Raw genomic sequence first — 224,407 nt, 5'->3', positions numbered from 1 at the left:
ATTATTATTATGAGCTTTAAAATATTCAGTAGGGTTTTTTGGGGGGTTTTGTTTGGTTTGGTTTGTTTTGTTTTGTGTGGGTTTTTTTGTTTGGTTTGAGTTTTTTTAGCACTCCTTTTTTTAACATCACCTGAATCTGTCATATATGAAAATTTTGGCTTCATTTGTGTAAGGTGATTTTTCTGTGCCTGAAATTAATTCTGTCAATTAAAAAGAATCCAATGCTTCCTATGTTTACAAATAAATAAATAAGTAAATCAGCCAATCCCCATGATTTTCTGTTTGGAAGCTGGCTTAATTTTTAGTGTTTAGAATTATCAATACTGAAAATAACTAGGGCAGAGGATGAAAGCATGTTCTGTGGCTGCTCAAATAAACTCTCAAGATATTTAGGTTTTCTAAGTGGTCTTTTAATTTTAGACAATAAGCTATTTTTATGTAAAGATTACTTTCATTAAGTAGTTTAGATGTTTTTCTAATAGGAGTTTTTTGTAAACTTTCTTTGTCAGTAGAATAATAATTAAAATGTAAATAAATGAATACTCAATAACTGGAAAACCTTGCATACTTTCTCTGAAACAGAACAAAATGGTTTAAATAACAGACTGTAAAAAGTAGTCTTTAATATGTTATGGAACTGTTAAAGCTCTAAATTTTAAGATACAAGGGCATTATCAAATTATGACACAATCCTCCTTTCTAACATCTTTAAATGTACGTATTTTATAAGTAAGTTTACGTACATATATGGCATGTGTAAGCATTTGGACAAAATGCATTAATTTCATCTTTCATGAGCTTTTGTACATCTTGCCTTGCAGAGTACTTAAGGAGCATGGGTATTTTTGAAGATATGTGACATCTGTTCTTAATATTCTAACATCTTTCTTCCGTGTACATTTGATAGACAACATACTTTTGGCAGTCTTTGTTATTAGAATTGCCAAAATGTTGATATTAATTTGAGTGCCTTGGTTTTCAATGAATGCAAGCCAGAATGAGCCTTTTCAGAGACTCATCTTTGGAACCAAGTTATTTCTAGAAAGCCAAACGTTTCAACATTCTTTTTAGGTAATCAGAAATAGATTTATAATAGAATAAGGAAACTATTTCTGTTCAGGAACAGTTGTTCAAATATATCTGCTCCCTCATCTTTATTTCTGATCTGTGTATTTTTAAATATAACACTGTTAGAACTCCATCCAAGTACCAGGCCAGGCCGTGGGATTTTGCTTCGCTAGATACTTAACCCTCCTAAATGCCCATTTAAATTGTATTGATATGAGTGTATAAATGGCATTTCATGCAGAAATTTTCTGAGACTTAGATGTTACAGTGTTGAGCCCTGTGCTGTACAGTTTTTAGAAGTCTGAGCACAGAGTGAAAGGCACAGCCATGAGTTAAGTGCCAGGGCTTCTTATAGAACGTGTGAGAAGCTCCCTCTGGAAGATCTGTGCAAAGTCCAGATCCCACCAGAAAGCAAAAAGAGAGCCAGTAAGGAAGTACCTCCAGGTACTCTGGATTTGCAGTCTGACAGGAGAAAAGGTTCCGAGGTATTTCTTTTCAGAAGTTAGGTGACTGTCATTTCTCTGAAATCACACCATCCAATGATTAGATGACTGTAGAATTCAGCTGGAATTAAATCCCTTTATTGCAGAGAGCCTATTCCCTTCAAGTCTATTTCTTGTATGTCTCTGAAGAATTCATTAGCCACAGGCCTGCGAACTATTCTGTACTGGTGTAAGCTTATCTCCTCTGGGGAAGCTGTTATCCAGTTTAGCAAGCCTCGGGGAGAGGGAGAACGTGGCCTGGGTTTCTAACCTATCTGACACGTAGAAGGGAAAGATTAGGTTCCAGTTGCTCTTTGAAGGATTATTGTGGTGGACAAGCTATATAACCCACCTTTTCCTACTCCAGAAAGAAAGACGAGGCTGCAACTACTTTTTCTGAGGAGGCCAGTGTGAGCAATGAGAATGTATACTGGATCAGACACAAGTGATGACTGCATGAATCCTGATGGACCCCGATGTGAGAAGTAAGTGCTGAGTTGTATAGCCCTCCCAAGATCGTGGCATGTCAGAATGCATGTAGAAGCCAAGCTTTAGGTACCAAGAAAACTTCAAGGTGATAACTGGAGCATAGATGGAAATGAGGTACCTTCAGTTAGAGAACAATTGGGAGAGGATTTTCAACACAGTGCTGCAGTTTTTATCCGTGTGTGATACTCAAAGCAGAACTTAAGTGGGAGCTGAGTGTGTATCAGCTTTATCCATTGGACCTACTCACGTAAAAAAGCTGGCGTTTAGCCCTGTATGACCAAGAATGCCTACTGGGGATATTTTATACATCAGATACATGAGCCAAAGATCTCATCTTATGTTTATATCCATTTCAGAATCTGCAGAAACAAATGTGAAAAGCCCTTGCAGACACTGAAATCCTGTCCCTGTCAAGGTAAGAGGGGCATTTCATAATAACTTCATCACAGATCAAATCTTGTAATGTGATATTTAATTTTGACTGTGGATGTTTCTCTTATTACAAAAAGCAAATTAATTAAGCTGCTTTATTGATAGTGTTGCCCTACGTTACAAATATTTATTGGCCAAATTAGTTTTTATTTATAATCCTGTAAATTCAGTGTAACTTCAGTGATGAGAAATTCACCCAGAAGTGGAGAAACACAAATCCACTCACAATCATTATCACCCTGACTCATTCCAACTCTATTAGAATTTTATATGTTGTTTCTTTTTTTTTCCCCCTCCATAAATTAGTTTTGCTGTTACCCAAACTGAGATACGCAGACCTTTCCTATTAACTTTGTAGAATGAAATCCCTAGACATGAGATCTGTAGTAATGATTATTGTTCTGTGGCTGTAAGGATGGCTATGGATTCTTCTCTGTTCAGCATGGGGAAAGAATATGCTTTATAAGATACCAGCAAAGACTTTTCTTGAATTGCCTGAATACTGTAACTGCCATATGTCATCATGACAACAGACACGCAGATCAGAAAGTATCTCTGAATTGTCATTTTGAGTACCATTCTCTTGGTGGTGATATTTTTATTCCTGCCATAGTTCAGCTAAATTATCAATTTCCTATAGGAAACAAATGATACATAAATTTTCGATATCACTTGTGCAACATGACTTCCTAAATCCAGTATTTTGTACTACGTGGATTTTGGCTTCAGCTGCCACAATTTGAGGGCTTTATGTGCAGTCAGTATGAATTAGACATGCATCCTGATATACCTGATGCTGTGTGTCAGTCTGGGCATTCAGACTTTTGGAACTATAAGAACAAATCTGCAGCATTTATATAAGGGATACAGCTGTCTCCTGAACGTCCCTTGTATTTCCTCTTAAACGTTCCCTATAATGTTTCTGACTCACTGACCTTAAATGAAGCAAGTGAATATTGATACAAGATAAGTAATAAATAAATATGCAAGCATGCATAAAATGTGGCTGAAAACTAAAATGGCAAACAACAAATAAGGGCCAAGTCTCCCCTCATCCCTTTGGAAGATGTGCAATTTCGCTTTCTCTCAGTAGATGTCAGCAACACTACAAACTTGCCCAATTTACCACCGAGAGTCCTGTTTACCATTTTAATTAGTTTTCCAATTTCAGTTTTGCAAAGGAATAGCCCATCTAAACCGGTGGAATCTATTGCCCTCTGAAACAGGATTAGAGATTGCTATTCAGCATCTTAGAATAATATTGTGTTCTCAGTAATGCAGAACTCATACAGAACTTAGTAAAGGAGCTTATTGCTACATTTTTAGAATTTTCTGAACATTTACCTCACATTTGCCCTCCAGGCAAACGTGAAGTAATATAAGATGTCTAATATTTTGCTTCTTTCTGTGAAGTAAATCAAAACCGTGGGAATGTTTTCATATAATTTGATTTACTCCTGTCTCCTACAATACATCTTCAACTCTGTTCAATTAACTCTCTGCCTGCTACAAGAAAGGGGCACAATCATATTCTGACTGAAAGCAATGGCAAGTGTTCTGTTGGCTCTGCTGAGAGTTGTGTCAGCCCCAGAGGAGTTCACAACCACAAAGGAAGGATGTGGAAAGAAGTTTCATACTAGAATTTTCTGTATGTGCATGTATGGCAGGGAGAAAAAGGGTTGTTTATTTCTGTGTGTAAGGACCATTCAATTTGCTGCATATTATAAAATAAACAAATATTTCAAAATCATCATGTACATGAAATGAGGACCAGAGAATAAATGTTCCAGTGTTTATTTGGTTAGAAATGAAGAAATTTCATTATCTTCTGATTCTCACAGGAGGGTCTTTTCCTTCATCTGATCTCCAGCAGGAATCTTTGATTTTTTTTGTGATATATTGGGTACTTGTGAAGCATGGTGGGTTTCCACTTTTGGAAGTTAAGATCATACCCTCAGAAACAAGATCAGCCCAGAAAGCAGCAGTGAGCATCTCTCCATGTGCCTGTCACCATCTCATTGGCAAGAGCACCAAAATGAGCAGCGCTAAGAATTAGAGGCCAGTTCAGCCACAGGCAGTGCTGGGGACATTTTGTGTGGTATTCACTTGTTTGTAGGGAAATGGGCTGTGACCGTTTTATTTCAGCTGCAGAGTGTGCCTACACATGGTGTAGCCAGCTAGAGCTGGCCAGCTCCAGAGCCAAATTCTGCTAAACAGAGATGCAGCCACAAAAAAAAAAATTTGAAGGGGAATCGGGTAAAGTAATTGTAACTTCTAGCTAAGGGAGACAAAGAGCTGTGCTCCCCAACGTGTGTTGGCTTATCGACAACAACACTGAGCAAGTATCATGCTGCTGGCAACATTGTACTTTGTTTTCCATGTCCTCCTCAGAACATTTTCATTTCCTGTGTCGCAAGCAACATTACAATGTATTGCCTTCAAGCCATAGGTTGGGAGCCACCATGTCATAGTATTCCCTTTATGTTCTTGTTCCCCAAATTCTCTGTCCCTTCCTATGATCTGTCCCTTTTGGCATCCTCTCCTTCAGTGTGCTCTCCTGCCTTGCTATCCTCTGTTCCTATGCTTATCAAGTGGTCTTTGATCCTTTTCTGCTTGTCAGTTGACCCATTTGATATCAATCCTTTTCTCAGCTGCACTTTTCTCATAACCCCACAGGGGTGGGCTGGGAGATGCTCTCTGGCAGGCAAGCACTGCCAAAGGAATAATTACCAGTTCTAGGGATGGGTCCAAAACACAGGGGAGCCAGTGGAGTTTGGGCCCCCCACGTGGGCTCATTGATGTCTGCGTCTCAGCCTGGGTAGATGAAGCAGACAAGGAGAAGCAGTTTGCCAAACTGAGCATGGGGTATGTGGCTCCAGGGTGATGAGGCAGCAGCAACGCAGTGTAAATTTTCTTAGAGGCATCTGTTAGCAGCCATTTGGGAACTAAACCAAATGACCCCAGTGTAATCCTGTTCTGCTGCCTCCATTGTTCTGGGCTCCTTTCTTACTTGCATAGCCAGCAGGAGGAAGCTGGTGGCTTTGGCTCTCTCTCTGACTCCTTCTTTGGCTCTCCTTGCTGAATGGATCTGTTTCTGCCTCTGTTGTTCAGCTGTTGAGCAAGTCTGTTCTTAGCTTTTGGCTTGCTCTGCAGGATATGAAGTAGGGAATGCCGAATCTGCCACTGCTTTGCAGAACATTAGATTTGGAGGGGCAGTATTTGCCATTTCACCTCAGACTGAAACTGGAAGGAAATTGAAAGATTGTGTCTAGTGTCTGCCTGAACCTGTTGGGGAAAACGTCTTCCTAGCCCTTTCTGGGGTTATGTGTCTTGCTAATAACATTCTGAGTTTACAGCTGAGAATATCAGAGGGTCATGAGCTAAATGCATATCTGTGTGAAGTTAGGCAAGAGTTGCCTCTATGTTTCAGGAGTTGAAATCAAGGTGCAAAAATGAGTTAGCCCAGAGTTTACGAGAAGGCTCCAGCAATTTGGTGGCAGAGTGACAGGAAATCTCCCCATCTTCAGGATTGTCCATAATGGCAGAGCCAGAAGTACTAAAAAAGCTTAGTGCCAAACACCGTGTTAGGTTTCGTTGTCTTCGTGTAGGTCTCCTAGGAAGCTTCTGAAAGAAGAACTTTTGCAATGAGATTGAGCATACAGCTATACTGCTGGGTAATTTAGGATGGTAAGTAGTTGGTGCTTAAGTCACAGTAAGAGTAAAATTGAATGTTCCCAACTTCATACATACTACAGTATGAAAGAAGAGATGTCTGACAGTTTAATTTCATGCTTGTGACAACTTTTTCAAGTCATGATTACTGCACTGGTGGATTGGTTTAGTTGAAAAGGGAGGTGGTGGCAGGTCTGAGTTTTCATTTAAATATGACTTCACTGGAAGAGCTGGCATAAGTTTTTATTAATACTAACAATATTGAGCATAACATCAAAGCAAGGTTTAACTATTATGCAGTTGCATAGCTAAATATGAAAAGACCATGAGTCTTTCTGCATGTGCACTATTTCCTGACACTGATTTTCAGGCCTTATGTGCATCAACAATAGTGGACCAATCCAGCCAAAATTTGCTTCCACAGCTGCTGGCCTTAGGAAGTTCCCTGGGCCTCCTGTGTTCTGCAGCTGTGAAGGCTATTCCCTGCTCTGAACGAAAGAATCTCCCCTCTCCTGTGACTGCAAATGCTGAATGAGACATCCTGTAACACCCTGTTCAGAGGGGCAGACAGCTGAAGGCCATCCTTGGCATTTTAGTCTTTGTAGATAGTGACAGATGGTGTATAACCATAAGCAAGGAACCCCTTAGGTCCTAAAATATGAGAGGAGATTTCTGGGGAATTATTATAAAAGTTCATTACCCAAAGGTCTTGGTGCTGGTTCTGCTCCAGCGAGAGTAAGGAGGAGAGATATTAAGCAGAGGTTTAAAGAAAAAATAATCTGGCGTATTAGAGTGTTGCAACATCTTAGGTGAGTGCAGAGAGCACATTTCTCCACATACACCAAGAGTAAGCCCAGGAGAACTGCTGCATGAAATGTTTCTTACATAACCACACAAAACTTGCCTACTTTCAAGTTTTGCTCTGCGTTTAGGTATAAAACCGTCTGTTGTAAGTTCCACTTAAATTCCTTATTTTGCACCTTTCAAATGACTTGAAGCCCACTTACGGTTTTGCAAATGAAACCTGATGGTTTCAAGTGAGTTTCAATTTGAGCTTTTAACATTCTTGTTCAAACCTGAAACTCAAAGTGAAATTCAGGGGGTGCAAAAACATGTATATGGAAAAATCAAAGGAAAAATTCACAAGAACCTGTGCAAACCAAACTTGCAATATTTCCTACAGCTCAGGCTCTATCCATTTACACAGATTATCTTAGTCTCCTTCTCTTTGCTACGTGGCTGTGGAGGCCAGAGGGTCTGATGGTGGTAGCTGTCAGGAGCAGTACTGCCAAAGAACTGCAAAGTCTTTCCATGATCAACTACTGTCCTTACGGGGGCAGCAATTCATCCAAGTCTAAATTTGTCTTCAGATTCCATACATGCATCAGTAAGGCAAGAACAGTTTAAGCTCTGTTGATAATATGTAACTGAAGCTGAAGAAACAAGGTTTGAAGCTTATTTGCAGCAGGGAAAAGTTTTAGTAACTGAGCTGCAACAATGGGTAATTACAAAGAGAGGTAGGTGGTGGGGGTGGGAAACCAGATGAATTATGAGGTTTTATCTAATTTCCATCCCTGCAGCACTTTTGGTTGGAAAACAGAAACTAAGCGTGCCTCATTATTGCATGAAATAAATAAAACCAGAATGCTGTGGTGGCTTCTTGATCTGTAAAGCATGCAAAGCTAAAACTACCACATGCAAAAACGATCACAAGAGGAGTGAGTGCAAACTGAAGGGTTGGTGATACTCGATCTTTGCAATGCACACAGCTCACAGTTCTCAGCACAGCTGACCTCTTGGGAACTGATAGGAAGTCCTGGCTCTGCTTGAGTCAATGGGAATTTTGCTGTGGACTTCAGGGAAGCTGGAACTTCACAGTGTAACCCATGTTGTGCAATATATTGTTCCTGGCTCTTAAAACCTTGCAAAATCTCATAGGTGGGCAAATATGCATTTGTGGTGCTCTGGGTCTTCTGTTTAGCAAGAATGGGAAATTAAAGGCAACCCATTTTCACTACAGCTAGTTAGGCTCCTGGTAGAGACATATACTATCTTACCCATGAAAATTAAATACATAAATGTAGAACTAACATGACTGTAAGTGGTCTCATGTTGCTCATTCTGCTTGTTTGTATGTGCTGTCCTGTCCCTTTGTCTGTGCTGTCATCTTAAACAGCTTCAGTGCACACAGGCTTTGGCAATACTTAGAGGAAGGGGTCCTGGTCTTTTTTGGTCTTTAGGCACTAAGGTCCACATCCTCACTCCCATTCACGATGTGGGCCTCAAGTAGTAGTTGTGATGATAGTTAATATTCAGTCATGTTACTAAGACAGTTTAAAGTACTTTCTGTTAAGTAAACTGGCACCTCTGATTGTAACATCAGCAACAGAGAAATGCCATGTTCAGCAAGTGAATAGGGATTAATTTTTGGGCCTTGTTCATGGATATCCTTAGAGATGTGCCACCATCCCTAGGGAAGATATAGGAATGTTTTTTTCTTACGAATATCTTTTTGTCAGCTTTGAATATGGAGTCCTATAAGGCTGCCAATATTGTTACAAAAGTTTTTATCCTGTTCACTCCATTTGTTGAGTTCTTCCTGCTAAGTCAGCCAAAACTTTATTTTCACTGTATGTGAAAGATCTGGCTGTTTTCAGTAGTTTATGTTTGGGGCCAGGGCAAATTCAATTCATTGACTACTTAAAGCTGTGCATTCATAACTGAAATGGCTGGGGTTCCTTGTGTCTCATTCCCTTGTCTCTTATCTCTGCAAGGCTTACGTACAAGGACAAGGTCTAGAGTCCTTTGGAGAACTTAAAAATGGAAAAGCAACATACTGTATCTTTTTCATTTAAGTAAGTCTACCTAAATGAATGTACAGACGAAATGGCAAAAAGCTGGCAATAAAACAGTGTGAAGCCTGAGGTATGTATTTCTTGTATAGCACGTTGGTAGGGGTCCCAAAGCAGGTCACTATGTCCTTTTATATGCCAAAGCTGTAGATGGGTGGGAACTTAGGACTGAAATAGCACCATTAGTAGCTTCCAGTAATCAGTTCTTGTGGTGGGAAAGGCATTGCTAAGGAAAAAAAACAACATTTATTTTAATAAGAGTTTGAAAAGCACTTCAGCAAATCACAGTATTCATAAGGTGACATGCCAGGGTGAATTGACCTTATAAGGTCCACTTCAGAAAATATCATGGTATTATTTCCTAGTATTTTGAACCTTGACCTTTTCCTATAGAAGCTCCAAAAAGTTTAACATCTGAAGAGGAAGCAGCTGGGATCTTAGAGGTAGAGACAGCTTGCTACACCAGTCAATAGATACCCAAATTAAGATGCCGCATCAAGAACTTTGCCTTTCAGGAAAAACAAAGCAAAATAAAATGTGAGGTTTATTTCTGTGGTGGCTCATCTGGAGAAACCCTTTAATGACTGTATTGTGTTCATAAGTATGACACAAAATCAGCAGGGTGTAGCTAGTGGTGTAGGATTTGGAATATTAATTTAAGACAGAAAAATAAGCAGGAAGAGAACTGATTGCCAAGGGTGTGTGAGAATCAGTTGGGGTAGGATTTGCTTTGTCAGTGTTGTAACCAGCCTGTGAGTGCTCCTTCTGAAGTCTGCAAAGTGGGCACATAATATAGTTGCCCACACACTATGGGTTTAATGCCAGCTGTGGTTCGTTCTTTTTTTTTGTTTGTTTTAAAGTATAGATGAATAAGGGAAATTATATTTAAGCTTGTTTTAGTTGGGCATGTGACACATCAAAAAAATTGCCAGCTTATTTTCCCAGCCTTACTTTCTGCAAAAGCCCAAATAGCTTTAGTTGCCTCATAAATCCACAGTGATTAGAATGTATTTATTTATTATTATCTATGCAGACACAAAATGACCTCAGCAAAGAAGAAGCCAAAACAATTCCTTGATTTTGGGAGAAAAATGATTCAGCCCTCATCTCTCGTCCGCCCACAGCCTCATTCTGGGGGCTGTGACTTTGTCTTATGCTTCAGGAGGAAACATATTTTTGGCTGAGTTTGAACTCTCTAGAGTGTGTTGGATCTTACAGGTATACTGTCAAATAGAGTTTGTATTGGACACAAGGTGCTTCACTTGAGTACATCAAAGTGCTAAGGTTTCCTGTAAAATTGATCTTCATGGTTTTCAATACATGACTAGTTATTTATGTTTTGTTATTACACAATTTCAAATAATGTAAAAGTTAAAGGGAAGAAATACTTTCTGTGCTGTGTAAGAGGGATGTGGGACCAAGTTCACTTCAGTAGAGAGCTGAGTAAATTGTTGAGAAGCATGATAAAATAGGATTGTACAGTCTTCTGGAATTTTGTGTGGGTGGATGAATTGGAGTACGGAAATATGTTCCATTAATTTCTAAGCGATATTTCCTATGTATTGATGAAGGGGCCTGAGTTCAGTTCAACGCCATGGATGATATAATTGGAGATCATTAAATTAATTAGCTGTATTAGGTGTTCCACCCAGTCATGTTTTACAGCAAAAATCACAGTGTCAGACCAGATATTAATTTAATGAAGTACCAACAATGGCCATTTCTTATAAGGTCAGGTATAGATCCTCTCAAATTATGGAAATTGGCAGCTTAAGAATATCTTGTGCTAGGTTATTGTGTTTAATAGACATGGGCATATCTATCTTTCATGAACTGATCAAATCCCTTTCATAAGACATTCTTACTTTTGACTTCCACATATCCTGCGGCAACAAATTCTTTTGTTTGTTTTACATCATTTTACGTGGTACTCCTACTTTATTCTTTTATTGTGAAAAATAATGACTAGTCATTCCCTGTTCAACCATATTTCCTTCAAGTTATCTCTTTTCAACTAAAATGTTATTTTATTTTGTTTCCCACTGTGTAGAAGCTTTTTCATATCTGTCATCTCTTTCTAGTAAAGATATCAATCAAACAAATGATCTAGAACTAGAAAGTACCAAACAGTCTCTGTGTAATACACTCTGTCCTCCAATCCATTGGCAGAAAATCAATGAGGAAGAAAAAGTATTTAAAAATATTCTTCAAGACTAGATACAATTCAGGATCTGAATCTGTGTGCCACTCCATACTCCCTCCTGTAGTGGATATAATGTGCTTTCAAGGCTTGAGAACAAGTGTTAAAGACAAAATATAATTAAAGATGGAGATTTTTAAAAAAAAAAAAAAAAGATATGTGAGATGTGCTTGCCAAAGTTAGATCATAACCCATTAAACAGGTATTTAAAACAATAGCTTGTCTGGAAAAAGTATATCTGTTCTAGATGTTTTGCAGCAAAACATTTGCTAGAGAGCAACAGGGGACTACTAGTGTTAGACTGTAGGAGGTGGGGATTTGTACAGGCACTGCGAGTAAGGAACTGTCTGAAGGAGAGAGGAGTGGGTTCTGTTGAAAGGGGAAGTACTGGGCAGGAAGGAAGGTTACAAATGAAGTTCCTTGGTGATCAGTCAGGGGACTGGATGTTTTATACTTTTATTAATGACTTTGGCATAAAAAGACAGAGAATGTTGAGGAAATTTGATGATGATATACAGTTGGGACTCATTGCTAATGCAGAAAGGGCAGGAATATCTTACAGGAAGAAATGGATGACCTCTAGGTTTGGAGTAATAGGAACAGGCTGAAAGTTAATGGAATGAAGTGCAAGGTCATGCACTTCGGGATCACTGACAATTTCTGATATAAACTGGAAGCTCATTGTTTGGAAACAACAGAGGAAGGGACAGACCTGAGTATATTAGGTGATCACAGGATAGCTAGTAGCCAGCGATATGTTCCAGGCACAAAAGGGCAAACGGAATTTGAGATTGACCAAGTCTTCCCAGCTGAAATAAGGAAGTATTTGTGCCTGACAAGGCATGATAAAGTTCTGTCTGAATACCATGTACAACTCCAATTTTCCTTGTTGAAAAAAGAGGAACTCAAACCTCAACAAATCCACAGAAGGGTTATCGGGATCATGGGCATGATAAGCTTATCTGCAAGAAGAAACTAAATTGGCAACGGTTTATTTAGCCTAGCAAAATGAAATCTGAGAGGTGACTTAGAAATATATCCATGGGAGAAAATACCAGAAAAGTGGTGCTATTTAAAAGACAACAATTAAACACAAACAAATTGATATAAACTGGTCTTGAGGAAATTTGAGCTGCAGTTTAGATTTCTACTTAACAGAAGAGCCAGGTTCTGGAACAAGCATAGTGGGATGGAATAAGAAAAACTGACTAGTTTTATTACAGAGCTATATCAGTTTATTAGAGGAATAGTACAGTACGCTTTTCTGTGGATGAAGCTGATGGAATGACCCAAAAGTCTTACAAAGGAGCTTCATAATTTCTTGCTTAATCCTAAATTACTCCCCTTTGGTTAGCGCTTGGATGGCAGTGTTTCAAGGAGTGTGTAGAAATTGCGGGAGATTTTATTTTTGATTCAGTGGTTAAACTTGAGAATCGGTAATGCCTTAAGATATTTTCACTGTAGTAGATCAAACCTTGATGCTGTAGGGAAAACTATCCTTTCTAGAAGGCCACAAAATTTAACAAATCCTTATGGTTTTGGAAGTAAAGGCATTAAAGCTGCACTGAAGGTCATCTGTCGTTACCCCTCTGAAAGACTAGCAAATCAATGCACAGAGCTAGAAGCTGCTCCACAGTGCCAACATTTATTCCAAATTTCATGGATTTCCAGATTTTCACATGCTCTGTTATAATTTATTTTTTATAACATTCATTCTTCACCAATTAATAGTACAAATGGTGTACTTATTCCACTTAATGCATTTAGATGGACCAGGCATTTTTACTTCCCAATAAAGAAAATATTTCACATTCCCAGTTTAACTTGTGTTTATAACTTGCTCAAAAATACCTTTGCTAAAGTCCCTTCTTATCCACTTCCATCTCTGAGCACCCAAGGAAGAAAGGTATCATGATACCAGAATAATTTTCTTCTCATTAAAAGGACTCTCTTAACTTATACACAGCCAAAATCTTGTTGATAAAATTGTCAACATACTCATGGTCTAATCAGAATGACATGGTATTCAAAGAAGAATCTTTCATAAGTATTTCCAATTCATAACAATAGAATGCAGCAGTGTATGAAAATAAATACGCTGTGTGGAAATTTATATAGACGTCAGTCAGTGTTTTATGTTCTCTGGTCAAGATAAGTTGTACTTTTGAAATCCTCTAAAAGCTGCTGTAATGCTTCTATTTCAGAAGAAAAACAATTGTCCTTCTGGCAAGATTAAGCCCATGACATCTTTTCTCCTTAATTTTTTTCCTTTTGATATGCATGTCACCATAGGTTCATATATGTAAGATTTTTAAAGCCCAGTGATGCCAAAACTCGTCCCCTTCTTTTAGCCAGATGTTTCATTTTAGAAACATCTTTTTCAATGAAAGTAAAGTAGATTCAAACTTTTGAAAAGTGAATTACCATAAAATAAATATCCCAGAATAGTTGCAATTGAAATTTAAGTTCTTCTGACTGAAAAAAAAAAATTACACCAAAGGGGCTTTTAAATGATGATTCGCATACTAATTGGCTAAAATTCTTTTTTTCATATGCTAACGTTTGCACAGCTGTGTTTGTAATATATCCTGAAAAATTTAAGATGCATTACTTAAGATATATTTCTATGCTCCTTGTGGTTTTAGGAGAACTTCTCTTGAAAGAAGGGCTTTTGTTCAGGGAACTTGCTATGCTCATTACTCACAGGAAGGATGGTGATGTTTTTGTCAATGTTATGTCTCAAAAAAAAAAATTGTAGAACCCACAATCTCTAAGTTTGCATACTGGTTTGACACAGTAATGGTTTTCCATGTGAAGCTTTTATTTTCTATGACTTCTGCAGTTGAGACAATTACTGAATTGTGAAAAACTCTTTGTATATATACCAGTGCACTGTACTCCAGATAAACATGGGTAACACTGTTGATCAGATCTTCCAAATTAAATACATAAATACCATTCTCTTATTTATGCATTCCTAATCTATATACAATGCAGGTTAATGCATTCTGACATTTCCACACAGCTCTCCTCTAGCATCCTAATTTGGCTGCATGTTTCACAAATAATCTGACCTGTGTGCAGCTATCTTGAAGTTTTTGGTATATAGGTCAGGTAACATTTCCTTAGTGAATGGTTAAATAAAGTAACTGTTTTCTTAAGGTCATCTAAATAAGAAGATAAGAAATGCCTTACTGGATCAGAAGAGGTCTGTGGCTCCAACCGTTGCAACAGGAGACACTCTATAGGGAGTGCACATGAGCCTAGCCACTTGCTGTGGTCCATTCTCCTTAGACTCCCCAGCATCTGTAGTTGTTATATAGGGATATCAGTGTGTACAGCCCACCAATAATCATTGTGTATTATCCACGTATGGACATATTGTCCATGAATTTGTATAATCCCTTTCTGAACCTGCTGGTACACTCTGTCCTTGCCACCTTCTGTGGCAGCAAGGTCAGGAAGTATACTGCCCACTGTGTAAAGAAGTACTTTGTCTCTTTTGTATTATGTGTTCATTCAGTGCCTCCTAATAGCCTGGAAATTGCAGGATTTTTGTGAGTAAAATTTCTGCCTTCATTTTTCACACTTTCTTCATAATTTTGGGAATCCTGATTGTATTCCCCCTTGATCTTCTCTCCAGATTGATAAATCCTACACTTTTTGGTCTCTCCTTGTAAGTCAACTGCTGCAAACCATTGATCGCTTTACCTGCTCTCTCTCTATATTCTCTGATTCTACTATTTCTTTTTCAAAATGCTGTGCTGGTTTTGGCTGGGATAGAGTTAATTTTCTTCATACTAGCTAGTATGGGGCTAAGTTTTGGATTTGTGCTGGAAACAGTGTTGATAACACAGGGATGTTTTCCTTATTGCTGAGCAGTGCTTACAGAGTCAAGGCCTTTTCTGCTCCTCACCCCACCCCACCAGTGAGGAGGCTGGGGGTGCACAAGAAGTTGGGAGGGGACACAGCCGGGACAGCCGATCCCAACTGACCAAAGGGATGTTCCATACCACAGGATGTCACGCTCAGCATATAAAGCTGGGGGAAGAAGAAGGGGGGGATGTTTGGAGGGATGGCATTTGTCTTCCCAAGTAACCATTACATGTGATGGAGCCCCGCTTTCCTGGAGATGGCTGAACACCTGCCTGCCGATGGGAAGTGGTGAATGAATTCCTTGTTTTGCTTTGCTTGTGTGCATGGCTTTTGCTTTGCTTATTAAACTGTCTTTATCTCAACCCACGAGTTTTCTCATTTTTCCTCTTCTGATTCTCTCGCCCATCCCACCGGAGGGGGAGTGAGCGAGCGACTCTGTGGTGCTTAATTGCCAGCTGGGGTTAAACCACGACAGATGCAAAGACCAGAATCCATATAATTTCTGATGCTGAGTTAACATCTGACATTGCTGATTTCCCTAAGGCCATATTTCATCCTCTGTTGGGCTTAATAGTATCTTACCTTTGGTGCTTAAAGGTAATGGTAAATTCACTGAATTTCAATTCTCTAGAAAATGGACATTGCAGTAGAAGGATTAAAAGTAAGTAGCATAGCTGTTGACAAAATAAACCCAGAGAGCTAAATATACAGTTGTTTAGGCTTCCCAGAAGGAATCAAGTTTGACTGGATATGGAACTAAACTATCTGAACCTGAAAAAACAGGTGAGTGGAATCTATACATGTGAAAATAGAGTGAGAGTTTGATAAAGCTGGCTATAACTTTAAAACTTATTTTTAAATTAATGTAAGTTGATTGTATCTTAATGAGAAAGCTGTAGCCATCTGTACGAAACACGGAAAAATAGATTATTTTGGACGGCTTGATAAAGCAGTTGCAGACTAGCTCATAAAAATAATTTTCTAGTGCTGTAGTCCTATGACATGAAAAGGCCATAAAAAATTTAGCAATTTTGAATGTGACCTCATCATTAACTGTGACTTCTTTATTGATGGTTTAGAACAAAGCATGGCCACAGTGCTGTTAGGGCTGATGCACCCCACAGTTTATACCTATGTGGAGTAATCAGCCCTTCCTTCTATTGACTTCCTGTGCAATTTAAAAAAAATGAAAACTATCCCATCTTCTCCTCTTGATTGGTACCGAAGGCTGCGATTATGAATTTCCTGAATGGAAATTTCCTTCTGAGCTAAGAAGCTGACTTTGCTCTTAACTCCAATAAAACTATTTTAATCCAAAAGCTCTACATCTAACCCGTAGTGTTCTGGAAAAGTTACCTTACTAAGCCCAAAAGATATCCTTACTTGAGTCTTTTCCTTTTTTTTTCCCCTTCTATCTTATTTTTGGTCTTGTCAAATATTTGCTAAACTACTCTTCCTTTCCTAAGCTTCAGCTTCTCTTTCTCTCCCAGTCTTTCTCATCAGACCCAAACTCCTGATGTCTACAGATTATAACAGTTCATATTTTTCCACTTTCCCTCATTTTCTCATGTTTACTTGCTTCCTTCTTTCCCCAGCTTTTTCTCCTGACACAGGTGGTGTTCTCTCTTATTTTGGAATGGTCTTACAAAATAAGGAAACAGAGCTTTATCTTCAGTTTGGCAGCTGCTGGTGTACTTCACATGCTTAAGGACAGGTGGGCACAAAAATAAGTTACTATGAGGTACAAATGAAAGGGAAACCACAGTCCGTAAGGTATGCTGTGTTAACTGCCTTTGTCACTGCTCTGGTTCTGCCATAAGAGGAACTTCATGATGCAGTTACAGGTAGAAGAGAGAAGGCCAAGGTAGCTCGTTCTTATGACAGTTAGTGGTGTGCAAGAGCACACACAGAAGTAGTTACCATGGAATGACAGACATTTGAGGTATATATATCACTACAGATATAACCTAGCTTTCAGGTAACCTCCTAGCTTTCAGGTAACCTCCTGGCAGTCTGTGAGGAATGCAGATAACTCTGTTTGACTGACATTATAGTCCACCTCCAGTTACCAAACTGATTGCAGCCATGTAGAGAGTGCCCTCACCAGGCGAGTGCTGAAGCATCTGCCTGTGGCTAGCACGGGGTTGTCATTCTGGAAGGAACTTTGAGGCTGGAAGGAAGCAGGGGCTTCTTCTCTGTGGCTGTGTAGCAGGGGCCATGGACAAAGCAAGCTTACCGTTCCACTGGAACGGAGAAAGAAACCTAGCTGTGATTTTTAGTTTTGCTTAAAAAAAAGAAAAAGTAGTCTTGGGCATACATAGGAAGTAATAGAGGCAGAATGGAAAAGGCTACCTATAGTTTTGACTTGTTTCCTTTCATCATTTTAAAGACAGTGCAATGTTTGGTCTATAGCTGTGCCTTGCACTGATGAAGCCATGCGGAGAGCTTCACTGCCCTGTCTCCTTTAAGTTTCAGGTATCATCTCCTCTGCTGATGTACGCTTCATTCATTCCTTCTCCCATCACTTGTTTGTCTTCTAAGCCTCATGTAAACTGACTGTATTTCTTTAATCAAGCCTGGAAAGCGGAAAAGAAATGAGCATATTCTGCCTCTATAGAGAAAGAATGAAGGGAAATAAACAAGGAAAATAAATAACAAATCAGGAACAAATATGTAGTTTCTCTTTCTCCTTATTTTCCTATTCATTCCTTGGAGTGTAGGAATAACTCATTTCTCATTTCCACCACTAATAAATGCTGCTAGCACTTTAACGTCAAGACCACATATCCCATGGTTCCCCAGGGCGTTTCCCAGGAGTACAAAGAAAGAGCTCAGTGGTTTTGAGAAGGCCATGTCTTTAGGGAACTGTTTAGCAGAGGTAGGACTGTTTTCAGTCTTGCGTCTTTGTTCTGTGATAAGATAATGCCCTTCACTGAAGTTGATAAAATTGAGGTGAGCTGAGTTAATCCTTCAAAAATCTCTGCTGCCTTTCCGCCTCTCTTACTCCATAGCAATGTATGTGTTTCACTCCAAGTTATTGTTAGTCTTTAGTGCACTCCTGTCTTACAACGTGAGGCTGGAGGGGCAACTCCTGATAGTAAGAGACTAATTTCTGATTCTATGTTCTAGGTACTGAAATACAGGACTGCTCGTGTATCTACTGGTTGAAAACCTTGATCCTCTGGTAGTAGGTGAGTGCATAAAAACACATTTCTGCAATGCTTTGGCTGGGGTAAGAGTAGTGCTGTGCATCAGATGGAAGTAACTTCTCTCTGATTTACTCATGTGGGCTGTGTGATCTGATACAGTTATAATCTGCGTAAGTACGTAGATTATTAATGGTAATATACTTACCTAGTTCTGTTTCCGTTACTGCCAAAACATTATTTATTTCAGTAACTCTATGTGGCAGTGGGTTTCACAGGTTGTATGAAGAAATGTTTCCTTTTCTTAGTTGTAAACTTAACTAAATGAAACTGGGCTCTAAACGTGTGTATATAACTCTTGACCTTGCATTCTGAGAAGTGGAGCAGGTCCTCTTTTTTCTTCAAAAGATCTTCACTTGATTAAAAAGTTTTCATTGCCTAAGTTCTGCTAGTCACATCACATATAGCAAAAATAAACACACCAGCTGATGAATGGAGGACAAGTTACAAGGCTAGGAGAGGGGGGGTTGTCGCCTACATCTGCACAGGAACATTAAGATTTATTCTTGCTTTGTTTCTGTATGCAGTATGTTTCTTGCAGCCAAGTTGAACTTCTGCATTTAAACACATAAGTTGTGTATATGCCTAATTTTAAATACAAGGATAATCCCCTCACTTACGTTGAGTTCATTTGTAAGACTTTGCCGAGTCAAAGCTTTAATCGCACACATTTTTTTAAATCCTGCAACACTTCAAACAATGATCCAGGCATAGGATCTTTGCATTGACCTCCTAATGTAACTGGAGCAGCATTTGAGAATACTATTTTACTTAACAGATTTGAAAATTAATTAAATTAAAAATAACTGAAATGTTTTCATTGACAGATGTCTAAGTACATTTCAAATTAGGGTAAGCATCATTATTGTCCCTTAACACCTGAGGAAATGGAAACATGTAGAAGTTAAATGCTTGCAAGAGTATTAGAACCAGGGAAACTTATGAAAGTCTTGTTAGTTCCTCCTCTGAATCCAGGCCAGAGCCTTAGCCACAGGCCCAGACTGCTTCAAAATTCTGGCTAAATATACGTTCATATATTTTCATAATTCTCACTCCTCAATCAAATTAGATATACGAATTAGAGGTCCAGTTATACATGTCCTGGAGATTATGAAAGTCTTGTTCTCGAGTTCACTGGAGGTAAGAGTGAGCCTTCAATTCCCAGAAGTTACCTATCATTTATTGTGTTTTCCTTGTTTCAGGAGTGTTCTATTTCCCAAGCCTTTTTCTATGGACCTATAAAAGAGAAATAATTCTACTATTTAACAGTTTGATTAGAGGAAGGTTAACCTTGGGGGGTGTTAATTTATTCAGTACTGCCTCTTTTTAGTCAAAGTCGTTGATTCTTTGTGTGATTATCTGGAAGCATCGCTATTTCTTCATTTGTGGCTAATTTACATATTTTGGGGGAAAAAACAGACTAGCACTGGAAATGAAAATGTCATTTTTTTAACAACATGGCTAATTTAATAAAAACAGACTATTAATGGAAACAAAAATAGTCAAATGTTTGTTGGACCTACATGTATTTGAATCATTCAGTTGAAAGGATTTGAAGGCCAGGCTTGTATTCCACTTGAGACACCATAGTGACAGAAAATGATTGCACTTCATTTAGGTATTTCTTCAAGTTACCCAAAGGCATAATATTTGCAACCCCTACTTAAATACCCGATGAAATTAATTTAATTGTAAGGAAGCTATTTCATATTGTTACGGCACTGTATGTCTTCACATTTGACAAGTACCAGCATTTAACCTTTTAATTGAAAATTACTTTGGGGATCCTGCCAGAAACTGCAAACTGAAAACACTAACCCCCATTACTGAGTCATGTAATACAGTAGGTACAAAGTCAGATGTCCTTGACGGGCGCACTCTGGAGCTGCGTGGGTGGGAAGTTCTATGTCCTTCCAGAATGAACTTCCTTCTGCTACAAAGGCTGATTGTACAGTTTAAGAATCATTTCATTATTTCTATATACAGGTACTTGGAAGAAGATAAAATGATTATTCCCCCTTACAGAAGTGCTTTTACTTGATATTGTTTAAGGCAGGAGCAGTGCTTCAAGGGGAAGAAAAGTAGGGTTTTTTTTTTTATGTCTGGATTTTTGGAATATGTGGATTTTTATATGGGGGAGGGAGGGGAGGGAGACAGGGAGGGGAAGTATTCCTTTATATCTTCCAAAAGAATTGGAGTTGAAAGCTGCAACCAGGTATGGGATTAGTGAAGATCTCCAGGAGTAGTAGCTGTGCACGTCAGGTCATGCAGCCACAGCAGTTCCTAAGAGAGGATGAGTGCAGCTCCAGACCATGCCACAAGGACTGTGTAAGGGTTTCATTTAGCTCTGTGAAAGATTCTTAGTTAAAAGCTGCTGAGTGTTACTATTTTGTCTGTAACTGTGTTTGCAGAAGTACTTTCTAAACATGGACTTAAATTGATGATGATCCTTGACAGTTCCAATCTTGTTGTCCGGAGTTGGGTACCCAGAAGCTGAGACAAATGAGATGTGTTTTCAGACCCTCACAGTGTTTTGGCTGTTCCGCACACCGCAGCTGTAGGAAAGTGGAAGTCCACAAAGCAGGGATTTTTACTCTGCTAATGTAATTCGTGGAGAGGTACCAGGATTACCCACTGCCAGTTAAAGGCTTTTCAGTGTTGCAGGCAAAACTAGATTTCACTGCCTTGAGGAGTAGAAGGACAGGACCTGGACTGTATCTGGCCTAGGAATGAGAAGTTAAGGTTGATCTGGGGAACAGAGACCTGATGAAACAGATTTGCTGCTCTCTGTTGCTTTGAAGATGGTGACTGCTGTTGCCTCTTTGAAGCTTCTTCCTGCCTTTGGTGGAAGTGAAAGGAGAAGGAACAAGGCTGGCTTCTTAAGGGTTTGCCGTAACAAAACAGGTCTCAGAGTTACAGCTGTTTTGCCTTCATTGCATTTAGCTGAAATGAGTGAATGGGTTCAAAATTTAATGACAGATGGAAAGAAGGATAGAGCATGTGGTTGTGTAAGCTTTCTCCCCCTAGGAGACCAGCCTGAACTGAAGAAAGGTTAGTTTCAACTCAGTGTATTTAAAATCTAGATTGTGCAGCTTAAAAACCTGTGTTATTGTGAGCTCTTTTGAATAGAGGTCAATTTTATGAGACAGCATGCGTGAGTGCTGAAAAAGCTTTTGTGTAAAGATGTGAGCCGTGATTTGGTCAAAGTAGAATGCATATAAACTGATCTCATGCAAATTCTCTTGAAAAAGCGTGCAGTGGTACAAGCCCTTTCCAGAAGGGAGACTCAAGTGAAGTGATGAATTGTAGCTACATTGTTCTGCAGCCTGGTAGGGGAGCATGCTGCAGCTTTAAGTGACTTGCATTGGTAACTCTTCTTTCCATGGTTAAGTTTCATGGAGTCCCATAGCCACTGAGTGGTTATATATAAAGGCTGGAATTTTGGTTTCTAAATACATTCAAATCCAGTGTGGTATTTAACTGGAAATACAAAACATTAAAAAAAAAAAAAAAAAATCTTGTCAAGTAAGGAAGAACTCAGTTTGTCAATGAACTGAACATATGTAAATACCCTGTGAATGGGTAGTAATAGGGGATATTGTGTAAAAGTAGGGGTTAAGCTGTGATTATAGGAATAGGAAGGAATACACAAAACTTGGCTCTGTGAGCGTGTGCTGCAGAAATACCTGTGCCAAACTAAAGAAGCATAGAGCCTCTGGAATTAGATCTGGAAATAAGCTGTAGTTAGTTACTGTTACTTGCATAAGCCTGGTTTGTGCATGTCATATGCAGATAAATTTTCTGAAAGGATCTACTTATAGAAACATTTTGTCGTGCAAGTAACTTTCGTTAACGCTGCGTCCTCAGTCAGATCACTCATGTGAGGTAGCAAAATCAGGCCACAAGCTAGTGCTGGTCAGCTTCTCTTTTCAAATCTGGGTGTTTTAGTCTTGTGGCCAAAATGAAAACGGAGTGCTTCCCACCACCCTAGCTTTACTAACAATTTTGGTTTTGTGAAAGGTCAGCACATGAATGTGTCTTGTAACATTACACATTGCCTTTACTCAAAACTTCACATGCACAGGGAAACTGACAAAACAGTTTATTTTGGAAAATTAGTAAATCCAAATGATGGATACCATGTGTCAAAATAATCCTTGGTGCACGTGCTTGCATTTTGACATGGACATTTTTGAAAATTATACTGTGGAAACTAGATAGAGAATCAGTTGCCAGGGAGCAGGCTTAAGGCACTTTTCTGTACAGACTGCAAGATGTGGTCTCTCTTACTAGACATGGAAGCAAAAGCAGTTCCATCATTACTTTAGCCCTTTGCTATTGTTCTCCAGAGGTGTCAAACAAGATCTAAAGGAGCAGTTAGTGGAGTTAGGCAGGGGAGGATTAAGGCTGAAATTTCAGAACCAAAGATGTAAGAATAGCTAAATGGTCTTTAAGATTCATTTCATATCCCTTGAGCACTCTAAAAACTTGGTGCTTAGTTGAAGCTGGTTCAATTCTAGAGCCAGTGGAGAGAGACAGGCATCTCCGGGAGGAGTTTATTTGATGTTCATCCTGTATATTCTAAAAGGAAAGAGGTGATGGAGGATGTTATAGAAAAAGTTCTTGGCCTCTAAATGCTGACAAATGTAGCACTGTTTAAACAAGTGAATAGTCTTTCTCTTACCTGCTTGCTTTAAAACCTTAGGTAAATCTCATGTGAAGCAGTTAATAACTTTCACCTTGGTCAAATGTGAATGGAGAATGATTTTGGGGATGTTGAGACTGTGCTGCCGTGTTTGATTACTTTTCATTGATGCTTTAAGGACAGGCTTGCATGTTTGTTTATTTTTTTTTTAAGAGCCCAAATACAAAAGTGCATGTAAGCTCTTTGCTGAATCTGTTCAGGGTGATACATGGCAAATCTTGACCTGGAGGAATAATGCAGAGTTGCTGAGTTCCAGGACATTGAAGTAACCAACAAGGTTGTTACCTGGGAATAGAAGGACTTGTTTTGGTTACTTTCTTAGGTGTTTTGAATATAGTTAGCGGGACATTTCTGCACATACATTAACAAGTATTTTGAAGTAGTAGCAGTCTGCTTCACCTGCACAATGTTCTACATGTGGGAATATATATGGAAGAGAGATTGAGGTCTCTTTGGTAACAAGGCCCTAGCCTGCTTTTATTTTGATTCTGGTTAATGTTTGCTCAGTGAGCTGGGAATGGGAAATCCACCTTTGAAAGCATCATGTTAGTATCATGCTGACAACCAAAATCTCTTTTGTGGAGACTTAAATTTGCTCAAACATTTAAAAAGTTTGGTAGAGTTGGGTTTTCAGTCCTCTTCCTAAAGTAGAAACACGCTTACTACTGTCAGTCTACACTGTTGCCATGAGAACAGGGCATTGCCTGCCATTTTCCTTCTTATATATGCCTTAAAAAAGATGCTGGGACTGTAAAATAAATTACTGTTTTGTAATTTAGCTTTAAGCAAAAGGAATATTTCAACAGTGACAGTTCTGGAAATGCTTTAACTTTTAAATGCTGACACCAAATAATAAGTAAAACCTTGTGATTAATGTTTCCAGAAGGGACTATTAACATTATCCTACATCTGTTCGTGATATAATCTCCAAATGAAAAACACTCACTTAAAAAAAAAAAAGAAAAAAGAAAAAAGAAAAAGAAAAAAAAAGAAACCCTAAAGAAGTATATGTTTACGCAGCATTTCAGTGCAGACTTAACTCTAATGTGTGGAGATCCTTGGTAAGACTTAACCAAGTAATTTTTCATCTGATCATTATTTAGTCAAACCTCTATGGTACTCCTGAGGTTGCTTAAATTTCATTGACAACATGTCGTTTCATTTGCTGAAAAATGTGGTCATTTTAAATTACACTACATGAAAGAGCTTTTTATTACTTAGAGTAAAATTAGCCATCATATTTGATGAAATTACTTAATGGTAGATCAGGCATAAAGTTCTGTGAAACATCGTTTCATAATTAGTTCTTGCTGATTTAAATATTTGAGATTGTATAGGAGGGTTGTTTTTTATGACTAGGAAGAATTTGCAGGAGTCCTATCATCTTTTAGGAAATATTTAGGAGTACTGAAGAAGAATTTGTAGAACATATGGCAGCAACTCATTCAGAAAATAATTATTCTGAAAATAATTACCTGTATTGGTTGGGAATAATTTGCCCATTTAAGACAAAACCCTAAATTGACATATGTCATCAAGACAGCTGTATTAATTTCAGTCTGTATGTCTTGATCTCAAATTTATTTTACTTAATGAACAGAGGTTTATGGAATTCCTGTGCTCTATGAAAATGTATGCTGAAAAATCATCCTTTTTTATGCAAGGTGGTGTTTTTGTTAGTATTAAACTACAGTTTGTACCATGCCAAATACTTTCTAAAATGTATAAATCGGCATTTCTGTAGCTTTTTTAGATTCCTGTTGAATATTCATTTTGATCTCTGTTGAGTGCTATTTGCCATGAGCAACTGATTCCCAGTTTTCCAGTTTTCTTGCTTTAGCTGGCATAAGAAATCAACAATAACCTAACAGTTACAGGCAATATCACTTATAGGTCACCGTTAGGTTCCATCCCCCCGTGTATCTTTTAATGGATGCTGTTTCCTGCTAGCATACTTTAGTTTCAACAAACAACTCTGTTGTGGTTTGGGTACAAAAGTGAGGTGCAAATTGTGAGGCATGGAACACAGGGTGCATATTGCTAGGTGTCTTACGCAGATTTAACATCTGTATGTGGTAGAGCTAAAATACTGTCACAGGTGGTGTTGAGTGTCATCCATGAAAAAAATGAATGTATCTTCAAAATGAATGATACAACAGGAGCGACAGGTTGATTAGGAATCTCAAAAGCCCCATTCAAGTGTTTAAAGTTAAATTAATGCCTTTATGCTTTGCTTGTGGTGGCCATGCTTCAGGCTAATCTCTCTGTCTGCTAGAAACCAAGCAAGTCCCCTTTAAAATGAGTTGAGTTGAAGGTTGTTCAATTAATTTATCTTGGAACACCGTTGTTCTAGCCTCTATGGATAGATCAAGATTTATTCCAAGTAATTTTTGACGAATGAAATCCAGGCAACTCTGGACACAAGACTGTCCATCATACGTATCTGCCTGAAATGACTTTCATGGCATTGACAGTATTTTAATGATGAAATCTAAACTTCAAATTGGCAAATGATTTGTTTAACCAACTGCTTATATAAGACATGCAGGTTTTTTACATTTCTCTCTGTTTACACATATACACACACAACTTGCATATATTATATGCATGCAGTTCAGTAAGAACAGAACAGATTACTTGTCTTTCCAGGAAAGAGTATGTTTTACACTTAATTTATGTCAGTAAGAAAACAAAGTTAAAACACCAATTAAAATAAAATTTACTTATATTTTTCACATAGTTTCTATCCTCAGTTATTGAATTAGTACAGAATGAAGACATTGCCATTTCGGGAAATATATTTCTTCATATATAGGCATAGAACTGTATTGAAGAAAAGCTTCAGGTTAATTTATTCTGGTTACAAAGTAAGATCTCACATACATCATTTCAGCTTTGTGTGAATGAATGAACATATATTGTATCTGATCATAGGAGATGACATTCAAGTTATTTGGTTGTTCATACCTGCAGGAAACCTATAAAGAGAAAGCTTCTGTTTTCTGTACGTTCTCACCAGACTGTTTGCTATGCAGCGTGGCTCAGGTTGTCATCTTGTAAGCTGTAGTTTAAGAAGTTTGCACTGTTTTCCTCGCTTCTCTCACCTGTCCTGTTTAGAAAAAACTTGAAGATCTCAAATGAGCTAATATGGATTTTTTTTTTATTTTTTAAAACATTTTTCTAAAACAAAGAAAATGAGCCAGAGCAAGAAAGAATTTTAGCAAAATGTATCTTATGACTGCCTCTCCCAGTGGAAAGGTGTAGTTTGTCATTTTGTGTTCAGTCCTTCAGTCTAGTGTATTTGTTTCTACATGTTTCTGTGTATTAGAGGCTTGTCTGCTGTGTCAGATTGTAATATGTCATATTTTGCACAGTTAAATTTTTTTCTTTTGCGTGGGATTGTATAACGCATCTTTCCTATTAGCATAAGTGATTGGACATAACTGACTCCTTTCTCTTGTCTAATTATTCTGTTTTGACATATTTTTCTGTGTGTGGGAGCTCTGATAAAGTGTGTGTGACATTTACTTTACAGAAGTGGCCATTTTCATCGCTATTTATGTTGTCATGTTAAACCTGTTTCTGAAACCAGTTTGTCACTTGAAGTACAGACAAAACATTGTTCAACATGTGCAACACAAACAACTGCCAAACTTCAAACTTGTATGTTCATGTCAGACTTCTTAGCCAGCAATATTGAAACAGCTGTGTATGCTAGGCTTCTTTATACCTGTGATCACTGAATGAACTTGGAAAGAGCGAGTAGGGGGAAGGGAGACTCCAGTGAATATATATGGCAAGTTTTTTGGCTTGGTGGTTATAAAAATGATTTTAATAACAGTCTCTCAACCTGCTGAGGGCTTCATAAGTTCATTGTCAACAGAATTAACTCAAAGGTCCTTCATGGAAAAGAGGAACATTCCTGATGAGTAAACAGAAATGGTGATTATTGTGTTTCCCTACAAAATAATTCTGCAACCAAGGCGGAAAGAATATTGTTGTATTTTTAGGCTTAATGCTACATGCATTGTTTAAAGTTAAATTTCAGAGGGACTTAAAAAGTAATGGTTGCAGAGGAAATTCAGATTCCCCCCCAATCAGCTTAAGCAAAGCTATTTAGATTTTTTTTTTTTTAAATAATAATTCATAGCTATTTCTGCTATGCTGGAGACAATGAAGACTTTAAAGCTGTAAAGTGTGAAGAGGTATTTCTTTTTAATAGACAGAATTGGGTAGCTAAATTTGTTTTGGAGGGAAACTGCAACAAGATGCACTGAGAAGAAAGTGCATTTTCATATATAAATGCAACAGTGAATATGAGTTACTGTGGTGGTTATGCTTATCATAAAAATAAAGCAAATAAGACAAATGGAAGGATAAACTTCTGCCTAAGATGACCTTGTGTTTTAAAACAAACAAAAAAAAGCTATATGTCTTTTCAGGAATGTCATATCCTACAAGAAGTCATGTCTGTCCTTAGGAAGCTCACTAACAGAAAAATTATTAACCTGTAACAAATACTGTCTATACCAGCAGGAAATAATCGGCATACTGTTGCCAGAGAGGATGACGAAGATTCAAGATTACTTTGTTAAGGACTGAATTCATATACAGGACCAGTGGGTTTTGTACATAGCCTCACCTGCATCAGCATGGAACTAAACTCAGTACCGTACCTTTCTCTAGTAAGCACCTGAGTGCAATAAAGGTTCACGTGGCCTTGATGTAGCGTACAGACTGGTCAGCCTAAAGGTGAGGTGTGGTTGCTTCAGCTGACAGATCTGACAGCACAGAAGATGGGAGAGAGAAAACTCTGTATATGAGACCTATGATGAATGCAGACTAGCATTCTGTTGCACATAAGGCTAAAGATATCCTCATTATCCTCAGAGCATGCTGCAAGAGAAATGGCTCTTCTAGATAAAAAGTACTGTGTAATACACCCACTCATGTGATACACCCTATGCAGTGCAAATCTTTGAAACATAGATCTTACACATAATAAGAATTGGCATAAAAGTACAGAGTTAGATATAACCTTGGATTTGTAGTTGGTATGTCTAGAAAGGAAAGGTTTCATGTAAATTATTTGATTCACATGAGTAGAATGAAAATCAGGAGAGAGAATGAATGCATGGGGAAGAAAATTCTTAAAAGTGAGAGGAACTGGGCTGCAGAAGTGATGAGTACTTTGTTGCTTGGAAATTCTGAAATGAGATTAAGAAAAACACTTGGAAATATGACTATGTAGGAACAATCCTATAGAAGTCCTAAAAATTACAGATCTGGATAATCGAATAGGTCTTCTGAGCTCTCTTTCCCTGTTTTAAGAACTCCTTACCATTCTGTCAGGATAGTCTCCATGCAAATAGCTACTTTTTAGGGTTTTTTTTGAGAGTTGTTTGCTTTCTTTGTAATGCTCTGCACTTTCAGGAAAAAGGATTATCTTGGTGTGTTTGAAATTGCCTGGCACATCTTGAACTCTAATTCTATTTAGAACAGCATCTGTAAAAGCCAAATGTATGCACACGTTTTTAGAAGGTATACTTACACAGCATTTGTGCATGACAAGAAAAGTAGAGAACATGGCATCTTCCAAGCAGGCTCTGAGCAAATATTCTGGACCTGAAAAAAGTCTGCTTTCCAGTCTGGGTAGGTGTCTTGTTCTCTCATGTCTTATACTTAATTTCTCTATGTGGTTTCCCTGAATACTGGTACAGGTCTAGGTTTCCATTGATATAAAGAAGAACAGAATTTGGCTTTTCATTCAGCAAGTCCAGTTTGAATCAGTGGAAACCCAGAACTGTGTTATTAGTGTTTAGATTAATTACTTCAGGTTGACTTCAGAACAGTAAGACTAAGTAGAGTTTGATAATTGGTTTGTACTTCTGTGATGTGGACTAAAGGCCAATAAGGGTTAAGAAGATAGAAGTCCCAAATTCTCCTTCATTTTACCTTAGATAAATCTGAGCCCAGGCCTCCAGAGGTGAAAGGCTAGCACATTAACTAGGACCTTAAATGTGTGCTTCAGCACACAAACCTGCAGTATCTTTTGAAATCTATGCAGGTTTCTCCTGCCTGCTGTGCGTAATTTCAGAATATGCTGTCACCATTAAAGAAAAAAAACAAGTTTGCTCTTTCATCTGTGCACCCCACGGCACCGATTGGGGGAATCAGTCCCCAGGCTCCCCTAAAATTTGTGATCTTTGGCTCCTGCTGTAAATTGATTCCGTGCTGTGCCTCCTGACATGTGAACTGGGTAAAATCCATTTTGAAGTCTTTTAAAACCTGGCATTAACCCTGTGGCATCCTCTTAAGTGCCGATGTTTTCTCATTATATTATTTACTGGGAAGAACTTGCCTTTAAAACTCTAGCAGCATTGCAAGCTAACTTGTTAAAATCTCAGTATTAAAGATAGACGCTATAGTGTGCTTTGAATTTCTCCTGAGACGTGATGTTGGGAAAAGTGAGTTCAATTAGTCATGAGTGAGGTGAGTGCCTCACTACTGTGCAAATTGCTTTGGGACCATTTGGCCCATGTCTACTCATGATCCTCCCCCCTCAAATACAGATGTGTAAAGTAGTCAATATTTTGTTTAAGCTTATCTTGGACTGATTAACTGAAACCCTCAAAATTTTTTTTTGCTTCAGTGCCATGTAATAAAAAGACTATTAAATTTTTCAGATTTTTCCCTCTGCTCTTTTATAGAGAAAGTAGTAATGTCTTTTGTACACATGTCTCCCTCTTTACATCTATGCTGTATGACTTGGTTCACTGCCCACTGAAATGAAGTGCCCTTTGGGATTACAACACAGTAATGTTTTACTCAAGAGTTTGGGACAGGAAGTCAAAATGAAAAACTGTTTGAAAACTTTAGGGATTTTTTAAGTAGCCAGAACTTAATTCCAAAGAGAACATGGCTTTGAACAAAATAGCAAAAACAATAGAAATTCTTTAATGATAGAAATGAGTTGAAACCCTGGTGTTACGTCTTAAGGCAACAGTACTGGCAGTGGAGTACCCTTGCACTATAAAATCATAATAAAAGGGATTTGAATTTGAACTGATGGTCTTGCATGCTGGCAGATGCTGCTTGCTTTTGTGCAAAGTACTAATTGTGAAAACGGCCTCTCTGTTCTTTAAGCACTTACTCACTTTGGTTCTGTTTTTAAAAGAAAAGCTGAACTTCTCTTCCCTTCAAGGAAGCCATGCTCAAACCACTGGAAACTCACTAGAACAAGATTTTGAGAACTTGCCAAAGTTACATCTTTTCTTCTCCATCTCCACACTGCTGTTTATGTAGATGTCTGGCATACAGTTTAGTTGGTAGCAACTGATAAGGCATAATACTGCTTGTTGTTGTGTACTAAAAGTGAGGTGAAACTATATTTCACTTTTCCTTTGAGAAAAAGACTGGTAATACAGGACTTGTCAAGACCCTTTCCTGTGTTTGATAGCTTTATCACAGCCCCAGCTCAAAAGGTTAAATGTTTTGGATTACACAGAATGTACATTATATGGAGGGCTTACTATAAATCAACAAGGCAGGTATGTTAAACACAGAAAAATATCTACAGCTGTTCTCTTACTCATCCTGGTTGTTATTTAACTCTGTCTCTACCCAAAGGAATATTTTTAGTTGTACTGTCAACAGTTTCAAAACAAAGAAGCAACTACAACTGGCAAATGAGGAACCCAGCTGGTGCTATGTTTAGGCTCCCAATGAATATACGCTAATCCTGACACCTGCAAGCTATTTAATCAGGATTTACAATTGAACATGAAGGATGAGAGGTCCAGAGGGCTGTGTTCTTGGTGTTTTGATTGCAAATGATGGAGAAAAACTTTGTTATCGGATGTTGTAGTTATTTGAAGTTTGGTGCCCTCTAACCCATGAGGAACCAAGAATCATTTATCACTTCACAGCAAAAGCCAAAAAAAGCCACTATGGCTTACACACTAACATTCTCCTTTAGCTTTTCCTGTATTCCAGTGTAAACACGCCTTGGATTTATGAACAATGAAAAACAATTTCCAACAGGCACATGGAAAGGAGAGGTTATAAGGAAAGTGTGCATTATCAGTTCTGTGACAAACTGAAAAGATCACTTTAAATTCCTCAGCACCAGTAATGTACATAACGATGAAATGTACCTTAAAGATGAGCAGAAAGAATGTGAAGAAAATTGAATAATATAAGGGTTTTTTTAAGAGAATACCCTTTTCCATAGTGCAATTCCTGAATCTGAGTGGCATTGTCAAAGGTGAATGGCTCCCTTCATAAAGGTCTTCATTGCTCCTCCTAAAACCTTCTGTTTCCCCAAACAAGTGACATGAAGAAATTTAAAATTTCACTATACCATGTCATAACAAGCCCAGATGTGCCATTATGTTGCTGTGCTTGTTTATTTTATTTATTTACTGAAGGTTTCTAAGTACTTCTAGCTGAGTTCATGACAAATTAAACGCATCATTCTGGCAGTAGCATTAGTGTGTGTACCTGGGGTGTGTATGTGGGGGATAGTATGCTTTTCTCTTGCTGTGTTGTGCTGTCAACAACATAGTTATGAACAAGCAGGGTGTAATGTAATTGACACCCTACAAAAAGTGGTTAATCAGCTGTCTGAAGTTGTTAGGTAACAATGCTGTTGCCTCTGGGTCTGATCGGATGATGTAATGCTTGTAAGTAATTTTTTTTGGTTGAGGCTATTGTGTAACTCAATATCCTGCAGAGGGTTTTTATGGCTAGAGTCACAGAATAAGTCAGAATTTATTTCTGACTTGATTATGCTGTTTTATTTTGTTTGTAATTTAAAAGGGGGGAAAAAAAGTATTTGTTACTTTTCAAGGCAAATAACTAGTGGGGACAGCAAAAAAGGGCTCAAAGCAGTCACCTTCATGGATTCTGTAATCAGCTGGAGGCAGTCTGGGGGCCAAGAGCTTTCCTCCAGAGCATCTTGTATTCTGGGCTGCTACAGGTTGTGCTGGCCAGGATGATCCCACAAAGGCTTTTGTGCTATACGACCCCTCTCCTGCACTCCTCCAGCAGGCCTATCCTGCACTGCCCGGCAGGCCGTCTTTTGGGCTTTAAAGTTTACTTCACAGTGTTGACTACACAGAGGGACTTAACGTAGGGTCTTTTCAAACTTCTAGTTATAACTGCAGAAACAAATATTTTGGCAGAATGACAGCGCTGCCCCTTTCTAGATCAGATGCTGTCATCCCTTGGCATGTGGGTGGATGACATCACTTATGCAGTACCAAGATACAAGATCTTCAGTGCTTGTTGAACTGTTGCACTGAAAAGAAATTAAAACTGCTCCCTGAATTCTTCCTCAGCTTTATTTACCTGTTCAGGCTTTGCAGTTTCTTTATTCCTACATTTCTTTAAACAAGAGACTGTGCTTTCTACAAGTATTCTTCCTTCTCTCTCAACGTCTTCCCTCTAGTCCAGGCATTCAGATGTTGGTGGCATTGACCAAATATTTCTTGTGGTGAATGCTCTGATTACAAGAAGCCTATCTCTCCTGAGGACCTACCAGCTTTGCAGACTTGCACAAGGTTCTTCTCTTAGGGAATTATCAGCTGCTGTCAGTCTCATGCCAGCTCAATTCTCTCTGGAGAATCTCCATTACAATCCCTCTGGTGTCCTTTGATACCTATTAGAACTTGACCTTCCCTTAGCTTGTTTGTCATATCCACTTCCTTCATTATGTACATTGCATGCACTCATTGTGCTTTTCTGTTGATTCCACAATTTAATTGCTACCCCCAGCTCTGTCAGATTAATACAATACTGTCAAGTAACTTCTGCAAATAACTTTTTCATGTGGAGTTATACATGCCATTGTTTCTATGGACAAAGGAAACAATGCTCAGTACTGTCTAGGGAACCATAATGTGAAGATACAATAAAGTCACACATTCTGTTCTGATTGCAGCTTTGCAGGGTGAACAGGTTACTGCCCAGGGGCTCTCTTCTGTTTCTTTTCCCACTCCCTAGAGATCTGCCACAATAACTTTGTGTGTAAATGCTCTCTAGACTATCTGAGAAAAAAAAGTTATGCATATATTTTTAAAGTGTTTAAGCTCACCTAGTCATTTTAATTGAACTAGGTTAGGAAGCAAGTAGTGGGGCAGTGATCTTGGATATGCTGGGAAACAGCTAGAACCAGTAACCTCTTCACTTGAATCAGTTGCAGCCAGAACAAGACTGCTGACTTCTGTACCTCTTGGCACTGGAGTAAGCACTCAGGTTGACTTTTTGCACCCTTGAACTCTCATCCTGTTCATCACGTCTGTGAGATCAGATATAAAACGTCTTTCAAGGCCATTTGAGTAAAGAACTAGCATTCTCAATCCTAAAACTGCATTTCTACAGTTGTGTTGCCTCTCTGAAAGAAGCAAGCAATGTTATTGCCTAGAGTTCTGCTTCTTAAAGGGCTCCATGAGGAATGCCATTCATGCTAAGAAGATGCAAAAATAGCCTCTTTAGAACATAGAAGTCACTTAAGATATGTGGAAAAAAATGAATGGAGAAATGAGACAGAGAAGGGTTAATCAGATGGAAAGTGTGGTGAAATACCAGAACTGCAGCACATCTTACAGATAAGGAGCCTAAATGACACACACTCTGTTGAGAAGTGAAAACTTTCTTATTTCAAAGATTTGCCTTAGAGACACCTATTTGGTAACATAGCAAATTTCTTGAGTCATCTTTTTTGTAGCTAAAAGGGATGTTTTGTTCCGCTGGCACTCTGCTGAAAAATATCAGTGAGGCAGTCAGATATCACATCAACAGATTGACCTACATGCTTGAAATCTTGTCTGTCCTTCCCAGCTCTATCATTTCATCTGATAAAGGGTATCGCTTCATTCCAGGAGTGCTGCCTTGTTCACCACAGTTGACAGCAACATTACTGCCGCAGCTTGAAATATATCTACTTTGACAGGGTTGTAAGATCTTCTTCAATGTTAGCTGGAGTATTCCAATAGATACTACACCTCAAAAAAAAGTACTTTGGGAATAATTTGTGTTAATTCTTGGGCAAACACATCAGAGAAACGGTGATTGCTTACAAAGCAGAGCCTTCATAAATTATCCTAATTCCCAGTGGTCTGCCATTAGGATGATGGAAAGCTTGATACACGCATTGTTACCTTTGGGCTCAAATTTGAATATGCAAGAATGTTATGCTATTCCTTTTGCAACATCCGGTGAGGAGGGAAAATCTTTGCTGTTTGACTTAGCAAATGTGCTACAGTACTGCATAAAATGATAAAATTTATTAAAGGCTCAGCAGAACACTGAATTTATCACTTGTGTTCTCCACTGTAAAAACTTAGCTGCTTTGCTATGTAGATACACCTGTCCCTTTTTGAATAACATTTTGGAAAATACTAATAGGGATGGTGAAATGTGTTTCACACCACATCCCATTTAAAGGCATAACTTCTGTTTTAATGTGGAGTTTCAGATTTAGCATTATGGACAGACACATCAGTTCAATTATTTAGTTGCTCAAATATATTGACAAGTAAACTGACAAGTCAGGAATAAACCCCTTTCTGTTTAACTAAGGGTTGTTAATTACTGCCTGTTTCAGCATACGAAAATGAACTTGACTTTTTCTTTTGAACTCTGTCTTTAGAAGTTCAGGGTGGGGAAGTATAGTGTTTATTCAAGAAGGCTGTGAATCTATGTACCTCAGCTAGATTATCACTTTGCAACATTGACAGGTAGTTAACAAAACAAATGGCTTAGTAATGCATGAGCTGGGTTCTGCAGTTTCTTCTCAACAACCAGACCTGTCCAATGATAGAATCTGTTAGCATTGTGAAAGAGAAGCCTCTGTCCTCCAGATTTTTTTTTTAATATGAAATATGGAGGAAATTCAAGTACATGGTACTTGTGGTATCTAGTGTTGAACTGGATGACTTAATAAAGGATTTGAGATCCTTTACTCACAAGTATTCCCATTGACAAGTGTCTCTGGACAGAATCTATTCTGTTTTGTATATATCTGAGGAAGATTCTGGAAGATTAGGTCCAAATTATTGATGGGAAAAATAAGCTTAAGAAAATTATTTTCTTGTGGCACATGAGAAAATGTATTGCAGAGTTGCTCCTAAACAAAAAACTCATGACAGACAAAGCAGTGCTGCTGGGACAATTCAAATGCTTCAAGTCCTATGAGGAGCATTTCTATGAAGGGTTTGTAATGTCTAAGTATTACTCAACATATAATTTCTCTTGAAATGAGAGAAGTCATAGCAATGCTCATGACTCTGAGTTGTATAGAGCCACAATTGGCTTTATTTACTTTCTAATCCTAACAGGGAGTGAGATATCAGTATGAGTTACTTTGGGAATAAAAATTTCTCAAGCAATATTAAAGTTGCATGTGGGTACCATGTGGTTTCATGTTTTGGAAGGTAAATTGCATAAAGCAGCAGAAAGGATCGGGTTGTTTGGGTCTAGGATTAGTCTGTTCTGAATGCTGACCCTCCCAAACCAGATGAAAATGAGTATCTCCTCACAGAGACTGGGCAGGTCAAGGCAGCTGGATATGACGCTAGCCAAACTGTAAGCTGTTGCCTTCACAAAGTACCATACCCTAATTGCATTGCTAATGAAATCAAATAAACCCAGGCAGAACTTTGATTTTTAGCTAGTTAGGTTCAAGGTTATGGTTCAGTCTACAGAGAAATAGATAAATTCATCATGTGGGATAATTATCTGCATAGCCAAGGTAAATCTCAAAGGTTTAAAGAAGTACAAGTGTGTTGACTAGAGATTTTCCATCCTCAGACAACTGTACATATAAAGTGTAACTGTTGGGACAGATGTGTGCATATACATTTCTTTCTCTCTCTCTCTTTTGGTGAATTGCATGTATGTATTTTCTCTTCTGTAGAACAATACCAATAGACAAAAGCATTTTCTATGTTTTGTCCTCCCTGCTTTTCTCTTCCTTTATTTCAAAAGTGAAAAGAGAAAGGAAAGAGAGAAATAGGAGTAGAAAAACCAAATGTCAGAATAATTTTTTAATACAATTTTTAAATTAATTATTAAAAGTAAATGAAAAATTATTTGCTTTGACATCAAAATAGTTTTGAAAATTTCAAAATCCATTTGAAGTATTTTTTTATGTTTTTCAATCCATTCTAAACTGATCTTTATGTATGTCCTTTAAAACCTTTCCAAGCTCCAAGTGACTAGAATGAGTGTCAAGTTATTCTATGTTCTCTTACCATTTTACATCAGGTGGGATAACTCATGATCAGGCCTTCCAGAAATGATTATGGCTTTCTGTGCTTCAGTTCTTCAGTGAGTATTTCAAAATATCTTGCAGGGTCCTGACTTTTCAGAAAAGGTATAACGCACATTTCCTAAGAATCTGATTTGTTTCAGAGGTCATGGTTGAAAACTTGACCTGAAAATGTAAAAATTTTGATCAGAACATCAATTCCTCCTACTGGAGGAGTTTCACTGATGTTACTTCTCAGTATATTTGAAATGCCTGAAGATAATCCATACATTCCACTTACAAGCCATGTAAATTGCAAAGGAAAACGATAATTCGATTTGCAGGCCTTTTTCCTCTCGTGCTATTTTTGATTAAATGTTATTGTGGTTTAGCAGAACACTGGCAGATCCAAAGGCAACAAGCATTCCACAAGTACTGATGCCTATAAAACCTGCTCATAGTACAAAGATCCTGATACAGCCTCTGATTAATAGCATGAGATATTTTTGTGGACAGATAGATCTGAGTTGAATCATACAGAGAATTCAAAAGAAAAACAAAAGTTTCATAAAAAGCACGTAGTATATATATGGATAAAGTTCATGCAGGTGCAGATATACAAGCAAAATTCAAATACAGGATAGGTAAACACTGCTGTTTTGCCTGTAGCAGGTTGGATTGCATATGCCAGCTGCAGTTTACATGGGTTTCTTTTTTCTTTAAAAAGTGCAATAGTAATAGATAGCTCCTGCTATATCAGGGAGCTAGTATTTTGATGGGCAAATGAGGAAGAATCTCTGGTAGATTACATCTCTACACTCCAAAAATACTTAATTTTGTATGAATATGAAATAGTAAAGGGAAACAATTGTACATTAGTATGTTTCAGTGGTTAACTTGGATTAAATGAATATTAGGCTACCAGAAAAAGACCCAGTACATTTGGTATTAACTTTTTTTAATGTGTGATGTGATGATCTTGGATGACATTTTGTGTGTTTGTTCATATGTTGCTTGACCACATTCTGGACTGTTGGTATGGAGTCAATTTTTTGGAATTTTCATTATGACACCAGATGTAAAAAGCTGAAGAAAAATGTGGGCTAGTTTCCAAAATGGCTATTACTGGGCATATACCTTTTAAGCAACTGTACTCAATACAACATGTCCCATTTTGATATGATGCCTCTCAAATTAGTAGTCTCCGATTATTGGGATTCAACAGATTTCTGTAAGAGTTTGGGGAATTTTTTTTTAACCTTTGTAAAGGATTACTTATTACCTGAGCTATTAGGACATGGGAAAAAAACAGGGCAAATAAGCTATTTGTTAATCATCTCAATAGCATGGGAATTTAAACAAATGTTACATATGCTTGCAAGCAAATGGTCAGCTTCTGAACCATGTGTTTAGTTAGTGAACTTCTGGTTCTCTGGTGATATTCTTTCATGTGCTTGCTGAGGACATGACTATGCCTGCATTTCTTCTAAAGATGTTAACTTAAAAGCAGCATGACACTGAAGAGTAGTTGTCAATCCTAAGATCGCAGCTATTCTTTTTGCAACATTTTAATGTCCAATGACATTAAAAAAATCACTTCTTTCATGAGAAGAAATGAAAGTGTTAGACCATATGGATCTGCATCACATACTTCATGGCCTTGTTCCCATGGTACCTGAATTTGACAGAAAGTGCTGCTCAGCTGCATCCTAGCTTTTAAAAAGAACACTTTGTGCTTCTGGTTTTGCATCCTCTTATGAAACAAACACCAAGCTTTGAACTGAGAGAGGCAACCTGGGTTTGCTTTGTTGCTTTACTTCTCATAGTCCAATTAGAATGTGCACTGCCATATCTTAGTGTGTCAGGGAAGGACTGGAGAGTTGGGTTCTGAAACACTCTGCTTCATTACTAACTGTGAGGAATACTCCTGTCAGCAGGAGAGCTTTCACAATGTAGTGATCTGCAGCAGCTTCTGTAATTTCTTTTCTGGTATGTCCTCCCCGTCATTGCAGTGTTCCCCCAACAAGGTACAATCTTTTATAGCCAACAGCATGAACTGAAGCTCCACGAAAATTTTGGCTAAGCCTGGGAAAGCCTGCATAATGCTCTGGGCCCCCACATAGCATCAAGCTGATTGTCTGTCTTCTCATGGTTTCACTGCTGTTGTGCCAGACTAGTTTGATGAGAGGCGATCTTGGCAAATTACCATGGACTGCAGTCATGCATTGCTGTTGCAGGGCAGACACATCATGGTTGAGTCCATGAGTCCATGGAAAGTGCTCCAGAGTGATCTTGAAATCCAGCAGTGGCTGTATGAATACCTACATGCTCTTTGACCTCAAACAGTACATGGCTAATAAATGACACTACGAAAACTGTTTCAAAGATTCATGTGAGTAGCAGGGTAGAGACTTTTTCCACAGAGAAAAATAATTTTTCAGGTTTTATGTTAAAAATGCTTGAAAAATGCTGGAAGTGTTTGATGCTGAAGAACATGAAATGCTGCGAGTCCCTATTCATAAGGCTGTTAAGTTGCCTAATCTTTCAAAAACTCTTGGGGAGTGGGTTACCAGAACTGTAACTGTGGTAAAGACTAGAAAGCAGGGCTATGTCTATCACTCAAATGAGAAATGAAATTAGAAATTGTTATTCCTCAATGATATTTTGAATTATTCCAAATCCTGGATTTACCATTGCTTTCTGAAGAGCCTTTAGAATAGGGTAGGAGTAAAATTTATACATTTCTCTAAAAAGGACTCTTGAAAACCTACACATACTAGAGAATGACAAGCTGAACCTCATTTCTTCTTGTAGCTTTTGTATATTTTTTTGGTAAATAGTCTAGGTGGAATATTATTAGTATCAACTCTACAGGATAGCTGAAGAACAATGAACTAATAGGATAACATTCCTACTGTGTTGTATAGAACTTCTCCCATAAACTTTTTCTTTCTGATGTTTATCCCATTAAAATAACATACCTGGAGGGCAGTGCTGAGATGACATGTGCTTGATTGGGTTGCTGGCTACACCAAGCATAGCTGTTGGTGTTTGCAGACAACTTGGCCCCACACTCTATTCGACATGTAGTCTGAAGGTGATGAGAAACTGCTGAGATCCCTGCTGAGGAACAGAAGAAAGAAGCATCTTCTCCTTCACAGCTTTTATCTAAAAACAAGTTAATCAATATGCTAAACACTGATAGCAAAATACGCTCACTTAGACTGATGCTCTGAGAAGGTCTGGAAGGCACCATTTGTCCACAGCAAAGCTTTGTCAAGGGAGAAACTATCTGTGGAAGGCATGGAAGCAGTAAGAAGCTGAAAATACGTTTATATGTTTGCTTTAGGGGTAGGAGATACAAAATAGTCATGACTGCAGAAAAGCACATCCCCACTGACACTTTCAAATGTCTCTACCACAGTTCAGTAAAGCAAGCAGACAAGAATCGCTAGAGAAATTGTTCTTCATTTTCACACTGAAACAGTGATTGAAATTATCCTGTTTTGGAACACAATAAAATGAATCTACTACTCCTACCAAGTTATTTTTTTCATAATCACTTCTTGCTCTGAATGGCTTAATAAACCTACATGTTTATGCAGTAGCTCTCATTTGGGGTAAAAGTGATACAGAATACTTTGCCAGGACTCTGTTTCCCACAAGTTACAGTGTTGTGCCTAAAAGGACAAAGTGGTAGAACAGTCAAAGGTGTTATTTTGCCAGCATGGATAATTTCCATCATTACAGACTAATTATTTCTTTCTCCATCATAATCTGTTATCTTTGTAAGAATAAATTAATGCACATTTCTACCTTAATCTGTGTAACTAATTAACAGATAGCTGACCTGTTCCCAACATCGTCCATTTAGGTTGCACATGTAATACTTTCTGAGGTATGATGATCCTTTTTTTGTTCTCACTTTTGTTCCTGATGACTATTACCAATCCATTTTCTTTAATTCTTATTGAGCATTGAGTTCATATGAACCAGTTTTGAAAAACAGTGACTGAGAGATCTCTTTACTGAGAGGTAATAGCTGATATAGATCCTATTGATTAACTTGTATAATTAACGTTGGTTTTAACTTCTCTGCATTTCCTTGCACTCATCAGCACTGAATTTCTCCTGTTATTTTATTTGCTCATTCAGTGTCATGTCACAAATACTTTTTCAGCTCTTCATAGTTATTTTTAATGTTGTTTATCCTGAATTCTGTGCCGTCAGTAGTCGATGCCTTCTTACCATTCTCTCCATTTTCTGCATAATTTGGAATAGGTTGAACGGTACTGGTCCCAGCTGTTTGGGACCAACTTCTGCTGCAACTTGTCATGCAAAATGACCATTTAATCTCTACTTTTTGCTTTCTCTCTTTTAAAGGAAAGGATCTTTTCTCTTTTTATATGACAGCTGAGAGTCCTCAAGAGTCTTTTCTAAGTGTCTTGTGAAAAGTTCTTGGTTTGATTTCTATTTACAAGAGTCAGCTTGTTCTTCTTTCTATCATTTTTATCTGTGCATACCGTTCTGTTCTCTCTTACAGTGTCAAATCACTTGCTCAGTATGGAAGAAAGGCTTGCTAATCTGTAGCTATTCAGATTTATCTTCTACCTTTTTTAAAAGCAAACCAGGAATACCACTTTAGTCCTTGATTAGATGTCTCTCCATGCCTCCTCTCCTGAAGAGAATCTATGCAAGGGTGACTTTCAAGAGAGGTAAACAAGGACAGGATGGAGATAGTTAAATGTGAAGCAGTGTGTCTGATCTATGGAAAGCTGATCTTTGGGGATCCCTTTGAGTGTGGGATCCAGTGTGTGCAGTTGAGTTCCATATACTTAAAGCCAACCTAAATGCATTAGTGATGGTAGTACCTCGTGAGGAGACTGTAACCTACCGTGTTCGTTAATTTGAGCCCACTTATTCATACTTAGTTAGATCTGTGCCCATCTGTATTATATATATTTGTATAGAATCTGTGCACCATCTGTATTATATATATTTGTATGGTCAAATGAGTGTGTCTGAATGGGAGTAATTAGAGAAAGAGAAGTTAAGCAACTGTCAGAAGTTCATATTTCAGGTCCCCTTAAGGGGGGCCAGAAACTGCCATTGCTTTTCGCTTCTGCTTCTGAGATAAACTTTGAGATTATGAATTGGGTAGAAAATGACTTAATTTGCAGGACAAAGCTCTCCAACCATCCTTTTTCATGTGCCAGCATTACAGGGCTACTTTTCACATAGAAACTTAAATTGTGACCTGATGGGTTTTTTTAAGGTGGGAAGCTGATGTAAGTTACTCGTCTTGCTAGCTCTGCATTTCCCTCCCTGCCTCCCCCTGTAGCAAGCTGCATCCTCAGTTAGTCCTGCATGAATTTGTTATGGGCATGTTAAGCAAAAGCTGAAGTTATTGTCTCATGTGGGTGCCCATCATTTACTCATTCTTCCTCAGGAGAAAGAGGTTCCTTCTGCAAGTTCCTGAGACTCATTCCTTAGTAACAAATTCCAGTTTTCTACACAGCAGAGGCACTGAAGAGATGATGAGATCCAAGAAAAAACACTCTGCATGGATTCCTGTTCTGCAAATCAGTTTCAGGCTTAATCGGGAGATTTTTAGCATGGGCTCAGCGTGGCACTAACATGGCTTTGGGAAACATGGGTATAAACCCTAGAAGTTTCATTTATATAGAAAGTTATTTAAATATTAAAGCCTTTAGTGTGCTGCTGCTGCTTCTGTGCATTCATTTAAGATCCTCTAAGCAATTAAAAATTACAAAATCAAGTCTCTATAAACTTGAAAAATGTTCTAAAAAACCAAAACCAACACTGAAACAAGCAGCATCCTTATTAGAAATTTCAGCCATTAGGATATAAAATGGAAGTCAGTGGTCACTAACACTCCCTCTATCTAAAGATGCATCAGTGGTTTTGTGGGTTCATGCTCTACCTGTTGTCTGTTGCATTGCCTAAGAAATAACTTGCTTTGCGCTCTTGACTGCAGCAGTCTGCCAGCAGACTGTGTTTTCACCTGCATGTTCATGTTTCAAGTAAAGATGGAATATGGAAGCAGTCAGGTTTTGCAGTACGTTTGTGTCACAGTGTCAACAGAGGAGAGGAGTGTCCCTCCCCAGCTGTTGTATCACAAAAACTGTGCATCTGGCTAGCCTGCTATGTCTTTTAAAAACTCTTGAGTTCCCACCTATGGGGTGCACAGCTCACCCTTCCTTCACAGCTCCCTGGAACACCCACAGTGTTAATACATTTTCTTGACCAGGGCATTCACACACTCTCAGATCTGGACAGGCCCAGATGCTAACTGGGTGAGTCACCACATCAACTGATCCTGCTCTGGCACACACAGCTGCTAAGGAGTAAGGGATGGAATAAAAGAATGCACAGCATAAGAGCACACAATTGCTGACTGTTTCACAGAAAGGGAAGGCTTTAAGAAAGGGAAGACTTTAATGAGTAGTATCAGGAAAGTATCATGGTGATTTATTAAATGGTTGAGTAGTCTCCCTAGAGAGTTGGTGGAGGATCTATTTGATCTATGTCTTAGGTGGTTAAAGCTAGATTGCCTAAACAACTACAAAGTTTGCTACTGGAGGCAAATGTGCAATGGCAGGCAGATAGATGCTGTGACCAAATAGATCTTGTTTCTCTTTGTTCCTTGACCACCAGCTTTTAAAAGGAACAGTGTTTGTAAATGTTTGAATAGACGTTAGGCTTTTCCTCATCATCATAAACCTCCAGGTCTTTGTAATATCTCCCTCTACTGAATAAGATTCTTGCATGCAGACAGCTGAAAAATAGTTCAGAACTCACTGAAGACCTTGAAGTATATTATTTGGCTGCACACTTTAAAGAAGTTCTTCTGTGATAAAATTATTATAGAATGCTTATCAGAGAATAGAGGAATGCAGCCGAGGGGGTTTAGTTTGCCCTATTACCATGGATATGCCATCTGTATGACATAGAACCACTTTAGTGGTGAATACTTGCTCTTAGCAAGAAAAGAATACTGAGAAACCCTGATTATAAGACCACCACAATCTAATCTGTCTCCTTTCCCTAAGTTTGTGGTTAAAATCTGTTGGCATATGGCCCACAACATATTGCCTCCCTTACAGCAGAGCAAAAGTATGTAGAAGTATTTCCTCTAACAATCAAAGCTTCAGTGCAAAAGTAGTGACCCAAATTAACTGTTTGGAAGAAAAAGGTTAAAGGTGTTTTAAAAAAGCATTCCTGACCAAACTGAAATAAATCAGCAAACTTCACCCACACATCCTCCAAACCTGCAATCAGCAATAATTTCATAGAAATAAAACAAATGGATTGCCACATTCCTTCATGTCTATTACACTTCTGTCTTCATTGCAGAAATTACTCAGAAATGAAAAGCTGGAAGGAAACTTGGCTGTTGGTAATAGCTTTATCACTTGTGCTACAGCAAACGTACTCTCTACAGAAATTTCTAGGATGCACTGTTTCTGGTTCTAATAAGTATTCCCAAACTCTTCATATAAAAGCTCTAATGCTGTTTTTGTACATAATAGTAATGAATTAGGCCTTTGGATAACAAAAGTGTGTTAGAGCTGCGGTTCAGTTATGCCTAACAAATTTTAGCCCCCATCCAAGAAAGGAGCTTGTTGTTTAATAGAAGCACCTTAGCATGCTTGTAAACTGTATTTTATATAAGGTTAAGGTGCTCTCTGGAACTGGGGCTTACCTTTAAAATAGATTTTTAGATGCCCTATTTAGATGAAAAGATCATTAAAATGGATCTTTTATGAAATTCTGTGTTTAGCTACAAAACAAACAAGAAATGGAAAAAACCATCACCACATTTAGTGCTTAGTGTTGCAAGACATGAGATGGGTGGTAAGTGGAGGGTATTTTCAATTATAGCAACATTAGAAAAGTATGCCAACTCTTGCTTTTATTTGGTTCAAATTTACAGGAAAGGGATGAAGTCAGCAACTTCTAATTAAAGCTGCAAAGAAATCAGTACTGTCCTGGTTTCAGCTGGGATAGAGTTAATTTTCTTCCTAGTAGCTGGTACAGTGCAGTGTTTTGGATTTAGTAGGAAAATAATGTTGATAACACACTGATGTTTCTAGTTGTTGCTAAGTAGTGTTTATACTAAGTCAAGGATTTTTCAGCTTCTCATGCCCAGCCAGCAAGAAGGCTGGAGGGGCACAAGAAGCTGGGAGGGGACACAGCCAGGACAGCTGACCCAAACTGGCCAAAGGAATATTCCATACCATATGACGTCATGCCCAGTATATAAACTGCGGGGAGTTGGCCGGGAGGGGCAGATTGCTGATTGAGAACTAACTGGGCATCGGTTGGCAAGTGGTGAGCAATTGCATTGTGCATCACTTGTTTTGTATTTTCTAATTCTTTTAGTATTATTGTTTTCACATTATTATTATTATTATTATTCCTTTCTGTCCTATTAAACTGTCTTTATCTCAACCCACAAGTTTGGTGGGGGTTTTTTTTGATTCTCTCCCCCATCCCACTGGGTGGGGGAGTGAGTGAGCGGCTGCATGGTGCTTAGTTGCCAGCTGGGGTTAAACCACGACAGGTACTTTTCCTTCACAATTATTAGCTAGGAAGGGAAAAGAAGAACTTGAGGCTTGTCCAGAAGTAGGGCTGTGGAAGTCAGTTTAACTATGCTAGGTTTTGTGTTTTAAGAAAAGATGGATGTGAATGAGAGATTATTTGTGAAGTGTTTTGCAAGAGATTTTGTTGTACTTTTACCTTTTTGCTAGGGAGATATCTTTGGCTCTGAGAAAAGTGGATTTGAAGATCTCTAGCCTGAAGCAATGGCTTCTCAGTTTTGACAGTGGACAGTAGGAGAGGTAGTTGGTGTTGCATGTGGTAAAAAACAGGGAGAAATGAGAAGCTGAGACTGTCTAACAGGAGAGGTGGCATTTATTCGGAAGAAACCAAGTGGTGTACAATCAGTTCTGTCATAGTAAAAGGAGAGTTCCTGAAGAAGGTCCGCTTACAGGCAATATTGGTGTAGGAAATACTGAGAGCGAGAAATAGAAGGAGCTTTGAAGGCATTGCTGAAGAGTTTATTGTGCTCTGAGAACTGGAGAGCATAGGACAGAGCCCTCCCCCAAGTAAGACTCTTCAAGAAACCTCTTATTTTCCTTAACATTGTAATATAAAATACAAAATGCTTTAGAGAAAACTATTGAATGGAGTACACCAATGTTTTTATTTTCAAAGCAAATAAAAACATTTATTAATTTGGGAGAGACACTGTGATGAATTCTTGTCCCTCTCATAAAATGCACAAACTTCATTATACTGCTTGAAAACACAGACAATGGCAATGTAAATACACTAGAAATGCAACATTTCAGCTTGACATCTCTCCCACTTAAAGATCTTTGTGCTCCATGCCAGTACTACCTTACTGTAAATAGTTTCTCTGAGCAGCAAATTATTAGCATTGTCTTTTGGCTGTTAGCACAGAAATAATGGCTGAAACGGACCGATAGGATAATGTAGTGATTCCTAACAGAAGCAGAACCAAAGAAAAGTCAGTTACTAGATGCTGACTCTGTGATACTTGTTTTGTGCCCCGCCAGGTGCCACACTGTGTGTGGCACCCGGATTGATCCTGCTCAGCAAAGTGAAGCCCCATTGTGTCTCTGCTGTCTCTCTGCCCAACCTTTCATGGCTGCCATGCTCTGGTAATGGGAAGACGGTAGAAGTGGGAAGTGGACTCTGTCCCCTTTTCCCCTACTTCTGCTGATACTGTGCATCCCTCTTCCTACCAAAGGCTCAGGGTGGGATAAGGTGCAGCTCACAAGAGGGCAGCTGATGGCAGGAAAGGAGGGTGATAGTCTGTGGTTCATGCCCCACAAAAGAGCATGAGGGAAGGGAAGACGAGTAGGCCAACATCTTTGAGGGCACTACCAGGAAAAGGCCCCTGGGGAAGGTCCAGTCTTTTAGTAAGGTGAGATTGGCTGGGAGAAGAGGCATTTCTGACAGAACAGAAACCATGCTCTGTTTTTGACGCCCACTGACATTTCTCTGTACGGTTTAATAGCATTGAGATTCTTAGTAACATCATGATCCTTTCTTTTATGAAAATCATAGATGCATCAAATGGTACAAGCATCAAATGGCATAACAGGGTCCATACGAAAACATTCACTTGTTCCTTAAATTGAACCCCCATGTATGTTGCAGTAAGGAAAGAATTTGATTATTAATGACTTGACTACTTTAGTATCTGGGTTCCCCTGAGAGAAGCTTAAATCTCAGTTACATTTCAGTTTGATATAAAGTAATCATAGAATCAATCATAGAATCATAGAATGGTTTGGGTTGGAAGGGACCTTAAAGATCATCTAGTTCCAACCTCCCTGCCATGGGCAGGGACACCTTCCACTAGACCAGGTTGCTCAAAGCCCCATCCAGCCTGGCCTTAAACACTTCCAGGGAGGAGGCATCCACAACCTCTCTGGGCAACCTGTTCCAGCGCCTCACCACCCTCACAGTGAAGAACTTCTTCCTTATATCTAATCTAAATCTACCCTCTTTCAGTTTAGAGCCATTACCCCTTGTCCTATCACTACATGCCCTTGTAAAAAGTCCCTCTCCAGCTTTCTTGTAGGCCCCCTTTAAGTACTGGAAGGCTGCTATAAGGTCTCCCCAGAGCCTTCTCTTCTCCAGGCTGAACAACCCCAGCTCTCTCAGCCTGTCCTCATAGGAGAGGTGCTGCAGTCCTCTGATGATCTTCGTGGCCCTCCTCTGGACTCGCTCCAACAGGTCCATGTCCTTCTCATGTTGGGGGCCCCAGAGCTGAACGCAGTACTCCAGGTGGGGTCTTAGGAGAGCAGAGTAGAGGGGGAGAATCACCTCCCTTGACCTGCTGGGCACGCTTCTTTTGATGCAGCCCAGGATACAGTTGGCTTTCTGGGCTGCAGGCGCACATTGCTGGGTCATGTTGAGCTTCTCACCAACCAACACCCCCAAGTCCTTCTCCTCAGGGCTGCTCTCAATCCATTCTCTGGCCAGCCTGTATTTGTGCTTGGGATTGCCCCGGCCCATGTGCAGGACCTTGCACTTGCCCTTGTTGAACTTCATGAGGTTCACATGGGCCCACCTCTCAAGCCTGTCAAGGTCCCTCTGGATGGCATCCCTTCCCTCCAGCATGTCGACTACACCACACAGCTTGGTGTCGTTGGCAAACTTGCTGAGGGTGCACTCAATTCCACTGTCCATGTCGCTGACAAAGATGTTAAACAGCGCCGGTCCCAATACCGACCCCTGAGGAATGCCACTCGTCACTGGTCTCCACTCGAACATCGAGCCGTTGAACATAACTCTTTGAGTGCGACCATCCAGCCAATTCCTTATTCACCGAGTGGTCCATCCGTCAAATCCATGTCTCTCCAATTTAGAGACAAGGATGTCATGCGGGACAGTGTTAAATGCTTTGGACAAGTCCAGGTAGATGACATCAGTTGCTCTTCCCTTATCCACCAGTGCTGTAACCCCATCGTAGAAGGCCACCAAATTTGTCAGGCATGATTTGCCCTTAGTGAAGCCATGTTGGCTGTCACCAATCACCTCCTTATTTTCCATGTGCCTTAGCATAGTTTCCAGGAGGATCTGCTCCATGATCTTGCCGGGCACAGAGGTGAGACTGACTGGCCTGCATTTCCCCGTGTCTTCCTTTTTTCCTTTTTAAAATGGAGGTTGTGTTTCCCCTTTTCCAGTCAGTGGGAACTTCCCCGGACTGCCACGACTTCTCAAATATGATGGATAGTGGCTTAGCCACTTCATCCGCCAGTTCCCTCAGGAGCCGCAGATGCATCTCATCAGGTCCCATGGACTTGTGCACCTTCAGGTTCCTTAGATGGTCTTGAACCTGATCTTCTCCTACGGTGGGCAGTTCTTCATTCTCCCAGTCCCTGCCTTTGCCTTCTGCGACTTGGGCGGTGTGGCTGGAGCACTTGCCAGTGAAGACTGAGGCAAAAAAGTCGTTGACTACCTCAGCTTTCTCCATATCCTGGGTAACCAGGTCTCCTGTTTCCTTCCGGAGAAGGCTCACATTTTCCCTAGTCTTCCTTTTATCACCGATGTACCTATAGAAGCTTTTCTTGTTGCCCTTGATGTCCCTGGCCAGATTTAATTCTATCAGGGCTTTAGCTTTCCTAACCTGATCCCTGGCTGCTCGGACAATTTCTCTGTATTCCTCCCAGGCTACCTGTCCTTGCTTCCACCCTCTGTAGGCTTCCTTTGTGTTTGAGTTTGTCCAGGAGCTCCTTGTTCATCCATTACCTGTGAGAAAAGGTTATTATTTCAAAAGTTGCTCTAAGGAGTCCTCAGAACTGATGGTAATTCACTTTTGACCAAACATATCCTTGGTGTAAATTGCTTAAATAAAGATAAACTGATAGATATTGCCCCGTATGTCAGCCGTACTTACAGTATCAAGGAATGTGGTAATGTGGTGTTATTTGACACTGTGACTTTTACTCAGTAATAACTGCATATGGCACAATGAGTATCAGCTCTTGCACACCACGACTAAGACCATTTTAATTGTTTCCCTAGATTCTTCTATGTATAAAAACTAAACAGTAAGTTTGGGGTGTTTCCCCCTCACTCCCTCGTCTCCCAGCCACATATAATCCAGAACACAGAGCTTAAAACTCCATCTGTTTATGTTCTGCAAAATGCACATCAGTCAGAAGAGAGCAGGGATTTGGCATTTACATTTTATTAATGTACCTTTTATGGGGAGGAACAGCAGCTGTAACTGAAAAAAGCCCATGTGAAAGATAAATGATAAGGAGAGGGATAGGTGGCAACACTAAAGAGCCAGAGGTGGAACAACTGGAGGAAGCGCATACATCCGAACAGCATCCCTTTAGGTATTCTCCACTTTCACCATAGTCTTTTTCTTGGTCTTTTCCCTACATTTCCCCAAGATTTCATTGGGTATTGTTGACACGGAGCCAACTAAGTGTTAAAAACAATCCCTTAGCCCCAAACAATAAAAGCAAAATTCACAACAGGTGCAATGACACAAAGGCATCATCCTTGATAGAAGGCAGTAGACAGTACCTGAAGCTTTGGCTATAAACATAACCAAAATCATTCTGGAATACAGATGTGAAATGAGGCAATACTCAAGCTCATAAAATTCCTGCAAGATTCATATCCTTTAGATAATTTTTATCTGTCTGGATAGAAAGAACAGAGTCTGTGTGTATATGCTCTGCTTTTGGTGCTTATTTTAGGCAGGCAGTCAATGTCAATGCAGTAACAAGGGTAAGAAATGCCGTAATTTTCTTTTGGCATCAGCACACAGGTCAAGTTGCATTATCATTGTTCTGTAAGTTTCCCTTATACTGTATATGTTCACATTCACACTGAGCTGAAACAGCCTCAAAAAATTAGTGGAACAGGTGAATTTTCTTACTGCTGAGATCCTATTGAGAGTAGAAAAATAGATCTACACTGCTTGGTTGTTGCTTTAGTTTAGAAAAAAGGATTTGGAGGGTACTTGTGATAAAGTTTTTAAATAAATATCTTGCATTGCAACAGAGGTCATATCTAGCCATGATGGAAACAAAAATTCAGTAAATATGCTGTGTCATATGTATGATTATAACATGGAAAAAAAGTCTGTCTGTCTTACTTCACTAATGCCAACTCAGACTCCCAGCATTCTTTAACCAAACTGTCTCATGTTTTGCACTGTAACAATTAATTGTTCCAAGTTAAACCAAACCTGTATTGGAACTCTTTATATCTTTATTAAGCCACAGACAACTTTTATCCTAAGATTTTCATGTACTTCTGCCTTCTGTGGCTGCCTTATAGGTGAAAATACTAAAACATGACCAGAGTTATTAGCTGTAGTCTTTCACATGATTAGGACCTAGGTACTTATGCTGCTGGAAACTGATTTTCTGTGCTAGAATTTCAGTGACTTTTCAAGTGTTGTAGTCAGCTCTAGTTAACGGAATCGTTTGAGATTTGGCCATCCTTTATTTTTATGATGCAGCAGTGGTGCTTACATTCTTGCAACTCAGTGCATTGCTGTTGCTGGCTCACTCCTATCACAAATTTGCATGTTATTACACATGAGTAAATTGAATCTTGAGTATCCATTTTCTTCAGTGGTGTGTGACTTATCATATCCAGACTATATCAACTATACTACCTACAAAGATGCACGCAGAAAATGTTCTTGCCTTCCTCAGGGACTGATTCTTTTGGGAGAGTGAATTTGTTGATGCTTAGAACAGGTGGGAGTCTTTTACCAAACAGTCGTTTCTTATTCTCCCTTCCTTCATAATACTTATCTCCGCACAGTTCTGCCCATCCACAGATCTCAAAGCAGAGCAATTTTTGCCTTTTCCCAGTTGTTTGTTCCTTCTTGGATAGTCTCACTTTTCTGGGACTCCAAACTTTTCTTCTCTGTCCTTCCTCTTAACCCAAAAGTATGAAAGAGAAGAAACAGCTAAGTCACTACAGCTGTCAGTTTTGCCCCATAACAGGCTTTAAAAAAACCCTCAAACTGTTCACATTGGCATAGACCTTCCTCTCATGAGGCTGACTTCTGCTGGTGGCAGGAAAAGTTTGAAACTGTAGGAATATTTTATGACCAGTACCTTTAGACTATGACGTTTAGTCCTCTCAATAGGATAAGTTGACTTATCATGGAAATGCATAAGAACTTTGATTCCATGAAATGTGCTTTGTGCTCATGGTAAAGGTGAGTACGGTGGAAAATGTAAAAATGGTGGTCTTTCAGACTTCAAGATATAAAAAGATTTTTTCCATCTGTCCTTTGGATGAAATGTAATGTCAGGATTTTGCCCCCTTTGCAGAAGTACTTTGTCCAAACTGTTAGGGGAGTTATTTCAATTCAAGTTTATAATCGGCCTAGTTCATGCAACAGCTATTTCAAATACACGCGGTATTCATCATTATCTCTTCTGATCTTATTGTGCAATGTTGCTATGCAGCAGTCAATGACAACTGTGCTTCTGCCCCAGATGGTTTCCTTCATCTGTGAGCAGGATGAATCTTAATGTATGGCGCAAGTCCGGAAGTTTTAAAACAGCTAACTTTAGACCAGTAGTTGGTATTCCTGTTAGCTAATTTAAAGCTAACTCAGATATGGCCACAGTGCACTGCGGCCATTGTAGATATCTTGCAGCTGTCAAGCTATTAGGTCCTATCAATGTCAAAACAATTATGCAACTGGAGTCTGGAAGAACACTGCTGTCCTGTGATTGTCCCCCAAAGTACTTGTTTGGAGGTTGCTTAACGAGGTATCGTGTTGTCTCACTGTTAATTTTTTCAGCATACCATCATAAAGCTTGTCATTCATACAGGGAATTAATATCACAATTTAGGTATGTGGTATCTTTATCTCTGATCCAGATGTATCATAGCCATAACATTTTCCTTATATAGCAGTATTCTTAGACTACGTATATCTGCTGCTATCAGGATAACCACCTTGTATGGTTAAAGAGAAGATAAAGAATGACTGTTGCTAAATAAAGAAGAAGGGTAGAAGAAATGGGGCCAACAATAGAGCTGGTATAGAAATTGTTACCATAGCAATCTCTTCAGATGAGCTAGAGAATGTTTAATTGCCAAGCCCATCATGGTATGGTTTATAACTTGATTACTCAACTCACAGAGGGGAAGTAGTCATGGGGCATGCCTCAGAAATCTTATTCTCATCTGGGCTCCAAATGTGAACAGCCAGATTCAGCTTGATATGATTAGGAATAGCAGAGATGTTTTTGTCTAGACTGCAAGCTCTCTGGGATAGGAACGAGGCGCTCTATTATTTGTCTATAAAGCACCTATTTTGGGTGGTGTCCCTGAGCATCTAGTATAAATAATGACTTGGAGATAATGAAAACTAACCCAACATAAATCTGTGCATTGGTGACCAAACTATTGCAGTTTATTGAGAGGGTTTTGCAAGCCAAGGTCACCGTAGTGGCATGCCATGCTAATTTACTTTGTGATGTTTTCTTCCCCCTGTTTCTGACACCCATAGTCTTGCACCATTCAGATCCCCTCAGAGTGCGGCTGCGGGGCTCCTTTCTTATCCTCCAGGTAAGCCAGGACATCCCTCAAGTGGTTCCTACTTTCTAACTATCTCAGATTTCATTTTCATAGTCTCTTGCAGCCTAGCCTTTCTGTATTCAGAGGACAAATTCTGTTTCTAGTATCTAGATCCCTAATAACATCATCTGTTGAATATACTCTGATGCTGCCTCCTACACTTGGCAGGCACTCCACAAACATCCACAACACTGTCTCATTCCTTCCCTTCTACACCCTCTCTAATACTTTCCCTTGCTTATATGTCTACAGAAAACATGCCATTGAGTAGCCCAGAGGGGTGCTGTCGAGGTGGTGATTATATTCTCAGTTTCCAAGTGCATCTTGTCTCTCCATATCCAATTGACTGTCTTTCAGTGTACATACTTTTGGGGCATGGATTATGCTTGTTTAGACTGGTATAGATTGGTTCGACACCTAGCACATATAGGGCCTAATTGGTGCATGTATTCTGGAAGTATGTGTTACATAATGACAGAGAAGTACAAGTAGTGTTCAGCCTTTATGTAAAATTTCAGAAAGAGTCTATTCTACGTGATAGTGAAGACTTGTTAGATTTATTTAGATGCAATCTGAAAAGTTAATAGGAATCAGGCTGGTTGGCTCAGCTTGCTGACAAAGTCAAATCAGTCTTCCCTAATCTGCCACAACAGAACAGTAAAGAGCGTAATTCTCAAGTGTCAGTTAGGTAATTAATATACAGTCAAAACATGGTAGTAGTGATTATTTATGTGGTGGCATGAGGCAGAAACAGTCTCTGCAGGTGATGCACATTACACACATCCCACAAAGTGTGAAGTACTAGACCCTCCAGGATTTCTGTACCTGAGCATGCTCAATTGCTCATAGCTTTTCATCAGTTACCTGGCCTCTTTGGATTTTTGTAGTTTCAGTTTTAAAAAGCCCTGTTCGTTTTGCTTGCTAGATTTTCTAAAATCCCAACAATCAAGGTGTGCCACCAAAATTAAACCAGTTTTTTTTACATCACTTTTTTTACAACACTTTTGTATCTTCTGGACTCTTCCTTTCTTACGTCAGTGAGTGCAAAATTCACTGTAGCACTGGGAGCAAGTCCCACCTGTGCTAAGAGCACATCTGCTCCATACCAGTTTACTGCTTTCACCACCTGCATCCATGTTACAGAGGAACATCTGGATACTATTACAATTATAAAAGGTGCAGGTTTTATTCTCGGTGCAGGACTGGACTCTGATTTCACAACCTTCCTCAAAGAGTGAAGCTCAAGTAAATACATCCTGTCCCATTTATAATCAACATACACTTAACATCAATAAAACATAATGGATCTTTATGTTAATTATATCTTCATCATCATCAAGCATAATTGATGTAGTATTAATAATCACTGTTGCTAAAGAGTAAAGGCTATGAATTCAGCCCTCATCATGTGGGAAAGAATTGTGCTGTTTATGTCCTTTTCTTTTTTCAAGTAGCAAATTGGATGTGGATTTCTTTCTCTCATAGAGAGAGAAGAGATGGAAGGCATAACGTTAACTGGTTCTTGCTGACTTGAGTTCTGTCACAGAACAGAAGCAGACACTATTTATAATCCTTCAGAATTGTTTATAGAATCTATTCCTACTCTCCCCACCCAAGAAACAGTAGGAAAATGTCTACTGCCCTTGATTTGCATATGAGACTGAGTATTTGCATGTGCAGCAAGGTACAAATCCATTCCACAACCATGGCCAGATAAGGGACCGCAAGATGAATATGTGAAAGGGGACATGGAATGGAAAATGGAAAAGGCAAAAGTGATTTAACAAATTCCAACTGGGAAGGAGTATGAAGCTGTACCTGCTGCATGTGCTTCCTGCCTCTTTATGGCAGTATTTTAGAAATGTGAGAGACTGTTACTTTGCCAGAATGGACAAGGAAGCATAAATGTAACCACAATGTGAAATCCTTCAGGCATTTTAGCTCATTTACAAATGTGTTCACACCATTTTATCAGTCAGGCATTGCTAAACAGGTGTGACCGTTTCCTTCTGACATGCTTTCCCTGTTTCCTCCTTGTATGAGGAAACTCAGACTTTTTACTTCTGGCTATGGTTGTTTAAACACATAGAAGAGACGCAATCAGTTTGTGCAATGCAACTGTGCACTTGCTGAGTAATGGATTAGTAAAACCAGCATATTATATGTAGGCAGAAGCTAGGCTTTATATTGCTTCTTGAAAGACTGTATTTCCAAAATAGGTTATCACAGCACCAGATGATCAAATCAGCAATAACCTATCTGTGATATTGTGTCACTGCAGAGAGAGAACGTTCTTTGGAAATAACATTTTCTGGAAGTAAGGATCAAATCCTGAGCTTCCAGAGATGCCTGTACTCAGGCTGGAGAGATACATTGTAGTTTGGCACCGATCTTCTTTTTATCCTCCATAATTTTCAATTAAGGGTTTTGTTATATGGAAGACAATGATAGTGCATATATTCTGCTTTCAAATACATTCACTCTTCTGAACTGTTTCAGCTGTCCTCCTCCTTCCAAGGTTTTATGTACATCATCCAGACTGCTGTCTCTCCTTCCTCTTCTGTATGTAATGATAATGCTCTCTGCTAAGGTATGTACCTTTATACTGTCTAGGCTTCTGTCTTTTCCACTATTTTCTGTCTCTCGGACATCTTACCTTTACTCTTATTCCAAAACATGGACTGTGTTGTATTTGTATGAGATGTGAAGAGGGAATTCTCCATTTGAAAGACTTTATTTTTCAATTACATCAATGAGGTCTACATTAGTTATATATAATAAAAGATGCTATCCTTACCTATGAACTGTGCCTTAGATTGTCATGGCTTTAGTGACACTGTTTTCATCCTAATCAGGTTCAACTGTAAATCTGTTCAGAGCCTTAAGTAAGTATCTTTTCACTAAATACTTCAGCTAAATATCTCTCAAAAGCAGAGCAACTTCCTCAGCATGACTCCATACCATCTGCCTCCCTTCTCTGCTCAGATGTTCTGATTACTTCCACTACCTACAAATTTGGCCTTCTGTTTGAACTCTGAATGAATTCCTCCTCTCAGCATCTATCATACCTCTACCACACCATACATGTATGCCAGTGTTCAGATTTGCTTTAGCCATAATCCTGTCTGTGGTTGGTTTTGTCTTCCCACCTTTCCTAATGCAGTTTCTTTCTACGTGGCTTTCCATGCTTCCCCTCCTTCAAATTCTAGCTTGTGCAGAGCAGCACTGTCTAGATTCTCTCATATGCAAGAGAGCATAACCACATCGCCCACGTCCTCAAACAACTCAAATGGTTCCCCATTCAACTCACAAGCTGCTTCAAAAAAAAGCATTGCTTGATTTTAAAATTGTCTTGGGATCATTCCAGCCTTCTGCATGGACATCTTTTTCTCCCTTCTTTCCTCTGTTCCACTAATAGAGGCCTGTTATCTACTCTTACACTCTCCCATATTTGTCTTTTCTTCATTTTGTTTCTCTGGATCATGGATTTCCACCCATTTTCAAAAAGTCTTTCAGCACTGATGCAAATAAAGCAATATTAATTTACACCATTTTATTTCCATCTTTGTCTCAGATTTTCTCTTGTGGTTTTACATTTCTGAAGCCTCAGTATTTTCACAGTAACACCTATTGTTGTGAAGCACCATCTGGGATATGACTCTAATGAAAAAGGAGATACAAAATAACTTGGGTTTGGAGATATACTGGTGAGAAACATTTGCTTAACCATATGGAAATTGCATTTCTCTAGAGTGCAGACCTAAAGCTGAAACAGTAGGGATGTCAAGGCAACTCCCCAGAAAATTCTTAAGAACTCACACAATATCTTTTAAAAAGTCTGTCACTTTTCCTTTTTTAATGGAGAAGTTCATTAGCAAGTTAATGCGAAATGGCACTTTAAAGATGCTCCGCTGTAGCTTTGCTATGTTCCCATTTAAGTCCTTAGTAAACTATATAACTTTGAGAAGTGTTATGCCAGTATTGATGTTTTTGATAAGTCCACCCTAGAAATCCAAGGCAGTCATATTCTAAATTATTGCCATTCTTTGTGAATTAGATGGAGGATGTAAATGGTGTGCATAAATGTTGCTGTTTCAGGTCAAGAATTGTGAAATCCTAATCAGAGAAAGTTCGAATGAATAATTAAAAAAAAACCCAAAACCTCTTTATTGGGTAGGATGTAAGAACTGAGTCACAGTTTGCTTTGGTAGATTTTTGGGGTAGGAAGGGATGTGGGTTTTGTTTGTAAATAGAATTTAATTTCACCCACTGGAGGTAGAATTATGCAATTAAACTTTTAAAAAAGCTTCTGGCACAAGGATATTGCAGCACTGTAAAAAAGAGAAAGGACATTTCACACCCAGAAGTTATCCATATGGCCACTGACCACATGTTTGGTAGAGATGTGAACAATATGTCATTGGTATTTACAATTCCAGGTAGTTTTCTTGTATGCCATAAAAAGTAAATACTTAAGCAACAGTCTTTGCTGTGTAGATCTTTAATGGGTGTGGGAAATTCTCTTTATTTAGCCAGGAATGCCCATCATTTGCTGTCTTGGGAGATGTGTTGGCAACAGATGGGATCTCAAGAGCATTGTTTCACTGTTATTCTGATTGTTAAAATGCAGTTCATTTCATTCCTTTTTTTTTTCTTTCCTGCAGGGGTGAGAGGGACTGTGGAAAATAGGGGGAAAAGTAAAGAAAGCTAGAGAGAAAAAGAGAAAAGAAAATGAAATTTGAAAGAAACAATGGGATGAGAATCCCGAGAGAAATGTTGAAAAATATGGGAGAATTGAGAGCAATAAGTTTGGGTGGAGAATCCTGGCAAATATTCAGCACATAGAGGGTACTGTAATGGCAAACAGGGAAGAAATAAGAAAAACATACTGCTCTGAGTTCTGTGGTGTTTTTTCCCCCTTTTTCTTCTCCTTTACCTAATGTGCTAGGGATCAGTAGACATAGGGTAGTGGAAAACATACTGTGGGACCATGTTAATGGAACTAAATGCAATAGTGCAAGACATGGCACTGCCAGAAAGTGGCAGCTGACTTGGTCTTCCATCCAGCTGGACAGATATGGTACCATGTGCAGCTTAGCAAAACAAAATTTTGGTTAAAAACCTTTGATTTCATTCTTCTTTGGGAATTTTATTTAAGGATGTCCTGGGAGGATGTTTGGAGATTCTATTGTTGTTCAGAATATGGCATGCTGCCCACATCTGTGTGAGGTTTTTCAGCAGAACCTTAACACTTCCAAACAGATGTTTCAAAAAAATTACTTTTCTGAAATGCAATATGCACAGGTCTGACTATATTTTTGTTACAAAAGTCAAACAGATTGACACGTTGAACAAGGAAGGTAATGTTTTGAACCTAACATGAGACGTAATCAAGAGCATTAGTTTAAAAATCCTGTCAAACTCTTTTTCTTGTTTTTGCCCATAAGCCTTGTGGGGAGAGCCCTTTCCCTCTCTCCTCCACAGGAAAAGTCAAGAGTAGTTTTGCATCAGACAACATGAAAAGAGATAACACCTGAGCTAACGTGAAGGTGGCCTCACTATTTCAAAACTGTGTCAGTTCCACAGAAAATTGTGGCTGTGATTTCTCAATATGGGAATTGATTTGAGGACACCCCCAAATGCAATCTGTCCTTCACTGTTGAATTGATTTTCTGTTTTTTAGACTCCAAATTACCATTCAAGACATGTTGATAACTCCTCTTTTTTGCTCTTCCAAACCCATTCTCTAATTTGAACGTCTGGCAACTGGGGTATTTGAATATGAGCATTACCAGAAGTCTAGTGGTGTTTCCCTGTCCAGAGAAGGGAGGTCTATATAAGACATACCAGGTGACTGACCAATTACAATGAAAAATGAGAAAAATCATTATGCTGAACAAGCGTCCAGTCTGTCTCCTTGCCCAAAGGAGTGATGCAGTCTACCTGAGTCTTTCCCAACAGGTGTTTGTTTAACTATTCTTAAGGATGGCCAGTGATGAAGACACCACAGCTTTTCAGGTGATCTAGTCCAGTATAATGTTTTAACATTAGAATGATTTTTCCTAATGCCTAATCTGAATTTCTATTGCCACAGTTTAAATTTATGGAGGTCAGACTCTTCTAGTCCTTTTTGTATAGCCTTTTACATGTTCAGAGGTTGTTACCATTCCTAACCTTCTCACCCACCATCACTTTCTACAGTGTTTTCACTGGGCTGTGTACCTTAGTTCATTGAGTCTTTCTGTGATCATGCTTTCAGAATCACTGGTCAGCCTCATTATTTTCTCTTCACTGTCTCCAACCTGTAACTGTACTCTGTAAACACGGCTTCTTGCTTGTGCTTCTGTTTCTGCACTCTTGTGTTTACATTTTTTTGCAACAGCATGACATGGCTGACTGTATTCAGTTTGTGATCCACAATAAACCACAGATACTTTTCTGTAAGTTTCCGTTTGTCTGGTGTGTCCACATCTGCTTTAGCTATGCCATATTTTGAACGCCATCTAAAGTAGCAGTTCCATTCTGATATTTTCAACAGAGTTGGTTCATTTTTTCAAAAGCTTAGAAAGTAATGATGAAATATTTTTGTGGTCAGGCATATTTTGATTCATATCTGACTCCTTTCCTGACTTTCCCTCTGTATTCTTTGTGTCCTGAGGCCACCAGTGCTTAATGATTACAAATGAAGTTATGATTTTTGGAACAGAACCTGAGAACAGGCTTATTCAGTACCTTGAACTTGATCATTCTCCTTAAGGGATTTTATGGTGACATGCCTGAGGACTACTGAGACTAAAGGACCACCTCTGTTTTCTAAGTGCTTTAAATAGGCCACAATGATTAACCTACTCTGTCTTCTCCTAATTGTTTTCTCAGCTGATTGCTGCTGGGTGTATTGTTTTTTGATCTTTATAGGTTGGACCCAAACAGTTTTGAAATAGGTGCTCAGGAATGTGTCATTCTGAGAGAGGCACACTGGATGGAAGTACCTCCCCTTGCTTGTTTCTGTCACAGTTTCAGAAAACTCTCCTCATTCCTCGTGTCAGGGTTTTGTAACTCCTTGTTTCATTTCCAATTGGCCATCTTAAACCATTCAACAACTTTTGATAAACATTCTGCTTTGGTTTGTGCTTTGACGACAGGAGTCAATCAATGCTGCAGTAACTGTCAGTCATTGCTAACCAGTTAATAGGACATCAGGGGAAATCATGAGGACAAAGACTAATGGATTCTCTGCCATAGTCACAGGTCCTCTGCCTGGAGCTTGCATGGTGCTTGGAAGACTGTGACTGGCACTGGCAGCTGGGCAGCTCAGGAGTACTTCTCTATGATCTTGACAAGGAAAAGCCTTTTTAATAGGGAAAGATAATCACTACAGACATTCTCTTGCTTGCTCTTCTCTATTATTTAGGGAAAAAATGTTGTTTGATAGTAGTGAATCGTGCTGAAAGTATTTTCAATACTTGCCAGTTTAATGGATAGCCATCTCTCAAACATGGTACCACTGTGTCCTGTTGACCCAGTGTGAACAAACCTTATGGTTAATTATCTTATGAGTGTCTTGCAATATTACCAGCCACAGTGCATCCATCCTGAAGTCTTGGGAGTAGCTGCTGTTGCTGGACTAGCACTGGGGTGATTCTGCAATTTTTTTAAGGTCTGAAGTTCTTGAAGTTCTGAAAAAAGTAGATGGTGGTGATAAGCAGTACTTCTTCCATAAGCCCCATCCTGGTATGTCTGTAGTCTGCAATTGGCAGTTAGGGACATCTCTGCACTATCTTACATTAGCAGGTTGTAGCACTTCAATAAAATGTTTCTGAAGATTTTTAAAACACTGGTTTTGAGCATTATGCTGTGCTGCTGCTGTTTGGCACAATGACTGCTGTTGCATTGTGTAGACATGTGGCTTCCCTTTACTAGCTACTAGCTTACTTTACTGTTTGAATTTCAGCTGCAGCTGAAATGCAGAGGGTAGCATTTTAGCAAACTGTTTGCAGTAATATTTGGAGAATGTGAAACTGAAGCAGAGATGACCTCAGAGTCTAAGGAACTCTTGAGTCCTACCTAGTGATTGAGGTCACCTTTTCTGTAACAGCATGACAGTTCTGGCAGCTCTTGAGACTGTGAGAGCTTAATTAAATCCAGTGCAGAAATTGAATGGAAGAAGGAAGAGAACTAGACAAGACAAAGATATTCTGTATTAGCTGAACATATCCTGATCTCATCACCATCTACACATGATCTGTAAATGGTAATGAATATCATGTATGTTTATCATGGCGAGACAGTATGGTGGACATGCGAAGGACCAACCTAGCGAACGGCAAACAGGAACTAACTTTTATCTGCATATACTGAGGAGGCTTCCATCACTGTGGATGAAAGACCCTGTAGAATTCTTACATTTCTAAACAATAAACATAATAGTGTACACAATATTCCCAGTTTCTTCCTATTCAACTCCTTGCAACTATAGAACATAGGATAGGAGCTCTCTGACTGACCTGCTGTGAATCAGTTTGAGTCATTTCACTTCTCTTTATCTCTGTTTTTCCTCAACTTCTTGCTCATCCATTAAGCTTTAAGTTTTTAAAACAGGAACTTTCTCTTCCTGTGCATGTTTACCTTGTGCCTAACACAACGGCCTCGATCTTGGTTGAGGCCTCTTGGTGATACCAGAATACAAATAACAATAGCAGGAGCAGCAGAAGCAATAACAAAGTAGGTGGTTTAACCTTTGATGGTCTTTTCCTGAGACATCTCTAGGTACTGGAATACAGTCACTTATCCATTTATTTATTTTTCGCTCTGTGGTGACTTTGAGTTGGCATATTGTCATACTACAATGACAAGTCACTAGCAGTCCATGCATTGGCTGGCTCTTTTGGTCACTGATCATTTTTTATTCCATGTAATTGCCTTTCGTTTGCAGTTGTTATTTTAAAGGTGACCCCTAACCCTGCTCAGGGAAAGAAATAATGGATAGATTGAGGTCTGAGGCTTTCCTAGTATTACTACTCAGAGCAAGTGAATATTAGCAAGGGCTGGTACTGCTGCTCATCTGCACCTGCATGGAAGAAAAACTTGCAGGCTAGGGTGTGGTGGTGGTGGGTGTATTTTTTTTCCTGCTCTCCCTCCCACCCTTCTCCAGCTGGTCCCTCATCCTGCTTCTCTCTTGTATTTCAGTTTCTCCTGTACTCATTTCTGTTGTGTGGAATTTGAGGTTTCTCAATACACATTCCCTGCCCCCAGCCCGCACACTCCCCACGGACCCAGCTTCCTCTCGCACATTCCACACTGGAGCGTACCACTCCGGAGGCAAAATGGGCTCAGGGAAGAGTCCATCCAAAGCCTTTGTGTCCCAGGCTTGCTCTGTCATCATCCTCACCGTGCGAGAGCACTTTCACTAGTGAAAATGCAAAGATAACAGTTCTCATGGCACTGTGAATTAGAAATTCCTGAAATTTTTCCAACATCAGCCAGCAGAAAAGCAGGGTGATAGAAAACAAATGGTGACAGGAAGGCAAGAGGGAAATAGGGAAGGGAAATTTAGGGCTGTATAGGCTAAGGCAAAAAAAGAGACAGAAAGAGACAATAAAGCCAGGAGATGGGAAAAAAAAGCAGAAAGAGATGAAAAGCTGAGAAAATGTGAGGGCAAATCAAAGAATGAACAAATGAACCATGCAGGCTGTAAAATGAAAGAGAATGAAATTAAGTGCATGGAACAAATATTCGGATAGTGATCAAGGATAGAGAGCAGATGCTGAATATGAGTGAGAGCCAAAAACACAACAGGGATTAAAAAAATCTGTCAGAAGACTTGGGTAAATTCTCGTTCAGTTTGTATTTGGTTTGATTTGAGTAACCCATCCCTCATTTTCATTTCAGCTTGTCCTCTAGGAATCTGGTATATCCCACAGCAGATTATTTTATCAAGGGCTGTTGCTGGTGTTTTGCTTCTTATTGCTTTTTTAATCAGTACTAATTGGGCCTGTCATCCGGGTAGGTCCAGGATATAAGTGTTGTGACCTTTGTGGGAGAGGGTTTCTTCTATCGCTTAATGTGTTTATGTTTGAAATCTACGCTCAAACAAACAGTCATCCAAACCTGCCCGCATCTCAGAGTACACTCTGTTTCTGGGAAGTCTCGTGTTGCTGAGTTATCGTACTGTCACTCCCTATACCCACCCTGCAAGGGGGGAAACCCACAGGAAGAAAAATCAGTGTGCTGATGTGTAACTTCTGCACTAGGAAAGGTTTTTATATAGCAGTTCAGGGTGGCACAATGAGCAGCAAAAAGAAACAGGCAGAAAGGAACCGAGCCAAATACAAAGGTTTCTCCCTCATAAAGTATTCAAGACAGATACCATATAAAACTTCATTTATGAGCTGCTCCCAGTTACAAACCATCTCTAGATTGGCAGCAGCGCCTTTACCATACTGCTTTTAATAGAAGCTGTCTTCCTTTGGTACTGTACTTTTCCATACGAGCTTGAGGGGAAAGTAATTTAGTTTAATAGCAGCCACCCTCATTTTGAAGCAGGCCTTGATTTAAAGCCGGAAGTAATTAAATGTAATGAAGCCCTGAGCTTCTGCACTAGAATCAGAGCCATGTTATTCACAGCCATACTTACACGTCCTTGTTGCTAATGTGTCACTAGTCTGTTTTTTCCAATCACTGTGGCCTGTGTTCTTTGATTCCTGCTGGCTAGACTGTGGTACATTATCTGTGAAGGTTAACAGCTTTATAGTAATAGTCTGAAAACAGAGGGAAGGCTCATCTCAGGACTGGGGTGTTTATGAGATTTCTGCTTATGATCTAAACACGACTTCTTGTGCTCTATTTCTTTTATTGGTTTATGAAGCAGTGGACTGTCAGTTCCCAACTCTAAACAAAAGCCTTTAAGGCAATAATTCCCAAATTTCCCTTTCAACAGCAAAATTAAAAATAAAGGTGCCTTTTAAAGGAACTTGCATGCTGCTGACTATTCCTTCTCCTTCCCCCCCTCAATAATTTCATCAGATTTCTCTGGGTGTCCCTTGCTCAGCTTGGTATCTACATGGCTCCTTCTTCTGTTTGGCTTGTTAGCACTTCGGGGCAGGGAGTTTGGAAACTTCCTGAAGTCATTGGGAATTGTGCCATTGATTTGAACAGGGACAGGCTTTTTAACCTTGTGTTAACTCACTGGTAACAGTAACCAAACAAACCTCTCAGTGTCCCTTTCAACTTACCAAGATCCAAATATCAGATGTAATATGTGACAGAATCCCAAAAAGAGGGTCATCAAAACAATCAAATCATACAGGAATGCTGTGAGATCCACCCACCAGTGTAAATAACTCTGTGACCTCAGTTTCATTATTCTTTCTTTCTGATGTCAATATCTTCCCACCATAAAAGTGTACCATGAAATGGAAGACATTTGAGAAGTCTGTCTACCAGCATGGCTCTCATCTTCAGAGGTTAAATAAAAATATATCTTTCAGTAATATGCATGTATACATGTATGTGCATTTATATGCAGTGAGGCTACATACTGACTTTTATAAACTGTTATTTTTAATTTTTTACAATGTTGTATTAAAAGCAGGATCATACAAAGGGCTTTTACTGCAGAGACTCAGGAGAGCAACCTCAGCTATCTCCCCCTTCCTTCATCCAATGGATCTTGACTAGTCAGTCCTAGGAAGGGATTTTTTTCCATATTGTAATCATTAATAAGGCAGAAATATAACAGTGCCACAAACCCTAATCTCATTGCTCCTCTAAGTTGACTGTGTTGATTAGTTTCCCCTTACCAGGCTATCCTCTAAACAACACAAAGAGTTTCTTCATGCAATTACTAGAAAAGTATGGTCCCAATATTTTTAACAAGCAACTTTACCAAAATTACTCCATTAGGTTGAAGAACTGGCTTAACAATGTGTTATACTGCAGGGGTCAGTAACGTTTTATGAGTGACCAGTACCCTATTTTGGTGTCCAGTGCCAAACTGGGTATTTCCTTCCGAAGTTAGAGGTGAAGTATGCAAGTAGATCAGAGCTAATTGCAACACCTTTCTTCTGGCAAGGCAGCACTTCCAGCTTCTGTTGATTTCCAGATGGGCCAGCTGATGGGTGGTATGGTGACTCCATGCGGAGCTGAACTCAGTGGAAGCTGGAAGCTGCTACCTTCCGTGGATACCTCTCTTCAGCTTTTTTAACTGTCAGCTCTCAGCCACACACTAGCCTTCCTACATGGTATTCAGAATTGACCAATGTGCTGACTTTTTTTGGCCATGAGTGCCATGGGTTACTGATCCCTGTTTTTCTTCAAGTAATTATTTTTGCATGCTAATGGGTGGGACAGTGTGCATATTCTAGTGTCCTGTTTGAAAACAGTGAATTTTCAGAGCGGTGTTAGTGTGGGTTGACATTCACGTAGACTGCCTGTTATGCTGCAGGTTATTTTAGCAGTCTCCTTGCTATCATCCTGCATTCCTTTACCTTATTGCTTTACCAAAACAGGCCAGTCTCTTTACTTGCCATTCTAGAGCAAAGCTGATCAAATGGTACTTATTTGTATAGATGCTGATGGATAGCCAAGATCACGCCCTTTGCAGTAGCACGGTACTAGGGTCAGTTTCAGGCCAAAAAAGCTGTAATTATTGCACTGTGGGCCACATTTAAATGAGCTTGTCTCATTTACTTAGTGCCTGCTTGAGATTAAAGCTCTCTTAATGTAGAACTGAAAAGATGGCATAACTCTGCAAGGCATACATGTAGTTCCTAGATGCATATTCTATAGTATCGCTCATATTTAGATTTTTTGCCCCCCCCCCCTTTTTTTTTCTGGCACAGGCCATACATTTTAAATAGACTGTAAACTTTCTTTAGAAAATACATGAAAATATATAGAGTTAATAAGGCATCCATGAAGCAAGAGCATTCTTCCTTTCTAGGTTTGGAATGATCCTTGCGAAACCTCGTTTAGTTCCCAGCAGACTTGTGTATTTTTTGCATACATGCAGAACAATTACATTTCAAGGAAAGCACTCTATTATGGCCTTGTTACTTGACAGATCTTCTTATTGTTTCTTCCACCATATGTAGAGATGCCTTTCCAATTCAGTAGATCTTGAAAGATCATTCAGAGTAGTAACATCAAAGCATACCTTGCATAGCAGTGGAGACCCTTGTCTTTGAGACATACTTTGCATCTCTTAAGAAGTGACAGCTATGCTCTCCACAAGAACACACAATTGCTTATCTGGCCTCCTGTAAACAACATGCCCCCCCCCCCCCCAACAGGCTCACTTTCCTGTCTTCACTAAATACAGGAAGGCCCTGCCTGCCAGGCCATGGCGATGGCCCCAGCGCAGCACCTGACTGCCAGAGCCCCATTCTCAGCAAGGCACAGCAGACACCTACATGTTCACTAGGCACCTGACAGCGTATGCGGCCTGGAAGCACCCTCCATCTTTCTGATTTCACAGTAGACCAGTGCTGTGAGTTTGTGAACAGTGTGAATGGGAATTATACCGCAACAGGTAACAACCTCTTTCAGTCCTCTTCGTCCTCTCCACAAAGAGAGCTGGATGTGTTTTGTGTATTGTGGGGGCAGTGTGCTCCACGTGCTGCCCCGCAGCCTCCTCTGCCTACTCCGACACAGCAGAGGCTATTGGAAGCTGCGGGGTTTAGGAACCTGCCTGAGCTATCAGAGGAAACCTCTGGTCTCTGGCACAACGTGGCAGCCCTCAGACGGGCAGCAACCCAGCCCAAACCCGAAGTGAAGGTGGCACCACCAGAGGCGTATGCATTTGCAGTTTTTAAGTTTGTGGGTAGCGTTGAGCTTTCAACATAGTGTGCAAACTTTCACTGGTTTTATTAATTACTTGTTCTCAAGTTTGCACGTTTTATTATATTATGTTAAAATTTCTCTAAGAAGAAGGTATGTTTTTTAAACCCCTGTGGATTTTTAAATTTTTAAACTCCTATGGATTACATACAATGTAATGATACAGCATTTATCAAGATACAGTTCCTGTAACGTATTCCTAAAATCTGTCATGAAATCCATACGTTTTCATGAAGTATACATATAAAATGGGTAAACACATACAGGAACATAACAGCATATCCACTCGTATCTTGTCTCACCTGAATAATTTCAAGTGAAAAATGGTGTTTATTCAAAAGCGATGCAAATTTTCATGAAACTGCTTTATGCCTTTCATGAAATTTGTAAGTTGCAATATGCACTAAATTTCACAGCAATATTTGTGATATTAGATACTATTTGTAATAGTCATGACATTATTAGCTACAATCTATTAAACAAAGCATTACGCATTGCAATCACAAGTTAAATTTAATCTGATACAATTAAGCTTACTATATATAAAACCAGTTCTTAAAAATGAATGTATTGTCATATTTCACAGTTAACCATGAACATCTATCTTTACTCCTCCAAACTGGAAGGCAGAAATGCAATCCAAACCAAGTACGGGAAAATAAAACCCAACCAGCTCCTGTTCTCAAAGTAGCAACACAAAGCACCTAAAAATACTCCTCCGTATGAGCATATTTTCTCAGTTTGGAAAAAAAATAATCTCCCTCTCTCCTCGTAGAGCGTGTAGAGCTCTCTGCACTTCTTGCTTACTGCACAGCTTTCCACCGGCTGCTGTAAACTTAGGGAGGTAGTTTTGGCTGCTTTATCGCAAGAAAGCACTGTATTTTGTTGAAGTCTTTCCCACACGGGCACCGTTCCCTCCGCTGCTTGGGCAAGAGCTGCTGTGCAGCAGGTAACTCAGGCCAGGCCGCCGGGAGAAGCGACACGAGGAGGGCAGGGCTACGCCAGGGATTTCCGCAGCCACGACAGGGATGCAAGGATGGGTAACGATTCTCGGTGCGGCTGATGATGAGGCCGCGGCTGGCGAGCTTGCAGTGCCGGACCACGGCCGCAGCTTCCCGCTGTGGCCCTGGCAGCGAAGGGCAGCGTCCGGCAGCGCCCCAGCCTGCGCGGCCCCGAAGGTTCCAGAAGGTTCCCCCCTGCTCCGCAGCGGGGGGCGGGGCCCGGCAGCACCGCGAGGCTGGGGCCGCCCCGCCTCCCTCTCCTCCGCAGGCTGCTGCCTGTGCGCGGCTGTGGGGAAGAGGTCGGCCTGGCTCAGGCGGGCGCTGTGGCGCGCTGTGGCAGCGAGGGCCGTACCAGCCAGCCTGCGGGCAGCACTGCCCCGGCTCACCGGCGTCGTGGCTGAGGACAGCTCCCAGCCAGGGTGGCCTCGCAGCACTTCTCTTTGTCCGCTGGCTGCGTCCAGAACCGGCCCAGGTAAACCTGCCTTTCACCTGTCCTGTGGCCTTCCTGTGCTGGAAGCGTTATCCTTGCCCGGTGCCATTACCTTGGTGCGTGAGGCTGACACTTGGGGTGCTGTGGAAGCAGGAGGTGCGGGTGGGTGAGGAACACGGCAAGGGTTAAGCCCATCCTTTACAATATGGCTCAACTGAAACGCCACTTTGCTGCTCTCCGGAGGCGCATTAGTGGGCCTGGAGCTCATGTGGCCTCGGGGGGGTGGCTCTGCCATGGCAGAGGAGGGCCTCCGCAAGGCTAGGTACAGGTGACTGAGCTTCACCCTTGGCTCGCTGGCAGCACATGGGCATGGGCTCCCGAAACCTGGGAGGAGTGCGTGGGTTGGGCACAGGAGCAGTTACAGAGAGGGGGCTTAAAGTGGAATCTGCCTTCAGGTCAGTTTGTCTTTTCCCAAAATAAGTGTGTGGGCTACAACCAGAGTGGTTTTATAGCAGAGGAGAACAGCACGTGTTTGATACCACGTCAGCATTGGTAAGAGTACTAGAAAAGGGGTATGTATATAGAGTAACTGGGAAGCAGGGAACAGGAGGGTTGTGTTTTCTTCGACTAGGGAATTCTTTTTTTTTTAAGTGCAAACGCTGAAGAAGCTTTCTGCTGTAGGCCCCCAGGGGGCTCCTCGCGGCGGTTCCTGGAACAGTGTACCAGGGCGCCGGGGGGGGCTCGGAGTCAGCAGGGCAGGCAGGCTGAGCAGGTGCTTGACACCTGATCAGTCACACGGGCTGTATGAAGCAGACGGTGACAGAAGTGGTGATCCATTCCAGCATATTTAAAAAAAACCCTATAGATCATGTATTCTCTGACTGCATACTGTTTCTGAAGGCAAGATAAATCATCTTATACCTGGGTCTGCTTTAGCTTTTTAAAAGAATGTACTGAGTGGTTAAATATCTTAATAGCAACTACACGCAACCCAACAACTGATGTTTTCATGATGATACAAAGCTGTTAGACCTGTTAAAAAAAATCTGATAATGTAATCCCCTTAATAAGTTAAATTAAAATCATGTAGGTACATGATGCAAACATTGTAGTTGTTTTCCCTGTTTATAGCAATCTTACAGCTGTTGCTTTGCTGGGATTAATTTGTCTCCAAGGGGTTTCAACACTATCCTCCCCAGTGCATTATGAGAGCCTGTAATGTCATGTAATCGGGGCCATATTATTTTTGTCAAAATCTCTGAGAGTGATGTAAGAGGAAAAGGAAACTAGCTAACTCCCAACCATTTGACCAAAGGTTAAATTAGTCTTGGCCTTCTCCCAGCTGGACCTGAAGCTTTTCAGTCAAACATTTGTTCTATCCTGCTCAAAAAAATTTGATGTCTTTTCTTGTCTTTTCTCCCTTGTGTGTTTTTTTCTTGTTTGTTTTTCTTTATCAATGTCACACAATTTCTTTAGTGTTATCCCCTTATTTGTTGTGGAACACATCACTGGGACAACAGATGTCACCTACTGGAAGGTCTGACCTTTGGTCCGTAATTCCTATAGATGCTATGGAATGCCATGGGCATTAAGATTAAATTTTAAGTAGGTCATATTACACTGTGCAAGAAAACTTGTTGTTATTTTTATTGTGTATAGTAGCTGCACAATTTCAGTCCAATCCAGTCCAAGTTGCCCCAAGCATGGCCCTTTATAACACTGCAGAAGCTGTTTATCTGCTTGAAAGATGCTAGAAAATCTCACAGCAGCAATGTTTTGTAGGTGGTATAAAAGTCTCCCTGCAGACTATTCCAGACCATGTACAGTCTGAGAACCTTCCGGTAGTACAGAATAACTAGCATCTGTTGTGTGTGTATTCTCATGTCTATTTCTACGTGCAGTGATGTATTCTGGTTTGGAATTGGTTTTTTTTTTTACATTTGTCTGTACACATTTAAGGCAAAAGATGATAAGGTTTTTGAGGTTCTTTAGGCTGTTAGGTAAGAATCTTGATTTAATTGCAAAAGGCTGGTATTAAAGTGTTTTGTTCTATGTTAGGAGCAAGTAATGTCTGAAAAGATCAGAAAGAACATTGGTCTGGCCTTTAAGAAGTCTGGATGCTTATCACCATTCTTTGGTGTGGAGAATGGTTTGGGCTGCCACAACAAGAGATTTCTAACCAGTCAGCTGGACTAAGACAGTCATGACAAGAACAAATTATCTGCTGCACTGAACTATGAAACAGATTCAGAATGGGAATGAAGCAGGGGAATGAACAGGAAAAGAGGTGTACTTGAATATTAAGCCTTGATGAGAGTTCAGAGATGTTCAGCATTTTGCAAAAGTTCAAACTATTTCTTAATGCATGTGACTTGTATGCCTTCTTTTAAATGCTTTTCTGCTCGTGTCTAGTTATATTTGAAATACTGATTGACTTTTCTTTGTGTAATCTGTAATTAAAATCCTCACTATTTTGAAAAACTGCCAGAAGTCCAAATCCCATTAGGGGCCAACTCAGAGATAGGTATTTTGGCTGCTTAAAGAAGAGAATCATAATTTAAAAATGCTATTTATATACATCAGAGTAACACATGTAGATATTAGGTGGTCAAACAATGATGGTCATGTAAAGAATGATTAATAACTAAAGAACTGTTATAGTACTAATCCTGTTAAATCCTTTGTTACACTAATTAATATATTCTAGTGTTCTCTATTTCCACAATGCTTTAAAAAGCAAAAAGTATAGAAGTTATGATCTATTTAGATGGTGTTGCTTTTCTGCTAGTTAAACCAATTCCTGAATGATAGATTTGGATGGGAATCACCAGCAACTCTTAGAGAAACATTAAGAAAATAATTGAGGCTCATGCATTTGGAAATTATACACGACTTATATATTGATATGCTACTGCCTAATTTAAGCTTCCAAATAAAGTCACAAGAATTCAGTACTAGTCATGTACCTTTTCAGATTATTTAGGAGAATCTTTCAATCCTTGCAAGTGAAGCTGCAATTAATTAGTGTTATGTATTGCTGTTTGCTAGTTCATGTACTCTGTATATGAGCAAAGATAGTTCAGAGGTTAATTTTCTTTTCCCTTAGCTCTGCTGGGTGGACTGTGGCCACCCCATGGGAAGTAAGGATTCAAAAGTGACCTTGTAAGTTGTTCTCCTTGGGAAGAAACAAGTTGAGAGTCTGGCTGGGGGATGCTCTCCACCCTTGGGAAGAACACAGCTTGCATTGCATCACTTGTTTGCACTGGCTCGAGCATATTATTGTAGTTGTGAAGGCAGTTGAATTGTCTGTAATACCTGGTACCTTCTAGGAGGGTATTGCACTGTAATTGCACTGTAAAAAGAAAATACCAGGGGCTAAGAGCAAGCAGCTAGTGTGACTGTATGCAGTTTGTTCAGTATTAGATAGCAAAAAAACAGTACTGAGAGTTGTAACAAAAGAACAGAGAAAAATAACATACAGGCTGGCATAAATCACACTATGTAAGTGCTTAGGTGAATAAGGAACCAAAAGAATAAGTGGCAAGAGTTTAGGAAAAAATGTATCATCATTAATTCTCTGATCAGTTTACAAAATCAGTGGTATTTCGGATGGTGATTATCAAGAACACAAAATGAACTTCTACTGTTTCTGCTTAAGTGTTTTCTCTCTATATATGTTTTTCTAAAATTACAGCTTTTACTTAAAAACATGCATTTTTTAGTTTTTTTTTTTAGTTCTGACATTCTCAAGGCATTGTTGTGCCTGTGTTACAGTGCAGTTGTATATTGGCACCTTGATGTTTTGAGTCCTCAGGATTTAACAACAGAGTTAGTAAGAGGCTCTAATGAGCGTTCCCTGAGGGTAATCCAGCATGTTACATACATAGTTATGTAACTTTGCCATCAAATCATCAAAAGTTTTGAGTTTAAAAAATGAAGCACTGAATATAATTTGAATTAATCTAGGTAAGGATGTAATTTTCAAATAGGTTCCTAATTTAGGAATCTTGGGCAAGATGAATCTCACCCTAAGTTGATGTGTCTATGCTGCAGGTGCTGACACCTGCTCTGTGGGTCTAATCTCCCATTGCTGTCTTAAGAGATCTAGTCAACAGGGTCAACAGAGTCTAGAGAACAGTTCATCTCAACCTAGAGCTCTAACCTGTATGCCACTGCTTGTGCTGGCTGGACCTCTGTTGGAAAACTCACGTAGCGGTCCATCTCTAGACTCAACTTTTCAAAGGTTTTTAGTCAGGCAACTACAAATTGGTGTTAAGCACAGCCAGCCACAAACTGATGCCTCATTGCTTCCTTGAGTTAAAGCCTCGCAGATACCTAAATACCTATATATCCTAGGTTTTCAGAGGTGCTGAACACTGTCAGTTTCCAGTGAACTCAGCAGGGATGAACAGTGTTTAGGTCCTCTGCAAGCTCACCTCCTGTTGTGGGGAGCAAATGCAGGAATGGGGAGAGAAAGGGAATGCAAGGGATTGAACTGTATGCAGCCAAATAAAAAAACTGCAGCCTGAACATACATGTGTGTGTGTGTGTCTGTCTGTCTGTGTAAAAATAAATAAATCGGTAATTTGCAGGCATATTTAAGTATGGCGTTTGCCACTTGGCTGTGGAGAAACAGGAAACAACACAACAAAACCACAGTAAACTGATACAAGTACTGAAAAGCTAATTTGTCTGCAGTCAAACCCTGGTGAAAGTTGATGGTATTATTTATTAACTGAGAGATCCTGCGCTGAGTCTAAATATGTAGAAATGAATGGCTGGTGTGGCTATTTGTAACAAGAAAAATCACACCCCCCATACCTAAGGTCTTAAAAGATCTAAGTTCCAAAGAATTTCAAGGGCTTTCCCCAGCTCAGTTTGTCAGAAAAGTATTTAAATTCTACTCTTACACATCTTTAGACAAATAGAATTCCTTTGTAAGAGTCTCGTCAGTTCTCTGTGTATGTGTTTGCATGTGTTAATTTTTCCATTGCAATAGTATAATTACAGTGTTTATATGCAAGAAACACGGCTCAGGAAAAAGCCAGTACTAAGTAGAGCACTGTGCTGGGAGTGAGGAGATCTGTGCTTGGTCCTAACCTTTGCAGCAGATTTTCCTCTGTAATCTCGGGATGAGTTGCTGCATTTGTTTCTCTCAATTAGCTCCTTGTCTGTAAAATGGTAATAATAATTATTTTCTTTTTTCCTGGCTTTTCATTTTACTTTTAAAAGCTTTGAGGCCTAGACGAAGTCTATGATGTTTGTAGAGGACAGTGGGGCCCTGGTTTTGATCAACTGCATACAAATAATCAGGTGATCAATTAACACCTTTTTCTTTTTTTGTACCATGAAGGAGGATTGACAAAGATGATGCAAAAGAAAGCAAATATTGTTGTCCCTGCAGGACATTGCAGCTGAAATAACTTGATTTTATTAGAACAGTTTCAAAATGGATGCTTACCTTGTAACTGTAACTCCCTCAGTTCTTGTAACTTTGATTTGTAGACCATCCAAAGCCTGTTTGTGTTGTAAATATATTCCATAGGAAGTACCCATATCTGCAGTCTCATGAAGAGAGGACAAGTTTCTTTCCAGGTCTGAACTTCTTGCACATCCCTGACATAAATAAGCAGCTGAAGCAAATTCATGGTTTTGGATTCTGTATAGATTCTGGAAATTCTGAATATTGTGTGAGGTTTATGTAGCTTGATTTCTTATACACAGAGGAACCTTTCCATTTAGATTTCTAAAATAATGCCACTTAAAGGACAATTGCAGAAGGTTGTAGAAGAGGGGCTGTGCAGGAGATGTGATCAAGTGCATGACTGGGAGGGAGGCATGAAGCTGTATGAGCTGTGCTAAGGACTGTGGGGGAAAGAGGAAGTGAAAGCCCATTTAAGCCACCCACTACCCCTTCCCTTCCGTAAATTTCATCCTGGTTCATCAATTTTTCTCTCTGCTCAGCAGCATCTGCAGTTGCTCAGATACTAATTTGCCTGCGATTGCAACAGGAGATGGCTTGTGACTTGAGCTAAAGTAAGCAAGCATGTCTTCCAGAGCTTTAATAACGTTCAAAGCAGGGAAAGACTCGACTATGGATAGAAACCTAGCAAGTCTTTGTGATTGTTTATTTTTTATTTTAAAGGTTATAAAACATGTTTGAACAATGAGTTCTGAACATATAGTACCTTCGCTGCTGCTTAATTTCCCAATAAAAATAGATTACAAAATTATTTGCTGTAAAGGTTGATATCTGTAATTGGAAAAAAGGCATGTTGGACTGGTTAAGATAGGCGGGTGCAGATGAGACTAATAATGACTTACTGAACAATGGCTGCTGTGACTGAGTCCGGAAGGTCAGTTATGTTTGCTGCCTTGGTTCTGCGGTCTAAATCACCGAGGAACATAGTCTAATGAGGAGCTACTGCCCAGCCTGCCCAGTGTTTAATGGCAAAGCTGGAAAATACTAGCAGAGACTATATGCACAGTAAAGTTAAACATTCAGTGCTTTGCCTCAGCCAGAACCTTTGGAGAGGCACCATTTACTCCAAGAGGAGTAGGAATTAAGAAGGGAGAAAGAAGTCCATTAGGGAGAATAATGAGGAAAAAAAGTTGATTGTCCTGAAACTTTGTATAAAAAGAAGACAAATTGGAAGAAGCCCATCAGTTTGTTTTCCTTTGTCAGGCAGAATCTGCTGGTGGCTCAACACACTGCTCTGCTCTGTGCAATGTGGTTCTTGCTGCTGAACACAGCTTTTAGAACTAACGCATGAAATCTACCTTTGTTCTTCTGAGCTTTGTGTACACAACAGCTGAGAACAGCATTTGCAGTGACTTTGGTTTGGTGACTGTATTACTACCCCAAAGAGACAAATAGTAATACAGAGGAAAGCATGTTTTTTTCCTACTTAATTTTTCAAAATTCTAGAAGCATCATGAACTCTCTTGGCCGGCACATAATCCTAAAGCTTTTAGAAACTTTCTGCAAAATGCCCCCACCCAGACAGATTCTGCAGTCCGTAGTATGAATTTTGCCTGAAAAAGAATAGGGCCCCAAATGTTTGAAACTGCATGCTAGAAGGTAATTAGTCTTCCCAGAGAGGACATTGTAAAAACAAATCATTGAGCCATTTGTTGCTGTTCTACCTAAGAACACAGTTAGTTAAAAGATCGTCTTTGCCAAAACCCTGAGAAAGAGCTCAGGATATTTTATGTGTTTTTAAAATAGAAATCAACCAGCAACCCTGTCTTTTAGCAGAGCTTTGCACCAGCCCTTCTGTAATACATGCGCAGTTCACTACAGGGAAGAAAACAGGTTTGGCATTTTCATAGGAAAGAGCTGCAAGGTGCTTTGAAACACTGCGAAACAGTATCTGCGGTTATTTTGTCATCGTATGTTTTATGTCTGTTGTAATGGAATATGAAATTTAAAACATTTGTCCCAGAGCCTTGGCTATGAAGTCGCTACAGATGCAGGAGATGAGAGCATCTTTCTGGGTCTTTTTGAAAGGCATTGGGCAGCTGGAGTCTACTGTCATTTTCCCACTAGAGCAATCTGAAATGGTGGCATCAGAGAGGTTCACAAAGGGGAATCTAATGGGAATTGTGGAGAGGGTCAAATGTTCTGCATTCCCTAAGGAAACTCCTGTAAAAGTCTGTTGTACCAGTGGCATTTCCTGGGCATTTTTTCCCATAAATGTCTGGCAAATTGTGTTTGTCCTTGGGAGGCAAATGCTGCAAGGGGAAGACTGCTGGAGAGGCAGGGCTGCAGCAAAGACAGACCAGAAATTGCTCTGGGTTTTGCTGCAGTTTCAGTTATGGGAGTAGGTGGTTCTGTATATATTGATGTGATCAGAGGCCTGGCCAACTTAGCAGTCTCCAGGAGCTCTCTGGCAATGGCTTCCTGTGGCTTAAGGTATGCAGTATGCACTGTGGAGAAACATGGGACAGATCCTCAGAAAAGAGTCCATTGCACCAGTTTAGTTTCATGCCAGGACAGAACGGCCGCCTCACTAGACTTGCCTCCTCTACATCAGACGTGGCAGCCCCTGTGATAAGGCAATCACCGTGCAATGCAACATCTTGTGCCGCTCAGGAGCTCCAGGCTACTCAGGAACCACAGACTGGTAGCTCTACAAATGCCCTTTTGTTTGGAGACAATGTGTTTTTCTCCTTAATTTCACAGCCAGGTTGTATTTAAAAGAGAGTATGCACATGATGCTGGAAGAATAAGACTGAAGAGTATTTGGTGACTTTTCTGGATGTTTTGGAATACTTGACTTGAATAAAGGCTGTCTGCTTGGTCCCCATAGCTGTACAGCCTGGGGATAGGGCATCTCACTAGCCAGCTCTGAGTGAGAGCCACACTCTCATGGTGAATGAATGAGCTGGGAGTTCTGACTAGTGACAGGACCATCAGATGCAAGGGGAATGCTTTAGCCATCGTCCTTAATCTGCAGTTTCTTGGTGGGAGCAAGGAGTACCTTTCCATTCAGCATCCTTCCCAGAAACCTGAGTGTTTGTGAAGTTCAAAATTAAAAGCTAAAAGGAGGCCTCTCTTGCCACGCACTGACTGTGCTTTGAGATTGGATGTCAAGTGCCAAAGACTGTGGAAGAGGTTTTGGACCAATAGAAAGCAGAAACTTCACACGAGATCCGGCTCTATGTCCCATCTTGTGGTCCCAGGAGAGTCTGAGAAAACCAGTGGACCATGAGCTGGAGCCCTTTTGCCAGGGGAAGCAGTGCAAACACATTTTCTTTTTGTTCGGCAGCAGGAGTGAGCTGCACACAAATGTCTTGCTAATTAAGCTGCTCTAGGAAATAGGAACTCAGCCAGGCATACAAAGAGCAGGGAAAAACTCCAAAATTAAGCAAGTTAATATTAGCACAAGTTACACCAACCTCATCATGAGGAACCATAAGGGAGAAGGAGAGGGGCTAAGCAAGGTCATGAAAAATGATCAAATTGTGTGTGAGTGCATATACACAAATGCATGAATACTTCAACGAAAGCTAGTTGTGGATTGTTGAAAGGCCAATGCAGCTAAGTTCCTGCTTTGTTACATAGATAAATTGCCAAAGGAAACATTATCCAAACAGTTCTACTTCAAAGGCAAAACGACAAGCTTTGGGGAACTTGCGATACTTTCAATCTGGCCAATAACCAAGTGTAAAGTGTAAAATATACATGTTTAGGAAGTAGGACACATGCCGTTCAAGACAGGCCTTTCCCATGCTCTCAGACCAGTGCAGCTTCATTTGATGTGCAAATGCATGATGTGTGATCTGTCCTGGCAATGTGCTGCCTGCCAGCAGCACAAACATTTCACAAGCACCCTTTTGGGTTACTTCAGCCTGCTGTGTGCACAGCCTCCTTGGCAACCTCTGCAGCTGGAGCTTTTCTTACAGTGTATTGCTGTTGTGGTTGTACAATCCAGGTTTATTTAGCAGGTCTTGTCAAGAGACTCCAGGCAGATAAAAACACCTCAAAACCAGCCTGGAATTGCAGGATTTGATGTTGAATACTAGGATTAAATGACAATACAAGGAATGGTTACAGTAATGCACTGGGGAACATATCAGTAACGCAGACTTCATCAGTCCTTAAGGCAAATTGTCCTGGCAGATGTCGCAGCCTTCCTGGGCATTGGAAACTTCAGGGCATTACAGCTGACGGCAAGGGCCCTCCATAATGTGTTTATAAACGTCACCTGAAATCGGGTGAAATAACGTTGCCTGGAGTTCTTCCTGGCACTGCAGGTACAGCCAAAAATGTATGTGCTGTGCACAGTACAGGACAGCCTCTGCTGTTTGATGAAACTCATCCTATAAACCCATTAAAAGTAACAGTGCAAATGCTCACCATAGAGAAGGAGTGGATCGTGGGTGCAGTCCCTCTTTTCAGTAGTGGCTTGAGTGGATTTAAATTTGTTGATATCACAAAAAAATAGTTGTGGTCTTTACGGTGCAACTGGGCTCTAGAGTACCTGTGCTAGGGGGATGAGGTTGGCTTTTAGTGAGGGTTCAGGATTTAAACTCAGCTGGCTGAACTGTTTTAGAATTAACCATTCTTATAAACCAGGGGCATGTAGATGTGCTTTTTCTCCCCCTCTAACAGTAAGCTAAGGGGATTAGGAACGTTATGCAACAGCTCTGGTGACTTACCCCAGTTGTACCAAGAGGGAAGTCACCCTTGTGCCTCTACTCGCTGTCTTTGGGACAGATTCTCAAGCATATGTGTGTGCACAGCCTCTAGACCTCAATCTTAGATAACCAAGCACTTGGCGCTGAGCACTACCCCAGTGTAGCAGCTGTGGCTACACAGACAGCTTAACCTGCTCTTCACCACTAAAATGACTGAACTTGCACTGCAGCCAGCTGTAATAATCTGTTGCTTGTGTTAACCTTGAATTCCAGTGTGTCAGTTCCGGTCCTCTGAGAAAAATTAGGCAAGTGCTTATTGAAACCAGCATCCCAACACTCCACATTGTGCTGCGTGGAAGAGGAAAGTGGGACCCCAAGCCCTAGTAGTTGCATATTCTAGCCACACTTTAGTCACATGAAATTATACCACTACTCTCCCATCAGCCTAATCTAGCCTTATAAATGGCCCAACTTCATGCTAAAGTCCCCCACTTTGCTTCAGAAGTTCCTGAGCTTTCTGGCAGAGCCACATATAGTTCCCTGATACCTGTGTGCTGTCAGTGGACACAGAAAATACAGCGAAGAGTTAATCAACTATGTGTTTAACAAGGACAAGGAAGAATGATGCGTTTTATGCAGCTGTAGTCTAATGTGCTGAGAGAAGTCTGTTTGAACGGGTTGGGAATGCTGATGGCATCTAATAGCCACAGAGGCTTTTCCTGCTTCCTGATAGATTTAGCACTGTGAATATCAGTCATTGTGGTATGAAGTTGTTATTAGAAAAATAACTTCCTGTGTTGATGGACTTAGCATGCAGCAAACGGAGTTGTATGGATGCAAATGTAAGGTGGTTGTAAATGTAGCTCTCCAGAGCTCTAGGTGTGACCATGCAGAGAGCCATACGTATACAGTACAGTGTATTGCTTGTCTTTGACTTCCTCTCTAGCTAAATTGGTGCCCTGAATTCAGTGTTATTATGGGTTCTCTTTTTTCCAGGACGGAATTGAGAGAGGGCACTGTAACACAGTGCCTTTGCATATGCAAGGCAAGCTTTTTCATCCTGGCCTCTGTGGGGAGGAAGAGAAAGAGCGTTCTTTGTAACAGGGCACCAATAAATGCGTGAATGCTATTCAAGTAGTATCAATATCCATTGCTTTGTCTGAAGGCCACAGAACTGAAATTCTTTTTGCCTTTCTTCACATCCTTTTCCCAGAAGAAATGCACAATTATGTCCAAACTCTCCCTTTACTACACCTGTATACACATTTATTGATACATTTACTTTCACTGGCTGGGGCTCCACAGAGTGCTTATTTACTATGGACTGAACTTTGCTCATTTCATTAGATGACAACACTCCTTGTTTTCAGTGGGTTCCAGAACAACCTTCCTTCAATCATTTTGCTTTCAGAAGAGCACTCCATTGCTTGTGCCTATGTGACTGCTCGGAGTGGTGAGACAGGTTGCCAACAGGTCAGAGAGACAGGGAATGTGGAAAGGGCTAATTGTCCACTCACAGTGGACAGAGTGTTGTCCATGCCACTAGTTAAATAGAAATGAAACTCTGCTTAATATATTCCTGATATCCCAGACTCTCAGGAACAGTACTCCTTTTTGAGAATGCAATTTCACTCCTATTATTAAGTTTTATTCTCTTTTATCCCATCTGTTTTAGTCAAGTTACTTTATCTATTGTGATTGCCTGTAGAGCGTTGATTAAACCAACAGTATTATTCTGTGACACTGAGGTATAACCATTGCTTGCCATACAATGAAGTAGCTTGGCCTTATTAACTGAGTAGTTACTTTATCTAAATAGGCACCATTTCAAAAGAGGAATGCTGTTCCCGGCAATTAAAGTAACCCTGGAATAAAGGGATTGCTTGAGGGAGAGTTGTATAGTACCTGGCTATGTGAATTTTACTGGCTGTCAAATAAGATTCAGTCTGTACTTTTCCCCTATTTTAGCATTTTGAAATTAAAGACAAGTAGAGTATCACTCCATAAAAGATCTGAGTGTTAATCATCTCTGTGACTCATCTACTAGAGAAAGAAAGGGCATCATGATTTTTTTAAACAGTATCCAAAACTCAAGCTGTGATGCAGCAATTTGCAAGGGTGCCCCACTGGTTCTGATGATTTCAGACCTTCCCCAATAGCTAAACTTTATGACCATGAGGGTAAGGATGAACTTTGGCTATGACCTAGATCTGCAATTCACAAGTGTTTTTCATACAGCTGCAATAATATTCCAGAAAATGTAATTGGCCTTTTACTTCATTCACTTTTGCAAATGAAAATAAAGCTACTGTGAGAGCAGATCTTTTGCTAAGAAAATATTTTTTTTAATATTTTTATAGCTCTGTCAACAATAAAGGAGTCTCACAGTCTAAAGTCTTTCTCTAAACCTTTTTAATGGAAAAAACTTCATAGAAAATATCCTTTTACTTTTTTAATAACATATAACTATATACATGATTAAAAACTGTAACAAAAAGCTGCAGGGACTGGAAAAATGTTTTGTTGGATCCATGCAGATGGTACATTTAAAAAAGGATTTCACAAATCCATGTACATCAAATGGAGCTGCAGTGACAGGGTTGAAAAAAATGGCAACTCTATATGATTTACCTGAATGTACTGGGAATAAAGCACAGACATACAAAATACACAAAAAGAATACAAAAGAGTACATGGTGTAAATGCTGTTAGCACAGGAAGTTTCTTTTTTAAGTAAATAGGAGAAAAGAAGTAAAATCTCCTTCACATTTTATATTGCAGTTTAAAAGATAACTAATCTCTTATTTGCTGTATTTTGTTTTTCTTCACTCTGACATATGCTACAGTAGAAGTATATGGCATTTGCATTTAACAACTCAGGAATATTTTGATTCATCTCCATGTCTGTGAATGTACTGTCATTTCTGAATAACATCATGTATACATATTGCTTTAAAAACACATACACAGTTTGACATGAGTTAGAAATACAAAATATTGAGGGCCACCACACTACAAAGTGCTGGATACTCTTGTCCTGATCCAGCAGTATGTTTAAGGACACACACAACTTCAAATCTAAGAGGAATTCCTCAGAGAGTAAGGGAAGTTAAGAACGTGCAGAAATGATTTGCTGATCAGGTCTGGAGTTTTCAACAGTTCATAGTATAGACTCTGCAGCTAGGAAAACTGTTAAACCTGAGGCCATAATTCTGTCCTTACACCCCAGATAATGTAGCTACACAGTGTAGATGATTTACTGTACTTTTAAAATAAATGTTCTTAATTCTAAGTTAAAACATAAAATGAAACCTTTTAAAAAAAAGTCTGGGGAATTGATGAGCTCTGCAGCTGGAAAGAAGAAAGAGATGGTGTTTAGTTTGTTAAGTTACAAGTTGGAAGAGATTCTGTAGGCAGCAGGTAATAATGTGACAGGTTTTAAACACCTCACTTCTAAAAGAACTTGCTCATATTTTTGTCCTGGGCCAAAAAAAGAACAGACATAACTGAAAAGTAGTACCAGCCAGTAAGCTCACCTGAGGCTCACAAGCATGGTGAGGATGGCAAGCCATCATTTAATAAGCAAATAAAGTCAAGCTTACTTCTTGTCAGGTGGGCTTTTGCTGGGTTCTTCCTGCTGTAACGAATACTTAATAATTCCCAGTGTAATCACAGGCAGTTTAATAGTAGACAAATAAATGGAGTCTGTGTGTGCATATACTTGTTTAAAAAAAGAAAAAAAGTGAAAACAGCAACAGTAACAACAACAACAAAACTAGACAAGCAGTGAAAACTGAAATATTCTGTGAAGCCTTGGGATCTGTTCCTGTTCTCCTTAACACCCTCCCACCCTGTCTGGCCATGCTCTTTTGGCAGGCAGGTAAAACCTTTCAAGTTCCTGTAGTGAGGGAGGATTTTTGCTTATAGCAAGACATAAAGTAATTATGAAAATAAGCTTTGAAAACCAAATCGCTGTGGGTCATGAAAGCCAAATCTCACTGATAAGTATTCGGATTTCATTGTCCATAGAATGGTTTGATTCCCTCCCCAGTGTGACCTCTTTATGTGAGCATCCTAACTGGAAAGTTGCCAATATACCAGTTTTTGGCTCCTTACCATTCAGAGTCTTTTATTTTTTAAGAACATCGATGATGCTTGTTTATGTTGTTCATTGCTAGCATTTTGTGTAAAATCTGGCTTGTAAAGCCTTGATTAAAACTAGAATCTCAGTACAAGGCAGGTCTGTTTGAGAAGGCAACCTGAAAGCAGTAGCAGTAAGACTTACTTTGTTTATTTAAAGAAGAGATAAATGTGTGTGTGCATGCATTTGCATTTAACAGTTTTATAGCTAGAACCGTTATTAAATGATGCCCAATAGCAATTTTATCTCTTGTTATGATTTGTTTTATAAAGATGTAATGATTCTCAGGAGAGTTTTATGAGAACATGCAGAGTTGGTTTGCATTACGTACGCAATTATGTGCCCAGTATATATGTTGCAACTTAATTTCTTAAATATATATTGTGTAACACTTTTTATTCCTGAGTGCTGGTCTCCATAAGGAATAGAGAGGGTGGCACCATGTGCTCTTCTGCACAACGTGGTCTGTCATTTTAGGAGTTCTTCTGAGGGATCTTTATTGTCACAGTTTTAACTTCAGAGTATTCTCTCAATCCACATTCACCCCTAAAAACAAAATTGCATAATTAGCTTACACCAGATATTAATTCTTTATCGAGCAAAAATCTGCAAAGTGATTCCTTGATAAAGTTAAGATATAACCTAAAATTCTCGGCATAGGTTTCTGTTGTACTATGATTTTGTACAGGTTTTTCCCTTCATGCCATCTTTCAGAAAACCTGAAGATGAAGTTTCAGTTTAGGTCAAAAGAACAATGGATGGCTCCAGCATTTGATACAGAGATACAGAATGACATTAAACCCAGAAATACTCACTGTCCGTTGATGGAACTGTTGCGAGTCAATTGATGTACTCTGTCCTTTCCAGACCTTGAAAATGTCCAAACACCAAGACCTACACCACTGGCCAGTGAAATTACTGCTTATATTTGCACTCAAGAAAGAGAAGGCCCAAACTGAGTACTGTGGAAAATGAACTACTCACAACCCTGGATAAAGACGAACTTGACTCCTAACCCCCTGATCTTTTTTCCCTGACAAAATATCCAGCAGCAGAAATCAGCATTTGCACATACTGTGAAAGAGCGTTCGGCTTGCTCAGAGTTCCACTAGATTTACATAGAAGACCTCGTAGTTGTCCTGGCATAGCATCTTACATAAGATCATCTATACTGTAGAAGCTAGCCACTTACTAGGTCCCAGTCATCTGATACATGGCTCTGAGGGGTACATGTTCTGCTTTGGATAAATTATGCTTAAGAAATGGGTGTTTCTGAATGCTATGTAGATTTTGTTGTAGTCAGCTCCGGCCTGGCTCATCTTTTAGACAACTCTGCTGAGGTTTAGAGTGGATATTGCATGGATTTGCATTTTGCTGTGCATATTTTGAGTAATGGAGAAGTGTGTTCTAGTCAAGTCATTAGTTAAGTTCTAATATGTCTGCTGGATACTGTGTATGTAAAGCAAACAATGTCCCCACCTCAAAACAGGTACAGTCCAAGTCTGGAAGCAGAGTATCTCTTCTATATGAACTCATACGAGGATTCTTCTGCACAAGCTCTTACAGACATTTATTTCTTGGTTAAATTCTTATCCCCACCCCTAAACCACACACAATACTGCTCCCTTACTTATATTAAAATCTAAAAAGTGCTGACGTGTATCATGTTCGCATGTTTACTATTTGACACTGCCTTCCCTCTGCATTCCCCTGTGCAGAATTTAATGCCAACTGCACCATAAAGAATATTTCAGGGGAATTCCTCAGAACCTCCTTCTAATAAGTGTTGCTTTCAGAATGGAGTGAGGGGGCCACTGTTCAAAGCAATTAAACCCCTCTGTATGCCCCAGTGTTGCATAGTCTACTTCATATTTACCTCTACACTGTAAATTTTACACAAAATATAACATCGGGGAGGAACTCCTGTAACCCTCCTTGGAAGGTTAATTCATTTGGGCAGAAATACCAGTATTTACCAGCCCATTTCACTCCATCTGCAGTTTTGAAAACTTTCTGATGTGCCTGTTGGCTTGATAAGCCTTACATGTGATGTAGTGGTTGATATTTAATTCAGACTGATGATTAAGTAGGCATTTTAAGATTTACCAGAGTCTAAGTACATGCAAGGAAATACATTAGTAAAGATTTTTTTTTTGACGTGTGAAAGGTTCCCATTGATTTGGACCACCCCACCCCAGCTTTCAGTAGAAAGTGGTAGATTTGTCTCCAAAGAACAACCAAAAACTTCAGCTATTTATCAGACTCAGCTGAGCCACAGAATCATTGCCTTACAGCTCAGTGGAAGTTGTCACTGGGAGCTGCATGGAGCCCAATAACTAATGCTAGTAAGTCTCTCTGTGTGAAAGTTTCTGCTTGATTCAGCAGGGCTGTGGCTTGGCTCCAGACACCTGTTGGACACATTTTTGCAAGTCAATAGATAACCTAGCCAACAGAGTATCCAGTGCCTTTGTGTATGTTCCAACTGCCAGTTGGTTTCTTATCTTGGTCTGGCAAACAAAATTAGATATATTTATTGTCTGTTTCTTCAGCTCAAGGCTTCAGGGCCTTACGCATTTGTTTTCTGGCTGAAAGTTTGGAAGTGGACAACTGCGATGAATTCTAAGGCAAGTATTTTTCAAAAGTTAAGAAGTTGCTCTTGCTGAATAGGAAGATGGGTTATTCCAGACATTCAGAGCAGAAGAGTCAGTGTGTGTTCAATTAAAGGGCTCGCTCGTCTCCACAGCCTAATACAGGGAAGTAGGGAGCAATAACATCCTGTTCTATGGCCACTTTGGGTCTTCTTGGATTGCAGTTCGGTATCAGGGTGAGAACAAGGGTTGTGTCTGTGAAAAGGAAGGAGCCCACGGGTCAAGTTTGCATGATGCTATCCCTTGGTTGTGTAGGTGTGAGGGAAGGGGAACAAACTGCTCTTCAAAAAGAAATACTACATACTCTGTTCCCTCCCTCAGTCCAAGAGAAAAAAGATAAGGAAAAGAATTATAACTCCAAGCTGTTCTCCTGCTTGCACTTCTTTTTGGGAATGCAACTATGCACTGCTGTAACTCAGAGCTATCCAGACAACAGTAATTCCTATAACATTAAAGGATAGTTCTGAAGTAGAATGGCACCTCCTTCCCTTGAAGACATTTGGACAGAGACCAGAATTTTGGGGGACTCTATTGAATAGAAAATGGCCACATGTGGCTATCTGGGATGAGTCACCTGATTTTTAGTTACAGGAGCTGAATTTTACACCACTCAGGTAGTGATAAGAAGCTTTAAAGAAGTGTAAATGTAAAAAAAATCCCTCTTTTAGACTCCTTTAAGAATACAAGAATATTGTAAGTAGCCTTAATGTAAACAGAAATCAATTGTATTGTGTACATGAATTCTGGTTCTCTACTGGTATGCACATACCCTGCTACATTTTGTGGGAGTGTAAAATGAGTATAGCAGATCTCAACTATTGTGTTAATTTTTTTCCCCATGTGTGATAAAAATCTGTGAATTTAAATGCAGGAACAAAACAAGTCCCAGATAATACAGTGCTAGCACGGACAGCACGGTGGCACAATTATGATCTGGCTGTAACATAGTATTAGCTTAGCGATGACACACATATGTATGGACACTTTCTCTTTTTTTTTGTTCTTTAATTGCCTGACTCAACATTATTTATGCTGTAAAATGTATCCCTTAAAAACAGGGATCTAAGAAACCGCGGCATTTTAATAAAAAGTATGGAGATATTAATGCAGGGGGGGAGGAGGTGAATTAGAAGGTGGTACCTGATCAAAGAGGTTCTGAAAGGAGTAGAATTACTCATAAGTAGGTTTTCAGGCATCTTTGTCAGATAGAGATTATTTGCATTCCAAACATTTATCGTTTATGATGAATATTTTCAAAGCTGTAGATGGGAATCAAGTGTACAACTACTGTAGATTTTTCCATGGGAGCTGGGGTGCTGCCTGGTTTTCCCCCTTTCAAAAACTCTACGATATCAATATGTGAATATTTTGCTTGCACAGTTAACCTCTCTGAAGTCAATGGGGTCACTCTTGGGTGTCAAGTTACTCATGTGCTCTATCAAGCTTAGTAGTTTTAGAATATTTTCACAATGATAAGAGTTAGATGAGCTGACATATTTATGCCAGTGTGAGATCACCTCATAACTCATGAATGTGGAGAATAGTATGAATGTGTTATTCAAAGTACTCCCTAATGAGGGAAAATATTTCAGACTACATAGAGCTTATTTTATAGATCAAGTTGTATACTTCAACATATTTAAAGTTTTAAAGAGTTTGACCTTACTTTAGTTTTACTGCTGAGTTTGCCATTAGCCATAAGCTATTTTGAAAGCTTAGGTGAGACATATCTGGTATACATGCCTCCTGCACAGAAATTAATTGAATGCTTTGTATGTGTAACCAATCTGGGGCTGATGCAATTGCTAAACTTCCTTGTGATTGTAATGAGAATTAAAAACTGGTAAGACTTTAAATTAGGTACGTGGGACAGTATTTGAGCGTGGCACTCGATTTCAAAATATTTGGCACTTAGTTCTAAATGGAATAAGAAAAGACAGAAAGCTTTGTAATGGAAGGTAATTTTTTGAAAGGGATGTAAACACATTTGTTTATCCTTCGCTAGGCCTGATTTCATTTAACATTGTTTATAAATCTGGAAGAGATAGATAACATTTTAATAAAATTCAGATGCACCTACATTAATAAATGTAGAAAAAAGGAAAAAAGGAAAAAATAGCAAGACAGGCAAAATATATGGCAAAACAACTCTGAAACAAGTACACCAAACCAGCCAACAAGCACACAGCAGTACCAAAAAGATAATCTTTCTGCAAAAGTGCTGGTTAATATAGCAAGAAAAACTCTCAGAAAACACAGGTTACAAGTTCAGAAAAATATTCAGAAATTTTCAGTTCCTTTCAGAATAAGAAGGGAGTTCTAGTAATTTATTCTGCTATGTCAAAAAAAAAAAAAAAAGGGAAAAGAAAATGGTCTTACCGTGTAATCAATTGCATTTAGAACTGGCAGTGATTGTCAGTCATCTTATATTATGCCCTGATCCTCAGATGGGAATATTTCCTGATCTTAATTTGCATGGAAGGATTCACTAATGTTTATTAAGTCGTAGAGCTGAAAACAGTTTAGAAGACAGCAGTGTAATACTTACATCTCTCTCCCATTGCCAGACATTTTGAATCCTCCAAAAGGACTTTGGGCATTTAAGGCATTGTAGCAATTTATCCTGTAACAGGAAGAGGCATTAATCCAACTGCGCTGTCAGAGAGACCTTTGGACAACTCAGGGAGAGGCTGAAACTTGTAGAGCTAAGGACACTGTATACCTCTTGGTAATAACAAACCTGTCTCATGTTGAAAAGAAATGAGGGATTTATGTCACAAACCCAACATTCTGCTCCTTACTCATATGGAGAATGGCATTTGGCCTGTGAGGACTGGAGGACACTGAACACTTGGATGCAACTTCAGTAATGAACTGTTAATCTGCCGACAAACCTCAGTGCCAGTTTATAACACAGAGCTATTAGATTTGAATTTGTCCTTTTTCTCCCTGATTTCTCGTGGATTGTTAGTTTACCCAGGCTTGACATACCAAATTGCAAGCTATTAAACTCTAGAAGTGGCATTACCTATTCCTAAAGACTAGAGAGAAGAAGTGTCCCCTCAGTTCCTTAATGTTGTAGAAAGTACATGATTCTTTGTGCCTTTAGCAGAAACCTCACAGGATTCCTCTGCTCCACAGAAAGGATCGTTTATACTCTGCTTTGTTTGTTTTCAGTAATGCCATTCAGCAGTGTGGCTGCCACGCTAATGGGAAGCAAGGCGCTTTCCAGTTTTCAATAGCATTCACCCGCAGTGAGCAGAGTCACAACACCTCCCTACAGCTGTTCCATATCTTGGTTAGTGATTCACCACTAGGATGGTCTAGATAGATAAACATTTTTCAGACAAAGGGTGCAAAACTGAGGTCCCATAATGATAGTGAGTCAAACTCTTTATCTCCAAGAGCAGGAGTGTGATAACTTCTGCCTTACCAGACTGTCCCAGCCTGCATTGCTGAAGAGACTGTCAGGGCCTTGTTTATGTCATTTGTAAAGACAGCAGCTACCAGCCCAAAATCAGAATTGTTGGCTCTCTCTATAACTTCATCCATGGTTTTAAATCTCAGTATTTCTTGAACAGGCCCAAAAATCTGCAACGAAGATTAATCATTAATTAATTAAACACCCCACTCAGAGGCATTTTATTCCTGTTTTATTCTGCGTTTTAAAATTGTCTTCTCTATCCTGTTGTACTCTTTACAAATTCCCACAGCAACATTTAATAGTGATAATAGCTGTCTGTAAAACTGCATGAATTTCCAAAAGCAGTTGCCTCAGTGGAACTCATCCATTCTTCCTTTATCTCTTCTTTGAGGTCTGAGACTTTACAATCAATGACAAAAATTGACCCAACTGGTGTCGTCAGTTGCTGTGTGCATAAGGAGTTCTAAAAAGATTTTACTCTTTTTTTTTTTTTTTAATATACTGGTAATTTTCACTCTAAAGCTTTTGTCTCAGGAAGTAAACAAAAGAAAAAAAAATCATGTTTAGGACATTCTAAAATGATCTTGCCCGTGTGCGTGAATACCTCCTCCTTGGCAATCCGCATGTCATCTGTTACATTGGAAAACACCGTAGGTTCAATGAAGAAGCCCTTTCTTCCTAGCCCTTTACCCCCACATTCAAGTTTTGCTCCTTCAGTAATGCCACTTTGAATCAGTTCCAAGATCTTGTTGTATTGTTTTTTATCAATCTGAAAGAGAGAAGAAGCCATTTGACTTGCAGACCGTGCACTTGACAATCAAGTCAAAATTGGTTTTTTAGGCAAGTCACGTCCCAGTGAGTAGACTCATGCTTATATTCACTACTCTGAGCTGGAGATGCCAAAGATCTACAAATAGCTGCTGACTGGAACCTAGGGCTCAGTCTTCTTAAGGCTGTGTCCCCTTATGTATGTGGCTCAACCCACATTCTTGCTAAGCAATCTGGTTTATAAGCACAAACAAAGCAGATCATTGTTTATTGTCCCAGATTAACTTCCTGAAACTGGTGTAAGCCCAGCTGGTTATTAGCGGCAGGAACATTTTCTAAAGACCTATTTCTAATTCTGCCCATCTTTTGCTTAGGATTCCTGTCTCTCCAGTGGTCTACAAGCACAGTTATAGTTGTAGACAATTCTTGAAAGTAAGTGCCCATAGAGACTTTTGAGAGCTTCTCACAGTTTACAGGTGTATCTTGGAGGCTGAAGATCAGAATCTTGCTGTTAAAGCTGGGAGGCAAACTTATTTAACATGAGACTTTTTACTTAACAAGAAACACCTCTGAGCTGCACAGATTATCTACCTGTTTAGAATTTTAATCTTTAAAACGTTTATCGTGTCAGCTACCTTGGACTATGAGTGAGTATGCACTAACTGACCTCTGTCCTAGTAGAGTTTAAACACTTCCAGGCACCTTCTGGGCTGTAGAGGCAAAGCACTATTCCTTTACCTGTGGACCTTGTTCCGTAGTTGGGTCAAAAGGACTCCCCACAACTCTCCTCTTTGCACGTTCTACACTTCTTCTAACAAATTCTTCATAGATTGATTCTTCCACATAAATCCGTGAGCCTGCAGTGCAGCATTGACCTTGATTGAAGAAGACCCCTTGGTGAGCTTGTTCCACAGCATAGTCCACTAAAAAACCAAGACAGCATATGTTGCTCTGAAACATCATAGACACCTCTGCTATTGCACCAGTGTCATGTGTATTACATAGCACCACATTCCCAAAACTTCAAAGCAGAAGTAGGATTTGGTTAATAAAAACCCAAAACAGTGACCAAATCAAAACATACTATTGTTGTGTTGGGTCATAAATGAAGATGATTCATTTCATTTTGTGTCATAATCCCTGTGAAAATACAGAGTTTTTAAACATGTCTAAAGTTGATTTTTTTTTCCCCGTTTATTCCACCCTGGACACAGCTGTACTGGAGGGATATTAGGAGCATTACAACTGTTTCAGAAACACTAGATTGCAAGGGACCACTTGGGACTTCAGGCATTGTCTAGGTAAAGAAGGGTCCATAGGTAATACATTCCACGTGCCATCTCATGACACAAGCCACGAAATATTGCTTAATATCCCACTGCAAAAATTAAATCAAGACAGTGCTTTAGCAGTCTATAGGAGTAGGTTATGCAAGAACAACTTCACTAATGTCTTATATGCCAGCAACATATCAACTAAAACTCTTAAGAGACTCTAGGAAGCAGATTGTGCCCCACATTCTAGAAATCTGTCTGACTGGGGTCAGTAGAGGAGGGGAAAATTTGTCTGTGATCCCTAGTTTGCACTTGGTTTAATACTGCATATGTGAGAAGTACAGCCAACCAAGTACTTGAGAGAATTTGGCTTTGATAATGGCAAGACCTATCCTTCCCAAAAAGCCAGATTATTTTTCTGCAAGACAGAAACATCTTCTTGGCCTATACAGGTGACTGGGTAAGGCTTTAAAAATATCAGTCAATAATAGAACAATCAACCCTTGATTTCTACTCTAACTTCCTTGGAGGTACAGCTAACACATCCACCATCCAAGCACGAGAGAGGATCCAGTCATATTTAGACATTCAGAGCTAAATACTCCCATTGGGTGTAATCGCTGACTAGACAAGAATAATGAATTCATCCTTAAACAGTGATGCCCTACAGCACTGTAATACCTCTGTTATCAGCTGTAGCACTTTGGAACATTGCTTGAAGTATAATCTTTTATGGAATAAACAAAGCAACAGTGCTTTACTTTCAGCACATCCTAGACAACTCCATCTAACAGAAATGTCTTATTCTGCCCTCAGCGTGGTCTTGAAAAAAAATTATATAGGGTGTTCCCTGGACCACAGTCAAATTTTCCCAGGCAGCTCCATGGAGATTGAAAACACTAGCGGATAGAACTGATTAACTGATGTTTCTTCCTCTATTGTTAACACACTTTTTCACCATGAGGGGCTCTAACCGTTCTTCTCTGTTTCTTTGGTGCACTAAACTTTCAACAGCTTTGTCATGCTTTCTGCTAACTTTTGGCACACAGTGTTCCTCAAACAGAAAAAACAGCTCCTTTGGAATGGGGAGCAAATTGTCTGCTGTTCTTAAATAATCAGAGCTTTGAAGTCTGAATCTCAGGTCAAGTGCTGGTGGTTGTAATTATGGGAAGACCAGAGAGCTTTAGTATGATATACTGTGGAACAGACAGTCCTGAAGAAGACTGTGCTCTCCTCTGTGCCCTGTTATTCCCCTGTTGCCTGCAACTTCTCCCCAGGTCCTCAACCTTATTTCGCAGATACAGCAAGTCACAGATAAACTACAGCTCTGTGTGGCAGCTAGGAGCATTTGTCCTTCCCCTGTAGAAGGCCATAACACAGACCTGCCCTCAGCATACATTACTCAACTAGAAGGGTTCAGGTGATCCAGTCTGAGTTAGGAGGTTAGGGACATTTGAGATGTGGTGATTTCTGGTGGGAGACGGAGATGAGTAACTGGGGTAGAAGGCTGTAACATCAGCATCTGGCTCCAGTTGACAGGAGCCTTTTTAGCTTACCAGGATGACTGTGGCTGTAATTTAGACCCCCAACTTGGTAAAACATTTCTGTGTAGAAAAGCTGCTGAAGGTTCTCAAGCTTTCCCTAATCTTTCAGACATTGGTAAGTTTTGAAAACGAATATAGGATTGTAACCAACTGTTGTAATTCATGCTATTCAGAATCATTCTTCTATTCACTTTCTCCTTTTAAATTAAAAGACCAAATCCTTATATGTCTATTTATTTGGGTTACAAAGTTCTCAGAAAATGCATTGAGTGCAGTGTGCCTGCACACAGCCTGAAACAATAGCTCAAAGCAAGGTGTGAACTGTCCCATTCATCTTAATGGGGTGTTAACTTCAAAACCTCCAGCTGACAATTTAGATATCAACTTTTTTAACTATTTCATTGCTGATCATTTAAGCAGAAACTTCCAGTTTGTGTTTTTATCCTATCCTAAATGGCTGTCCTGTACCTTCTCAGGTGCCAAAAATCTCAGCTGCACAACATCATCCAGCTGCCAAAATCTTGAGCTCCCTGCTGACAGGGGCAATGAGGATATTTCAATACACGTCTTCAATTGTGAAAATTTAAAAAATGGAATAATCTACATTTATAGCTACTATCAAAACAGCTTAACAAAGGAATACTGCACTGACTAGCTTAGCAACTCAAGTGTAAATTAAAGCCCTCCCTTTTTATAATTGCTGTGAAGCAAAAAAAAAAATCACAGAATTTCCAGATTTAAAGCACTAAACCACCTTGCTGCAGAGTTTAGGATGACAAATGTGTATGGGACCATGACTGTGAATAACAGCGTTTCTATATGCTTGGTTGTAACTTTTTTCTGTTTTCTTGTTGTCTGTGGATCTGTGGGTTCAAATGTTGTCTTTTTATAAAAAAATACCACACCTTAGGCTGCTTCTGTAAGATTAAAAAGTGCAATTAGATACAGCTATATTGGTCCATTTCACTTTGTATGAAAGATATGCCCTAAAATGAAAAAAAAAAGACACCACACGAACATGTTTTTAAGAAAAGTATGGAAGTGCTGACTTACAATCAGCATCTGCAAAAATAATGTTTGGGCTTTTCCCACCCAGCTCCAGTGTAACTCTCTTCAAATTACTCCTTCCAGCTGCTTCTTGGATCAGCTTCCCAACCTGAAAGGAAATGGAGACACATTTTACAGGGAATGTAGTCATACAGTTCACTTTAACAGCCAATGTCGGCTATCACTGGAACAGAGCTTTAAATAATCCAGCAGGTTCTTCAATCCAAACAGATTCTCATCAGCAGTGGACAGCTTTCCAGGTTTTTTTCTAGAAATTGAGAGGGGATAAGGCACAGCACAAAGTGTTTGTACCCTTCACCCATTTGTATCTATGCTGAAACGGCTTGGGGCTTTCTTTTAGGGTGCTTTAGCAGGGCTGAATTAAAAATCTGAAATTGGTGTAACTAGAATTACTTCCATCCAAACTAGTGGCATGTTCACAAGGTTTTAGATACTATTATTAAGAAGAGGTTTAATGATATTATTTTTAGTGGGGAAAAAATAGATCTGAGTATGTATTAAGCATGTATTAAGCTTATTACTATTCATTAGTAATAACTGCTATCATACTTCTTTATATAGTCCAGGTGTTAGTTACCCCAGATGATGACTGCTTTTAGAATTTATTGCACTCTTACTACTTACAATGACTAAACCGCTAGCCACCCTGTTTGTAGGAGGGCATTTGTTCTCCTCAAAATACAGTTTTCGGTGCCCAAAGGTTTAAGTAATTTGACCATGAAATCATGATCCAGAACATGTCAAATTCTGATGAAATCATCAGCCTTTTCTGCAGGATTAACAGCACATAGCAGAATACCAAGTAAGGCAAGAAGTTACAAAAGTACCATCCCAGACCTGACCTTCAGCTGCAGCACAGATAATCTATATAAGATTGAGGAGGACAAAAGCACCTCCAAAATGTCTTTGTACGTTGTGGGGTCAGCTGGAGCAGAGTGCAGCCCTGTGGCTGGAGCAGCCGCAAATTGCAGATCTCACCGAGGAACGTGAAGGTAGATTAAATGGAGTAGCAATCTGACAGCTACATATTTGATGTGTTTCCACATCAGTACAGTTGGAGAGGCAGCTGTGCTCCCTGGAAATTCTCCCCTCCCTGGATCAATGAATCCAAAATAGATCAGATTTTATACTGTTGCAGTGTAACTATGCTCATTTTGCAGCTAAGGAAGTAATCACAGGTAGGTTTAGGCCCCTACATGGTAAAACACAGGATTAAAAGTATCTATTGAATATTGAGAAGCTTGAGAACCTTGATAAGTGCTTTCTTTTAACTGTGACATGTTTTAAGGTCACACAGAAAGTTAGATGTGAAGTGAGATAGGAGTGAGTCCAGAGCTGGACTTTTTTCTCCACGTAGTACTCTGGTCTCTCTAGCTGTTTTCTGTTTCTGTGGTCAGGTGAGTGAGATTCCCTGCAGTAAGGGGTTAATGGATGAGAACCTGAACCTCTTAGAGAACTGAAAGCAGTCTGTTGGAGAAAGTTAAGTCAGCACTGGAGTAATCAGAAAGCAAATGAAACAGAAACCAGGGCCCCCACAGAAAAAACAAAGCAAAAGCCCCACAGGATAATGAAGGAATTGTCAACCACTTCATGTACCTTTGTGATTAACTGTTTATCTGGTGATACCACAGTCGAGTGTGACTGAGTTATTTCTTTAAAAAAAAAAAAATTTTTTTTTTAAATTAGCTTCTTTTCTTTACCCCTGTATTAATGGAATGGAGTGTTGACATTATCATGAAATTCCTTGCATATCCCCTTAATTGGAGGTGATTTTATTGCTATGTTTGACTGACAGCCAGAAGTGAACATGAAAAAGAAGGACCCTTTCTGCCCTCCACCCCCACCACATACATCGAGCACGTCATCCGGAAATTCCAGTCTCTCAAACTGTGCTGAAAATGTACACTGGAAACCAGCGAGAGTGCTGTGTTTATAGCCAGTGCCAGGCAATGCCATTCACACCCTCACTGCCTTGAACCTCCCTCTCTCAAAGAACAACCACCACCTATTTCCACTCAAAAATTCACAAAGAGCAGAACAGACCAAGGAAGGCAGAGCAATGTGTCCAGCCCACCATCTCTCTGCCTTCCATTCTACCACTTTAATGTCAAAACTCTTTTGTCCATGTAAGTAAAGATTTTGCAAGGATTCTGTGCAAACAAGTGATTGGCAAATATGCAAGTCCAAATATTATGTATATGGCAAATATTAAAGTCCAAAGGGCTTGGAGACGATGGTGTTAATTTGGAAAAGTGTGGTCCAGAGTATTGCTAATACAAGGCGGTTGTTGTCAAGTTTCCAAGTATAACCTTAACAGACAGCTTCACTGTGTCCTTCCCATTAGAAATCAGTGTAGACATCAGGATGGTAGGGCTCATGCTGCTCAGCATTTTTGTTCACTGTGCTCCTGTTGTGCCCTATGCACTTACAGGTTGAGGAAAGTCTTAGGGAAGGCACTAGTGCTGTGATTATTCAGTGACAAAGGCAGCCTTTGTGACTGACCTTCTCTTTAGGGAGAAAGACAGCATGGAAGGGGTGATACTGTTGCAATCTATATGGTCTTTCAGCACATGCTTCCTGTGGTGTCTCTCAGCTGTATCTGTGAGCTCCCAATAGGCAGTACAGCCTTGCGAGGGAACACTGGAAGAGAGGACTCCCCCACAGATAATGGAGATGTGCGATTATTCAGCAGGAATGTTGGCAGAGAAAGCCGTGACTCCCCATCCTTGTTTTGAATAGGCTTCAAGATTGATATCAAGAGTATCCCTGGATAGCTTGTGAAGTACCATAACCTTGTCAGCTGCATGGAGGGTGAGGCAGATGTAATTTGGCCCATCTCAAAGAAAACAATTTGTTATTCAGAACAACAACAACAACAACAACAAAGATTAAAGAAGCATTTTGTGGCACCCCTGTGCAAAAAAGCTATTTGAAGAACAGTCCTGGAAGGGTCTGTTTCTGGACTGTGAACTGTATGACGTTAGGCATTGAGAGTGTATCATGATATAAAACATTTGATTGTTGTTTTTTTATGCCTTCTGTGTTTGGAAGTTTAAGGTCTCTTTCAAGAGGAGGCTTATGCAATCACATTTTAAATACTTTGTGTAGAAATTCAAAAAAGTCTGTTGCCTTTCATGTTCTCTTAATTTTCTGTTTTCAGACAGAAATTGATGTTTCTAAACGGTACAGGTGGGTTTGCCTGTTACTGTTAAAGCACCAGAAGTCTCACGAGTCAAAAGCAAACTTCCAAGGTTTGTGACACTTCCTCTACAGCTCCCTCAGAATGTCTGGCTTCTCCTCTGCTCTGCACCTTCCTTTGATCGCAGATACACATTAAGTCATTAGGGAACACCTGAATGTAGGGGAACAGCAGTCTAGCTGAACAGCAGGTAATTTTCTTGCACACTGCCACAGACAAGACTGTGAAGGTAAGACTGCACAGGAAGCTACGCAGATTAAAAGATTCCATGAACAGTGCAAAAATTGACAGAGGAGACATACATCTTCAGTTACTTAGGCATTTTAAGTAACTGGGCTGCCCATCTTCGCTGTTATACCTTTCTTGGGATATTGAGAGAATATCTGAAGAACAGTAAGTGTTTTAAGAGATTGATTAAGTTTTGGGGAGATGGTATGATCAGAGAGAAATTTTCTGTGTTGTCTGGAATTGCAGTTTTCTCTCTCCACCTATTGAGGATGTCAGTGTTTTGGCAAAACCTTCAAACTCATGCTGCTGCTTACTTAGTCTGTCTGATTTTTTTAAAATTCCAGATTGTACGCAAAATCTTTCTGAGAAACATTTTAGGACAGCATGGCATGTTCAGGGTGTGTCTCCAGCAGACAAGTGAATTCTGAAATACTGACATGAAGAAGAGCAGCCTTACTTGACTGTGCAATGCCCTGTGTGAGAAGCAGCCCTGAAAAGAGCATAGTGAATAGTGCAGCGCAAGTAAAAAGGCAATCCCAAACAGAAATTCCTGGAGAGAATCCTAAGCTATAAATGGCTCATTTGTTCCTTGGGTTAAATCCTGGCCCCATGGAAGTCCGTGGCTAAACTCCTGTTAACTTTGACGGGGCTGATACACCACCCTATTTGTTTCAGTTTTAAGGCGGCGAATCCTTTTGACATGTATCTTTTATAGGCAAAAAGGCACAATAGTTGTCCAAGGACAGCTCCCTAAATTCTACCAAAACCACGAAGGAAGGCAAAGGGAAGCAACTACTTTTCATTCAGGAGGCACAAGCTGTCCAAGATATGATCAAAAAGATTCAGCAGAAGCAGGAATGAATGATAATGTAGCCTCCCTAAATCCTCCTTACATTGCACAGGCCATGTGTGTAGCATGGTAAGCTAAGAGACTTCTCAGAACATGTCAAATCACCTTTAGCATTCTTGTTGCTAAAGTAGAAAATGCGAGGATGTGATTCCTCATGATCTCCAAAACCAGCAAGAGATTGTGTGATCCAGGAGAGGTGACACAACTCATTGCTCGTGCAGTAGGTAGACATTCTGTCTACATCATGCATTGTGACATTCATCTCACTTCGGAAATGAAAGGAGAATCCTGCTGAGTAAATTAGAATCAGTGGTAATACAGCTGTTAGCTACAAACATTTGTTTGGCATGAATCAATCTCAACTCTCCTGTAGTTTGCTTTGATGGTCTCTCTAGTATCTTGTTGACTAATGATGAGATCATGGTTTGTTAATCTAAGTGCATAAAGAAAACATTCTGCCAAGCAAAGTGCAGACTCTTTTGCTGGGGTTTATTGCAGTTGTTTATAGACCTTTTGTTTACACAGGCATCCAAACCAATTTGTTGGATATTTATTTGGGTTACTCTACAGAACTGCATGAACGCAGACCTGAATCCTATCTTGAATCTGTCTGCATTTTAATCGGTCATAGTTTGAACAAAGTGGAAACCAGCCACTGAGGATACATTTCTTGTTGGCCAGGGCTTCAAATGTTTTGTGTGCTATCTATAATGCTCATCTTGAGAGCATTTAACAACTGGAGAGAGTTGTAAGCTACTCTGATTTGGAGGTAACACATCTGTTTTTGAACAGAAGTTATTAGAACTCACTAAACTTTTGCAACAAGCAAGATACAATTTTTAATCCAGCCAGTGCTTTAAATACACATATTTTTAAATGTATAACTTCTTGCTCTCCGTAATCATCTGTAATCTTAAGCCTAGAACATACTGCACCCAGCTATTCCATGTGCACCAGGAACTTATGGGTACGCAGTTCCCGTTCAAATGGAGCAGACATATACAGACATGGCCAGACAGCCCACAGCAGTCAAAATGGCTGTATTTGCAAAGCCTGTAACTGAATTCACAAATTTGAGTGGAAATAAAGGCAAATGAAGAGTAAAGCAGCTTCTGATGGCTGCTTTTCTCTGCTATTTGAAGGCGCCTCACCTTTGCTACTTAGCAAAAGTTCTTTCAGAAAATAAGACGGTAATATGAGGAACCTCTCTGCATTTCTGATATGTGTAGAAATTGCCCCCTCATCAGCACTTGTCTTGGAAATAAATAAGGTCCACTGTTCATTTAACTGGGGAAGAGAAGAGACTTGTATAACCTCTCCTGTACTTCTGAGCTCTGCAGCCCAACAGCAGACACAGGGGTAAGCCAGACATCCTGAGTTTGGATCTGTTCTTAAGCTCAGAAAATATAAATGACTGAGTTTCATTTTAATTAAATTGTTGCTAGTAATTTTTTAAAAGGAACTCAGATAGACAAGAATACATGGAACAGTGAAGAAGCTGAGGCAGAGAAGGGCAGAGTAAAAGGGGAAGGCATGTATAGTGAACAACTGGGATAGTGTGGGAGATAGCTGAGCTTTACAGAACCACTCCCAAGGTCCTGGTGAGTGGCAGTTTCACCCTACAGCTAGGGACCAGAAAGATCAAGCAGAAATACAGTAAGATGGAATGAGATACTTAAATTGATTATGGGCTTTCAAGGGAAGGTAGGAAAGGGATAGGAGCAAGTGTTGACACGGTCAGATTGGCTGGAAGAAAGATTGGTTTTGGCAGTTTAAGTTTCATCTGATTGTGGAAGATGAGGAAAAAACGTCAGTGAAGCCTGAGAGGAGACTGCCGTAATTAAGGAGGATCATGGATTAGTCCTGGTGCACTAAAAACAACACAGTAAAAATAAACACTTTTGTTAAAATGCCCATACCAAACAAGCTGCTGAAGAGTATGAACCAAAGCAAGCAGAGAAGCCAAGAAAGCTGCTGGAATCAAAGAAGGCACAATATTTTTAGGCTTGCTTTCATACCCAGTGTGATTTTTTTTTTCTTTCAGTGTGACAGTTGTCAAAGTGAAATTCATAGCCTGCCAGGTGTCTGCAGAACCCTTCCTAGTGAGCTGCAGAGGGAAGAGTTTTGAGAGCCATGCATTAGGGGACTGGGAGAGGAGGTGATCCATGGGAGGGTGTTTCATAAGAAGCAGGCAGGCTAAGGGATGAAAGAGTTGGCAGACTGCTCTTTTAATGTGCGTGAGCTAACCCATAAAAGGAGGGGTCAGAAGGAAAGAGGGAGAGAAGTGGAATCAAACAGTGATGGTACCACAGAAAAAGAGCTCTTCATGATTTTTCACAAATTTTGGGGGGGGAAGTGTGTGAAAAGTAAATAGCAGTACTTAAAACAATTTTCAAAGCACTAGAGAATCTAAGAAACTGAAAATAGAGTGTGCAAACCGGACCAGCATCATAAATTAGAAATCAGTATCATAAATTAGAAGTCATTTATGTGTTGTCATTGCATAGGCACGGGCTTGAGGCCTCACAATAGTCCGGAGTTTCAAGAGGTACTGGGCTAACGCATGGATGACGAGGCCATTGGTTGCTATTAAATACAATTGTCCACATGTACCTTCAGGCTCAGGAAGTCTTTAAATTGTTGATTACCAGAAGCTGTGAGGCTACAGCAAGGAAAGGATCACTCTACACATGCTCTCTTCTATAAGCATCTGTTACTGGTCATGTTGCAAGATAAGGTGCTAGGCTGGATGGACCTTTGGTGTGGCTATGTCAGGCTTTATTGAGTTAAGGTCATGAACTTGGCCTTTTGGCTCATATTTCTATGGATTGGGTTCTACAAATTTTGGAAAACATTAGCATGAAATTTTTTGTAGGAAGAGCAGCCTGTTTTCTGCCTTTAAAAAAGCTTCGCAGGAAATAATAGATAATAATAGCCTGGTTTTTGTGATTTTTACAGGCAAATGGGGAGTTTTCATTAGCCATAAGTATGTACTTCAAAGGTAAAGAATTTATATTTTTTCCAAAAGAACCTCATGGTGAAAACTTGAGAAAAACCTGTGCTTCGGACATCTAAACTTGAAGATCTTTGCTTTTGTACTGATAGGTTTTATCATTAACTTGCTCAAGTTGAAAATATTAACTAACTGCCTTAACTAGCACCTGGATGAAATGGGGGAATGGAAGTTAATATTGTGGCGTTTATATATCTGATGGCTATCAGAAATCCACATGACTGGAGTGTACAGTTGTCATGCCTCAGACAAGACCAGAGAGACATTATTTCATTAGAAATTGAAATCTGTTTTGGAGAAGTCAAAGACTCTATAGTACAGCTCATATCACAGCATTGTGTTTAAAATGTTACAATGTTGACTTGCTGTTACAAAAATTCACTGTTACAGGAAATCAGAAACAATATGGAATAGTTTACACTAACTCTGCATTAAAACGTTCCATCTGTTCTTGCTTTAGGTTCTTAGAGAATTGCTTTTTCATCTCTGTAATGCTTTTCACTTCCTATTAATAAGGCTTTTAAAGGTAGGCACTGAGTTAGTATAAAACCCACAGCTTTTGAGTTTAAACGCCTATTAAAACTAAAGCTGTCTGGAACTACAATAAAAATTTATTTTGGCTACAAAAGACAACTTTGAAACCTAACCCATCTGTATTTTTCCTCCTCCAAACAGTGCAACATCCTGTATAATAGAATATTTATCTTAAACAGAGACCACATATCTTTATGAAAACAATTGTTTCAACTTAATTTATGGGGGGTAATCAGCTCACATTAAAGTTTTCAATATTCCAGGATGCTAATATAAATTGGTTACAGGACATGTAATGACTAGAGTAATTCCACAGAATAATCTGAAATCTGATGTTGCCATTGACTTAGAATGTAACTTGTGTGTATTATAATCTAAAATTGCCATAAAAATATTCATGTACAGGCATATAGTAATTGCAAAGTAACTGTGTGTGTGCAAATTAGGCATGTGACTGCAGCTACATTTTACTGGTAATTTAGGCTCGTGTATGGTGACTTCCAAACTCGATTACAGGATAATTCCACCAGAATAATTTATTTGAAGTAATTGAGCTGGTCTCTGCAATCCCTGGGCCCACTAGGGAGATACCCACACATATCTAGTAGGGCTGCTTGGTCAGTGAATTTATCAACTCAAATCAAAAACAAATTGACTCACTGTGAAGAGCAGTATCCCTGGGATGCATAAAGCCTCCCACTGCCACGAGTGGGAGTCAAACATATCAAAGACAGACTGGGTCCCTGGGGTTTAGCTCCCTCCATACAATAGTTTGTCAGATTTTGAATTGAAAAGGGCCGGGTTTAGCACTCTCTAAATATAACCAGCCCTGAAACTCCCACTGAGATTCCTTTCTGTCTGCCTTCAGACAATGAGATAAGGCCCCTTCTCCTGTGACTTCAGTCTGGAGTACCTCTATCATCCCCACCCCAACCCTGATAACAGACGGCTTTGCATATATTTGAGAGCAAGACACGATCTGAGTTTTGAGGGATTCGTTACTCTTTCTGTAGATTACAGCCTTCGTCTTCAGACCGAACCTCCTCTATAACATCTGCATCATAGACTCATAGCAAGACATTTTGGCATCCAGGAGATGACTGACTCCCTTCATCTTCCAGCCAGCTTGCTTTCCATCATTTTGGGAACAGACACCTTGGACAATTTCCTTTTTTCCCTGCACTCCTTCCTTTTTAGACCTCCTCCTCCTCCTCCTCCTCAATATACTTGAATACAGCATCAGAGTTGAAGTACCTTTGCCCCAATTTGCCCCCTTCCTCTCCCCTTTCCCCTGAGTACACCACGATACACAAATTATGGATGCTGAAGCAGCATTTATGTGTGCTGTGATATACACGGGAAGTTCTGCCTACTTGCATGTGATTCACATCCTCATAAGCCCACAGGAAATCCCAGCAGTATTTTTCCAGGCATATCTCCTGTGCTGAGGTGCCGAGCCCAGCAGGGGCTGGAGGAAAGGAGCCATTTCTGCAGCCATTTACTGCTTTGGAAGTACTGCGGTGCATAAGTTTAGCTGGGAAGGACAGACCACTGTTATTTAGACGTAGCTCTTTTACTCAGTGACAGTGAGAAATGTAGCACAAGGACTTAATACTGTCATCTCCCTAAGTATTTACTCACATTTTACAGTAACGTATCCGTGAATCCTCTTACCTCAGTGGATCCAGTAAAAGCAATTTTATCAATGCCAACATGAGATGCTATGGCTGCACCAACAATTGGACCAAAACCTGGCAAAATATTGACAACTCCTGGTGGAAAGCCAGCCTGTCAAAATAGGAATGAATGAAGGGAAGCATGATTTATGAAAACTGACAGAGCACATTAAACCAGGCATGTGCTGGTAGTTCCTTCCCCACAAGGAGAGACAGAGACATTATTCCTGTCAATTATTCTTACCTCCTTGATGAGGGCTCCCATATAGAGAGCGCTGAGTGGTGTTTGTTCTGCTGGTTTAATAACTACTGTATTGCCACAGCACAGAGCTGGAGCAATCTTCCATGCAAACATCAGCAGGGGGAAGTTCCACTGTAGGAAAAAATAAAAGTTGATAGATGGAAAAATATTGCAGTAGCGTTTTGTTTTCAAGATGTCAAGCTGCTACCTCACTTATTTCTCAGGCTGATCCTCAACATAAATCTTTCCCAGCACAAAGCAAGGATTTTTTTTTTTAATTACTGCCATTAAGAAAGAGACAATAGTGACCTTTTAGTTCTTTCTCTCCGATTCAAAGACATACAGCCCCCATCCGTAGTCTTCACAAAAGGATATTCTGTTATCTGTTAATTTTTTGATTTACTGTTTTGCAATTGGCACTTTTAATTCCCCCGTGACAAATAGGTCTTGCTTCTGATACATTTTGAAAGAACTGTTTGTTCATGCCGAAGCATTTTTGGATGTAAATTTCCTATCCCTGAATACATCTTCAGATACCAAATTTATACTCAAAATTATATAATCCTTAATTGATGGGATTACAATAAAAAACCCGTAAATGTCAATGCTCGGTCAAAGCATTTCATTTTCTTGAAAACTTCTTACTGAGTAATTTATATGGAAGATATTAAAAGAACAGTAAAAAACAAGTTGAGAAACACTCTTTGCTGATACAAAATTTTGTATCATCATTAATTTCAACTTCATTTAACTGCAGCAGAAAATGTAGTGAATTATATTAGTTTGATGCACAAACAAGTTGTGGATAAAGATAAGAGTAATAAGCCTTTCTTCAAGCCTAACAGGTTAAGTGGATAGTCCCGCTGATTTCCGTGGAAATGCCAGAGTAATAAAATAACTGTGTTTGCACAATCACTGTTGTAAATGCATATAGTAATCTCCTTTGGAAAGAAAATAGAAAACATCAGTCACAAAGAGTCAGCCACTGGCCAGAACATGTTATTGCCTGATGCGTATCAGCTGCCACTCTCACGGACATCTCTCTAGCCCCTGGCTAGCTTGAAAAAATACACAACTGTCTTTCCTTCACCGAACACCCAATTTTTTACTCCCTCAGTTGTTTATAAACTCCGGAGACAAAGTGATGTTTTAATTCCATCTCCAGTATATAAACCTGGGAGGGGAGCTACAGGGCCAACAGTGTGCTGACAGCCTGCACTTCTAATGGTATTGCAAGGAGAGCTCTGACGAGTTTTATAGGGTAGTATATAGCCCTGTTTATGCTACAAAGCTGCCGAAGAGCACATGTTTTGATGGAAGCTAGGATGTGAAAGAGGATGAGGAGTTTACTGTTAGGCTTGCTGTTTAATTTTATTTTTGTAATAACATATTTGCCAGTGTAATGGCTAAGTGCATGCAGTGGCCCAGGGGCTGTACGCTGTCACTGGTAGCTGTGGAGGAAATATGTAACAGATTAGCAGCAGTGTTAGAATAGATGCGGATGACAGCCATGTTGAAGTTTTGGAGGACAAACTTGGGGGAAGAATGAACAAGTATGGTAGATGGCTGGGTACCCTGAACAAAGAGTTTAACAAATCTAAACTAAATAAATCCTGCTTTTGGCATGATTTTCAGCCCGTGGCCAAGTTTCTTCAATGGATCTGTCAGTTAAGCTCAATGAGACAAGTCTAAGAGATGTCCAGCAACTTCGGGATTAGATGTTGGGGTTGTCATTTTGCAAATGCTTATTCATGTGCCTGGCTGAAGAATGGGGACAGAGCGGTGGAATCATTCATTCATAAGGACCACTCACGAGTCAAGTTAGGAGAGTGCATAGGTGTTTGCAGGAGGGATGTAGCCACAGACTCTCTGAGTCGTTTCCATGTTTCTCTGAGTTTCTACAGAGTGCCAAACACAATAGCCACCCCTTAACAAAGACACGAAATAACAACAAATACAAATAGGGAAAAAGGGCTTAACATTGTTAAAGTAATCTTTTCTGGCTGCTCCTCTTTAAATGCATGTTGCTGTTTAGTGGCTTTGTGGTTAACATGAACAAAATAAAAAAACAACATCAACAAAAATTGCAGAGAATGTCCTGATTAGTTCCCCAGTGCTTTGTCAAGGAAAAAAGCTTCCACACAATATTTTAATAGCTATACGTGAGCCTCCCATTGAAGTTTCTGCCAAAGCCGGTTAACTGGTTCTTCTGAAAAAGTTAGCTTCAAGACTATATTAAGGATGTATATTGGGGTGTAGGGAGAGTATTAGATTTGATGAAATGCTGTGTTTCTCTCTCATAACAAATAAAACAAACATTTCATGTCTTTTATTAGCTACACAATGTTAATTGTAATGATATGTCTCCTGGAGTTTCCTTTTCTCCTCCAGCCTTGTAAAAGCAATAGCAGGAAAGAATGGAATTAAAATGCATCACATTCTCCCAGGAACTGAGGAGCCTGTTAAATCACAGTAAAAACTAAATAAATAAAAAGACTACCACAGCAAAGCATCAATTTTCCATAAGTTGTGTGAACATCCATAACCACTGACAGCATATTAACACTGTGTTTTGCTTTGCTTGTTTTAATCATGAGAATTCTATGACTTGAGAACTTAACTCCTAATAACAGAGCCTAAACCCTATTAGCATGTTCAAATAAGCATTTGCAGGGAGGCTGTTAAAGATATGTCAACAATATGAGCTCAGCTTTTTTCGTAATGGAAAACACACATAGCTGAGGACCATGTTTTATGTGTCTTTAAAGAGAGCTGGTTCAAATGAAAATAAATAGAAAGCGCTAGTAGAGATACTCACAGGGATGATCTGTCCACACACTCCGATGGGTTCGTGTCTTGTAAACGTAAAATAATCTCCATCTGAAACAGATGAGCATGGTTACTCTCAAGTGCAGTTTGACTTGGCAGAACAAAAAAAAAAAATAGAGGCGGGAGAAAGCTCTAAGGATCAGCCTTTGATGGCAGTAAAAGAAATAAAGAAGTAATGGAAATGTTTTTTCATGAGCCAGCACGGGAAACCTAGGTTCAGGAGCAACCTAATTGTTCTTTCTGTAGAACAAAGGAAGCAAGCATCCCATCAGAAAGTAACCTGCTTTGTTCCTTGGGAGAAAGGACAAGCTGTACTGCACAAAAAAGAGCAGTTGCAAGGAAGCCACTTACTGGCCTCTGCTGATTTCAGGGTGAGAGAAGTGAAGGAATAGTCACAAAGGCAATTTCCTGAAAGGCATGACTGGAACACAGCAATATAAAGGTATATATACAAGCAGGTGGGAGATATAATAGAGTAACATACATTTCACTCATCTTCCATGGAAGACACAGGCAGTTTGAAGTAATGGAATGATACGCCACAACCTGGAGATGTGGAGTGAAGAGGGCAAGGCTGTGACTGATGTGTGATTTAGTGTAAGCTACTGCAGAAGACAACACTAAGGAGAATACAAGGGTCATCATACAGCCATGCTCTTATAGCTGACTTGTAGAACAAGGCCTGTATCAGAAATGGCCTCAAGCTAAATAGGCAGTCAATTTAAGTTGACAGGGAAAAGTTGGATGCAGCTAGAAAACAAGACAACAGAGAATAAGAAAGGTTTTCACAAACCTTTTGAGCAAGGTAAAGGTGAATAAATAAATGAAGGGACCAAGTCACTGGAACCTTGGAAATTATGGGCTTTTCTCACTGGACTTTTGCCAGAAGTAAGACTATAGACTAAGAAAGATCCTAACAACAAAGATACAGGAAAAGCAGACCGCATATTCACAAACAGCAGGTGTGGAATGTATGAGGCTAAAGGGAATTACTTAATTAACTCTCTGATCTGGTAATTATTTTTAAGGTCCTGATGAACAAAAATGGCAAAAAACTCCAGGGGTGAGAGGTATCATTAGTTAAAGTGAGTGCTACGCTGGATCTGCTGTCCTTAACTAAAGCACTGTTGAGCTCAGGGCAGCCTGAGTCAGGTCATGAAATAAACAGATCTGTGATTTGGGGTCAGGCCTGTGGTCTGTGGGAACCTTTCACATGGCCCGGCCTGCTCAGAGCAGCAGGTCTCTGTGCTGGCTCATTTTGCACAGCTGGTATAAGTGACTGTCATGGGGGCTGATGGAGTTCATGCTCTTTCACAAAGCTGCATGGCTGTTGCTGCTTCAGCACTTGCCTGTGGTCTGGGAGTACATGCTGAGGTTATACATGCTGTGATACGATGGAGCTTTCTTCCCAGTTGATAAAGAGCAGGAAAATGACCTGCTCTGTGTGGGGACCGGTTAAGGTATTGTCTACGTCAGCTTTGTTAGTGTGCTTGGCCTGCATCTGTGCAAAGTAGATTTACAGCACTTTTGTACCTAAATTGAGTCTTGTAGCTGTATAAACTAGCCCAGGCTCAAACCACCTCTGAATTTAGGTCAAATGTTTTTCAGTGAGGCTACAGCTGAGGGATGGGCTATGCTAAAGGCATGAGCTGAATGTGCCCCTTGGCCTGTAGTGCTTGGTCATGCAGAAGAACTTGAATCTCTTTACTTAGAAAAATCATTTCAACTAAGTATGTGAGAATGATGAGAAGATTATCTAGGCTCAATCACAGGAGATGATTTACCAGGATAGGAAATGGTCAGACAGAGGAAGGGAGATTACAGTGCTTTTGCTCCCATTGTCCCTGTCCAACGCAGGGGTATGTGCTTTCCTTCACGTGGTGTGAAAGCATATGGGCAGCTGTGGCCTCCACCCCATTCAGTCCGGAGCTGCAGCCAGCCTTATTCAGTATCGGGGAAAGACCTAACGTCACAATGGTGAGTACATTTTGGGAACCTGCTGCAATGTCCTGTGCTATACATCTGGTAACAATAAATGGGTTAATCCATAAAGCTTCTTGGGTTTAAGTAAAGACTTCAACTTGAATTTGATTAGAAATAACTTATTTTCAGGTCTGCTTATTTCAGTACATCTACTTTACAGGATTTGCTCAGTAGAAACCTGAGCTAGAGTAGCTAATACATCAGCTGGGGGCCAGACACAGAATAATTATGAGGAAGGTAACACTAGTCTGCAACCAAGACAAGGCACAGAACAGAGGAAATAAAGCAGGAAGGGAGAGAGAGAAAAGAGAGTCACATCAGGAAAAGGAGGAAGAAAATAGTTGATCAGTCGGTTTGCTCTGCATTGACAAAATGTCTATGCACCGTTTTGATCTCTGGATGCTTAACAACTTCCCAGTAGAGATGAGAATATTTGTTTCACAAATTGAGATGATCAGTTTGATTTTCTAGGTTATCTTTCACAGATGCTAGCAGTGGTTCACAGACCACAGGAAGAATTGTCAGACCAGACAGAAGTAAAGTAGAAGTCAAAATACAGAGAAGTATATACAGGCAAAACTGTCTGAGTGCTCAAGAGGCACACAGAGGAATCAGCTAAAAATACCAGCTTGTACTCGGTAGTACTGTGAGAGGTGGATTCTCAGCCAGAAGGATGGTGACAACATAACAGTAACACAGTTACGTTAGCACTGTCTGACTTTAGATTGTCACTGCATAATCATTGCCACATGTCTGCGTGCTTCATAACATAAAGTTATAGATAACCTGAACCTGCTTGCCAAGTCAGACAAATGGTGGTTAATTCTACAGAATGTAGGCAGAATGTTCTTTCTGCAGAGCAATACCTCCCATGCAGAGTTGCTTGCCCTGTTTTCTTCCACTAGACTCTAGACAACTGCCCTTTTTGACACCTACTTCCAAGTTCATCATCCACAGAGTTACTGTTAAGATGGGATTTTCGAGGTTGCTTTCTAACAATATCTTTGTGAACATATGTGACTTGAAGTTATTCTGAAGCTTCAGATGCCTCTGGACAGGCCAAAGATGTATCTAAGAGCCGCCTTGTCCATAATGTAAAATAAGCTGTTAGCATGGCAAAATAACTCAAGATTGATGAAGTGAATCACTTTTCCTAAACAGTGCGCACAGAAAGCTCCCTTGTGCTCAGAAATTAAATAGGAGACTTCTAAGACATTTTAGAGTTTTAAGATTAGTTCATTTAAGTCATGCTAATGACAGTCTAAGATGCTATTGCTGATGATTGTTACTCTTATCCTACTAGCTGGTAGACAGAAGAACATTGCCTGAGAGGGATCTGACAGTCTGATCCCACATCCAATCCAAAAATTTTTCTTAAAAGTTTTTTTTAATATTCTCAGCTGATGTAAACTGGCAGTCTTCAGTCCTCGCTGACATTAATAGAGCCAGATCAATTTGCAGCTGCTTAGTACCTGGCCCGAAGATTTTTATCTTTTTAATCAGAAAGCAAGCCCCATTTATCCAGGCATCTCACTTTGGGACAGCAGTACCTTCCACAGATGTGTCTGCTCAGATTTTCATCAGGAGTCTCCATCCCGGATATTTTATTTGTATAACAGTCATAATACAGTCACATGCCTCATATAGCAGGACACAGCAAACAAGTGGGTGAGGAGAGCCGAGTTGGTTCTTTAAGCTGTATCATATCATATATTGATTTAAAGATACATTTTTGCTTGCATTCAGTTTATTAGTTTAACAGTGCCTAGTCTAGCCTCATTCTGTTTTAATTTAAATCATGAAGGCTTTACGCATGGGAGCAAGCAAAGGGCAGTCTGAAGGTTTTAGCAGCTCTGGGACCAAAAGGAATGTGACTGTAAAACGCAGTTCTACTTGTCTATCACTTGCCTATTTTTATTTTAGAGGAAAAGAAAACCTCAACAGATGAAGGACTGGGAGGTTTCAGATTTATTAGCACACTGAACAGAAAGAGAAGGAGATTTAATAGGGTTTTTATTTTGGTTTTGTTGTCTTGTTTGGTTTCCTTTGATGAGCTGATGGTAAGTGAATGTAAAGAGCACCATTGTTTAACACTGGCCTTGCTCTAAAATAGCTTTATGAGAATGACAAATTTATGGTGTGAAACTAGAGGAATACAGAGGAGTGTTAAACCAAGAGGAAGAACTAATTGATACCCTGAAAATCTGTGAATGGACTTACGATTCTACACTACTGATAACTGTGTTTGTTAGCACTGAAGTTTGCATTTAGGAAGGCGTGCTGAAAATGTGCCTTCCTCTCCCTCAGTGCAGCCCACCTCACTGAAAAAAATCAGCGTTTCCATCTGATACACTACTTGAGGACAAGAACAAGCAGAGAATATTTATTCTCCTTGACCTGGCAATGCCTTTTGGTGACTGACCTAAATTCTGTGTACCTGTGGGGCTAACAAGTAAGAAGGAGGCATTTACCGACCAGGGAGAAGGAGATTAGGGAAGAGGAAATTTGCTGAATATATGAATTTATGGTGTGCTCTGCACTTTTGCATGTTTAAATGTGAAGAGCAAGCAGCAAAACCAGGATTTATGAATCTCAGCCTAAATGACTGTGGAAATCTTCAAGAGTCCTTACAGGAGAGTCTACACCTGAAATATTAATATTGTCATTTCTTTAGTGAAAATATACTAGTGATGATGAACATCAGTCAGTACACACTGCAATTTTAATAAGCTGAAACACCTTGAGGTGAGTAACGCTGCAGTAAGAGTTACAGGATCTGTTTTCCTCCTGAAAATTTTGGGGCCACATTTTCAGTTTATCTGCTTGCCTAACTTCGATAGTTTTGTGCTTTGCTGTACAGAGGCAAGCTAGTGTACTGCAGATATCGTGTTACATAATGTCATTTTATGGAAATAGATGGGCAATGGCAAAATTAATTTACTTGTGACTATGCCTTCCTGGTCTCCTTCAGTAAAGTGTAATAAACATGCATGTGTAATGAACAGTGTGTACCATGAAGCCAAACAGAATCCATAGAATAAATGTTGGTTTTCCTTACTGTTTTTCCAAAGATTTATTTTATGCAGGTAACAGATGAGTACATTTATCTTAATGACTGCACCTGCATAAAATCATTCTTTGCTATCATGTGCCATTTTGCATAACTATAGCAGTTGGTACATCTAGTCCAGACTGCAAATGAGTCTGTTCGCAACAGAAGATGCAGCCTGTATTTGTTAAACAGCTGGGAGGGAGGGGCAGGACGAAGAGACTTGTTAAATTAAAATAATGGTAAGGATTTTTTCTTTTCTTATCTCTTTAGCAAAAAATATGAGCGGAATAACTAATTTCCTAGCACTCATAAAGATTTAGCTCATACGTACAATAGAAAACTCATCCCACTGAATAATTTGAAGAAGCATATATAGCAAAATGTATCTGATACGTATGTACAGTTCTCTATAGTAACATTACAAAGTCTCTCAAAGTATAAATGAATTTGGATCCAGTGTTAGTCCCACGTAAAATGATTTGCATAGGCAGTAAGAAGACATATATGAACAAGATATATACATAAGCATACCGTTTCTTAAACAGGCTGCTAACACTATTGTCATGTGTTCCAAGGTATTTGTCAGGCTTATACCACATCCATTTTTATAAGTGTTAACAATATTTAAATGTAGGTATTGAGCTATCTCCGTCTTGGACGGACACATGCAAAAGAAAAAAAATGCTCTTTGGGATGTGCACGTAGGGCAGAACAATAGCAGGTCATCTAGTCCAGCCCTTGCTGACTTCTAAACATCTGCTTCAGCAACATACTATACACTATAAGACCAAACCAAGGTTCTCTTCTACCTTTCATGAAGCTGCAATCTGTTAAGCCATTTGGCCATGAGAAGGTTTAGGTGCATACCTGTGCTTTAATCCCCCTTACCTACAGGAATGGTCATTCCATGGATTTTGTCTGCCCAACCGGCATAATACCTCAGGGTTTTTATGACTCCCTGAAGATCTACATAGAAAGCTTGCAAGAAAGGTTTGCCACTGTTCAGTGATTCCATAGTCTAGAGGACAAGAAAAAGTTAAGAGATATAAGCACAGTAGCATTTTTAGACTATTGTACTTAAGCATTCACTGTCTTAACAGCTCTTCAATCATGACAAAGATTTTAATGAAGCCCAACCAGTTACGCCTTGGCATAGTCTTAACCCAGAAGGTTCAGAACAACTATCTGATCCCCTTTGTTACTTCTTTTTGCAAATGTGAACAAAAAGCATTTTCCTTAAAAAAAAATCTGGTTCCTTCTGGAGTATTCTGGAATGACTATGATTTTAAGAATGTGTGCATGCGTGTGTGTTTATGTGTGTCTGTCTGTCTGTCTTGTGGGTTTGTGTGTGTATCCACATGCATGTACATGTGCCTGTGTGTATTTTGGACCTTATAGCCACTGTATTTGGTCCAGATATATAAATGCTAAATTGCTTTAATCAGGAGCCAAGATAAAAAAGCCTGTCAAACTAGGTTCTGTTATGTTAATGATAACAGCTGAGAAGGGGCTCCTTGTAACCCCATATTAATGATCTGAATCCATAAAGAGAAGAATGGACATATCTCTCTCTATATAATTGATGTGAATATAAAAATTTCTCTATATGGCTGCCAAGACTCCTGCTGAGGTCTGAGATATCTATACTGTACAGCCAGTTTATTTATTGCCATCAAATAAACAAACTCTCCTCTAGGGAAGCTCATAAATTAACAAGCTAATGTCCTTATTTTTAAGTTAATATTCCTATTTTTAAAAGTATCTCATAAGCTATCCTCTTAGGGGTTCCTAAGATCATTTAGCAAAAAGAATCCAATAAAATATCCTAAGATGTTGAGTAGCTTAACTCATTCTCAATAGCTGTCTAATAGAAATCGTTAAGAATGGGCAAAGTACGCCCATGTGTAACACACCAACCATCAAATGAGTTTCTATAGAGAAGAATGGAGGCCTAATTCTGCACTGACTTATATCCCCAAGAGCAATTAATGGCATTGCCTACAGTGCAATTCAGTAAAGAACTTGGCTCTAGAAATAAAAATCAAATGACAGGCAGAGTAAACTTGATTTGCTGTGCACTTCCTTCTCCCTGTGGCGATTTTACAGTATACACTGGTGGTAAGATGATTTAAGCGTTGACAAAGCTGGAATTAAGATGTTCACCAGCTTAGTTCAAAGCACTTGACATGCGGAAAACAACATTAACAATGCCACCGTTTAGATGGCTTCATACATGAGCGAAATAGTGCAGTACCCAGAATTCATGTTACCAGTTGAGCGTCAGTAAGCATTTCACCTGCCATTTCATTAATACCTGCACAAATCACTTCACTCAGTCTTCCATTTTTTATTTTAGAAAAGTTACAAGCTTGCGTAACAGGCATACACGTGTGTGCACACCCATTCACTTGTCTGATGTCCAATTTAAAGCTCATTTGAGTCAATTGGAAGACTCTTGTTGACTTTTATGAGCTTTGGATCAGGTCTTAAGTAGACAGCCATCTTAGCCATCAAGCTGAGTGTAGCTTTCAAATATAATTCATATTAACACAGTTACAAACTAGTTTGCTCTCAGAATGTAAAACTGACAGGTGATTTGAGTGTTGATTTTCATGTGCTACTTACAGCAAGAATTGCCCTGTCTCTTTCGACCAAGTCTGCTAGCTTATCCAAAAGATGGCCTCTTTCCGATGCATCCATTCTCCTCCAAACAGAACCTAGAGAAAAAGCAAGGCGAGCTGCCCTCACTGCTTTGTCTGTATCAACCTGTCAAGAAGGAAGAAAAAAACCAAAGGCACTGAGGTAAATAACATTACCAGGCTTATGAAATTTGCTGTTGTACAACCTTAGTCACATGATGGGTTTTGGAACTGTGGTTAATAAAAGAACTGTCCAACAGTGCTATTCTGGACCTGTTGCTTTCATATATTTATATGTTTCTACCCATTTACGGGATGCATTACCTTGTCAGCTTCCTGGATCTCACAGATCTGCTCTCCTGTTGCTGGATTATATACTGGGAATATTCTCCCGCTTTCAGAATTTTGCCACTCATTATTGATGAAAATCTAGAAAAGGAAGAAAAGTCATCAGTCCTCCTGCATGAACAAACAGTAATGTATATAACAACAAACTCCTGGGAAAGGCTGCAGATTCTAATCCAAAAGAGTTGAAACTTATTTATGCCTGCGAAAATTACAGTTTTCAAAAGTTCAGGTAAAGGTCAGCCCCTGATGTCTTTCTATATTCTGTGGCAATGTCACTATAGAAGCAACATCAAACTCTAAATAACTTGGCTGACATTCAAATTTGGTTCAAAAAGTGTAACAAATAAACTAAAAAAAGAAATACCTGTATCAGAGAAAAAGCCTTGAAACTGCTGGGGACAAGACAAGGATTTGGAGTAATCGTTCAATTCAGTAAGTAAACATTTGGTCACTGATACAACCCAGTCAAGGCTGAATAATCTCAAACATCACAGTTCTTCAATACACAAGTCAGTTGATTATGGCTACAGTGATGGCTTGCAGCACAGAATTAACTTGCTTATCTGCTTGGAACAATGGAAATTGTTAAATTCTCTCAGTGTTGACATCATTTTAATTGTCATGGGCAAACCAAATTTGAATTTTAATGGTGCTGACAACAGCTGTCTTGAGAGAGGTAATGACACATGAGTTTATTTAAAGTAGATTTTTACCGGTAGCTGCATACATGCCAGTTATTTTCTACTGAATGACTTTCAAGAACAGGATGCAATTATTTAGTGGCAAATATGAAAGAAGTCACTCTAGGAAAACGACTAAGTGAAAGGTTTTCCAGGTATTCAGACTCTTCCTGTCCTTGAAATTTTTCTAAGAACGAAAGTGTTCAAAACGTCCAGGCACCACATGGGTTCCTTGGAGTTCAGGTCTCAATGTTCTTTCATTGTATTCCATGAAATACAACTTTAAATGTGTAAGGGGATGTTCTGGCCTCACTGAAATCAATGGGAATTTTACCACTGCCTTCACTGGAGGCAGGAGTTCACCCCTAGATAGAAGGAATGTTCACCCTTTTTTGCATGAGGGGTTAAGCTGTGTTTATAGAGACAGGGACCTTTCTCTGGTTAAAGCAAAGCAAAGCCTTACAGATCCTATGACTGTGGATGAGTAGAAAGCCGAGGGACCCTTTGAAAGATTCAGGAGTCTCAGTTCCAATCAGAGATACTCCAGTGGTAGAAACTGGCCTCTCTTTTTAGATAATGGCTATGGAACAAGAATGAATGATATATTAAGTATCGGTCCAGTTTCCTCACAGAACCACCATAGATGCTGCAACAAAAATCTGTCCCAGTGATTAGGCACACTAAACATCACAAACGACTTGTCCAGAGTAGTACTTTGCCACCTCTTTAATCTTGCACTTTCTGCTGTCTTAGTACCATACAATAAAGAAGCTGTTACCTTGTACTGGTACAGGGCTCAGGTCAGCCAGATGAGCTCAGGGAGACAATGGAAGACACTTCACATGTAAGGACTTTGCTTAAATGGTGTCAGGTTGTTGGTTCCTTTTTTGTTTGTTTTCTTTATAGCAAAGTTTGACGTGGCAAAACCAGGACAAAAAAATTACATGTTTTTCATGTGGAAATGAATGGAATGTAATACCTGTCTTTTCTAGTCAAAGATTAGTATGATATGACTATAGATCAGCTGCTGATTTTTTAGGCTTGGAATAGTACAATGAGGATAGCTGCACCAGCCTGCCAACTAAATAGTTTAAAACTTACTCTAACTTAAGCGTTTACAACTTGCCTGATAGCAAAAAAGGCATCAGCATCAAAATGCTGGGTGTTTAAGGAAAGAGGATCACCAAAGGTTTACCATATCTGTAAGGAAGGAAGGAAACAAGTAGAGAGCTAGTCATAAATTGATGAGAAGAAACTGAGCTGGGAAAAAACCCCAACACTATTCTAGCAAAAAAAGCAGCCAAGAGAAAATACAGTCAGAAAGCTCAAGATGAACAGTTGGAACACCAAAGGGTATAAAGTGTCCATAAAAGAAAAGAACATGGTGAGGACACCAATATGCCTGTCCATTTTAAAGAAAGTACAGGAATTGCACACTCATATTTGCACATGAAGGCAAAGATGCATCTGCACAGTTTTCTGTTACCAGACATGAGCTTGCTCAACTTATTCTCCAAGCCAAATGGAAGCCATGTAGCTGTGTTCTTCTCAGCAGGGCTTATTAGCTCAGGCTCAGTGCCACACTAACTGCGGTGACATAGCTTCTGGTTCAGAGCTGACTCATGTCCGGCTGATGGAGGACAAGGGCAGAAGGAACCTCTGCCTGCCTAGAAAAGACCCTGGCGATATAACAGCTGTGCACAGAAACCAACAATTACATGTACTTTTGCTTTTATGGATGTGTTTCTGTTGTGTTTCCTCATCTTCCCTGTGCCTCTAGCCTCAGCCACTTTGCTGTGTATGCTTCCATCCATTTCACAGTCCGTCCTTTCTTTACTTCCCCCCGCTTCTTGTTTTGGTTTTCAGAGGTAGCTGAACCCAGGACCTACTGCACCATTGCCCATCTATTGCTTTCTTTGCACACTGTATTTATCTTGAACCTGTTCATGTCCTTCGACTGTAAGCTCCTCAGACCATGAGTGGTGTCTTCCTGCTCAGTGATTACACTGCTTTGCAAACCAAAGTACTGGTCCCTGTTAGGACATTTTGGAGCTAACCCATCCAAAGTAAGATAATGAAAGAATCACCAGTATGATCTCCACCACAAGCTGAAATCCTCCAGTGTATCATTGTCACTTTTTAGACTGTAAGTGAAACAAAGAAACTCTGAGATCTGTGACCTGTGTGGAAGAAGGATTTTACTGTCATCCTTTCCATTAAGTTCGGTGGAGTTAACTCCACGCCCAGAGTGTGTGGGGGTGCGCTGAGGAGGGAGGGGAAAGGAGAAAAGCTTGCAGCTTCAGGAGCAGATGGCCAAAGGAGATGAAGGATGTTTGTTTAAGGTTACAGTATGTACATAAACACATAGGTTCTTCGTGTGATCTGTCTTGAAAGAATAAAACAGGCTGAGTACAAGAACGTGAGAAGTGGTCGCAACTGCAATTCAGTACTCTTCCCTTACAGAAGTGGTCTCTTCTTTTTTAAAAAGATTAAAAAATGTTAACTACATTCTGCTGGGATGAACACCTATTATCAGGTTTGCTAGTACACAGGACATGTATTTGTTCTTAAAATACATTTCACCATAGGAATAAGAAATAGTGCCTTGGAATTACAAAAGAGTGTTGCAATGCAAGTTGACTGGAACTATAAGGTTTATTATTTTATTGAATGCTCCATTTATCCCACAGATTTAGAAAAAGAACAGTAATAGCAAGTATTTCAGATAGGACATGGGAAGGATCTATTTGGCATAAAGTTAAGAGTTGAAGGCAAGAGAAATTGCTACTGTTAATGGTTAATGTTAGTTTCTTCCTGTTCCACTTTCTATAAACAAGGTATTGCCTATACAAGCTCATTACTGTAAACTGAGCACATTTAAATTGGCAGTAAAATCAGAGTATTTACTCTAGTGCACAAATAAAGTACCTAGTCCCATGTTTTGGAGCAGTTTCAAGTCTTGAAATCCAGCAGCTGGCGGCTTTACAAGCAAAACCTTACACTTAAATAATTCACTTTTGAAAGTTTTAGGTGTTCTGTGTCAGGTAGTACCATTCAGCAGATATTCCTACCACCAAGACGCAGATTCTTTTGCAATAAATTTGCATTCACAGGGCTTTTATAACTCTTCCAGCACTACCGACTCCAATGGCTGTTGATTAAATGTATATATCCTGTACATTTAATCTGACTTTCATTATGGCCACTTCGTAAAAATGCCATGAAATGGACAAGCGATGACACACTGCAAGAACAAGGAATCCCTGCAAAGCCTCAAATTGGGTTTTTTTCTGCCTTATTTATAGTGACCATGGTAAAGGCTAACTCTAAATCAGGGAGAATATTTGACAGCAAATGTGCCTATCTATGGATTATATATAACCCATCCTAAACACCAGATGAAAAAGGGGTAACCCTAGAAAAAAGAACGGCTTGCTTCCATGTAAATCATGCTACAAATTGGACAACACCCAGTGAGTTCATTGTTCACCCTCAATTGTGAAGGCTATTCACATTTACTATTCCCCTGGAATCACTGTTAATTAAGGCTGACTGGGGCTATAAATCAGCCTTTGGTTTTTACAACTTAATTCAGCATTAAGCATATATATGTAAATAAAAGGTAACTGATTAACCACTTGAGTTTTCCAGGAGTTACTGAGGTAATTTGTTTTTGTTTGAGTCCTAGTGTTAGCTTTTGTGATTTGCAGTAAGGAAAAGAAAAAGTATATAGTATGTCATGTATTTGCTATGTAGTATTGTGAGCAGTTAAATAATCTGGCCTTTTGGGTGCTATCAACAAAACTGTGCCAAAATGGAAAGGGAAGAAGGGAACACTTGAAAAATTTTGGAACACGTGAACATTTAGTTTGCCATCTACTCTCAGTAGAGCCAATAACTGCAGTAATGTCAGAGCAGGAAGAGAAAAGGCAAACCTTCCTGTTTTACTCAGGTGTCCCCGTCAGTACAGCGATTTGGCCAAGAACAAACCCAGCTGGCAAAACAGACAGTGCCTCTTGCGAGGAATCTGGCGGTAGTTGGTGTACAACGGTCTAAGGAGGAAACTAAATAGTTTGTTCGCCAGCAATGCCACCTAAGGCAACATGCAGAACAGGGCAGCAGCTGAGGTAGCGGGTGCGTGAGGCGTGTACGTGTGTGGGATGGGGAAGTTTCAAACAGGCCTTACAGTGTAATAGGCGTGGTTGGAAGCTCTCCCGGTTGCCCCCGTGAACGTGCCCTTGGAGTGTCATCATTCTCATGAGAGCTCATCGTAAAGGTCTCTTGATAATTTCTGTTCCTTTCCAAATGAAAGATGGAGAGGGCATGGCATTGTCCTAAAAGAACAGGCACATCCCTCCTGGTACTGACAATAACCTCTTCCTCACACACACATGGACCTTTTGACAGAACTTTGCAAGATAATGGTCCCACCACTTATTTGCTAGGTTCAAATTCTGCTTGTGGTTAATTACATACAGCCACTGTTGACAGAGTTCCATAGGACTAATCAAGGAAGCAATCTGACCCATCCTGCAGGACACATGACTGTTCAGAGCCTTTGAGACACCGTATCATACAAAAAAGTATACAAAGGAGAAGTAAAATTCAAAGTTATCATGAAAAAATTCAAGTTACTTTGAGACTCTGCTGACATGTAGTTGGAAGGAAATCATATATTGCATTTTGCATAAGACCTGCATTTCAAAAGCATTGTGCGCTGAGTTCAGTAGCATTTTTGGATGCTCATTAGTTTTGAAATCAAGCCAAGAGTAAATGTTTTTAGCATAAAGCAAAGCAAATTAAGCTTTGCAAATAAACAACTACAATATCTTGTTTAAGTAGCCATCTGTCCCAGTTGGATTACTAATAATTAGCAACTTAATGTTCATTTCAGACCATGCAGGTAATCGGAGCGATAAGTATTCAAAGAGAGAGGGATGTGTACAAAACCAGGCTGAACAACCTAATCTGCAATGCAGTAGTAGCAAAATTTAAAGCAGGGAGAAAATGGATAGGATTTTGTGTTTTCATCACTATTTACCACTGAGGAAGTACAAAACAACGGTCTTTGTGGGTGTGTGTATAAATATAATTAATTAAAAAGCAGCACAGAACTAATACCTCCTTTGCAGCTCTTAGTTGAATGAGATTTGGTTTCATAGCACTACAGATTCCCTCTGATGTTCACCCAGGGGCTAGCCCTGGATTTGGAAAATGGAACTGATTTTTAAATTTACTGGGGATTCCTGCATGCTCACTGCCTCTGTTTTTTGTATTGTCTTCCCTTAAAACATACAGAAAAAAAGTAATTTGGGCTCCTTTAATTCATAAGAGTAATCAACACAGGTGGCAACAATGTAACTTTTCATTTCCTTTCTTGAAAATGTTCTCAAATGATGTGTGAGTGAAATGATGATCTACATTCTTAATTCGATATTGCTTAGTGATGATGTCATCAGACATTTTCTTCAGGCTCCCCAGCTGTATAAGTAAGAACTTCAGCCAGTGGACAGACAGTGGCCTAGCATTCAGCTCTTTGGAGGTGGAATTATTTTCCCATGGATTTAATAAACAATGTTTTTGTGCTGTTGCAGCTCCAGAAATGTTTTTTGGTACAGGAAGAGGATTTTAACATCCAAATAATAATGGCTTCCCACAGGAGATATGGTTCTGGATGAATGGAGGAAGGAATGGGAATTTCCTAACTCAATTGATTTAGTAGCTGGTTATAGTTTCATTCCATCAAAGATCTTTTTTTCATATGTGACCTCCTTAGAGAGCCTTTGACGTTAAATTTGCAAGGATGGGGGAGGGGGCATCAGATGCCGAAGTACTTTATAAGAGAATCACAGCTGTTCGGCCCTCAGCATCTTCTCATCGCTGGAGGCATTAAGAAATACATAATGGCACTTTTTTGGGGGGGGGACAGGGGACGGGGGACATACAACAATTTTAGAGGCATGCAGAAAATCCAGCAGCAGCATTTCCCTTGGTAAATACTGCATAACATCACAGATACCAGGCACCTGTGCCTCAGTCTGGTCAGGAAATTTCATATCCTTTCCCATCTCGGCAACTTCATTTCCTCTCCTTTGGAAACATTTCAAGAGTCCTAACGATTAGTACAATTGTAAGTGAATGAAGTAGAAGGGATTGCCAATCAGAGGTGCAGCTTGTTTATTTTCTCAAGCTTTGTTTTCCTTCACTTTTATGGCTGTCTTGATACAACAAATCTCTCACGTTCTAGCCAGAGTGTGTTGCGGGGCACTGCTGGGAGTGACTGGAAATCAACAGCTGGCTACGGAATCACCAAAACCTGGTTTATAAGTAGGCACTAGGAAAGCAAAAGTCAGCCCCAGCAGACCGATTGGTGACTGGCCAGCGATTGATCAGCAGTGCCGTTTTATTTTTAAGGGGATTGTTCAGGTGAACAGAAACAGTCACTGCTCCTTGCTGGCAGTTCACAAATCATGAGTAATAGGCCACAGACTTTGAGGCCAGCCTCCCCAAACATTCTCAGTTGCAGAATCCTGCTTCTCAAGGCAATCCACGAATGAGCCTTTCATTGAGCAGTGCCAATGACTGCATCGCTTTCAAACGATACACCTACATAAATCAAGGCACGCTGGCTGGCTGGCTTGAGCATACAAACAGGAACGGTTATCATGTCATTCGTTATAGTTACCACAGAGCAATATTAGTCCTGCAGAAGTTACCCAGATTTTGGTTCTTGTAATGAGATGCCTTTCAACTGTGGAGTAATTGTAATTGTTTTAAGAAGAGTAACAGTGAACTGTACATGAGTAACACTGAACTTTGGACTAAATTTAATTCTGGCAAGCAAGCTCCTGTGGACATAGCTGGTTTTCAGCCACTGGAGGTCCAATCCCACCCACAGTAAAATAAAAGGAAAAATCCAACTGGTTTCAGTGGGAGCTGAATCAGGCCACAGTTGATGAAAAGGAAACAATGGCAACAGCTTCCAGAGGGAGGTTTGTCGTGGGAGACAAAGCTGTTTCACTGGACACTTGACACCTGCTCTAGAGCCTGTGAGGTCTGCGAGGGCCAAACAAAACCAGAACATGTTGATTTTTATTTTTCTTCTTTGGCTACTGGCTTGTCCTGGCTCCTTCCCTCTCCTTACCTCACACCCTCCCCCCTCCAGAAAAAAAAAAGATATGAAACGGAAGAAGAGCTCTTTTCTAAAGCTGTGTTTTGGGTTGTTCGGGTTTTTTTAAAACTCATTTGGACCTCAGAGCCAGAAGGATAATGTCATGGCTTTTAGACATGGTCTACCATAAATGGGGGTTTCCTTCATAAACCCAAGCTTGAAATTTCACTCAAGAAATCTAGAGTCCAAACTTCAGAGTGTACTGAGAGGGCTGGAGAATTTTAAACATTTACAAACACACTACAGCAGGAGGATCAAAAAAGTGGAATCGGAAATAAAATGCACAAGAAGTGAATGAGGCTGCTCTGGTTTCGCTGTCAGTGCAGCAGTACATTGAAATCTAGTAGCATTACGTTTACGCAACCCGAGTCCTGTGCCAAGGCTACATGTCTGGATGAGAAGACTAGAGTGTTCAGCTCCTCTGGATGTAACTTCCAAGTAGCAAGGCCTGAGCCAAGCCTACTGAAATCAAAAACAGTCCTTGACATCAGTGGACTTTGGATTAGAAGCCAAGTATTTAAAATAGGTGAATACATCAAGGTCTCAGTGACATTTCAGTGTGTGTAAATGAAGTCGGACTTCAGCGTGGTAGACATAAGCTGGAGGAAGATTCATATGATCTAGCACCTAATGGTGGCATCTAATGCAGAAGCTCAGTCTCTTTCTAGTCCCCATGCAGTGGGAGGAGAGGGAGAAGCACTCCCTCAGGGCAGTACCCGCCGCCTCAGGCGTCCTCTGTCACTCCCCGCCCCGGCCCCCCCCAGGGCCTGTCTCTCCAGTGGCTGTTGCACTGGCCCACTCATCTAGACATCTTGTTTAGGTGCTTAAAGGGAGATATGGCGAGTCCCCTGCTGAGCCACCTCACAGTTAGTATAGGTTTGGGGAATGGTACGCTAGGAAATGGGTGTGACTGGGAGGAGAAACTGGGGGAATCCAGGGTCTCCAAACAGCAGATGGAATCGGAGAAAGGGCCTGAAGCCTTCTGTCAGTCTGCTGTGAAAGTGGAATGTAACATGATTTTTTTCTCCCCTATGTCCCAAATCCCTCACACCAAATGTTTGACCTGCCTGTCTTCCTGTCTTAATTAGTCTTCTGTCTTTCTGGGAGTTGAGTCTGTTCTTTTGCAAATGGCAGCACATCAGACAGGGGAAACCTGTCATGTTTATTTTCTAAGCTGTAGGGGGCACCCATTTGAAAAAACTCCCAGCTTATCTAAACGTTTTTGTTTGTATGATTTTGAATTAGGAAGTGTGAGTAATTAGTTAAGAAGATTAAATAAGTCTTAACAACATGCAGTAGCATGCTTGCTTTCCTCCTCCCCCCCACATATTTCCTGCACAAAACCCAGGCTGCCAAACTGTGATGATACCCTTTTCTATTTTAGTTTCTCACTGTGCCACATGCTGATATAGCATCCGTTACTTCAATTCAGTCTCATTAAAGGGATTATTTTGTGCCTGGTTGTTAAAGAAAATTAATCTAAAGAGAAGAAACTTAAGATTGTATTGTCTGTTGAACTATGCCCACCACAAACATTTTACTCCTTTTGGCTGCCTTATTAAACGTGTGGGAAGAAATTTTACTTACAGCACATAAAGGCTTTCCTCAAAGTAATTTCTACTTTTTTTCAGTTAATGAAGAATTTATCTGCTGGTAGTAGCACAATACAGGAGCAATAACACTTTCCCATAGCTCAGGTAATATTTCATGTATTCCTAAGAAACTAAGCTCCTAATTTTTACTTATCCTTTCACTTGTGGGGCGCTCTCTAATTGCTGGAGAAGAACATTTACTGTCTTGCTTAACTGCATCAGAAAATATTGTTTCTGAAGCCAGGATGACTAAAAAATTAAGTATGCCCTACATTTCCACTAATAACAAAGAAAAGCCATCACTGAATGATTTGGGTAAGGATGGCAGTGTTTTTTATGGAGTATGATCCTTGATGTCACTTATTGCAACCTAAAAAATGAAATAATGAAGGATTTCTAAAAATCCATTAAATCAGGAGTGGAGAGGAGGGAGTATTTGTTTACAGAATCAATTATTGAGCTGTCACTGGGCTTTAATGAAGTTGTGGCTATTAAGAACTTGATGCTGGAAACCCTTTCACAAGCATTCATTTGAAATGGTGGGAATGATGAAGGGTTTGTACAAACAAGACTAGTATTAGTCTGTATATTTTTCCTGTGTTTTGCATAATTTGTGCATTGCAAGTCTTGTGTGCTCATTACGTGTGACATAAAACAGCGTGATCTGCTTATTTGTACATGGGAAACACATTCTGCCATTGAAAAGAATCTAGCAGATCATCACTTATAGGTAACTACCATTTTAAATGTTCATCACCAAAGAACAAGTTCTTCCTTAGAAATTAGCTATGCTGCATAAATAAATACTCCTACTAGGATTTCAGACACTACAGGCAACACAGAAAAATACAATGGGCAAATTTATTTTGACTTAAAAGCTCTGTCTGAGAAAATTACCTTATAACTACACATGAGAAATTGCTGGAATGTCAACTTCATTTGCAGTGGCCCCTTATGGCCTGATAACCCTCCCTGGCACGATAAATCACTGGCAAGATCCTTACCTTAACACGTTTGATCTCAGCTCAGCAAGACTTGGTTTTGATGTGAAGAACTCCAGATCTGTTAGGTCAGAGACAAATAGCAGAGCCACTGACCTGCAAAGTGCTAACTCTATATTAGACCCAAGTGAGCAGCCTTAAGCTCCTGGAAAGTTTGCCTTCACTTCTACCTTGTATCCTGAATATTTTCAAATATTACTGTTAGCATGTTTTGCTAAATGATGCCAGTGACATTTCCTTTCATGTCATTCTGCACGTACAGAATCCACAAAGTGTCAAACAAACAAATAAGCATGCAGTATGAGAAAGCATTATCTTGGATAAACTGTTAGAATTATCTGCACTTTAGGGCAACATGAAATAAAACTCTATTTATCAGTTTCATAAATGGCTTGCACTGGCCCTTTTCTACCTGCTAAGACCATGCTTACTAATATCATAAACAATATTCACCAGTATGCTCATTAAGGTGATTGAAAGTACCTGTATGTACATGTGTGTACATACAGAAATTCAAACTACTCCTAAAAAAAAAAAAAAATCCAGCTTGTGACATTCGCATTCAAAGTCTGAGCTTTCACAAAGACTAGTTTTGTGACCACTCAGTTTTGCTGCCTTGGTTTGAAACTATTCCTTATTGTCCTGGTTAAACAGTCACTTATCTCTACGATAGTAAGCAGGAGTGTTGGTCTACCAGAAAACTGGATGTTCTTAATGAGCTTTGGGGGAGAATAGCTTTGCACCATCAGCATTAAGTTAAATCACGTTAAGTACCCACTTACAACATAGGGATTACCACTTATGACATCTTTGGTGAAAGCCTTTAAAACAAATTGTTGTGTTTGTTAGAAGAAGCTGTGAGGTAACAATTCTCAGAAGTCTGATTCATAAACCCTTTTTGCTCTTCAAGAAGATGCAAAGGAACCCAACACCTCTCTTCTCATTCAATGCTGCAATGAAATCTCTCAGGCTAGAAATTCTTTTCAATAAAAAGTCTTGGGAAATACTGATTTATTTACTTTAGAATATTCTTCTGGAGAGAAGAAACCTTTAGCTACATTCCCTTTCCTCAGAGTTCAGTTCTGATTTCTCCTCCAGTTCCTTCTGTTGATAAGCCATTGACTTTACATACACAAAACCGGAACAGGTCATTCTTTTTATTATTCATAAGCCTGATTGGGGAGAACTGGGCTTAAGCTGTCAAAGTATCCTGCTGCGCTTGGATACCTGACAAATTTACACTCCAAAGTACACTGTGGTGCTAAGACTAAAATTGGATGTGAAGCATTCTTGCAAGAGCTGATTACAGTCCCAAGCAAATAAAACACTTCAGGGTATAGCAAAATAATGCCAATATTTAACAGAGTTCAACATTTTTATATATGACTGGCAAGCTATTCTGTATAGAGATGTAGGCCTGCATGAAAAATGAGCTCTTCTATTTACCTTTAAATAGAAGCAGACTAATAACTTTGAGTGTGTAAATTAAAAACATGACCCTCAACTTTTGCCAAACATGCAGCATTAAAAACATGGACTAAGGCAAAAACAAAACCTAACTATACAGAGATTTTCTTAAACGAGCAAAGTAGGTTATAAGTCTTGTCAATAAAAAGCCTTCCTTAAAAACAAATGTTCATATATGTAGTCCTGAGGTTTTTTTTTTTCCCATTTCCTTTAAAATTCATCTTTCTTTTCCCCTTTCTAACCAAATTCCCTTTTTCTCTGCTGGAACTCCTTGTAATGATACTAGAATGTGGGCAAACCTCATTAGTCTCCCTGCTGTTTACAAGACAGGATTTATGCTCAGTGTAGTGAACACAATGACACATGATCACTAAACAGCTAAAATCACCATCAAGACTTTAATCTGGGAAATTTTTCACCAGACATTGCGAATACTATTGGCATGTAAAGGTATGAAAAACAGTATTAATTACAGTGAACATATGTCACCCAGCGCCCAGCTTTCTGCAAGGAGTATACCAATAACTAGCCATTTGTGAAGGTTAATTTCATGCAACCTTTGGCAGTTATCTGGTATAAGGTATGTCACCAATTCAATCCATTAAGTAATAACTAAATTCTCATGGGACCTAGCTGAAGTCAAATGTTGTTATTCCAGGTTCACTGCTTTTAGTCTCCCTGAAGACCATTTAGGCAAACAGCTAGAAGAGCTGACTACAAAGGTTCCCAGTCACAGGGAACCACTCCAGGAAAGCAGGTAAAGGTTTCTAACCAGGAAATAAGTTATCAAGGATTTGTCCTGTTGCTTCCTCAAGAAGAGAAGTGAACTGAGACAGAGAGCAAGAGCATGAACACATTGTGTTTCAGCTAGAATCCAAACATTAAAAGCAATTGTCTTGGCTGATGGGAGGAAGAGCTGTGCTGCACCAGTTGCTGGGCATGTTCTGCACTGGGCTCCTGGTTGTAATCTCAATAGCAGGGCCTTCCTTCTCCCTCCACGTTGGAGTGCCTTACTAAAACCAAAACCTTTGAAAAGTGAATAGAAACAATACCAGAGACAACGACCTGGACTTCCAGTACTGTCGCTGCATTGCACCAATGGAAATACTACTCCTCCTAACGGAAAAGTACAGAGGGGAGCAACACTGCAAGCTCCAGCTTCATTTGAACTCATTATGCAGATCTTCCAGCAAGGAGGGCACTACCTCCCAGACAACGCTCAAGGGAATAACAAGAGACAACTCCTGATAAAGTGACAGAGAAAGAGAGCAAAGAGCACAAAGAAAGGGGTCTTTTCATCTATACTGTGTGCACGTGTATAGGTGAGTGCACAGAGAAGTGTGCAATTAATACCATATAGAACTGTAGACATGTATCCACATGTAAACACTGGCTGTGAAATTCATCTGCATTTCCATTTCCCAGAATAGTACCTACACAAGAAGACGTTTTATCTTCCAGTAGTCTGGCTGGTTTAGCAAGAGATCCTGCCTCTGACACTGACCTACTGTCTGAGTTAGTCATGGTTCCACTCCCACAAATTTAAACTCCCCCATCTGTGAAGGAGCCTTGTCACCAGTTTTACAGTGAGACTGAATCAATTAATGCTTTCTAAAAGCTTTGATGGAAGGAGCAGAATATTAACACTTGCAGTTGAGTGATGCTAGCTAAAAATGTCTTCAGTAACGTAACAAATGGATTTTAAAATCACTATCAAAGGGTTGGAACACCAAGACTACATCGTCAGCAGCACAGCTAACCCATCTAGTGTTAGTCTCATATCACAATTTCAGAAGGACAAGTGAAAAAGCAGAGCTCGATTCTCACCTCGCAGGAAAACAGCATCTCACAGACATCACAAAAGACAGAAGAGGCCGTTAAGTAGCTGTGGTAAAGAAAGTGTGATAAGGACAAAAAGAGGAAGACCAACAAAACATCAAGCACTGATGGAAAAGAGGGTGAAGGCTTAGCCAGATGTCCTGAAAAACACATGTGCATGTTTCTCAAGGTCTGTGCAGGCCATTCCGGTACAGGACTGCTGCAACCATACATCACAACTGAAGAAACTGGAGAGAATAAAATAAACCCCTTGATTTGGAAAGGCAGGTGGTAATTTCTTGGTAGTTTCTAACTACTCAAGAATAAACTTAAACTATTTCTGTTACAGCTGAAAAACCCACATAAGCAAATGTAAAATGCATATGTTATGGTATACTGGTAAGTTCTGAAAATACCCAGTGGAATCAGGACAGTGCTTTTATGCCTGGATGCAAAGAACATTTAAAATAAACTCCAAATATGTTTCAAACAACAAAATGAAGTGGTTCCTTAAAAAAACCCTATGTATCCAATTACATAAATGCCTTCTCAAATCAATTTGACAGTGTAAAGAAGTATTAAAGCCAGTTTAAAACTAATTTCTATTTTAAGGACTTTTTACACCAGCAGAATGATAAGAGTGAGGTGCAATGTCACGGGAAGTGCTTTAGTGGTTGAGCTGAAAAGACTTTACAGGGTTTTTCAACTAACTAGATCACAATTTTCATCTAGGTCATCTTATAGTTAGGAAATAAAAGCGCAAGTGCCTATAAACCAGCATAAGAAATCTAAGTGTGAAAATGGGTGATCTGGACTGTATCACGGAGGGGAAAAAAACTAGCATTTTTTGAGCATAAGGGGATGAGAATTATCAGAGGCATACCACGATTTCTAGGTATAAGCTATGTAGGGAGGACAAGTCACGCTGCAGAGAGGGGGGAGTAGCTCTGTGTGCAAGGAATTGCGTGGATATTTCTTGGAAGAGAAACATAACACATAAAAGTAGACCCACGGATATAGAGGCAGTGTAGATCATGAAGGATAATAGCAGGAGTGATGTAGTGACTTCTGGATAAGAGCAACTGAAGTGACATTGAAGTGGTGGTGAAGTGGCAAAAGAGTATGAAGGCAGTAAGACTGGTGCAAAAGTAACTACATAGTAGTTCAGTGAGAGCTGCACTGAGATAGTATCTAGAGAACATAGAGTTGTCTGTATCCTAATCTAAACAACATTTGACATAGTCCTGTCAAGGACTAAAAATTGCATCTGAACCCCTGAGACATGGTTACCACATAAATAATTTCAGCTTCGTTGCAGGAGAGAAACACATGAAGAAGCCCTACTCTCTGGGATACTAAACTTCAAGAAACGGATTTTTTTTTAAAGAGGAAGTAACTTAGAAACTCCCTGCTTGAAGTTAGGAAATTAAAATCCATAGAATCAGCATGGAGGCTTAAGAATGTGAAAGAGTCAAAGAAGATTTGCATTCCCAAGGCTAAAAATGGGAAGCACAAGCAAGAAAATAAATGGGGTGGCTAAGCAGGAAGATACAAGAGGAAATGTAGGCCAAAAAAAAGAAACAAAGTGCTAACTTTAAAAGGCTGCAAAACACAAAATAAAAATTAAAAATTGCTACTAAATATTCTGAAGAAAAATACCAAAAAGGTAACACAAATAAAACAGCCAAGAGAAGCCTAAGTTAAATAAATAAGCAAATATAGGCTGTGGGAGAGTCAGTGGATTCTGAAAACCTGGCTATGAAAGGTATAAAAGGAAGACTGAAGATATTTCCAGAAGTGGCTGCTCATTTGGGGGGATCTTAATTTGGCTATACCAAAGTAGATTATATTTCTGGCCAAAATTTAATATGTGTTGTAGGGCCAAGGGAAGAAAAGCAGAGCCACTAGTTTGAACACTAGAAGATGACAGGTAAAATACTTGTTCTGGGGAATCATCTTTACTAAAAATCTAACACCAGCAGTACATCGAAGATCATTTAAAGGCCATGTCCAAGACAAGAGTGCTTCAGTCCCAACTGTGCTGCAAAGACTTGAAATAAAGTTCCTGAAAGAAATCCCAAATGCTAATACATCTTAATTCTTCCAGTTTGCAAAAGCTGAGGCATCAGGAATTGCACAGAAGCCACTAAGGATATACCAGGGTGGTGGCGGGGGTGATGATGAATTAGTGGTGTTTTTCCCACTGAAGCATGAGAGAACAATGCCACAGCACAGACCTGGAAGGACCTTTCAATTGGAGAGCTCTATTTCAGATTAAATGTAGACCTGAGGTTCTGACCAGCTCTAGTCACTTGAGGCCAAATTTAAGGCATGCTGACCTATTCACAAGAGGATAAGATCAGCTTTTATATGACAGTCAAATAATACCTGTATTTACCTGAAATAGTAAATAGCTCTGCTTTGGAAATAAATCAGTTTCACTTTAGAGTGAAGCCTTTACCTGTGTAAATACGTGTGTTTGGAATTTCTGTAGGGAAGGGCACTTTCTGATAGTTTCTGAGTCAAAACTGAGGGATTTTGTGTGATCATTGCTAGAAGACCAGAGCATGGTAAGAGGACAGTGTCTCCCTGGCATCCTCTTCCCACCCGAGTTCAGCAAAGAGGCTGCAGCCTGTTCTGTGCAACACTTCCTACGTCTTTGTGACTTTCCAAATGGATTTTTGTAACTCACTTATTTTAAATTGGGGCATACCGGAAATCCACATGGAAATTAGCAAAGTATATCCTTTCTGTAACCACAACACCTGCTGTAGGCCTCTCCACAGCTGTCCCACCAGCATCCCTTTAGATTCTGAGTTCAATTCAAAGTCTTCATTACCTATGAATCCCTCACGGATTAAGGTCTATATATTCTAGTGGTCAGTGCAGTCCTTGTGTTTTAACCTCCAGTTGAGGTCAACTGAGATTGAGCTGACCTTAAACATTTTCATTTGGGTCACAGAATTTGATGTGGACAGTTCTCTGCTCTGAAGTATTTTCCCACTTCAGTCCAACCAAGCTGGAATGTATTATGTTTCAAGTCATAAGGTAAAAATCTAGTTCACTAGGCTCTCTGGGAAAGGAACTGACTTCAAGTGAACAAAAATGAAGTCCTTTTTTTCTTTTGTCAGTTGGAGAGTATTTCAGCAATGCTATCACAGCAACGCTTTGATGTGGCTTCACATATCATACTTTTAGTAATGAAGTGCTCCTAAAGCTTGGTTACACTGCATAACTTAAAATTGATGTGTTGCATTCATGTCACAAAGGTAGATTGCTGTTAAAAGTAACAGAAAATGCTGGTCAGTAGAAATATGTTTTTAAACAAATTCTGAAATATGGAACTTGTGTTTTGGAGAAAAACCAATTAGGTGTATGCAGTCTGAACAGGAATTCCTCTATTCATTTGAGTAAGCACAAAAGTAATGAATGATTGGGCCCTTAGATGGCAATCATTTTTTAGACTTCATCTTTCTCCATATAATACTTAGTAGTAAGTCTTCACATAGCTATTTATGCACTTAGTTGTGCTTAAGTAGGGATGCCAGTGCTTGTCTGAGGATTCCTCACTAGAGGACTACACAGAACTGCAACTTTCTGAAGATTTTTTTAAATCTTTACACATCTGTGCTTATATTATATTTACATAGCTGCCTTATAATGTTGTCTCTGTATAAATGCATTTTTTGTCTTTCATTTCTTTCAGCTGAACTAAAGTTGATGTTTTGGTTACTTGTTTCAGAGAGTGAGTTCTACTCTTTAAAAAAACAAACAGATAAAAAGTTCTGGTTTTTTAGAAGTGGAGAGAATTAACCAATTTCCAAAAAATAAATAGCAAAACGTTCAGTCTTAGGAAAGATAGCTGCAAAACAGTAAAAGAAGAAATGTGACTTTATGCAGGATCTGACTAAGAATTTATGATATGGACCACTGAACTCATCTTTTGTCATTTATCTCTGTAAACCTGTGAGATTTCTTGGAAGATAGATAGTCAAATGAGGAGCTGAGATGAATCAGTGGATATAATTTATTTAGACTTTAAAAAGGCTTTTGATGATAAAGTCCTTAGCAAGAGGCTATTAAGGAAAGTTAGTAACCATATGGTGAAAGATAAAGTCCTGCCATGGATTAAAAAGTGGTTAAGAGATAAGATAAAAAGACTGGAAATAAATGGATAATTCTCCCTGAAAAGAGGTTAATAGCAAGGCGCCCCTTCATTACTGTGACTAGCAATCGATATCTTGGTTCACCTGCTTTTGCAGATCATTAATAGTAAGGTACATAGTTTGCAGATAAAAATATTCAGACTAATCAGAGTACCACTAGGGCTGAAGTTAAAAGGCACTTGGGCAACTGAAGGGTAGATTAAATTTGCCAAAGGTAGTAAATGCAAAACAAAGCCTTTTGGAAGGAAGGGTTCAAGTTACTTTTAGATGCTGATATGTTCCCAATGACTTGCAGTGTCTATGGACAGCTTACTGAAGGCAACTGTTAATGTGCATTGTAAAGAAGGGAAGACCAGTGGATACAGCAGTTCCATTGTGTGGTGCTCCCAGGAACAAAGCATTTTATGGAAGCGAATAACTTCAAACTGGCAGAGCCCATTAAGGTCTGTGGGGAACAATTTTGTATGGACAGGGAGATGGACAAGCTGAGCAGAGATCATCAAGAATTTTTGGACTGTTGGGATTTATCAGAAAATGCGGATACATCAAGACAGAAATGTAATATGGAAATGTACCAGGACTGGTGAACTTCTGTGGGAAATGTTTCTGAAGGACAGAATGGAATGGAGAATTAAAGAGGGATTTTTTTTTTTGTCAGAATGAAAGTGTGTGTTCAAGACACATTATCCCAACTCAATAGTCCAATAGTTAGGGTCAATGCCTGGACAGCCATAGATCTTGGATCAAATCCTTGCTCTGTCCAACATCATGAGTATTCTTGGAGCAAAGACTGAATCCTACTTTTCCTCCATGAGTGTCCTGTCCACTGGGCTATCAAGTTGGTATCTCTCAGGCCTCACAAATACTTAAAAGTGAATTATCCAACAGGGGAGAATGTAAGACTCTTTCCAAGGATAGCCAAAGGTGGACAGCATCCAAAATTGGGACCTATCCACCATCAGAAGTAGGGATCCATATTCAAGCTTCTGCTATGTTTGCTTCAGAGCAGGGGTATGAATTTGGCTGCTCTTCAACTCAGGCAAGTGCTGTGATTATTACTGACCTTCTAGTTTTAGTGTGCAAATAAATATATGCATCTTTTGTATTGGAATACTTGAAATCATAAATATTTTTGCAAAGATGAGAAAAACACTAATTGCATAGCTCTTGTCTTTCAGTGTATCATCTGACCTTACAGACTGGACAAAGAGAAGAAAATTTTCCCCTAGCCAGCAATATAGTATTGTACAGCTTGATGCATTAAACCAGTTTGCATTTTCCCTAAAAATTCAGTCTTTCCGTAAAAATTCAACACAGTAAGAGGTCACTGCTATAATAGTTATCTACTCAGTAATACAGTAGTTATCTGCAGTAGTTACCTAGTTGTTGCCAGTTTCAGCCTGGTAGCTTCTGTATTTTTAATGCTCTTGAATTAACATGGTTATAGCAGCTGTATTGGAGTAAGCAAAGGCAGGGGACTGGATATGCATAAGACTACAATTGTTTCTTGATCCCTCATGCAAAACCTGGGTAAATTGGGTTTGTGCAGAAGACCTTAAAGGTTTGGGAGGAAAGAAAGAATCCTATATTCAGGCTGTTAATTGGAAAGAAGTGCATAAATAGTTTGCAATTGCTGTATGGGTTGATGGACTGTAATACTAACCACAAAGTATGAACACACTAGAAGAGAATTCAAACTGTAAATTTAAACAACAGTAAATCTAAATACAGTATATACCCTAAAACTTCATACATGATGATACAGAGAGACATACCTAGTGTCAGCATCAGATGCTGAAGTGCTCCACAAAGGGGAAAAGTAGCTGTTCTATTTGTCTACTCTTCATGCAAACATCTCTAATTTTCTGTGCCCCATCTTTTGTAACTGGACAGTGCTCACTGAGCTGACCCAAAAGGCTAGCTGATTTCTTCAAGTATCAGTCACTGAATCTGACTTCAAAAGGCATTAAAGTAGTGAGCTCATTCAGGGAAAGACAGGTGGGAAATAGCATGTATTCATCACTTACCTGAGTTTTGCCAAAGCTTGTCTTCAGTTCAAAAAATGACAAAGATTCTGCATGTTATTCTAAATAAAATAGATTTCCTGCCTCCTATCTTAATGTCAGTCTAGAATTTTATCTGGAAAACACATGCTGGAAATTGGGGTGAAAAAAAATTTATAATAGTGTTCTGCAGCATTCATCTCTGGGCAATGCCAAGAAAGCACAATGGGAATGAAAATACAGAAATTTAGTAATTAAATACTTCAAACCCAAATGCTTATCATATGAGCATTTGAAATGTATTTGTTAGTTCTTGTCTACCCAGAAGCAGTTTGCCTACACTTATACTTGCTGTATACAGTTTTCTGTTGCAGTGCTGGGTAGCTTACCTGGTCTGTGTTTAGAAACTGACCTGATTTTAGCCTATGGTGTAAGAGTAGAGGCAAACCCCTTTTACACAGGGGGGGGGGGGGAAAAATGGTTGTCAGCCAATTCACAGGCTATTAGTACAGAAATATTTCTGTACCTCTTCACTGCCACAGCACTGTAACTTCACCCCTTTAGAGCACCTCTTTACAAAAAACTCTCAAAACCACAATTCTTCAACTTTTCCTTAAGCTAAAGTTCTTCAACTCTTTCTCAGACTTAAATCAGTTGGCAAGCGAGAAACAAAACTTAAAACATCCAGCTGGATTAGTATCCCCAGCATGATGCAAACTGAGAATATTTGTTCACTCAGTTACATGATGTAGTGACAGACCTAGGACAGGACAGAATCCTAGGGTCCTCATTTTATACCAAGCGGTCTTTTAAAGTCAACGTGACTTACTAAAACCACTATGAAAATACTTTGTAAAGCAGATTTGATTATGCCATAACAAAGGAAGGATAGCCACATCCTGCAGAAACACCTTTAGCCCCTCAAACAGAGACAGCAGGAGGAAAACACGGCAAAGGGCTCAATCCATTGGGCTGATTTCATGTCTACTGTCAGATACTTGGGAGATGCTCAAGTCTCAGGAGGGAGAATGGGAGTTTCATAAGAGCATGAAAGAGGGAGGCATCAATATAATACTAAGCTGAGAACCCTCTGATCACCCTCAGAAGCTGTCAGGTTCTCAGAGCCATCAACTCAGGGGTACGCTTCCTGTACAAAATGTGCTAATAATGTGCCCTTACTGGACATCATGCTATGGCTTATCTCACACATCTGATATTTCTGGAGCAGCCCATTCTGGGAGAGTTTCTGGCATAAAGTTGACATTTGTAGAAGCATGACTTGTTGCCAGGGAGAGGGCTGGGTCCCCTTCCTACCTACATGCTTCCTTATGTATGGAGCATAGCGCTGCCAGCATGCTCCTGACAAGTCTGAGGAGGGCTTGCTGCGCCACAGGGCTATAGAATAACCTAATTCCACGCAATACTGGAAGATCCCCTGTTCTGCAGATGCAATTCCTCCCCAAATGTTAACATTAAGAAGTAGAGAACTAAAGAGTCATCACAGTGAAAAGAGAGATAATCTTGCATGTAGTAGTTTTAGTACCTGCCAGCCACACAGAAAAACTTAACCCTGTGCACTTGAACACTCATCTTCATGTCTGGTTCACATCCGGTTCATCAATTCTTATTACGCACATCTAAAACACTTTATTTTTCACAGAGACCCTGCCAAGGTATTAAAAAGCTGGGGAAAATATTTCTAATGGCTGCTTTTTAAAGAAGCATAGGCTGACTCCCAACATGGAAGTCACAATAGACACTGCTGCACATCTTACATAAAAACATGGCATCACGTAATTTTCATCACTAAATATATTTTTTCTGACCAATGAAAAACTACATTGCCTCTGTGTGCTACATCAGGTGTACAGATCGGAAGGACTTAACACACAGTTTTCTGCTCACTTCAGTAAACCTACCAGAGGAATATTTCACAAGTTTCAATAATTCTGCTAAATAATCGAATACATGAAAATTACATGGGTAATATTTGTTTTATCTATGTTCTTGGAAGGAGCTTTCATAGTAATTCCAAGGATAATGTAGTGTTTTAAAGATTAATGAATAATAAATTTACTTTTTTCCAGTACATATTACAAATCTTTAACAAATCTCATTTAGGGATTCCTGGAATTTTAACATGTTCTATCCTAACAAAACCGTCTATTTCCCAATTTTAGAATTCCAGAAATGGAATTTAATTGGCAAAACATATTTTAAAATTACTTAGTTTAAATGTTCACAGGTACCTCTATTTTTCATAATGAATTAACTCCGAAATAGTTAAGATTTTACATTCAGAGACAGCTGTAATAAAGAGTTCAAGAATTCTGTGTCCTGGTTGTGTATTTAAAATTCTCAGCTAACAAGCAGGAGAGAGGCTGCTAGGAATGCTTACAGATGTCTGATTTTACAAGGTTTGGGGTTGTTGGGGTTTTTTTTTGCCAAAGTGCTTTAGTCTAATGTTATTTATTGTTTATGGAAGTTGTTTGTCATTTAAGACATGTAGTGACCACTCCCCCAAAAGAAAGAATCAAGTTACAATCCATTATTTCATTTTTGATTGTTTTTCTTTGTAATAGGTGGGAAAGTGGATCCTGGATAAAAGTCCTGCCCAAGACAAGACTCCAGGCTGAAGACTCCAATTATCTATAAATCACTTGTGTTTCCTGCAGAGAAAGAGAAAAAGGAGGGAAGAGCGAGACAGAAAAACAGAGACAGAGGATATGCCAAGTGAAATATTCGATACCTGTCCTAAACCAAATTTCTCTCAAAAGCAACCAGGAGTTACCTGATACCTCAAAACCAAGCTTAGAAGAAATATGTTGCCGTTGTTTTTGGCTTAATATTGAAATAAAATAACTTTCTTTTACTTGTTCCTTTAGTATAAAATGTGTAACTTCTTACATATTTCTGAGATGAGGGCACTATGTATTCTGAATTATTAAAGGCTACTATCCAGCTTACGCTGTCACAGATAGAAAGATACGATTGCTGATGACTCTTATCTTTTTCAAAGATCTTTAGAACCAATTCTCTAGTTTTAGAACAGAGAAATGCAAGTACACTTATTATGCAAACTGACTGTGATACTACTCTCAAGTATTATCCACCGAACACTCCTGAAGCATATTTTACACTGAACCCAGCAATAAACAAAATTCATGCCAAATACTATTTGCACAGTATGATTGCTCCCAAAGTGTGACACCACACAACATCAAATAACTACGTTCCTTATTTATTTAAACTATTTTCAAAGAAATTATATGCAAGAAACCATATGCATCTTTTAATTTGCATATTGCAGTTTGCATGAAAATGTAATGAAATCTAAAATAGTTGACTTTCCTCTGAAATGTTCTTCTAGAACATGGAATTGCTGTAGCAAATTAGAGGACAAATTAGTATTGGCACCCGCTTAAAAAAAGAGAAAAGATGAAAAACTTTTAAAGTGATGATATGGAGGAAAAAATTACACTACATCGGCCAAAATAAGTTTCCTATCAGCTTTAAAGTTCCTGAAGTTGTATTTCCAGTAGATAAAAATGTTATCACCTTTTTCCAGTGCTGATGTGCTTATTTTCCTATTAAGTTACTCGGTAATTAGAAACAAAGTCTGACACATTGTGATCTGTTTATACAATACATTTGAAACTTCTCCAACAGAAATGAAAACATTCTTTAACTAAAGATACTAAAGATGCAAAGATTCAAAATATATAAATGAATTTAAAAATTCAAATTGCATTTACAAACAAATGACTGTTCTTAGAGTCCATTTTAATTGACAAAAACAATTTAGTCCCATAATACACCATAGAAAACCAGCAGATTTTTCTACATTGACCCAATGGGTTTGTTCTTAACCCTCTCTTTACGAAAATTAGTCTTAAACGTTAGTAGGAAAAAATATGCCCTCCTGCAATATTGTTCAGGGGTGTATTCAAGTATCACGGAAGTTAGTAGAGAGACCTGTTCCAGTGCTGCAAAAACCTGGTAGTATTAAGAGTCCTCCAGGAATTGCAAAAGAGTCCCTTGGGCACACAGGGTAATTCAAGAAAGAAAACATTTTTATTTTCTGATTGAGATATACAGGTATGTATAGTAACTTCCTCTGAAGTACATCAAAAGGAACTGAAACATATTCGAGAACTGATTTTGCACTGAAAATAAACCCCAACAGCTCTGTAGAAAATACTACATTTAAAGAGAAGTGGCAAAGCCAGTCCCAGCAGATTTAATTTGCTTTTCTGTTATCCTGTGGTTTTTCAGATGATTACAGGGCTAAAAATCTGTTTCCTTTATTACAGATTCAAGGCAGTCTTTTAGTAGTTTTTTCTCTCTACACTCAAGTTGGGTAGGGCAGAATGAAACTGATTTTAAGCAAAAGCCCTCCTTTGGAGGGAAAGCCATGAATTTCCCTGCCAGAACAAATGAACACAACTTACCTTGGTGTATTTGATTTCAAGGTTGAGAGCGGGAGAAGGCAGCAGATGCAGAGATGCCATCAGAGCTGCAGGATCTGCCTTCACCTCCCCTGGCATCTCAATTTTACTGGAAGTCATAGTCTTGGGGGGTTTTATAGTACCACCAAGCCCCCCGCTCTGACCTGATGTTGTATTGTGGTTTGGGCTGGTTCCCCCCCCCCCCCCCCCCCCCCCCCCCCCCCCCCCCCCCTCCAAAGAGCAGCGCTGAAGATGTTGCTCTCGTCCTCTGTATATAGGCAGGTGTCAAGCCGGGTCTCTTCTTATTGGACATGGGGGCAGAGGCAGGGGGGCAGGTCCATCCTACCTAGGGCGATAGCGGCACAGCCCCACTCACTCGCGCGGCGCAGCCGCGGCGCCCCACAGGCCTCCGCCGGCCCCCCCCCCCCCCCGCCCCCGGCCCCCGCGTCCCGTCCCGGGCGCCGGGGATTCCCCTGCCACGCCGTGAGAGGACGGAGCTCCCGGGCGCGGGTCGCTGCCTCTCGCCCGAGGAGCGGGACTGGGGAACCCGGTCAGCGCCGGCGGGGGAGCGGGGGTTACTAAAACTGTCGTGTTCCCCCTCGTCTCCCCCGTGCCGGGCGGGGGCCGACGGGGAGGCGCCGCGTCCGGGAGAGGCCAGCCCCGACCCCGCGCCGCCCGGGGCATCCCGTGGGGAGCCCTGGCAGTCCCGGCCCGCCACTGCCTGGGGAGCCCCGGCCGCGGGCAGCGCCGGGGGGAGGCTGGGCCGCACTCGGGAAGCACTGGCGGGACGGGGGGCGCGGGGGGGGCGACGGGGGCCGGCGACCCGCCAGCGGCATTGCCTCACAGCGCGGCCCCGGGCGGCCGGCTCCCCCTCGGGCGCGAAGCCGCCGCGCAGCCGGCGGGGCGGGGTGGCCAGGCATGGCAGGGCAGGCGGCCCCTCGCGGGCCCCAGGCCGAGGCGCAGTGAGGGCACGGGGCCGCCCCGCAGCGCTGCCGCTGGGCCGGCAGGGCAAAGCCTCCGCCTCCGGGGCAGCGTGTCTGTCCCCGCTCCCCGGCCATCTACCGCCGCCCGCTACTTTCCCCGCGGTGCTCGCTCTCCTGGCCAGGGGCTCCGCGCAGCACTTGGCGGCTGCGCTGCTGCCCTCCCTCGCTCCCGCCACCGGACGCACGTTCTCTCGCAGCCGCCGGGCGCTCTGCGGAGCGCACGTCCCCGCCAGCTTTGCTCGCAGCGTGCCCGCTGCTCCCCGGACCGCCTCGCTTTTATTTTTGCGGCAACTGACATCAAAGTCGCTGCGCGTCCCCGGTGACAGTGACGGATGCGCGGAAAACACCCCCCGCGCCGACCCTACCTGCCGCACCGGCGGCGCCATCCCCGTCCGCCTGCTGCCCCCTGCCGGCCGCGCGCCCGCCGCCGCCCGCCGCTACGGCAGGGGGCCCCCGCCGCCCGCGGCCGCCGCCCTCGCCTCGCGTCCCGCGCCATGCGGGGCCGCGGCGCTCCCCTCGCCGCGCGCCCGCCCCGCGCCATGCCGAGGGTGGCTGCCGCGCGCCCCTCACCTCATTCCGACGTCCCACGGCGTCTCCCCCACGACACGGCGGCTGCGTCCCCCGGCGTCACCGCGCAGGGCTCCGGGCTGGGCAGCGTGGCTCCTTCCTCCCGCGGCAGCGTTCCCGAGCTCAGCCCCCGTCTGGCGCCAAGGTCCCCGCTCTCAGGCCGGCAATGCTGGGTGCGCTCCTTGTCCTGCTTCCCTCAGGCCTGCGCTGCCGTAGGGCTGGGAGCGCCCTTCCCCTTGGTCTGTGGGGGCCATCTCCACAAAGCGGGGTTCTTGCTTGTCCAGGGCTTCTCCTTCTCCCTTCATGGAAAAGCGCCGTACACCGTTCCTCGCTTCGCCTTGCAAGGTCCCACACTTACTCCCTTCGGCTATGGGCTGTGCAGTCCTGCCTTTCCTCCTTCCTGTACAACAATCAGTCTCCCATCTTCCAGTGTTGGGGGCACTGCCCCTGCAGCCCCTCCCGCCGCTGACGATGCATGGCCACGGGCACTGCAGCTGCTGCAGGCAGGGACAGCCTGGGTGGAGGCTTGGGACTCGTGCAGGGAAGGCACCCAGGTGCACCTTTGTTTCCAAATTCCTCTCAGCAAAGCAAGCAACCAGGAGGAGCAGGTGCTCACCGCTAGGGCAAGTCCTGCAGCCCAGCTGTGGCTTTCTCTTTTCTTGAAAGTTCTTAGCAAAAGGAAGAGGCCTAAAGGGCAGAATAATTTGTTCAAGCAACAGCTACCTTTTCCCAGCTATTATTTTTTGGGGGGGGGCCCTGTTAGCGGGAGGCCACATCATGCAAGAGGTTGGGCATGCCAAACAGAGCCAGATCCACTACTCACTGTCTCAAACTCATCACGTGTGCAGCAAGAAGCGCATGTGCGGTGGACATCTGTCCTAGCTTGCTGGATGAAACAGCAGATGGCTTGAGCTTGCGCCCTAACTGGGCTGATGGACATCAGAAATTTATGGTCAAAGCCCTACACTCTCTTTGGTCAAAACTTCCAGGCAGAAAACATATGAAGCCCAGACCATTTTTGTTACTTTAGGCAAAATCAATAAAGTTCTGCTTACTGATGCAAATACTCCCAACATTTTGAAACTGATCAGATGTCATGTTTTGAAGTTATCACATTGCAAATAGATAAACAGAGAAAGGACACCAAAGCTACAGCTGTCTAAAGCTGGCAAAACAAAGCAGCAAGAAATATACCACGTGACCTTTTTATTGACCTAGCCAAGAATAAACAATGGGATCTGGCCATGTCTTGATTTTGTTACAATATCCGTTTGTTGATTCCATAGATATTCCTTGCTCCATGTTTTACAAGTTCATGGACAATTGAAAAGACTGTCCCAGCGTTCTCTTAGTGTTTGTACAGGAGCATGGGACAAAGGTTGCTTCTGCACAGACAGGCAGGACAAGATGCAGAGGGCCATTTAAGTAATTTCAGGGTTAACATGCATATTTCTGTAAATTTCCAGCTCAATAATGAAGAAGGAGACTGCAGATTTTGCTTTCTCTCATTTTTCACTCTGCTCCCCCCCCGCCCCCGACAGAGGAAATGGATCCATAATACTGTGCTGTAATGTGACATGCAGAGCTGTCAAACTGTGACACTTGGGATGAGTGAGACTTTTAAGTGTCAGAAATTCAATTTTTAATGGCACACTGGCAACACAGACCTAACACTTCATCACAAGGATGACACCTTCTAAAAGCTGTTTTAAAATAAATCAGAGTGGGGATATGCTCCTTTAAAAAGGGTCTGCATTTAAACAAGTTTCAGGAATAAGGAAACTGTATAACAGTTTCATTATTAAATCAAGTCAATAAAGTTCAGTAGATTTTGGTGAGAAGGGATTCCAGTGCATGCAGAGATGCAGTTCAAACTCACATAATCTGGAGCTGCTTAAGCGACCTCCATCAACTACTTGTCGTACAAACCACATTCCTCTTACATCTAAAAGCAATTCAGTTTGCGAAAGCACTCGGAGCTGACCACCTTTAGACTAACTGCTACCTACGCCTCATTGGCATTCCCCAAGTGGAGAATGGCACTGCACTTACCAGGCTGCAGGCTTCTGGTCTACAGCCAGCCTCAGAGGGCTCCCCAGAAGAACATGGCGGATGTGTGCTGTTGCTCTTCCTGACAGCAAGTGACCAGCTGCAGTTGCTCTTCCACCATCTGGGAAGACAATGATGTAGGCCTTAGCACCAAGACCCCAAGTGGGTTCTTTCTCATCGAGTACAACTGTAGCTTTGCCAAACAGAATTAGGAGCAAGGTCTGTAACACTATGTTGGACACACTGATGGATCCAGCTTGGTGAGCTGCTTCAATGGTTCAGCACTACACTGGCTGCTTTATGATAGCAAATCGAGTTATGGCTTCAAATCATGCAAGTGAATATTTAATATTTAACGCAATTTCTTTGTGGAAGGGATTACTACCCTTATTGCCTTGGACATTAGGACAATAAGTCAGTAATAACAATGAATACAGAAGTAAACTAATAGATTTGTGAAAGAAAAAAAGCGAGTCCAACAATTGCCAAGAAAAGAAAGAACAGAAACAATACCCTAGGTTCAGCCCAAGTTCTGCGGTCCCTAAACACCTACGTATGGCAGAGAAACCACTTATTCTTATTGCAGTCCTGTAGTTTCTGGGTTTTTTTTGTGAATTGGCAATACTAAATCAACTGGCAATTAAGTCAGACTGGCTTATTTTCTCTCACATGAATGGATTTTAATTAAACTCCTACTTAGACAGCAAATCAGGAAACAAATACGTTGTTTCAGATTGTAATGACAAAGATATTACTGTCTTCACACTTTGTGAAGAAATCGCTGTCAAAAAAATGAAGAACAACCAAGTGACTCTGTTTCTTACTTCAGTGTTAGAATTTAGGCTAGTATATAGCCAAGATCAAAATCATTCCCGAAGAGTTTTATTTTTATATTTAGATCAATCTGAATGTATAATTTGAAGAAATACCTTTGTTCAATTACAAGTCTCAATTTCTCCACCCACCCCCAGCAACTGGTATTATTTATAGACAAGGAAATAGACGTTGCTTATACAAACACCATCTGATGGAAACAGGACCTTTGGTAGCTAGAGAGGGTGCAAAAGACAGAGCTGTGATGTTGAAGACAATACAGATGTAATTAAGGCATTCTTGGGTTGCTCAGTCGGAGTACCGGTATTTTTCTGCTTTGTACTACTGGGTCCCCATTGCCTAAAGGAAGTCATAAAACTAGTGGATTGGGTGAAACTATTTGTATCTCAAATACCTCTCTTTTGGGCAGAGTAGCTGTACCAAAGCATATACTGATACACCACTGAAGTGGACAGTGGCTACAGCAACTCCAACAACACAGAGCTCTTCGTTCTTACTACTTCAAATCTGTGAATATTTCTTATGCTCCTTAGTGAGCTCCAGGCTCTAAGCACTTTGTCACACACATGAAGGAACTGAATCACATCATTCTGTCAGACACTTCCAGTGATTTGTTTTAAGATCAACTTCAAAACCTGCCCCAAAATTATTTCAATCTGACCCATAAGTTCTTTTTTATATCTATTTCTCTCAGCTGTCCCGCTACCATTTAGCAAGGATATCCCTGGTTCCTCACACAAATTCAGTATTGATTGAGAGAGCCTACTCCTCTGTACCCTTTGCCTCCTGCCTCAGTAAATGTCCCTTCCTATTTCTTATGTGCTTTAGAAATCACTTTTGGAAGAAAAATATGGACCAAAAAGAAACTTCCACTAAATTATTTTTCGGCTCAGTTTCCACTTACGAAATCTGAACTTCATTTTCTGATATACACAGTAAAAGCTTCGGCCTCAGGTGTCCTATTTTAATTGCCTGCTATTTTCATTACTGACCATGATGGCAGCAAATGCTCTTCAGGAGATACTTGTATTTTAATTTATCTGCAAACATAAATCACACATTATAGCACTTTTTTCCTCTAGGTTAATTGAATCAATACTCTAAATGTCTCTAAGCCTGATCATTTGGAAGAGGCTCACTGTTTGAAATCTCTTAAGAATTATGGCCCTTGAATTGTGTGCAGGATGGTATCAGTCCTTGCTCCAGACAAAGATATTTTATAAATATAAGGTAAAAATATTGTTATACACATAAGCAATATTATCTGTAAAGCAACACCCACAATACTGTGATGATCCTATAAAATGTTATTTCAGAAATTTTTCAAATATCCCAGTGACTTAATTGTCTTAATATTATAAATCTTATTAATAATTGTTTAAGAATGAGTCTGGATGTATTTTAAGTTCTAAAGAAACAAAAGAAAATCTACTGTTATTTTCCTTATTTCTACATTACCTTTAGCGTAAAAAATCAAATAAATGCTGATATCAAGAACAACCATTTTTATTACTGAAAATCCAGGAATGGGTAATGAAGAAAACGTGATTTAACATAATTTTTACTCAAAATGAATAAAAAGGATCAGTTTTCTTACCTGTGATATTGGCCATTTTATACCCAGTAGAACTGTTAATTGCTGCTATGGTAAATTCAGTCCTAAACTGAAACTTGAATTTAAGGATTTAAGCAAGCCACAAATAATTCAGTGACAGTGATAAAGCAGAATATGCTTGGAAAGACTGTCAGTGTTTGACTCGCTTTATAATTGGGTCAGTTTCAAAAATTAGTATTATAGTTTAAGTTGACAGTTGAAATGTAACGTGTCCCCCTCACTAGACTGTTGTGCAGAAGGCTGGTTTTGCCAGTCACGGGGTGAGCCTGAGGTGCCACTCCTTTAGTCTGAAGACTTCCTGAGACCATCCAGCTCACAGCTGCTCCTCGGCTGGTCACCACCCTGTGCACAGCGACGCACAGCAACACACAGCCACGGGATGGTTTAGCCCAGTCTCTGCAAAATAGCACCCGTCTTCTCCTGCAGACTGTACCTGGCAGTGAGTGGCACTGCCTTGGGACAATGCTGTAAAGAACGCATGCCGTTAACTGTGAAGTTATAGGCAATGTGCTCTTGGTTGCAGGGATTCTAGTCTGAATTTAAATATATAAAAAACCTTTCTATTTTTAATTTCTCTTCAATTTACCTGTTTGAATTTATTATTTGTAAAACACATCAAGCCTCAAATGGATTGACCTTCTGCTAATGTATATCACCTAATGAATGGATGCAATTAACTAATTCATATTGGAATATTGCACTTTCCAGATCACATTTATCATCACTAAATGTGTGATCTAGTTTTGCAAGTTTAAATTTTTTATTATTACCCTTTAAACTAAAGAAATAAGTCTTATATTTAATTACTTGAACTTACATATTCAATTAATAGTTTCATTACCTTAATGAATATAGATACGACACAGAAGTAACAAAAGATTGCTGCCTGGGTCTGCTCCCAAGTACACCCTACAAAGGGTCTGCTATGAACCTCAGAACAATTTTTTTTTATTAAAAAAAACCTTGATTGGGGAGTTCCAAAGAACTGGGCCTGGTAATCCAGTATTTTTATACAGGAGCCTGAGATAAATTTATCATCTATATTGTTAATATTTAATATGTAAAAAGAATCCCAGAAGCAAAGCTTATGTTTCTGGAAAGACAGAGGACTTAAACATTCAAATGTGAATCATTCTGAATGAAAGGGAATTCAAAGAACAAAAACCAGGCAGACTGGCACCTCACCTACTAAAGGACAAGGGATGAGTGTTTGGAGCATGGAGGCAATACAAACAAACACTCTTGTTGTGGGAGACTGGGGACAAAGCACCAGGAACAGCAGCTCTTACAGAAATATGTCTCCAACAGAGAGTCAAAACATGGCTGGATGGCATCCTTGGGGGGCCATGTCGAGTAAGAGACAGCTGAAGGTAGGTGGGTTGGCGAGTCAGATGCAGGAAACACTATCACTTTCCTGATGGTAATTAGGTTTCAGAACCATGAATCTGCTGTCCTATTTAGCTACATCTGTTTGTTTGCCAAACACACTACTTGGCCTTTGTGTGTCAGTGGAGTCAAATCTGTCATTATCTTTGGCTTTCATGTTAAATCTCTTTTATTAATTAGGTAGGCTCAGATCTCCTGCTCTTCACAATCCTGCAGGTAGCCATAAGTCTCAGGGTGTCTTGCTATAGGGAATCTGTGCCTTGTACAAAGATGAAAGGTTTTGACAATGTATCCCATGCGGGTTAAGAAAACATAGGGCTTAGATCACTGCAAAGCCCATTGGATATACTTTGAGGTTTTCTTCATGCTGCATAGATAAATTTACCAAGACATCTTTTGTTTTTAATAGCAAAGCTGAATTTAAAATTTTGATCTCCGTTTTTAGGGCTTTTTTTAAAGAATTCGGAAAGGAAGTAGTTATTTTAAAAAGAACATGCTGTCAATAATCTTCCCCTACATTTACTTCTCATGTACATTAACTGTTCGAGAAAACATGCAGAAAAAAAGACCAGGGAATTGGCTGCAACAAAGCATTTGTCTGCACTAAATTGATCTATTCCTTAAAAGCAAAATTCCTCTTGTACTGAAACAGTCTTTTTCCAGATGCATTCAGAAAGTCAGACCTGCCCATACTGTAACCTACCAGATAAGCTTATACTAGAACTGTATCCAACACATTCAGAAGGAAGCATAGCTTAGTGCAGCAGATAACACTGGTGCATGTAACCATCTGTACAGCATTTCCCTAACACTTTCACGTTTTGCCAGCACTGACAGTCGTTTCACGGAGACCTTCCGTGTGGAATGTTATCTGTGCCCCGCTATGCCAGTGCGGCTATCGCAGAGATTAAACCAGTGTGGAAACTCTCAGGGCCTATGTTATACAGAGACATGTCTGTACAACAAATTTTAAAATTTACTATCATCAATTATATAACTATATGTAATATACATACGTGTAGTAACATCAGTTATGCACTGAGGCCTAATGGTGTTCCCAGCCAATCAAGAACAAAGAAAAATGTTGGGTCATGCTTTAGAGAAAGTCCAATTTAAGTGTCCCTGAAATCAGTGTCAGCAACAGTGGACTTCAACAAGCTTTGAATCAGGCCTTAAAGATTACTGGCAAAAAGCTTGAAACACACATATGTGGCGTGTTTTTGATCTCATATGCACGATCTGGATTGAAATGTTTTATCTGGACATTGAGATCACAGAAACAGAGAAGAAAGAACAAAGAAATTCTCAAGGGGTCACCTTGTGTGCCCTGCCCCTCCTCCAAGGTGGGCTCAGCTAGACCTGAGCTGCACATTGCAGATGTTTGCCCCCGTGAGCTCTTTTTCACCACGGACTACAGCAGAGACAGAGGGATGATCAAAAAACACAAGAACTAAAAAAATAGGGTTTTCATGTACTCAAAAAGCTTAGAATGCTGAATTACAGTGTGTTCAGATCTTCCTCACCTGAATTTTTTTCTGTGAGCTCAAAAATAGGGTTTTCATGTACTCAAAAAGCTTAGAATGCTGAATTACAGTGTGTTCAGATCTTCCTCACCTGAATTTTTTTCTGTGAGCTCCCCAGCAGGATCAATCCATAAGACAGAGAATGTCCTTTAAGGACCATGCAGCAGTTTCTGTATGAAAAGGTAAATATAAGTTAGGCAAAGGCATTTGATCAGGGACATGAATTATAGTAGATGTACACATTCAGACTTTGTCTAATTCAACTAAAATCAGCAGATGTAGACTTAAAAATAATTTGGCCCATATTATTACAATACAGAAAAATATATGGTGTATTTATAGCCTTGGTCTCTCCAGCTGTGTTGGTTTAGGTTTTATTACATGAGTAATAACAATTTATGTGATACTCTGAATAATGTGCTATTAAAAATTCAGTACAGTATATACTGTTACCCACAGGATTTAAACTGTGGGAGCTATGTGTATTATTCTCTACTTTGCTATTTCTATAGCAGTGAAGATTACTATAAAAATGGTTAGGTTATATACACTGTGTGAATTCCTGCTCTGCTTGAATCCAGGTGAAGAGAAGAAATAGTTCAGTCCAGACTGCCTTGGGGTAAGGGTCCCAAGGATCTTAGTCTTGCAATCTAAGGTTACACTGATCACACATTCAAGCATGAACAATAATATCAATGTGCTTTTTGATGTCTTTAAAGAATGCCAATAGATTTGTGAGGCATAATCTCCCTTAACAGAATCCATTTGATGCTTCTACAGAGTATCAGCTTTATCTGTGTGTCTATTGATTTTATTCTTTACAACAGTTCATCTACTTTTCCTGGCACAGAAGTCACATTGACAGTTTTGTAGTTCCCATGATCACCCTTGGAGGACTCTTTTGAAAAACCAGTGATCAGTGGTACGTTTCTGTTGTGGTTTAACCCCAGCTGGCAACTAAGCACCACACAGCTGCTCACCCCCCCCACCGTGGGAAGGGGGAGAGAATAAAAAAAAAAAAGTAATACCTACAGATTGAGATCAAGACAGTTTAATAGGACAGAAAAGGAAGGGGAAATAGTAATAATAAAATAATATACAAAACAAGTGATGCACAATACAATTGCTTACCACCCACTAACCGGTGCCCAGCCAATCCCCGAGCCACAGTGTCACCCGGCCAGCTTCCCCAGTTTATATACTGGGCACGACGTCATATGGTATGGAATACCCCTTTGGCTCATTTGGGTCAGCTGTCCTGCCTGTGTCCCCTCCTAGCTTCTTGTGCACTCCCAGCCTCCGCTGGCAGGGCACCATGAGAAGCTGAAAAATCCTTGACTTAGTATAAACACTGCTTAGCAACAACTAAAATATCAGTGTGTTATCAGCATTATTCTCATCCTAAATCCAAAACACAGCACTATACCAGCTACTAGGAAGAAAATTAACTTTATTCCAGCTGAAACCAGGACAGTTTCCTATGTTCTGTTTTGCTGGTGTTAGGATTGGGTTCAGTAAAAAACAACCCACTGGCACTAGCACTTCAGTAGCTGAACATTTGAATCCCTTGGCAGAAACACTGCACAGCTCCAGCAATTAATTACTGTTTAACTTATCAATTTCTCTTGAAGCCTTTCCTACTGACAATTCATTTTTGGACAGTTCCTCACGCTCAGCCCACCTAACGTTTGGTTCTTTAGCAAGGCAAATAATTCTTTTAGCTTTTTAGCTGTGGAGTTAGCCACCTTGAATGTTGCTTCTACACTTTCATCCTCTATAGCTTTACTTGATCTCTTGCAGGACTCCTCTGGTGATGGAATTTGAAAAAGTTTATATTATTACTTCCACATTCTTGGCAAAATCTTAAAATCTTTTTCGTCAGCTCTGTTGTGGTTCTACATTTAGTATGACAGAGTTTATGCTTTTTCTATGCTCCTTGCGTATATACGGCTTCCATTTTGGAAGGATGTCTGCATTTTCTTCCCTCAGATGACACAGCTGTTGATATTTATGGGTGCCACTGCCAGTATCCTTACCATTATGACTCTGGGAGCTGCGCCCAGGTGAGGGAGATCAGTAGAAAACAGGGATCACAGTGTATCTTCTTTCCGTTGTTCAATCAAGTGGTCCATTGCATGTGACTAAAAGGCAGTAACACAGAGCATGGATCACATGGGTTAGTAATTAAGGTCAAAGCTTTCATGGTGTTTATCTTTACATTTTACTCGTCTTTCTTGTAATGCTATGTACATATTTGTTATATTTGGGAAATGTCTTTAGAACCTCTTTCTGAATACAATAAAAGGAGACACTTAATTCAAATTTTCTGTGCTGCCCCCTTTTTTATTTGAAAATTATTCCAAAGTGCAGCAGTGACTTTAAATTGCCAATTGTCAAAAGCTGGAAGGATTTACCAAGGGAGAAATCATCCCCTATGTACTCTCTTCTTCTATACTTTCTTACAGCATCTGCTTGAATCTGGTTATGGAGCTGAGGAGGACCTTTGGTCTAACTTAGCATCACAGTTCTTATTAATGGAGTTAAATCATATGATTTCTATAAAGTATTGAAGAAAATCTGAAGAAAGCAAATGTAAAATATACGTATTGGTGTCAGTTCTCCACCCTGTAAAGACAGAAAATTGTTATAAGGAAGGCAACATGATCTGGACAAATGAGTAGGGATTTCTGTCTCTGACATGTTATTGCCCTATTGTTAGTTGAAAAATAACGTTAATGCCTTCACGCCTGTTATGAGACTAAGCTAAGAGGTATCTGCATACTACTTTGTGAGGGAGACCTGCGTCTGCATAAGAGAAAAAACTGCTATGGACAAACAACTAAAAATTGCTTTCATAAACGTGTTTGTTTATTTCTCATTTTCCTGGAAGAGCGGAAGTGGTTTATCTCATTCCTGCTGTAATGAATGGCCTCCCTAGCATCCTTCCTCAGTTCTACTGTATACATAACTCTGAAAGACTTCTCTCACAGACATAATAAACATATACTTTAGCATGCTATGATAATTAAGGTCCTGAATAATACCTTGGTTTTGCAGTGGCGTAGGGTAAAGGTTTTCAAACTACCATACACAGGCTATTTTCAGGGGCTTCCCAGAGGCAGCTCCCAGCTGTCTGTGCAAATGTGGACCTGCACTACAGGCAGGTCCTGTAGTGCAGGACCTGTAGCACTCCTACAACAGAGCGTGCCTGCTGCTGCACAGGTGCTCACCCTGGCTCGTGCAGCACCAGTACAGATGCAGTCATCTCATAATTCATCAGCTATGTGGCTTTCCACAGGCCAGCATTTTCTGAATCAGCTAGAGGCAGAGTGGTATTTGAATGCAGAGGTAGAGAAAGGTGAGTAAAAGGACACGGAAAAGCGGTTAAGGATTAAAATTGGATGGTGGGGATGAACTGAGTGGTTAAGGGATGAAACTGGTGGTGGTAAGGCAACTACAGCTGCAGGAAACATGCATCAGGTCTTAGCTTGAGGCAAGAAAGAGCACTGATGGGATAACGGAAGTGGCCCATTTGCCCAATACTGTAAAGCTCTGTCCTATTCACAGCAGACAACAGTACTGACAGACATAAACATATTTACCACCAAGGTGAAAAAGGTTTAGGACAGATACAAACCAAGGTGCTGAGCATCTACAACACATGCCAAAATAATCTACTAGAACTGGGCTAAGGTTTTGATGTCGAGTCAAATGACAGAAAATACTTGTAAATCAACCAGACGGCATGTTAGTCAAGTCAGTATCACATCTGATAAAATCATTCAAGATGCTTAAGTGATTAAAAGTGTAATATTTTTCTCTAGGAGGCCCAATTCTTTGAGATATTTAGCAACTTCATGTCTTAAGACCATGGAAAATCATATTATAATGCTTCATATTGTAGCACCTATACACTTTTAAGCTAAACATATTGGAGACATATAGTCACTCAGTGCCTCACTTGCCTATACTGCATTATAGGGAGCCACTGGACCAAAGCAGATTTCATTAAATGTTCCTCATTTATTCTGCCTCATTGCTCTTTTGTAAACAGGGCAGGTCACTAGAGAGCAAGGCATTTAGTCCAAAAAGGGTATTGTGAGTGAATATACAAGTTTAACATACTACACCAAGGTAAGATTCCTCATTAGCCACTGAAATCCCTCAGAAGTGACAAGATGGGAGCTTTTGTTTACAGGGTAAAGCACAGCATTCTCACAAGTATTCACTCTCTTTTACAACCTCCCCTTGAAAAGTTTTTGGACAGCCAACAGTAGCATGGTTTAAATCCCAATCTAGGTCAGAGAGAAATTTTCAACCATATTTTGGTTCCTTACTTTGTGGTTTCTCTTTTTGCCTTTCTTTTTGATCAGGGTGACAGGAACAACGTTTTATTCATTTTTACCAGAAACAAACAAAAAAAAGGAACATAGCAGGAAAGGTAATGATTAATCCATTCTGCAAGAAAAAAGAAGAGTTCTGATTGTGAACTTACTGGTATTATCTAACCAGTATAAATAGAAGTGTACTCAGAGAAGGCACAGGATGGAAAACTCATGATGAATTGTTAGGGCATGTTGAGTTGGTTCTGTCAATGCCTGCGGTCAGATGATTTCACTGGCTGTACAAGATGAAATCTCATATTTCAATGTATAAGTAAAAGTGTCAAAGTTCAGCTGAAGCAGGGACGAATACAGAACAAATTTTGTGTGTATTCGTAACTAGGGCACCAGAGCAATAAAGGAAGCCAAAATGAGCCGGAAAAGCAAAAGGAATTTAAAGGAGAAATTTGCCTTGAAGAACAGCTTGGTTAAAGAAGCCCTCTCAGAATTCCTGGGAACTTTTATATTGATAGTAAGTGTCAGCTGCTTTCCTTTCTTCCTACTAATCTAATGTTGGACAGTGCTTGTAAGGGGACATGTATGCTTTTTCTTGTACTGTACCAGCAGCGTGGTTACTGCCTGACAAACATTGTACAGCCTTGAATGAATTGCTTCTATTTATGGTAAGTTCGTAATTCCTTTCTTCACTTGATGTAATTATCACTGGCTATTAAAAACAGATAGCTTTATGTATTACAATCATCTGATAAGCATTTGATTTCATATAGGGACAGAATTTCAGTGAACTACCACATTCTGAAAAGTCCAGATATGCACAATGAACATTAGTAATACTCTTGCTTTTGTTTTTAAAAACTCAGCAGTTTATTCTACTTTCACTTCTATGCACAACTTCCATTTGCTTTAACAAGCATACTGTATTGCACATTAAGAGAATTTTAGCTGAGTTATTTTCCTGTGCAATATAGAAATTTAGCTGTGTGTTTTGTAGTGAATTTATTGGGAGTTGCATTGCCGAACCTTCAGAGATTTTGTAAGTTAACTATTTTTTGTTTTGTTTTTAACTGTACTACATAAATTATACAGTTGCTTGGTCCTGTAGTACTGCTACAATTCAGGTAAATACCAAAACTCCCCATTTTCATATCCCCAGATTTTTTTTGCCTAATTTCTTGCTCAATTTTTTCTGTGCATTTTGCACTGGGACACAGAGCTCTACCCTGTAATTTACCAGAGTAGAGAGCAGGCTCAGTAGCAGAGCTGGAAGTCAAGCAGCTAGAGTATTTATGCCAAACTCTTTCTTCCTCCTTTTAGTCTGAACAAGACAGTCTTGCTTATTGCTAAATATTTCATCATAGTGAAAGGACAGAAAAAAAAAGAAGCAGGCATAGTACTGACATAGTATATTTTATAACTGTAACTATATGAGCTAAATTTCAAGTAAGTCATCTAAAAAATTCCAGTAGCTGATAAAATACATGAAAATAATGGTCTTTACTACACTTCAGCCAACTGAAGTGCACAGGCACTAAAGTAACATTATTCTCAAATTTAATACCATCCATAAGACATTATTACAGTAAGGAGCACATTTAGAAGCAAGGAGCACAAAGCACTTTACAAACATTAATGAATTAAGTGTCACAACACCCTGGTAAGGAAGGGAAATGTCGTTATCTTCATTTTATATATTTGCAAACCTGATTACAGCAGACTGCACAGGAAGCCTGTGGCAGAACTCTGAATATAACCCAGATCACCTGACTTCCAGTACTCAGTCCTTGCCACAAGATCATCCTTCTCTTTCCATTAACACAATTAAGCAAGCAAAGAAAATGTATTAAAGTGCAAATTAGGCTGCAAATGCTATTATTTAATGTCCTGCTGCACAAGACTAGAAGGAAATGCAAACCCAGAGCCCATTTTCTAGTATATTCACCATACAAATATAGTAGAAAATGAAGCTACAAAATTGTTGTTGATAATCTGACTGAGTTTCTCAATTCTATCTTACCCTTTCTAGTTTCAACTTTGGCTTAAAGCAGAGAAGAGCCTCACATGGATTAAACTGCAGCTTTCTCAGTGCTTGGATACCTCGATTTATGTTTAGACTGCACAAGTTAGCAGCAATACAAAGCATTTATTGTGAAGAAACTGACTTTTCTGCTGTTATTTATTGCTATTGCTTTTAGGCTGTGTCAGCTAGTAAGTAGTTTCTCTTTAAGAACAGATAAATATTAAACCATTAACTTAAATTGGAGCTAATGAAAGGGGCACCCTGGCAAGTCAGAGGGCAGAAATCCTTGAAAAACAGACACCATGTACGCAAAAGAAGTGATAGCTTTCTTCCACCATCCTATTACCATGTCTTAATCCTGTTACAAAGCGAAAGTGAGATGAGAGTTCACGGCCTACAGCACAGTTGATTCAGATCTTTGCTGAAAGCCATTTCATGTCACTGTGATGGGTTTTACAGCCTGTGGGGAGCACCTGCACCAGGGAGCAAGGCAGGGACAAACGTTTCTGTCACCCACAGGCTCTGTCTGGAAGTCAATGCTAACTGATCATACCTAAATCTGCGACCAGCCTAGCACCTCTGGAGGTTAGCCAGGTGAAATTCTGTCCCTCCAAATCACCTATATCTATTTTTTCTGGAGAACAACATCACAGACCACATACTATTAAGAGCTTAAACTACCATCTTTGGTAACTCTCAAGCCTTGCAACATTGTTTTCCAAACTGGAAAATGTACAAACTAAGATTAATTTCAGGACATCTAAAAAATGAAATCACTCATCAGGCAAAAACCAAGCCTTCCCCTGGGGGTGAAATGGGCTCTGCCTGCAATGTTGAATAGATTTGAGACAACAAGCCTTGAGAAAGTCACTGGGTATACAGTTTGGATAACATCTCTTGGTCATCCCTACTTAATATGCTATGGTTTGCCTTGCAGCATGGTCTCAGAGCATGTAAACTGAATTCTTTTCAGATGAAACTAAAGTGGAAAGTGAGCTCCAGAATCACAGCAGATGTGCTGACCGTTAATGGATGCTTAGTCCAGTGGATCAGACTGAAGATACTCCTAAGTAATCCCTCCTGAGATATCCATAGTCAGATTCTCTGAACCAGCTGCTTGCACTGCATGACTTGATAATAGAGACATAGCCTGTGTGAGCCCCTCTCTCTGCTTATCAAGGCACCCGATTTCAACCTCTGAGGGTTCAGTGAGAAACACTAAACTGTAGGAATCTGGAAGTGCCCTGCTGTATAGGCGGATCCAATGGTATACAGAGCAGCTGCCATTATTGCCTGTCTGAGTAATCCTGCTGGTGATTAGGCTATTTTACTCTTAGACCTATTCTGCTGGGGGAACAAGTATTTCTTTCAGTGTCAAGCCTTGAATTATTCCCCAAGGCATAGCACAGCTTCTCTAATTACACTCTGGAACAAGAATTGGGGCAGAAAACCCAAAATGTACAGTCCATAACCAAATGTAAATTGCATGTGGTTTTGGTTACGCTGAGTTTTTGGTTACTGTCTTGAACTATATAGTATTCACTTTATAAGGTTCCATCAAGCTGAGAAAATGTTGCACTTCACCTCTTACATGATTTCTATAAAACAACTGGAGTGATACAGTTTTAACGTACCTAAGTTACATTTGCAGTACAGGCAATGAGGAGCACACATTATGCTGGGTATTTGTATTTGCAGGTTATTTGTAAACTCCTGCCCATTTCTTGCATTTACCTTGGTGCTGTCACGTGGTAAACCCCCAACCTGCAAAGTTTAATTGTGCCATTCATAATTTAGAATAAATATCCACAAAACCCACAATCTACCCATGAAGTTTTCAATGAACATTTGAAAAGGATACAACTGTTTTCCAGGAAATGGATACTGAGTAATGTGGGTTTTACACAGTGTGTTCGGAACCAACTTGGGGGACTTGTCCCTCCAGCCTATACCTATGCAACAGGTCCCTGAGGTGGGAGAACACCCGCCCATTTGTACCATGGTGGCTGAGAGGCCAGTGCGCACACACATTTCCCAGCCTCTTACACAGACTCAGCCTTCTGTAGCTGGGGGTGCCCCTGAGGCCTCCCTTGAGAAAGAGGTCTCTGGAGAGCTTTTTGTTCTCCACATGTCTCCTGGTTCAGTACATTTCCTCTTGGGGCTTCTGTGGGTTACTCTGGGGGACAACATCTGGGTTCCAGCACAAAAGAGTCAAGAAGCCATGCCGCATCAGATAGATGGTTTATGTGACTTTTCAGTGAATCTGTCTGGAACTCACCTATCCAACAGCCTCTCTGCATTTAATCATGCTTCTCTCCATATTTCCCCTTTGGAACTTGGCTGCATTGCTCTCAAACAAAATGGGATTTACTCTGGCTTACGCCATTAAGTATATCTGAATTGGAACAGTTCCAAAAAGAGATGCCAAATGGGCCATGTGGCTTCCTTTACTGGCTACTGCTCACCTAACACAGTTGGTATTTCATTTTCACTCTCAAGAGCATCTTACTAAACACAGTTTCCCAGAAAGGAGCTGCACAGGAGCCAGTATCTTCTGAGTCCAGAGCAGTGTACACTTCCTTGCTGAAACAGAACACAGGCTTCCATTTAGCATATAAAGACAAGTGGGTAGTATATATATTCCTATCCCAAAGCTTAGTCTCCAACTGGAGGTGGGGAGCCTCTTGCTAAACTCCCACTGAAGCAAATGTTTGTGTGTGCGTAGAGGATGCAGTGCATGAGCATGAATTGAATGCATGACACCCCATGCTGCAAATAGTCCAACTAATGAGAAGGAAGGCTATTTATCTTTTGCTTATCAAAATCTTTTTGTCTTGTTTTCATATTCAGACCACTTCATTACGTAAGTTATCACTCCTGCTTTGTTGCGGAGTTTAGTCTTGCCTGAAAAATCTTCAAGTATGACATTCCATGGATTTGCTCAGTCCAGAAGTTTAAAATTTAAACAACTTTTCCGTATCTTTCTTTTTGTGGCCCTACATTCCAGGGCATGTTAATTACAATAGTGTACAGTAATATATATCCGGTATTCCAAACACGCATTAGAATCCTCATTACATGATGTTATTACATGAAAGCAAACGTAGCTTTTGATCATTTACTCCTTAAATAAGTGTTTAATGTTTAATACAAAATTACTACTTAGAAATTTTAAACAAAGATAAATTCCATGTTCTAAATTTTTGTGAAAGGGAGACTCTTTCTTTGTATAGGATGAAATTGCTTACAGTGAGTTTTGTTTAAGGTAGAAAATTAAATAGCAGTAGCTTCTAACAGCTACCTTGTTTGCCATCAGCAATGAATTTCCTGGAGTACAGAATCTTGTATAATTAGCTCTTAGACAGTGAACTTCAGTTTGTCAAAGCTAGATAAAAAAAGGTTATTAAAACTTATTTATGATTGTTATTTTGATATGTCACTCAACAGCTTTTTAAATATTATATAATGCTACAAATACCACGGGCCTTAGCAATGTTTGCATTCTGAAAAGTGGCTCTTATGTCACAGAGATCCATACATTAGGGTCTATAGCAGTAATACTATAGTACAACCAATAAATAATAGAAGTCACTCATGAATCTAATATCAGAGAATTTAATCTTGCACTTCCAGACCAAAACCGCTCATTTTATGGGAATAAGACACTTCCTTTCCCTGTCATCGCCAACTCAGAGTCCTTTCTGTTTCTGCAATTGTACCACTTGCATATATTTTGACGGCATGAAATTTTGCTAATGATTCTGCTGAAGATGTGCAAACTCTTCCTCTTTCTTGCAACTGTATTAAATCAGCATTGCAAACAGAAGTCAAAGTGGTAATGAAGACCCTTGGTTGTGCTGAGGGTTAAGGAGGTGTTCTTGCACACTGGTATTATTTCTATAATTTTACTATTACCAAAATCAATTAACTTTTTTTTTTTCTAGACAACACTGCTGTTTCCCTGAAGTCATTCTTAAATTCAGCTGAATAGTTGCACTGTGAAACAACTGAAAGGAAGGTTATCTAATTTTTCTTTTACCCTGAAGTGTTTATTACAGCAAATAATTCTGAATAGTAACAGGAAATCTTTTGTTTTCAATACAAACTTAAGTTTTCCAGTATGTGACATTTTAAACTTTCAGGTGACTCAGATGTTCTGTGTTGCATGAAAGTTTTAAAAGAGAATTATCCTCATCTCTGCAACATCAGCCTCAACACATAACTCAGCTGTCATTGTTTAACCAAGAGGTTCCAGTAAGTTGAACTTAATTTTCCAAGACCTTTTTCTGTAGATACGCTTTTTTCCAGAAAGTTTGCATCTATAGGACTGAAGTGTAGGCACTGTCCCTGAGCCTCACAGAAGACTTGCATCCTTCCAACATTCAGCTGTGAGTGCAAAACTTGAATTTACGTTTTACAGACACAAATTTACAGGCTGTTTTTTCAAAAATTTTGCCAAATAAAAAAAAGGTAATAAAAGTAATAACTTTTTAAAACTGTCATAAACAGTTGGAGAACAGAATAAAAGACAATAAATGCAGTTCATGCCATACAGTGAGTTTATATCTTTGTGATCTCAACACTTCAATAAACCATTCTGGCTAAAAGTGAATTCTAGTGAGCTCTCCAATCCATGGTCTGGTTTAAAGGCAAACTTGACTCAGTTCTTCTAACCCATTCCTCAAAGGTTTCTTTACTATTAAAAGCATTCAGCTTTTTTTTTTTTCAACAGAAAACAGCTTAGGAAGATAACATACTGAGGCTTTAATTATTCATAACCATGCACCTCCAACCATGAGGGCACAGCAAAGATCCAGCCACCCTGTTCCTGCACCCAAAGGAAAGCGCAAAAGAAAAGATACATGTACCCTTGTACTCCTAAGAGGACAGAAAACCTCCTTTCTCAGAAACTGCAATGCCTGCTCCTGCACTCTCTCTGAATGGTACAATTCCCCGCGCACCATTACAGAGACTAAACACATTTTAAGGGTTTAGAAAGATGTTAATCTTTTCAGTTGGTGTAGGAAGCAAAGCAGAGAAGCACATCTTAGATCAAGAATAAATGAGTAACCTGGGAGGGAAGCAGCATCTGAACAGGCTCTTTTTCTCCTCAAGAAGCTACTAGGTAAGATTTTCTTCCCTTGCCTAGCCTTTTCTTCCTAGCCCCTTTGCAAGAGGCCCTGTTTCACTCCTGGAAGTTTGTATCTGAATATGAAATGTTTCATTTCCTTTCTCTCCTGAATTTCTAAAACTTAGTAACAAAGTAAAAATAATCTTCACTGAATAAACTGACTCAAGCCAGTTGCCCTATATAATTCAGGAAAGAAAAGCATTTTAGCATTTCAGGATGAAGAGTGCAATATTAATCATAATAAAGTATGAGAGAATGCAGACCTTTGCATTCTCTCTAGGTGATTTCAAGCTTTTATTTGTCTCCTATTGCATGTGCAAAAGCAATAATAAAAATTTAAAAGCATCAGTTTATATAACACAGCATAGTCTGTCCCTCAATATTTTCACTGTATTTTTTCCCACAGAGCAATTTGAAACAGATCTTTATATGTTTTAAAGGCTTTATATACACAATTCATCCAAAGCCTTATTAAATTTACAGTCATGTCTCCAAGTAGTAATGCTTTCTGTCATTAAAAAATGGTTTCAAAATGGCAATCATTTTAAGGCTTATGTCTATACTATTTAATTAACTAAATTATAAGGGTTTTTTTTCAAAAGGTTTTTTTTCTTATTTTATTAGATAGCAAGTCTGAAAAAAATAAAGGGAAATCCATTTGAACCCAAGAGGATATTGGTTGTGTCCCAGGAGATCATCAGGAGAATGGATATAGCGTTTTTATTACTCCAAGTTTGATTAAATCATAATGTAAAGAAATCCTCCCCACCCCCACCAAAATATTTAATTAATGATAAAATAAGAGCCATGTGCTTTTAAAGTAATTAAAAATTATTTGACTGGTAAGCTGTATTTTTATCTCACCTTAAAAATTTTAAGTACTATATGATTTAACAAAAGATAGCAAATATTAAACATGAAATTAGATGAAGGTTGCTCTTTCCTGGAAGAACAGGAGTTTCCTGCAACTCGAATTCTTGCAGAACTAATGCCCTGAATTTTAGTAGATCTAATGTGTCTCTATTTTTGTTGCTGTTAGCATTACTGTCCCTACTGAAAGAATGCTTAGGAGCCCAGTCTGAATTAAGTCCCTACATAATACATAAACATAGCAAAAATGTGGCTCTGTATGGAAAGTTTCTAATCCGTTACAAAACACCTTATTATGAAATGCAATAGATAAATTTGTAAGCAGACTTGCTTTGTAAATAAAGAGGTTGGAAATGAAAGTGAGTTCTAAAATATGCTCCAAATTAAAGACCTTTAGAAGGATACCAACAATTTAGTAATTGGCCTCTTATCTGAAAAGTTTATTTTACTGCTTTTATAAGCAACACACAAACTAACCGTATATGGAAATATTAATGGGGAGCAGGGGGAACTGTACAAGACTACAGTAAACCACAAACAATCCTCTTAACGTTTTCATGAGCAATTTTGGTCAAAGAGATCCCTACCTGCAGTGAAGGGCAAATGCAAAGGACTCTCTGACTCTTCCCACCCGTATCCCTGCTTTTAAGGACCTAAATATGCGGTGCTAAGTCTGACTGCTTGGAGAAGTCATGGAGGTTTCCCTAAGAAGTGAAATACCAGGGCTTGCTCACATGTCCTCGAGTGTCCCAGCAATATTGCTCTGCTTCCGCAGACTCGGAACAGGTAACTTTAGGATAGGAGAAGGACACTCACCGCAAGCACACAGCTTGAGCCTAACGCACCGCACTGCCCCTGAGAGCCTGTCTGCTTCACAGCACTGCACAGGAACATAGGCAGGTGCAGCAGAATCCAGAGCAGTACTGCAGGTCCGTCCGGTCTGAAAAAGGGGAGCAGACAAGTCATGGGCTAGCAGGAAATGCCTGTCTGGGGAACAGTAGGAGAACATAGGTGGGAGTGTGGCATGGGAAAGGGGCAGGGTTGCTGCCTTACCTGAACAAAGGCATCCTTACAGGAAATTGTGAATTGGTGGAGGGATCCTTGGAGATTCTTCATAATTAGCTGTTGTTGTTTAAGTACGATTCTGTCCTGAAAACTGACTAAAATAGAAATTCTGAACTATTTTTCTAGCGTTTCCTGATTGAAAGTATACAACTTACAATTGAAATATGTTTTTTTTGTAACTGCTGACTCTGTATTCCTTGTAGCACACTGAATTCTTGTATTTGTGTAGAGCATCATCAGTTGTGCGGCCATCGAGGCCATACTCTGCCTGCAGGGACATCTATGGTACCCCACTGTAGGCATGTAACTCACCACAGCTTGGCAGCTGGTGATGTACAAGATATAACAAAATGCACATCATTGTCTCCGCACTGCTAAAAAGTAGGAGACTTGGCTGCTTCTTTAATGTTACAGTAAGAGTATATGGCTATGAATGTGCACTACCACTAGATCTGTTCAATAAGAAGGGGCATTTTTTATATGAGCATTCTGCTTTACGATGTCTAAAGCTTTACAGGCCATGTAGAAAAATATATTCCCTAAAATTCTGTATTCAGATCTTGCAGGAAATCCTATTTACACTGAAAAATGCTATTACAAGCATTTGCAAAAATCCTGAAAATAGCACAGATGGAGGCAAAATGATCTTTAGTCTCTCTCATGAGTGGGATAGAGAGGAAGTTCTGCAAGCTTCCAGGGAGTAACAGGACATTATGCTCACTGGAGGCCAGTTGTTTTCCTTTCCTAACATTAGCTTTGTTACCCAAGACAAAGAGAAGGATCTAATGTCTGTGAAGCAAGTTTTTTGGCAGAGAATGTGCAGACAGCTATTCCACACCCAAACAGGTTATTTATGACAGTAACCTACTTTGTGAACAAAAAGTCAGTACTGAAGCTACTCCAGTAAATTTAAGCAGATCAGGCTATAGGCAACTGCTGAGATGAAAACCTGGTAACATAAGACAAGATAAGATAAAGAGATCTGGCTATATTCTACTGTAAATTAAACTCCCATCAACTCCATGTGCTTCAATCAATGAGTTTGTGTGGGTGCAGCTGATGGCTGAGCTTGGCCTAGAAACTTAGAATATTTATTTACAACTTGAAGAACTAGCTGGTCTTAACTCAGCCAAGCAAAGATTCACAGGGTATTAAATTGCTGCTCATGTAATTACATGATTAGGTGATAGTTTCCAGTTATGTCAACCTAGCTACAGTAGGTATGAGAAAATTTATCTCCTTAAAATGACAGCAGATGGAGAAAATATTACCGTGACATGGTTCAGATTTGCAGGTTCAGTTCCCAGTTTCCCCATCCCAGAATGGGCACACACTGACTGTGCCTGCAGTAGTGTTCATTCATCGTACATGAGCAGGCAGTCATTTACCAACGTCCATGAAGTAAGCAGCTAGTGCAGCTGTGTTCAAGCTGGCTTGTATGCCTTCTTGTTTGTAGACTGAGTTTTCTGAGACTGGGTAGTACAAAACTGGAGTGTCTGGAGTTGCATATTTCCTTATGACATGCAGAGCAGAAGCTATTATGCAAGATGACTACACAGCTGTTTCTGTATGATTCTCCTCAGCTCTGGTAATCAGGGAAGGGAGGCCACAGCCTCCCTCTGTTATTTCCTTCCCTCTTCTTGTGAATTTGTAGTTGATATACACAGATGTGGTTATTGTCCCTTATCCTTTTCTATACCCATCTCCCACACTCCTGTTCTCTTTTTTCATCGTCCTTACAGAAAGGGGTAATATTTTCAAAAGAACGGTCTTTTCTTTGAATCTGGAAAACTTTGTCTATGCCATTTCAGAACACAAGTGCATACCTGTAGATCTAACTGCTTGCCTGAATGCAAACTGCACCCCAGTGTACACAGGGCCCCAGACCAGCCTACTGAACTTGCTCCATGTCTGAGTCATATCTTTCACAAAATCCTGCTTGGTGCAATTTCTGGAATACTCCCTTTGAGAATTCTGGAAAATGAAGGCTAGGGCATGCTAGTTCCACCTCCTCTAGAGTTGTGCCCTAATCTTAAACTTTATAAATTCCAGCATACCCATTCTTTCCATATTAATTAAACATATAAATACATGATGAGTAGAATTGTCTCATACGAAGTTTTAAAAAACCATGCAATTTCAGCTGCGAACATTTTAAATGTATTTTGTTTTGGTTTTATATCTGTATGTGCATTTGTGCTTACCATTTGAATGGCTAGGTATATGATACTAGTAGCAGTGAGAGAACGCCTAACATAAGCATATGTCATCCATTTCACAGCAGTTGACTGCAGCTTGGAATATGTCTTGTAACTTTCAATTGTACAGTCCAATAAACTACTGCTATCTAACACCACCCTACCCTTACGTAACCTGACAGCTCTAACACTTTGCCACCAGACTGTTTTGTTTGCTTGCATGAGTATAACCTCAAGGCAAGAACTGCACCTGGGTATATGACACAGTCTCAGGGTACTTTTATAACAGAAACTCCGTTTGCATTGCAAAGCTGGTTAAGAGCATAATTTTATTGAGAGCTTTCTGTCACATTTTGGTATTAGTTAAAACCCTTGGGGAAATAATGGAAACAAAAGTATGATTTTGCCTGTTTAAATTGCATCTATTCTAGCAGGACTTGCTTGTTAAACCTCAATCACCAAATCTTTTTGGTACAGTCTATTTCTACGGCAGGAGAGATTTTCCCATTAGTTTGCAGTTTCTGGATGCAACTGCCTTGCAACTGAAAATAAGCATTTCTAAAAGAACTAAATTTTATGTATTCAAATATGCATAGTTAGGAAGAATATTTGCAATACAGTCATAGGTGACACACAGTAATGGCAGAACACTAAAGCGAAGCAAGGAGATTAGCCAAAGCAACTGCATTGGCTAAGATGGAATGATTTTATAGCAAGAAAAAAAATCAGATTCCCATGTACCATCAAAGGAGGAATATATATATGTAATATATATATATCTATCTAATTTAACATCAAAGTAACTAAGGTTGCTCAAGATAAATCTAGTCACATCTTAGAAATGGTATGATTCAGATCACTTGCAGTTGCAGAGAAGCAAGTTTTCAGACTATAGATATTATTTGATATCTTTGATAGAGTGTGGGGTCCTTATTCAGCAAAGCACTTAGGCATATATTTAAAAAGGAGATTTTTCAAAGACACAAACTGATTTCTGGCAGAAACGGATCTGCTAGTCTATCTTAAACTAGAGGCCTTTTGTACCTTTGAAAATCCTTCCTACCAACTTTAATAGGACCTAAACATATGCTTGAAGCTAAGCAGAAGCTTTAGAACTGAATAAGCATGATCTTAAGCATACATTTAAATGTGTTGCTGAACTTCATTCTGAGGGGAACCAACATGAAATGGAAGCTAGTTTAAATTCATGGAAAATACTCCAGTGTGAATTATTCAGGTATCCCCACTTCAGTTAATTGTTCAAGCTGCAGAGCCAGTGAAATATTTTGATAGAGCAATATATGATATCAAGGCAGCATAACAGTAACGCACACTCTAATCTCCAGAAAGTTGTCTCATTCCAGAGTTTCAGCGTTAAACATTAAAAGCTTTTTGAACTATTTTTCATAACTTTTATAGTAATTTTTTCTTTTTGCTTATAACAACAATCTGGAACTGAAAACTTACCAGACAGAATTAATTCCCTCTTCACTTTCAGATGCAGAGATTTGTTGTAGAGGCTGTGAGATCTTGTTTAGGCTCCAAGTTCTGATCTCTATCCCATCATTGTACTTGAAAACTGTTTTCTGGGGAGAGAGAGGTCCTTATTAGCAGACATTCTTCCTGGTCACAGGGCAGGGGAAAATAAAGAGCAAATGTTCATTGCAGCAAAGGCAACAATGGCATACATTCCATTAATCTCAAATTCTAACATTGTTTCAATATTTAACAACATTTTCAGGTATACCAGGACAGCAGCAGGAGTTGCAAAGTAACCAATAACATTTGACAGACACACTCATGGTTTTACATTTCTCTTTCAAAATACAGGCACTTGGATGTGGGTGTGTGGGACAGGCTGTCCTTAGCCGAGGAGCCCATGGTGGGCCCATGACAGTATCGGTTGGATTTGCAATGGCAGTCACCATAGCAGTGTATGTGTCTGGGGGGGTTTCTGGTAAGTAACTTTTTTTTTTCTTATATAGCATTTATTGCCGCGGTTTTAAGGCTACCTTAGTACATTACTTCCATTTCATGGTATAAACAATTATGTATCTAGCAATAGCAAGCACCATTACAGCAGAGTCTGCATCAGAGTTTCACTAGTAAATCTTTTGCGTTCTTCTTGTTTCCTTCTATTCTTTGCGTTTGACAAAATCTTCCACCAAATTCTGATCTGAACTACAGTGTACAAACCTTGGCAGACTTCTGGCTTTTATGGAAAGTGGTCTGTGCAAACCAGAAACTGCTTGGTCTTGCTTTGAAAATTCTGTCAATAGAGATGATCCTGGACAGCCTAGGCACTGTGTTTAAGGAAATAACCATCAAAATCCTACAGAATCCAGCAGTCACCAGCTAAAATGGTTGCCAGCTAGGTAGAAGGTAGAATGACCCACTAATGGGTATAATGAGCAGAGTTCACCTTACAGAGTGCAATTTATCTCTTCATGTCCTATGACAGGCAGTAGCAAGTCTGCTCCTGTCTGTTTGCTTCTTCGCAGAAACAGCAGATCATAGAAAGCAGAAACAGCAAAAGGATTCAGTACTAGAGATATACTCTGTGATACACTGTCGATGTACTGTCATTGCCCCTTTGTTTCTGCTATAACGTTTCCTCAATATATATTGGTCAGGAATCTCTCTTTTGTCTGTAGCTGGGCTAACTAATCAGTGTCTGCATGTCCCATATTGGATGGTGCTTTGTCTCCTATTTCCACCATTCAGTCTGGGCAAATTAATATCAGAAACATTAGCATAACTGCTAACATTTAAATTTAACATTTAAATTCTTCCTTTAAAATAGAAAATGATGGGTTGTAATAATACAGTGTTGTGTATTGTAATACACAATACTGTGTGTTGTATGTGGAGTTTATATTGCCCTCTTAAAGCAAATGGTGCCCTTGTACTCCAGTTCTCATAGAGGCATTTCTTACCCTTCATAAAGAGGGTAAAGCCAATCTGAGCAGATATCTCTAGGTATAACTAGGTCATTATAAATAGTTGCTATAGCAGAAATAACTGTGACCATTACTTTTCTCTTTTACAAATTATTTTACAAAGACACCATGTATGACGAGGTTTCCAAGTTCACATTAGAAAGTGCTCAAGGTACTGCAAAACAGGCAGTCTTGTTACCGTCATTGAAACAGAGCAGAATGGTTCCTTAATACCACACAAAGTTAATTCAGCAGGACCTTGCTATTATCTGAACAACTTTAAACTACAGCTTTTGGTTTACATGTAGGCAGGTAAACCCTTCTAATGCAGTATCATGAAAAAAAACCCTGTAAAGACACTAACCTGTCCTACATTTGCATCTTTAAGGGATATTCATCTCCATTATATAGAAGATTAGAGTTCAATCCCAGCAGGGCAGAGCAGTTGCAGATGTTGCAGTATTGTGCTTCCTGTGTTTTTCCCATGACAAAGGATTCTGCATGCAGTGCATTTTCTCTGTGAAAGAATAGGAACAGATATTTCAATAGGCTGTGACTGGCAACATATGATTACTAGTGGACACTTTAGAATATCAATTCCCATATAGAATTTGTTAGCAAATTCTGTGGCTCTTTGGCCATGAAGTCTCGTGTTTAAGTACTGCCAAGATATTTTGCATCAGTTCTTTATGAAATTCTAAATTTGTGGTAACATAAAATGTATTGTCTGCACACTTGGTGAATTTGAGCTCTTTTATCTAGGAAATTTCCCCTTTTTGCTTTTCCTCCATCTAATTTTCCCCAATGTCTAGATAATTTCCCACCATTTTTTCCAGCTTAACATTTCAAACAAAGTCATGACTGTGATCACTGTGACTACAAAAGAATGGAGAACACACTGTCCAAAGCAGACTTTTTTTTTTTTTTAACCAGAAAACTACCAGTGGCACAGGAACCAAGAATCTTTTAACTCCCCTACGTCAGCATGAGAGCCTTCAACTAGACTTTTCCTTTCCAGATTTAATGTTAATCAGACATGTCTAATATTATTATGACTTGTCCTGGCCATCAAAATCACCCTGTATTATATACAGGTGGGGAACAATATCAGATGTTGATAGAAAGGAAAATGATTCATTCCAGCCAGAGTAAAGAACAAAAGACAAGACAACAATTTATCAAAATTCACATGAAGGGCTGTTAAATAAGGTGCCATCCATCTATTTGCTCTGTGCTGAAGAATTTGAAACACAGTGAGGAATTCAGAATTAATTCAAGACTGGTGCTACTAGGTCAGAGTTTTGGAAATGATACAAAGAAGGTTTTATCCAGCTTGTTATCTATGTTTGTCAGTTCATTATGTATCAAAGGTGCCTGGATTTCATAAGATAATGACTCACTGACCTGAAGTGCAAACAAACACAGAAACTGTACATAGAGGCCCTTTCTCCATCACTAGCCTTTGACAGACAAAGGTCATGGTCTTTTAGTTATTTTATTGAAGACAAAGGCCATTTTTTTCTGATAACCATACAGGCTGAAATGAGACTTTACCTGGAAGATAAGCAATGAATCTGCTATGTCCTTGCAAAACTTGGGTTTTACTGTATTTTTACTGTGGAGTTCTGTTTAATCTGTTCATTTATTTGGCAATTTGTATTTCTTAAGTATCAACTACATATTTGTAAAAAATGAAGTTTTCCAAAAGTATTCAACACTTTTTTTCCATGTTGATAAAAGATGTTGCAGGAAGTGACTAGCATGTGACATAATAATAAATATATTTTAGAAACTAAAATTGTCACAAAGAATTCCAATGTTGCTAAAATCTTTTCCATGTATGATTTTAGGGGTAGCTACTCCTAAATACAAAGGAAGGAAATTCCACAGGAAACAGAACTCTCTGCTTTAGCACAGCTACTTTATCAGTTTCCTTATCATGGACCTTTCTGGAGGGTGTAAGAGCTTGATGAAAACACATGATGAAGAACTACGCAGTGCTGTCCCCAGATCCCATCTAGGCATAGCTCACCAACAGTCAGCATGAAGCTGGACAGCCCTAACATTATTTTATTTTATGTTCATGAAAACTGAGTTCCTAAGTAACCCCAGGTTGAAGATGGGAACATAAACATGACTTAAATCCAGGGTACTCCAGATCTGCCTCAAGATATATGATCAAGCCAGTAATAGTCCTTAATCTTAATACATGGTTGCTAAACTGAATGAATGTTCTGCTGCCCCAATCCTCCCTTAAAAATAAAAAGCCAAAGCCCTTGAGGAGAGAGAATATGTGCAGAATGATGGACCCTCCCATCACAACCGATAGGGCAGATGTAGGCTTTTCTAGAAAAGTTGTCTATAGATCTATAGATTATATACTGCAGGACAGCAGTCTGATAAATAGCACAGTCTGCAAACATCAAGAGGGAAGCTGGATCTTGGTGGCTTTCCCCCTTGCCTCTCTAATTTCATCCAACTTGTTTCAGTTTAATTGCAGTCAGCATTTAATTACAAAATAACATCTAGAAAAGCATATACTAGTCTCATGCTCAAAAGTGCCCACATTTTTACAAATCCTTCACCTATTCTCGTGTATCCAAGTCATCCATATGACTTATTTTGTGATTTATTTTTCAGGTGGTCACATAAACCCAGCCGTTTCATTAGCCATGTGCGTGACTGGAAGATTAAAATGGACCAAATTACCAATTTACATATTAGCACAACTCCTGGGAGCATTCGTTGGAGCAGCGGCTGTCTTTGGGATTTATTACGGTAAGTACACCTTAGACATGGCTCACAGGACAAACTAGAGGTCAGGCAGTCTCTAAGGCTCCAATTTTTCAATGACTGCCAAACAGGCAGAAGATTCTGTTCACACAGACCTAATGGCAGGGCTAAAGCTAAAGCCATAAAGAAGAAACGAAGAAGCATAAAGAGTTTGAAGGAAAAAAAAGGCTCAAACATTCCAGGTATCCTACAACTTTTCTGAAACACTAAGACTCCAGGAAATGTTCTGAAATTTAGAAAAATTATTCATAGGAAATCAGATACTCTGAGATCATGTATTTCTCAGTAAGGATTTTAAATTACTTAATAGCCAGGATATAGGGCTATTCATCTTCCAAGCAAATTAGAAACATTAAAGACCTGATCCAAGTGCCTGTAGGCAAGTATCACCAACATCGTTCATTGAGGTTACAGGATATGAGATCAAGTCCCTCCTGACTGAACTTCAGACCACCCTAGAGAGGTAGCTCTCCAAGGCAATGAACTCCAGGTAAAGTGATAAAGGGGTCACATATTAGAAGGGAAAAAAAGAAAAAAAAGAAATTACCCCTATCCTTAAGGCATGTTTCTTTTACATGGTGTGCCACAAAAGGAAAAAACTTAGTAACAGACTCCCTGACTTGATGAATCCACTCAGTCGGATCAGTTGCTTCAATCACCTACTCCAAAACTCTGCTTCTACTGACCCAGCCCATCTCCTCCAAAGCCTCTCTCTTACGGGCACTATGTCTGCAGACAGTGCTGGGTCTAGGTGCAACAGAGAAAAAATGAAAATGCCTATCGTTTATCAGCCAGGTGCTCAGTACCAGTAGTAATCACGAACAGAAAAATCTGTAGGAACTGTGGTAACTGTTTTGGGTGGGGTTTTTTTGTTTGTTTGTTTGGATTTTGGGGCGGGGGGGGGGGGGGGGGGGGGGGGGGGGGGGGGGGGGGGGGGAGTTGTTTGTTTGTTTTAAGATTAGTGTTAGAATTTGGAAGCTGTGGGATTCCAGAACAGGATTTCCATCTCAATCTAAGTCCTCCTCAAGCCAGACAGCCAGGATGCAGCAGTATGTCAGCATGCACATGGGGTTGGGAGTGGATTCACTGTGTTCTGCCAAAGGGTAGCAGTAGGATAGGGAGCCAAGATAGCGAACTTAGGGCTAGGGTCAGGGTTAGAGACTTCTTCCTGTTATTCAGGAGTGCAGGATTTTCTCATATCCCTATCTCTGCTCACATACTTTGCCCCTGTCTCGTTCTTATTAATTCCCAAACCTCTACTGTACTTCTTCCTACAACTTGCAGGAGTATCATGTACTCATTGAGATCCACTGAAAACTCACTGGTAGAAAAACAGACATAGGAACTCCACACCTCCATCTTCCCCATACACACATATTTGTGCTAGGTGCTTTCTTCTTCAGCAATGTTCCTGAAAGAGCGAGGGAATAAATATGCTAGGCTGCTGAACGTGAGGCCTTTTTAAAGGTGTACAAAGTAATTCACAGCTGAGAAATTTTCTTTTCCTTATCCTTTTTTTTCTAATAGTTAAATGCAACAAAATAATCCGACACTGCAAATGAGAGAGCCTCACCAAATTAAACAATTAAATATTCTCTGCACCCATGTCGTGGTCTTAAGCAAAGCTAGAAAAAACAGGGGCAAAGAGAAATAGATTTGTCTGCTAGCTTCAGGAGAAGCTAACCATACTCACCATGACTTCCATTGGACATGAGGAGCTGTTTCTTTACTCACAAGTATCTCATCACTGGATCCACTAGTGAAATAAAGGCATAGTGTTTGTTATTCATGTCTGTCTATGCAGATTTTTGAGTGCTTCGTCTTAGTGTCTTCCTATTTCTAACATTTCAGGGCTTGCCAAGGCAGCAAATTATTCTAACACAGAAGTCATATTATACTATTTAAAATACGTTTTAAATTTACTAACATAAATATACATGTATTTACAATATACATAAATCTTTACCATATATATAAAAATACAGTAACTTAAATATACTAAGAACTGAAGTTTTGGGGCTAGCCTCTCCCCTCACATCTTGGATGATTAGCGTAGCAGTTGGGTGTAAAGCCCACGCAGAGTGAAAAATTCAAACTCCGTTATAAGAGGAGGTCTCTCAGGAGAGTTCATTCCCAGAAGAAGTCATTGCACAACTGTCAAATGGAATAGCAGTAATTCCTGGTGGCTGAGAATCCACAATAATACAATCAGGACGTTATGCATTTTTCAGGGCATCATGCCAAATATAGCACCTCTTACAGAATAATGCAACTGTGTTCAGAATCAGAAAATGCTCCTTGGCACTGAGTTTGGAGCAATGAGCAGGGGAAAAAACAGCCCCATTTTGAAAGCTGTGATACATAAAACAAGTACTTCAAGGCACAGGAGGAAAGATGAGACAGGAGGGTATGATTAGTACATCACCTCAAATCCGTTAACTATGCTCCCAGAAAAAATGATCCGTTTCAGTTGAGAATGTGAAGTGCACAGACCTATCACATATATTCTAGTCCTAGAAAACCCAGTGTTTATGGAGAAGTGCAACCAGGTAATGGCTGTTTTCTATAGATGCCTTTATGGAGTATAGCAATGGAACACTTGAAGTCACAGGACCTAACGCAACAGCACATATCTTTGCAACATACCCAGCTCCGTATCTGTCCCTCATAAATGGATTTGCAGATCAGGTAAGAGCACTTGCTGTCTTGTTTCTACAAATTAAACATACTGAAAACTGTAAAACCAAGCATTAAAAAAAATACATAGATCTCTAATGGATATAATGAATCTCACCATTTTGGTCATATGTCACTGTGTACAATAACAACGAGAATGCAATGCTGTTTGCAGGGGTTACATTTTAGTTGTATTTTACAAGCAAGATAATTTCAAGTTGTTCTTTTCACATATATCATATTAATTGTTGCACTTTACATATCTTTAATGCAATATATGTAAGAGGTTTTCCCCACCATAAATCAATGTTTCTCCATCAACTTCAGCAGAGCTATGCCTGTTTACATCAAAATCCAGCCCATTTTGTGGACCTATTATTCCTTAAGTAAAGCTTAAGCAGCCAGTTTAACACACCTTGAACAACTGAGTTTTCTGCTACCATAAGGCTCCTCTCCAACCTACTTTTTGGAAATAGATTTGTATTATTTGTTATTTTTCAAATGACTGAATCTGAAAAAATGTCCACTTTATTTTCAATCTATATCCTCTAATCCACTTATCCAACAGCGAAAAATGAAGTTTCATATCTTCTATCTACTTTAATCAATTTACCTGTCTTCTTCAGGCGTAAATGAAATAAATACTGCATAAGTAAGCTATGAAAAACTAGGGATTGCTGGAGCACAGGAATTCCTTACGTAAAGGACTTGAAGATTATGCAATCTGGCTTAAAAAAAAAATCCAAATACTGTTTTGCAATTTTATAAGAAAGACAATTCTGATCTTTGGATCATTCAACAGACTTTTCCATAAGATCTTTTTACCCATAGATGTTTTAAAACAAAATTAAAAACAGATGAAATAAAAATAGTTTTTAAAAACTCCAAACTTAAACTTCTTTAAATCAGTATAGAAATTGAATGTTTTGACATCACTGAAACTTTTGTCTGTTTTTCCCCTAAGTTAATTATTAGCAATATCGACATTTACAAAGCATTTGATTTAAGCAGAGCAGCAATTCCATCAAAGTAATTCCAAGAAAATTTCTTTCATCAGCTCAATTAGCATATGCAATACAGAGTTCACGTTACAGTTACAAGTGCAACTTCAATTTAGGTAATTCCTAATTTTTTAGCTGCTCAGTTTTGACTTTGTAGACTTCACTTTTTTCCTTATGTTATGCAATACCTGGATAAAGAGGTGCATATTTAGTCTAATTTATCAGCGTAAGCTACAGTTACATAAAACACTTTTATATCAATGTAACTGATTGTATTGGCATAGCAGAACTACCAAAAATCAAGTAAATGGAACTGTTAAATTGACAGGAAAAAACGTGGAAACAAAGCATGAGACCTCACACAGGAGATGCCTTTTAAATCCTCTATTCTTCCCACACCAGGTTGTTGCAGATTTTTTTTTTTCAAATGTCCTCAGCACATTTCTTGTCTTTTTCTTTCAGCACAGATATCAAAACTTCTCATTACTGTGAAGTAGAGAGGCACTGGGTTCCAAATTTTGCTACTCTGTGTAGTAGGATAAATCTAAATACCAGCTCAAAGCCACCACAATCCACAGAGCTGCCATAGCCCCTCTTTTCATTATTGGAAGAAATCTGCATATATTTATTCAATATTCTTTTCTTTGCATTGGCCAGGTGATGTCAACAGCTGTTCTTCTTCTGGCTATATTTGCTATTTTTGACTCCAGAAATAACGGCGTACCAAAGGGCCTGGAGCCAATTGCAGTAGGACTTCTTATAATTGTTCTTACTTGCTCCTTGGGAATGAACAGTGGCTGTGCCATGAACCCAGCCAGGGATCTAGGCCCAAGGCTCTTCACAGCCATTGCAGGATGGGGGATGGAAGTATTCACGTAAGTATGCCCGGATATGAAGTAAAATGCTCTTGGCTAAAATTGCTTCCTAGGAAAGTAAGATCCTGACTCAACATGGTACCAAGTCATACTTTATATACATCTAGGTAATTCTTTGCATACCAGAAGAAGCTATTCATGCACTTTAAGCCAGACATCTTTTAGGAACTGGGCTTTAAAAAGGATTTCCTGCTCCCAGGGCAAATCAAACGCGCATTATCTCTAATATCAATCATTGTTTCAAGCAGACCTTTCCCAAAATATTAGAGATTCTTAGAGGTCACTGAAAATATAAGAGTGCTTTCTTCTCTTGTCCTGCAGCTTTCAGAAAAAAAATGAAATCATGAGAGAGTTAGGTGGGGAATATTTATTGGGAATATTTATTGGGTGCTGTAAAAAACACAGACATATCAGATTGATTTAGCCTATTATTAGTACTGAGTTATTGCAGAAATATACAACAATCTAAAAGCCTGACTTCCTGCCTGGGAGCAAAGGAGTGAATGAAAGAAAGCTCCCTTCATTTTCCCACATTTCAGAGCACACTCTCAAATCCCTGTGCATGCATGTGTGCACGCACACACACACTCTTGGCTGGCCAAATGCACAGCTAATTAGTTGCACATCAAATCCACAGCTTACAGATATTCAATGTAAGAGGCACTCTGGGATATCTAAGTAAGAGTAATCTGTCATCAGGAGGTAGATCTTTTGGTTTATTTTTGTATAGTTTGTTTTTCCAGTTATTTACAAGTAGGAATCCCCAGAAGTACTGTAGACCACTAGAGAGCTCTGGCTAATAGAGATTTAATTTCAGCTGCTTCACCAAGTACAAATAATCTGTATTTATTTAGTATGACTTCCATCTACACAAATCACGTGCCTTAGTAGAGGAGAGCAGTAGCAAAGCTTTTCTCATACAAAAAAAACCTAGGCACGGCATAGAAGAAACGGGCACACAGTCACGCCATAGGCCAGATCCAAAGCTCAGATGTAACATAGCTCTGGTGAGCCGCTGGCAGGAGGTCAGCTCTCTAGCCCGGTTACCTCCAAACTTTTCCTCCCCAGCAGCTCTTACCACTGTACCATTAGACTGCACTTTTTTTTAAAAACAGCAGCAGACAGAGTGACATCCCACAGCTAGGATTCTCCTCTCTCATGCTTATTTAATTATAAGTAGTTGTTGACTATTATGTTAATTATAATGTCATGTGCTACAATCTGTAATATATTATGATGTTGGGTATTACCTTGCTGAAAAAGTTTGGAAGACTGATCGTGCTGTGGTCTAGTCACAGAATACCTGTGAACTCCCCTCCTCTCCAAAAGGAAGACCTTACTCATTTACATTTAAGAAATTACAAGAAAACTCTACATCTGTACCAATATGGGCTCTTCTCTAATTTAGTTTTAGGATTTATATACACAGAGGGAATGCATCCCCACTGTAAAGAACATACTAAGAAATTTAAAAATGGGAACATAAAAAAATGAGATGAGAGATCTCTGGTCATTGCCAGAATAAACTTAGAACAGTCGCAGGGATGTATAACTTGAAGCAGAAGTCTCCCTCCCTGCCTTCAGTTATAGGGCTACAGCTATAACCAATTCAAGGGAACGACACAACAGGAATATGTTCTCATCTATTTACAGCACAGATCCAAGTGGGACTTGGGAAGAACTTGAGCTTTGTTAGGTAGCTGGAAGCTTTGAATCAGTTACAGGCCGTGGGAGAATTTTGAATGATGGTAGCTGGGATCCTGAACCGCCTGATGCTCTGCTGGCATCACATGTGCATGAGACACTTAAATGATGCAGCAACAGTTGACAGCTAAACCTTGGATGTCTCAGCTTAACTGGAATTCACAACCTTGAGGCACGTGCTTAACCTCTCTTGTAAAAGGCATGCTCAGGAACTGGGACTTAAGCATGAAACCTGCACAGTGACACAAGGGGAGTGCTGCACAAACCAAGCGATAGGAAATACTGAAGAGACATTGAACATTTATTGGAGTGAGGATGGAAGCACGTCACAAGGTGACTGAGTCACTCTCTGTCCGTGTCAGTGAGTGTTCAAGTGCTGCCTACAGAGCAGCCAGGGACTGCCAGGAAAGCCTCACTTTGGAACAGATCAGATACAGAAGCATGAGACTCTCTATACCCTGATTCCAAGCAAATGCTCTAAACATTGAGATAATCGGTTCACAGGGGGAAAATCCCCTCTACCCTTTGTGCTTGCAGGTCCAGTAAATTCTAGTTTTATCGTGTTCTCAGGCAGGGAACTGTGAGCAGACTGGAAGGGAGCTCTTCTGCTGGACCATGGAGCTGTCCAGAGGATAGGGAGGCAGTTGAGCAGGGGTTTTCTAAATGTTGCTGTTAACACATTTTGCACAAAGGCACCTGAAGGAGCAGTTTCCTTGAGAACCAAGCTAGGGGACACAGGCTATGGTGTGGTTTCCCTAGCCAGTCCAACTGGATTTGTTTTGGTTAAAGGCTCCCATTAGAAGCTGTTCTGACCCACTGCAGCTGCAAAGGGGGTGTCTGTCCAGCACCCTACAGAGAGCACCATTTCACACACAATAGATATAGTCAGCACTGTGGCCTGCTCCTGCAAACTGCTCCTCAACGTGTTGGGAGTAGGTGTCACAGATGGCAACTGTCCCCATCATTAGAGACAACTGCTGACTTTAGAGACCTAAATGTTTCTAATGATTTGTCCTAAAACCATGGAGACAACCAGGAGTCTTTCTTAAGCATATGCTTAATATTCTAATAAGCTTAAGAAAAGTTTTGGGTAGTGAATTTTTGTCTGTAGTGAGAAAACAGCCAGAGCTTTGAGTACAAATACCAGACCCTAGATTTTGACAAGCATAACAGAGCATGAAACGGCAATGAGAAAGTGAGAAATGGCTCTACAGAACAGTATTTCACATCAGCATTTGAAGCTAGCCATAGAGTATTTCACCCCTGGTTTATTACGGGTTCTTTTGCACCTTTGCCGAGGCTGGGTCTGACTGGCAGTGGCAGCAGTAATGACACAGTATTTGCCGTGCTCCGTAACAGCGCACCTCCGCCGCTGCGAGGCGGGAGCTGCGGCGGGCAGACCCCGGCCGCCGCCGCGAGCCGCCGGCGCGGTAACGCTGACACCTCGTGGCCGCCGGCCCCGCCGCCGGCGCCGGGGACAAGTCGCCCGGGCTAAACTAAACTGCATTTTGGGAAGGGTCAGGAGACGCACCTCTTGTCTACACAGGCATTTGGATGGCAAAGCGGCCTCTGAAGTATTTTGCATTCTTCCCGGAGTGTAGAACAGTAGCCAGACACCTTCCACGTTGCTGAAAGCCTGAATTATCCTGGCATTTCTCATAGGAAACAGTGTTATCTCACCGTCCCACAGCAGTTGGCTAGGTGAGAAATGTATTTGCAAGTCTAAAATGGGCCAAAGTTCCCAGTCCATGTAGCTTACACACTGTGGTTTCCCGGAAATTTTTGCAGTTAACCAAAGTGCCACTTGCCAGGCCTGCGCACTGCCTCCTCCCCTTCACAGCCAGCTCCCTCCTGCTCTGCCCAACAGCAAAAACACCTGACGAGGACAAAGGCATAGCTGGATGTTTTCCTGCTAACTTGGCAGCAAAGCTGTAAGCTAGGGTAAAGGTAGGGTATAAGGGAACAAAGGTTACTTCAGTGAAGCTATTGGTGCTTGTCACAAAGAGTTCTTGCTCCCGTGTCAGTGAAGGAGGATTGAGTGTCATGGAAACTCGTAACTCAGCTCTGTCCGGATCTCGTTTCAGCTTTGGCATCACCCTCTATAAAGACTTTACACCCATCATCTTAGCACAGGGTGTCTAAAGCGCAGCTGACAGCAGCTGCTGCGAATACAGGCCATGATTTGGAGAAGGTCATGCAGGAGCCAGAAAGGCACATAGCAGGTTTCCCTCAGCTTGTTCCATGAACTGACAAGAAACACCTTCATTATATACCCATGTACACATGCGGGCGCACACAGAGGAATACATGCAAGTACTTGATACAGATTTTGTTGTGCTGCTTAATTCAATAAAACCTTAGTCCGTGCTCGTTCCAGAAATTCAGGGCCTCAACAGACATTCATGACTCAACAAGAAACAGATCTATAAACTCAGTAGAACAATATCAGGAGTTATTTTATATCCTCAGGGCAAAATATAAATAATTCCAAAGGCAAAACATACATGTCCAAGGCATTTCTGAACAAGGAATAATATTATCATCAATAGGGCACTGTGATATTAGCCCTGTTCTATTCTTGTGTTGTGACTTAACTGCAAGTTCACGTCTGCATAAATCTATACAACTGAGTGCTGAATAATTATCCTTACAGTTTAAGAATTCCCCTGGCAGCTTCCTATAAAGTTCCCCTTGCAGATGAATTTGTCCCTTTGTATTTCTGGGTGAAAAAAAAAGTTACTTCTCCATTTTCAATATGCATGAAATTGAGGTAGCTGGGTTTTCACTGCAGACTTGCATATGCGATTAATACAGCATGTTATCGAATTAAAACACCTTCATGCACCAGTACAGTTAAGAAAGTCTGTGCTCTGAAACCAATACTCAGTAATTTACTGTCTGAATGTGGACCTCCAGGAAAGGGAGAGCAATTCTACAAGCCCCAGTCTCCTGCATAAAGAGGTTGTTATTTATTGTTTTATACTGTTTAATGGTGGACTTTTTTCTTTTAAAATGTTCATAAATCTACACATTTAAAATTAAATCCTAGTAATTGTGCAAAGTAAATGTAAATATTTCAGTGGAGCCAATACGCCAGACTTTCTTACTGAACACAGCAATTCTAAAAAAGATTAAGTTTTAGGTGTATCAAACTTCTAAACGCTTATGTACCTCTTACTGAAAGACCCCACATTTTAACACAGAGATAAGACACTACATCATGAAATTTGAATCTTGACCACTCTAGTCAAGTATAATCCACTTTATAGTCACTGCATTTTATTGCATTCCTTAAGGCAAATATACTCAAAATCAAGTATAATCTATTATACTTGTCAAGAGGAACACCGTATATACTATTGCAGGCCTGAACCTGCAAATCTCCATGCAGATGAGAACCAATTTTTGCAACATACATTTGCATTAATCACTCCTGAAAACCTATTCATGAGCATCTGGCAACAGCATCAGTCAAGATTGCTGTGCAATAAACATGTCCCTGTTCATTTCATTGTAAGTCAATGAAGCCCATTTTCCACAAGGGAGAAATTATCCCCTGCCCCCAAAACAGACATGCAGTAAAGAGGCCTTATTTTCTAAGGTGCAAGTACAGCACGTAGACCAACATGCCTGGTGGTTATTACTTAGTATTTCAATCACAACATGGACAGGACAGACAGGGGTGTCATCCATTTACAGAAATTTGAGACAAAATAAAAAGGTCTACAGTACAGTAAGTGTCACGCCACTGTTTTTGTTCACTGCCAAATAGAAGGCAGGGTGTTCGCTAGAGTAACAAATAACAATAATTCTTGGTTTTGGTTTTTTTTTGTCTTCTTACAGGGCTGGAAATAATTGGTGGTGGGTCCCTATAGTTGCACCTATGCTGGGAGGTGTACTTGGAGCAATGATCTATATAGTTTTTATTGAAATTCATCACTCAGATGCTCAGCCAGGAGAAGAAAATGACATGTATGATAAATATGAACTGACCAATATGGAGTAAGAAGTGAAGAATTTTCTCTCTCATTTTGTTGTGCAGTTTTCATGCAAATGATTGATTGGACCATTTTATAAAACCTGTATGCCTCAATTAGAAATTCACATTTCCAAGCAGAAAATCTATATAGAAGACAAGTTCAAAACTGACCTCTTTCCATGAAAGATCGGTCCGATCACATTCAAAACTGGGAACTTGGGCGTAGGAAGGGTAAATTGTCCTTTTCATATGGCTTTCAGATCAAGTTATCTCCTAGATGAAATTGCAGTGAGATGATGCACTGACCTGTTAATTCAAGACATATGATCTTAATCATGTTGCCTAATTAACTGAAAATAGATGAGATATTGTTATGAAACTGCATGCATAGGTAGTTAATTGGTTCAGTGCTGAATTAACGTGTAAGAGCATCGCTCACTTCTTATAGCCATTATTTAAGAATGGCTTGTCTGAAAATTAAAAACAATACCCAAATTGCCTAGATGTCAATTGAAGTAGTTTTAAATAACTTACTAAATTTTTATGGAGCCACTAACTGAACAGCAAGGAATCAACTCATCAGTGATCAGGTTTAGTAAGTCAGAATATGATCACAAAAAGTAAAAACTGTGTGTTATAAGATCCATACCAAAAAGACAAAGCTGTACTTCTGCACAGGTTCTTCACAGCAATAACGTTCAGTTATTTTTAAACTATTTACTTGACCTTTATGCTACCCAATTTTAAAAGCCTAACCTAGAATATTAATCTGAACCTCTTCCGCTGTGCTTTCTGGATAAAATTCATTCCTGTGGAGACGGGCCAGCAACAGAGGCTTATGCTGTGCAGAGGTCAGCACAAGACCTATGTCTGTATAAGCTTTAAAGAGGCCTGCTGCTGATCTACATGGAGGGATTTCATCTGCTTTGTGGGAGTAATTTTTATTTTGGTAGCAGTAATTAAAATTAGAAACTGGTCTCAGACCTAGTCCTAGATCTGAATTCCCCAAGGAAGGCCAGCTCCACATCAGAGTTCTGAAACGGGGGTTCTCTCTTGCTAAAGAGAAGTGGTTGGACATACACCACTTCCTAAATATCCAGCCTTGAAAAATGAAATTATTTCTGCTTAATGATTGTGAATTGAATGTATCCAATTAAAGTTCTTTTCTAATATGTATACATATATACGGTTGGTGGTGGTGATCATTAATAAATAGACATCCTATTCAGTGATCCTCCTGAGCTATTGTCATGGCAAAACTTCAGGGTACCTGTTCAATGCACTCATTTTAGGATACTCTTGCCTTTGGATTCCTATAACCCTGCTCCCTAGAATTCCACACTATTTTCTGATTTCACTCCTGAAGGGAGGAACCCTTTGTGTTGCCAGTAATAGCCTGTGCACTTTGGTGAGGTATCGCCAGAAGTGGTTTGGAAAATACTGTGGTCAGAATCTGCCTCAGCATTTGGGCAGATCAGGCCTGTGTCACCGCATGTCTTTGTCACGCTCCCTGGTATGCCACACCAAATTCATGGCAGCAAAGGGGTAGAATTAGCAGTTCAAGCAAAGCTTTGCTTGCTGCAGCTGGAAGTCAGATAATGCTGTATACTCGAGGGAGTATAATTCCAATTTTAATTGTGTTTGAAGAAAACTTACAGAAGCTGCCCAGAGACCATCAACCCTGTGCAAAATGCTCATTTGATTCAGTGTTTCTCTGCTGTGGGTTAAAAACTGATATAATTATACCCATCCACATTTGACTGCATTGTATCATTATCTGGAGAGCCGCAGTTACAAGAAGGGAGGGTTTACAGAATCAGCCCTCAATCTGAGCAGAGGCAGATACAGGAGAATCAGGAGTACAATGTGGAAATTATTCCTAACTGTGCACCTTATACTGGCAGCACAGACAAGCTGGTTCATCTGCCCTGTATATTGATAAATTGCACTACATAAAACAAGATGGCATGTAAAAGCAATTGCAGACTGAGCCTCCTTTTGATCCCCCTTGCAATGAATGTTGTCTCTCGCCCCTTGGTGATACCTGGTAGGAGCACTGCTAGGTGGCTGCCAACCATCTGTGTCTGGAGAGGGATTACATAGGCAGGAACGGTCAGAGTGCTGCCCTCAGCTCTGAAAGGCACCTACTTTTCCACTGATGCCGACATCTAACATGAAATATCTATGCAGAAAATAAAAATGGACAGCTAATTAACCAGAAGTAACCGATTTTGTCCAAAATGGTAGGGGCAGGTTATCACTTACTGTGCTAGAATTTTGCATAGTCAGTAGGCTTCATGTGCCTCACGGTATTGCTTCCTTTAATACACCATGGAAAACATGGGGAAAAGCAGAATAGAGGTCAGGAATGAGAAAGGGACAGTTTATTTATACAACCTACTGAGTGACCAGCCCACACTTGCTGTACATAAGGTGGTCATTGGCCAAGGTACATGAAGTTGTACACTTTCTCAAAATCCTTCTGATCACAACAGGTTCTGCCTGTAAATCAACATGAAATCTTGTTTCTCCTACTTATGCCGTTCCTATGCACTGAATTTCTGTATAAGTGATATTTACTTGTTGGAAGTTATCAACATGCAAATCATAAGCAGTGATACACTAGCGTGATAGCATAGCAATATCTAAAATATGCTCTCAACAAGTTGTTGTCAATTCTGTGTCTGCTTAAAGAACTTACTTTTAAACTTTAATTAATCATTGAATATATTTGTAAATTCTTTGAAGACACATGGTACTAATACCACAATTCATACTGACTTCACAAAAGCCAGAATTTCATTCAGAAGCAAGGTATTATAGATCTGTCTCAGATTTGACAAAATTTACATTTATAAAAATGAATTCCTGCTTTAGGGACAAAACTCAGTTGAGTCTTAACTACAGAACCATGACCAGTATCTCCATAATATAACGGGAACAATAATAATCATCTCATGCCATAAGCTTACACAGACATCATGATCTGTTTTGTGCAAAGTAAAAATACTTTGCATAAATTATGCAATTTTCTAATATCAACTAATATTCAGTGGTCACACTCACGTTGCATTAATATAATACAGTTGGCAGCAAGAAACAGTTTTTCCAGCTGTAAGACGTTCTGGTTAATGAATTAATAGTAATCAGGCTTGATCATTTTAATGTTGCAAAAATTCATTTTCAGAGCATTGCTCAACTTTCAGTCTGGGTTTGTTCTTTTTCTTTTTTTGAGCAATGTGTTTGTTCTTTAGAGCTAAACTTAGTACTGAAGCAATTTGGAGAGTGATCCTGCAAATAGTACTGGGTTAAAGGTTGGCTACTGCATGTTGTTTCATAGAAGCCAGTGGAATTATTCACAACTGGAGGCAATACAGGCAAGGATAAGTGCTCAGACAATTGAGCCCAGAGTATAGTGGAAACTGTACTTTCTTGTAGTTTTGACTGTGGATCTGGATGAATGTGTTGTGGTTCAAAATAAATACAGTCAATCCCTAATAAATGCGTTCCAGTACTATTTTTATAAAAAAAATCTCCCCTCTGGCACCTAAGGACATATTAAGAAATAAATAGCTGCCTAATATGACCTACAATGTTTTATAGCCTTGTGCTGGAAGAACACATTGACTAAGCAGCTGTATTCCCAGAGCTCAGACCCTGTGGCAGATTTCATGGGTCAGAAGCAGTGCCAAAGCAGAGAAATGCTCACATATGAGTAATGGCCACTGCCGGGCCAGGAGGCACCCGTGCAACGAGAGGGCCAGGCCCCTCACCTCTGGACCTTCTCCTGTTCCTGTCTGCAGCCTGCCTAGGGACGCTTTCTGCCACAGCTTTCCCACTGGTCTAACGATAGCCAGAACCTAGGTGGGATATTTTGCTTAAGTCCCTCTTCAGAGATTGCTTTTAAAGCATGCATGTATCACATCAGATTTGGCCTACAGTGCTTAGAAAATGCCCCAAGCTAATTTATGTCTTCTGCTCTACAGATTTGTAACAGGGACGCGCTTTGCTTGTTTCATTTAAAAAGCACATTAAAACCTGTTCTGTGGATGCGAGGGGAGAAGGAAAGATTAGGAGTTTCAAATTTACTCAGGAAGGTACAAAAGAAAAAAAAGCAATTTGAAGTGGCAGCAGGCATTTTATCCTCCATCCATCCTGATGACCCTTACCTTCCCATCAGTTTCTGATTTTCTGTTCTCCTTTCTTTCTCCTGCCAACACTGTGTGCTGTGCTCTGTCTCTATACAGTACAATAGATCTCCAGAGATTTAAATACAGCATGGTTTTCTCAATTACTTATGAATCTTAGAGAGTTCTCATGAGAGCAAATTCAAGTTTCACCTCACACGCCTGTTTTTTGGCAGTTGCTTGCATTTTTTTCCCCCACTGTTCCCACCAAACAACCTTGTGCTGGAAAATACAACAATTAACTGTAACTTCCAGTAACAGCTGCTCTTTTTCTATTTAGTACAATTGTTATTGCGTAACAGATTACTTCTTTCAAACATGTACATTTTTTAATAGTGGTTTGAAAAGAGAAGGCTTTAAAAATAGTGCAAGATCATTCAGAAAAAAGTTTCTGTGCACATCAGTTAGTAGTTTGGATATTTATCTTCTAGTTTGCACTTACAACTTGTTAAAAATTTATAATTATTGTACTGTATTACTGTCTTCTTATTTGCACACTCTAATGGCATAGTCTCAGAAGAGAAAGTAGTAGGTAAATATTTTTAGCCATCGGTGTTTCTTTGTATATTTGAATCAAATATTAAAGAAATCCATACAGTATGAAGCTAGACATGACACATTTATGTCATTTTTCTCTCTTTGCTGACCACAACTTCCTTCAAAAGGTGTTACTAGTATATGGTATATGAATATTACAGCACCTTAAATCAGCTATGATCAAGCTTTCTGGCTGGATTAGCTCCTTTTCTGTGACAGGGGAGGATAGACTAATACAGTCCCTCTCTGACCTGCCTAGGGACTGAGCAGTCTGCTTTAAATTATTAGAAATCAAGCTTTCCTTTCATACTCCAAACATTGCTCCAACCGTCCAGAAATCAAGAGCAAGGACCCTGCTACATGCTACACTGACAAATAAAGCGATAATAAAGAAGAGAGAAAACTTCAAAAGCTGGTAAAACAAAGCAAGCCTTTTTGGCCAGAGGTCAGCCAAAAGGCTGATTGATAAATGCTTGGTTACTTCAGAAAATAGCGTACATTTTACTGGGGAACATGGAAATAAAGAGACAACAGTATGAAGTAACACCATCAGAAGATTGTATTTTTGTTCACCTATCAGAAAACTCACATCTGTCTTGGATGCAAATTCTAACATTCCCAGTATCACCAAGAGGACCAGTTTAGTTACATTAATACTATTATTTCCTCAGCATTAGGCACATAATACTCTAATAGGTAAAGAATACTTTCCACACCCTCAGAAATAACAGTACTTTGTTTCACTGCACAACTCTTCTCAGGAAACCTTGCCTGCCTTCCAGGCCAGCCCTGCCCACATTCCAGGGCTGTGAATGAAAAAGCAACAAAGCAAACAATATGTTAAGACTTGAAAAGTCAGCATCTCAATAGAAGGAAATGAACAATCTCAACCAGAACTGAACAGATGCAACACTTTCTGTAGCATGACCAAGGCATCAAATAAGAAACATGAAGCCAAAGAACCAGCACATGCTTGGCAACAAACATTGCTAAATTAAAGAGTCCAGTGTTTTGTCAATACCTTTTAAATACACTTACAAAATAAATTATATTTGAGAATAAAAGGACTAAACTGCAGTGGTGGTGTTTTCCATAGTAAAGGAGGAAAATTTGATGATTTGAATATTTTCATATTATTGAAACAAAGTAAAAAAAAAAAAAAAGAAAAAAGAATGCAAATCTCAGTGGGGAAAAAGGTAAGCACAGTAATAACTTTCTTGAATTAATTTCCAGCCCTATGAACCCTGCTGCATCCCCTCACACGAGGCAGTAAGGACCTTTCCATTAAAACTGCACAATACCAAGACCAGAATTGTTTTATCTTAATTTCCATCTCGATGTTCAAGACATTGGCAACTGATGGCTATGCACTGCAGAAAACTTCTGCTTCATAACCATTCTGCCATCTAAGGAAGAAAGCCTGTTTGGCTTCAGTGCAGAGAGAATTTCATCTCATACACACGTAATCCCCAGTGGGTTCATGTTTTTCAGGCTATAGAAACAACACATGTTTTTGAAGATGCTAGCACTGAAGAACAGCTATCAGAAATACAAATAAAGAGAGACATGAATCCAGCTGCCAGATTACCATGGAATCCCAGGGGATAAAGCAAGTGCAAAGGCTACTCCAGCAAGTCTTGGGGGAAGAAAGCAACAACAGACAAATCTTGACTAAGAAACACATTGTGTTCACACCTATGAATAGTCTTCACAGAAGAATGCTTCAAAGACACAGGCCATTTGCAAACGTAATGTATATGCAAACACCACTAGCACTTCAGAGGCTTCTGATTAAAGAAGATAGGATGGCTGAACAAAATACGGATATGAACACACACTTCAATCTGCTCCGTCACAAAAAGATAAAATACTAAAAGCTACAGAACACTGGAAGCCATTACAAGCCCCATTTGCTATCACAGGTGGTTCTTTGAAATTAGAGAAACACAAAAGAACAACCAAACAGTACAGCTTTAAAATGAAGGACAAGTCTACCTAAAATATTTACCCTTCTGCAAGTGGATCTGTAGCCTTTTCTTCTTCCAAGTCTTTTACCTGGCTTTCTTGTACAACTGGCAGCAGGCCTCCGCTTTTCTCTCTCAGGCTCCTGTCTTGACTGTGTGCCACTGGCCTTTCATACCCATTGAGCACCAGGCCCCATCCAAAATATTCCATTTCCATGAAGCCAAAACAAGCAATTTCAAGATGTATTTCAAAATGCATACAGTTCCATAAAATTTCAAGATGTATACTGCTAGTAAACTGGGCTTCCAACAATTCATCTGGCAATTACACTCTTTTTCCTTGCTTTTAATCAGATGTGTTGCTTACAGCAACCTGGCAAGACAATAATTCTCTCACTAAGGTAGAGATCTACAGTACACAGGATTTGGATTTCCCCCAGGGGAAATCCTAGAACAAGAGGCATAGCTCAGGCATTGGTGGATTTTATTTGTTATACAAAATTGACCCCAAGAAACTAGGTAGTTAGCTACACCATGTTACAGGATATGATGTATAAATCAGTAAGAATCAGCTTGTCTTCCAGATTCTGGATGGAAAGTGTTTAAGGTTAACAGAGTTCTTATTTGTACATCTGGTTTCAGGTAATTTCATTAGAAATTAGAAAGCCAGGAACAAACATATGTCCCTAAAAAATATTAAGTAAACTTTAGAGCACAGCTATCTTGGGGGGGGGGGGGGGGGGAAGCTCTCTTCAGATGTAGAAACTTCACTCCATTCCCAAATAGCAAGTGTGCACAGTTTATAAAAATGAAAAGTTGTAAAAGAACTCCTATGATCTGAGCCTTTTTGATGGTGTTTTAATGTTATCATGACTGAGAACCATGCTCAAAAATAATTAGTTTGCTTTACTTTCAGACCTATTTTTCCTTAATAGATTTGTAACATCATAGCCTATGGCTATGAACTCTGCTTCTGTCGTCATTTTTCCTGATGCTCCTGAAGGTGTTCTGCTCTGTTCCAACTCTTCAATTTCTTTTTTTCTTTTTTTTTTTTTTTTTTTTTTTTTTTAAATAAACACAAGTGCAGTCCTTTCTTGTGTGCTTTTATTTGGTCTGATAATAAACACATCCTCCTTCATGATCATCTCACTCCTCAGCTTTGGTATACACAGTGAAGCTCCCTGGCTCCGTGCACGTGGTGTGTCCGACTGTGGAAGAGCAATGTGTTACACACGAGGCTTCCAAAAAATTGCAGCTGCTCAGTCACCCCTAGAGGGCTTCACCCCACAAACCTTCCTTCTACAGTGTCTTTGGGAAGATTTTCACTGTCAGAACAGTCCTTTATTCTGTAAGACAGCTTTATCAAAAGCACCGTCTAGCACAAAGGCTGTAGTGGTACCTCAACTTCACTGCTACAAGAGGAAGAGGACAGCCAGCCTACCTAGGAGCGGTGCAGTGCTGACTAAAGGTGTCCAGCTGTTCCGCAATAAGGGTCAGATAAAAGCTTAGGGAGAAAAAAAAAAAAAAAGAAAATCTATTGTAGCAAATGTAATACATAAGGAGGTACTTCAGGCATGTGATTCCTCTGCTGGGCACCTTTGACCAAGGGGTGTTACAAATACATACAGAAGAGGTGAATGTAAGTTGCTGAGGCTGCTGCCATAAGCATTTACCTGGCAAAGAGCAGTTCCTGGCAGAAGGCAGCACTTTAAAGAACCCCCCCCTTTTTTTTTTCTTCCAAAACATCAACACTGCAACACCATGTAGAATACTTTCAGTCAATTATGTATCAAAAGCCACAGCACTTGTAAGTTCTAATAATCAGCCCCATACTCACCAGTAGATTTATTTTTTTTAAACAAAGCCTGTTTTTAAAAGTTTGATTTGGACAGGATGCTGTTTATCACCATTGCTTATTATTTTTTGAAGACTGTGACACAGTGATATAAATGCTACAGAAGCATATTATTTTGATGTAAAATATACATAGTAAATGTGATAAGTATGGCAAGATCACATTAATTCAAAAAAATTTATTTATCTGTCTCAGTCTTGAAATACATGGACTATGTCCGTACTTTATTAAGCCATTTGCTTATTTGAATGTCTTAATTAGAACATTTTTCAAATGTTAACAGCTTGTTAAAAATTAATCTGTAAGAGCAAGGTCTATTGATCCTATTGTTTTTACAGAGGTGGCTTCTGTAGTCAGCAGCAGTGCAAGTATGAAATGGAGTGAGCAAATGTAATGCAAACAGGATATGCCACACTTAGGTCACTCAGGTCCTCTGTGCCCAGATGGGGAGGACAATGATTAGACTTTAAGGTCTCAGTGCAGACATTTTTTTGTTACATGTTTTTATGACGCTAACCACAATGATGAGGCCCCATAGTATTGGGGATGATAATACGATATGCAGCTTCTCTGTGCTGCCCCACAATAATCCTTGACCCTGAACTTAGCCCTTTATTGTAGGGGAGATATATTAGCCTACACCATTTGTGCAGTCCTTGACCTCTCTGCTGAGACTGCTACTAATATAGTTTCCAATGAATGCTGAGAGTGACGGCTGTTTTTTATGACTGGATAGACTTCCAGTAAACCGAGATCACCGCACTCCATGCGGAGAGTTTCAGAGGCAGATTCTGGTTCCTTGTTACACAGAGAAGCGTTTAGCATAAGCTTACTAAGAGAAGAAACTGATTCTTTATATTTAACAATGAAAACACAAAACTTACTTATATCCAGAGATATAAAACCCTTGCACTAATTGCACCAATAATTGCAATATTTGACAACTGTGGTATACTTGGAAAGGTGATTTGAGCAGGACTACTATGTTCATATCCCATTACCAGGCTCAAAGTGGCCTTAATTATATTGTTTGTATGAGACTGAACTACTTTATGCTGCTTTTGGACAGTATGACTAGTATCTCTGGGGAGTATCATGAAAAGGTCATGTGTATCTCACAAGACTATCCAAAATACCTAGATTTTTAATAAACACATTAATCCATGCTAAGTAGCTCACATTCCAGCTACAGTTCTATTTTTAGGCTATTTGTTGTACTTATATAAAAAAAAAATGTCACCAGTTTTGAAGTATTTTTAAAGATAGAAAAGAACAACTACCTTTGTATGCCAGAGGCTGTTGAGGGAATGGGCTGCTTCCATTACACCACTAGCTACCAGCCAATGGAGCTGCAGGGAAGGAGCCAGAATGTGGTAAAGTGATCCATGCAGTAACATGAGCTACACGCTCTGGAGTGAGCTGGAGGGCTCACTGTTAAGCCAATTCGTTGTTTTGGCCTCCTGTGAACCTTTATAAAATCTTTAAAGCAAAGCAAGTGCTCGTTATTGAAATTGCTGACAAGAGATATTCCAATGTGCTATGATCTGATCTAACGGTTTACTCCTTAGTCAATATTGAGATTTTCCTAAGGGATAGCTACTTTTTCCTATTGCAGTGTCAAAGGGCCAAAAAATTAGAGACAGATTTGCCCATGAAAAACAGAACAGCCCCTTAAAGTGACTTCCATGTCCTGAATACTGCAAAAGTAAGCTCTCTACAAAAGGGTGGAGAAAGCTGTCAGCCACAGCTGTGACAAGGAGGGCTATATGATCTGTAATAGTTGCAGACAAATTGCAAAGACATTCTGAATTTAGCACCCGAGTTACGGAAACCTACACACAACTCTCTTCCTCAAGATTTGTACTGGAAAAAAGCATTTTCCTGTGAACCGTGAATGATGGTCTTCTGTGTACCCACATTCAGAATAGAATATATATAAAACAGTAATAAAGCTTTGCAGGTATAAAGCGGGCTGCTGGCATGAATGAAGTGTATGGAAGCATGACTGTTTAAATGCCAGCTAGGCCAAAACTGTGGCATCTACTAAACGTGCATTAAAACTGAGTCTTCACCCAGAATTACATTTTTTTGATTTATTAGAAAGCTCCAAAATAAACCAAAATATTTTCTTGTTCAATTTTTCAAAAAGAGAATATTTTAACTGTAATAAATTTGAATTTTCCTCTTTTCCGCCTCTGAAAATAACAGAATTAAAGGCACACCTCATGTGATATTTTAAACTTTTCCCCTATTAATTTTGTTTTTTTCCCCTTTGCAATCTCTGTATCTTCTCAGTATTGAAGAAGTTTTAAAACAGTAGAGGAAACACGAACACCACATCATCAAGGACAAAAAATTTAAAAGATGTCAATGTATTGAAATTTTCTAGTTTCCAGGCAGTTTATATATAGATGTTACAATAAGCAAATTCAAGAGCCCAGGGATTAAAAATCTAGCCCAAACAAAAGTCACTGGATTTGGTCTTGCAGAGATCAAATAGAATAAAAATGATGTAAACCAGGCAATAAAAAGAGATCACTTGGGCTGTACGTTCTCTACCCTTGTCATATTAGGAGCACTATGAAAGTGAAATGTTATCAAAAGATTTGATTATACTATGAGAAAAGATTGGCTAATTGCATAGACTAATACCGAAAGCTTTATATAATGTATAGGCTTAGTACATTGCCCAATGTTGCTACAAAATGGCATTTGATCTTGTGGGACCTCAGATTTCTTGTCACTCTAATTTCTTTCTTATCAACTAATGATTTCTAACGAGAGCAATGTTTCCACAGTACCATTTACCAATAGAGAATTATATATACTTAAGCATATTATTATGAGAAACAGGATAGCATGTTCATTGCTTAATTACTTAATAGAAAGTTATGTTTAGACCAAAGATATAATGAGAAACTAATGAGTTCCCAGGATAGCTGAAAATAATGTTAAAATACAGCCTGCATATTTGTGTTCCAGAAGTTCTTTTTGTTTTGCATAATGTTCAGAGAAAGACTTAACACTAATCAAATCGTGTTCTCACAAATTTGCCTCAGCTTTAATAACAGTGATTAAAAGCGAACTTATTCATGGTTTGAAGTACACATAAGAGTATGAAAACATACTCCAAAAGTCTCTAAATTCTGTAAACTATTAAAAATAAACTTACCCATGGTTTGGAGTTCATATAAGAAAATGAAAACATACTTAAAAATGCTCTAAAACTTGGGTCATACCAAATGGACTGAGCATATCTCCAAATTCAAGACATGCATTAGAATTTTTAGGTTCCTGAAAAATTTCCCTGACCATTTGGAGCCCACTGGAGGGTCATGGTTTTGAACTGCAGTCATGATTAACTGTAGCAAATAGATCCATATTTGCTATAGGAATTAATGCAGTGCATTAATTTAGGACTTTATTCCCACTGAAAGTAAGCCCACCGATTTTAGCGAGTTTTGAATCGGGTTCTCCATGGGCACACATAAAATATCTACCTACTTTCTCTATCTCAATACTTCCTAGGATAAAACTGCATTTTCTGAGGGATTCACACATTTCATGGATAATTAATCATTCCTTTCATACTAGATTGTTTTGATCTAGACTTACAAGATATACTTGCATACTTTAGTAGTTGCCCACTTACAATCATAGCAATTAAAATTATGTAGTCAATATTTAACCTGTTTATCTCACAATAATAGCCAGCACTGTCAGCAGTAAATAATCCATTAGAATAGTGTACTTCAGTCAAACTCTTTGGAAATGTGTAATATTTAAAGGAGTTGCCTGCACTTCTGTTAACAACCCAGATTTAGAAAACTATAAACAGTGAGGTAAATATTTTTAACAGCTAACCCTCAGCAGATAGCCCTCATTTGAAAGTAATTTATACTTTCTATAAACATTAGCCCATAAAGACCTGATGACATGTTGTATTTAGTCTCAGTGAAACATGTTGCAGAAAATCTTGACACAGTTTACTTAACCCCTCTTATATATGTAAACCATATGTGACCTCCTCCAAGACACTTTCAAGTATCATATTCATCTTCACCATCTGGAAAAAAACAACCAGTACTCTCAGGATTATAATTTTCAGGTCCTTATGAGTGCAAAACCAAGAGATGCACATATATCAGAAAATCTAGTCAATTCAGTTTTGAAATATAAGTGATATAAATTTTTATTTCCTTTCACAGTTTGAGTTTGATTTTTAAAAAAAAAGCCTGTAGCTTACTCTCAAATTCCTCCAAAGTCCAGGCCACCAAACAACCAGTGTCTGTTCTACGTGAAATGAAAAATTTATCAAAAGTTGGGACTAAGTCTTTAAATAACAATGAAGTACTCCAGGGACCAAGTACTTTTTAAAAGGCATACCTTTTATCTGAGGGCACGTCTGAGAAGAAAACATAGATGTCTCCTTGATGTCGGGCTGCCCATATTGCAGAGGGGAAGTCACAAAAAAGAGTCAGGTACCTGATAAAGTCCATGGGATCTGTGGAGAAGACAGTGATCGCTAAAATTATGATTGCTTATGACGAAATAAAGCTCAAAAGCTGTCAAGTATTCTGGAAGAGCTGTTAGGGCATACAAACCCAGGGAAACACAAGGCAGATACCCTCATCAGACTTGGCAGTTGTTTTGTGAATACAGGAGACCTCCTCTCTGCTTTTTTAGGCTGACCAGCCGTACTTGCCAAAAGGCAAAGAAAACAAGATGCAGCTGTGGCCAAAAGGGAGGGAGGGAGACAACTACATGACTTGGAGCAAAATTTCTGAAAAGTGGAAGTGCTAAAGACTTTGACTGAATGCACATACCTGTGTCCTCAGGTAGCTGAGCAGGATTTGTTATCTAAAAATTGCAGCTCTCCAAAGGCAGTACCACACTATCTGCATGCCTAGCTGAAGATACTAGCTTAGGTCCCTAGAGTTATATAAACATATTAATTAAGGCTCCAGCTGGGGCTAATTAGCCTCACCTGTTCCTGAAGGGAATTGGCCAAGGTGGAACACCCTGCTGACACCATCATTTTGCCCCGGTTTGGGGGCTGGGCTGTCCTGTGGTAACTTCTGTGTTCACTTCACAAAGTAAAAACATGCTGTTACTTGTTGATACTATTTATAATTCTTGATTAAGCAACTGGGGGCTGAATCCTAATTACCTTATTCTAGCATGTGGTGCTTCCCAGCTCTGCACCGGTTTCAAAACCAGTATCACAGAGTAAAAGCCCCTCTCTGCAAATACATCTCATTTCCATGAAAGCTTCTTTTCCTGAAAACTAACATCTGCAAACTACCATGGCAATGCTTGCAAGCAAAGAACAAACTTCAACCCTCACTGTCATCACCATGGCCTACTTAAAGGAAACGTTATGATACACCAACTTTAGATCTCAGTTTTGGTTGTCTCAGAGAATCTTGTGATTCTCAAGCAATTCTGCTAGTTGAGTGGCACATTACATGTGGGGGAGCTCAGTCCCAAAGAGCCACTTGCAGTGGCCTGTTCTTCTGCCTGAATTTCACTCTATCAAAATATCATGCGAACCATCACAGTCTCAGCACACAGACAGTTGGTTAACTTTGTGGTTAAGGTGCACACACATTAGAGTTTTGCTGGCCTGACTGCTGGCAGGTAACATGCGACTTGTTAAACTTAAAATCAATATAACTAGGCTGGCAAAAGCATTTAAATGTAGAATAAGCTACTTCACCCAAACAGACTCATCATAGAAGGAAAAAACATAGCCAAGTGATAGTTCCTAAATTCTCTGTATCCTTAGCCATGGTTACTTACTGCTGACGCTGCTGTGCTGTTTTCTGGGCAAACATGTTGGGCTGCATTATGCTGAAAGTGTTTCAGCCAAGCAGAGAAATGTTTTGTCAAAACTACGCAAATCTGCAGTGGGGAAAATGGTCTTATGCAACAGAGAGCTGTCCTATTATAAAACTTGGGAGCGGTCTACAAAGCCTTATGTCAGTATAAAATGTCACTGAAACATCACAGAGAGGCAGTAGATCTGCATGGTGGGTTCTCATTCATTCAGAGAATCACATTCCACAGGCCATAGACGAGTGAATCAGCATAGCATCTGTGGCCTTAGACGTGGACTCTGACCTCTGAATCTACCCAAACCTTGCAAACGCAGGCCAAAGCCCCAAGTCAACAGAGCATAGATTTAGCTTTACATTGACCTGACTTACAACGTTTACCTAAAATTTGCTGAATAGGAATAGTCTTCAGAAAAAAGACGAGATTCAGTATAAAAGACTGTGCCTTCATCTGGGATCCGAAGATTTCACAGGGTGGAAATCTGGAGAATGTCTTAGAAGAATAATAAAGATTAACAGTTCAGCATCAGACATAGAATGCTCTGCTGGGACTGTGTTCACGCCTATTGCTCTATGTTTCCAATTAACTTGATTTTGGAGCAACGGATGCTGTCCAAAGATTTACATAAATAACAAATACAGTGAAAAGTACAGATTTCCTGGGGTATTTTAATTTAACATTAACCAGACGCATTTGCAATAAAGGCTGAATTAAAAGTCTGGTGCCTTAAAGCAGGGAAACCATTTAAAATGGGGAACTTCCTATCTAGAAGGAATGCGCCCCAAGAGATTCATATGTCGGCTTGTAACTGTTCAACATGGCCAATATTTTAAATGCTTTTAGCCAGGTCAAGCCCTATGGTGCATTCATCAGTCACTGGTATGAAAATCTGGTTATTAGGTTCCCCAAGGAATATTTATTTATTAAATGTTCACATTAGCATAACCTGTGAGGCCTGCTCAGGCACAAAGTCTATTGAAATGAATAGAATTCTTCCTGAAGAAGCTATCCTTCTATTTAGTTAGCCACCAAGTACTCAGATAGTGCTTTTCACTCACGAATCTCACAGTGCTCCACAGTGGTTGGGGAGCTCTGGTAAAGTGGGAAAGCAGACACAGAAGTAAACTGAGCTGGTGAAATTCATGCTTGGAAGAGCACAAGCAAGAGCAGGGCCTGGCAGAGACGTTGTTGGGGGCCCAATCTGCTGGGTCATGCTATCACACAAGAACAAAGGGAAAAACATTTCAGTCAACAAGACTTTGGAGGGCAAAGGTAGGGGTGAATTTTCATACAAATAGGTACAAATAGTCAGGTCTAGGCAGGCACTACTTTGGAGATTCATCTTTCCCTTCACATGTCTCTGTATGTGATTACTATTTTGGCACCCTCCTAAATAATTTCAAATCAGACTAGTCATGTATTTTGCACAGAAAGTCGGGATATTATAGACTGAAAAAAGGGACAGTATATTTTATTGGATTCATGTAATTCATTAAGAACCAGTAACTTCTAATGGAAAACAATCTCACTGAGTCTGCTGAGAGCCTATATTCTTTTTTCCTGCTTCTCTGTTCTTCATTTATTAAGAAGATTTGCATGATAGCAAGTGTTTTTTCCTTGAAGTTCATTAGTTCCAATTCCTTCTCCTTCATCTGAAATCACAAGCTGCTGACTGTGAAATTACAATTCCTCGTGATGAGAGAACATTTATAATAAAAGAATTAAAAGGAAGAATGTCTAAGGCCAGAATGAAGCATCAAGTTTTCAAACCAAACAAGATACTGTCCTTAAAGGTATAAAAATTATATTTTCTGAAGATTTATAAAGATAACTGGATCTTTAAGCAATGCTGGTATTTTCTGGCGCTTCCAAGGACTTTTTCTGCAGCTTGCTGGGGAATCCTTACTCTGGAAATTTTCAAGAGCTCTCTTAGATTTCTCTTAGTGCTTTCTGGGAATTACACCAGTCCCTTTTAGCAACATTCCTGATGCTTTCTAGGAATTCACCTTCTGCTTTCTAGTAATTCATTCACTGCTTTCTAGGAATTTCCCCACGACGTTATAGGGCTTCCCCATCTACACTCTAGAAATCCTGATAGTTTCTAGGAATTCATGTGGTGCTTTCTAGGAACGTCCTGTCTGTTTTCTAGGAATTTTTCCTACACTTCCTTCGAACTTTCACAAAGTGTTCTAGGAATTCACATGTTGCTTTCTGGGGATGTTCCTGATGCTTTCTAGTACCTCTCCCCTCACTTTCTATGAATTTTTTTGCAGCTTTCTAGAAATTCCCCTGTTCCTTTATAGGAATCTTTCCATCCTTTTGTGAACTCACCGTCAGGGAGCAGTAAGAGAACGGCTGCTTGGTGAGGGAAGCTGTGAGCAACCACAGCACAGACAGGACCACAACCCATGGCACCTGGCTGGGGCAAGCAGAGCATAGCTGGGACAGCAGCTGGTTCCATCAACACCCCAGCCATCATCAGACAAATGCAAGGTAGCAAGTCATGTCCAAAGTCAGTCCAGGAAATCCAAATGAGTATCCAGGAACAGCAGGGAACAGGGTTTGAAACAGGCACACCTACTCGGTGTAGCTCATGCAGGCACATTTCAAAGATTAGAAAGCACTCTCATTGAATAATTTCTACATTCAATGTTTTGTAAAATAACCTAATTAGAATCGCTGTATTCCCTATCAAATGATGAATTGCTATAGATTTTTAACATGAGAAATTCTGAAATGTTACTTTCAGAATTTTCCATTTATAATCACTACAGAATTTATTTAATAATGGGATGTAGGCAAACTGTTTCTTCTGCCCTCTGGAAATGCATGAGAAGTTATTCCAGTACAAAATTATTTCATCATAAACTTAATTTAAAGGTATCATTTCTCAGATTGTACTTTCTTCTGTTTAGTACATTACCTACATATCTTACTGGTCCTACAACATTTAAATCATGCACTACAACTTATTTTCATCATTCCTGTTTAGTCCATGTGGTAGAAAATAATTGTTAAAGGTTCCACTACAGGATTCTTATACCTGCTGAGGTTTAAAGTTGGTTAGTACAAATATTTGATAGGGTTTTCATTACTACTGATGTGTTATTCAGTTCCTTTGCTGATTATGGACAGCTGGCCAGCCAACGTTTTTCAAAATATGTTTAAATGCCCTTGGATTCACACAAAGTCCAAGTTAATGTCTAGTGTGGGAGTGAAGATGAAATTTTAAGTCCTGTCTTGACATTTTAGGTGTATCCTCATTGCATAATGAAATATGAGACACATATTACATAAAAGCGCATTTTTCCTAAGAGCTTCTACCACTTTAAATTTCATTACTTAGTATTTCATATTTAAAGGGTGGGAACCAGTAAGTATTTAGCACGTACACAGACAAGAGAACAAACCTTCCTACACATCATTTGCCAGCTGCTACACAAGCTGTTGAAATACTTGTGCATATCATTTTCATTGCTCTGTGTTGGATACTAAAGGTTGGACATTCCTTACTACAAAATCACTACAAAAGTAAGGTAGAGACAGAATTCTGCTGCAGAGGCCAGAATTATTCAGTGCCCCTCGGTATGAAATATACCGCAATTGCTCTTGTGACTCAAATGGTGAAGCAGAAGGTGGGACTCCATAAACTTACTGTTCCCCTCAGCCAGGTTAGTTGAGACACGTTATGCACTAAATCAATCTTAAAAGGATACTTATCAGCTCCTTTAGATCTCAGACTCTGTGAACTACTAACCTACATCTGAGGTCCCCCAAACAATGTTAAGATGTGAAACATAAATGTTCTAATGAAGGATTGTTTTCTAAAGTTTTGCACTGATTGTGAAGGAACTGTAAGTTATTTCTTTCACCCTCCAATATAATATGAATTTGGAGTTTCTCTTCAGGGTATGTCATACATATAAGAACATAAAAATTAAAATGGGATACATGTAAAGTACTGATACTTCAAAAACACCTGTCCTAATAATTTTAATGCTATATTCTTGGAGACAGTTGTTCATACAGTGTATGGGAAGGTGTTTAAAACTGTTTATGTAGATATGGCTTATGAGTCATTCCCACTAATCTTTGCTACAGGTGCTCTAGGAGAGAAAATAATCTGAGAGACAAAATCCCTTCGATTCAGCATATGCTTACAGCCATCTGGAAAACTATGGCATGGCTCAGTTTTACTACCACCAGGCTCTTGATGTATTTGCAAAGGCAGTTAAGAAAACTGCCTTTAGTAAATACAATTTGAATTTCTAATAAAACCTCATTTCCAGATCTTTAGAGATCATTTATATTAGTCTACAGCAGATTGAAACCCAGAGCACAAATCAGCCAAGGTGCCAAATAAGTTATGAAAAATATCTTCAAGAAATTGAGATGTTTTTGATAATGACCATTTGATTAGCATTCTTCTGAGACTATGGCTTTCCAACTAATTCAGCAACCTACCAAAAATCAGTGAAAGTCTGCAAAAGCATATGACCTGATTCTGTTTTCATTTGCAATGTGGTAAATCAGGAGTAAGCCCAATGAAAGCATTAAGGTTGCACTAATGTAAAACTCATATAAGTGAATGGAAAATCAAGGCAATATTTCTACTGAATTGGGTATTTTTCTTTTCAGAATGCATACTGAGAAAACTTTGTGACATATACGTGTGAAATAGCTGTGATACCTAATTTTTTAATCCTCTGATTTCATATCTACATGATGAATCTACATTCTCACGACAGAACAGATGTCCACAAACACACATGTGGGTATTTTCTGATGTCTACAAAATTCAGAAAAATGAAAAGTAGACAAATCAGCATTTTTGGCATATGAACATGCTTGCCAGGATTTAGAACAAAACATTTCCTTGCCAAGCTCTCCTCCTTTCCCAAGTCAGAAAGAAACATCATAAAATAGTCTTACATAACTGCCAACCAGATTTTCTTTTTAAATATAATTCAGTCTTTGTGTTATAGCCAAAACCATTCTGTTTAACATGTGTCTTCTCATCCTCTGTCCATGTTTGATTACACAAAAAGCTCCTGACTTAAAGACCACTGAAATCAATGGAAACATTCATATTCATTACAAATGAAATGTTTTCCATTTGAATTACAGAGATGGAGTAAGAAAATCTGATAGAGTGTGGCCTTCTGTAGATTACCAGTGCAGCCAGTAGCAGATCTGTGAAGAACTGGGTGCAACTTACTTCTCCCTAGGTGACATGGAGCTGGCCATCTTCTATTGCAAACAAGTACTGCCTGTATTTGAAGAGTCAAAGGTACTTTTTGTTTGCTCTCCCTGTTTGTTCTGTAATGCACATAGAGGATGGAAGATGGAGGGGTTTCTGTAGGCATTGGGAAATAACATGAGCTACAGTGGCCTAAGAGCTTGTTCCCTTCACTTCAATAAAATTGCACACACCTAACAGCATGCAAACTGAGTCTTCAGCTGCACCTTTCTAAATAAAACCCTTCCTTCCACACAGTATCAATCAGCTAAATGGTGATGCAAAGAACTTTCGAGGAGAGGTTAGTTTAAAGGAATGACTCTACCCTCTGGCTTGCCTTTTTTTCTTTTACAGAACTAATTATTTGAAATTCTGCCTACTGAAATGCATTCTGCTGTCCCTAAATTTTAAGACAATTGTGTAACCATTTTACTTCAATAAATGGGTTTCTTAACAGCCAGCTAGGAAATCTCACAGTCCATTATTAATTAGCAAAAAAGTATCCTGTGTAGAACCTAGATTATCTGGAGCATCAGGTACTGATTTAAAAAATAAAAACACCATAGTACTTATTTTTTCAAATTTTGCAAGGCAGAGTTGTAGCTCCAAAGCTCACAGACAGTCTTCAGAGGTAGTCTCAAAGAGACAACACTGCTCACCAGAATGGGAAATACATGCCCTGTATTTCAGAGAAAGGGTGTACCATGTGTGCTGAAAAGATGAGATAAAAAAGTGTTCAAAGAGCACTTTGTAAAAAGGGGTTGAGAAAAGACCATAGCTGGCAGTGTGGCTTTGGCCTATTCCACTTTACAGAGCAGGCTCTGATCTGCGCTTCACAGAGCAAAAGTACAAGTGAAAAAAATACCTCTCTGAAATACACTTGAGCCTCTGCTGGCTATAAAGCCCTGAAAAGTCAAGCAAGATGGACTCTTTTTATTTTAAAAAATCTAAAATTAACTTCTCCACAATAGCAATTACACCACTGTGATCAGTAATGAGGCATTTTATGTTTGGATTTGCCTCACAAGAAATATTCAGGAATTTAGAAATTCTCGTTTCTTTCTTTTTTGAACAGGAAACAAGATGGCTTTTCACACATAAAGCTGCTCTAACTCTAGGGCAAGGGAAAGAATTATGAGACAGACATTATATAGAAAGGACAGCACACTTTAAAATTATGATTAATTTGCTGGACCTCCTGTCCCTGTCTCCCAGCAGTTGCTAAAAAGCAGGCTGTGATGCAGCACTGGTGTTTAGGAAGGATAGGTAAGCAACAGCTGCTCCATCTGGGTTCCTCCACAGTGCCAACAAGAGGTGTGACTGTAGCAGATGCAATCTAGGTTTCTTATCAGCTGTTTCAGATACTAATAGTAGCAGCGGCACAGACCATGTAAGCTTTCTGGGAAGTCAAGTGACTCAAGTGGCTAACCTGTGCAAAAGCCTCGTGATTCCCAAGTTTGCTATACAGAAAGCTTGTGTGTGCTGCAGTCAAAGCTCCTATCTGCAATGTAACTGATCATTTGTGCTGCACGTTACCTTCATCATGGTGCAGAATGAGAGTTTGGGAGGACCCCTGAGAGCTCCTAAATTGATCTCTTCCACTGGTTCAACTTTCATGTAAGTGAGCTGATGCCACCAAAAATTAAGAAAACAACTTGAACATTGACCCTCAGTATCAGTTAACAGAAATTGAAATGTGTGCAACTTATCTGCATATCTAAAATTTAATCTCTTTCAGTGGACCTATGACTGATGTGACAACCTGAATAATACATAGGGCAATTTTTGCCTGAAGAGTAATTGCAGCTGGGCCAACTAGTATCCTGAACCTTTTATTACAGACAGCTTTTCCCTCCATAAACCTCATGGGATGATACTTACTCCTTTGTGAAGCATGTTCTAGCATACCATTTGGCCAGTGGATGGGTGTTTTGTCCTGTCTTACTCATCCGGAATAAAAAAAAACCCCAAAACAGGAGCACATTCTTCTGATTACAGCAACTTTCCAACACTTGCATTAATTATACAAACAGTAGAGGTTACGCTTCCTACTGATCCATGATTAGTATCAATAATTAGTATCCCATGCGAAATATAGACTACCTAGGAAATTCACTCTCCCAGAAGACAGCAGAAATGAACAGGCCTTTTAAAGGGTTGGATTTAGATGTTCTATATGGCTGAAAAACACTCTTCTTGCCCTAATGAACGAGATGCAATTTAAAAAAGACAACAGCAACAACAGAAAAGTAAAGAGATAGCGAAAGAATCACCCTCCTCAGAGAAAGCTTTATAAACAGAGTGATTTCTGGAAAAGACTGTTTGGAAGCATAAACAAGGAATCTGCCTAGTGTGTTGAGGGGAACAGTATTTTGCCTACATTTTCTGGTAATTAAAAAAGATTTAACCAATTAACTATCTGGCTTCAGCATTGGTCTCTTTTTGTAACGGAAACAGCTTGTAAAACCCTGAACATACAGAGAGTGCAGGCTGATGTCTACAAGTTTCAATAAAATACTCAGTACTGTTATATCTGAGAACTGAACATTTATCTAATGACAAAACGTAATAAATTGCTTCTTCCTCCTGTTTAAGAAGGATTGTGAAGACTGGATTGTGAGATGTTCTTATTTGCCCTATCAGGCAATTTGCCAGCATGCTTCAAGTCCTTAACACAGTAGTCATTGGCTTTCTGCTTTATAGAAACATTTAAAAGACTTGTAGTAAACTAGGAAGTAATTTCTCTGTGTTTTCCAGCATTAGGTTATTCTCTGGCCACCACTACAACATATTCTGTAGGTAGTCTTTACAAACTGATCCCCCTGCCCTGTTTTCATAACACTAGTTAAAAGTAAATGGCTCACGTAGCACCCCAACATATCAAGCACTGGGCCAGAACCAAGAAGCAAAATCCTCACCCAGACTTCTTGAAGAATTGGAATTGGGGCATTTGCTTAGACCCAGCACGAAACCTTTGTTTCTATTTATAATCTGATACTGGATGAAGGGAGAGAAGGAGGAGGAGTTGGGGAGGGGTGGAGGAGGTGTGTCTCTCTTGGACTCACACTTGAAGACAAAACTCCACGCAGTTTGGACTCTCAATTCTGTGAAGCGGGTGATTCTAGCCCTTCTAAATATCCTGATTCCTACAGTCTTACCTCTAAACCCCCATGGATTCACAGTTGCACAAAACACTTCAACTTGAGTCTAAGTCTGGATTTAATTATGTGGTTCAACATAGATTAATTCTGTACAAACACAACCCCATCAGTCGGTTCTGAAGCGTCATCAGATATTTTTTGCCTAACAGGAAATCAGTTCTCTGTCCACATAAAAGCACAATTCTATTTTTTGTCATTAAAACTTACTATCAAACCTTACTGATTATAATTGAAACTTACTATGGAAATAATAATTTTTTAAAAGAAGAGATGTACCATGTAAACCACCAGAAATTGTGATCCAATCCTTAGTGTGCAAGGTTGTTTAATAATATTTTGCTTTCCAGGAAAGAATACATGTGTTTTCTTATAGAAACTATCTCCAAGACAAACATAGTTATGTTACATATGAACAGCAAATTTAGTAATCTATAGTCATATTTTCAGATGTTTGTATTTAAGAGCCCTGGTATATCCATCTTCTGTGTAAAACTGCTCTTGGCAACATACAAACGTCAGTGCTCCTGGCAAATGTAACTTATTAATATTAAGTTGCCATTGTTGAAGAGACTCAAAGCTGATGAACGCACATACAATGAAATAAAACCTAATAAAGATACTGTATATTCAAACTAAGGAGCAACAGACATTTCAGATATTGCTGAAATTTGTACTATTTCAACACTTCATGCAACCAGATTCTACTCTCCTTATATCCCCTCAAGCTGGAATTGTATTAAAAAAAATACTAACTTTCAAGGAAATATAAAACACAAAATAAAAAGGGAAGGGAAACTTTGATTCACACAGAAAATGCCAACAGCAGCAAAATTTGTGCTAACTATTAAAAATGAAAAAATAAATATAAATAAATATAAATAAACCTAGAAGAAAAAGTTTTCCGCAGAATACAAAGATGGGAAGCATTCCCATTCCTGGCAGCATCATGCTGCTCTGTGCATTGGTGAGAGCAGAAGCACTATCATTCCAGGTGTCTATCAGAATAGCTGTGTCAGTCGACGTGATCCTGACTGATCAGATCTGCTGGCTGATGCCCCTCCAGTTTACTCGTGTAAACTGGACTTTGGCCATAGTCACTGTCTGAAACACAGGACAGCTCTATTGTACTGGTACACAGTGCATTAAATGCTTTCACTCCTGCATGCTGGTGTTCTTAGTGAAGCTATGGAGAAAGATGTCTGGTTATGCTGATTTAGAAAAAAGGCTACACAGCATGACCATGTCATCTTTTAAAAGGTGAAACATGTTGGCTAACAAATACCATTTGTGCATATGGGACAGTGGTGAAATCAGAATTGTCCTCTCCAAAGTCTTCCAAATGCACCACTTCTGAGAGAGAAAGACTAAATTTAACTGTTTTAACAATACTTGTCTTCACTTTCTTTCCCTTTAGGCTGAGCAGCTGTCGTGGTTTAACCCCAGCCAGCAGCTAAGCACCATGCAGCTGCTCCCTCTGTCCCTCCCCGCTCCCAATGGGTTGGGGAGGAGAATCAGGAAAGAAGTAAAACTCATGGGTTGAGATAAGAATGGTTTAATAACTAACTAAAGTAAAATATAATACCAACAATAATAATAATTAAATATAATAATAATAATAATAGTAATGAAAAGGAATACAACAAAAAAACAGAAGAGGGGAAAAAAAAGAGAAAAAAAACCCAGTGATGCACAATGCATTTGCTCACCACCCGCTGACCGATGCCGGAGCAGCGATCCACACCCCCCCCAGCCAACTCCCTCCCATTTATATAACTGGCCATGACACTCTATGGTATGGAATACCCCTTTGGCTAGTTCAGGTCAGCTGCCCCGGCTGTGCTCCCTCCCAGCTTCTTGCACACCTGCTTGCTGGCAGAGCACGGGAAACTGAAAAATCCTTAACTTAGGATAAGTGCTACTTAGCAACAACTAAAACATCAGCGTGTTATCAACAATATTCTCACACTAAATCCAAAACACAGCACTGTACCAGCTACTAAGAAGAAAATTAACTCTATCCCCGCCAAAACCAGGACAGCAGCATACCAGCTTCTCCACCTTCTGTGCATGATCAATTCAATTACCTGCCGTTACAAGACTGTTTTTGAAGCCTGACAATATCAAGCTCTTCAGTAGCATTTTCCATTTGAAAATGGCAAACATTTTGTAAGAACTGACCTAATAAAGTACTGATGGAAAGTCATGCTGAGACAAAAATTTTCCCTGTGTTGTCCCTAGTTTGCAGAGAGAGAAACTCAAGCCAAGAGGAATTAGGTTCACAGAGTTGGTCAGTATTAAATCTGGAATTAAAATTTAGAGTCAGAAATCCTTGCCCATTGATGTAAATTTTAATATTTCACGGACTGCAATGGGACCCACTTCTCATGTAAGAACATGACTTGCCCTGTGTTCCAGGGATGCACTGTTCTCTGAGAGACAAGTGCCAACTAACAGCAGAGTTTTTAAAAAGCCAGGTCCAGGTATTTTCCCTTCAAAATTACATGGTATTTGCCGTTATTGCCGCACCTGCATTGGCTTGAACTTCACAGGCTCTGCACAGTCTTGCTCTGGGGCCAATTTCTCTCGGAGTTTCAGTCATGTCGCCGTGTAGCCACTAGATGTCACTTTATTAAGATTTTTTCCCTATTCTGTGAGTTTTGTTAGTAGGTAACATCTTAATTTCATTCTCATTTTAAATCGTTTTAAATGAGAACTGGTGATGCTGATGAATACTTTACCTAATTTAATGATTATGATTATTCCATATTCCAAAATCTGAGCTCTTAAAACACTGTGGCAAAGGTTAAATCACCCCCTTTATGCAGAAAGTGTAAATGTCATCTAAATTTGTCTATCATTTATAATTTGAGATCAGAATTTTAGCTCCACAAAATCACACTTTTGCTTGTTTTGTAATTCTGTTGCAACTTACAGAATTACAGAACTGGGAAATGCTTGGCCCTCAGCATGCAGGGGCAGCATGGCTGATGAGATTGAGCATGTGGTGACTTTGGAAGAAAAACATGAAGCCTCGGCTACCAGTTCCCATTCTTCTTTTGCTCAGTTCATACGATGAGTCAGAAATGAGGCACTGAAGAATGAAAAGCAGAGAAATGAACACACTTGAGAAAAAAAGCAGTGCCACTTACAGAGCAGACGGTGTCATTTTGGCCTGCTGTAAGTAACAGAGATGTTGTCAAGCACAGCGTTTATGGTTTAAAAGCTCCATATATTTTATCCTCAGGGTTATAACTCTAAGCTTTCTGATGCTTTTGACTTTGAACTTGGACTAAAATTTCACCCTTGCAGAGGGTGACACAGTTTGAAAAGCGTTCTCCCCTACAGCCAGACAGAAAGCTTTGCACAGTTTTGGTACCAATATTAAAAGCTGAAATCAAACTAGAAGTAATAATCAGGGGAAAGGTGAGTCCATCTTACAAGAGGAGGCTCTAACAACTTCTTTGCTTATCCTGATAGTACAAAGAGTATGCTTGTTTTATTTAAATACATCAGAGTGAGGGGTAAAAACCTGAGCAGAGAAGAAGCTATAAGAAATGTCCCCAACTTAAAGTAGGGGACAGTTGGGAAATCAGAAGAAGGTTTCTACCTGGCGAGCCAGTGAAGTTCCTCCCAGGAGAGTGCAAGATACAAGAAACTTTACTCATTATTAAGTAGACCTTGATAGTTATAGATAGGAGAGGGATAACATGACATGAAAGCCTGCAATGATCCAGGGGTATCATCTGGTCTGTACTTTCACCTGATGACAGCTTAGTCACCAATACGAAGGAGAGCTGGTGTGGAGATCTATTACTAAGCCCTGGGGCTGGCAGAGTACAGAAACATAAAATATTGGGAGAAATTCTAAGGCTTGTAGAATATTCAAAAGACATGCAGAACGAAAAGATCTTATGTTGCTTTTATGGTTTATTCCAAAACATTGTGCACTTCAAAGTAATGACTATGCTAACTCTCTTAGGATGTTAGTTCCACCCCAGCAGCTGTAAACTCCTTTCTAAAGAGTTAATTGTCTTGTCTGCCTCGGTGTAGCTGATTATTCTAGTTTCTAGTAATTAAGATTGCATTTCATGATTCTCAGCCTTATTAAATTAATGTTAGAGTTTTGTATGCTACAAAAATAATACTTGTCATAATTTTAATTAAATTATTCATAAATGGCATTGGTTCCACTTCAGATGTATGTATAATGAGAACAGGACCAAGCAGACATACGATTCATCATAAACTTTGATGTATTTTTTCTGTTAATTGGAGATACATGGAACCATTCACATTAGATGCAAATCTTTCTAATTTATCTTCCTGCTTTTTTTAAAAATACTTTCTTCTTCAAGCTAATACAAGGAAATAATTCTTTATTCCTCTTTACACCTCATTTCAGGCATTTTTTTCCAGCCCTGCTATGGTTCTGAGAGTCTCCTTGCCCAGATGCCTTAGTGTGCTGCAAAATACACTGAGAATAATGAGGAGGATGCTTTTTTCTCCAGTGCTGCCACACATATGTTGTCAGCACTGTAGTACAAAACAAGATTAAGTCTGATATTCTATCCTGTTACAATGCTATCCAGAGCATATCCCAGCATATGTAAATTTTAATTTTTTTATATTATTCCTTGCAGCCAGAAGATTGACTGTTTTAATAACGCAGTTGTAAAGCAATGGGCCAAATTCAGCCATCCCACTGAGGCCAATAGGGCTTATCCAATTTACACTGTTGTAACTGAGCCATTTCTGACTCACACCAGGGAAATCAAGCAAAACTTGGCCCATAGTCCAAAAGGTAAAATGTTTTGGGACATTTTCTGTCCTGCAAATTCATCATCTCACTGGTGGAGAATAGGTTAACAGATGGAGCATGACCCTGGCCGAGCCACAAAGAGAACCCGGAGCTATGGCTGAGTGCCCTCTCCAGGCTGCATTTTAGTATTATTTAAGGCAGCAGCTAAAGTAAAACACTGCTCAGCAAATCACTGGTGTAGAAATATTTATAGGCCACAATTCAGCGTAAGCCACCTCACTGCCACTGGCTTTGTTAGAGTTACATTTGCCTATACCACAGACAATGTGAGCCCTCAATCCTTGGAAAGCGTGATCCTTACTTCAGCAGCAGTTGGGTGCAATACAGTAAAGAGCATAAGGCAGGAAGAAGAGGTGACTTTGAGAGTCAGGCAATCCTATCTTTTTAAGAGAGGAAAATAGCCTGCAACACTACACACAGCCACAACCTGTTGGCTCCAACTGGCTCTAGTCAGATCTTGTTCGGACATTGCTGGGGGTGAGGGAGAGCACAAAATCACCCTATAGTGACTGATGGGCAATGCTACAATAAACAGTTGCCTCCTATCAGTCTCATGGAATTTCCTTTTCACTTCTAGACAGTTTAGAGCTGTGAAAGGACACAAGTGTTAGAGACCAATACTCTTACATAGATCAGTGAAACATATTCAGCACATTCTATAGTTAGGGGGATTTTTAACTTCATTAACTAATGACTCAGATGTAGGAGTCACATCTGAGAGGAAGTGGTGCAGTCCCATTACCCCCAAAACCTTCATGTCTCTGTTTCAGAGGTCTGATTGTGCTAATCATGCCACTTGCTTGGAGATACTGATTTTCATTATATAACCATTCATGTCCTATGCATAGGACTGGAACCACCAACTCATTTCACACAAGCCACACAACAGCAACCAGGAGACATAAACCCAGAGGCTAAAATAGGGTAAGAAACTGGCATTTAGATCATAGTAAGGCCTGCTCTCTGAGCACAGGGGCTGAGAATCAGATTAAGAACCACTGTTCTGATCAGATAACAACAGATTCTAATCTTCAGTGTAAGATTTTAGCCCAGAGGAGTAGGATTGGTTAAAATATCCTGAATTAAGCACTGAATCAGGTCCAAAATCTGATGCAACTGGCTTCACACTACTCCAAAACCCCATGTGTTATTTTTTGTGCTTCTAGCATATTTTTTGTGCTGGAACTAAGACCACACGAGGGCAGTGCAGGGGGGGAGTAAAATCCAGGGATATGAATTAAACTATAAACCTAAGTTTCCTGCCTCTTCATGAAATCTGGAGAGGTAGAACTGTGTCAACTGAGTAGAGTGGCCTGCATTTATCCCACAAACTAGAGATGAAAGTTTAACACTTCTGTTCAGCCTCCTCTTTTTTTCTCTGTCTTTTCTCCCTCCTCACATTTTATTTCCTTCTCACCTGCTGTGAATACTCTCTTTGCTAGAGAGTTGTGGCTCTAAAGTGCCTCAGAGATTGAGACTTCAGTGCACTTTGCTCTGCAAACATACAGTGATTGGGCTCCTAACAGGAGGGAAACTGTAAGAAATATGGAAAGTGACATGCCAGGCCTGCAATTTGGAGGGGTGAACATTTTGTGCTGGAGCAAAGTCTCCAGAACTGTGGTTAAACGCCCATGGATTCCCTCATCTAAACCAAAAGGCAAATTCCCCTGGGAAAGCAAACAAGAGCAATGTCCTTGTCTTAGCCAAGCATCATTTTCATATTATTTCCCTAGGCTAGGAAATATATTCTTTAGAAACTCTCAGCTAAGCCCCTTTTCCCCTCAAACCCTCTGCAGGATTCATTTCTCTAACTCACTGGGACAGCTGTTCAAGTGATTTTTTCAAGATGAAAGCAGCCAGAATTCTTAAAATCCTCTAGCTCAGTTTTACTGTGAACATGCTCTTAATACACGCAGTATGTACTTATGTAAACTTAAGAGTATTAATTTGTCTGCATTGTACTTGATTGATCATTTAGCTCTGCTGTAATCTTAAATAGATAAGTCCTCTAGGACATAGTTGCACTATTCTGCAATTTCTTTACCTTCAGTTTTGGTTTCGTAAGCAATTGATTATTTTAAAATTGATATTGCCATCGAATGTAGTTAGATACAGTGATAAAAAAAAGAGGTCTCTCTCAGAACCTTAAGGAAATGTACCATTTTCTAATAATCACACTCAGTATCCTGTTCAAAGATGGATTTTTATCCATTACATGCTTTTTTCTCCTGCTGTGCAATTCTCACTAAAGCACAGAATCATCTTCTTCTGTTTCAACATGCACTGCAATACATCCCCTGTATCATCCATGCCAGCCACAGCTGTGACACTGTATCCCTGAAGAAAGCAAGAAAATTAATGAGGTAGAACCTTTCTCTCTGAAACCCAAGTTGATTGGCTTCCACAAAATCATGCTTTTCAGGGTATTCCTTCATTAAATCCTGCAAAATAGACTTACAATATCCTCAGTCACAACTGATGGTAAGATAACAATCCCACTAACTGCTTCTATATATCATATAAACCTTTCCTTGAACAGTGGTTTTGTATTTGTCCCTGTATCTGATCAATTAAATTCCATGTTAGGGCTTCATTTTTGTTTCTATTTCCTTTAAAATTCACATCTTACTACATGGAACTGTTTCCCTGTATGAAATCCAGCATGTAGAAGACTACTGTGCACATTTTTATCTGCACACCAGCTTATGCATCCTTGGTCATAACAGGAAATCTGATCTCCCTCATACACAATTCCGTATTCTTTCATTCGGCCATAAAGCCAGCTTCAAAGTAACTGTTCATTATAGGCAAAATACTGGTCTTTTTTAGGGAATGACAGATCAGGCTTTGACTTAAAAATGGCCAGGATCTGGGCCTAAATTTTTTCTGCCTATCTCTTCTGTCTCTGATATTTTGCCATAATTTGAGAGAAGCAGTTCTGCTGAGTTTGGGTAGATAAATGTTATGGTTGTCTCACAGAGAGAACAGCATTTAGCAACCTCATAATAGAGGCTTGTTATTTTACAGTTAAAAAAAGCCAATTCTGAGATCCTGTCCTGGATGCGTAAATGCATATGTGACTTATATAGTGTATTTTGGCACAGGAAAGCGGTACATGATGATCTTATTTAGCAATATTTTGAAGAACATGCCAATTTTGAAAAAGCAGCCGTTCAAATATGCGACAGAGTTGTGCCTTCTGTTGAAGAGAATACAAAATGGAGAAATGTTTGCTTGTGATATCTATCCACTGTTTCTAAGGAGGAAATCTTCATTAACATCTTTTTCCAATTTTCATTTTATAAAATAGTTTATTCCAAACTGGAACATATCATCAAGTAAGGCGAAGTTGGGTAAGCACATGATTTTTGTATATAATAAGTAGTACATTGTGGTCCAAATTCTGTTCAGACTGAAGTTGTTTTAGTAAGCTGCTTTTTTACAGAGAGGTTAGAGTGAAGGCTTAAAATCAGCGTAAGATCCCTTGTCACTTATGAATGAGAGTATTAGTGAAAAGACTAATTGGTTCATAGGAGAGGTTTAGGAATCTACTGTTATTCTTAATATCCAGGGCTGGTCCTTCAAGCCAAAAAGAATTGACTCATCCTGGGACCCAAATATTGCAGTGTTGAGTCTCCATTATCTACTATATCAGAATGAGAACTGCTGACATGTAAATTTTACTTAGGTTTTAATAGGTTTTCCAATATAATTTAGTATCAGTGAGTTGGACTATTGTTGAAAGGAAGGAGAAGGCTGTGGATTGTTTCTGTTTGGATAAATAAATGCTGGTTTTTCCTAAGTGATTTAGATGTCTATATTCTACTGAAATCCAAATGAGAATGTGTAATTCTGCTGAAATTGTTAATGATGTACTCGCTGTGTTTCCCTTTTTCTTTTACTGATAGATTTCTGTGTTTTCTTTTAAAGTTCTGTACATGATATACAAAATAAAAAAATCCAAAATGATAGAGAGCTAAATGCTGTTCAGGCACCATCCTAAAGCTGTTTTGTAATTTTGAATATTTAACATCGTGTTATAACATCAATGAATGGATACTTGGCAGGATTGACTAAAACAGATGTTGAAAGAGGAAAACTAGTAACCATTTAACAGTGCAAAAGGGCTCTAACATGATTCAGAGCCTGCGAGAAATGCGATATGATTGGTTGTTGTTATGTCTGCCAATTAAATAAAGCTCATCAAATTATTCACAGCAAATAAAGTCTGTTGCAAAATGAACCCCTTTTACTCATAGCAGACTGCTCAAAGATGCTTCAGTTTCTCTAAATGCATTTTTTTTTGATCTGGTAGGCATTAGGACACCATCCACAATGGTCAGCAGTCCCTTTGACTGGTAATGTTCACAGTACGATTTTTTTTGTTCTTTCCTGTGATGACAAACTTTGACATTTTGGAGGGAATTGATACTTTCCTATTTGTAAAGAACACTGTACTTTCAGTACAGTTTCATAAGAGAGAAAATAAAAAAGAAAGAGCACCAATACATCCTAACAGCACTAAGAATAGATCCTAGCAATGTATAGAAGCATGATAATAATTTCATTTAACAACTAATGAACTGAACACTTCTGGTATAAATGCTTCAATGTTAGGAAACAAAAACTGTAGGGATTTAGAGTTCTGGTACCAGTCACACAACAACTGACAGATACTGAATAGTCATATCCAAGTTCACCATGAACACCTGAATATAGCACACTGAATATACCACACCAAATACAGCACCTTTATTTCATAGCATATAATACTTTAAAATCCATATATATTTTTGTTGTTCTCTGAATACTGCACTTCCCCACAGGTTTATGCTATGCTTTACAAATCCACAGCCAAAAGGCTAACACTCAAACCATTAGCTGCAGTTTGGAGATGGGAGCCTCATTCACTAAGGTAGAAAGAAACTGGGGAGCTCAAACCACCACAGTATTACTGCTGATAAACATTTGTACCCAGATAGTCTCCCATTTGGGTCCTAAACAAGTCAGTGGTACTCCTCAGCACAGGTGTGATGCAGCCACTCGCTCAGAGATGGTGGGGAGCTGCACAGGAGCCTGGACTGTCTGTGCCACTGGACTACATTACTGGCTCAAGACCTTACCAGCTCTCTGTAGAAGGTTGTATCTTCTTGGTTTTCCTAAGTACTGATCTGACTTCTAGGCACTTAAAAATATATTTTAATAATAGTTTTGGTGCTGGAAATAAATTTCTGATTTTTCCTGACTATGAATCTGCTAACGAGTGAAGGAGAAAGAAGCTGCTTACACTTAGGAGAATGGGAGCACAGCTCTGCTTTGTACTTGCTAAACTCAAGTTATCTACAGAAAGAAAATTCTCCAGCTCTACAGCATAGCCTGCTTTCAGGCTATATGAAAAGATCCGACAGTGCTTCTACTTGCAACACAGAGACAAATGTTAATGAAAGCCAAGGCCTCTGGGTTAAAATCTGTTCCTTGCTGCCACTGTAACCATTCTGTGGATTAGATAAGAGTGCTTTCTTGCCATGTGGCTCTCCCACAATTAGAACAGGTTCATGTAAATAACTTTTTATTTCACTGTTTTTGTTTAGACTATTCTGTTTTTTTGAGAAACAGCTGTGCAGTTGAGCATCTAAGCTTAAAAACACTCCAGGCAAGTAGTTCAGGTGCTATACAATGACCAGAGCACTGGAAACCAAGGATGATGCTGTAGCTAAACAGTACAGTAGGAAGATAAAGCCCGTAAAAGACTCTTGCTCATATCTTACGCTGTTTCAGGCTTTCCCTCACCTTTCAGGCAGAGTATGGACCTTTTTAAAAGAAGCTATAACATAATTAGAACAAAATATAGAACCTTAAGAAACCATGCATAGAATTTCTGGAACAGTTTATCAGACTTCTCAATAACTTTATCTCCTTTACTTCTGGGAAAAAAACCAAAGTGCATCCTGCTAGCTAGTCTCATTATACAGAAACAGGTATCCACAAAGCACTGAGCCTCCTGTTTCTAGTAAATCTCCACTCTCCCTTTGCTTCCCATTTTGCTCTGTAATTTTGCAATGCTTCTCAGTGAAAGTACCTTTTCCATGATAATCAGCGGCCACCAGCTTCCCAGCCCATAAGCATGCACCCTCTGTTCCCAAATAGCCTCTGTCCTTCATCCAGCTACATCACCAAATACCAACAGTTTCCCCTGTTCAGTGAACACACTTCCATGCCTGCACATTCTGGGTCTAAAAATATTTCTATGATAGCATTTATACATACAGCACCTTTTGTCCCAAAGGATTTAAACAAGCTAAAGATATACATGCTTTGTCCAGAGGTCATTTAATCCACCATGGAAATGCAGCCAGCCATGGTTTGAAAAGCAGTAACAGTTAATAGTGCATAGCAATATAAGAGCAGTTTAGGTTAGCAAACTATGAATGCATTTGTTCCCAATGAAGCTGTTTCTGTAACTGAGGAAAGGAGTAAGCAAAATAATTATTCGGTTTGGAGTTTGGCCAGGAGACCATAATTAACAGCATTCAGACTTCAATAAAAATGTTCAAGTGTTTAAAACAGCCACAAATGATGTGGACCTAAGTTTTACATTTCATTTGAAAGATGGATGAGCAGCTCATTTTGCTGTCAATGGGTCCCTAATTGGTTTGCTCAGAGCATTTTTTGATCAATACTTTCTACTTCTTTGTGTAACAAAGAGTCTGCATTCATCATCTCTCAATCCTTCTACATTCCATGCCTTGCAATCCCTTAGTTATAAACCCCATGCTCTAGTATGGCAAAAATGAAGCAACTAGAGTAATTATACCGTAGTGTGTACCCTGAAAAGACTTAACTTTTTTTAACCTAATAATGACTGACTGGTGATTTGGATGTCCTAGGATTATTTGGGGTTGTCCCAGGTGAATAATTATTTCTATCCCTGCCCCCTGTGGCACAGAGAATCTTACAGATGCTCAACACCTTCACCAGGGCATAGCGCAAGGGCTCAGCTTCGCCCTATTAGTCCATTTACTGATGGCCAGGCTTCTATGATCATGAATCAGAGCTAGTAAATACTCGACATGAACATGGACAAGATTGACACATGACTGTTTGCATAAGCAAAAGCTGTAGTGCAGAGACAGTTATATGGACAACATTTTTTTTCTGAGGGAGCATCTTTCACTCACAGCAATCTGGAATATGCTGCATCCACATTAGTAACATGCTCTTTGCTAGGGTAGCACATCAAGATTGCTGTACCAGCAAAGCTGCATGAGTGCAGACTTAGCCAGGCCTATAATCTACTTTTGATCTTGGCAGTAACCTCCCACTGACATAATTGATAGGTCTGGTTTTAGTCATGGAGTTCACAGTACCTAACATTTACACTCTGACCCATAATTATATTTAGAATATATACACACACCTCTTCCTGCACAGAGAATAAAAAGCTGCACAGTACATCTTTCAGGAAGGCCATAAAGATTCCACTCATCCATCCCTAAACACAAAATTCCTTTTCAAAGCTTTCCATCATGCTGTGCAGTAGTTGTTAATATGTTGCCAACCTCCTATCTGTATCATACAAAGAAGACCAGGGAAATATCTAGGATACAGTTTCATTATCCAGGTAAAAAGTGTCCTTCCTTACAGCAATCCAGTTATTGAGAAGGTACTGCATGTTATGAGATATGACCAAGATATTTCTTTCATCAAACATAATGAAGCTGGAGCAAGCAATGTGAGACTTAACATCTCTGTGACTTTTTACCTCAGGAGGCCAATACAAAGCAGAAGGCTTTTTCAAGTTATTTTATTATAAAAGTGAGTGATACGCATGCTTAAAACATGCACTGAGGGAATGAGAGGCTGCAAAATATTAAAGTAACCCTAGACCACATTAGCATAGCTTTGATCTGCAAGAACAGTACTGGCAACAAACTTTAGCTTTGTACTGATTTTTTTAAACTTCACCATAGTTTCTTGTAATATCCTTTGTTATGTCAAATCTTAACTTCAAATTCAGCATGCAAATTGCCCCATGTGTTTAAGTCTGGTCCTGATTTATACAAAAAACACATTCTGTTCCTTCAAAGGTTGACTGAATGAAGTCCAGGAACTGTAGTCAGAGGATGCTTTTTTTGGTTTCAAGTTAGCAGTTGAAGCTAAAAGATGTGATGCTTATGTTGCTTATACTTAAAATTGTTATACCATAGTGATCTAGAAAGCTCACCATAAAAATTTCCTAATACTTGTGCAATAAAAATATTGGGGGGAAGGTATTTTTAAAAGACCATCTGATTTGTCATCACCAAAGGAGGAGGATCAGTATTCCTTCAGGTGATCAGAGTGCCTGCCCAGGGAAAAGAACCTACTCACTTTTGAAATGTTCCATTTTCTATAGATCTGAGTTTCTGTCACCCAAAACAACATGACAACTCTTGAAAGAAACGGAAAAATGAAACCTATTTCCCAGAAGGCATCATACTAACCACTGCAGCTCATGCACTTTTAATATATTTATGGCTTACATATATTGTAGTAGTTCCTCCTTTGGCAGCCCAAATTTTTAAGGAATTTTATTCACTTTCTTCTGGGACTGAAAGTTATTCTCCTCATGAATCAGTCTGTTCCAGAAAAGGATCATGATGGCATTTTGTTGTTGCTTGGGAAGGAGGTGACTGAAGCTCCACAGTCCTGACTAACTTGGAAAGCCAAGGATCAGCTGTGCTGTGAGCTGCATCCCCAGGGCCTGCCCTGGAGGCACCACCAGCCCAGAAGCAGTAAGCACCAAAACATTGCTGCACCTGGCTGTATGGCATTCTAGCACAATTCTCCAGCCGCATATTGGGTTCATTCCTTGTAATACGAGGTCAACTCCTTGAAAGTCAGATTTTCAGGGGATTTCCTTGTTTGCATGCACTAGTCTCAATGCACCCAATTTGCCTGGGCAAAATCCAAAACGAATTTTCTTAACAGAAGAGCACCACTCCTATTCATAAGTACCAGTGAAACTAAGCAGCTTTGTAGGGAAGCACTTTCTTTCAGAAATTATGGTATACATGGACATTTTACACTTGAATTTTCCTTATTTGGTACATTAGGAAACTGCCAACATTATACAATGTCAGTCATTATTACATCCGTAGTAACTGGGCCATGTAATTCATTACTTGCAGCTATCACTATGAAGCCAAGTGTTTAACATAAAATTGCTTACGTGGCTTTGACTTAGCAAATCACATGCACTGAATGAATGAGGAAATATTGTCTAAATCCTTATTTTCAAGTTATTATCTAAATTCTTTGTTGTCATATTCTGTTGTATTCATTTTGATAAGCACTTAATTTAACATCAGGTAATTTTTTTCTTCTAAGTAATGGGATCATCTTCTCCCAAAAGCAATTCCTTTTGCTTTCTTTTTTTGTTTTGTTCTATAAAATGAAATCATTGCCATGTAATCCAGACTAATAGCTCCCCTGACAATGTATCAGCAAAATACAGGGATACATGGCTCAAAATGTAAGCAAATACAAGCAAAATACTGTATGTCCAAACCTGCCTTCCTTAGGCTGTCAAAATTCCTAATGAAGACTGGCTATATGTGATATGCTCCATATCAGTACTAATGGCTCTCTAAGGACTACAGCTGTAGTCATCTGCCAGTGATACAGCATAGATACCCTTTGCTATGAAATCTAAAATGTGATACACATATCCTGTAATTCCAAGTAAGAACTTGATTTCATTATGGTTTTTGTTCTTCTCAAAGGGAACAAGTATTAAAATAACATGAAACAAAGCCTTGAAAAAGGGAAAAAGGATATCAAGAACCTATAGCTAAATCAAAAAGAATCTGGAAACTACACCAGTTCTTCGAGTTAGACCAACTCTGCCTAAGTCTAAATGGAAAAATAAAACTGGAGGGAAGGGATGCCATCCAGAGGGACCTTGACAGGCTTGAGAGGTAGGGCCATGTGAACCTCATGAAGTTCAACAAGGGCAAGTGCAAGGTCCTGCACATGGGCCGGGGCAATCCCAAGCACAAATACAGGCTGGCCAGAGAATGGATTGAGAGCAGCCCTGAGGAGAAGGACTTGGGGGTGTTGGTTGGTGAGAAGCTCAACATGACCCAGCAATGTGCGCCTGCAGCCCAGAAAGCTAATCGCATCCTGGGATGCATCAAAAGAAGCATGACCAGCAGGTCAAGGGAGGTGATTCTCCTCCTCTACTCTGCTCTCCTAAGACCCCACCTGGAGTACTGTGTCCAGCTCTGGGGCCTCCAACATAAGGAGGACATGGACCTGTTGGAGTGAATGCAGAGGAGGGCCACGAAGATCATCAGAGGACTGGAGCACCTCCCCTTTGAGGACAGGCTGAGAGAGTTGGGGTTGTTCAGCCTGGAGAAGAGAAGACTCCAGGGAGACCTTATAGCAGCCTTCCAGTACTTAAAGGGGGCCTACAAGAAAGCTGGAGAGGGACTTTTTACAAGGGCATGTAGTGATGGGACAAGGGGTAATGGCTCTAAACTGAAAGAAGGTAGATTTAGATTAGATATAAGGAAGAAGTTCTTCACTGTGAGGGTGGTGAGGTGCTGGAACAGGTTGCCCAGAGAGGTTGTGGATGCCCCATCCCTGGAAGTGTTCAAGGCCAGGCTGGATGGGGCTTTGAGCAACCTGGTCTAGTTGAAGGTGTCCCTGCCCATGGCAGGGGGGTTGGAACTAGGTGATCTTTAAGGTCCCTTCCAACCCTAACCATTCTATGATATATGTTTATACATGACCTTAAACCCCCTCTTAAAGAGTGATTCTTCTGGAAACTACCCTGTTACCAAACCCCCGCTTATTTTGAAATTGATTATTTTCAGAGGAAAGGAATTGGAAGTCAATTAAAATCAGGAATATTCAGTTCCTTGGAAGTCAGACCTGGCGTTATGCTAGTCCAAATATTTAAGAACTGTTCTTAAAGTTGCAGTGTTTCTTTAAATGTTCAGGATTTTTGCTACTGTGAAATTTTCTAAGATTAATTCATAACAAAAATTATCATCACCTCACTGGGATCCCTAGGGACACTTCTAAAAGCCTTTATGCAGACTTTTCTTTTTTTCACTAAAAAGAATTATAGCAAAATTCTGCACCCATCTCAAAATTTACATTGATGTATGATCTATAAAAACATAATGGCATCCTGATTTCTTGATTTGAATTTCTTATTTCTGCAGCAAAAAGGAGTGGGAAAATGGGACCTTAAATGTTCTGCTCAATACTCGGCCTTAAAGTTTGAGTAAATGACTCATTTGAATTTTTGTGTTAACTTAGCTCTTGACAAATACCATACGGAATGGACAGGCAAAAATAGAGGTAGCATTTTGAGGAATTTGTTTGCTACCATTTGGAGACTGTCATTTCAGAGCAAATGGAATTCAGTTTTATCTCTTTTGCATTAACAAAAACTGATGTATTTAAAGTGTAATAACTTTTGTAGAATTTCACATGGTAATTTCACTAATCTGGAACAAACAGACTGGAAGACACAATTTTTTAAGAATCAATATGGCATGTGGTTGTCAAACACAATAACCTCTTTTTCTAAAAAAATTAAGAGGATTAAAATGGTCCTATTTCTAGTTCTATAAAGAAAAAAAATCCCAAATATTTAGTTACAAATTACATTTTGAATGTTTTGGATCTAAGATTTGTGGTACTGAGCAAAGGTGCATCTTTATTAGGCCTTCTGTATCAAAGTGAAATTACTGTAATTATAATGGAATTATGCATTTGTATAATGTGCCAGCAACACAAAAAACCCACAACATATTTTGCATTCTTATTCCGCTTTTCACGATGAGACTTCCCAGAGTTCATGACAAGAAAGATATGTGTATATAACTCAGTAATATTTTATAAATAGTATATTGGTGTAAGATATTTTAACCAGATAGAGTGCAGAATTTGACCTAACAAATATACAATGTAAAGCATTTATCCAATGCTTTGCCAAAGTTTTGAAAATGTTTTGTTTAGTGCAATATTTTTCAATCTTTTGACTTCCACCTCCCTTTCTTGTTTTCTAGAGGAGGTGAAAGTCCATGAATAGCAAATTCAGACCTACCATGAACGGGCTTGCTTTTCTCAGTCAAGTTGTATAACATTTTAGGAAATCACCCTAAGCCACTGGTGTAGGTTTGAAAGCATTGTGCTAGTGTACTGCAACAAAACAAACATTTCTAGTTACATCTAGATTTTAGAGAGTTATCTTCTACAATATACCTTATAGCTGAAAACACTACTCTTCGCATTTTTAAGGAGGACAGAGACTGAATTCTTCAATGTGTCCAAGAAGTAAAAATATAAATTACAAAAGAGAGAAAGAGGAAACTGAGAACAGTTTGACAGCACTGATAAAATATGAAATTCTAATGGTTTATCCAACCTGTTTCATGCAAAACAATAGGGGAATTGGTATTGTCAGTTAATCATTGCTCATATATAGGTGATTGCTAGAGGGTCTGATCCACCATGCTAGACGCTACACAAACATGCTGTGAAAATGTTCCTTTTGTCCAAAAATGTTTTTAGTTAACAGTAAGCTATAAGACAAGCTTCTAAACTGTATCTTTAAAGGGGCACCATGAAAGACCAGCTCAGGAGGTGTAAGACTTTTAGTCACCTTTTCAGCTGATTTGGATACAGGTTCTGCCAAACCCTGCAGGCCTCAGTCCAAGCTGGCTTCCTGGATTAAACAATGAGCAACAACATAGCCAAAAATTTCACAGTACTAAGTAAAAGTGACCGAACACTGCATATTTCCCTCCAGTCCCCAAAGCCTCTTGAGGCTAGCATTTGCAGGGAAATATGCCATGAATGTACAGAAGTACTTTGTGAATGCTTGGTACTGCAGCCCTTTTATGCTGCTCTCTGCTTTTGTACTGAGATGGAAGAAGGTGAGACGTAGCCGGGGTCCCACACACTCCGTGGCAAGGTTGTCTCTCTTCAGACATCTGACCTGTTTGGACAACATCTCCCTGGAGCCAGGTGGTGTTGTTAGACTGCAAAGGCACACCTGAACCAGCACAGCTAATTCTGTAGGGCCCTCCAGTGCCACAGCCACAGCCCTGACCAGGGCTACACAGCCTAGGCTGCTACTACTAGACAGCTGACTGTTGCAATTTACCTTAATGCCAGATGAGGTGCATCTATGTACCTCTCTGTTTCTGTGTAGACCATCACTCATTAAAGTGTTCCCCTCCAATGAGCACAGGAAATTAAATCTTCTCTGTTGATTTGAAGTAATAAAATAAAGCAAAACACTGATTGATATATTTTCCATATCCACTGTGGTTAGAAGAGAATGGTATATGTGTCTCTTAATTAATTTGTACTACCATGGCCAAACTTGCCAGATACCTTAGTTGAAAAGGCATACACTTCTCACGTGCCTTTGAATATGTGCCAAATATGGATCTCTCTCCAAAATTACATGTAAGTGATAGTAGCAGGATCATTCTCTTTACATGTGGTTTTTGTGCCATTGCATACCTACAATTTCAGGGTACAGAACATAGTTGAGGTGCTTACCTGAGGCTATTCCAGAACTTGCATTGTTAAATGTGTGTTCCTGCACTGCCAGATTAACTAGCTGTCAGGCATGAACCGCAGAGCAGATTGGACCATCTGTGAGGGAATATGACAAGAAAGGTTTCTATCCAATAGTCTGAATTCCTTCTCTGCAGGAAATTTTGGTACAAGATGCCAAATGGAATTTGGAAATTAAAAAAAAAATTAATTGTGAAGTTATAATTAGAGCACAGAAAAGAAAGGAATACATAGCAGGACACTGAGCCCTGCTTGAACTAAGCTAATAAAATATCCAGGGGAAAGGCTAGCTGCCTGGTTCTGTGCTCTTCCTACAGGTGGCAGGATGGCACTGCAGGCCAGCAGTGGCTGCCCTGGGTTTCATGCCACAGCGTAGAGTGAAGAAACACACAGACATGGAGGTATAGGTCCACAGTGCCACAGCAAGTATGGGCTTAGAAAGGTTTGCATCCCATGAATGAGGCCTTTGCAATGGGGCTCCTCTTCTCCACGGTAAATGCATTTTAGACTGCTTACCTATTCTCTCTTCACCATAAACATATTAGTCAGCTTGAAAATTCACAAGATCGACACTTGTGCTTTGCCCCCAAGTTATTCAACAAATAACATGTCACCTCTTAAGGTTTTGGGAAAGACAACCATCAGGCTCTCCAGTCAGAAGCCCTAGAAAAAGAAGCACAGGTTGAAACTGCAACCAAGGCCAGGGCAGAGTCATGAACTCAAGCAAATGCAGGAATCAGAGCAGAAGCAGGGAGCTTGTGTGCAAAGAAATCTGAGTTTGTTGTTGGCTGTAACAGCAAAAAGCCTGAAGGTATTTACTGCAGCAGGTGATGGGGACACAACCCTCCTCGGCTGGTGTCATTGTTTTGCTCTGAATGGAGCCATGGCACACCTCACCCTTCGCTGACAACCACCAATATTTACCCAAAACCCACAGAAAGTTGATCAGCCCATGAGATTGTAAAAGAAAGACAGTCAATAACTTTTTGGAGCTATTATTTTCATTAGAAAGAAAACATCTGCCCCACTGAATGTGCAGGATCCCAATAGATGTGGGCAGGTGATGAGAGGAAGCAGTGCCCCACTGCAAAGGAGCAAAGCTGAGCGACAGCCGAATGGCACACAAAATTGCTGTTTGCCTCCCTGCGTTTACAGTCTGCCCTTATGATGTGTGTGGTCTAAAAACAATAAATTTGAAGTTAAAGTTTTTAATGTGGGAACACACAACTGTGTGTGGGAAAATGTATTCTGTTAACATTTATGTTCGTTTAACAGGCATTTATTTCAAAGTGAGTCCTGAGATATAAAAATAGCAGAAATATGCAAGGGAAAAAAAATGTTCAACATTTTTCTTAAGCTTTGCTCCCAACTGTTATATTGAAGTATTCAATTAGATACAAAACTATTACTTTGACTTACATAGCACCTCTCCTCCAGAAAATACAGTGTCATTTACAGAGGATTCATTCAGCCTCACCACACTCCAGAAAAATAAGTACTACTAAACTCCCTTTAGCAAATGGGACATCTGAGCCACTGGAAAGTTGAGTGAACTACCAATGAGCTAACAGGAAATTAGGGACACAGAAAGAAACCAGATCCAAACACCTGGTTCCTAATGTCATATTTTAAACACTAGACACAATGCTACTGTTTATGTTTTTAAGCTGAATGTTGTGGAATTGTTTAAAGACATTTCTTAACAGACAACAAAACTGTTCAGAAAAAACAGCTTGAGAAAGCAAAAGGCTACTTTTCCTCACCTTTTTTGCTTTCCAATCTGTAAACAATATTAATGGTGGCATTAAATACACCTGCTTTGGGTTTTTTTTTTTTTACCAATGTCTAAAGGACACTGTAGTAGAAAAACAAAAACTCCAAAATCAAAATGAAATGGTAATTTTCCAATTAAATCATGTCCTAGAGCTTTTAAGTAACTCTCAGCCTTCAAGAACAGAAAATAAATTGTATTTATGCACTTTAACACTTGGAAGAATGGGACAATCAATGAATTGCAGCTTACATTAGAGACACATTTTGTGACTACATCCTGGTCTGTCTCTGAAAGATGGTTGAATTGCTCAGGATGAACGGAACCATTATGACAGCCTAGTCTGACTCCTGTATAGAGTCTTAGCACTTAAGCCAAAGCAGAGGTACTTGGGTGTAGCAAGGTTGTTCCCCCAGTGGACAACAGAATCCTGGTACTCCCCTTACTGTAAAAATGCGCAATTGTAGCATCAAAAATCTACTTCTTAGCTTGGTACTTGTAATTCTTGATCAGGGCTTTAAAATTCTTTTCAATAACTATGTAGGCCAAACTTTTTAAGTATCTCTCTTACTTTAAAGAAAGTTTCTGAGCTCCTAAGCTTTTACAGGATACCGTACCCCTGCCTTCTAACATTGTACTGGATATTGTTATTCTGTCTCAGAAGGCATTATGGACTTCTGCAAACAGAATTCCCTTTTCTGGTGCAAACTCACACTGAAGAAAACAGAACAAAAATAAAAATTTAAGTAATCCCCAGATCCCAGGTCTTTAATGTTATATATCTAACACCTGTATGTATGTGAGTGAGAAATGAAGGCTGACATTCAACCCTGAATAAATATGCATGAAACTTGAGAAGCTGGTTTGCACAGTAAATTGTGTATGTGTTTGCAATGCATATTATGGGCTGAGCCACTGTTATGCTTGCTTCCTTTTCCTTTTTTATCTCCCAACCAAGTTACTGAAAGATGAGCTTTACCACCACTTTATTTGAGTGGGTCTGTGGCAACTCTCTTGGTTATTGACCTTGTTACTCCCACAGTGCTCATCCAGTCACTCAGCACAGCTTGCCTTCAGCCCTTTGCTCAGCTTCCTCTTCAAAGCAAAGGCACTTCTCAAGCACTTCATTGAACCAGAGCTACTTAAAAGCCACAAGCACAAACTGGTCATTTGGCAAAGAATATCATTGTTACGCAACTGACATCATCAGACTTTCTCAATTAGCACTTATGTATGTAGCATATGCCCAAGGGCTTGTTTGCAGTGCACTTGGCTGCAATCAGTGTGACTCCCAGATGGAGAACTAGCTTTGTCTCATCCGTGTTGCCCCCCATAAAATGTTTCCACATACAAATGAAGGAACACAGTTAGAAAAAAAGAAAGCAGAGCTAGAGAAAACACCCTGGTGGGGTTTGTTTTTAATTATATGCCTGCTCTTTTGGCCTATTCCACAATGCTAAAAATGAATACCACAGATGGAGGGTGGGTGTTAAAGGCCCATCGAATACAGAAATTTTACTGAATTGTTATAACAGGAAACATCTGTGCTAAATTCAGTGTTTAATAGCTCTTCCCATTTCTCATTTCAGTTGTGGAACATCAGTATTTACAGGACACTAGCAAGAAATTGTTTGAATTCATGGTCACAGTCACTTCAAGTCTAATACTGATTTGTTGCTGTGAATCATTTCAACAACTATGGACTTTGGAATACCAACGTACTTAATCAATTATCCTATGGTTAATCCAGACATCAAAGATTTGCAGTTCTAGAACTAACAAAGAAATAAGTATTTCAGTTCTTTCTAGTAGGCTACATTCTTTTCTATTTATGTGAACAAAGTCAACGATTCTTTCACCATTCTGTAGCACCACATCTCAACTATCCCATTGCTTGAATTATCACCTGAGCAAGCTAATTTCCAACATACAATTGTCACTGAAATAAACAACAGATCATTCAGCACTGAATTTTATATAGTACAACATACAGGGGGAAATCTTCAAAGAGGCATAGCTGTCTCTAGGAAACTTGTTTCTCAAAGGAACTCAGTAAAATATCTCCCATACCTCTCCAAACAACCCCTTCCTACCTTCTTCTGCCCTGCCAAGAAGAAGAACGAAGCACCCATTTTCTGTACATAGTCCTTTCTTTTGTTAGATGAAATCTGATTCCAATAATAAAGAAAACTGTTGTGGGACTGAAGGGAACAACAGCATCCCCCCACCCAGCAGCCAGGAGGGAGGAAATGGGAACACAGAAGGCAACCTGACTGCACAGACTAGCTAGAAACTAGCTAGAAACACGTTCCATTGTCTGAAGGGTTCTGCCAAAGTCTTCGTCTAAGGACTTCTCTGCATGTTTAGCTGTTTTCTTGTGAATTAAACTGGGATTATCCTGACAGGGCATATGTGGGGAGATACTGCCAGACCATCCTTCTCCAGCTTAATGTGTGACATTTTACTCACTACAGTATATTGAGCATATGTGTTACTCAGCCAGCCATGCAAAAATGTAGTTAACCATTCCTATCTAGAGGCATGTTTGGTCTTTTCATTTTAAGATATCAACTTGTATTTTAAGTGTTGGGGGTGTTTATAGTTTTCAATTTCAAATAAGTTTGGTGCTCATGAAGGAGTCTGAGATTCTTCAGTGTCAGAGAATGACAAATGATCCATAGCTTACACCTGGCAAAAGCTTTTCCTACACATTCCCTCGGGGCCTAAAACATAATCTGCAGATAATACACTGCTTATTACAAGCTACAATCTAACAGTCATATTCTTTAATGGTGTCGATTTGCAGAACACTTCTGGTCATTTGGGATAAGAAGTAATTCCATGCTAGTCTTATAGCCCTACCTTTAGAAATAAACCAGAAAATTTTAGATATGTTCATCCTAGCGTAGGAAATAATCATAAGCTTGTGCATTTTCCAGAAAAGCTTGCAACCAGCATAACCCTGATACAATCCAATCCCAAGGACCACATCTCCCATCACCGCAGCAGTAAGCAGACTGAGAAGCCACACTGAACTTTCAAATGCCCTTGTTACACCTGCAGAATTGCCAAGGAATAAAAGCAGGTGGCTGATTACAAAATCTACTCATATAAATCCCATTAAACATATCACATTGCTTGTCCCAAATCAATTAAGATCGGTCAAACTGATTCAAATCTATATGCCAAACAGAACATGAACCTAAGCTGAAATGTTAAGGTTCAAAAAGGTTAAATACCTGCAATATTGTTTTACTGCTCCTTTCTTCTGCCCAACTCCAGACATTTTTGGAAGGCAAAGCTCCTGAAAATATT

The 224,407-nt window shown here is 39.6% G+C and overlaps 2 protein-coding genes and 2 long non-coding RNA genes across 6 annotated transcripts; 3 read left to right on the top strand and 1 right to left on the bottom strand.

The window, feature by feature from the left end:
• Positions 1–1,952: 1,952 nt before the first annotated feature.
• Positions 1,953–19,524, top strand: LOC127020834 (uncharacterized). Its single transcript, XR_007767117.1, has 4 exons — positions 1,953–2,035; positions 2,396–2,454; positions 18,201–18,262; positions 19,480–19,524. It is a non-coding gene; the product is annotated as an uncharacterized LOC127020834 (long non-coding RNA).
• A 48,064-nt stretch (positions 19,525–67,588) lies between these two features.
• LOC127020435 (uncharacterized) lies at positions 67,589–136,015 on the top strand. Its single transcript, XR_007767082.1, has 2 exons — positions 67,589–67,680; positions 135,721–136,015. It is a non-coding gene; the product is annotated as an uncharacterized LOC127020435 (long non-coding RNA).
• Positions 80,152–139,170, bottom strand: ALDH1A2 (aldehyde dehydrogenase 1 family member A2). Of its 3 annotated transcripts, none has more exons than XM_050902988.1 (13): positions 139,140–139,170; positions 113,217–113,321; positions 112,879–113,019; positions 111,142–111,271; positions 105,208–105,269; positions 102,393–102,521; positions 102,147–102,260; positions 92,634–92,736; positions 89,501–89,685; positions 88,599–88,763; positions 88,004–88,161; positions 87,119–87,193; positions 80,152–82,468 (listed from the first exon to the last, which is right to left on the bottom strand). In XM_050902988.1, the coding sequence occupies exons 3-13, from the start codon at positions 112,951–112,953 to the stop codon at positions 82,396–82,398; spliced, it is 1,269 nt and encodes a 422-aa protein (XP_050758945.1). In that variant the 5' UTR covers positions 112,954–113,019; positions 113,217–113,321; positions 139,140–139,170; the 3' UTR covers positions 80,152–82,395. The 3 variants fall into 3 exon arrangements, with proteins under 3 accessions (XP_050758945.1, XP_050758943.1, XP_050758944.1); XM_050902986.1 differs by lacking the exon at positions 139,140–139,170 and adding an exon at positions 137,590–137,706; XM_050902987.1 differs by lacking the exons at positions 102,147–102,260; positions 139,140–139,170 and adding an exon at positions 137,590–137,706.
• A 5,810-nt stretch (positions 139,171–144,980) lies between these two features.
• On the top strand, positions 144,981–178,171 carry AQP9 (aquaporin 9). The gene is made up of 7 exons (XM_050903500.1): positions 144,981–145,004; positions 151,269–151,397; positions 163,998–164,124; positions 167,747–167,884; positions 170,469–170,587; positions 172,234–172,451; positions 177,999–178,171. The coding sequence occupies exons 1-7, from the start codon at positions 144,981–144,983 to the stop codon at positions 178,159–178,161; spliced, it is 918 nt and encodes a 305-aa protein (XP_050759457.1). The 3' UTR covers positions 178,162–178,171.
• Positions 178,172–224,407: the final 46,236 nt, after the last annotated feature.

This window comes from Gymnogyps californianus, chromosome 11, assembly GCF_018139145.2.
Source record: "Gymnogyps californianus isolate 813 chromosome 11, ASM1813914v2, whole genome shotgun sequence".
Lineage (NCBI taxonomy): Eukaryota > Metazoa > Chordata > Aves > Accipitriformes > Cathartidae > Gymnogyps > Gymnogyps californianus.
The sequence above is the reverse complement of the archived record's forward strand: the minus strand, read 5'-3'. Positions and strand labels throughout refer to the sequence as shown.

Bases quoted from the DNA above. Each gene is read 5' to 3' on its own strand.
- AQP9 (XM_050903500.1), top strand. From the start codon at position 144,981: ATGTCGAGTAAGAGACAGCTGAAG. The intron at 151,398-163,997 runs GTAAGTGTCAGC...TTCAAAATACAG, and splicing joins TGGGAACTTTTATATTGATA to GCACTTGGATGTGGGTGTGT. The intron at 170,588-172,233 runs GTAAGAGCACTT...TGCATTGGCCAG, and splicing joins TAAATGGATTTGCAGATCAG to GTGATGTCAACAGCTGTTCT.
- ALDH1A2 (XM_050902986.1), bottom strand. From the start codon at position 137,706: ATGACTTCCAGTAAAATTGAGATGCCAGGGGAGGTGAAGGCAGATCCT. The intron at 87,194-88,003 runs GTAAGGCAGAAG...TTCCTGTTACAG, and splicing joins ATGCAGGCTGGGACAGTCTG to GATAAATTGCTACAATGCCT. The intron at 82,469-87,118 runs GTAAGTATTACA...TTTTGTTTTTAG, and splicing joins TCTGGCAATGGGAGAGAGAT to GGGTGAATGTGGATTGAGAG.